The following is a 246,644-nucleotide window of genomic DNA, read 5'->3' as shown; positions in this document are numbered from 1 at the left end:
CCTACTTTTTGTCATTTACATAAATGATTTGGATGCAAGCATAAGAGGTACAGTTAGTAAGTTTGCAGATGACACCAAAATTGGAGGTGTAGTGGACAGCGAAGAGGGTTACCTCAGATTACAACAGGATCTTGACCAGATGGGTCAATGGGCTGAGAAGTGGCAGATGGAGTTCAATTCAGATAAATGCGAGGTGGTGCATTTTGGGAAAGCAAATCTTAGCAGGACTTAAACACTTAATGGTAAGGCCCTAGGGAGTGTTGCTGAACAAAGAAACCTTGGAGTTGCAGGTAGATAGGATAGTGCAGAAGGCATTTGGTACGCTTTCCTTTATTGGTCAGAGTATTGAGTACAGGAGTTGGGAGGTCAAGTTGCGGCTGTACAGGACATTGCTTAGGCCACTGTTGGAATATTGCATGCAATTCTGGTCTCCTTCCTAACAGAAAGATGTTGTGAAACTTGAAAGGGTTCAGAAAAGATTTACAAGGATGTTGCCAGGGTTGGAGGATTTGAGATTTAGGGAGAGGCTGAAAATGCTGGGGCTTTTTTCCCTGAAGCTTTGGAGGCTGAGGGGTGACCTTGTAGAGGTTTACAAAATTAAATGGGGCATGGATAGAATAAATAGACAAAGTCTTTTCCCTGAGGTAGGGGAGTCCAGAACTTGAGGACATAGGTTTAGTGTGAGAGGGGGAAGTTATAAAAGAGACCTAAGGGGCAACCTTTTCACACAGAGGGTGATATGTGTATGGAATGAGCTGCCAGAGGAAGTGGTGGAGGCTGGTACAATTGCAACATTTAAAAGGCATTTGGATGGGTGTAGGAATAGGAAGGGTTTGGAGGGATATGGGCCAGGTGCTGGCAGGTGGGACTAGATTGGGTTGGGATATCTGTCAGCATGGACAGGTTGGACGGAAGGGTCTGTTTCCATGCTGTAGATCTCATGATTCTAAATCCCCAAGGTTCAGCTATTTTCTCATTCATTGGACAGTCCTAGCTCATCAAGCCTCATACCAGGAGTGTGCATTTATAAAATACAATGCCCTTTTTGAACCACCAGAACCTTCATTCACTGCTTCACTAAACAAGGTGTATCAATTGGACTGCACAAATTTCTCCTTGATAATGGTATGCTACTTGTTGACAAATTGACTTCGTTTGAGGAACTACATTTACTGGTGAGCTGTAAGTACAGAGATTGATGAAAGAGAATGGCATTAAATAGTAAAGTCAATGTTGGTCTGTGCACCCAAGTCACATTTTTTTCACAAATGTTTGCTGAGCAAAGAATTTACCTGATCTCTTACTGCTCCTCCAATCGCAGATTCTGTTGCTGGAGAAACAGAATCAAGCCCAAGAGAGACAAATTCTGTGACCAGTGGAAAAATGCATCACAGATTCTGATTCCCCCAAATTTAGGAGTGACATTATTCTCCTTTGTCATCCTGTGACTGAATTTTCCAAGACTTTTGTGGTTTTGAAAAATGAATTCTCCCTTTAACTCCATGTATTTTAACTCTGTACTTTTCATCTGTGAAAACAAATGTAAAGGCCTAAATGTTTATGTCCATCATGGCAAAAGTTCCAGAAGAAGTCAGGAATTACAGATCCTGCCCCCATACTTCTCTTATTTTTATGGAGGCAGTCCGTAATTCATACATGTGCGGTGATATTGTTTCTTGAGTCAAACACCACTGCCAGTAAAATATGGTCTGAATCCTGCCCTTTGTTAGCTCAGCAACATATACCTCAGCAACACTCAACAATGACTGAGTTCTTGTTGAGACAAAGTTAAAAATCACACAACACTAGGTTATAGTCCAACAGGTTTAATTGGAAGCACTAGCTTTCGGAGCGGTGCTCCTTCATCAGGTGATAGTGGAGGACACAATTCTCAGGCACAGAATTTATAGCAAAAATTTACAGTGTGATGTAACAGAAATTATACATTGAAAAATGCCTTGATTGTTGAGCCTTTCATCTGTTTGAATATCATGATAGTTTCACTTATTTCATGTGTAAATCACGAAACCTTTTTTTAAAAGTTGCATTCTCAAGTTAGCTGTTGGAACAATGGGCGTTAGCTAGATAATATGTTGAAGGTTTAGCCCCCTGTGTTCTCTGTCTATGCCATGATGTTTAGATTGATTCTAATCGAAAAAGTGAGAAAATAGAGTTTTATATGAATTCATGCAGTTTTTGAGCTCAGAGTGTTACATGAATTCATGCAGTTTTTGAGCAAAGTACAATGTAACTCTGCAAGTACAAATTCACCCCATAAAATATATGTGTGCATGTGGGTCTTTGTGTGTGCATGTCTAGGGTGGAGGGTTGTGCGTGCCTGCGAGAGAAAGTGTATATGCGTGTGCATGAGTGTAGAGTGGTCGAAGTTTCTGAGAGGATGCCTGTGTGGGTGTGGGAGCGTGTGTGTCTGTAAGGGTGTGTGTGTGTGTATGAGTGTCTGTGTGTGTATAGTGCAATGGTGGTCACCTGTAATGTGACATGAACCCAAGGTCCCGGTTGAGGCCCTCCCTATGCGTACTGAACTTAGCTATCAGCCTCTGCACGGCCACTTTTCGCTGCTGCCTATCCCGATGTCCACCTTGGAGGATGGTCACCCGAAGGTCTGAGGTCGAATGTCCTGGACCACTGAAGTGTTCCCCAACTGGGAGGGAACCCTCCTGTCTGTTGATTGTTGTGCGGTGCCCATTCATCCGTTGTCGTTGCCTTTGCTTGGTTTCCCCAATGTACCATGCCTCAGGGCATCCTTGTCTGCAACGTATAAGATAGACAATGTTGGCTGAGTCACATGAGTACCTGCCACGTACAAGATGGGAGGTGTCCCCACGTGTAATGGTGGTATCTATTCTGTGCCTTAGAATTGTGTCCTCCACCATCACCTGATGAAGGAGCGGTGCTCCGAGAGCTAGTGTGCTTCCAATTAAACCTGTTGGACTATAACCTGGTGTTGTGTGATTTTTAACTTTGTACAACCCAGTCCAACACCAGCATCTCCAAATCAATTGTTGAGACAGGTATCTTGAAGTTTATTTTCAATACTAATTAATTACACTTCTTATATCCCAGACTTTCATTGTCAGAACTGACTGTGGTAATGCACTAGAAATCAAATCCTACTACTTTTGGAGTCATTACAAATTGAAAAAGATTTCGTCAAACTATCTAAAATCTTTTAATTTACCTGACTGACAAACTCAGGTTAAAAGAAGACGCTCACCAAGTTTCTATACTTAAGCAGAAATTAACTGTTTGTTACAAATAAATTGTCTTTAAACCAGTGGCAATCAGGAAATACAAATTGCTAACTTAAAACTCTTCCATGACTTAAACCTATCCCTTTGTAAATCTCCCCTTAGAGAAAGTGAGGACTGCAGATGTTGGAGATAAGAGCTGAAAATGTGTTGCTGGAAAAGCGCAGCACATCAGGCAGCTGCGCTTTTCCAGCAACACATTTTAAATCTCCCCTTGGTCTCCTTCACAAACAAACAGACAAAGACAGACAAAAAGTGTGAAAAAGAAAATAAAACCAGGAAGACAGTTCAATAGCATCAAACTGGGCCACAGGACTGTATAAGTTTTCTTCCTTTTCCTTTCATTCCTTTTACTTCTGTTTCAATGAGATGAGGTTGTTGCACATCAATGCTGTACTTCATTTACTGATTGAAAATTTGCTCTTTCAGGGTCTTTAAAGATCATTTTCCAATTTTTTAGCATGGGATTTGCAGAGAAAAGTGATTTAAAGAAAACTAGTTGTTACTGGACATTTTCTGGTACCTTCCATAGGAGAGAGAAAGAAACTTGATGATGCTTTCTATTTGCAGTCTAGGTGCATCTCTGCTGCGCTGGGCCCAAGCAAGTTATGATCATTTGGTCAGGAACTAATCAAAGACTTGTTGTCAAGCTGTTATCCCTTAGTTCAGAATCCTGTGGTGCTTATTTTCTGTCTGTCACTGACCCAGGAAAATACAACATTGTATGGAATTCACAATGTGCTCCAGTACACACAATGTTTAAAACAATAGTTATTTCTTTGCACAGTCGCCTTGGTTTAAAGCAATTGTTTCCTTTTTTAGTCTGCAGTCCAAAATTAAAGGAAATAAAAAGATGTGGACTTTACAAGATGTAGCCTGAGTTCTGTGTTTACTGACTATTATTACCACATTACATATGCATTACTGACAGATTGAACATCCACAGGCTCCATTGCACCAAAGACCTGACTGGAAGGAGAGATAGGCATCCTTACACTGAAACATTATTACTTGTCTGGTCTGGAACCTACAGTCAGTTCTGCTATAACACAGTAGTTTCGTTCTCGAGCAATCCCATGTCATAAGAAAATCACATAATGGCAGCACCATTTATACCAATAGGACTGGAATCGCATTATAACCAATATACGCTTTAAAAGTTTGTGCTTGAGAAACAGTTTCCCCAAATCATCAATCAAATTTTCGTACATTCATGTTAACAAAATGCACGCTATGGCAGAATGACCTGTATATCATGATACAATAACTCCCTTTCCTTTTAAAGGATGGAAACACTTCTCTGGTAATTTGCAATAATGTGTAGAGGTAATTTGTTTGTATACCTCTAGGCAAAACTTTGGTGGACAACTGTGCCACAAAAGCCCTAACCCCTCTTTTCCATTCTGGGTCTAAGGGCCTGTTTGGTTCACTCTGGTAGAGTATGAAACATAAATGAGTCTTACCAAAAGGAGACACTTGTCTGAACAAGAAAGTGTAGCTTATTTCAATAACAGCTACAGATAAAAATAAAAACTGAAAGAACTCTGGATGCTGGAAACAAAAACAGATATTGCTGGAAATGTTTGGCAGGTCAGGCAGCATCTGTGGAGAAAAATCAGAGTTAATGTTTCAGGTGCAGTGATCTTTCCTCAGAACACAGGTAAAAATACATAGTTTTAATTAGAACAAAGAACAATACTAAGGAACAGGCCCTTCAGCCCTCCAAGCCTGCACCAACATATTTTGCCCTTCCATACTAGAACTATTTTCATTTACAGGATCTGTAACCCTCTGTTGCCATCCTACTTGTGTTCATCCAGGTGCTTCATGAATGCTGCTATTGTGTTTGCTTCCACCACCTCCTTTGGCAGCTCATTCCAGGCACCCACCACCCTTTGTGTGAAAAACTTGCCTTGCACATCTCATTGCCCCCACCACACTGCTGCTTCCTTTTTCTTTCTGACCAAGGTCATAACATCAGAACAATAACCTTTTGCAACAAGACTTCGATATCATGGTCATCTTTTAGGTATTTCTCCTGGTATCAGTTGTCACGTGTAGATACTTGTACATTTCAGCGAGTGTGGTGAATTTTCTGGGTTGCAGCTATTCTCCTCTCAATTGTTTGCCCCATTTCTGGATTGTGTTAATATGTTTTCAATTTATTTTCATGTTACCTTCTAGGTTGCTTTTGTTTGACTTTGTGCAAATGGTAATAGTCAATGGGTGCTTTGTGACTGGAGTGCTGCTGCCAGTGAGATTCTATAGGTATCAGTATTAGGATTCCTTGCTATTTGTGGTAGAAATCAATAATGTAGAGTAAATGTAGAACACATGATTAAGTTATTTTCTGATGATACAAAAATTAATTATTTGGTTAATAGTAAGGAAGAATGCTGAAAAATCGTGAAACATGTTATATTCATAGGCTGCTTGGGTGTCCAGAAAAATGGCAAGTGGAATTCAGGGAAAGGAACAAGACAAGGGAATACATAACAAATGAGAGGGTACAGAGACATGCAGACAAATAGATGGACATGGTGTGCATGTCCACTGGATCCCTGAGTGTAGCAGGACAGTAGATAAGGTAGTTAAGAAGACATACAGGATACTTTGCTTTAATAGCAAAAGCCTAGATAGAAAGCACCATAAGAATGCATTTTTTCCCCGAGTCATATGCTTATTGAAGGTGAAAATGGTAAGTAACTGAAGGAGAATGTCAAAGACTAGAAGGCATGAAGACACAATAAAAGGACATGTTCTTAGTTGATCATTATATTAAAAGCATTGAGGTAACGCTAGAACTATATAAAACACTATTCTGGATCAGAGGTGCTGGAAGACCACAGCAGTTCACGCAGCATCCGAGGAGCAGTAAAATCGACATTTCGGACAAAAACCCTTCATCAGGAATACAGGTTCCTGATGAAGGGCTTTTGCCCGAAACGTTGATTTTACTGCTCCTCGGATGCTGCCTGAACTGCTGTGCTTTTCCAGCACCACTAATCCAGAATCTGGTTTCCAGCATCTGCAGTCATTGTTTTTCCCTATATAAAACACTAGTCCAGTTAGATACTGATTGCATTACAGGAAAGACTATGTGGTAGTGATAGGCACCCAATACATTGTTTGAACTGGAGAATTTTAGCATGAACTAAGATTGGATAGGCTGGTGGTGTTTTCTGTGGTACAGAGGAGACATTTAATTGAGATCTATTACTTGCAATCACCTGATGAAGGTGCTTCCAAATAAACCTGTTGGGACTATAACCTGTTGTTGTGTGATTTTTAACATTAAATTATATGTGGCCTAGATAGAATGGATAGGAAGGACCTATTTGGTGTCGTAGAGGTAAACAACTGCTATAAAAATTAAGAGGTAGTGAGGAAGAATGTTCTTTACCCAGAAGGTGATGGAACTCCCTGCCCTAAAGGATGGTAAAGATTCAAGCCCTCATTGTATTTGGAAAGAACTGAGGGATGAAGTGCTAGGGCTAAAATTTGATAGTAACATTAGACTGGATAGCTGTCCTGTGGTTAGCACAGACATAATGAGCAAAATGGCCTTACTCAGTGCTGTAACTTTCTATAATTTTGTCCCCTCTCCTCACCAAAACAGATTCGAATCAGGGGTCATTAAAGGGTTTATTTTATGTTTTAGAACACAGCACTTTTTTGTAATACTACAGCACACTCTACTGGTGCAGCCAGGTTTTCACGGGTTTGTTTGGGATGGTCTTCCCAGTCTACAGCACAGGAAGGGAGTAGGGCTTGGATATCACTTACAGAACTGCCTGTCAATATGCTGAAATTTTTAGTATAAAATTTCACGTTAATTTTACTGGGAATTTCATGGGAGCCGGGTTAAAGAACTCACGCATAACTGTTTCTTAAAAGAGTTAACACAGACAATGATGGGCCAATTGGCACCTCTCTATGATTCATGTCATTCTCAAAGATTAGTTTCCGCAGGTAGCAGAGTAATTATTTCATGTTTGTACAACAAGCTTTTTATTAACCGGCACCTCAGAGACAATGATGTGCAGGTTGATCAAATATTCCGATTGATCAAGAAGTTAACATAATCAATGTGAAAACACATTTCAGTAATACTGGGGGCGTGTTATACTTTACTTACAGCGTAACTCACTTAAATCATATTGCAGCCTTGTCTTAAATAAACCTTAGCAGCAGAGAATCTTCCTACTCTCACCATTAACTAACTGCGGTAGATGGACATAATAGAGATCGCGATAATTTCTGGTATTTCAAGCGTATTTTTTTTTGTTGCCGGTTTATCGAGAGACCCTTTTTTATATTTAAAATGCTGGTTAAGACAAAGTTTTTTTGTATTTTCGTTTTTCTCATCAAGTGTTCGCCGCATTAGTTTAGCTCATGCTTTTTATTGGTTTTAGTTCATTTTACTTGCCATTCTCTCCGCTTATCTGGGATTCATTTTAAACTGTGACCAATTTAGGATTCTTTATTCTGTGGGTGAAGTTTATTTGGGGTTCGTGTATGGTTTTACTGAGATTTGGGGTTCAAGACAACTGTTGGTACTGTGAGGATTTCTTTAAGATCGTGATAGGAATCATATTTCAGTAGAAATTCAGGTTGAGGATTTTAGGTTAATTCTGGGTTTAGATCAGAGTTTGGGTAGTCTGAATTGGAAAAGGATCTAAGACAGTAGCTAAGATTAGGGGTGGCATTTTAAAAACTTACTTATATGATATGGGCATCTCTAGCTGGGCTAGCATTCACTGCCCATTTCTTGTTGCACTTGAGAAGAGGTGGTGAGCTGTCTCCTTAAACCACTGCAGACTGTGTTGTAGTTAGACCAACAATGCTGTTGGGTGGGGGGACGTTTCTGGATTTTGATCCAGCGACTCTGAAGGAACAGCCATATTTTTCCAAGTCTGGTTGGATGGTTGCTGGTGTATACTGGAGCAGCTATGGATACAATAAGCACTGGAGCACATCTTCAGGATTCATCGCCTTTGCAGTATCCAGTGCCTACAACCATTTTGTGGTCTGGGTTAATATTACAAGCCCAGGCTCATCAAGACTAGGAACATGGGTAGGCGATTTTAGTTCAGTTTAGGGACAGTATAGATGTTAGAGTCCAGATTAGTTGGACTCTGGTCAGGATTAAACATAGATGTAAAACCTGGTGTTAACTCTATCAATGAGATATTAGGCTGAAGGATAGCAGATGTGAATTACTGGAAGGAGGATAACCTATTTATGATGACAAACAAGAAATGGGTATATAAATTCAGTTGACATATGATGTGTTAGTGGAACGGTTAACCCTAAGGGAGTTGATACTCCAGTCTTTTTAGATATAAATGCAGGGAAATAAAACAAACAGACTGTAGAAATTTGATTATTGGGAATGGTGTGGATATTATTTCAGGAGTGTACAAGAGCAAATGGGTTAAGAAAAATTTGTACATAAAAGTAGTTATTTAGCTGTTTCATCTTCTCCCCCATTCAACATACTGATGGTGAATTTCCTACTTCAAAACCACAATCTGGGAGTTGTTACTTCAGAGTACAATGGGCCAAGGGGTGGCAGATGGAGTTTAATTTAGATAAATGGAGGTGCTGCATTTTGGAAAAGCAAATCAGGGCAGGACTTATACACTTAATGGAGAGGTCCTGGCGAGTGTTGTTGAACCAGAGACCTTGGAGTGCAAGTTCATAGTTCCTTGAAAGTGGAGTTGCAAGTAGATAGGATAGTGAAGGCGGCATTTGGTATACTTTCCTGTGTTGGTCAATGCATTGAGTATAGGAGTTGGGAGGTTATGTTCCAGCTGTACAGGACATTGGTTAGGCCACTTTTGGAATATTGTGTGCAAATCTTTTCCTGGTCTTTTCCTGTGGGTGGAGGAGTTCAAAACTAAAGAGCACCAGTTTAAAGTGAAGGAGAAAGATTTAAAAGGGACCTAAGGGGCAATGTTTTCACACACAAGGCAGTGCATATATGAGGGAGGGTTCTCCCCGAAAAATCAACTCCCTTGCTCCTTCGATGCTGTCTGACCTGCTGTACTTTTCCAGCACCATATTTTATCAACTCTGACTCTCCAGCTGCTGTGGTCCTCACTTTCTCCTATGGAATGAGCTGCCAGAGGAAGTGGTGGAGTTTGATACAATTACAACATTTAAAAGGCATCTGGATGGGTATATAAATAGGAAGGGCTTTGAGGGATATGGGCCAAATGCTGGCAAATGGGACTATATTAATTTAGGATATCTGGTCAACATGCATAAGTTGGACCAAAGGGTCTGTTTCCAGGCTGTACAGTTCTATGACTCTATAATCCTAAATGTAAATGTTTGCCATTGATGTGATGTGGCAGAGATCATTATTATTCCCCTCTGAGATCAAAGATTTGAACTGGAGAGAAATACAGGGGTAATGTGACAACCATGGTAGTGAGATTTGTTTCACATTGTTGCAGTAGTTGCTGACATGTACAGTGGCCTCCTTTGGTGCTTAAACCTAAGCAATTCTATAATATGATTGATTCTTTCATGAATAAGTTTCTATGGACTCCAAACACTGACCAAGGGAAAAGCAACATTCTCCCTGTTTGATTTAGAACAGACCACAAGAATGAAGATTCCTTGTCAGAATTCCACATATCTTCTCCACCAATGGTTCTTGGTCAATGATCAACAGTACATTACCAGTATTTACTTACTTCCCCTCACTATCAGAAACATTCAGATCAATCCTTGTTTCAAAAGATCGAATTTAACTGGAGCACAACACATGTAGACTCAGTGATGTTTACAGCTTGTTTATGAACCTGCATTTGCTATCTGAAACAGTGGGATCTTGCTGCACTTTTCATTAAATGACATTAACATATTCATTTAAATATAGGATGGTGATGTGAGAATCTTCCACACTGCACCTGCAGCAATTTAACAACAGCAAAGATTAACTCCAAACAGTTAACACAATCCTTCAGTCCCTTTCATAATAGCCAGAGCAATGATGCACAAGGTGAATAAAAACGAGTCAATGAGGTGTGAGAATTAAAGTCAGACAATTTGCTTTATTTTTTTCATATTTACATTAAGCAATAACAAAGTGGTAGTTTTAAAATAACAAAAAACTGCTCTGATCACAGATTCTTGCTTGCACTGTTATTATGTGCTTGTGGCACTGTGGTAGGATCAGGGAGTTGAAGAACCTGTAGCTGTGCATGTTTTGCAAGGAGTGACAGTTCATGAATAATTAAACTCCACTAAAAAGATATTTTGCAATGTTATTCCCCACTACCTTGGAGACACTGACTTGCTAGAGTGTGGCTCCACAAGACACCAGACCGAGTCAAGTTGCTCCTGGTGTGAACCTACATACTCAGATGTCAGCACTCAACAAGCTGTTAACTAGAGAGCTCTTCACAGCCAAATCCCACCCTGTTCTCATTTGAGAACGACACATGTAAACTTTCTAGAAAGAGTCAATTAACAACATTCAGAAGAGATAATTCTGCCTAATTTGAGATAGTTTGGGGTGCTAAGAGCAATTCCAGTATTACTATTGCTTCCCAAGTGAAATTAACCCAGAGGAAACAAAAAGCTGGAATAGTTAAACACTCCAGCAAGCACTGCTGCTGCCTACTCCATTAGAACAGAGTTCTCTCTTGGTTTTAAAGGAGACTGTATTTAAAGCAATGTAATATCCACTGTAGCATTTAATAAATCAGAAAAATACATTTACAATTTAGTTTGGTTCAAAACATTATAAATTAAAGACTTGATAGGTTTTGTCCATTTCATTTTTTAACCTTATGACATTCACCATGAAATATATGCAAACAGAAATCATATTTAAAATAGAAGAGGCTGATTTGAGACAGTAAGGTGCCCTGATCAGTGTCAAGTTATTATTGTAGTGTGACAATCAATGCCCAGATAGCTAAATTGGAATATTCTGAATTGTGATAGCCACTAAAGTATATACATTAGGCTCTTACACTATCTCACTAGCAGTAGAGTGGTCCTTGGAAAACTATAGTGCAAAAAAGTCACAAGTACACTCCAGGTTGTTAAAAGGCATTTCAGGCATTGAGAGATTTTTCGGACTGTCAAAAGCGTTCAGTCGAAACAGGGTTTCTTGCTCTAATCACCCAAACAGAATGAAGAATTTTAATGGGTGGAGTTTGGAAATCCATGCTAACTGGAGGTACTATTAAACCATCCTAAAATACAAGGTGACATGGATCAAAACAAGTCGCAACGAGACTTCCATTTGTTCCAGTTTCTCTGTGACAGATATTCCTGTTTTGTTCCCCTCAAAAAAAAAGCTAAAATCTACAGCTGCCTGGATGTTTGCAGTGGAGACCAGTTTATACCAGTACAACTGACTTTGTACTGACAACATTATCTTTTTAGATGTACGTACAAAGCTTGAAGTGAGAGTTGAAAATCCAAATTAAAAGACTAGTTTCATTGTACTCATTTGGTATGCAACCACATTGAGACATGGCATCCTGCAAATCAGAACCCATATGGATCCTAAATGTGGTGACTGGTATATTCTTGTAAAATTATTTGTTTGGAATGCATGTTTTACAAGTCAGAAAGGGCAGGGCTCCACATCAACCAGCATCTAGCAAATCTTCACATTTGGGATGATCAAGAACAATTTGGAAAGATCTATCATCCCTGTAGGACTGAGATTTCTTTTGTTGGAGAAGGATTCTGAGAAAGAAACAGTTCTGCTTAAATTCATGCAAAAGTAACAGTGGAAGTGCTAACAGGTTTCACAAAAAATAATTAAAATCTTTATTTACTACATCAAAAATGTGATTGTGCAATGAAATCTTGTACATTTAAGCACATTATATTGAGACATCAAATACAATATAATTCCATAGGCTGAAAAGTAAGGTGCATGTTGTGTGTTGATGAATTATGTGAGGGTTATAAGTTTAAACGTAGTATACAGTCACCGTTGGCTGCCCATCTTTGTCAAACACGTATTCCTTTTGTTCATCAACATCACCATCCACACTCTCATCATTTAAGAGCTTGACATCTGAAGCAGCAATCTCCAACTGGCTGCTATTCACTGGACTGGGTGAATCACATTCATCATAACTAATGTCAGGCACATCATCTGACTGAGTGTCTGTGCTATCTTCATCACTTCTTATGCTTTCTGGTTGGGCAAGAGTTACATCGCAGGGTTTACTTGTGATACAGTCTCTGTGGTCACTATTGGAAGAGTTGGCCTTCTCGTCACAGCACAGTCCCTCCACTGACTGAGTGTGGATATGAAGTGATTCATCAATGCTGCTACCACTGGTTAAGCAAAGGTGGCTGGGTTTGGTTTCAATGTCAACTTGCACTTCTAGATTATTGCACTCCCTGTATTGAAAACAGAAATGAATTATCTTAGCATGAAGCTCTCAATTACAGATTTAGATTTTGCCATAGTTACCATCTCATTTATAGGCAGCCCTACAGTTGTGTTCAAAATGCTGAATAGAAGATGAGATGAATTATTAGCTGTTTTTTAATCCAAAACTGAAGTTTTGTTCAATCTGCATAATCATGCAAACTAATGAAAATGATACATTTCCTCATCACAAGTGACCATTCTGCTTTGACATGAATAAGGTAATTCCTAATTACTTTGTGACCTTTTTCAGACCCTGATATAACCCTACTCTTGCAGCTCAGTTTTAATATTGGACCAAACTAACCAACTGTGCTTCTACTTTTATCACGGTTCATCACCAGAAGTGAAGAACAACCAGACAAGTCTTGGTGAATGGGTGAAACAGAGACTTCTCCACCACAGGTAAAAAATGTTTCGCCAAAACTGGGAGAAATTAGGCTCATCTTTTGCAGCCTTTAAAAGGAAAAGTCCATGTTGCCTCTAACATTTAATAGCTTTGTTCTAAAGATGATACAATATGTTTGAAAAGACATTGTTAAAATAGAGTTTTTCCGATTTATTCTTTAAAAAGTTCCTAAACATGTAAGTCAGAGTCAAATTTAGGCACAGCACTTTGACTTTCCTGGAGAGTGCTGAAGCATTGCAGATTTAACTTCCTAATGTAACTGCTCCCCAAATAGTGAAGAATTTCAATATTAAATGGAATTATGCATCCAGTGGATTTTTGGCAGAAGATTATCATGTTAGATGATGATTCTAGTTCTCTCAGCCTGGTACACTGTATTCATTGATAATGAGCAGGCTTTTCTATATTAGGGACAGATTGCATGATTTCTTTGTACAGCACCTTCATTCAGTCCACAATCATGATCCCAAGCTTCAAGGTGCTTGTTCTTTTAATTCTCCCCCATTTGACTTTGCCTCCTGTAGTGTTCTAATTAAAGTTGAACAGAACCCAGAGAAACAGTGCCCAATTTCTTGTTTAGACATTTTGCAGCTTTCTGAAATTGATGATGAGTTCAAAAATTTCCAGTCATAACCACAACTCCCACTTCTTTGGCCAACAGCTGACAATAATAATACTGTCAATGTCATTTACAGTTCCACAAAACCATCTTTCGTTTCTCTCATCCCATTGCCATGCTCTTTTGCCTTGCACCATCTATTTTGATATTTAATCATTCTTACCTTCTACTATGTCTTAGACATTTCTGGTTTGTTCTTTCCTACTCCTGTTCTTGCTCAAAACCTCTTACAATCTAACTTTTTCCCAGTTCTAACAAGACCTGTTTCACTTTCCCCATGGGCTGCCTGACCTGCTGGGGATCCCTGACATTTGTTGCTTGATGTTGCTATTTTCTGAATGAAATGATTAATCAATAAAGGTAGTATTAAATATAAAGCTTTACAAAAGTGGAAGAGAGTAAGATCTTCCAAGACAAGAGGGTGAAAGAATGCAAATATAAGAACTGTGTGTAAAGGATTTCCCTTTTGGCATAAACTCCCCTTTTTATTTTCAATCAATCATTCTTGAGCCTCAACTGACTCAAACCAGTTGTGACTGGAAAGATCCGAAAACAACATGCTCCCAGGCTCTGACAATCCTCGTGACAAGCTGAAGTTAAAGAAATGAACTGTATTGCCTTCATGGAATTAAAATTAGATTTAGAATATGACCTACTTTGGGAATATGTGGATCAATCTAATCAAATCTAAAGAATGAAGCAATTTCCAAACTTTAATAGTTACTGGCTGGAGGTTTCCTCAGTAAAAGTTGCAGTTTACTGGTTATCCATTCTGTAGCAGCCTGGCATGTTTCTTATCTCACCTGTCATGTGGATTGTATGAGCTGATGATTGAACCTGCCATAGCCCTAGTGCTGGCATTATCACTGGTTGCTCCAAGGCTGATGGAATCTTTATTCAAACTGTAGCCTTTTTTAATATCAGTCTGAATCTCCAACCTGTGAAACATATTGAAAAACATCATACTTGGGTTTGTTATCAAAATCAAGTTCTCACTTCAATATGGCACTCCAAACCTGAAACAGTTCCCCTCACATTTCTTCATAGATTCAGCAAAGGATATCCAGTTTTACAGGGGAATGTATTACTGCATCATGAGCGATAGCAGCCACTTCCCCACATTCTTCACTGTCCCAAGTTCCCTAGTCTATTCAGTCCCGATCTTCAATTTGATACTGCAATCTCTTCCTCAAAATAATTAGGTCCAGTCTATCCTATATTCTGTAAATCTTACTACGTATTGTAGAAAGATAGGTCTACTGAAGGCATCTCTTTAGGTGAATTAATGCACAACCTTACCAAACGATAGGTAAGTAGCACATGAAATTTCATAATGGCAGAATAAGATTTATACTTCAGCTTTGTCACTAACTAATTGTAACTAATTCCAGATTGAAAGAACTGATAGAAAGTTTCCTCCCCTCCTTATTGCAAGCTCTGCACTTTAAATCAAGAGTAGAAGGCAGGTTTGTATTTTGTACTTTTAATCAATGAGATTGAAAGGTTCATCTGAAGTTTGCTGTAGGCTTAACATCATCCTTTGGATCATTTTGGATGTGATCATTGCTATTGTATCACAAATGAAAACATTGATGCAATTTGACACGGGTCTTTTATCTTTAACACCTATGCCATCATGTGCATGTTGTATAAGTATACAACTGTTTTGTCATTGTCACACGATATCTTCAAAACAATACAAGAGAGAAAGGAGATCATCTTTTCCAGAGTGAATTTCAACAATGGCAGAACCAAGCTCTGTTCCACCCTTAACTAGATGTTTTTATTCTTTAATGACATGTGGGCATTTCTGGCAAGGATGGCATTTGTCATCGTCCCTATCTGTCCTCATATTGAGTGGCATGCCTTTCCAACTTAGATGCAATCAGGAGTAAATTGCATTGCTGTGGATCTGGAGGCACATACAGACCAGCCCGGGTAGGGATGGCAGATTTCCTTCCCTAAAGCACATTGGTGAACCAGGTGTCTTTTTTCCCCCCTTTTTACAGCAAGCAACAATAGTTATATTCCAGAATTTAAATTCCACCTGTCCCCTATTTCTTTAGCACCTTTACAGGAAAAAAATGGAGTTAATATTTACCTGCCGTTCTGTCCATTGCTCCCTGACAGTGCCCCTCCAGTCAGCGTGCCCCCCGATAAAGCTGCAAAGCTGGCAGTCTCACTGTAGTTGCTCTGCATTACACTCACACCATCTAAGGGGCTGCCACTGGAACTCAGAACACTGGTCAATCCCTCGACACTACTCTCTCCAATGCTGGGGTTCTTCAGAGCATGCCAAGCATCAGCAACTGAAAGATCACAGAAAGATTAGGAGGAGAGAGAAAGACAAGGCAGAGAAAGTGGAAGAGATAGATAAAGAAAGACCCATATTAGAGAATAATGTTAAAAACTCTCATGATTATTTAATGTTCATTCACTTGTCATCTGTCTCCTACAGGAATATAAAATACCACTAATTCTCAAGGTTAAATTTCAACCTGTGTGACTATCTGAAACAATTATCACATTTAAATTCCCATTTATATTATTTTTCTGAAACAGAATTGTCACCTTTTTACAAACTCAAGATTTAATAAGTTTTACTTCAAATTCACAGCGGCATTTATTGGACGGAAATAATAGGTAGTTTCTAAAAAAAAATTAAATTACATTTCTGAGTTGAAGTTCAGGCTTGATTGGGGGATTTAGTTTTTAAAAGATCTCTTACCATAGAATAGAATACCACAGAATTCTTCGAGTGTGAGAACAGGCCATTCAGCTCAACAAGTCCACAGTAACCAACTGAAGAGAATCCCATCCAGACTCTATCCCTATAACTGTGCATTTTTCCCCATGGCTAATGCACCTAAACTACACATCCAGAATACTATGGGCAGTTTACTTTGGCCAGTTCAGCTAACCTGCACAGCTTTGAACTGTGAGAGGAAACTGGAGCACCCGGTGGAAACCCACCCACACATGGGGAGAATGTGCAAACTCCACACAGTCGCCTGAGGTTGGAATCAAACCCAGGTCCCTGGCGCTGTGAGGCAGCAGTGCTAACCACTGAGCCACGGTGCCGCAGTTGAGGCTTCAATTCGGTGGAATGGTGGCGGGTCCAACCCCACTACATTCTCACTTCCTCCAGAATCAAGTTGGAGCAGGACGATTTGTGGATGGGTACCCACCACACTGTCAACTGAAGCTTTTAAGTCAGCAATTAATAATCTCCTCTCAGATGGCAGGACACACCATACACAAGAGGGAAAACAGGTAGTGATCTTCCAATGGGGGGACTGGGGCACAAGGGGAGGGTGTGGAAGAGCCCCCCTTTCAAAAGACACTAAGTGCCTGATCAAAGGTCACCACAGTCGCTCACTTCTGACTCTCTTCTCATGACCTCCCCTCAACAAAACCTTAAAGCCTGACGTAGTGTACCTGTGCCCCCTCCCCAAGCTCACTGGTCAATCCTCTGGTAACCCTCACTCCAGCCACAGCCTCCCGAATGACACAGCAAATCACAGGAGCTTCCATTTGGCCAGCAGCTCTCATCAGACACTTCTCCATCCTTGCGGTCCCACCATTGGCTCCTTAAGTGAGGATCAGTTGACCAGTGGGACATCCTGAAGGAGGCAATGTGTGTTTCTTGCTAAACAAAAAAAGCCAAAGAAAGCCAGAAATCGCTGGAAAAACCTAAGCAGTCTGGCAGCATCTATTAGAGACAAAGCAGAGGTCCAGAGGGTTCAGTCAGACAAAACGTTAACTCTGTTTTGTCACCACAGATGCTGCCAGACCTGCTGCATCTCCCCAGTCATTTCAGGTGTATGTGTGTGCCCAGCTGCCATGACTTCCCTACTGCCACTATCAAATCCAGCCCCTTGTAAATGGGAATGCTGGGGAATACTATTCAACAAACCACCAGACCAGAAATGTTGACTCTGCTTTCTCTCCGCTGATGCTCCCACACCTGTTGAGTTTCTCCAATTACTGTTTTGTTACTGCATCAGATTTGTTCTACTGTGCACCTGTTGCAGCCATTTCCAATACATGGTTCCATTTCCAGTACATTTACAGATTTTGCAGGTAGGTACATGTGTAGACAGTAGTGAGAACTTGCTATATGTAAACAGACATACAGGTGAGAAGAGATGTCTATATAAGATAGAAAAAGATGTGACTAAACATGTACATATGTGGGTAAACAGGCTTTGGATACACAAACACATATGCACAAACAAGCATAATGTGTAAGCAAACATATACACATCCTCCGGTAAATAAGCAAATACACCAGGTGAACAAATGGATGCACTAGTGATCGGGAGGTAGTCTGCAAAACGGAATAAGACATATACGTAGCCAGCTGGCAAAATACACACTTACACACTATACCCTTCTGATAGAGCTGCAAAATATTCTGGGATACAATTAGCTCTAAATTTCTAATGCATGCTGAATATTGATGTAGCCCTTTTAAAGTGACTCTCAGCTTTGTGTCTGATAGTTACCAGTAATTGGTCCATCATCTTCATCAAATTCGATCTTCACTCCTTTTCCATTGGCTGTACTAACTCCACATCCACCGCCACGGCAAAGTGATACTGGGACCACGCCATAAACATAAGCCAACATGATGGGAACTCCAATTCCTTAAAGGAAAGCAGACCTGACCTTAGTAATGCTTTGCTGAGAAACAAAAAAAAACAGCCAGCTCCCAAAGTTCCATCCCTCTGAAATGTGCATTGACAACTGTAACCAATCTGCAGCACTGATTTTACTCGTTAATTATTTATACAAAAGAAAACTAATTTACTGTAGGCACGCAAATAATACTTGTATCAGAGAAACATTCATAAGACATCTTCAAAAGATTAGTTGACCAGCTGAGATATCCAGTTGTAATGTTTTTTCAGGGTAAGGCAGGGTCACTGTTTACAATTTTTATTGTACTTCTTTAAAGAAAAGATTTACGCAAAAATAAAAGGCCATTTACTGCAGGAATTGAATTTCTACTAAAGCCAATTTTACAGCTTGTCATCTAATTCAAATGAAAATGACAATAGTCAGTTGATTCAGCCCAGACTTACATTAGGAGAATTCCTTCAGCAACAGAGACAGCTGGTTCCTTGAGAACTTCAGCCGAGGGGCAAGTTACCCACTTATTGACTTGGATTACAATCAAAAGACTCACCTGAAGAAGTTTAGCAAGCTTGCCAGGAAAGATGGTCTTAGCAAAGGGTCTGTCTTGTTTTTAAAAATGGCCCCTTTGTTATTTGAATCAAGGTGAGATTTAATTATGTATATGTTATGCAGAGCAATACAGAATAATCAGGTAGATTAACAATTTGTTTCTGTCCTTGTCTCACTAGTATTTACAACCACTACATGAAAGATTTAGGATTGCATATGAGACACATGATTCAGTTTCAGCCTCAAAGGATCCCAATGTTAATGCCTGGGTTATACTATTGTGTGGTTAGATGTTGGACAGTATGAGACAGATTGCTTGTAGGAGTGATTAGCATTACTGCATTTAAAAATATAGATTCAGACCAACAATCCATCATGGATTGTGACTAACATGCGATGAAAGGATTGGTGTTGCCCCTTATTTCTTTCACAGTAACAATGACACTCATTATCAATAACAGCAAAAACACTTGAGGGAAGACAATGAGATTCCTCAAGAGGGTAAAGAGATTCTAAATGTCAAGATGAGTTTGGATTCAGCCAAACAAAATCAAGAGGTTTATTATATGAGCATTGTTAGAGCTGATGGGTCCATAGTTCAGTCAATCAGAGTATCAGACAACAAATAAAATCTTGGAAAAGCATCATTCTTGCTCCTCCAACTTGAAAACTGAGCCAAGGCAGTAAATCTTATTTTAACAGAAAGTTAGTCATTCTGTGGATATTGTGTTTGTTGTGAGATCCAGTCTCCATTCAGAAAATCAGAGCTTACCTACACTGACTGCAGCTATTACAGGAGAAGCAATAACAGATAAGGTAACTGCACCAGTAATTGCCAGATTCCTTTTGTGCTTTGAAGTCTTCTTTCCTTTGTAGCGACTGTGAATCTAAATAACAAAAGCCAGAATTAGTTAAGACATTTACAAATTTAAAAGAAAACCTTCAAAGAGAACAGGAACATGTTTTTTTGCTTGCATCCTACATACGCCAACTTTCTTCAATCTGAACAAAACTCCTGAAATTGACAGGTTTACATGATACTGCATAGGTTACATGGAGGGGTAAATATCTAATGTGTTTCCATGCTTGGTGTTGGTTTTAAATTTGCTTTACAGCAAATGGTAAAGAACTTATTCCCTTTTCTTCATTGCAAATTAGACGGTGCAACCATTTCAAGTTAAAAAAAAAATCGGGGGAAGAGATAAAACTACCATTGTCCTAGTAGGCTGCAGGGCTACTCTGGTATTAGAGAGAGCGCGAGCCGACTGGAAGTGTTTAACCTCCAGAGAAGGGAGAGGTTGAGAAGGATATTCCTTCATTGTAACCCCAGCTGCTGTGGGAATTGAACCCATGCTGTTAACAGTAGCTTGGCATTACAAGCCAGCTATCTGGCCAAATGAGCTAACTGACCCCCACCCCCCCAAAGTAAATCAATGTTCCAATGCCATTTCGCTACTGGAAATAAATGAAAGTTTAGTTTCCAAAATTATCATAAACTAAAATGCTAATATAAATTTTAATTCAAAACCAATTTGATCAATCACTAATCTGTGGCTGAACTCAGCCAGAATTACCTTCTTAGTGTTTGGGTTGGACAAACTGTAGAGGATTTAGGAGAGAAACAATCATTCAATCCAACCTTTAAGCCTATCGTTCTATGGCTCTGTCGGTCACTCATATACTCATCAAGTTTCCTTTTGAAAGCATCAAAGCCAGTTGCCTCAGCTAGTTGGCTCAAGCACTTCCTGTGGTACTGGAGTTCTACTTTCTAATCACTCCAAGCAAACACAGTTAAAAATCACACCACACCAGGTTATAGTCTAACCGGTTTAATTGGAAGCACACTCATTTTCGGAGCGACGCTCCTTCATCAGGTGGTTGTGGAGGTTGTCTACAACCACCTGATGAAGGAGCGTCGCTCTGAAAGCTAGAGTGCTTCCAATTAAACCGGTTGGACTATAACCTGGTGTGGTGTGATTTTTATCTTTGTACATCCCAGTCCAACACCGGCATCTCCAAATCAAGTAAATACATTTTGCTTTAGATGTAAATCTGGTGCTTAGTTTTTAACATCTTTTCCAATCTGCTTTTATTGATATTATTTACATCTCTAGATCCTTTTGCTATTTTATACAGTTCAATTTCTTATTTTCTGAAGGTGTTACACAGCAAACTTGTTACCCATTGACCCTTTGCAACTGCATGTATGTGGGGAACATTAAATTCAAGATAGAGATTTCTAGTTACTAATGACATTAAGGAATATGGGGATAGCACAGGAATATGTTAAGGGACAAGGTCAACCACATTCTAGAATGAAAGAGCAAATTTGAGGGAACGAATGGCCTACTCCAATATTCCTTCAACCAGGATATACCCAGCAATTGAGTATTTTGATGATATGAAACACCTGTATTTAAACAAGAACAATGATGAGTTTGGGGCAAAAACAGAAAACGCTGGTCAGGCAGCAACCCTCGAGAAAAAAAAGAGTCAAGTTTTTGAATCCAGTGACCCTTTGACAGAGCTCTTGTCTGGGATATTGCTAGAGAACGAACTGGATTTTATACACCAACAAAAATACAATTTCAGGTACCAAGTTGGGAAGAAACCCCACTTCATGAGCAATATTCTCAAAGAAAATTCCTTATTTTAGGGCTTATTAGCATTAAAATAAAACTCAGAAAATGATAATAGTAAACCATGGAAGCACACTAGCTTTCGGAGTGCCGCTCCTTCATCAGGTGGTTGTAGACAACCTCCACAACCATCTGATGAAGGAGCGTCGCTCCGAAAACGAGTGTGCTTCCAATTAAACCGGTTGGACTATAACCTGGTGTGGTGTGATTTTTAAACTGTTTGCTTGGAGTGATTAGAAAGTAGAACTCCAGTACCACAGGAAGTGCTTGAGCCAACTAGCTGAGGTGAATCTATTAAAAAAGGTGAAGAATCCAAATTAGCATTCAGATCCACGAGATGAAATATAACAATTATTATTCTCCGGTCCAACTTCACAATTTACTGCATGCTTATTGTGTTCAGCAAGAAGACAAGCTGTGATCATATTAAATGTTGGAGCTGACTCAAAGGGCTGAATTGTCAGCCTTACTGCTTATTGCTTATGTTATCAGAGGACATTAAAACAATATGTTACAAACAAAGGGGCAGATGTACTTTATTATTTTCCTTTACCTTCCGACCAACATAAACTGGGATGCCGATAATCATAGCTGGCACAGCAATTCCAGCGATGAGAGAAATGCCCACTGGAGCCCCAATCAATGTGCCAAGCTGCCAAAGAATTTTTTTCTTCTTGCTCCATGGCTTCTTTCCCCAAAATGTACAGCCAGAGGGACTAGAGATGGCAACAGAAGAAAGGGATTTTTTTCACTTAGATAAAAGCATCAATATTTGCCCAGATGCCAACATATCACTGAACACAATTAAGAAAACACAGAGTCATGGAGTCATATAGCATGGAAACAGACCCTTTGGGTCCAATGCCAACCCAGTTTCCCAAACTAAACTGGTCCTATCTTCCTGAAACTGGCCCATATCTCTAATCACCAGACGCCTGGAGGAGGAATGCCACACCTTCCACCTCAGGACCCTCCAAACCCACGGCATCAATGTGATTTTCATCAGTTTCCTCATTTCTCCTCCCTTCTCCGCCCTCCCCCCCAACCTTATCTCAGTTCCAACCTTCCAACTCAGCACTGCCCTCATGACCTATCCATCTTCCTTCCCAGCTATCCGCTCCACCCTCCTCTCTGACCTATCACCTTTACCCCCACCTCCATCTACCTACTGCACTCTCAGCTACCTTCCACCCCCCAGCCCTATCCCCCTCCCATTTATCTCACCACCCCCTCGGCTCACAGCCTCATTCCTGAAGAAGGGCTTTTGTCCAAAAAGGTCAATTCTCCTGTTCCTCGGATGCTGCCTGACCTGCTGTGCCTTTCCTGCATCACACTCTCGACTCTAACCTCCAGCATCTGCAGTCCTCACTTTAGCCATATCCCTCTAAACCTTTCTTATTCATGTACCTATCCAAATGGCTTTTCACGTATTTGGTTCCATGTAAAATAGATTCATCTCTCACAGCTAGATGGCAATATTGCTGTAGCTGAAAGGCTGTGAACCATGACTGAGATGAATTTGCAATCTAAGTACATTTAAACAGGCAACAAACATTTCTGAAAAAAGCAAAATGCTGCATGTTGGAAATCTGAAACAGAAAAAAAATTCCTCAAAATACTTGGATCAGCATGTGCACAGGAAGAAACAGAGTGTTTTAGGTCTATGGACTCAAAGGTAGAAGACAGAGGCTAGTGGTGGAGGGTTGTTTTTCAGACTGGAGGCCTGTGACCAGTGGAGTGCCACAAGGATCGGTGCTGGGTCCTCTACTTTTTGTCATTTATATAAATGACTTGGATGTGAGTATAACAGGTTAGTAAGTTTGCAGATGACACCAAAATTGGAGGTGTAGTGGACAGCGAAGAGGGTTACCTCAGATTAAAACAGGATCTGGACCAGATGGGCCAATGGGCTAAGAAGTGGCAGATGCAGTTTAATTTAGATAAATGTGAGGTGCTGCATTTTGGGAAAGCAAATCTTAGCAGGACTTATACATTTAATGGTAAGGTCCTAGGGAGTGTTGCTGAACAAAGAGGCCTTGGAGTGCAGATTCATAGCTCCCTGAAAGTGGAGTTGCAGGTAGATAGGATAGTGAAGACGACATTTGGTATGGTTTCCTTTATTGGTCAGAGTATTGAGTACAGGAGTTGGGAGGTCATGTTGCAGCTGTACAGGACATTGGATAGGCCACTTTTGGAATATTGCGTGCAATTCTGGTCTCCTTCCTATTGGAAAGATATTGTGAAACATGTAAGGATTCAGAAAAGATTTACAACGATGTTGCCAGGGTTGGAAAATTTGAGCCATAGGGAGAGGCTGAACAGACTGGGGCCGTTTTCCTTGGAACATCAGAGGCTGAGGGGTGACCTTATATAGATCTACAAAATCATGAGATGCATGGATAGGGTAAATAGGCAAAGTCTTTTCTCTGGGGTGGGGGAGTCCAGAACTAGAGGGCATAGGTTTAGGGTGAGAGGGTAAAGATATAAAAAGAGACCTAAGGGGCAATGTTTTCAGAGAGGGTGGTATGTGTATGGAATGAACCACCAGAGGAAGTGGTAGTGGCTAGTCCAATTGCAACACTTAAAAGGCATCTGGATGGGTATATGAATAGAAAGGGTTTGGAGGGATATGAGCCAGGTGCTGGCAGGTGGGACTAGATTGGGTTGGGATATCTGGTCAGCATGGACAAGTTGGACCGAAGGGTCTGTTTCTGTGCTGTACATCTCTATGACTCTATGATCTTTTATCATAATGTGCATTTTGTTTGCTTGATCAGAACATGAGAGCTTAGGCTATGTATATACACAATAGAAAAACGGAGTTATTTTACAACAAATGCATTTCTAGGGACTGTAAAAAGTATAATTCAGCAGAAATGTAAAGCGATACAGGAAATTACCTCCTAACCTTCAAGGTGGAAAAACAGGCTTCATGTTATGTGGAATTAAACTAGAGCTACTGTACACTGTTAGGCAAGAGACTTGGGAAAAAAGAATTTTTTTTAAAATTGGACTGATATTTACAGCATTCCACTAAACTTTTGATACCAGCACAGTTCAGAAATTAGTGAGATACTAGTGCCATAATGAATTCAAAATGATGTGAAGATTTTGTCACCTTCCCCATTGTACTTCGGATTTGGAATCTGGCTACTCGAGAGACATTAACCTTTTCTCCAGGCAATGGCTTATAGGCTTCTACAGTTCCAATGGCAATCTTTACACATGAGCTTGACAATAAATATTAAGGGTTTATTAAAATAGAAGACAGGTTATTGCACAGAAATTAATTTCCAGCAATAGCGAGAGATCAAGAACATTGGTCTCCTCTGAAGTCCATGAGCAGAGTCCATTGTAATTTGCTGGAAGGTAGAAGCCAGAGCATAGGATAAAGGGAACTCCCTCGGACTAGGGGAATGTGATATATGAGGTCTCTCAGGAATTAGCACTGGGCTACACACTGTTATTTGGAAGAAGATATCCAAGAGTTGCTTATCCAAATTCACAGAAGGAATCAAATTAAGAGACACAGTAAATTGGACAAATGGGACCAGAAAACTACAATGGGAAGGACTAAAGAAGGGATTCAATAATTGGGGAAAAAAAACAGTGGCAGATAAACTTCAATGTACAGAAGCACATTAGTCATCCACTTAAGATCCAAGAATGATAAAGGAGAATTACGTCTAAATGCAAGAAACTAGGACTTGGGGAAGATGAAAAGGATTTGCGTGTTGACAAACACAAACCATTAAACACTAGCAAATAGGTACAAACTGTAGTCAAGTAAGTCTATATGCATTGACCTTTATCTCAAAAGAGCTGTAATACAAGGTGATGGAGTTATGCTTCAGTTATAGAGCGCTTTGGTCAGACCTCAATGGGGTTCTTTGTATTACACTTTCTGATGCATTTTATATAAAATAACAGCTTTCACTCACCAGCTCATCAAATGAGCAAGTTAATATATCATTGCTTGCAAGGACATATTTTTAATCCAAAAATAAGCAAAGTTTTATTTTTAAAAATCTAATCGTGATTGCTTCTCTCCCTCCACTGTTGCAAGTCCAAGAACACAACTTCTAATCATTAAAAGATGCTGTCTCTTACCTGAGATAATGGAGGTCAGAAATCTCCTTCATGCAAAGCCAGCAGAACTCACAGCCACAAACAGCACATGTCATGTGATTACAACTCCCATCATTCATTTTAATGATGTAAGCCCCACATCGTGGGCATGGCTTGATATCATCTGCTAATGAGACAGAAGTGAATGATTGGGCTGTAAATAGCTGATTTAATCCATAGAGAATAAAGGGCATTCCATCTACCATAACGAAGTTTCAACTGGATATAGCTAATAAAAATAAAGCTATTTCAAAATACCGTGTATTATTAAAATACATTTAACATTACTTGTATCTAAGTTAGATAAGAATAAACATTTGAAGTGAACATGGAGAAGTGGAATAATATTTCATTTACCAACAGTGAAATCCATGCATATTGATCAACACAAACCCATGACAAATATGGAAAGTAGGCAGTACACTGGTGGATATTGGCTATCTGGAACTGTAAGCCCTGTATGAACTGTGACTGTGTAGATACTGACCACATACCATTGCCTGGTTCCTGGCCATAGTTCAGGCCTGACGTTTGTTTAGTACGAATTCGAAGACTTTGGGCTCTCTGTTGACGAGCATTGTCACAGGTCTGATTTGGGTGCCACAGCTGTTTGCAGTGATAGCAAAACTCTGTGCCACAGCCATCTCTCCCACAGGTAATCTTCGGACAGCTTGCACATCCATAGGCAATGACAGCATATCTGGAAAATGCAATAATTTATTCAATTGAAAATTTAAATAATATATCAGCATTGTTCCTTATCTAATATCACTGTTCTTTGTAATTTTATTTTTCAAATTCTTCAGCAGTTATTTGAATGACACAACTGAATCCAAATTGAAAATAAAAATTATTTTTCACTCCTATTAAGAAACGAACGTAGATCACCAACACCACTCCCCTCAACCACCACAGTGGGCAGTTAGAGCTATAAAAGTCCTATTCGATAACTAGCAAAGCCTCAAAGGTCAACGTTGGTGACAACCGTCTAGTTTAATTTCCTTCTGTACACTACGTCCTGCACTTCATATTGAAGGCCTGGTCAAAGTCAAGAATTCACTGTGTAAGGGTAACAACCTGTGGTTCAATACAACACACTCAAAAGTACAACATAAAACTGCACACGAGCTCCTGTGCCAATGGAATGATCCTGCTTATGGGTCAACAGGCCGGGATTTAAGTCTCACCTGCTCTACAGGTCTGTCATAACAAATGTGAACAAGTTGATTAAAAAGATGTTAAAATGCAGACTGTATAGCATCATTAGCAAATATATACTATTATTACCAAGCTGTTGGGTCATGAGAATTGTAAAGTTCTCACTTGTGTAGAAGAGGGCTCTTTCTAACAGTAGTGAAAGTGCTGTAGCAAAGTAATGACAATCATTCCCCCGTCGAGCGATGACTGGGAAATGGTTCCTTGCTAACAATCCAGCACCACTATCCTGATCTACACACTACAACTGACTGAAATAAATTATTGCATCAGGATTTCTGCCATGTTGGTGGGATTTTATTGAACTACAATCAAACACAAACAGAATAGAGATTTCATTCTTCCTTAATTACAACAACTGCATTTCAAATGCACTTCATTAGTTGTGAAGTACTTTGTGACATCCTGACAGGATGGAAGATGCTTTATAAATCCAAGTTCTGTCTCCTCTTTGTATACTGGATCATGTAAGGTCCTTCAATCTGATTGGTCGAGGAGAAACATTATTGTATGCCTAATCACATATGCTATAAATGGAAGATGTTGAACTGAAAAGTATTTCCAAACATTGAAAGATGCCTTTCAAAACTGGGGGGAAAAAAAAAAGTCTGTGTAAGCACAAATGTACAGCTGAATAGTATTCCTTCACTGCCACCTGCAAAATTCAGGCCAAAGCCTTTGGATGTAGAAGCAGAAAATGAAGTCCCATTAATCACAAGTTAAATACAAGAAGAGGTGATTATTTGTCCCACTCAGAAAGACTTCAGTGTACCCAGTTTATGCCATTCTCCTGTTTTGAGATTATTGAAGGATCTTCATCTTTACAGTCCTACTCCATCTGGAAGCACAATTCCATCTCCTGAACACTGTTTATCACTGCAAACTCCTAGGGCATCTTTTCCTGCAACTAACTCTGCACTCCTTTCAGAGTTTAGGATTAAACTGCATTCCATTCTACATTTCCAAACTGCTTACTACTCTGCACTTTTCTATCGATAAGACAATGAACAGTTTAGTAATAAATGTATTAATACATACATTTATCCTATATTATTGTATTCAGTCCTCTCTACCAGTTATTGCATTTCAAAACGGTTTAGATTTTGGCTCTGGTTTTCACGTCTTAATACTCTGGCCAGAATGACCATGACTAATACATTTCATTTGAAATAAAACAGATTAAACATTTTGGAGTTAATACTATAGTTAATGTGTGTCTGAAGGTATGATCGCCAGACCACAGGGCTGCTGCTTCAGAGAGAGACAACTGGTGGTAGTTTAAACTGAGGGCCCAGAGAAGTTGAGGAGAGTCCTTTGTGATAATTTCACCCAATGCAGGAATGGAAACCATGCTGTTGCCATCTTTCTGCATTGCAAACCAGCTGCCCACCCAACTGAACTAACCAAACCCCAATAGTTTAAGATGGACTGCAAGTTTACTTCAACTGCAGAATCATATTCTAAGCCTGTCCAACCAAAGTAAGGTCTTTGCAAGACCAGAAAGTAAACAAAGATCAATTCCTGTAGGTGGGATGGGATCCAAACAGAGATGATTCAGCTGCTGCAACAACACAATACCTGGAAAAATCATTTCATGGCCATGGGAAGTTTTCTTCAGAAAAGAAAGGTCAATTCTGACTCATAACTCATTTCAGATTTGTTATATTTTGATTTTAATAGTTGCGTAGAATGTCCAACCATTAGTACGTGCCTATTTTGAGTTGCTTTTAAAACTAAGCAAAATTGTTGGACAATTCTATACTAGTTCCAACTAAGTAACTCATTGTAAGATAAGTGAAAATAATTTACTGTGTCACACCAGAAAAATGTCGACAAGAAGGCCTATGAAGGGCTTTTGCCCGAAACGTCGATTTCGCTGCTCGTCGGATGCTGCCTGAACCGCTGTGCTCTTCCAGCACCACTAATCCAGTATTTGGTTTTCAGCATCTGCAGTCATTGTTTTTACCTATGTCTACTTGATACAATGGAATCATTTTACACAATATCTAAAAGGTCAATTTATTTCTCTCATGATTTGGAGGTGCCAGTGTTGGACTGGGGGCGGACAAAGACAAAAATCACATGACACCAGGTTATAGTCCAACAGGTTTATTTGAAATCACAAGCTTACGGAGTGCAGTCCCTTGCACCCGTCGAAGCAGCAGCGCTCCGTAAGCTTGTGATTTCAAATAAACCTGTTGGACTATAAGCCGGTATTGTGTAATTTTTAGAAAAAATATTTTTATTGAAAAAGATTTCCCAAATATTCTCCCATGTCTCAGAGGATATCTCACCCCCAACTCTCTCTCCCAGACCTCACAAAGCTGCTCAGTCTTGTCCGAGGGGCCACTCTCCAACAGATAATAAACAGTGCTGACAGAGTGTATGTTCTTAGCACTAAACACCCTCTTTCTCTCTGTCGGATCTGTAAGAGTTGATTAAACGTGATTCTTTTTTGAAAAAATCCCTGATCTGAAAAAAACGGAAAAGGTCTCTACTAGATAGTCTGCACTTACGAGTTATTTGATCAAAGGACATCATTGTTTCTCCCCCAAATAAGTCACCCAAGTAAGACAGACCCCTAGCTGCCCACAGTTTAAACTCGGAATCCATTATCCCTGGTTGGAAACCCAGTATACCAATTATAGGGGTAAGAAACGAGGTTTTGGCTATATCGCCCTCACTCTGCCGCATTGCCCTCCATGCTTTAACAGTATTGATAATTATCGGGTTATGACAATACTCCATAACCGCCCTCATTTTGTCTAAGAACAGCAGACTAATAAAGAGGGCACTTTACCCGAGAAGCTTCAATATCTAAGCATATTGACACCGAATCCTCACAGGCCCAGTCACCAACATAGGATAAAAGAGAGCTCAACTGGTAGTTTTTAACATCCGGGAGATCTACTCCCCCTACTCTATGGGGCAGTTGCAATTTGGTTAGCTTGATAAGGGGCCACTTATAAGAAAGCTGAACCAGCTATTAAGACTCTTGAATGTCTGTCTGGGAAAGACCAAAGGAAGTATTTGTATGGGGTATAGCAAATGAGGGAGGACACCATTTTAATAAGGGCTATCCAGCCTCACCAGGATGTTGGAAGTGCCGCCCATCTTCGAAAATCTCATTTAATTTTGTCTAACAAGTGGACAAAGTTTGCCTCAAATAGATGATCAAAGACGGGAGTAACAAATATACCGAAATAAAGAACCCCCCCCTCCCCCCACCCCCCACGCGACCATTTAAAAGGAAATTGGGACGCACCCTTGGCATCAGGTGTTTCCATAAGACCTCTGATTTTGTAAAATTAATCTTATAGCCCGAAAAAGCGCCAAACAAATTGAAACTGCTGGGTTTGACAGAAAGATAAAAGACATCGTCTGCATACAACGTAATCTGAAAATTACAATGCTGAAGATCCAGTTGTTGTGGTCCACATTGGCACTAACAACATAGACAAGGCTAGGGAAGAGTCATAGATTCATAGAGATGTACAACATGGAAACAGACCCTTCGATCCAACCCGTCCATGCCGACCAAATATCCCAACCCAATCTAGTCCCGGAGGATCTGTTTGGGAATTATCAAACACTAGGAAGGAAATTGAAGAACAAGTCCTTGAGGGTCCTGTCGAAGATTACTGCCCGAGCTACATGCTAATTGGCATAGGGATAAGAAATTTAGGGAAGTAAACACACGACTAAGAGATAGGTGTGGGAAAGAGGGATTCTATTTCATGGGATGTTGGCATCAGTTTTGGAACCGGGGCGATCTGTACCAATGGGACAGTCTCCACCTGAACCGATCTGGAACCAGTGTTCTGGCAAAAAGGATAAATAAGAGGTCACTAGGACTTTAAACTTGTAAGTTGGAGGGAAAAGAAAGGGAATGCAACAGGGAGTATGGAGTCAAGTAGAATGATAAGTAGCAGGTTAGCATGTGTGCAGGGTTTAAGTTCAAGGCAGACTAGGAATGAAGCAAAAAAAGGAGGGGGGGGGGTGAGGGGGGTTGGGAGTGTGCTCTTTTTCCTGGCAAGATACGCTAAATACTTGCCTGGCCTTCTGTCATGCAAAAGCTAGTTCCTTCTCAGCTATCTGTGTGAGCATGGAATTCAATGATCATGGAAACACTGATTCTCTGTAGCTTAGCCACCGAGGGTTTATAAAAGTATGCCCTCTCAGCTGCCCTCAAACATGTCTCAATCAAGCATTGCCGCTCTCCCTTCTGCTGCCTCCTACTGGCAGAGTAAGAAATAATTATCGCCCAGGCATAAGCCTTAGCAGTTTCCCAAAGAATGGATGGGTTAATAGCTGAACCTGAATTAATGGCTAAGAAAGATCTGAATTGATTAGAGAAATACTCAATGAACTTCCTATCCTTAAGAATAAAGGGATCCATTCACCAGTGTCCCAAACCTGTTATATTGCCCTTAATCTTAACCAATAAGTATACTGCTGCATGATCAGAGATAATAATATTCCAATTGTGCAGGATGCCACTGAATCTGAGAATGCTGCAGGGTAAGGAAGAGATCAATCCTATTGTGGCACTTGTGCGCGTTAGAGAAGAAAGTAAAATCCCTACCTGTGGGGTGGAGCTACCTCCAGACATCCACTAGTTCTAGTTCTGCACACAAATCCACTAATTGCTTAGATTGCAAAGGTGATATGGGGTGGGGGGGGGATTTTGGACACTCTCCGTCTACTGTGGGAACCACAGGACAATTGAAATCTCCCCCTATGATAATGTACTATTTTGCGAGGTTACTCAATTTGGAAAATACATTTACCAGGAATTTAAGGGGGTGCGCTGGGGACAATAAACGTTCAAAACACCATATTCTTCGCCATATATCAATGCTTTGAAGATTATGAACTTCCCGTGAATGGTCTTTAATATAATCTGGCAATTTAACAAGTACTCCTAGTGAGAAATAAACCCGATCAAGGTGCATCTCCTGCAATAGGACAATATCCACCCTCTCCTTTTTTAAGACTAGAGAGAACCTTTTTCCTCTTGACTGGTGAGTGGCTCCCCTTAATGTTTCAGGTACACCATTTAAGCACATCATTAGCCATAACACTCTGTGACAACATCTGAACTCAAGACAAGACAGGAAGAACTCTAATTACAAATCGCTGAGCATCAACGAAAGAAGACTCAGAGCCTAAAAACTACACAAACTATTACAACTAACAAACTCTCAAAACTTTCAAAATCTATGCACATAAAGAACCAAAAATATGAAATAAAATTCAAAGCGCTGATGGCACTCAATAGGGGAAGTTACTCCCATCCACTGGGGGCATTTACACATCCCAAAACCTTGTCTTCTGCCCCGCTACCGATATGGCAACCAGGGCAATTAAATACAAAACCAGCCTTTAGTCATCACAACCACCTTCGTAACTCCCTCCAGCTTGAGCCGCACCCCAGACACAAGCAAAAAAAAAAGAAATTTAGTGATGTTAACGAAGAAGTTAAAAGCAAGTATTCTACTCATCCCCAACTATAACTTAACAGTGGTTAAGAGCAGAAAAATCCAACAAACTTTCTTTAAGAAAACAAACATGATTATCTATATTCATCAAATCATCCAGCCTACTTTAGCACGTCCACAAAGTTTTTTCACTATCCCTGGACAGTCAAATGTGCGCGTGGATCCATTGAAAGCAATACAGATACCTTAAAAGAATACTGAATCCGAGTACCCTTAGTCTTCTCTTGATATCATCAAAGACTTCTTTTTCCTGAATCACTGCTGCTGAAAAGTCCTGAAAGAACATAATTCTGGAGCTCTTGTGAATCAAAGCGATTGGATCTCTCCCTGGGTTCTGGAGGCTGCTATAACTCTTTGCTTATCCCCGTAATTATGAAACCACACAAGGACGCTGTCCGAACCTGAGCTCTGCATTGCAACCCAATGAGTTCTCTCAATCTTCACCTGCCCCGCTTCAGCCTCTAAGCGAAGGAACCGCGGCAGATAGTTCTCAAAACAACTCACAGGCTGAGTGCCTTCCATCCCCTACAGCAGACCAACGACATGAACATTCTTCCTCCTGCCCCTATTCAAGGTCGTCAACTTGTTCAATTCAGGTACAGACTTGTTTATCAAAGGCTTGGATCTGCTCCTTAGAGGAATCAATCGCAATCTCTGCCACTGCAGTTTGGCGCTCTACCTCATCTGTTCTCTTTCTAAGGCTTTCAAGTTGCTGCTCATGTTTTTAAAGCAAGGCAGAGAGTGGGTCCAAACTACTGCTGAACATTTCTTCAATCATGGCCTCAATCATTTCACACAACTTTGCAAACTCCACGACCAGGGCCTGGTGAGTGACCAGGTCAGAGAGGGTCACAGTTGCAGCCGTGCTCGATGCTTCCAGTGTGCGTTGGGACCTACCCAATCCTTTCCTGTGCTTCGTCATTTTCACTCGACAAAATGGGATTAGTAAAGATTCTATAACTATTTTAGTTTTGAACTTTAAGTAAATGGCTTAGGTGGGGTGGGTTAGAGCACTCCTTCGCTTGTGCTGTGATGCAGTGCCCAGCAAAGCAGACCTTTCAGATTGCCGCCATCTTGAATCCCCTGCTATGTGATTTTTGACCTTATTATTCTCGTTTCAACATGGTTAAATTTTCTGAATTAAAATAACATACTCAGCCAGAAATTACCGGACAAGCAATAATGTGTGTAAGAATTAATTGCAAAATCAGTCAACAAATTCAGGGGATTAAGATACTAGCCAAGAGTTATAGATTTCCAGATTTCACTGGTTAATGCATGCCCTGCTTTTCACAAGCAACACCTTGTCCATAATCTGTTATTTTTGAGAACTTTTGGATTTGTACAGCGATTGTCCATTAAATATGCTGCAGAAAATGAATAGTACAGGTTATTGCTTTTAAAAAAAAATTAACTGTTAACTCTTTGCCAATTAATCACATTGGCCAGAAAGAGAATAATTTTGACTGTTTAATCTAACTAATGAATGTAATAAGTTGTTTTAGAGCTTACAAATGTTGAAATTTTTCTTAACTTTTTTTTTCTTTTCCATCCTGTTTCTTTTCTCTCTTCATTCTAACTTATTATTTATTCATTCACAGGATCTGAACATAGGACAGAGAACATAGAACAATACAGCGCAGAATAGGCCCCTCAGCACCCTACACTATCCCATCATCATAAATGTGCTTACCCAAGGATTGTTTAAATCTCCCTAACGTGGCTGAGTTAACTACATTGGCAGGCAGGCCATTCCACGCCCTCACCACTCTGAGTAAAGAACCTGCCTCTGACATCTGTCTTAAATCCATCACCCCTCAATTTGCAGCTATGTTCCCTCATACAGGCCGGCATCATTATCCTCGGAAAAAGACTCTCACTGTCCACCATAACAAATCTTCTGATCATCTTATATGTCTCTATTAAATCCCCTCTTAGTCTTCTTCTCTCTAATGAGAACAGACCCAAGTCCCTCAGCCTTTCCTTGTAAGGCCTTCCCTTGAGACCAGGCAACATCCTGGTAAATCTCCTCTGCACTTTTTCCAGTGTTTCCTGTAATGGGTGACCAGAACTGTACACAATACTCCAAGTGACACTGCACTAGTATTTTGTACAGTTGCAGCATGACATCACAGCTCCAGAACTCAATTCCTCTATCAATAAAACCTAACACACTGTATGCCTTCCTAACAGCACTATCAACCTGGGTGGCAACTTTCAGGGGTCTGTGTACATGGACACCAAGATCCCTCTGCACATCCACACTACCAAGAATCTTTCTCCTGACCCAGTAATCTACCTTCCTGCTGTTCTTCCCAAAGTGAATCACCTCACATTTATCTGCATTCAACTCCATTTGCCTCCTCTCAGCCCAATTCTGCAGTTTATCCAAAACCCCCTGCAACATTCTTCCACACTGCCCACCACTCCACCGACTTTCGTGCCATCTGCAAACTTACTGACCCACCCACCTATGCCTGCGTCCAAGCAGTTTATAAAAATAACAAACAGCATGTTCCCAAAAGAGATCCTTGTGGCACACCACTAGTAACTGGACGTCAAGCTGACTACTTTCCATCAACCACCACTCGCTGCCTTTTTACAGAAAGCCAGCTTCTAATTCAAACTGCTAAATCACCCTCAATCCCATGCTTCCAGATTTACTGCAAAAGTCTACCTTATCAAAGGCTTGACTGAAGTCCATGTACACCACGTCAACTGCCCTACCCTCATCCACATGCTTGGTCACCTTCTCGAAACATTCAATGAGGTTTGTGAGACACGACCTGCCCTTGACGAAACTATGTTGACTATCTGCAATTAAATTGTTGCTTGCTAGATGATTAGAAATCCTATCTCTTATAATCCTTTCCAAAAAATGTTTCCTACAACAGACATAAGGCTCACTGGTCTACAATTACCTGGGTCATCTCTACTGCCCTTTTTGAACAAGGGCACAACATTTGCAATCTTCCAGTCCTCTGGTACTAAACTTGAAGACAATGACGACTCAAAGATCAAGGCCAAAGGCTTTGCCATCTCCTCCCTAGCTTCCCAGAAAATCCTCTGATAAATCCCATCCCGCCCAGGGGACTTATCTACTTTCACAGCTTCTAGAATTGATAACACCTCCTCCTTACTAACCTCAATCCTTTCTAATCTAAAGACGTATCTCAGTCTTCTCTTCTACAATATTTTACTTTTCCTGAGCGAAAACAAATGAGAAATATTTGTTTAGCACCTCTCCGATCTCCACAGGGTCCACACACAACTTCCCACTTCTGTCCTTGACTGGCCCTATTCCTACCCTAGTCATCCTTTTATTCCTCAAATACGTATAGAAAGCTTTATGGTTCTCCTTTATTCTACCTGCTAAAGACTGCTCATGCTCCCTCCTTGCTCTTCTTAACTCTCTTAAAATCCTTCCTAGCTAATCTGTAACTCCCCATTGCCTCATCTGAACCATCTCGTCTCAACATCACATAAGCCTCCCTCTTCCGCTTAGCAAGAGATACAATTTCTTTAGTAAACCTTACCTTATCATTTCCTCCCTGCCTGACGGGGACATACCTATCAGGGACATGCAATATCTGTTCCTTAAACCAGCTCCACATTTTAACTGTCCCCATCCCCTGCATTTTGTTATCCCATTCTATGCCTCCTAAGTCTTGTCTAATCACATTATAATTGCCCTTCCCCCATCTATAACTATTGCCCTGTGGCATGTACCTATCCCTTTCCATCCCTAAACTAAATGTAACCGAATTGTGGTCACTCTCTCCAAAGTGCTCACCAACCACTAAATCAAACACCTGGCCTGATTCGTTACCAAGTACCAGATTCAGTGCGACCTCCCCTCTTGTTGGCCCTTCGACATATTGTGTCAGGAAACCCTGCTGCACACATTCGACAAAAACTGATCCATCCGGCATACTAGAGTTATAGCATTTCCAGTCAATGTTGGGGAAGTTAAATATCCCCATAATAACCCTGGTGTTCCTTTCACTCCTACCCTGAATCGTTTTGCTAATCCTCTACTCCATATCCCGGGTACTTTGCAGAGGCCTATAAAAAACTCCCAGTGGTGTCACCTCTCCTCTCCTGTTTCTAACCTCAGCCCATACCACCTGAGGAAACGAGTTCTAGTTAGAAGCCCTTTCAGACGCCATTATACTGTCCTTGACTAACAGAGCCACACCTACCCCTCTTTTATCACTTTCCCTGATCCTAATAAAAGATCTAAACCCTGGAACCTGCAACATCCATTCCTGACCCTGCTCTCTCCATGTCTCCGAAATGGCCACAACATCGAAGTCCCAGGTCCCTATCCATGCTACAAGCTCACCTACCTTATTCCGGATACACCTTGTGTTGAAGTAGACACACTTCAAACCAGCTTGCTGTCTGCCAGTACACTCCGGTGACCGTGAAATCCTGTCCATATCCTCCCTACTCACATCCTCCTGTGCACAGGTTCCCATCCCACTGCTGCTTGTGAACAGGCAACATGGTGGCACAGTGGTTAGCACTTTCACCTCAGAGCACCAGGAATCCAAGTTCAATTCCAGCCTCAGGTGACTGCCTATGTGGAGTTTGCATGTTCTCCCACTGTCTGCATGGTTCCCACCGGGTGCTCCAGTTTCCTCCCACAGTCCAAAGATGTGCAGGTTAGGTGGACTGGCCAAGCTAAACTGTTAGATGGAAGTGGGTACTGCAGATGCTGGAGAAGCACAGCAGGTCAGGCAGCATCTGGGTAGCAGGGAAAAAAACAATTAAAAAAAAAAAAATAAAAAAAAAAAATCGATGTTTCGGGCAAAACGCCCTTCATCAGGAATTACTTTAGATTCCAGCCAACATGTCAGGATGGAGACTCTTCCCTCTTCACAGATGCTGTGTCGTCTGCAGATTATGGCTAATATTGTGTGTGTCCTTTACATGGGTCAACTTTAAATCAAGTTTTGCTGATCTGAGGATATCTGAGGATATTGCCTGATACGGAGGGTGCTAGCTATGAAGAGAGGTTGAGTAGATTAGGATTATTTTCATTAGAAAGATGGAGGTTGAGGGGAGACCTATAGAGATCTACAAAACCCCAATGATACAAAGTTTTGACAATCAAAAGTCTAAAGTCACCTTGTCCTGCATGGTACACTTATCATAAGTCATGTCTCCAATTGCTCAGATTACATCTCAAATTATTATTTTGTAAGAAATGAGTTATTATACTTCTCTTTACTAAGTCACTCACAACCGCAGTTCCAGTCATTCATAACTTGGTAGTTTTGTAATACATTTTACTCTTGCAAGATAAACTAAATTAAGCATCCCTTTCTAGGTTGCCAACACATTACTGTTTCTTTAGACTTTCAATATGTATCAGACCCATATTGCAAGTAGCGTTTAAATGCAAAAGCAATCCATCGAAACTGAAGTCAATTTCACAGATCGTCCAACCAAAATTGTTGTATAATTAAGAAGTGTTAGTCGTTTTGTTTTTACAATTAGTAATGTTAGTAGAAATACCAGACCAATATGATCTAAGTAACACAGACCTGTCCCTGAATAAGTATTAACTTTGTAACCTGCTCAGAACAATGCCATCTGTCATCGTATCTCCATAACTCACTCGAAATGATGGAAAGATTATAACATTAATTAGTCCTTAGTAACAGTCTCTTGTGACTTGAATAAGCTGCAGGACATCAAATAGTTTCTTCCTATAATCTGCTGCTTTTTATCTCTTTGAAACTTCCTTATACACCACCTATTTCTATAACGCTGTACTAACTTTTACTTAGGTCTGCTATCTTGCACTAATGTATGGATTTATCATTTTAAATACATATTATATAGGGCCACTGCCCCCTTTAAGAAACTTACAATCAAAACAGCACTTCTGTGAAAACTCAATAAATGAATGTGTAGAAACTGTCAAAACCAGCTATGGTGGATGACTTCTCACGTCCCAGCTTCAGGTGATCAGTTTAATATCCTCTACTTTTTTTTTTAATTTAGAACACATAGGATTTCTCACTTATTTAGATCTTATAGTCTGGTATTTTTACTAACATTACTAACTGTCAAGACAAAAGGACTAAACACCTCTTAATTATGCAAGCTCAGACCGGACAGACATTCTAATCCCATCAGAAATAACAGCTGCATTTAGTAAGTATTTAACCTATCTCCTGCTTCCCCAGGATAGATGTCATGCAAACTGGTGTACAATAGATACAACTACATGACACTATAGGGCTAAAATTTTAATGTATATAAAACAGTGTATAAAAGAGGATATTGTAAAAGCTGTACTTTGGATTCCATCACTACCTCAAACTGTGTCATCAGAGGCTCAATAAAGAGGTTATTTTCACCACACACTAATCTCGGTCATTACTGTCCACGATCCCACTCCTACATTTGAAATAATAGCATCTCCTACCATCCACTCCTGAGGAACCCTGAATCATGGATTGATCCTCAGACTGCAGGAAACCTGGCAGCTAAAAGGAGGCAAGGAGTGTTGCACAGAACAGGTAAATACTTTATCAACACTGCTCCAGACCACGAAAATTGCTTCCTCCTTTACCCACTAAGCAACTCCATTAAACCCTCCAGAAATCCCAGGTTCCAACCACTTGGGAACCAATTAGGAGAAAGTGAGGACTGCAGATGCTGGAGATCAGAGCTGAAGAATGTGTTGCTGGAAAAGTGCAGCAAGTCAGGCAGCATCCAAGGAGCAGGAGAATCGATGTTTCGGGCATAAGCCCTTCTTCAGGAATGAGGAAGGTGTGCCAAGCAGGCTAAGATAAAAGGCAGGCAGGAGGGACTTGGGGGAGGGGCGTTGGGAATGCAATAGGTGGAAGGAGGTTAAGGGGAGGGTGATAGGGCGGAGAGGGGGTGGGGGCGGAGAGGTTTCAGGCAGAGGAAATGACCTGGGGAGTGCCTCATCTTCCACCTAGGAACCCTCCAACCACAAGGGATGAATGCAGATTTCTTCAGCTTCCTCATTTCCTCTCCCACCACCTTATCTCAGTCCCAACCCTCTGACTCAGCACTGCCTTCTTGACCTGCAATCTTCTTCCTGACCTCTCCGCCCCCACCCCCTCTCCAGCCTATCACCCTCACCTTAACCTCCTTCCACCTATCGCATTCCCAACACCCCTCCCCCAAGTCCCTCCTCCCTACTTTTATTCTTAGCCTGCTTGGCACACCCTCCTCATTCCTGAAGAAGGGCTTATGCCAGAAACGTTGATTTGCCTGCTCCTTGGATGCTGCCTGACCTGCTGCGCTTTTCCAGCAACACATTTTTCAGCACTTGGAAACCAATGTCTTCCACAGACTCCCTGGATTCAGCACCAGCCTTCACCCTCTATTTCTCTGGTCTCCTGTGGTCATCTTTCACAATGTCTAGACCCTTCAGGTATTAAACTCCTCTGCTGATCGATCTGTCTGCTCCATCAATGGCTTCCCAGACCCTAAATTCTTAAAAGAGTTTCCAAATTATGTGCCACCCCAACCGTTCCTGCTATCCTGTAACCCACCTTCTAAATTACTCATCTCTCCTTCCTGTCTTCACTGACTGCAGCCTGCTCTCAAACAGACCTACATGTGCCTTTCCTGGCATCTACATGAAAAATGTTTCTATTTGAGGAGACACCAAGCTTATTTCACAAAAGGTGCCTTTAAATTATTGGCCAAATCCCAAAGGCCACCTTACATTCAGACCTATAACTACATCCGTCAGAGCTTGGTTGGATCAATAGGTGGGAAGTCTCTTAGCAACAGAATCAGAGGTAGGTGTGTGGGTAGAGGGAAGATTAGTTATCTTGGTGTCACTCCACAAACAGTTGCCGTAAAAGCAATGCTTTTGGAAGTTTTCAGCAGTTTCACAGATGCACTTGAAAGACTTTGAAACTTCCGGTTAAATTTTCCAGTGTGAGCAGGTACATGCACAAGATTAATGAATCGCCCACACAGTTATGCTCTTAGTCTTCTACTGTGTTTATGTCAGACCAACATGAAAAACCAGACTTAAAAAATATGAAACTATCTGGATTAATTCCTTTCCCAAGGGAAATAGGGTGATTTAAATGAATCAAAATAAGATACAAGCACACTATTTATCCAACCCTCTACCATACTATAGCATTAGTAATCTTTCTCACACACAGTTTTTCTTCAACTCATTCTTGGGATGTGGGCATCACTGGCTTGGTCAGCAATTATTGCCCATCCCTAGTTGCCCTTGAGCAAGTGATGGTGAGCTGCCTTTTTTAACTGCTCCGGTCCATTTGGTGTAGGTAGACTCACAAATGCTATTAAGGAGGAATGTTCAGGATTATGACCCAGCAACAATGAGGGAATGGCAATATATTTCCAAGTCCAAGGCATGGGAGGGGGTGGTGTGTGTGTGTGAGAAAGATGGTGGGGGAGAGGTGGGAGTGGGGAGGTAGTGGTGGAGCGAAGAGACCTGCAGCTGATGGTGTTCCAGTGTTTGGTGTTTTTGTTGCCCTTGTTAGATTAGATTACTTACAGTGTGGAAACAGGCCCTTCGGCCCAACAAGTCCACACCGACCCGCCGAAGCAAAACCCACCAAGACCCATTCCCCTACATTTACCCCTTCACCTAACATTTAACTTGGCCAATTCACCTGACCTGCACATTTTTGGACTGTGGGAGGAAACCGGAGCACCCGGAGGAAACCCACGCAGACACGGGAGAACGTGCAAACTGCACACAGAGTCGCCTGAGATGGGAATTGAACCCGGGTCTCAGGCGCTGTGAGGCTGCAGTGCTAACCACCGTGCCGCTGGTAGCGGTCATGGGTTCAGAAAGATTCTGTCTATAGAAGCTTGGTGAATTTCTGCAGTGCAGCTTGTAGATTTGACACACTGCTGCTACTAAGCATCAGTTGGGGAGCAAGTGAATGTAGTGCCAAATCAAACAGGCTAATTTGACCAGGATAGTGTCAAACCTCAAGTGTTATTGGAGCTTCACTCATCCAGGCAAATAGGAATATTGTATCACACATCTGACTTGTGCCCGGTGGATGGTGGTCAGGCTATAGAGAGTCAGGAGAGGAGTTACCCACTGTAGGATTCCTAGCCCCTGACCCACTCTAGTAGTCACAATATTTATACTGTGACAGTGACAGTAATGTCATTGAAAGTCACCTCTTGTCGGAAATGTCACTGCCTGGCACTTGTTTGGAACAAATGTCAAGGCCTGGGCTCCAAGTGGCAAGTGACATCGTACAAGGGCTTGCTACAATTGACTGGTTCTGTATTGAAGGAGCCTTAAATCAGGCAGAACATGAGTGAGGTTGCCCACTTCTGACCTAATAATGGAGGGAAGGTCATTGGTGAAGCAGTTAAAGATAGTTGGGCTAAGGACATTACCTCAAGGAATTGTTGCAGAGATGTCCTGCAGCTGATAGGACTGATCTCCAACAACCAGAACGATCTTACTTTATGCCAGGTATGAATCCAAGCATCAGAGAGATTCCCTGTGGTTTCCCATTGACTTCAGTTTTGTGGGAGCTCCTTAAATCTGAGCTCACCTCTGGAATTCAGCCCTTTTGACCATGTTTGTACCGAGGCTGTAATGGCCCTGGCAGAATCCAAACTGGGCATCACTGAGTAGGTTATTGCTGAGATGCAGCTGCTAGATAGCACTGTTGAAGACACCTTCCATCACATTACTGATGATAGAGAGCAGACTGATTGGGGAAGTAACTGACTGGGTTGAATTTGACCTACTTTCTGCGTACAGGACATACCTGTGCAATTTTCTACATTATGAGGTAGGTGTCAAGGTTGCAGTTGTACTGGAACAGCGTGGCTATGGGCACAGCTGGTTCTGCAGCATGTCTATTATTATTTCTTGAGTGTTGTCAGGGCGCCTAGCTTTTTGCAGGATCCAATGCCTCCAAGTGTATCTGTGAGTATCTGTGATACTGGGGCTTTCTGTAAGAGGTGGAGGTAGATCATCCACTCGGCATTTCTGACTGAAGTCTGTGTTAGATGCTTCGGCATTACAGTTTGGGCTCTCCCATTGAAGAGGAGGATATTTGCGGACTCTACTCCTCCAGTGAGTTGTTTAACTGCCCATTACCATCTATGACTGGATGTGGCAGGACTGCAGAGCATACATCTGATCCATTTGTTGTGGAATCACTTTGCACTTTCCATTACTTGCTGTTTGTACTTTTGGCATGGAAGTAGTCCCGTTTTGTCTTTTCAACAGATTGTCATCTAATTTTGATATACGTAGAGTTCCTCCTGCATGCTTCACTGCACTTCATTCTGATTAGAAGCATCTTTTTGATTTTTAAAATCAGTCATGATTTATCATGAGATTAACATAAATTGCATTCCAAAAGTTAGGCTTTGACCAACTGACCCACTGCTTCAACTAGCATTCTCTCTTTAATTTCACTCCCTTTTTAAATGTTTAATATTCAAATAATTATCAATTTCTTTTAGATGTCACAGACTGAATCTCATTAAACGCTGATAGGAAACACAGGGAAAGGTGGAGGTTATTTAGCACCTTCAGCCATCCAGTAAGGCCGATACATGACCCAGTTCCATGGCCTCAAAAGCTTCAATACTAGGCTAATGAAAATCCACCGGTCTTAGATTTAAAAATTAATAATTGACCAAGCTGCTATTTGTAGATGAGATTTCCAAGTTCCTTCTATCCAGGTGTACAAATGCTTCCTAATTTCACTCCCAAAGCTCCTAATTTTTCAGCTGTGTTCCCTAGTTTCCCAAGCAGCTGAAACAGCTTCCTATGAACCCAGCAGATCCCCTTCACCCCTCATTTCCAAAGAACACAATTCTAGTTTGTGTATCTCTTCTTGTAATTTAACCCTTTTGATTTCTTTGCCTCTCACTTTTCTTAAGGTGCAAAATGACAAGTGCAATTTTCCAAACTAGAACAGTAGCTTTTTGATTGAGAATATTTTGCAAGATCAAATTTAAGACATCTGTAATGTCCTCACCTACTTCATTTAAAACTCTTAGATGAAACTCATCTAGTCCTAGAGGTTTGTAACTCTCTCCCGCCAGCATTTTCTTCAATATTGTTGATTTACTTATGTTATGATGAGCCCCTGGCCATAACGTGTAGGAGCAGAAGGAGGCCATTCAGTCCATCAAATCAGCTGTGTCAATGAGATTGTGGCTGATCTGATAATCCTCAACTCCACTTTCCTGCCTTATCTCCATAACCCTTGACCCTTGCTGATTAGAATAAGGATATTCAGGGTTGACATAACAACCCGGTCTCTGTAGCCCGCTGTGGTAAAGAATTCCACAGGTTCACAATCCCCGGACAGAAGAAATTTCTCCTCCTCTCCGTCCTAACTGGGTGACTAGACTCTCCCATAAGGAGAAACAACCTTGTTGCATATACTCTGTCAAGCTTCTAAGAATCTTATAACATGCCCCAATAAAGGACTCACTCATTTTTCTAAACGCCAATCAGTACAATTCCAACTTACTCAACCTCTCCTCATAAGAAAATGCCTCCTTAACCAGGATCAACCTAACGAACCTTTTCTGGACTACCTTCAATGTCATCATACCTTTCCTTGGATAAGGGAACCAAAGCTTTTCACAACATTCTAGGCATGATCCAACTAGTGATTTGAATATTTGAGAAAGACCTCCCTATTTAAACTCCATTCCCTTTGGATGAACACCATTGCCCATTTGCCTTCCCTATTACCGACTGAATGTGGATGCTAGCTTTTTGTGAATCATGCACAAAATCCCCCAAATCCTTTGATGTTGCAGTCTTTCTGCATTTGAATAATATTCAGCTCCTCTATTCTCCCTGCCTACCTGCAAAACCTCACATTTTCCCACATTATATTCCATCTGTTAAGTTTAGCCCGCTCACTTTACCTAACTGCAGGCTCTGCCATCCTCACCACTAGCCTTCCCAGCTATTTTTGTGTCATTCACAAACTTGGCAATAGTACATTCACATCCCTCATTCAAGTCATTAATTTATATACTGTAAGTATTTGTGGCCCCAGCACTGATTCCTGTGGCACTCCACTAATTACAGGTTGCCATCCTGTCCCCTCTATCCCAACTCTTTGATTTCTATTAGTTAGCCAATCCTCTATCCAAGGTAATATACTATCCCTAAAGCCATTAGGTTACCTAATCAGTTAGGGGCCAACGTATGGTACAATAAACCTTTTAGAAATAACAGTTGTTTGGGCCACACTGTCCCTAATTCAATATTAGTTTCCTCGGAATGTCTTCTATTGTAAATACAGATGAAGTGTAATCACTTAACATTCCTGCAATCACCACTCTTTAAAGGATACACTTTATTCTTGACCACATTCTTCCACTTAAATTAGTTGTAGAAGTTTGCATGGATTTTGTTAGCTCTGTCAGGTTTCTTTCATATGTCTATTATGTAGCCCTCAGTGTCCAATTTTTCACTGCTTGCTGTTCTTTGTATTTCCCATTGGACAGTTTTTTTCTTCTTATTTTTACATGCTTTCATCTTTTCACTTCCCGTTGTCTCTTAACTTTTATTTTTGTCATCCAAGGTTGTTTTTTTTGTCTTGGGAAGTAGAGTTCTTGTTCCCAAGGATATAAACAATTCTGAATGATGTCAAAATTATTTTTTTAACATCTTCCTCTAGCCTTCTGCCAGTTTACCTATTACTGCTCAGGATTCTGGGTTTAAAGTGAGCTTCTACCCCTGAGCAGCCTAACAATCTAGTGCGGATTAGTGGGCTGTGAATGTCACAGCTTTGAGAACAGCCATTAAACATCTCTACTGCAGGTGAAGAAAGGAAGGGTCAAAATGTCTACCACTCTCAGTGCTGCCAGCAAGCAACTGTTGAAAGAAACCAGGACAGAAGAATTTCAACTGGATCTAAATCCAAGAATCACAAAATCAACCATTTAACTACCAACATTAACCCTACCAGTAACAACCACTGTAATGGCTACAATGTCTTTCCAGCTACTCTTCACAAACTACTCAGTGACCCACTTCTTGTTTTAAACCTTTATCTTTTTGCTTGAAATTGCTTCTTATTCCTAATTTGCATACATGTGTTGTGTTATTATTTCTTATGTTCATTACCAATATACTTAACTCTTTTGTGAACTCAAGAAAGCCTGGTTAAATTGGCTCCTTTCAAAACCAAAATTCCTTTGTCTTGGAAACAAGGCATGTGCAAGAGAAAAGATCCAATTTAAATTAACCTTGTTGTGAACAACTGAGGAGTCAGTTGGACAAAAGGAGGAGAACCGGTTCATCCTTTGTCACCTGAGAGCTTGACAATCTCACCTGGTTACTAGTTTGTAATAACATTTATTTATGGATAACTTATTTCCATATGGTTTATTGCTTTTTTACTTAACTACTCGACTAATAATAAACACAATCACTATCCGCTAAAAAAACAAACAAATTAAATACATATTCGATAACATTCTGGCCACTCCATGCTCTCTGCTAACTGTGATTTCACTTTGAGTTTTAACAAACTTTTCCAATAACAATTTCACTAACAATGTTTGAGAAATAGAATGCAAACTTTTCCATGTTTATGCCCTTGTTGCTGGTTCACCAACAGGAGCAATCAATCTATTGTTACTTTCCCTTAAAAAGTTTCCATGATTCTGTTAGATTCCCTATCCCCCTTCTTGGTTCCAGTCAAAAAGAGTTCCAATTTTTCAAAGCTTGCTCATAATTATAACTTCTTTTTTGGGGTCATTCTAGTTTACCCTCCATAGGATCTGCCATACCTCCAGTAAAATCTTCTCTCTTTCGGTAATTACCCAATTCTCTTCGGAAAGCCAGAATTGAATTTGTCTCTTCCACATGCTTTGGCATGTTAAAAATCACAACACCAGGTTTTAGTCCAACAGGTTTATTTGGAAACACTAGCTTTCGGAGCGCCGTTCCTTCATCGGGTGGTTCATCAGCAGCGGTCCAAAAGCTAGTACTTCCAAATAAACCTGTTGGACTATAACCTGGTGTTGTGTGATTTTAAACTTGGTCCACCCCAATCCAACACCAGCACCTCCAAGCCATACTTTGGCATGGTATTCCAGAGCCTAAACATTCACGGAGTGAAAAAAAAGGGTTCTCCTCATCTCACTGCTAACTTTTCTGCCAATCACTTTGAAATTGGTTCTTAATATTTCCACCTCATCCAGTCTGACTAGGTACCTTCAATGAGTTTGAACACATCTGTCAATTGCAGCAATTAAATTATATGGTCAGTAAACGGATGGTCTTTTTAAAAACAGGAACACACACGTACCCACAGTCTGGGGCAGGACACCATCGACAGTCAGGGTCAGAAGCCAGGTACCGACGTAACATAAATTCCTCATATTTCTCCATCAGCGCCTGATCGTTCAATATCATCCGGATATCATATGGATTTAGCCGCTCAGAGCACTCAGGACAGCTGATATTCACGCGGCTCTCTGTGATTTCAATGCGCAGGTACTGGCGCAAACAGTCAAGGCAGGAGCGGTGGTGGCACGTCATAATTTCAGGCACATTCTCCTGCGGATGACGCACTAAACAGAGGGGACATTCCAGAAAGCCGGACAACACCTTGAACAAGAACAAACATGAGATAATCAGTTGTCACAAATTCTTTATTGTTTCTGTCTGCTAATAGGTTTCTCTATGAGTTCAATCATAAATAGACAGAAGAATTGAACTAAAGCGAACAAGAAGATCCAGTGTTTCAGCTGCATGTTCAGTTCGTTCATTTTAGTCACAGCCACCTGAAGGGTGTTATAAATGGTGACATTGTCTATGGTGGAAAAAGAACTCTGCCATGATTCCTACTCCTGATCAGCTAATAATGATACCTACTTCAAAAAGATGCTCGTGGGTCAATACCAGGTACAGTGACCCCAAATCCTGGCTGTGATTTTCCCCTTGGGTCTGGCAAGCCCTTCTTCTCTCTGTCCATGATTACACTTGAAGAATTTAACCCCACAATGTCATGGACTGGTTGTTTGAAGAACAGAAGAGGACAGAAAACTAGAGAAAGAAAACTGTACACTAGCGGATGCATAAGAAAATGTCTTCAGACACATCTAACCTCAGAAGCCAGATTTCTTCAGTTCCATCTTCAGTGTAATCATTCAACACACTCAAAGTACACTACAACACCTTATGACGGTGTCAGTTTAAGGAACCTACTAAAATTTAGTATCTTATTTAACAAATATGGGGTAAAGAACATAAATAATGAACACAGTGACTCGTTCAATGCCAGAGTTGCAGACACTGCTTCCAGACAGTCATTGCTAATTTGTAATGTTATGTTGAGGTATCAGTTATCAAGACCAGTGCAGCTCTGACCTCAAATTCACCAACTTTTTCTAACATGGTGACAAATGATGATAAGGCTGATGATAATGGTGGCACCAAATGAGCATCAACCTGTGCTGCAAAAATATGCACCTGAAGAGATGCTCTGGCAGTGCTTGATATGAATTAACATTAGTTTATGAACAATAGAATTGGAAAGTAATGTCAGATATGCGCACATTTCCACATAACTTTCATTTGCCCAGATATAAAACCAAAAGAAGTTATTAATCCAAATTAAGAAAAAAAGATTCTATACATTTTATGAAGTAAGAACAATTAGGAGACATAACAGAATCCTGGCCTGTTAAGTCTTGCCCATCTGGTTGTCAAGTACCAGCTTCATGGGTTTTAAGAGCTCCCGAACTCTTTGTATTGATAATTCACTGTCTAATAGTTCCTTAATGTTGGCGGCTGTGTTGAAGCAACTCATTGATATTAAATGGTGCACGATTCAACAGGGAGGCCTCCTAATTATTCATGGTTCTGTAACCACATGCCTTTTCCCTTCTCCTTTCACACCTCTCCCCAAAATTTGCTCCCATATATTGATGCTGGCCCAATCATCAACAGTTGCTCAATTCAACCCAACTCTTTGTGAGAAGCTTCTGTCTAGTCCAATTCACACCTCACCAGTGACATAGCAGCTCTTTAAATGGACAAGTACAGGTGTGATGCAGGGTCACAGATACTTGCTGGATTGATTTCGGAGAGGTTTCACTATGGGTACCTCCTTCCTTTAAATGCTCTCTGGCCACACTCCCAGATGATTTGATTGGTAGAAGGCCCATCTGATGAAAATGAGATCGCACCTGATCAGAAAACCTCACCAAAAACAGGAAGCAAACTGATTAGATACAAAGTCCAACTATTGATGTGACACTTACTTAAATAGCAATTTAAAGAACACAGTAACTGGCGGTGCAGATGGTTGTTTTATTCCTGGCAATTTCTGAGAATACAGGTCTGATGGGACCATTTTGAGCTAATTTTCAAAACTGGGATCAGAGTTAGCCATAAGAGCTTTCTTTTTGAATAACTCAGATTATGGGCAGCTGCAACATCATACTGCCTGGTACAAATTTCTCTTGACCTCTATCTCCATTCCCAGTCAGTGTCTCAGATTGTTTAAAACTTTAGTTAGTCAGAGGCTGGGAATCCTCCACTGAGCAACTCCCCTCCTGTCTCCCCAGAGCCTGTCCACCTTCTACAAGGTACAAGTCAAGAGTGAGATGGACTAGTCTCCATTTGCCTGAATGAGTCCAGCTTCAAAAACACTCAATAATCTCAAAGCCATTCAGGAGAAAGCAGATGGCTTGATTAGCATCACATCTAACACCTTCAACATTCACACCCTAACTTGGATGACACAGTGGCAGCAGTGCATTTTATCTACAAAATGCACAGCAGCAATTCATCAAGGTTTGTCCAACAGCACTTACCAAACTGGTGATCCCTACCACCCTGGAAGGACAAGGTGGCAGCAGATGTACAAGGACATTGTCACCTGCAGGTTTCCCTCCACACTACACATCTTGACTTGGAACCTTATCCTTCCTGATCATTCTAATCCTGACCCTGGTCTTCTGTTCTTTTCCCTTCCCACCACTGAACAGTTTTCCGGTCTAGTCACTGAGACACCCTCCTAACATCTCTCTCACCAAGTTCTTCCTTAAATCCAAAATGTTTTATGAGACTTTCAATAACCCCTTTGAACCTACATAACGTGACCTGACTGCAGAGCAGAATTCAGTAAATGGACCAAACCCCCTTAAAATATATTCAAATAATAGCCTGGACCCTAACTTTTTCTTATTGTTAAAAGGTAAATGTAAGGCATTGCATTCCAGATGCAAATCAATTGGTCAAAAAACTTGACTTTAAGCAAAACACATTTTATATTTTAACTAGTGTAAAAATAGACAAAAATTGGCTTAACTGCAACTATGTAAATGCTTAACAAAATAATATATACATTAACTCCTAATTAACTGTTCCGATATAGTAACATTCCATAAACACACCCTTGGCAAAGAAAATTCAGTAAAATAGATTGTCTCACATGCAATTCTAGCAGCAGGAAGAGAACCCCAGCTTTTAGCTGTAACAGAGAGAGGAATAAGAGCTTCCACATCCAGCTTTAAAATCCCAGCAAAGGTTGAAAGCTAAAACTAGAAATCCTGGTTTTTTGGGAACTTGACCCCACACATTCAGGCTGCTTCTATTGTTCTAACTTTTAAAAAACCCCAAGGCCTCACAAGCTGTTTACCTTATTGGCTGCTTGCTACCACTGTCTCAATCTTCATAAAACAAAAGGACAAAATACACCCATAGTATTGTCATAATAGGAAACAAATTTCAAAGGGCCTTCGAACTTTTCTTTATATTGTAGGCAATGTGTCTGAAGCAAATTGTTGGAGTTATGTATTTAAGTGTTAAAGTTAACAAAAAGGTTCTGAAGCTTTATTGTCCAAAGTGTGACAATTTGATTCAAGAGCACAGACTCATTTTTGAAAGTTACTGATTGGTCATTTTCAGCTTACCTATTAAGGAAATGGTGTTGGTAAAAGATTGGGGGAAGAGTCTAATTTTCAATAAAAACTGCATCTAAAGTTTGTCCATGTCTCAAACAATAAAACAAAAGCTGCTTTTGGCGGAGCAGTGTTTGACTTGGCACCTGACCTTCTGGAGGTTTCCCAAGGTTGATTGAAGGCCGATTGTTCACAATTCATTTTACTTTTAAATTTGAATTTTGTTTGGAAGGCATGTGTTTTTTAAAATAAAAAAGTTTAAATTTGAGCCATTCTTTATTATTCTAATTCAAGCAATGAGAATATGCTACTACCACCTTGTCCACGTTTGCAGTTATGTAAAACGAAGACCCACTACCTATCAATTCCATTGCATTTCGGTTATGGTGCCATACAGCACCGAAACAGACTCTTCGGTCCAATCCAGCCATGCCGACCAAGTTTGTCAAACTAAACTAGCCTCATTTGCCTGCATTGGGTTAATATCCCTCTAAACCTTTCCTATTTGTGTACCTGTCCAAATAGCTTTTAAATAATGTAACTGAACCTGCATCTAATGTTTTATAATTTTAAAAACATTCAGTTGAATATTGGAAAAAGCAGGCTTGAAACAGCAATAAATACATTTTTTTGTTTTAATATATAAAAGTGTATCAGTCTTTGTTTTTGAAAGGAAATACGACCAGTCCTGTTTTTTTGATATACTGCTGTGACCATATAATACTCCTACCTAGAAGCCCAGTTGGAAACAGAAAAACATTATGGTTGAGTTCAGCCAAAGTCTGGACTTGAACTTATTGCTGCTAATTGGGAACCAAGCCAATGTTCTACAGCAGGAGCAATACAATTGCCACACCCTTCCCAAGTTCAATTAAATATGACTTTTCAAAAGGTTTAACTTGCACATTTGTAACTCCGATTACCACTTGTTAATCGTTAAAGAAAGCTAAATGTGTTACTAGGTCAATCCTCCGAAATAATTTGAACTTGCAGAAAGTACAGTAACAACTAACTGGACTAACCATACGTAATCACTTAATGTTCTGTCTCAGAATGAAAAAGAATGCAAAAACAACTGACTAATTGCTGCTAGATTATTGAAACATGTCATGGTATTACAACAACCTACCCATTCACTTTAAACCAACTTAATTAATTTCACTTATAACGCAATTTATCTTCATATACTTTAAAAATCTCTGGACAGACCAAGAAAAATATTTAAAATAGGTCGACATTGTATTAAAACATACTCAAAGAGACGATAGTAACGCTACACTGGCCTCGGAGCAGTTTAATTTCCATGTAGTTTGCAAAATCTGTGGGATTTTGTTCCGAGAACACTACCAGATTTGCAAAACTGGTTATCTCAACTGCTGTTCTTCAACTGACTTATTTCACCCGCCTTCACCACATAAAAATATTAAAGTTCTCAAAATGTTAAACTCCACATAATTAGGTCTTATCACTGCAACCAGGCAATAATTACAATGGGGTAATTTTCCGACAACCCTCTGCATGTTAAGTTATCTGGAATATGCATTCTTTCTGACTGTCTGATTACTCTTTGCATTGCACTTCCTTCTCAAATTATAGACAAAATAGATCAGTGTCCTTTGTCTGCTTGATGTGGCATTTTGTCTCCATTAGTTGCTGTAACTGATGACCTATCTCATTTCTTCAACACAATGAAGGGTGGGAAGAATCAAAATGGAAATTATAAAATTAAACTGTACTTCCCATGTAGGTCAATCATTAGCCTGCAATACTGGTTCTGAAGCTTTTATTTATACATCGGACAGTGCAGTAATGTGAAGAATTCCTAGTCATTGCTAAATCATCAGGGTAAACTCCATAGGCAAGGAAGGATATGGAGTGACAAAATCAGTCAGGATGCTCTCATGGAGCAATGAGGGGCTATTTAATCAATGGCATGGTTTAAAACGTATTACCAAGTTACTTGTTAGTTCCTTCATCAGAAAAACAATGTGCAACAGGGAGAGATTTAAAACAGGGAATGGAAGAGGATACAGTAATTGTATTCAAAACCTATGTTAGATAGAGCAGTCCCTTTCCATAAAGTTTCACTTTGTCCTCTATTATGGTGTTCACAGCATTTTCCATATAACTAATACATGTGGAACCATCCTTGACCAGAATCATTAGCTCACACATCTATTGATAAAGCACTGTGCCAAACATCATATGTGTATGCAACAGAAAAAGGACGAGACATTCTTAAGATGGCTGGGGTTGGAAACTGCAAAGAGAATTACGTGTGAGGTTTCTATACAAGAGAACACAGAGGAATGATGCTAACCACTATATTAGGAAACATTACATGGTAGGAATGACAATGGAGGTTTGTGAGAATAACTGTTGACATACATTTCAGTGCCCATAAGGTTGATCAGTAATACAATTTATCATAGAATAAACATCTGTTTGATGTCTGGCAGTACTAGTGGCTAGATAGCAACAATTGTTTTTAAACTATATGTTAAGCAGACAAAAAATATTTTTTCTGAAGAAACATAAAGAAAAAAATCTATACAATTAAATTTCAGTAATATACCCATTAATAATCTTCAACAATTTATCAAGTGACCTTTTTTATAAAAGAAAGATGAACTTAAGTTATTTGTAAAATATATTCCACTTTTCAACAGAGCCCACAGTTCCCAACATATGTCCTCAACTATACTTAACAGGTCAGTTACTTTCATTATTTTTGACAATTAATTTTTCACACTATTCCTTCTGCTCCACAGTGCCCCAAGCCTCTGACAATCCAAAGCAGAGCTAAGACACTAGTTGTCATATCCTAACAAGTGTAATTATAGATTGTGTTCCCAAACCTGGAAAAAAAAATGGACTAAGCTGGCAATGCAGCAGTCTGATCACCTTGTACAAGAATTTTAGATTGATATGATCTAGCATCCCAGAATGCTGCTGCTGGGTTTAGTGGCTTTAAATGCCTTTCACAGGCAGACAGATTGCCTCTTACTCTCCTGTTCCTTCATTGTCCCTAAACTCTCCTTGTTGTTCATGCTCCCCACCTGGTAACCCAGCAAAGATCCACAAACCACTGTTCATGTAATCCCAGGTGTAAATGTATGCACAGGTGGATTCATAAGCCGCTTCTGCAGTTTAATGATCATGTTTGAGTTAACACACTGGGGCCCTAGCTATGTCAACATGTAGGCATTGATGTTGTATCACTAAATATCTTCCAATATAATCTTTAGCAGGTCTAGGCAATCTTTAGCAGGTCTAGGCAAATTAATCATTTGTGTAATTTTTGAGACAAATTAAGTCGTTACCCCTTTGCATCATAATCCCCCTGATAATTGCTAGAGCATATTTGAATTAAGTCTAAAAAAAACATCATGAGCTGAATGCTGCAGTATCAATGCACTTTCCCAGGGATATAAAAGTGTCTTTAGGACATGTAAATAATTTATTTTGATAGGCTCAGTCTGTTCCCTGCTTGTTATATCGGATAGGGTCTAGTCCCATATGCAGTCTTGGCCATCTAATCTTAGCAGGTTTATCAATATTAATTTGAGAAAGATGTGAGCAGCAGAAGTGAACCCAGGGATCAGGAACTTCAAGGGAAAATATCCTTTGACCCTTTGGATATTTTTTAAAAGGAAAGTGAACGGAATCATTCTCTTGAAAAATGTTAAAGCATTCGAGAAAATCTGACAATCCTTCATTTTAGACAGAATTAGGGGTTTATTTCTAACACATTAATTGGGTTAGATGTACATGGATTGGAATCACTAATGCACTAGTAGATTCCTTGACATAAATAATTGATCAGTTTTGAAGAATCTTAAGAATTGTAAATTTTGAGGTTAGCTAAAATTAAGATTTAGGAATCATGAAAGGAATGGGCAAAATTGATCGAATGTTTGAAGGGCACAGGGCAAAACATTAAAAATGAAAATTAGTTGGTTATATTTTAAATCAAAAAAAAAGAATATGAGCAAATTGGCCTTCGAAGCAGTCAATACAAATGGTAAGGAAATCAGATGTATTTCTGAAAACAGAAGGGAATGAAGGTAACATTGAGAAGGCAGAGGGTTTGAATTAACTTCCCAAAAGGGGTCCAAATAGCTCTTTTTTTGTTCCTGAAAATGATAATGTTAAATAACACAAAAAAAATGCAAAACTGCTCAGGATTTTGTTCCTGGAGAAATTATGAACACCTTATGTATTTTGAGTATTTGGAGGTTCAAAACAATGACGTAACTCATTTTTTTCTAAAATTATTTAACGAAGCACCAAATTGATGAAGTGCGTGTAAACAAATTTGCCAAGAGGCAAGTGAATGAACATTAATCTTGAATGTGTAATGTCATCATGAGAAAAAAAAACTCATTTGACATTTGAGTTGCCAGCAGACTGTTTTGCCAAACACTTTTCTCAAAAACAACACACCTTTGAAAACCACTTGTTTGAGCGATGTATCTTTTAAATGGCAGATCTGAGTTGCTCAAGCTAGAATGATTCCTTGGTTTATGGGAGAGTCATGATGACCTATTGTCAAGCCTTTACAGCAGAATGTTTCAGGAGTATGCAGAGGTATCGAGTCAGAACCTACAATGAGGTTATATCTTTCTAACGCTATAATTTCATGCATTAAAATTATATATCAGGTGCATACAAATGCTTTTGTGGCATTGGCAGATAGTAAGTCATGCAGTACAGTAATCCAAGCTAAAAACACCAGTAAGCTACCCAACTACTGAAGGCATTATATAGAGTTAGCTATAATTTGTTCTGGAAATGCAACTCTCTTTGAGCAGGGTACAGATACATATTATGGCCATAGCTCTGTTCTATCGTGGTCATTATTTCTTATGGCCACTGGGGAGGGGATTGGGTAAACTTTGACCATTAGGTCTCACAGCATCTACACCTGCATGCAACTGATCAGTATATAAATATTAAACATTAAAAACACCAAATAATCCTGTATTTATTAAAATAACATTTACTGGGGAATCTTCATCTGCCTATGATAATCTGACCCCCTGGCAGTCATGATACAATAAGGTGGGAGTTAGGCCACTCATCCTGAGTTACAAGTTTCCAATATCCACATATATTTTGGTTTTACCACAGCTGCTTAAGTAGTACTAACACTGGAGGTGAACTATATATTTTATTTTAAAAAGCTGTGATTTGAGGTCAGATTACACAATTCTAACGCTTAATCGCATTTAATGGTAAATAGATTCCAACCTTCCTTGCTGAATCTGAAGATGTTAATGTTGTCCTGCTGTCAGACGCGTGCAGTTTCTTTTCAGTCTCTGCCACTTCAGTGTGAATGCTTTCGATGCTGGCAACAGATACTTCCTGCTTCTCCTTTGCTTTGGATTTTCCATTAAATATGCTCTGGAAAGATATCCTTCTTCTCTTTGCCGGGCATTTGGGATTTGGAGTTGCATTAACTGAGGAGTGGGGGGAATCTGAACGCATTTTGTCTTTTCGGTGTTCGGGAAGTGATTGAAATTATCTCCTTGTGGATCTCTCTCTCTCTCTCTGTGTGCGGTGTTACTAAAGCAGTTTCAGTCAACAATGGCAGGGAGAGTCGAACAGTCTCAACCAGCTGAGGTACAGCACAGCTGGATATAAAAGATCGGCTCCACCAAGGTGCCCCAGCCCGTCCCGAGTCTGTCCCCCTTCGGTAGCACCTTCACCAGTCCACCGCTTTGCCCCGCCTCCGCCTCCTCCGTCCCTTCCTCTCCTCCTGCTCGAAGCTGCAACATAAAACAAGAGGAAATGAGCAAGTCCGTTTTTACTCAGGCTTGTGAGAGTTGTGTCATCATGAAGGCATGACAGAGCATGCTCAGGAAAAGTGCCTCACCTACTGCTCTTTAAACGGAGTGGACAGAAAATTACAGCGTGTGGGATGGAAACTGCGTCATGGTCAATAATTCGATCATTTCAGAGACACTTGCTAACAACAAAAAAAAACACCACTATCAGTCACTAGTCTCAGTTTGACAACATAATGTTTAACTCCTCACAGGTTCCTGATCTCGACGCTGCACAGAAATGTTTAACTTTCACTTTTGCTACTTCGTCGATGAATCATGTTAACTCTTTAACAGCCAGTCACAGATTTGAGGGGTGGGGGGAAGAGACGACTCATTTGTTTAATTCAGCAATAAAATTCTGTAAACAGTACCAGGATCCATTTTAAAAATCGTTTAGCCTAGCTGTGAGGATTTATTTATTTAGTTTTATCTTAAAAACATAGTGAGTTTGCTCGACCAGCACACTGGCAGAAAGTTGCTCATTCTGTCATTTGTTAATTGAGCCTGATCCTCTTGCAAGCTCTGTATGTCCTGGAAAAGATCTGCAACCAGTCAAGTAGGAAATTCAGACATATGTCACGGGATCTTTACAAATGTTGTTAAAACTGAAATTATTCTGTAAAAGCAACGAAAACTAGTTTTAGCATTCAGTTTCCATGTTTTATTTAAGCAAGAAAACATCCTAAAATACTTGAGAGGTGAAGAAAATAGTCTGAATCCTGAGGGAGTGTGGGACAGAATTTATTTTGGACACAATTGCGAAGTTGTATACAAAATATATTCAAAATTGTGCTGGTTATCTTTCTGATAAGAATAACACTGTCCCTAAACAAACAAGATGCAAGTAATATGTTCTTCCATTATAAGTATTAATTGATCAATGTAAAAATGGCTACTGCTCCAGCTTGACCAATACAGTAGAGATGGTGTAGTACTGCAGCTGAATTTGAAGTGTAGGCTAATGCTGAGGAAACCTAGGGTTCGAATGCCCACTGAGGAAGGTCATGGAATTTGAACTGAAATATTCAATAAAGTTTGAATATTAAGGTACTGTCAGTGATAGTGATCATGAAATTATCATCAGTTGTTCTAAACCCATCTGGTTCATGAGTGTCCTTAAGAGAAGGAAATCTGCGGTCCTAAAATGGTCTGGCCTACATGTGATTCCAGACCCACAGCAAAAGAATTGACTGTCCTCTGAAATGACTTTGTAAACCACTCCATTCAATAACAGTTAGGGATAGGTGCCAAATGCTAGCCTTGCCAACAATTATCCACAGCCGTAAATGGATTTATTGACAAAAAAAAAGCATTTGCAATAAGTATGCAATATATCACCTAAGGGTAGCTGAATTTAAAATCACTGAAAATTAGTTTTTAAAAAACACCTACGCTGAACCATGAAGGGCAGCACAGTGGCTCAGTGGTTAGCACTGCTGTCTTATAGCACCGGGGACTCAGATTCAATTCAACCTCTGTGAAGTTTGCACAATCTCCCCAAGTCTTCATGGGTTTCCTCTGGGTGCTTTGATTTCCTCCCACAGTCTTAAAATGTCCAGGTTATGTGGATTGGTCATGCTAAATTGCCTATAGTGTCTAGGGATGTGCAGGCTAGGTGGTTTAGCCATGGGAAATACAGGGTTACACGGATAGGGTGAGGGAGGGAGGGTGGGGGGGTGCGAATGGGTCTGGGTAGGCTGCTGTCCAGAGGGTTGATATGAACTGGATGGGCCAAATGGTCTGCTTCCACACTGTAGAGATCCTATTAATCATTCACTGCTTTAATCAGTGCACATTGATTGGTTTCTTAGTAAGTTAAACTTTTTCCACGCCCTTAACAGGCATTGCATGTAAGTTATTCAGTTGGATTTACAGCCGGTGATTTACAGCCGGTGGTCGTTAACAGATGAAGAAAAATATGATGGATGATTTGGCTATGGGAAATAAAAAATATTCAGTTGTGTACAAGAGCACTTCTGGATATTAAAGGAGAAATTCAGCAGGTTTGGCAGCATTTGTGGAGAGAGAAGGCAGGGTTAACGTTTCGAGTCCAGCATGATATTTTCAAAATTGGATTTTCTTTCAATTCTGAAGAATCATTTTGGATTCTAAACATTACCTGTATCTCTCTCTCCACAGATGCTGCCAGACCTGCTTGAGTTTCTCCAGCATTCTCTGCTTGTTACAGACAAAATAGAGTTGCTTTGTCTTTGCAATCTCTACCACAAGAGCTGGTGATCAGATTTAGTCTCCAGACTGTATTTCTGACCTCCCTACTATAGGTGGACTTCATAAATTGACATAGCAATGTAGAAAATAAACGGGACGGATGACAATGATAGGCAGTGAGGGGTGGAGACCAAATTTGAGGTGTATTACTTCCTTTAAACATACTACCCTATAATCAAATATTCACAACTGAAATTTGAATTTTATGAGGTATACCACAGGCCACAGGTATACCACTGTACAATAATATAATGATTATACTTTTGGAACAGAAAACAAGAGGTTAAGAGGTCAAATCCTTCTGTGGTAAATATTCAAATTGAAGTCAGCAAATCTACTAATTTGCGAGTTATCTTGATAGTTGTCAAATTGATGTAAAATCCCAACTGGATCACTCATATTTTTCTGGGAAGAAAAGATTTAATGCTAGTCAACAATGCAATTGGATCTTAATTACCTCGATGTAAAAGAGTCACCACTCCACATTCTGAGGTAAGAAATCTAGCCTAGTTAGCATTGTCCACATCCCAAAAATGTTTAAAAAAGCTCAATCTTCTCCTCACTGGATAGGACACATCTTTTCGTGGGCATCATTAGGTAGCAGTCAATAATGCAAACCTTTATATCACCTTCCTCCCTAAAGAGAAATGCTAAAGTGGCCTCCACCACAACCAACCTGACTTTAATCATTTACCACAGAACAGTGATCAAACGTGGGAACTACCCGGTTAGCTTTAACCATTACGACAGTGGATTGTGAATTAGTTCAGACAGTTCCCAGTCCATTAGCTCTTTGGCGTCATCTATTCAGTCATACTCCAATTAAGACACTCCCAGCTTGTGTTATGAAAAGATTAATTAAGTTAAACATAAGTAGGCAGGTGAAGTCCATTAAAGCACCTCACTGGTTTTGTTAGAATTTATTTGAAAACTCTGTCTTGCCTGATGTTTGTCAGACAATACAGCAGAACAACATAATTTGCATGAAATGCATTCCAAAAATGGGTCAGTCATATCTGACACCCTCCTCTAATCTATTGGGATGTCAGAGCATCTTCAACTGAATAAAAAAATGAACTTTATAATACCAAATTGGTTTTATAAGACAAAGTGTTGCACTAGTGGTCTAATAGATATAACAATTGGCTTTATGCAGCTAATCTCACATCAGGCATAAAATGAAATGTCACTTTTTTTTTGCCCATGAGATGTAGGCATTGCTGACTGGGACAGCATTTATTTCTTATCCCTAATTGCTGTCAAGGAAGTGGTGGTTGTGGTGAACTGCCTTTTCAAACTGCTGCAGTCTATGAGGCAATAGGAACCCACAGTGCCTTTAGCTAGAGAGTTCCAGGATTTTAAACCAGCAGATGTGAAGGGATGGCAAGATAGTTCCAGTTCAGATGGTCTGGGGCTTGAAGGGGAACTTACAGGTGTTTCCATGTATCTACTGCTCTTGATTCCTATGGCAAAGGTCAAGGTTTAGATGGTGCTATCTACACAGCCTGAGTTGCCACAGTCCATTTTGTACCTGATACACATTGCTGTCACCGTTCTATTAGTGGTGGAGTGATTAAGTGATGAAGGTACTGGATGGGGTGCCAGTCAAGAAAGTTGCTTTGACGTGGATGGTATTGAACATTTTTAATGTTCATAAAGAGGAAAAAAGTGAGAAAACAAGAGAATGAGTATTTCAGTTTGATCACTATTCAATGGCCCCCCTGGAAAGTTATGTAGATGTTAGATCAGACAGAATCAGCCTTAGCTTTAATTTATCTTCCAACCCTCACAAATTATTCTCTATGATTTAATGCACTGTGTCACAAATCACAAATATTACTGATGGGCAAGGTAACTAAAGCTTTCCCTACTATATCTCAAAAAGAAAGACGAAGATTTATTTTTTCTCAGGGAGTCGACCATCTTTGGAACTCTCTGCCTAGAATGTGGTGGGGGAGGTTGTTGAATTTTTTAAGGCAGTGGTAGATAGATTCTTGATGAGCATGGGAATCAAATGTTACCGGGGTAGGTAGGGATGTGGAACTTGAAACACAAACAGATCGGCCATGATCTTATTAAACGAGAGAGTGGGCACAAAGGGCTAAATGGTCTACTTCTTTCATATGATTGTAAGGCACAGCACCTTCAGAACAGCAGATCAGAGGTGAAAACCATGGAATGGGTAAGAATAGCCGCATTTTCTTTATTATTATTGTTTGAAGATCACAGTCAATGATCCAGGAGGAGGTGACAAATGCACCCATTTGCAGTGTGATAGGGATAAGTCAGTCAAATAAAATTTTTGGTTGTGCTACTAATTCACAGTTCGGGTATAAATCAGCTTATTCACAGATGAAGAATGAACATTTTTACTAAGAATGCTTATTTCTGGTGATAAACCTACTTACAATTGTGTTAATTAAACTGTGCCAACTTATCACTCTTAAATCCATAAAGAGATATTGTTATTTGACAGAAAAAAAACCTATTCTGTACCATTATGTTAACCAATTCCGTTATTCATGGATGATTTTAAATTTATGATTATGCAAAATAATTTAAGCAGAATTTTGAATGATGCCCTCACCAGCATAACTTCAAATACATATTTTGAGTATAACCTTCCTGATTGCCCTAAAGCAAAAACTCTACCTTATTATTTAGAAATTTGGCAAGTCACACAGACCTCACTTTATCTAATGGTTATCCACCATCTGTCATATCTACAGTACACTCAAAAGGCTATACACCTGTAACCTTGTTACTCATTTGTTTTGCATTGGCTTTTAAGAAAAGGGAGGATGTTTGCCAGCCCAATCAATCAGTGTGATATGTCTTGAAGTGGAAAGATGCAGATCTATGTATGTGCTTGATTGCATATGGGAAGGCTAGTTAAACTCTGATGCCAAATTTCACGTCATCTATCACAGAATCCCTACAGTGTGGAAACAGACCCAACAAGTCCACACCAATCCTTCAAAGAGTAACCCACCCAGACCCATTCCCCTATCCTATTACTCTACATTCACCCTGACTAATGCACCTAACCTGCACATCTTTGGACTGTGGGAGCAAACTGGAGCACCCAGAGGAAACCCACACAGATACGGGGAGAATGTGCAAACTCCACACGGTCGCCTGAGGCTGGAATCAAATCCAGGTCCCTGACACTGTTAGGCAACAGTGCTAACCACTGAGCCACCGTGCCACCCACTTCTTTATTCTGAGACCATGCCCTCTGGTTGGACACTCTCCCATGTGAGGAAGCAGCACTTACCCTATCTGACAACCTGAGTATTCGTTCATTAAAATGTTAACAATTTTGGGCATACTAATCAGTGAACTGGAATTTCAATCAATGCACAAAGAGCTTTATGAAAGGCAGTATTTACATAAAAAGTGATTTACCTTTTTGTAGATTAAAAATTTAGATTAGATTTCTTACTTTCAAAAAGCCTTTATTATATTTTGTTAGCTATGTAATGAAAGGAGCAGGTGGCAGCTCATGTGGATAAAAACACTGTAGTCATTGGAACCAGGGCTAGGTGGATCTCACTGACTATGACTTCCTGATTGGGATTGTTAACCGAGGCCAATCAGGGAGCCCTGGCTGACAGATGTAAACAGAAGATTCAGAATGTCTCCTCGGTCTAGGGACTGGCTTTGAGCTGGCTACTCAGTGCCCATGTACAGTATACATGTAAGTAAAGGGTGTCTTGGTGATGGGTTACTGGCCTTTGTGCAGTTATTTCAAGAACTAAATAGGTTGAAGGGTATGACCCTAGACACAGATGAGTAACTGATAGGAATGGTGGCGGGGGGACGATGGTGTGGTGTCGTGTCAAAATGAAGCCATTCAGCCCCTCATGCCTCTACCACCATTCTATTCGATTGTGACTCATTTGTACCTTAAATCCATCCATCCACCTTGTTTCAGTAACTCTTAACTTGCTTGGCAAATAATATCACTTTTGAAAATTTCAAATTACCTTGGGGTCACAATGATTAAAGGTGAAAGGTCAGATTTGCATGACCTTTTGTGTGAAGAAGTGCTTCCTGACATCACCCCCAAGACCTAAAGCTCATTTAAAGTTTATGCACCTTCTTCTGGAAATTGTTTTTCTTTATGTGATTTATAAACTGCTTTGATAAACTTAAAAATCTCTTTTAGATCATACTTAAATCTTTTACGTTTATGGGAACACAATCCACTTTGCAACCTGTCCTCATTATTTAACCAGTATAATTCCAGTAAATCAGTGTTGTACACCCTCCAAAGCCAGTGTATCCTTCAGGTGTGATTCCCAGAATCAAATGCAACACTGAAGTTGGAGTCTAGCCAGACCTTTGAGCAGCTGCAACATAAACCTCCATCTCTTTGTAAGCAGCCCTTTTGAGATAAAGGCCAACATTTCATTAGCTTTTTACATTACATGCTTTAGACCAGTCTGCAGAACACAGATGACTTTTTTACAAGTATATTTGGTCTACATAATGTTCTTTATACAAAACCTAATACAGGCAGGTCCCAGGTTTCAAATGGGTTCTGTTCATGAGTCCATTCACAACCTGATATGTAGGCAAATCGGAACACAATGCAGGACTCTATAAAATAGCAATTCATAAGTACAGAAAATGCTCATATGTCAGATTTTTAAAATTATACCCCCATATGGGATTGCATTCGTTAAGTATGAGTGTTCACAAGAGGGACGTTCATAAACCAGGGAACACCTGTATTCCAATTAATTGAACTTTAATAAACAGAGAAAGAGCTGGAGAAACTCAGCAAGGCTGGCAGCATCTGTGGAAAGAGAAACCAAGTTAATGTTTCAAGTCATGTTAATTGTGAGTAGTTATTATTTCAGTGCAGCTGAAAAGTGGGAGTTGAAAAGCCCACAAGCAGTACAGCTTGATGCATCTCAGCAAGATTAGAATCACAGCATTGTTACAGTATTAAAGGAGACCATTCAACCCATGGCAGATGGAGTACAATGTGGGAAAGTGTGAGGTAGGAAGAATAGAGGCATAGACTATTTTCTAAATGGGGAAAAAATTCAGAAGTCTGAAGTGCAAAGAGACTTGAGAGTTCTAGTCCAGGATTCTCTCAAGGTAAACTTGCAGACTGAATCAATAGTTAGGAAGGCAAACGCGATGATGACATTTATTTTGACAGGACTTGAATATAAAAGCAGGGATATAGTTATGAGGCTCTCTAAGGCTCTGGTCAGACATTTGGAGTATTGTGCGCAGTTTTCAGCCTCATATCTCAGGAAGAATGTTCTGGCCTCGGAGAGTGTTCAGAGGAGGTTCACAAGAATGATCCCAGGGATGAAAAGCTGAACATATGAGGAACATTTAAGGACTGTGGATCTATACACAATGGAGTTTAGAAGGATGAAAGGGGGATCTAACATACAGAATACTAAATGGCCTGGACAGAGTTGAGAAGATGTTTCCATTGGTAGGAGAGACTAGGATCTCAGGGCACAGCCTTAGAGTAATGGGAAGACCTTTTAGAACGGATATAAGGAGAAACCTCTTCAGCCAGAGCGCGGTGAATTGGTGAAATTCATTGCCACTGAAGGCTGTGGAAGCCAGGTCATTGAGTCATACAGTCATAGAGATGTACAGCATGGAAACAGACCCTTCGGTCCAACCCGTCAATGCCGACCAGATATCCCAACCCAATCTAGTCCCACCTGCCAGCACCTGGCCCCATATCCCTCCAAACCCTTCCTATTCATATACCCATCAAAATGCCTCTTAAATGTTGCAATTGTACCAGCCTCCACCACTTCCTCTGGCAGCTCATTCCATACATGTATCACCCTCTGCGTGAAAAAGTTGCCCCTTAGGTCTCTTTTATATCTTTCCCCTCTCACCCTAAACCTATGCCCTCTAGTTCTGGGCTCCCCGATCCCAGGGAAAAGACTTTGTCTATTTATCCTATCCATGCTCCTCATAATTTTGTAAACCTCAATAAGGTCACCCCTCAGCCTCCGATGCTCCAGGGAAAACAGCCCCAGCCTGTTCAGCCTTTCCCTGTAGCTCAGATCCTCCAACCCTGGCAACATCCTTGTAAATCTTTTCTGAACCTTTTCAAGTTTCACAACATCTTTCCGATAGGAAGGAGACCAGAATTGCATACAATATTCTAACAGTGGCCTAACCAATGTGCTGTACAGCCGCAACATGACCTCCAAACTCCTGTACTCAATACTCTGACCAATAAAGGAAAGCATACCAAACGCCTTCATCACTATGCTATCTACTTGCGACTCCACTTTCAAGGAGCTATGAACCTGCACTCCAAGGTCTCTTTGTTCAGCAACATTCCCTAGGGCCTTATCATTAAGTGTATAAGTCCTGCTAAGATTTACTTTCCCAAAATGAAGCACCTCGCATTTATCTGAATTAAACTCCATCTGCCACTTCTCAGCCCATTGGCCCATCTGGTCAAGATCCTGTTGTAATCTGAGGTAACCCTCTTCGCTGTCCACTACACCTCCAATTTTGGTGTTATCTGCAAACTTACTAATTGTACCTCATATGCTCGCATCCAAATCATTTATGCAAATGACAAAAAGTAGAGGGCCCAGCACTGATCCTTGTGGCACTCCACTGGTCACAGGCCTCCAGTCTGAAAAACAACCCTCCACTACCACCCTCTGTGTTCTACCTTTCAGCCAGTTCTGTATCCAAACGGCTAGTTCTCCCTGTATTCCATGAGATCTAACCTTGCTAATCAGTCTCCCATGGGGAACCTTGTCGAACACCTTACTGAAATCCATATAGATCACATCTACTACTCTGCCCTCATCAATCTTCTTTGTTACTTCTTCAAAAAACTCAATCAGGCTTGTGAGACATGATTTCCCACACACAAAGCCATGTTGGCTATCCTGAGTCAGTCCTTTCCTTTCCAAATACATGTACATCCTGTCCCTCAGGATTCCCTCCAACAACTTGCCCACCACGGAGGTCAGGCTCACCAGTCTATAGTTCCCTGGCTTGTCCTTACCACCCTTCTTAAATAGTGGCACCACGTTTGCCCACCTCCAGTCTTCCGGCACCTCACCTGTGACTATCGATGATACAAATATCTCAGCAAGAGGCCCAGCAATCACTTCTCTAGCTTCCCACAGAGTTCTCGGGTACACCTGATCAGGGCCTGGGGATTTATCCATCTTTAACCGTTTCAAGACATCCAGCACTTCCTCCTCTGTAATCTGGACATTTTGGAAGACGTCACCATCTATTTCCCTACAGCTTATATCTTCCATATCCTTTTCCACAGTAAATACTGATGCAAAATATTCATTTAGTATCTCCCCCATTTTCTGTGGCTCCATACAAAGGCCACCTTGCTGATCTTTGAGGGGCCCTATTCTCTCTCTAGTTACCCTTTTATCCTTATATTTAAGATGGAGATAGATAGATTCTTGAGTATCAAGGGGATCAAGGGTTATGGGGAGAAAGCGGGAGAATGGGGTTGAGAAAATTATCAGCCATGATTGAATGGCAGAGCAGACTTAATGGGCTGAATGGCCTAATTCCTGTTCCTATATCTTATGGTCTTATTTGTACACTGGCTCTCTGAATGGGAAATATGACTGAGAACTATTCACCTGCCATTTTCCTGTAGCCTTGTACATTTATTTGAATAGAAACAATTATATGATAATTAACTTCAAAAAGTAAATAATACTCAGAGCTCAAAAAGAAAATTGAGGAATAATACTGGCTTGGTGACACTTACTGTCTGTATTAAGTTGGTGTTGCACCTGTGTTTAAATATGGAATGCAGTTTCCCAGAATCCAGAGAAGCAGAGACCTAGGAAAGGAAAATTAACTTCCAGAATGTGAGCAGTCATTGAGGCTGTCCAAAGTGGCTTTTGAAGTAAATCCTAGGTCTTTGCAAGAGAAGAATTGGAAGCTTTTTTGAAATGTTAATGAGATTTGATGACCCACTGTGTCACTAATGGCTGGAAGATTGCTGTGAAATTCATCAGGGCTGTTTTGACTGCATTTGCTATGATGTGCTCTGTGGAGAGTTTGACCATGGTTTGTCTGTTACCCACAGGCACCTCAGGTTAATTCTAGTCAGAAACAAGTTGTAATTACACAATAATCAAAGCCCCCTCCTACCCCGGTTATACTCTCCTCCAATCTTTTCTGTCGGGCAGAAAATACAAGTTTGAAAACATGTACTAACAGATTCAAGAACAGCTTCTTCCCCACAGTTTATCAGACTTATGAACAGACCTCCTGTATAGTAAAGTTGATTTTCCTCTGCACCTTCTCTATACATTCTGCATTTTGTTCCATAACCCTGATGTACTTACGTAAAGTATGATTTGTCTAGTTAGTGTGCAATACAATACCTTTCACTGTATCTCAGTACATGGGACAATAATAAATCAAGTCAAAATCAAATCAAATATAATAGATTGTTTCACCGTTCGAATTCTGTAAAAATTACATTTTTATTAGTGCTTGTTCACAACCTTGAAATCTTGTGGCTCTAATCTCTTAATAAGTACCTCGGATCTCACACTTTGTCAAAGTTTACGAAATACATTACTGGTCCCAAGCTAGATTGCAACAGAAAATTGGCAGTCAGTCTTGGGATGGTAACAATCTACACATCTCAAGTTAGATACTTAAAGGTGTGCCTGCCACTGAACACTAAATTTTGAGGAAGGGTTACTGGACCCGATGCATTAAGTCTGATTTCTCATCAGAGATTCTGCCAGACCTACTGAGCTTTTCCAGCAATTTCTGCTTTCGTTCCTGATTTACAGCATCCACAGTTCTTTCTTTTTTTAATAGTTAGGTAAGAGGACAGGTACAATGGACTGAATTTTCTTTTTCTGTATATATTCATCTTCATGTATAAATTGTTCAATTTTTATGGGCAGGAACCCCACTTGAATCATATGGGTTCCAATATCCAGGAGCGTCACATTTGAAAAGGTACCCAACAAAATTTTGATCTCTGCAAGAACATCACTCAACGCCTGCCCACCATTCCCACCAACCCCCAGAGATGTCCGAGACCAGGCAGAAAGTAGCACTGCCTTTAGTGATGCCTCTCTAGAGGTTCTCCTAAAGACTTAGCAGGAGAGAAGAGGGCAACATATCCTTGTGGATGACAACTGAAGATCAAGTGATAAAGCCTTGTTGGACAGAGGTGGTTGTGAGGGTCATACTCATGAGAACCTAGCCCAGTTCTACAAGAGGATGAATAATCTTCTGTTATCTGTCTGGATGTGTACTTCTGTCTTTATACTTCATGCTCCAAGATCGAGAGTTAACATTGTACATTTTCTACTGCAGAGGCCTGTCAGACACAAGGCTGTGTGTCAAGCCTCTCCTGTCAAATCTGTCATGAGCAATCGATGTCTGTCACTTCATTCTAGTTACCATGTAGCCCTACTGGTATCACTGTGGTACTGCCTCTCACACAAAGTCCAACTCATCCATGCCAACCAGATATCCTAAATTAATCAAGTCCCACTTGCCAGCAGTTGGCCCACACCCCGCTAAACCTTTCTTTTTCATGCACCCATCCAGATGCCTTTTAAATGTTGTAATTGTACCAGCCTCCACCACTTCCTCTGGCGGCTCATTCCATACACACACCACCCTCTGCGTGAAAAAGTTGCCTTTTAGGTCCCTTTAAAATCTTTCCCCTCTCACTCTAAACCTATGCCCTCTAGTTTTGGACTCCCCTACCCTGGAAAAAGGCCTTGATCTTCACCCTATCCATGCCCCTCATGATTTTATACATGTCTGTAAGGTCAAAATACCCCAGAAAAAAAACAGCCCCAGTCTAATCAGCCTCTCCCTATAGCTCAAACCACCCAACCTTGGCAACATCCTTGTAAATCTTTACTGAACCGTTTCAAGTTTAACAGCATCCTTCCTAGAGCAGGGAACACAATATTTCAAAAATAGCCTAGCCAATGTCCTGTACAGCCGCAATATGACCTCCCAACTCCTATCTTCCAGAGTTCACTCTGAAAACATGAAAAGATGTACAATAATTAACAACTCATGCCCTATTAATTCATGGATCATCATAAGTAGGCGAGCATACAGGTTTGAAAGCATTTCCCCAAAGCCTTGCATGGAACAAGGACATATCACCAAAATTTAGTCTTTTGAGCTCTGCTTGCTTGTCCTGATGAGGTTTGCTGGTATCAGCCACTGTCGCTGCCTCACGTGGACAGATTGGGGTTGATTCGGTCAGCCTTCATCTCTAACACTGTCTGATAATGAGCAACATTGCATTGACTGAGGCTTCTGCTGAGCTGGTTGGTTCTGACAGATCTCACCCCCTACCTTGTTAGTGTTTTGCACTATGGTTATGAAGGAGCGACATTACTGAACAAGTTTGTACTCATTGGAACCTCAGGAAGAAGTTCACTTTACCAGATATTCACCTCATATATAGAATTGAGATTGTGAGCACATCTCTCTTTTTTTGCCCATCAACATTCACAACTTCGAACATAATTCCAATGAGATGGGCATTAATGAGTATTTATGAAACACTAATTAATGCAAAGCAGGTGATTGGGAATCTGTAATAGCAAAAGTTTTACCTGTTTCTGGAACTCTGCATTTTTGAATTGAAGTCTCTCACCTGCCCTCCTTAAAGCTCTGTGCAGACATAGAAAATTCTTCCCAATCTCTCAAATACAGCTGTCCAAAAGTTAGAATTGTTCAAAAACTACAGACTTTCAAAATGTCTCATGCATCAATTTTAATTAAAATTTCAAAAAATAATTACCCCCCCCAGACAATATGGCCAGCAGCTGCCATGGTGATGTATCCGATGCTCCAAATGACCCTCGACTCCACATAACCAGGGGCTTTATCTGACATTCCTACATCCCAAATCTGACCAAAGTTTGGCCTGGGTGGCATGGTGGCTCAGTGGTTAGCACTGCTATCTCACAGAGCCAGGGACCTGGGTTTGATTCCAGCCTTGAATGACTGTCTGTGTGGCACACGCATATTCTCCTTGTGTCTGTGTGGACTTCATCTGGGTGCTATGGTTTTCTCCCACAGTCCAAAGATGTGCAGGTTAGGTGAATTGGCCATGTTAAATTGTCCTATTGTGTCCAGGGATTTGCAGGTCAAGTGGAGTAGTCATGGGAAATGTAGGGTTACAGAGATGGGGTGCATCTGGGTGGGATGCTCTTCACAGGGTTGGTGTGAACTCGATGGGCTGAATGGCCTGTTTCCACACTGTAGGGATTCTTTGATCTGCCCTGAGATTGCCGGGTTTGAGGTGCATTATCTGAGCTTTTCACTATTTTAGTTGATCCGGGGATAGCATGTTCTTCACGTGGTTCTTTCTACGTAGGATGCAGGGGAAAACTACAAAGGCTTGAAAAAAGTACGTGATACATGAGCATTTAGTGCTGTGCTCCACGTCCCTTGGAGACCTACAGGCATGACGTCCCTGGTCTTCTAGACTGCTCTGTCAAGTAATAACTCAGAGTGGCAGATTTTAATTAGTTCTCTTTTGTGGACATACACATGCTACAGCGAGATGGAAACCTCGTTTAAGAAAACAAAGTACCTTAAAACAAAAAACTTTAGCATTGCTGCAAGAAGCCTTTTTCCCAGAGCTGACTATAAGCCTGTGCCAAAGCCGCACCTTTCCATCTGAGTGACAGGATTCAGTGAACCAAAAGTATAAAGGTGACACCTGATAAGATATCATTAAATTATCAAATAAACCAATTTATAAATCAGAATTATGTATGTTTTGACCTGATTATAATTAGGCAGTGTTTCAGTGCTGGTTTTAGATGTTGACAAACTTCAAAATATAAATTAATTTTGCAATCTTGTTGTAAAGGCGTAGATAAAACTCTTAGGAACAATGTCAGCCATAAACAAAATCCATTAGTTTGCCAAATGCTTTCAAAATATGATGAATATTCTCCAACTTGGACAATACTGTACAAAATAAATCAACTTTTGGAATCTAATAATTCTTTGAATAATACCTTGAAACACTAACAAAAGAAAATATATTAACTAAGCGAGCATCATAACTTTGAAACTACTCAATGGCTTCATAAAACACAGGGTCAGCTTAAACTGCAGCAATTATCAAGAACCACATGCATTGATGTTATGGCAAAAACTTTTTTTACTCCAACCATTTATCGACTGTTGCTTTCCATTGTTTCGTGTTCCACACTGTCGCCTGAATGATGGGTAGATCAATAACATATGCACAGACTTCTCTCAGTCCAATCTGCAGCCTATCACGAAGCATTTAATTTCTGAACTGTGTTCTCCCCTGATGTATCAGTGTGAGATGAAAGTCCAGTGTAAACTCCAGTGATATGTAAGTCCAGTGGTTACACATATTGATATACTGCACTATCTGGTTGATATAACCTAAGGGCTTAAGCTATTTCAAACATGGTGGGCCGAAGGGCCTGTTTGTGTGCTGTACTGTTCTATGTACTATATCTTTCCTCAGTTTTATAAGAGAGCAGGTTCAAATTAAATCTGGACATGTCCTCAAAAGTATTGCTGGTGGAGAAGTAGATGATAAATGTGACTGGAAGGTCAAAATTTGTTTCTGTGCTTTACAATCAAAAATCAATCCATTCACAAACTCTGTCCCACAACAACAACAACAATTTGGATCTTTTTAGCACTTTTAATGTCATTTAGTGTCCCTAGATCATTCACTGAAGAGTTATCAACTAGATCAAAACACTAAGCTACAAAACCAGTTGTAGCGGAGTTGACTGACAGCTTGGTCACACAGCAACATTTTATGGAGGGTTGTAAAGAGGTTAGAGAAACAAAGGGGGTTGGTAGGCAACTCCCCGTCAAGAGCATGGTGCTGGAAAATCATGGCAGGTCAGGCAGTATCCAAGGAGCAAAAGAGTTGATGTTTCGGGCATAAGCCAATTCCATGTCAGTGGACCTGGGAAACTGAAGGCATGGCCACTCCGGGGGGTGTTCAAAATTGAGAATGTTCAAGAAGCTTTAATTGGAGTACAACTGGTATCTCTAAAAGCTGGAGGATATTATAGAGATGGGAAGGAAGGAGTGAGGGTGGAAGGATTTTAACAGGACCTGGTGTGATTAGGATGTGGGTAGCAGAGTTTTGCATGACGAAGTTTACAGAAGATGGAGAATGGGAAGTTGGGCAGACTTATGTTGGATTAAACATAGATCATACATAGAATATTACAGTGCAGTACAGGCCCTTGGGCCCTCGATGTGGCTCTGACCTGTGAAACCAGTCTGAAGCCCATCTAACCTAGACTATGCCATTATCATCCATATATTTATCCAATGATATTTAAATGTCCTTAAAGTTGGCGAGTCTACAACTGTTGTAGGCAGGGCATTGCATGCCCTTACTGCTCTCTGAGGAAAGAACCTATCTCTGACATCTGCCCTATATCTACCACCCCTCAATTTAAAGATATGTCCCCTCGTGCCTGCCATCACCATCTGAGAAAAAAGGCTCTCACTGTCCACACTATCTAACCCTCTGATCATCTTGTATGCTTTATTAAATCACCTCTCAACCTTCTTCTAACGAAAACAGCCTCAAGTCCTTCAGCCTTTCCTCATAAGACCTTCCCTCCATACCAGGCAACATCTTGGTAAATTTTCCTTGCATCCTTTCCAATACTTCCACATCCTTCCTATAATGCAGTGACCAGAACTGTACACAATACTCCAAGTGTGGCCGCACCAGAGTTTTGTACAGCTGCAGCATGATCTCATGGTTCCGAAATGCAATCCCTTTACCAATAAAAGCTCACACACCGTATACCTTCTTAACAACCCTATCAACCTTGGTGGCAACTTTCAAGGATCTATGCACCTGCACAACAAGATCTCTCTGCTCATTCACACTACCAAGAATCTTACCATTGGCCCAATATTCTATATTCCTGTTACTCCTTCCAAAGTGAATCATTTCACACTTGTCTGCATTAAACTCCATTTACCACCTCTTGGCCTCGCTGTGCAGCTTATCTATGTCCCTCTGTAACCTGCAACATCATTCCGTACAGTCCACAATTCCACCCAATTTAGTGTCATCCACAAATTTACTAAACAATTCTTCTACTCCCTCATCCAGGTCATTTATGAAAATGACAAACAGCAATGGCCCCAAAACAGATCCTTGTGGTACACCACTAGTAACTGAACTCCAGGATGAACATTTCCCATCAAACTACCACCCTTTGTCTTCTTACAACTAGCCAATTTCTGATCCAAGCCACTAAATCACCCTCAATCCCATACCTCCGTATTTTCTGCAATAGCCGACCATGGAGAACCTTATCAATTGCCTTACTGAAACCCATATACACCACATCAACCACTTTACCCTCATCCACCTGTTTGGTCACCTTCTCAAAGAACTCAATAAGGTTTGTGAGGCACAACCTACCCTTCACAAAACCGTGTTGACTATCCCTAATCAAATTATTCCTTTATAGATGATTATAAATCCTATCTCTTATAATCCTTTCCAACACTTGCCCCACAACTGAAGTTAGGTTCACTGTTCTATAATTACCAGGGCTTCCTCTACACCCCTTCTTGAACAAGGGGACAACATTTGCTATCCTCCAGTCTTCTGGCACTATTCCTGTAGACAATGACGACATAAAGATCAAAGCCAACAACCTTCCACTACTGTCCTTGACCTGCCTGATTCTTATTCCAATCATTCTTTTACTCCTGACATACCTATAGAAAGCTTTACGGTTTTCCTTGATCCTACCTGCCAAAGACTTCTCGTGTCCCTCCTGGCTCTTCTTAGCTCTCTCTTTAAGTCCTTCCTGGCTAACTTGTAACTCTCAAGCGCCCTAACTGAGCCTTCACATTTCATCTTTACATGAGCCTCCTTCTTCCTTTTGACAAGAGCTTCAACTTCTTTGGTAAACCATGGTTTCCTCGCTCAACCACTTCCTCCCTGCCTGACAGGTACAGTTGCTGTTCCTTGAACAAGCTTCACATTTCAATTGTGCCCATCCTCTGCAATTTCCTTACCATCCTATGCATCCTAAATCTTGCCTAATCGCATCAAAATTGCCTTTCCCCCAGCTATAACTCTTGCCCTGCATACCTATACTTATCTCTTTCCATCACTGAAGTAAACATAGCCGAATTATGGTCACTATCACCAAAGTGCTCACCTACCTCCAAATGTAACACTTGGCCTGCTTCATTACCCAGTACCAAATCCAATGTGGTCTCACCTCTTGTTGGCCTATCTTCATACTGTGTTAGGAAACCCTCCTGCGCACATTGGACAAAAACTGACCCATCTAAAGTACTTGAACTATTGTGTTTCCAGTCAATATTTGAAAAGTTAAAGTCCCCCATAACAACTACCCTGTTACTTTCGCTCCTATCCAGAATCATCTTTGCAATCCTTTCATCTACATCTCTGGAATTTTTCAGAGGCCTATAGAAATCTCCGAAAGGATGACTTCTCCTTTCCTGTTTCTAACCTCAGCTCATACTACCTCAGTACATGAGTCCTTATCAAACGTTCTTTCTGCCACTATAATACTGTCCTTGACTGACAATGCCACACCTCCCCCTCTTTTAGCACCTTCCCTGTTCTTACTGAAACATCTAAACCTGGGAACTGCAACAACCATTCCTGTCCCTGCTCTATCAATGTCTCCAAAATGGCCATAACATCCAAGTTCCAAGTACCAACCCATGCTGCAAGTTCACCCAACCTATTCCAGATGCTCCTGGCGTTGAAGTAAACACACTTCAAACTACCTTCCTGCCTGTTGGTACACTCCTGCAACCTTGAAATCTTACTTAAGACCTCACTACTCTCAACCTCCTGTACAATGGAATTATAATTCAGGTTCCCATCCCCTGTTAAATCAGTTTAAACACACCCAGAGAACATTAGCAAACGTCCCCCCCACAGGATATTGGTACCCCTCTGGTTCAGGTGTAGACCATCCTGTTTGTAAAGGTCCCACCTACTCTAGAATGAGCTCCAATTATCCAGGTATCTGAATCCCTCCCTCCTGCACCACCTCTGTAGCCACGTATTCAGCTGCTCTCTCTCCCTATTCCTCGCTTCGCTAGCATGTGGCATGGGTAACAAACCAGAGGTAACAACTCTGTTTGTTCTAGCACTAAGCTTCCACCCTAGCTCCCTGAATTTCTGCCTTACATCCCCATCCCTTTTCCTACCTAATTCATTGGTGCCTATGTGGATCATGGCTTGGGGCTGCTCCCCCTCTCCCTTAAGGATCCTGAAAACATGATCCGAGACATCATGATCCCTGGCACCTGGGAGGCAACACACCAACCACGAGTCTCTCTCGTTCCCACAGAACCTCCTATCTGTCCCGCTCCAATGACTAATGCTGTACTACTCTCTCCACATCCCTTCTGATCAACAGAAACAGACTCTGTACCCCATGCCAGAGACCTGTATCCCATGGCTAATCCCTGCTAAGTCGTCCCCCCCAACAGGGTCCAAAACAGTATACTTGTTATTGACGGGAGAAGCCACAGGGGATTGCTGCACTGTCTGCCTGTTCCCCTTCCGTCACCTAACTGTAATCCATCTACCTTTTTCCTGTACCTGAGGTGTGACTACCTCCCTGTAACTCCTCTCAATTACCCCCTCCACCTCCTGAATGATCCGAAGTTCATCCAGCTCCAGTTCCCTAACGCTGTTTCCAAGGAGCTGGAGTTGGATGCACTTCCTGCAGATGAAGTCAGTGGGGACACTAGTAGTGATTCTTACCTCTCGCATTCTACAGGAGGAGCATTCACTGCCCTAACATCCATTCCCACTGTTCTAATTCCCAAAGAGACTATTGAGAAAAAAAACCTAGTAACTTTACTAATCTGGTGCACATAATCATTTTTTTCCATCAAGTTTCCACAATGGTTGGATAAAATTTGCTGAGACAGGGGCAGAGGTGGATAATGTTATATAGGTAGAAACAGGCAGCAAAGAGATGTTGGTTCAGTCTGAGACAGTGGCCAGGAAGAGGGATGGAGTCAGCACATGGGGAACAGAGTTTCTGACAGGGGCCACAGGCAGTGGTCAAAAATTGGCAGATTAACATCTAAATCGAGAAGATGGTGTTTAATACACATGTTCTTCAGAGAAGGATCAGTTGGTACTGAGCCCCTAATCTGTCATTTAACCTTGAGTGCCATATGTTCTTGAAATAACATAGTGAGCACTGCAAGTTATTTAAAATGTGTGCACAGCATACTGCAGCACCAGTGCACTGTATGGTGGGATGTGGTTTAGCACCTACAGTCTTTGCAGGTTTAGCTAAAGGTTTCAGTCACATTTCCAAACATTAATAAATCATCAAATACCAGGCATTTCCCTTCAGGGGTGGTGAGGTCAGTTAGGGGAAATGATCTCACATCTTCTGCATATCTCATGATAGAAGAGCACTGGTAGGAACTTAGAAACCGATCATTGGTCATCTGTAGCTAAGGCCAGGGTGTTTGTTTTAGGTATTTTAGTCAGTGAATAGTTGACCCACATTTGATGGCTCAGATCTCATCAATGCCCTTGCCTGTTTAACTGTTCTCAGGTATGGTAAATGTCCTCATCACATTGGAGAGGGACCCAGTCGATCTCAGCCCAGAGACCATCTATTTCTGACAATTCCAATCATTTCTAACTCTATTGTTACACCATTATGATGTGTAGGATATGTTTCTTTAATTGCTTCAGTACTGTAACCTTCTCTCTGTACAAAATTGCAACTCTTGAAACCTGCTAATGGACACAGCACTGCTGTCAATGTGTTTATTCAACATTGTTTTTCACTAACATGGTGCTACAGGAAGTATATACATCTCTATATCACAGTGCTCTACACACAACACTACGTCTGAGTTTACTCATTGAACAGTTTAAGGAGACTGTATATGCAAATTGACATCATTGCCACATGGAATCTCCCCATGACCAGCTCTCAATAACACCTTACTTGCTTCCATGAAAAACACAACATGAATGGAAATATCAACTAACCTCCTATCCTTTGCGCATTTCCAATGAATAGATGATGCATTTGCTAGACGTGAATCTCCAGCAGTATATAATCTGCTTCCACATCTTAATTGGCTCCATCCTGTGCTCATGTTAGCCTTTGAAATGGAAAAGTCAAACAAGCTCCTTTTCATGACATGCTCATTAAGAAAACTGTTAGTTTTTTTTAATCTGCATTGGCCAATATTTATGTTAAGAGTCCTACAGTTCCATATGCCGTACAATTGGCCTATTGACTTCCTCATTAATAGGGAATGTGTTGGGGGGTTGCTCATCTGCAAGCTTGATACTGAAATAGGAATGTATCAAAGGCATCCTGTGAGATAGTGGCTCCCCTATTAGGATCATTTCTTGTTGTGTACTGTATAAACTCAGGAATGGACCAAAGGCCTTTGGGTTTAAAAAGTGCCCAGTCTACCTCAGATTAATAGTAAGGTCTCCCAGACATTTGACTAACTGGTGTAGCTGGCTGTATTACACTGCTGCTGCTATACAATAACAATAGGAGTGGTATTCTCCACTAACAAGATGCTATCATCAAACCAAAAGGACGTTCTGTCTACCACACCAATGAGTAATGTGACATATACATTTCAATGCCTGTGTGATGTCAGGTACTAAATATGTGCATCTCAACAACCAGAAAATCATATCAAACTGCCTGTCTCTTTGGCTGTTCGCAACAAGAATATGCTCTACTACCCACACTGGAAAACTCAAAACACAGGATCCAACATTAGATACAATTCCGTGATCAGACAATGTTAACTAATTCCAATTGTGCTACGAATTACACTGAGAACCAATTTAAAATTATCAGTTGGATTCAAAATATGGCTCACTCACGTGCGCTAAAAGATACATATAGTTAACATAGTCTTTCTGTTTCCAAAGCTCAGGGGCCTATGTCCACATTTTTCAACTAAATAAAATATTGGAGGACATCCTTTCCCTAGCATACTTTGCCATGGCAATACATTGACTAAACACTGGCTTGAATTTAAGCAGAAGATTGACAGCATGGGTTTTTTCCATCAAAAACCTTCTCACTGTAAAACGAGCTGAATTTCCAAACAGCCAAAATCATGACTGGGACTGATCGCAGTGAAAATGGCTCAGACCCCTACTCTTCTGTGTCTACATCAATGTCCTGGTGTAAAGTAATAACTGGTGCAGAAAGTGGCCACCTGCTCATGCAGACTTATCATAAGATAGTATGATACTGAATGTTTGAGATTCGAACTCACACATTTCCAGTTAACTTCATGGAAATACTGGTCATGAAGAAGACCTGCCAACAACAAGAAGACAATGCTGCTAGGACGAGTTGAGGCCATTTAAACATTTACTGTTTAGCACAGAATGAGTCATTGATCTTGAGATCATTGATTGGCTCTCCAATAGCAGTTCCCCTTAATGGAACCAAATAGTTTTCACTCCCTCTGGGTTGCTATCTTCTTTACATAGCTGCAGGCAGAAGTGTTAGAATCATAGAAGGATACAGCGCAGAAAGAGGCCATTCTTCCCACAATACCTGAACTGCCTCTTCAGTAAAACTATTTAATTAATCCCACTCCTCTGACCTTACCTGGTTTGGTTTAAATATTTTTCCTCGTTGTCTGCTGCCAAATGTTACTGAATCTGCAACAATTCTGTTCCCGCTGCCCTCTGCTTCAAAGGACCTAGCTAAACTAGTCAAAATCCCAGTTCAAACCCATCAAATCAGGCTGACCCTGGGGATTTTGCCAAGGTCAGTATCAGTGCTGCCAAATCAGGCGTGTTCTTTTTTAAAATTATTTTTTAAAAATTCGAACAGGTGCCTAATTTTCAGGTGGATTTATGTTGCTTGTGAAACATCCACATCACGTGGTCTGAACCACATGCTCAATCCTCATTCATTCACAGATCTGTATCCCGAAACCTCCCCCTTCCGCCCCAACAGAACCTTGGGATACCATTAGCCTGAAGTTTCTATCTCTTTATCCAATTGGAGACCACAAAGGAGCTCTGTGGAAATCTAATGCCCAATGGAACTGAATGGAGTTTTTGAGAAGATTTAATTTTGTTTTGTACACAGGTTTGTTAGATATTACAAGCCATTATCTGAACTTAGATAACTCTAAGTTACTTTTTATGATTTTAGTGCAAAGATTTATTGTATTGAATAAAAATATAAGTGCACACTTACTTGTCTCTTAAACGAGCAAAATATTACTGCTTCCTTTGAATATCTTTTATTGATTTGATTTGGTTTATTGTGTCATGTGCCTATGTGCAGTGAAAAGCTTTGTTTGCGAGCAGTACAGGTAGATCAAAATAAGCAAGGACATCCAGATCACAGGGTGAGAAAAGCTTGGATACAGTGAACCATATAGGTTTACGACACAGGACGTGCGCAAGGTAAGATCAACATTAATAAGATCAACATTATTTGAAGTTAAAGAGTCCATTCATTAGTTTCAAATGCCTTAACCCAAACTGATTAGTTGACTATCTGCAGTGACATAGCATGCATTACTGAGGTCTAATACACCAAGATAAAAGGACAATAAGAAACTTTAAAATGCCTTGTCAATTGAGTTAAAAATCACACAGCACCAGGTTATAGTCCAACAGGTTTAATTGGAAGCATTAGCTTTCGAAGCGTTACTCCTTCATCAGGTGGACTGTGAATTGAGTTTCCTTTGAGCTATTTAGGCAAGATAATATTGGGCTATTGGCATTTTACTGAACTGGAGCTAACAAATGCATTTTAATTTCTGACAGCCCTTCCTACATTTTGGAAATCACACAACACCAGGTTATAGTCCAACAGGTTTATTTTGAAGTCAAGGTAGTTAGTCAAGTAGCTAGACAAAGGAGCAGCACTCTAAAAGCTTGTACTTCGAAATAAATCTGTTGGGACTATAACCTGGTTTTGTGCGATTTTTAACTTTGTCCACCCCAGTCCAACACCGGCACCTGGTGGCACAGTGGGTGGCACGGTGGCACAGTGGTTAGCACTGCTGCCTCACAGCGCCAGAGACCCGGGTTCAATTCCCGCCTCAAGCGACTCTCTGTGTGGAGTTTGCACATTCTCCCTGTGTCTGCGTGGGTTTCCTCCGGGTGCTCCGGTTTCCTCCCACACTCCAAAGATGTGCAGGTCAGGTGAATTGGCCATGCTAAATTGCCCGTAGTGTTAGGTAAGGGGTAGATGTAGGGGTATGGGTGGGTTGCGCTTTGGCAGGGCGGTGTGGACTTGTTGGGCCGAAGGGCCTGTTTCCACACTGTAAGGAATCTAATCTAAACCTCCACATCATGGCTACATCATTTTGGAAGGCTGGGATTTTGCCCATCACTCGATGTGACAGGACATTACTGAGGAAAACTGCAATATGTGTTTATAGGCAGAGCCCTTCCATTAAATGAAGGTCATCAATGGACTTTGCAGAAATGAGCAAGTCCACACAAGATCATTTAAATCAGGATCTACCTACAACATGTTGCTCTACTGCAGCAATTGCAAGATAACATATGAATTCCATTTTGGACTCCATTTTGAACAAGATAAATTCAGAATGCTGGTTTAAACGATAATTTGAATCCAATATTGATCCTTAGAGTACTAATTTTCACATTTTGAAAACAAATGGTAAAAGTAAGTCAACAAGTGACCCTCAAACACAAATAAAACCACTTTAATACACCTGATGTTAATAAATTCTAATGCACAAGTCTCATGATCCCTGATTTAATTTGTCAAATTTGTCCAAACTGGACAATGAAAAATTGAATTTAGGTTCACCATTTGATGTGTGAAACAAATGAACACACAAATTATGAGCAGGAATAGACCACCTGCCTGGTCTGCCATTCAATATGTTCATGGCTGGTCTGACTGTGCCCTCATATCCACATTGCTGCCTTCCTCAATAATCTCTGACTCCCAGTTTAGTTAAGAATCCATATCTACCTTAAAAATATTTAATGACCCTGCTTCCACCAGCCTCTAGTGAAGATAGTTCCACAGACTCATAGTCCTCAGACAAGAAGATCCACCTTACCTCCAACTGAAATGGAAGGCCTATTAATTTTAAACTGTGTTTGCTGTACATCTCTGTGAGTCTATAACTCGTGTCTCTCCCATAAGGGGTAACATTCTTTCAACATCTACTCGTCAAGTCCTCTCAGGATCTTACATGTTTCAGGAGAAAGTGAGGACTGCAGATGCTGGAGATCAGAGCCGAAAAATGTGTTGCTGGAAAAGCACAGCAGGTCAGGCAGCATCCAAGGAGCAGGGCATAAGCACTTCTTCAGAAATGGGGGCTTATGCCCGAAAAGAAGGGCTTATGCCCAAAATGTCGATTCTCCTGCTCCTTGGATGCTGCCTGACCTGCTGCGCTTTTCCAGCAACACATTTTTCAGCTCTTACATGTTTCAGTATGATCACCTCTCATTCTTCAAAACTCTAAATGATACAGGCCCAGCCTGTCCACTCTTTCCTCAAAACATAATTCCCAGCCCACAACCACCACCCACCGCAGCTACCCATCTCAGTACCAATCAAGTTGACCTTCTCTGTACTGTCAAATGTAAAACGCAGCAATGTCCTGTGAATGGGACTTCATGACATTTTACTCAGGTTGCCTGGAATTGATCATGTGAAAACTTCTATCTTGCCTGAAGATGCAAGGTAACCCAACAGGTTTAACAACCTCCCTGCTGAATACTTTTACCATCAGACACCTCCCTCAAAGCCTCTGTTGGAATGATGCCATTCCAGATGGAACACTCCACCCTCCAGCCTCCTCACTGGTCCAGTGTTTGAGAATTCCACTCCTCCTCCTCGGATGTCCATGAACCTCTTGGATCCAAAAAATTGCTGACACTTATGTGAAGCATTTCGAAGGGCGGTGGGGACAGCACCAGGAATTGGGATTACTGATGGCACATGGACAGCCTGCACATATCCCAACAACTGGTCAGGTCCAATTCACAGTATCCCACAGACTCCCTCCAAAGTCCCTACAGAGCCTCAGTTTGATAACCATCAGTACATCATAAATAACGTAACACCAGTGGTAAGTGTTCTCCCTCAGAACCAGGAGGCCTGGGTTCAAGCCCCACCTGCTCCAGATGTGTGTCATAGCATCCCTGAACAGGTTGTTGTGGAAAATACCTGCAGAACACCTACAAAGATGTCCTGAGACTATGAAGTCTGACCTCTAATAATCAGAACCACTTTTCCTTTGTGCCAAATATGATTCCAACTGGTGGATAGTTCTCACCCCAATTTTAATTGATTTGGGTTTTTATAGGGCTCCTAGCTGTCACACTTAGTCAAATTATGCCTTGATGTCAAGAGCAGTCATTCTCACGTAACCTCTGGAGTTCAACTCTTTCACTTGTGTTCGACTGTTTGGGTAAAGTGAGTTGCCATGGCAGAAGTCAAATCAATATCCCATGAGCAGGTTATTCCTTTGTCAGAGCTGCTTGATCTCACTGGTGACACCTTCCAAGTTTTTCCTAATGATTGATAGAATGATAGGGCAGTAATTTATCTTACTTTTTGTGGGCAGGAAATACTGGGTAGATGCCAGTGTTAGAGAGGCACTCTCATGGCCATTTATCTGTGCTATAAGGAGAAGAATTATTCAGACCTACCCCCAATTACTACAAAGGCTCCTATTGTGAAATGTACTGTACGGAATATAGTTGATCATATGTTTACAATCAAATGTATTTTCTTTCTATCACACAACATGTGAGAAATTGTCATTTATGCCAGGTACTGGCGGCTGTCAAACTGTTCACTGAGGCTAGTGGCTCTGGTGGAGGAAGAGTGCAGAGAGAACTGCTGACCTTGTTTTGAAGCATGTTATACCTCAGAACTTTACTGAGTCACACTCAACAGCCTAAAGGCAATGCAGATTGTCTTCAGTAAGTTTAGATGTTGCCAATAGTTCTTGTCAACATATTGATAGAAATACAACTTCTGAAGCAGCAGGTAAGGTGCAGTGCAATAGAAGAGTCCTGGATTCAACTTTGGATTTGCAATTAGACTCATAGAGTCATAGAGATATACAGCATGGAAACAGACCCTTCGGTCCAACCTGTCCATGCCGACCAGATATCCCAACCCAATCTAGTCCCACCTGCCAGCACCCGGCCCATATCCTTCCAAACCCTTCCTATTCATACACCCATCCAAATGCCTCTTAAATGTTGCAATTGTACCAGCCTCCACCACATCCTCTGGCAGCTCATTCCATACACGTACCACCCTCTGCGTGAAAAAGTTGCCCCTTAGGTCTCTTGTATATCTTTCCCCTCTCACCCTAAACCTATGCCCTCTAGTTCTGGACTCCTCGATCCCAGAGAAAAGACTTTGTCTATTTATCCTATCCATGCCCCTCATAATTTTGTAAACCTCTATAAGGTCACCCCTCAGCCTCCACAGTCCAGGGAAAACAGCCCCAGCCTGTACAGCCTCTCCCTGTAGCTCAAATCTTCCAACCCTGGCAATGTCCTTGTAAATCTTTTCTGAACCTTTTCAAGTTACACCACATCTTTCCGATAGGAAGGGAGACCAGAATTGCACGCAATATTCCAACAGTGGCCTAACCAATGTCCTGTACAGCCGCAACATGATCTCCCAACTCCTGTACTCAATACTCTGACCAATAAAGGAAAGCATACCAAACGCCTTCTTCACTATCCTATCTACCTGCGACTCTTTCAAGGAGCTATGAACCTGCACTCCAAGGTCTCTTTGGTCAGTAACACTCCCTAGGACCTTACCATTTAGTGTATAAGTCCTGCTAAGACTTACTTTCCCAAAATGCAGCACCTCGCATTTATCTGAATTAAACTCCATCTGCCACTTCTCAGCCCATTGGCCCATCTAGTCCAAATCCTGTTGTAATCTGAGGTAATCCTCTTTGCTGTCCACTACCCCTCCAATTTTGATGTCATCTGCAAACCCACTAACTGTATCTCTTATGCTCACATCCAAATCATTTATGTAAATGACAAAAAGTAGAGGCCCCAACACTGATGCTTGTGGCACTCCACTGGTCACAGGCCTCCAGTCTGAAAAACAATCCTCCACCACCATCCCCTGTCTTCTACCTTTGAGCCAGTTCTGTATCCAAACGGCTAGTTCTCCCTGTATTCCATGAGATCTAACCTTGCTAATCAGTCTCCCATGGGGAACCTTGTCGAACGCCTTACTGAAGTCCACATAGTTCACATCTACTGCTCTGCCCTCATCAATCTTCTTTGTTACTTCTTCAAAAAACTCAATCAGGTTTGTGAGACATGATTTCCCATACACAAAGCCATGTTGACTATCCCTAATTAGTCCTCGCCTTTCCAAATATATGTACATTTGTTCCATTTAATTTAGACTTTGGATTTTGTGGCTCCAAGCTGCACATTAGATGTGAAACCTGAATGGGACCTACACATGGAGCAAGGACAGCTTTCAGGTGTAATCATTCCTCAGAAGATTAGTGCTCGGTATAATCAGAAGCAGGAGGGACACAGTGGACTGACAAGAGTTCTGTGTTCAGGTGATGGATGCAATGTAGCAAGGCAACCTAACTTGTTCAGGAAAAGTGAGTAGATTTGCTGACTCAACTACACTTTCAGCTACCCCCACCTTTCAATTTATCTTGCTACATGTCCTCATCCTATCACTCCTCACACCCATTTGATGTTCAACAGCAACCACCCTTCAATTTCTTTGTTCTTCATCACATTCCCACTAATCCATTGATTGTTGCTACTCACCCAATCCTCATGCAGCATCATTCATACCTCACTGTCAGTCTCACATAATGCAACATATCCATTAGGTAATTTTGGGACGGCATGGTGGCACAGTGGTTAGCACTGCTGCCTCACAGCGCCAGAGACCCGGGTTCAATTCCCACCTCAGGCAACTGTCTATGTGGAGTTTGCACATTCTCCCTGTGTCTGCGTGGGTTTCCTCCGGGTGCTCCAGTTTCCTCCCACAGTCCAAAGTATGCAGGTTAGTGAACTGGCCATGCTAAATTGCCTGTAGTGTTAGGTGAAAGGGTAAATGTAGGGGAATGGGTCTGGGTGGGTTTCTCTTTGAAGGGTTGGTGTGGATTTGTTGGGCCGATGGGCCTGTTTCCATACTGTAAGTAATCTAATCAGGTAAGTAGTCACCATCAATCACTTACAGGTCTGTTTCTTCAAACCTTGTAGGATCATAGGGAGATGTTGTAGCAGAGTTGCACAATTGTGTTATTTTTCAATCATTGATAATTTTACTGTGATTAAGCAAATTAGGAATTAAATTATTTTTTGTTTAATTATGGTTAGTTGTGAAACAGAAGAAAACCATATGACCAGATCAAAAGTAAACTTTATGGTTCAGGCCAATTTAAACTAAGGCTAACAAATGTGAGAATACTTGAGGTAAACAGTTTTTACTCAAATGCTATGTTTAAAAGTAGTTTAATTTTGTAACAAAGTATAAAACAGAAACATGCATATTAATTTGAAATCAGGTTCTGAGGTATGCTTTGTCATCTGGTAGTTGTTGTGACCTTTTTAGATGCATCAATTGAGACATGTGGGATGATAGTTACTCACTGGGAGGTGACACTACACACACTCAGCAGACACAAATTGTTCACTGGTGCCATCTGATCTCGGTAAAGCTGGTAAACTAAGAGAGACAAGCTGTCATAAAAGAGATGATCTTATAAAGTGATTGACATGCAAGTGAATGAATCAGGAGACAGCAGGAAGTTATGTCACTAAGATGACCACTATTTGTAGAGAATCCAATCAGAAATTAAGCATTTATTGTTTAGTCAATCCAAGACTGACCTTAGCTATTTCGTAATCAACTAGTTCAGAGATGTTGTGACACATCTGATGTAGGTGGGACTTGAAGCTGGGTATTCCTGGCTCAGAGACAGTGATACTACCACTGCACCACATCTACTAATAAGCCCAACAGAATTCAAAATGGCTTTGATCATGCACAGGAGGTAGGGACTAGCAAGGGCTAATACAACTTAGGTTTTTAGGGATCTGATATAGAAGAAAGAAAGATCAAAGAATGAAGGAGAAGTTTAGTCAACAAAACAGAACAACAATGCCCATTCATTCAATGTTGCAAACTGTCAATGTAAGGCGATCAAATAGAAAATCACTGTTTTTGTCAAGTACTATTTCTTTTGTATTTATTCTCATTCAAAACTTCTGTAAAGCCTGTGCAATGTATTTGGGTTGGGGATGGGTCTTGTGACTAATCAAGATTATTAAACTGTTAAATTTCTCAAACCATGTCTATAATTGTAAAATCTACATCAATTAAAGTTAAAGTGAACCCAAAAAATATTACACAGTGGATACTGTCCCTGCTTCTGAGCCAGAAACTCTGGTTCAAATCCTACTCCAGAATTTAATTACCAAGGAAAGTTTGTTTAGAGTATGGTCAAACAGGTTGAGCATCAACATTGAATCCTTCCAACTTACATGAATGGCTGATGGTCAAATATGGAGAGATTCCTGGTCAACAACATGATGGAAAGAAATTGAAGACTCTATAATTATTATTTGTAGCTTCAGGTTACAAAGTGCATATAATTTGAACTGCTTGGTTCAATTGACTGCTTGGCGAAAGTGAGAACTGCAGATGTTGGAGATTAGAGTTGAGACTGTGGTGCTGGAAAAGCACAGCAGGTCAGGAGTAGATCAAATTGGCACCAACAGCAGCAGGTATTGAACCCTATGTTGGCTCAGATGGTTTCAGTAGCTGCCTCCTTGCTTTACTCTATAATGGAGGCACTGAGTCAGACCTGCCTTCCCACAGAGAATCCAAGATGGAAAAACTGGAGAGCAAAACATGAGAGAGAGTGTTAGAGGTAACCTATGACAAACATCCATTTCACTAAAAAAGAGCAGCAGGTAGACCTGCAATCCTCTCATTCAGCATTGAACAACTCACAGATAGTTCTGAATGTCTGCATTTTCTCTCAATCTGATTTCTAAGGGACTTCCATTGGATTGTTCCATAGTTATGGGCAAAGTACTGCAATGGTTTGCTTTTTATAGGATAACTGACAAGTAAGTTCTCCCATCTTACTGTCTGCCTTCAGGCATAGTGGAAGGACAAATGAGCTGATAAACAACCTGGTTGGATACATGATAAATGCACCATATGACCATCAATTCCTGGTGGGGGGCTCAAACATTGGAGTTTTTGGTGGTGACGCTACCACTGCAGTGCAAGAACACCTCAGAGATTGTCAGTGATACCATTACAAATATCTGTCAAGTGCTGATTAAGCTCAACAATGACTGAATGAATCGTGAAAAGATTCTGATTCGCAAGGAAGCAATTGTATCACTATTCTGTGTTTTCCATGATCTTCCCTTGTTCTGCAAATGTTGCAGGATATCCATTAAGACAATTCTTCAGCAATCGCATTCCTTCTGAGTATGAACTATCTTTGCGGCAAGATTAGAGTGGTGCTGGAAAAGTGCAGCAGGTCAGGCAGCATCAGAGGAGCAGGAAAATCGACATTTTGGGCAAAAGCCCTTCATCAGGAAAGAGGCTGGGAGCCTTGGGGTGGAGAGATAAATGGGAGGGGGGTGGGGCTGGGGAGGAGATAGCTGAGAGACTCTCCCAGCCTCATTCCTGATGAAGGGCTTTTGCCCGAAATGTCAATTTTCCTGCTCTTCGGATGCTGCCTGACCTGCTGTGCTTTTCCAGCACCACTCTAATCTTGACTCTAATCTCCAGCATCTGCAGAACCCACTTCCACCCTGAACTATCTTTGCACCTACAGCTATGCACATTTGGCAGGTCCACGTTGATATCTGGGTTTTCACCTGGTGATTCACATTTTGCAAGTGAACACAAGCAGACACTGCTGTCATGGACCGGCACAGGGAATCCACATCGGGAAACAAAATCCTTTCAGGTCTCTGCACACAGATGCTTAACTTTGAGGATCGCAAGAATGTCTGGAGCTGGAAGAACTTGGATTGTCCCTCCAGCTTTCAGAAACTACCCATTACTCTAAACTGAGCAGGAAACCTGTCTCCAAACCAATTCAACACTCATCAGTCATTTGAAAACTTAATCAGTTTCCCCAACAATGGTGGGTTCCCCACTTCCACGGTGGAAATTCTGCCCAGTGTATCAGATTAGTAGACAAGCAGGAGGCTGGAAGAACACAGCAAGCCAGGCAGCATCAGGAGGTGGAGAAGCCAATGATTGTGGTATAACCTTTCTTCAGGAATCAGTTTGTTCACCTTTCATCGGAACTGGTTCTGAGTGTTTCCATTAATTTTGTTTTCATACAGAGGTGTGACCTGTGAATGACACATACTGGCCTCACTCATTTTGCTTCAAAATGGAACTCCAGTACATTTACTTTCAAGTATTACTGGTTGTTAACCGTTTTCTTTCACTCTGGGTGCCATTGCTTGTCGTGTGGTGTTAAGATTTGTCCAGAAACTGTTTCTCCCAGATGGATGCTGGAATAATAACACATAAAAAGTATGCTGCAAAACAAAGTTTGGAATCTTTCTTGATAGTTTTTTTTAAAAGACAAAAATTCCAGAATATGTTCCTTCTTTTCCTAAGTAACAGCCAGCTTCACAAGGAAAGGAGGTGGAAAACAAATATATGTAATAAAATAAAATAAAAGGAAGAACTGCAGATTCTGGAAATCTGAAGCTAAAACAGGAATCACTGGAGAAACTCAACAGGTCTGGCAGCTTCTAGGGAGAGAAAGCAGAATTAACCTTTAGAGTTCAGTGACTCATTTTCAGAACTCAAGAACATCTGCTCCAAAGAAGAGTCACTGCACTTTAAACATTAACTCTGTTTTCTCTCCACAGTCGCTCCCAGACTTGCTGAGTTTCTCCAGCAATTTCTGTTTTTGTTTTATATAATAAATGTACTTTTGGAAGTCTCGACCCCAGAGGGTTGTGGATGTTCTGTCGATTAATGTTTTTAAGGCTACAATAGATAGATTCTCTCGGGAAATTGAGGAATAAAGAGAGTGGTGAAAATGTCGAGGTGAAAGATTATCCATGATCAGACTGAATGGCAGAACAGGCTCCTATCTATTATGTCCTTATGTATTCAGACTTCAGCAAAATAATAAAAGTAAAATATTGCAGATGATGAAGTTTTGTAATAAAAGCAAAATGTTGCAGAAATTTGGCAGTGGAGAGAAGCAAAGTTAACATTTCAAATTGAATATAACCAAGTTCAAAAGATGTCATACTGGATTCGAAATATTAATGCTTTTTCTCTCTCCAGGGATGTTGCCAGACCGGTTGATTTTCTCCAGCATTTTGTTTATACTTCAGAAAAATAACAGCATTTATTGTGTTTAAAGTTTAGTAAATGCAAATCCTTCTTTTCAATAACCTGTATTAACAAATGTTTGAAACTTGAATTAAACAGTTTGCTTTGCTGATACTGAGTTGGAATGAGATGATTGGGGAAAAGAAAGAATACGCTGGTCTTATTGATTCTTGAGCTGGGATACAAACAGATAATCAATGAAGAGATCAGTTGTACTGAGTGGGAAGGTTCCAGGCTGGTCATTTGAGTCAGAAGGGAGAGGAAACTTGATCCACGAAACCTTTTCATGGGCAAAAGATCAAGAATGTACCTCGTCAAACTTGCCAGTATTCATGAATGAGTTTTGGCAGAGAAATTGAACAGGCTATTAGACAGAGGCATCTCGATCAGACTTCCTGCTTTTGACTCCAATCTAGAACCAGAGAGTGTGACTCTTTGTTCCAGCAGGGTTGCTGTGGGAAAGCACGGTTACAGCAGTATCTTTGGTTTAGCAGCATGGATTCAACGCATTGGGGTGTAAGGGCCCAGATCCAGCTGAGCTCAAAGTGGGAACTGTTCCAAAGACTATCTAACTTTATTGAGCGAAGTCTATAAGATGAACTTTCTGGTTTTATTTTTTCTAGCTTTATATTCTGTGTTTTGGTTTATTTTCTGTGTTTTAAGATGGCTCCAGAGAGCGGTGACACCAAACAACACTTTTCACTGTATTTGTAATAAATACACATGACAATAAATCAACTCAACCTCTGCTACTGGTACCCCTGTGCAAAAATCAAATGAGCAAAGGACTGAGTTAGATAGCAATGGCCCTTTTAATCAAGTGCTGAATAGTCTGTTCACTTTGCCTGCCAAGACTCATTCATGAATGGGTTTGACAAGATACAATGTTGACCTTTCACCCAAGAAAGAGTTTCACTGGAGCAAGCGAACACTCAGAACAGGGACAGAATATGTAAAAATGCAATGTATAGTACAAAAGACAGAAACTAGTTGAAGTCCACATCAAGAGGAAGGGTTACACAGATGTATTATTTATTTATTAGAGCAATGTATGTGGTAATAGCAACACTTCATATTGCTGGAAAAATAAAGCAAATATACAGTTCAATTTGATATCCCCAATAGCTAGTCTGCACACAATCGAAATACACCCCCGAGGTAATATTCTGGACACCTGGGTTCAAATTTAAATTTGATACTAAAAAGAAAATCTGGAATTAAGAGTCTAATGATGATCATGAAACCATCGCCAATTGTCAGAAAAACCCATCTGATTCACTAATGTCCTATGGGGAAGGAAATCTTCCATCCTAACCTGGTCTGGCCTAGATATGACTCCAGACCCAGAGCAATGTGATTGCACTTTGGGCAATAAATCCTGGCTGAGTCAGTGACAGTCACATCATGAAACACAGAATCCCTACAGTGCAGATAGAAGCCATTTGGCCCATCAAATCTGCACCGACCCTCTGAAAAGCTTCCCATTCTGTCCACATAACCATGCATTTCCCATGGTTAATCCTTATACTCTACACATCCCTGAATGATACAGGTTAATTTAGCATGGCCAATCCATCTAACCTGCACACCTTTGGATGGCTGGAGGAAACCAGAGCATCCAGAGGAAACTCACACAGACGTGGGGCGCACATGCAAACTCCATACAGTCACCTGAGGCTGGAATTGAACCCAGTCCCTGGCGCTGTCAGGCAGCAATGAATAAAAATAATTGAAGGCCTCAGATCCCATTTACATGGAGCAAGTTTACTACAAAAACAGTAGGCCCTTCACAGTGTGGGATACAGCTGCGACCAGGAAGGGCAGTGAGTGGACCAGGTACCAGGCGGGGTTCATATCTGACATTGGCTCATGCCCTTTGAATGTGAGATCAAGAGGAGCTGTCACATTTTTTTATGTTAAACTATGTGTATTTTAAAAATATAATTTGTTGGTTTCAGTGTCTGGTCTCCTCAGAGACATATAAGCTGCATGTAGTCCGAGCTGTCGCTTAATGACGAATGCTGTGACTGGATTGGGGTTGCTAAACGAAGGTCTGTGATTAAACCAGAAAAAAGAACAAACTTTTTGAATAACAGAAGTTGTATGATGGTACTTTAAGCAGAACACATCCTTTCAGTCTCAAGTACTCAAAGAATTGAATAACCTTTTGGCTCATAGTGGTTCTGCTGATTCTTTGAAAGAACAAATCAACTTATCTTTTTTTCCCAACAGTGTTGAAAATTATTCATTCCAAGTATTTATCCAATTTCTCTCTGAAAAGGTATTGCTTCCACCAGCCTTTGAGACAATGCAATCCAGTTTATAGCATTACAAACACACAGGTTAGATCACTGGGCATATTAGGTTTGCTGTGCCATTCAATGAGATCTTGCCCATTTTGATCACTGCACATTCCCGACTAACGCCCCTGTTAGTGTTGCACTCCTTTACTTATCATGAATCCATCTACCTCTGCCTTAAAAATACTTAAGGACTCTGTTTCCACTGACTTTGGAGGAAGAGAGTTTCAAAGATTCACAGCCTGCTCTGAGAAAAAGATTTCTCCTCATCTGTCTTCAATGGGTGACCCCTTATTTTGAAATAATGACCCTGGATGCTCCAACAACAGGAAATACCCTGCCCAGAGTTGCTCTGTCAAGAGCCCTCAGGATCTTAGACATTTGAACTGACATAAAAAGAATTTTCACCTCCCCACTGGTTCCCCTGCAATTGTCTTAAATCTGTGGCCTCTAGTTTTGGAGCCTCCTACCTGTGTGGTCAGTTACTCCTTATGCCATCAAAATTCCTCATAACTTTAAATACCATGATCTCCATTTAATATTCTTTGCTCAAAAGAAATCAATAATACTTTATTATCTCACTATATACTGTAACTAGACTACCATAAAATAGATTTATGCCAAAAGCATTTCAAAATGTTTCCTTGGTATAAGAAAATAATACCACTTCCTTGAGGGAACCTGCTGGAAAGAAATTCTTTAGAAATGCAATACTTTGAACTGATAAGATTTGAAGTGAGTTTGTATCCTTGCCAATCAAGGATTCTAATCTCAATACAAGAATAACCATGAGGAAATAAAACTTACTTCCTCATAACATTACACTTACATTATTACGATATGATTCAGAGGACAAAGGGTGAGATCCTCAGAAGAAGTTTGCCAAAGGGCTTTGGAGGGAATCAAAGGTCCATTTGGAATAGATTTTGAGGAACATTCAGAAAATGAGGAAAAAGATGATAACCCTGAATGCATTAGGAAGGGAATTTCAGATTTCAAGAAATTTCAAAGGCTTCGTTAACAGAGGAAGGAGGGGTCATGTAGTGATTGTAATGAGGTTAGCCACGTGGACTTCATAGAATATGAGCTTCCTAACTGGGACTGTCAATCTGGTCCAATCAGGGAGCCCTGGCTGACATGGTCCCCTTCCTAGACCTCTCAATCTCCATTAATGTCGACCAACTTGACACTAACATTTTTTACAAACCCACCGACTCCCACAGCTACCTGGATTACACCTCTTCCCACCCTACCTCTTGCAAAAATGCCATCCCGTATTCCCAATTCCTCCGCCTCCACCGTATCTGCTCCCAGGAGGACCAGTTCCACCATAGAACACACCAGATGGCCTCCTTCTTTAGAGACTGCAATTTCCCTTCCCACGTGGTTAAAGATGCCCTCCAATGCATCTTGTCCACATCCCGCACCTCCACTCTCAGACCCCACCCCTCCAACCGTAACAAGGACAGAACGCCCCTGGTGTTCACCTTCCACCCTACCAACCTTCGCATAAACCAAATCATCCGCTGACATTTCCGCCACCTCCAAACAGACCCCACCACCAGGAATATATTTCCCTCCCCACCCCTTTCCGCCTTCCGCAAAGATCGTTCCCTCCGTGACTACCTGGTCAGGTCCACGCCCCCCTACAACCCACCCTCCCATCCTGGCACTTTCCCCTATCACCGCAGGAATTGTAAAACCTGTGCCCACACCTCCTCCCTCACCTCTATCCAAGGCCCTAAAGGAGCCTTCCACATCCAAAGTTTTACTTGCACATCCACTAATATCATTTATTGTATCCGTTGCTCCCAATGCAGTCTCCTCTACATTGGGGAGACTGGACGCCTCCTAGCAGAGCGCTTTAGAGAACATCTCCGGGACACCCGCACCAATCAACCACACCGCCCCGTGGCCCAACATTTCAACTCCCCCTCCCATTCTGCCGAGGACATGGAGGTCCTGGGCCTCCTTCACCGCCGCTCCCTCACCACCAGACGCCTGGAGGAAGAACACCTCATCTTCCGCCTCGGAACACTTCAACCCCAGGGCATCAATGTGGACTTGAACAATTTCCTCATTTCCCTTTCCCCCACCTCACCCTAGTTACAAACTTCCAGCTCAGCACTGTCCCCATGACTTGTCCGGACATGTCCTACCTGCCTATCTCCTTTTCCACCTATCCACTCCACCTTCTCCTCCCTGAGCTATCACACTCATCCCCTCCCCCACTCACCCATTACTCTATGCTACTTTCTCCCCACCCCCACCCTCCTCTAGCTTATCTCTCCATGCTTCAGGCTCACTGCCTTTATTCCTGATGAAGGGCTTTTGCCCGAAACGTCGGTTTCGAAGCTCCTTGGATGCTGCCTGAACTGCTGTGCTCTTCCAGCACCACTAATCCAGAATCTGGTTTCCAGCATCTGCAGTCATTGTTTTTACCTCTGACATATAAACGGGAGTGTTCCTTCCTCCAACTCTATTTTGACTTAATCCCTGCCCACCACTTCACTGTTTGATCACGTAGCATTGCCCTTTGATGAGAAGGGCATTGCTTGTCACTGGCTATTTGGGTGTTTCCTCTCTTCCTGGTGGTGGAATATATATAAGGATTTATACACCTGTTGTCTTTCACTGTGTCTCTTACCTGCACACACACAACATGGGTACTGGGGAAAATATAAGCACTATCGCTGTTAGGCGGTAGTTGGGAGTATTTAAAAAAGCGAAAAAGGGAAAAAAATAAACAGGAGTGCCAGAGGTTCTGTCCATTCTGAGAGAGCTGTATCATTATCAAGGATTCTCTTTATGTAAATAAAGGGTGATTTGGTGATGGGATACCTGTCATAGCAGGACACACAAAGAGCTGGGATTGGAAAGGTAGAGGATAGAGTCTGTGGAGCTTTAAAGTCAATGTAAGGTTTAATACTCAAAGGATAAAGGTTTGTACATCTGTGAATTGGGACTTGGAAACCATTCTAAATTGACAAGGGGAAAGTGAAAATTTAGAGGGTGGAAAATACACCTGTGCCTGGAATACTTCACACTTTATATAATGGGAATAGGTGGGATGTGATTTGATCTCAATGTCTGCATCAAATCTGTATAATATATGGTCTAACTTAAACATTTAAATAAGCACAGGATTAAATCCACACAAAGTCACCTTCAGCTTTCGTTCACTGCTGCCTCTGAGTCACAAGGTTCTATTCTAATGCTTGACCACAAAAATCAAGGCCAACGTTCCAATGCAATGCTGGGGGAGGGTTGCACTGTCAGGGGTGCCATCTTTCCAATGAGACAGTAAGCTGAGGCAGCATTTGTCTGGTCATATGAATGTAAAACATTCAGGGCACTCTTACAAAGAAGAACAGGGGAGCTCGCCCTGATGTTCTGGCAAATATTTGTCTCAATCAACATCACTGAAAATATTTTCCCTTGATCATAGAATCATACAGCATGGAAACAGACCCTTCAGTCCAACCAGTCCATGCTGAACATAATCCCAAACTAAACTAGTCCCAACTGTCTGCACCTGGCCCATAGCCTTCCAAACCTTTCCTGTTCATGGACCTTTAAAATGTTGGAATTGTATCCGCATCCACCACTCCCTCAGGAAATTCATTCCATACATGAACCACCCTCTGTGTAAAAAAAATTGCCTCTCATGTCTTTTGCAAACCTGTCTTCTCTTATGGGAACTTGCTGTGTTCAATTTGTTACTGCATTGCCAAGGTTACAACAGTGGATACACTTTAACAATACACTATTGTCATAAAGCCAGATGGACGGCATGAAAAGGGTTAACTAAAAGCAAGTTTATCTTTCTTGGTACACAGTGAAGAAAGGCAAAATATCACTTAGAGCATGTCTCTCATGAATACTTTACCGGCAGTTGCCTAATTGTCATAGGAATTTTTATTAGGTCCATTTTCTAATTAACCTAAATTCATAGATATAAATGAAACTTAATTTGTGAAGTTCATGAATATAATTTGGGTCAATGACATAAATCTTAAATTCTCAATCTGCAAGACTCAATTTATTTTCCTTAATACATGGACATTAGAATAAAACATCTCACCTGGAGAAAAATGTATCAATTATTTGTGCTACAAATGGGACACATGTATTGACTCAGCTGGCAACATCTTCAGTGGACCCAGAAGGTTCTGAATTTGACGCTCTCAACTTCAGGATATCAGTGTAGAATCTAAGATCACACTGCAGTGACATATTCAGAAAGGAGAGTTCATTTACCAAATCCCTTTCACAACCCAAGACATTCTAAATTGCTTCAGTATTTAACAATCAATAAATTATTTTGCAATGCAGCCCTTGTAGTAACATAGGGATTGCAGTGACGTGATCATGCACAGCAAGATGTCACAAACAGCCCAGGTGATAGCTAGATATACCATTATTGGTCAAGAGATAAATATTCATCAAGAGAAATCCTTTAGCATTCTTCAACTATACAATGGGATCTTTTAAATTTACGTGACAGCTCAGGACTGGTGTAAAATTTATGCTCACCACTGCTCAGTATGTTGTATGAGCTCTCTGATTGAGTTGCTGCAACCATCTTCAGTTAGGGTAGGGTTTGCTTGGTCTAATGTAGCAAAAGAAACCACTTGGTAGTCCAATAAGGAGTTGCTCTTGTCTTAAGAAAGAAGTAGTTTATTGCAATGATAGCACATATGTACAGATTTCCACTATCTAATAGCCACTGTTACAGAGAGTATGAGGAAGGCCCAAATGGTAGGTCTTTCTCCTTTGAGATCTTAAGCTGTTGCCCCAACAAGCAGATATGATATTCTCATTCTGGGTGATGCTTAAGGAACTGCACAGTATTACCTCTTGCAGATCCTTACGTGCCTATTCAACAAGGATACCAGGACTTCAATGTAACTATCTCAAGTGAACAATTTAATTATCTTTTATGAAAGGCAACACCTCCAACCAGACTCCTTCAGAGCCCCTGCTGATGTTTATGGATTGGGTTGAAACCCACAGCCTTCTGCTTACCGGCTGATACCCTAGATGTAAGTCTAACCTAAAGCTTTGTTGGCCTTTCAGATGGAATGTGAAAGATCTAATGGTAAGATGGTGGAGTCCGTATTTTGGACAGATGGCCAAACGAACGAAAGGGGCTTCTACATCGAAACATGTCTCATAAAATCTTTCATTGACAGGCTGACCAAAAAAAGCACAATGAGTGCAAATAGCAAATTAGTTCAGGCATCAGAGTGCATGTGATTTCAGACCTTGCAAAACAATTTACAAATTGAACCTTATCAACCATTGGACAGTTTTCTTAACTTTTCCGCAAAGGGTCTGCATCCATTCCTTTAATCCCAGGCGAGGCGAAATGAAACATTGCCCTCTGTTAATAGTGGGCGGCACGGTGGCACAGTGGTTAGCACTGCTGCCTCGCAGCGCCGGAGATCCGGGTTCAATTCCCGCCTCAGGCGACTGACTGTGTGGAGTTTGCACGTTCTCCCCGTGTCTGCGTGGGTTTCCTCCGGGTTCTCCGGTTTCCTCCCACAGTCCAAAGATGTGCAGGTCAGGTGAATTGGCCATGCAAAATTGCCCGTAGTGTTAGGTCAGGGGTAGATGTAGATGTAGGGGTATGGGTGGGTTACGCTTCGGCGGGGCGCGGTGTGGACTTGTTGGGCCGAAGGGCCTGTTTCCACACTGTAAGTAATCTAATCTAATCTAAAACTAAATTAAAATAAACTGAAGTAAGTGACTTATGTTAAACAATTAAGCCTCAAGTGATGATCTATTTTGTCATTGGAGAGGTGAACTCAACAACCTCTTTAGTTTAAAGGTAAACTAGAAAGCGGAAGGAACTGTTAGTACAATTTGTTAGCAAACGTTTAGTGTTGGACCCTACCCCATCAGAATACAGATACTTAATACATGTGTTATTGGAGTGACTAACTCTTGACAGGGAGAGGAAATAAGGGACACTTTGCACGGGGGCTGGAATAGGATGGACGGGGTGCTGAGGAAATCTGAGGAGTGGAAGCGTGGGAAAGCTTGAAACCAAGGAGGTCAACACTGGTGGACAACATTTGGGGAAGATGAGAGGTTGGAAATGTATTCAATTAAAATGGGAAGACTTTGTAGCTAAATGTCCCACTAGGAAAGAAGTGGCCCATTCAAAGCTAGAATCATTTACTAAGCCCTGGACTACATGTAGCCAAATTATTCATTTGATACCAGGTAATTGCTTAACTACAAATACAGAGAGCCAAGTGATGTTCTGAGGACCTGGGTTTAAATCCCGCTGTGGCATATGATGGAATTTGAATTCAATAAACATCTGAAATGATGACCATGAAACCACTGTCAATTGCCAAAAAACCCATCTGGTTCACTGATATCCCTTAGGGAAGGAAACTGCCTTCTTTAGCTCGTCTGGTGTACACGTGACTCCAGACCCACAGCAATGTGGGTGACCCTCAACTGCCATCTGGGCAATTAGGGATGGAAAATAAATGCTGGTCTAGCCAGCGATGTCCACATCCTGTGAATGAATTTTTTAAAAGCTTCGAATTTAGATGGTGACAAGTCAATTTACAAAGTTACAACTACTCGTAGTTATCCATTTAACAGTGAGATGAGGAGTTCTTCTGAAGTCAGCTCACATTACAGGGAAATGGGTCAGTTACCAGACATTATACACGTAAAATAATTAACAAAGGAACTTGAGAAGGAAAGAGGAGAATATCTTTCAGAGAGGACCTGGAATACTGTAAGGAATGGTGGAATCAAATTTCATAGGAACTTTTAAAGGCAAAAGGACATGTACACAAAACAGGTGCGTTCTGCAGCATTTTGGGAAAGGGAAACAGATTTAGGACTAAATTGGGCAGATCTTACAAAACATTGGCATAGTCACAACAGGTCAGGTTGACTCTTTCTGCCCTAAAAGATGCTATGGTTATATTAACAATCAAAGTCGAGTCAAGAAACATTACGTAAAATATGAAAAATTTATGGGAACTAGTTGATGAAAAATGGCAAACATTGAATATATCCAAACGCACTACCTCCAGGGGAAAGTGATTTCCAGTGTATAAATATAATTGTAATTTATTTTGTTTGCGATTGTTTGAAATTAATAATGTATCTGTTGTGAGGTTTTAAATGCAATCAATTTGAATCAACTAGAATGCAAAACTTTTAATATAACATCACAAGAGTTTCTAAGAGAACATGTATCTGAATTCCTCTCAGATCCCGCAAAAAAAGTACAATTGCAGAAGAAGAGGATTAGTATTTGAAGAGAGTATGCACAACTCTAAACTTGCAACCTGTGTCCAACCTCTGCTCAAATGGGTCTACACGTGGAATGCTTTGCTGCCTTGAGCACTGTGGGCAATGGTGAGAAACCAGAAAAACACAGTGAGAATGGGAAAAATCAGATTCCTGATTATTAGCAAATCTCGCCTCATCTCTCTGCACTTCCCAATTCTCTCCTTCCTCAAGAACTAGACAGTGCCAATTCCTAAAATGTATGTCAGAGTGGTTTCTTGTTGGCAGCAGCTCGACACTTGCTTCTCTTCTAACTCTTCACCATAATGTCCTTGCGTACTTCATGGACGCCAACCTCTTCCACAAACAGGTCGGCTTTGCAAACCACCAGCCTCACCACACCACGCTGCCTGCACTCGGACAAACTCACACCCCACCTCAGCCCTTCAGGACTTCTCTTTAGAGCTCAGGGACACAGCCTGCCTGATTCTGCCAGATTGCTTTGTACACAAGGAGGCGTATACATCTCTTGGCACATGAAGCACCTTATAGCTCTTCGCTTCCTTTCTTAGTGCTAACTTACTCTGCAATATCTCAGAGGCTGCCAGCCTTTGTGGCTTGCATTGCTTTTTTCGTGCAGAGAGAAAGATGGACAAATTGTCTTAGTTCAAAGCACTGAACAGTCATGAGAGTGGACAGGTTACTCTACACTTCTGTGCTCGGTCAATGTTACATCTCAGGGCACAGCAGAGGTGCCTGGCCCTTCAAACACCCTCCATCCCCCTCCCCTGCATGTGATACTGCAACCTGTTGAAGTCCAAGCCAAGGAAGGACCCTGCATTTGGAAAGGACACTCTCAGACGTCCTGGCCCTCTAGGACAAAAGGCCCCTCGGAATGACACCAGCTTGAGTCTTCCATGCCAATACAGCCAATGAAATCCCATTACAAAGTAGAGTAGGTCCTGCTCCAGATCTGAAAACAGCAGACCCTTCTCCTGCCTTGAGCACCCAGATCCCCTAGAGGCCTGGGCACCAGCTGGTGGGCCTTAATGTATACCCCTGCACCAGCCCCCATATTGGACTGGTAAGCTAGAATCTCAGGCTAATGTTCCAGGGAGCTGAGTTCAAACCGCACAATGGTAAATGATGAAATTTGAATTCAATAAAACTCTGAAATGGGAAGCTAGCCCTAATGGCGACTATGTAATCACTGTTGTACAGCCTAACTGGTTCACTAATATCCTGTAGGGAAAAAATCCTCGATCCGTACCTGGTCTGGTTCCAGATCCGCAGCAATATGAGTTGACTGTTAACTGCCTCCTGGACAATTAGGAACGGCCAGCGACACCCACATCCCTTGAACAAATATATAATGTTTCGGTAATGCTTTGTTCAAAAACCGGAGGAAATACTTTCCTGAGGTTATTTGTAAAGCACAAGATGGCTGAGCATGTGACTGTAGGATAACCTTTGAAATATGATACTCAATAGAACACTATGTGATCTACCCTGCCCTTTCAATACTCTTAATAACTTCCTTTATTTTGAACCCTAAAGCAGCTGTTCTTATTTCATGAAAGCCTGTGTTCATTGCATTTAGTTCAATTTAATAATGTGATTTGCCCCAGGCAGAGACATACTGGCAATCATGTGTGACAGTGTTTCCCAGATCCCTCCTCACTACGGTATGAAAAATCTCAAATGCAAATATCTCTTTAGCAGGCTTGGCATTAACTGTTGCGAATACAATAAATGAGAGCAACAGGTTTCTACGCTACACCACGGTTTGTGCAAATTTAATTATTTGAAGCCTTATTCAAAGCATTATTAGTTTATACTGTGTACAGTTGGCATAATAGAGAAAGGGCTTCTGACTCTGACTCATAATCTGTTCATTCTTGACCCAAGGAAGCTCATAGTATCAGGGGTCAAAGCCATTTGTCTGATAAGAATTCCAATTTGAATTGAGTTCACCCTCAGGCTGTTACCTGACATGGAATTCATTGTGTCTATTATAATTATATTGAGTGGAACATGAGTCCGTGATTAAGAAAGCAAATGTAATGTTGTCATTTATCTCAAGAGGATTGGAATATAAAAGCAGCGATGTTCTTCTGAGACTTTATAAAGCTCTAGTTAGGCCCCATTTAGAATACTGTGTTCAATTTTAGGTCCCACACCTCAGGAAGGACTTTACTGGCACTGAAGCATGTCCAGCGGAGATTCACACGGATGATCCCTGGAATGGTAGGCATAACGTATGATGATCGGCTGAGGATCCTGGGATTGTATTCATTAGAGTTTAGAAGGTTGAGGGGAGATCTAATAGAAACTTACGAGATAATGCATGGCTTAGAAAGGGTGGACGCTGGGAAATCGTTTCCTTACGTGGGGAGACTAGGACCATGGGCACAACCTTAGGATTAGAGGGGTTCAATTTAGAACAGAAATTAGGAGACATTTCTTCTGCCAGAAATTGGTGGGCCTGTAGAATTCATTTCCATGGAACGTAGTGGAGGTCGGGACGTTGGGTGTCTTCAAAGCAGAATTGATAAATTCTTGATCTCACAAGGAATTAAGGGCTATGGGGAGAGTGCGGTAAGTGGAGTTGAAACGCCCATCAGCCATGATTAAATGGCGGAGTGGACTCGATGGGCCGAATGGTCTTGTTTCCACTCCTATGTTTTATTGTCCAATGGTCTTCTGCGGCATGGGGAAAGTTGAATATTATTGCAAGCACTTTAAGGTTTAAGTTGAAATAATTTTGTAATTTTTTTATTAGATAGATTTTATTAACAAGAATGGTACTGGTGGCAAAAAGATCAGCTGTCATCCCCTCCACATGTTGCCATTGAGGTGGCTGTGGTGAGGATGAGAATGATGTCTATCTCCTACAGAATGTGCCGTTGTGAGGAATGTATGGAGAGAAATGCAATTTTTTTTAGGTTTAATTTGAGCAACACGATGATGCTCTCTGGTCAATGGGCTGTTTCCAGGGACATAGACCAAAGTAAACATCAACTGCACCTGGAGGATCATCAGCTCCATGAAGGATCCCCTATGGTCTGCCCGAAACCTGTTGGTCTTTCAATGCAAGGAGTTGTCCTTGACTGAGTGCTGTAGACCGGCACTTCCAAGGGCTAAGACCGTGCGCTAATGGATGTACTAAAGTTTGTCGGGAGTGAGGACTGCAGATGCTGGAGATTAGAGTCGAGAGTGTGGTGCTGGAAAAGCACAGCAGGTTAGGCAGCATCGGATGCTTGGCATTAACTGTTGCGAATACAACAAATGAGAGCAACAGGTTAGGGCAGCCAGCACAGAGCTGCAATGGGGAAATGTTTGTTTCCCAAAGCCTGTCAGCCATTGTGCACTGAGGGGCAGGAAACTGTTGGCATTGTGTGTTCTAAAGAATTTACATGGCATACCAAGAGTATTGAAAATATATTGAGGAACCTCAATTTCTCAATACAGTACATGGGGTGTCCACTGCAGGAGCACCATGGGAAAAGGTTCAAGGTCTTTCAGCCATAGCACATCAAAGGCTGGAGTCTATAGAGGTCTTCAGGCTATATGCCTGACAAGAGAGTGAGCATCAAGATTTTGGTGAGACACTTCAGAGGGAACATGCTGCAGGAAGAAACTTTCATTTCTATTGTACATTATGTAATTTTCAGTGCAGGCTGTACACATGGCATGGAATTTCACCAGTGTGAAAACAGGCCCTTCGGCCCAACAGGTCCACACTGACCCTCCGAAGAGCAACCCACTCCCCTCTGATTAGTGCACCTAACACTATGGGCAATTTAGCATGGCCAATTCACCAAATCTGCACATCTTTGGACTGTGAGAGGAAACAGGAGCACCTGGAGGAAACCCACGCAGACACGGGGAGAACGTGCAAACCCCACACAGACAGTCACCCGAGGCCAGAATTGAACCTGGGACCCTGGTGCTGTGAGGCAGCAGTGCTCACCACTGAGCCACTGTACCGCCCTATAATGAAAGTATTAAGACTCTTGCAATTGTACAAAAGATTTCTAAGAGTGGACCATGCTGTATGAAGCCAAATTGAAATCTGTTACACTTTCCATAATTTTTAAGTTGAAATGTTCTGTGGTGTACTTATATAAACATGAGAAATTATATATTCTCTGGAAATGAATGCCTGCTAATTAAGGTGAGGATGAAGGTGGGACAAGAGAGGGGTTTTAAGAGATGTTTGCTTGCAAAAAAAACCTGAGAGTTTCTTCTGTTCCTCAGATGCACCCCTTGCTATTTTCTGAAAGTAGCAAGTGGTTTTGACTGAAAAATCACCTACCAAAAAAAAACTGTACAACATATTCAGATTAGTTTTTCTCTTCCTGAGGAATTTCAATTAGCATCTCACACAAAACTATCCTTGATACAAATTCTCCCCACAATTTCACAAACCGCATTCTCAAGGGTTAAAAATATAGCCCAAAAAGCAGCTGATGAGTTACACATAAAGCAGCGTATCGCAACGTGATAGATTGCTGCATGTCGACATTAGATTTGTCAGTTGTGTAAAAGATCACGTTGACCATACATGGATTTCCAAAGTTGTAGAGGGAATGATTGAGCAGCTGATGCAGAAAATATTGGCAGAAACCATTGCCAAATGTGCACTAGTGACCCTATTGGAGTCTCTCAGTTGATAAATACTTCATTTTGTTGAACTTTTAAAAATATTAAGTTAATGGAATGTGAGAGTCACTGACAAGGCCTGTTTCTAATTGAACCACCATTTATAAAACTAACCCAACTTGATGAGCAAGAAAAGCAAACACCAAATAACAACTTGGGTTCACATGTAAAATATTCGTGAAGTAGTTATTTTTGTATTCTATTCACTGGATATATATAAGTAACTGGGTACTTTTTACTTCACCCTATACTGATGGTATAGAAGGTTTACAATAGCCATACAGCACATCAATCCACAATTACATGCAATGACCAAAGAAACTTGCAGAAATAAAACAGGCTTGTACATGCTAATAGGTATACAAGAGGAAGTGACAAAAATATGTGCATCATTTGCTGCATCTTAGATTTCATGACAGTCTGTAAAGATGTAAATTATCCCACTATGTTACTCTCTTTTTTTGAGTCATACAGTCAGACAGCACAGAAACAGACCATTTGGAGCAACTAGGAGAAAGTAAGGACTGGAGGTCCTGAAGAAGGGTCCTGCCCAAAATGTCAACTCTCTTGCTCCTCGGATGCTGCCTGACCTGCTGTGCTTTTTCCAGCACCATGCTTTATCTACATTCCTTTTGGTCCAACTAGTCCGCGCTGATCAAGTTTATCAAACTAAACTATTCCCATACGCCTGCATTTAGCCCATATTCCTCAAAACCACGCCTATTCATGAACTTATCGAAATGTCTTCTATACACTAACTGCAGCCTCTTCCATCACTTCCTCTAGCAGTTCATTCCACACACCATAACCACTCTCTGTGTAGAAAGTTTGCTCCCCACACTAACCCCCCACCCACCCACCCCCTTCATCTCCTTTTTAAATCTTTTTCCTCTCACCTTAAAAATATGCCCCTGGTTTTGAACTTCACCATCTCAGGGAAAAGACCTTTGGTATTCATCTTATCTAAGCCCCTCATGATTTTATAAACTCTAAGGTCACACTCAATCTCTGATGATCTAGTGAAAAATGTCCCAGCAACCTATTTTTATAACTCAAACCCTCTATTCCTGGCAAAATCCTGGTAAATCTTTTCTGAACCCTCGCCAATTTAATAATATCTTTCCTATAACAGGGTGATCAGAATTGTGCACAGTACCCAGATATTAGCCTTCTATAAAAATTTGATATTTTCCTATCTTCATCGCAATGATAATCACACAATTCAGAATTCACCCGTGAGATTTAATCACAGACTAGAATGTCCAAATGGGAAAAGACACAAGGCCCTCTGTAGAACATTGCAATTGCTTTAAAAGTGAAACTTGTGCTCAAAGACTACAGAGAAAAAAACGCTTTGCTTCATCAGAAAACTCACACAGACATTAGTGGTGGAGACAATGGTTGTTTGTGGATGTGGTGCCAATCAAGTGGGCTGCTTTGTCCTAGATGGTGGCAAGTTTCTTGTGTGTTGTTGGAGCTGCACCCATCTAGGTAAGTGGGAAATATTTCATGACACTCCTGACTTGTGCTTGTAGATGGTGGACAGGCTTTGGAGAGTTAGGATGTGAGTTATTTGCCACAGTATTCCTAGCCTCTGATCTGCTGTTGTAGCCACTGTGTGTTCATGGTGAGTCCAGTTGAGTTTCTGGTCAATGGTAACCCCAAGCATATTGATAGTGGGGTCTTCAATGATGGTATCACTATTGAATGTCAAGGGGTGGTGATTCGATTGTCTCTTACTGGATATGGTCATTGCTTGGCATTTGTGTGCTGCAAATGTTACTTGCTACCTGTCAGCCCAAGCCTGGATATTGTCCAGATCTTGCAGTTGGACTGCTTCAGTATCTGAGGAGTCACAAATGGTGAAGAACATTGTGCAATTAATAGAGAACATCCCCACTTTGATCTTATAATGGAGAGAAGGTCATTGATAAAGCAGCTGAAGACGGTTGGGCCTAGGACACTACCCTGAGGAACTCCTGTCAAGATGACTGACCTCCAAAAACCATAATCATCTTACTAGGTGCTAGGTATGACTCCAACCAATGGAGAGATTGTCTCCCTGATACCCATTGAATCTAGTTTTGCTAGGGCTTCTGGATTCCACTCTTGGTTGAATGTAGCCTTGATGCCAAGGGCTGTCACTCTCACCTCACCTCTGGAATTCAGTTCTTTTATCCATGTTTGAATCAAGGCTGTAATGAGGTCAGGAGTTGAGTTCTATCCATTTGGCCTCACTGGATGAGCCCTCCAAGATGTCCTCTCTTAGTTCAGCTGTAATATTCTTCCTAATCAGTAATGTAACTACTGAACCCCTTTCACAACCCTCTCTTTATCATACTTGAAACATCTAAACCTTGGAGCATTAAGCTGCCAGTCTCAACCAAGTTGTAGCCATTACAGAAATATTGTAGTTCCTCATACTAATCCAGGCTCAAAACTTATCTACATGATAGTACTAGGTATAAGTTGCATTGACTCATTAGACAGTATAAGAATGACTATCGGGAGACAATAAAGACAGATGTGCCTTCAACAAAATCTAAAGCTAGACTCACCGGGATTAGAATAGATATATATTTGATGACTGGCATGGACACAATGGGCTGAAAGGCCTCTTTTCACACTATCACTCCTCATTTTCCCCACTCAAGATGATATGTCATCATCTGATTGGGTAGAACTTAATACAGTTTCCAACAGTAACCCTTTCAGAAAGATTACCCTCATACTGTAGATAACAACAGAGGGATGAAGGAAATTTGGGAAGTAGAGAGGCCTGAGGTGGAGGAACACAGAGATCTCACAGTGCCCAAGGAGATTACATGGATAAGGATGGACAAGGTCCTGGAGAGATCTGAAAATAAATTGAGAACTTTGAGTCATTGCGGGGAAAGGAGGGACAATGAAAGTATGATTGGAGAATAAGGTTTTGCCTGAATAAAATAAGGAGAGCAGAGTTCCAGATCATCAGTGGAAGTAGGTAAGCTAGCTGGGAGAGAGGACATAGACTAAGCTGGGGCTTGGTCAGTGTAACTATATTCATCACCCCATACATGCTGTTTTAACAAATACTGTTTAAATGGAAGTGGCATACATACTGGAAATAATTTTGAGGTCCCCACACTCTGGAATTGATTCCCTGAACCTCTCTGGGCCTCTCTCTCTGGCTTCAATACTTTCTCAAAATGAACTTCTTTAACCACGTTTTGCTAACTCCTATCCCCACTTCTTTGTCTCAGGAAATATTTCAAAATGAAGCACTTGGGAATATTTCCTACATTAACTGTGTATAACATTTAGTTGCATCACAACAACCTAAAAAAATCCACTGATGGTGAGGCACTTTGGAATGCCCTAAAGTGGCACGTGTTGCTGTATAAATGCAAGTTTGTTCTTTTTTTGTATGAAAAGGCTTCCTCAAAAATCAAAATGGCAGCTCAAACCAATTCTGAAAATCCCCCAAGTAATTTTATAAACTGTTAGTCTGGTTCTTCGTGCTTTGATTCTTAATCTTAGTTACTTAGTAAACAGTGATAATTTAGTGTGTTTTAACCAAGCAACACAGTTCAGATTAATATAACTGATTTCTGATAGCAGTCTTTTATCATAATATTGAGTGAATCATGATTTTCTTGCTGAAAGAAAATGAAAAATATCTATGAGACACAATACATTACGGATGGGATCAACACAAAGAACTTGCAGTAGAAAGCAACAACTTATATAGTTATTGAATGCATTAAAAGTAATAAGACAACTCAGGAGCATTACCAGACAAAATCTGACACCACCAAGTGACGTGTGGAGATTTTAAAGCAGATAATCAAAAGCTTGATCACAGTTGTATTTTGGGGAGCATATTCAAGGAGGTAAGTGATGCTTTAGGACCAGAAGTCCAGTGCTAAGGGCAATGGCGGGTTAAGGCATAGTTACCAATAATGGAGCAATTAAAATCAGGGATGCTCAAGAGACCAGAATTTGAGGAACACAGATATCTCAGAGGCAAAGGAGATTACAGAGATATGGAGAAGTGAACCCACAGAAAGAATTAAAAACAAGAGTAAGCAAATTTTAAAATTGAAACACTGCTCAATTAGAAGCCAGTGAAGGTGAATGCAGATAGGGGTGAAGGTTGCCCTGCTACAGGAAGGAAAATATTAAATTGGAGAGGTTGCAGAAAAGATTTACAAGGTGGGAACGGAAGGTTTGAGTTATAAGGACAGGCTGGAGAAACTGGGACATTTTTCCACTGGAGCGTAGGAAGTTGAGGGGTAACCTTACAGAGGTTTATAAAATTATGAGGGACATTGACGAGGTGAACAGCAAAGGTCGTTTCCCGAGGGTGGGGGAATTCAAAACTAGAGAGCCCATTTTTAAGGCACAAGGAGAAAGATTTATAAGGGGCTTGAGGGGCAATGTTTTGACACAGAGGGTGGTTCGTATGTGAAATGAACTGTCACTGGAAGAGGTAGATGCAGATACAGTTACAGCATTTAAAAGACATTTGGATAGCTACATGAACAGGAAGGTTTTAGAGAGATATAGGCCAAAAGCAGGCAAATGGAACTAGTTTAGTTTGGGAAACTTAGTCAGCAAGAACAAGTTGGACCACAGGGTTTAGTTCTGTCCTGTGTGATTCTATGACTCTATAACTTGGTGTGAATTGAGATGCAGGCACAGAGTTTTGGATGGCCTCAAGTCTACAAGTACTGGATGCGGAAGACCGGCTAGGATTCTAGTGAAGTTGGTCAAGTCTTGAGGCAATGAAGACCAGGATGAGGGTTTCATCAGGAAATGAGCTGAGGTGGTGTGAATTTAGGCCAGTGCAGCTACATAGAAATATATATCAATGTTGCAGCACCCCTTCTGTTTTAAACACAAGCCTCAATACTCTACCACGGAGGTGAGAAAACATTGGGGTAGACATTGATAAAACCTCCATCTTACTTTATTTATGATTCTGTTTTGGAAAAAAAATGGAATAAAGGGTAGATAATTCTGTTCCATTGGCCTCTTCACCTTTTTTTTAAAGTTCCCACCAAATTGTTGGAGTAACATAAGTGAGGTCAGAGATAATTATGTTTTGAACAGATAAAGAAGGCTCAAGGCTCCAGCAGCAACAAGCTTCCTCTCCGAACACAGATGGCTCCAGATGTGGTTTCACGGTAGATACAGTTTCCACGGGTTAAGGGTATTGCTCCATTTTTTGTTCCATCAATTAACACATATTGCTTCATTTAAATGGAAATCAAGTCATTTGGGAAAATCTGTTTTACTTTTACAGTTGGTGGTTTTATAGAAGTGAAAGTTTCTTTTTGAAAAAAAGAGAGTTTGTTTGCTGAAAACATGAATGGGATGAGAATTTCTCATTAACCAGAATGGAAAGGAGGCTTCCGATGCCGGAGCTAAAAGGAACGGAAGAAACTAGTTCTTTTTCTGCAGGTTTTTAATTACAAATAAGCAAAGGGAGAATTTGTAGCGAGAATTTGAAATACGATAACAGTGTGGTTTCCTGTGCACATATGTGACGCATATGTAGTCTGAGAGCTAAAAATAAATGATGAAAAGGATTTTTTGTTTGTTAAACCCATTCATAAGTTACCTGCTACCATGTTTGGGGCAGAGGAGTGGGAAACAGTAGCTGTATTGAAAGCACATATATGTCTCATCTTCAAATGCAAATTTTTACTGAGGGAGGGCAAGGAAGAACTCAGCCTATTTGCATTGTCCCAGAGGTTCTGGAGTGGAACAGGGGAAATACGATCAACCCACTTCACTACTTAAACATATAGTGGAATTATGTTACAGACAACAGTTTAAGATGCACCACATTTACACACAATGCACTGGCTGCACCATTTCTTTACCATGTTGGGGGTCTACCGCAATGGGCACAAACTCATAACCCCAAGTTTTCACTCCTGGGGTGACAGCACAGAAATCCCACCCAGGTAAAAACATTCCAATATTGAAATTTTTCTTCCAGAGATGGGAGGAGACCAGATTCTCTGGAAATCAGGGCATGTGACCCTGGAGGCCCATGTCAATTTAGTGTGAACTCGTGCCAATATATGTCCTCCATCTATCATCCTTTGGTCTTCTATGCCAATGTATTCAGGATCCACACAGGTAGACCTCAGAAACCATTCTGAGATAAAACAAAATAAGTCCGAAGCGCAAATTACAGAATTTATTTAAAAACAAAACACTAATTCATAAAAACGTTTCTACGTAATCCCTTAAAACATGTAATTTAACTCTCTAATTTGTTGTAAAAACAAATCATAGAGTCATAAAGATTTACACCATGGAAACAGACCCTTTGTTCCAACTAGTCCATGCTGACCAGATATCTTAACTTAATCTATTCCCATTTTCCAGCATTTGACCCTTATCCCTCAAACCCTTCCTAGTCATTTACCCATCCAGATGCCTTTTAAATGCTATAATTGTACCAGCCTCCGCCACTTCCTCTGGCAGCTCATTCCATACACTTATGAAAAGTTGTCCCTTAGGTCCCTTTTAAATCTTGCCCCTTTCACCCTAAACCTATCCCCTCTAGTTCTGGACTCCCCCACCCCAGGGAAAGTTAGGGTGCAAAAATTACCTTTAGTAGAGTGGTGTGCTCTTCCTGCCGGATGTGGGAGATTAGGGAGACTTTCCACGTTACTGCTGATTATGTCTGTAGTAAGTGTGTTTGGTTGCCAATCCTATCAGATTGCATGGATCAATTGAAGCTGCAGTTAGAGGCAATAAGGAACTTACAGGGTCTAGGGGGTGTGATGGATGACAATTATAGGAAGGGAGAAAAAAACGCAGATACAGACAGGTGGATGGGTTACCTTCAAGGAAGGTAGTAGAGGGAGGCAGGTAGTGCAGAAGTCTCCTGTGGCTGTCCCCATCACAAATAAGTATTGAAATGTGTAGTTCCATTTCAGGGAGTATATATTTGGAGATGTCTTTCATATGGTGAAATGGCAGACAACCCACTATAATACGGAGAGTTGTGAATTCAATTTGGAGGAAAGATGGCCATCTAGCCTCTTGTGTGTTTCATGTAACCTGCACCATCTGCAAATACACTGGTGAGGGGTCCACCATGAATCCCAAGTCAAGGTGTAATGAGATGCACTATGAAGAGGCTTGTACAAGAGGTGCCAAAGAGGAGGTTGTGTATACCCTTTAAAAGGAAAGGTACAAAATACAAAGCAGATTGAAAGCTTTTGGATAACTCTTTGACAATTGCATGGAAGGGTTAAGAGATAATTGGTTCTGATGTGGTCACCTGTAATATAATGGTCCCTGGGACAAAGAAGGAGAAGCATCCATCACCAAAGGTGTTAATTTGGTAAAATGATGGAACAGGACTTGCTCTGTCTTTCACAAAGGTTTACTCACAATATCCCTTGCAGATGTACAGACTTATTTTTCTCATTCACAGACTCAATGCCCTCACCTTCCTGCCGGAATACGGTTCTTACACACAAAACAATTGCTTGGATGTGCCATGGCACAGGTCAGTGGCCATCACTTCCTGAGGTGGGCCGTTTACCACTGCACAGGACCCCTCACTGGGACTTGTTTCTGTGCCCAAATCTTTCCTCAGTTGCTCCTGACTGCATTAGAGCATGTACAAATATACACCCAACTGACATAGCATTTGAAACATGAACAGTAGGAACATATGTACCCAAGTGTTTTCTTTAAATAACTGACCAAGGTTCATTTGCAATAACTTTTATAGGTATTTCCCCTTCTGTCATGTGTAAAGGACATAGTGACTGGTTCTCCTTCAGCTGGCCCAGATATCGGGTTGTTTCACAGACTTACAGATATTAGAACAATCAGTTGGCTCTTTAGTTTAGAATCCTTACAGTGTGGAAACAGGCCCTTCGGCCCAGCAAGTCCAAGCTGATCCTCCGAAGAGTAACCCACCCAGAACCATTTCCCACTGACTACTGCACCTAACACAATGAGCAATTTAGTGAGGCCAATCCACCTGACCTGCATATCTTTAGATTGTGGGAGGAAACCCACGCAGACATGGGGAGAACATGGGGAGACAGTCGCCTGCGGCTGAAATCGAACCTGGGTCCCTCGTGCTGTTAGGCAGCAGTGCTAACCACCAAGCCACCATGCCACCTGTTTAGTAATCCCTTAGCAAAAGACAAACAGCAAAATGACTTGGCTGTGGTTATTGATCTACCCTGAAACTATCTTGTAAATGTCAACAAGCGATTAATTAAGGGCTTACTTTGGGAGATTAAGGTAATAGAATACACAGTGGGAAAAAAAAGTATTCAAGAGTTTTGGAAAGATGAAGCTCATTGTCAAAGTGAGCTCCTTTCATCCTGCCTGAAACCCCTCCCTTCGTGTTGGGTTGCAGCTTCTCCTTGATAACCTAGACAAATGATCACATTCATCCTGGAATCAAAATAAATGTGGAGGCCACTTATAACATTGCTGCAAGCATTGAATATTTAAAAAACTCATGAAGTGGATAGGATACATCTTCATATGGGGTTGTATCTCCTACAACAGAAGTCGAAGCAATATCCACATGAACAGCAAGCAAAAGGTGAATGTTAAGAAGCAGATAAACCACTGACTGAGAACGTGCTACAAAAAGGTTGAATAAGACCATAAGACCATAAGACATAGGAGTGGAAGTAAGGCCATTCGGCCCATCGAGTCCACTCCGCCATTCAATCATGGCTGATGCGCATTTCAGCTCCACTTGCCAGCGTTCTCCCCGTAGCCCTTAATTCCTCTAGACAACAAGAACCTATCAATCTCGGCCTTGAAGACATTTAGCGTCCCGGCTTCCACTGCACTCCGTGGCAATGAATTCCACAGGCCCACCACTCTCTGGCTGAAGAAATGTCTCCGCATTTCCGTTCTGAAATGACCCCCTCTAATTCTAAGGCTGTGTCCACGGGTCCTAGTCTCCTCGCCTAACAGAAACAATTTTCTAGCATCCACCTTTTCAAAGCCATGTATTATTTTGTACGTCTCTATTAGATCTCCCCTTAATCTTCTAAACTCCAACGAATACAATCCCAGTATCCTCAGCCGTTCCTCATATGCTAGACCTGTCATTCCAGGGATCATCCGTGTGAATCTCCGCTGGACACGTTCCAGTGCCAGTATGTCCTTCCTGAGGTGTGGGGACCAAAACTGGACACAGTACTCCAAATGGGGCCTAACCAGAGCTTTATAAAGTCTTAGTAGTACATCTCTGCTTTTATATTCCAACCCTCTTGAGATAAGAGACAACATTGCATTCGCTTTCTTAATCACAGACTCAACCTGCATGTTTACCTTTAGAGAATCCTCGACTAGCACTCCCAGATCCCTTTGTGCTTTGGCTTTATTAAGTTTCTCACCATTTAGAAAGTAGTCCATTCCTATATTCTTTTTGCCAAAGTGCAAGACCTCGCACTTGCTCACGTTAAATTCCATCAGCCATTTCCTGGACCACTCTCCCAACCTGTCTAGATCCTTCTGTAGCCTCCCCACTTCCTCAGTACTACCTGCCTGTCTACCTAACTTTGTATCATCGGCAAACGTCGCTAGAATGCCCCCGGTTCCCTCATCCAAATCATTAATATATAATGCGAACAGCTGTGGCCCCAGCACCGAACCCTGCGGGACACCGCTCGTCACCGGCTGCCATTCTGAAAAAGAACCTTTTATCCCAACTCTCTGCCTTCTGTTAGATAGCCAATCCTCAATCCATCCCAGCAGCTCACCTCGAACACCATGGGCCCTCACCTTGCTCAGCAGTCTCCCGTGTGGCACCTTATCAAAGGCCTTTTGAAAGTCCAGATAGACCACATCCACTGGGTTCCCCTGGTCTAACCTACTTGTTACCTCTTCAAAAAATTCCAACAGGTTTGTCAGGCATGACCTCCCTTTACTAAATCCATGTTGACTTGTTCTAATCAGACTCTGCTCTTCCAAGAATTTAGAAACCTCATCCTTAATGATGGATTCTAGAATTTTACCAACAACCGAGGTTAAGCTGATTGGCCTATTATTTTCCATCTTTTGCCTTGATCCTTTCTTGAACAAGGGGGTTACTACAGCCATCTTCCAATCATCCGGGACCTTTCCTGACTCCAGTGACTCTTGAAAGATCTCAACCAATGCCTCTGCTATTTCCTCAGCAACCTCTCTCAGAACTCTAGGGTGTATCCCATCGGGGCCAGGAGATTTATCAATTTTAAGACTTTTTAACTTTTCTAGCACTTTAAAGAAAAGTTGTACCAATGTCAGCCTTACAAGATCAAGCTTGACTGAGTCAGCACCAATGACTCCAGTGGTCTCTGCTTTTAATGGGAATAATCAGCAGTTACCTCATTCTGTTCCAGTCAGTAAGAATTGAGCAAACTGCTTGTACGATTGGTCATTTCGGATTATCCTGCAACACGGGCCATAGTTGCATTCTGATTGAAAGGAAACTTAATCCCCTTACCAGCAAATCAAACAATGAGAAAACATTTGGAGTTGAGACCAAAGAACAAACCAGCCGTTGGTATCCAAAGCCATCAGAGTGAACCAGAATTCCACAACACCAGAAAAATTCACTTACCAACTGCATGGTGCCTTTAATATATACAGAATCTTAAATCACTTCACAGATGGTATTGTGAAAACAGATACTCAAGGTAGGAAAGATTTAGATTTAGAATCAAGCAAATCCTTGATTCACGAAAGAGCATGCTTATGGAAGTGGGGAGAGGGAGGTATGGAAATTTGGGAAGGGAATTCTACAGAGGAGGATCCAGGAAGTTGGAGTGTCAATGATTGGGTGAAGCCAGGGGAGATGCACAAGTTGCTGGAGATAAAGTTGATGATAAATTCAGGGACTTGGAAAGGGAAAGAGGGATTTTGATGTAGGACAGTAATTAATGAGGTTGGGAGGGCTGAGGATCAATTATTTATGTATAAACCTTGATGTTAGGGAATACTGGAGAACATTGAATAAGACCAGGGCAATTGGGAGTGATTTCCTTGGAGGGGAGAAGGCTGAGATGATGTTTTGATAGATGTTTTCAAAATTATGAGTGATCTGGACAGAGTGGATCAGGGGAAACGGAGCCCTCACTCGTAAACAGATTGAGAACAAAACAGTACAACTTTAAAATGTTTTGCAAGAGAAGCAAACATGAGGTGAGAAAACCTTTTATCTGACAGTGAGTGGTTAGGGTCTGGAATGCACTGTCCAAAAATGTGGTGGAAACAGGTTCAATTGACGTATTCGAGAGGGCATTGGATGGTTATTTAAATATACCCTAGGGTTACGGGGAAAAGGCAGGAGATTGGCACAAAGTTAAAATGCTCAAAGACCCAGTGTTGAGACAATAGGCCGAATGGCCCATGTAACAACTCTGTGATTCTTCTGTGACACAATGGGCTGACTGGCCTCTTTCTGTGCTGTAATAAAGAGTGGGTATATATCTATCAATATGCTACTGGATAGCTACCTGGACCAGGAATCCTTGCTGATTTACCCTCTTCTCCCTGTCTTGGATTATGAAGACGGAAGATTATGATGCTCCATTCTCCATCGGGGCTGAGATCAGGTCAATTCAGTGTGTCAACTTGGGTCATTTGTCATTTATTGGTAAAAGATTGGGGATTGACTTTGTGCTCAGACAGACAGCAAGGATTACGTGGTCACATCTGAAGAAAGGTAGACAGTTTTTTTCCCCCTGCAGCTAATAGTCTTCCCTCACACAAAACATTAGAAAGCAAGACTCTTCTGAAAAACAGCTGTTGCACTAGTCCACAGAACAACTTACCACATCACACAATGAATCATTCATTAGTGTACTTTAAGCCATTTTCAAGTAATGAGAACATTAAAAGCTTTTTTAAATAATTAAAAATGTTCTGATGAACAGAACCTGGCTGGTGAGTTATATGACTCATACAGGAATATCACATACACAGCTTGACACAGGATTTACATGCTGGTGCCATTTTTGGCAATAACTAGTTTATAAATTGAACACGTTACCAAATTCCAAAAATTGGCTGGATTGCCGTAATCTCCTGTCTGCCAAGAAGATTTGTTGTCATTCTGTTTTAAGCTGTCGGTAGAACATGATTAATAGCCCCAGAAACAACTTGCGATGGTTTGTTGGAAACCTAATGTGCTTGTGCCAATGGCCTCTGTCAAACCGGCAAAGACTAAACAAGGTGCAGTCGGAAAAATCTAAAATTAAGCTGGTTGCAGAGTCTCCACAGCATCAAGTACTGGACCCAGTATAGGTACAGCCATCCACTGGAATGTGGTTTTGACCAGTACAGCTGCAGAGACATAGCTGTTACATCAGTTATGAATACACTACCAAATTACAGCAGTAACATACGTCATCGTTAGTACGGTGCTTTGGGACATTGTATGGTCAGAAATCCACTATGTATTTTTTTCTTATTATTTCTTTGTTTGAGAGGAATTTGTCTTTGTGGGCGAAAAGAAATAACATACATATGTATGGATTCGTACCCACGTATGTGGCTGGATAAACACCCTTCCAAACACAGAGCCCATCAACCAAACCCACCACATTTAGACTTCAGCCATTAATCTGGAGGCACCAAAACACCAATGTTAGTGGTGTTGAGCTCTCTATAGACACCAATGTGTCAGGTTTGCCAGAGCAACAGAGACATGTACTGAATTCCCTCATTGGTAGCATGAAAACATCAAAAATTGGAGCACAAGTAGGCCATTCAGCCTTTCAAGCCTGCTCCCTCAATCATTACAGTTGTAGGTGATCATTCAACTCAGTTTCCTAGTCCTACTTTCTCCCCACTGATTCATTTAGCCCTAATTCCTAACTCTTCCTTGCAAACATGGGTGCATGGAAAGCATGGCTTATCTGGAGTTGCAACTACTCGTAATTTGCATCTGGAAAAAGTGTAGTGCCAGCTAACCCATAGTTCAGGTGAGTTCAGCAACTGAGGATATCCCACAGGATCCTAATGTGACTCCGTTCATCAGAAAGTGCCAAGATTTCTCATCTCAAACTGTCGGCGGAATCTTGTTGAGGCATCAGAAATCTTATCTGACTGTTTGAGAGCCAATCAAAGACCCACACTGCCTTGTCCGGGAAAGACCAATGAGCAATATGTCAATCAGGCATTGGCAAGGACACAGGCAGACCTCCAATCAAGACCCCAAGGGCTGACATTCCTACCCAGAAGAGCTCCTGACCAACCAGAGGCTGGGAGATCTTACAATCAACCATGGCACAGAGGAGGGCACTACTGCTCCAGGAAGATCACCCCCCACCCCTGCCCTCCCCAAGATCCAAGGATTGTGTGAGACCCTGGAGAAAGGTACATGATGGATAAGATGTTTGAATGAGGGCTCATGGGGAAAGAAGGGCAAGGAGCTGGATGCAAAGCAAAGGGTTCAGTTTCCACAACTCCCACAAGACACTGACTGCCTTTGATTAAGGGACCTGAGCCCCTCCCAAGGTGACAGATTACCTACAGAGTAACAGCTATCATAATGTTTCATAGCACCAAACCTACCCTGTAGCTGGGTTAAATCCCAACAGGAACAGGCTGAGGGCCTACTGCAATTTTTATGAACATAAAAACAAGGAACAAGATTATGCAACTCAGTCCTTCACCACTAACGGCTGTTCCGATTTTCACCTAAACGCTATTTTCTTGCATTCACCTGATAATCTTCCATCCCCTTGGTAATTAAGAATATATCTATCTCTCATTTAAAAATATTTAAAAATTCTGCATCCACTGTCTTTTGAGGAAGGGAATTCCAAAGACTCAACTGTGGAGAGAAGAAAATTGGTTTGTCATCTCTGTCTTAAATGGGTAGTGCCTTATTTTTAAAACTATGACTCCCTAGTTCTAGATTCTCCCATAAGAGGAAACATCCTTTCAACATCCACTCAGTCAAGACCTCGGGATCATATCGTCATCATTATTACTGGCAGTCCCTTGTAGATGAGAACGACTCTCTCGCACTCTCAGGGTGAGTACGTAGGTGGCTGTACAAACTGATGGGGCTACCACAGACTTGGTCACACTTGGGGCAGGTAGTGGTCATGGGAAGGGGGTGTGTGGGGCATCGGTATGGCAGCACACTCCTTTTGCTGTTTTTGCCTAGTTTCCATTTTGTCCCAGCGGCAAGTCTCGAAGTGCTCAAAGCCTTCCCAATGCCCTTCCTCCACTTTGGACAGTGTTGGCCCAGTGATTCCCAGGTGTCTGTGGGAATGCCGCACTTCGCCAGTGAGGTCTTGAGGGTATCCCTGAAGCACTTCCTGTCCACCTGGGGCTCCCCCGCCATTTTGAAGTTGGGAATAAAGCTTGGGGAGTTTTATGCTGTTCATGCCGATGACGTAGCCAATCAAGGATGGTCAGTACTTTGATGCTGGGGATGTTGGCCTGGTCTTACAGGTTTTAATTAACTGACCTCTGTCTCTTCAGAAGTCCAGAGCAATTCTTCATTGGGGCACTGAAGAGCTTCAATTGGCAGAGGAGCAGGATCACTGACCCTCAGCCTTTTCACCAAGAACTGAATCCTGGCAGAACCAGGAACATGCTGGAATTCTGGTTCATCACCACCTCACTAAGTTCTGAGCCCTTCCTCCTTCAAGCTCACCACCCGCTGAAGTTAGTGCCCAACACAGATGTGTCATTTCAGACTTAGATTAACTTAAACTCTCGGTGCAGTATTACACGAGTTGCACTTTATTTGGGTGAAACAAATTTTTTTTTAGCATTCCTAGGCTTTCACCAAAACAATTTACTACAAAGAAGTCCTTTCGTGCCCTGAAACAAAATAAGCTGAGTCACGGACTTACAAAGACTGAAATAAACCTGTTTTGTTGCAAGAGAACTACAGACATTGACCCAATATTTTGTGATCATATTCCATAAAAATGGATATGGGGAGGTTTTGATAATTAGATACAAAGTGGATATGTTCTATATAAAAGCAGTTTGGCAGTAATTGAGCATCTTCGGCTGTAATGGTGAACTCCTATTTAAAAATAAAATATCAATTGCCTTCTCCAAAGTTGATATACACTTCGAGCTGTAGACTAGCCCAAATCACAAACACTACCTTAATTTTAAATTTTCTACGGTTTGCAGAAATAATCCCTATTGGTGGAAACATGCATTGGACAAATAACCACAAAAGGATCAAAAACAGAAATTGCTGGTGAAACTCAGCAGGTCTGACAGCATCGTTGGAGGGAAAGCAGAGCTAATGTTTCAAGTCCAGTGTCAGAACTCAAAGGAATGTTTGTGCATAACACTGGGAACACTTTAACCTGAACCGACTCAGATTCAAGCCAGTTTCCACATGCTGCAATGGAAGGTTTTATGTACTGCTCAGGGTATCCATTGTAATCCCCATCCCACACAAAGAAAAACACAATCGTGGCATGACACAAACACCTTTTTTTAATCGACTGAAACTGCAACACAGAAAGATCTGCCACAGACTGAGATATCAGGTGACAGAAAACAACTGCACCTTCAGTTGTTTGTGTCACTAAAGAATGCTGAGGATATGGAAAACTCTCACTTCGGCACATTTTAACACAGATTGCATCTGTCTTCACAAGCCAACTGCACACTCGATCAGACAAAAGTGCCAAGTGCTTTATGTTCACAGTTACAGAACAGGATGCAATAGCTCAGGGTTCAGAATCTTTGATGCATTTTTGAAGGCTGCAGACACTTATCTTTATAGCTCCGTGCAGACATCCTGCAGAATTATAAACTTGCTTTTACAAGTCTCTGCCAGAATAAAAAATATGGAGTTTTTAATTTCCTGTGAACCTGCTTCTCAGATAGACCAAGAGATTATTGCCATGGCTCGCTCTGTCTGAGTTAGTCTTTTGAAAAAACCCTGTGAGAAAACTGATGAATTTCTATGCTGTCTGTCACTTCTAACCTCATGCAAAGCATGAAAATAATTTCCTTTAAGCTGGTTGGGGCAAAAATAAATGCACCGTAGAACATGCTGTAATTAGAAGCAGCTCATTAATAAACACAACATTTACTTTATCAAAAGAGGGTGAATAAAGTCAAGGTGGGGGGGAGAGGAAGCACATAATCCCTTTCTAATTTTATAAGGCTTTGCGCCACACCCTAATTTTCTGCAATAAATTCCTTCTCACACAATATATTGTGATGATAAGATTGGGATGCTTTCAAGCCTTTTCCTCCTCCCTAGGCTTATTTCTTTCTAACCCTGGGCATCAGAGAAACTATATCAGAGTGAATACATCAAGGAGGGATCCAAAATTGGCCACATTCCCAAGGAGAAATCACCAGTTTTCCTGATTTGAACTCCCAGTTGGAGTTGGCATTAGCATTTTGCAATGCCCGCTTTTCTCTCTTGACTCCCGTCTCCCTTCACATTTGTGACTCAACGCTGAGAGTTTGTTCCATCTTGGCCAACGGATCTCTCATACCTCACCCACATAACCCACATAGGAAGGCCGAGAGGCGTGTGCCATTAGTCATTCTAGAAGGGAGCTGAAAAGGAGAGAAAAGGGGAGGAGATTTGGAAAGAATCATGGTTCTGCCCCAGTTCTATGTTCACCTCTTCATACTCAGCTTATCAGGAACAGGAAATAAACCAAATATATACATTTTAGCCTCCCAGGGAGGTTAAGGTTCAATTGAAGTCTATAAAATTATTCTGTTTTAAATCAAAAGGCTAGACAATACAAACCCGCAGATATCTAATTTATGTTGAAGGTAATTAAGTAATTTTCTTTTTACAAATTAAGATTGATTCAGAGAAGAAAGATAACACTGTTCCTAACTAATTTATTATTTCCACGTGGTTGGTTCTGACAGAGGCAGTTTGAGAATAACCATCCTGTTTCTCTGTTTAAATGTTGAAGCTCGCACTCCACCACCCAGCCTTCCCTGGGTAGCTGGATGGGAATAATTCGATTAAAGAGGTCCACAGCACAGAGAAAGGCTTTTGGCCCATCAAGTTTATCTTAAATCTCTGCCCCCTGGTCACTGAACCCTCCACCGAGGTAAAGTTCTTTTCTGCCCTATGAATGCCTTCATAATTGTATACATCTCATTTTACCATGGAAGAATAAGATCACAGTACATTTACTGGGACAACTACACACTAAAGCATCAGTATAATGCGACTGAATTACTAACTGAGCTTACAGTCAAAACCTGACCATACCAAAGCAGACTCACCAGGGATCTAACTTATAGTAGGTTGTTCTACACATTGAGTTTGAACTGTGACACCTAATTTACAGTTTTGACCTCATACTAAACACTAAACTTCTAACGTGACAGCAATGATGACATTACACAAGTGCAAACACCTAATTCAAAACTCAGGCGTTTTTGAATATAGCTTTGAGCTTTAGGAATTGAAATTTTAACAGTGGATGTATGGTGGCAGCTGATTGAGAAACTGGCTATAATTCTGATGTCAGTGCTACTCAAACAAGCTTGAAGTTAATTACACTTAAAAGCGAACCTATGTTTACAAGGTCAGAGGGAGAAGTATAAACATAAATAGTTGTTAAGCAGGTAGCAGAGCTGGAGGGTCTCCACATAGTGAACTAAAAGAGCTGCATTATAAATGCAGCTTCTAGACAATAGAAAGCTGGAAGCAGTTTCATAAATGTGGGGGTCTCTTTACAAACCCAAAGTCTGGAGAAAGGATAGTTCTATCAATAGCAATATAAAGTATTCATAATAGCTTACAGAGTCGAAGAGTTGCGTATTTTTTAATGTAAAATTACTAATTTGCTTAAAATGCCATCTGAGGACATCCCCAATCATTTCACATTGTCATACAGATAGACCATGGGGATAGAAAGCTCCTTTGTTAAAATTAGTTGGGTTTTGTCACAGAAGACACTTGCAGCTTTGCTTTACTGTAGGCTATGCCACACGGGATTGACCGATCTGACAGGAGATGATTATTCGCCAGGCCTGATATCTAAACAGAGGAAAATGCCATCATTTACCATGTGGAATTCAGTTGGGTCTCAAATGCAATTTGGATTTCATGAATGGAAAAGCTGGAAGATTTGCCTAGATGGCAAAAATGGGAGGAAATCTACAATGGTCCTTACAGTGCCTTGTGGCTGAAAGCAGTCTGCAGATTTAGCTCGGAGGCTGTGAGAAAGCATTTGAAAATCTGCTGGCAATCAGAACCAGTGGCTGAGACAGCTTAGAGTCTTAAAGAAAGGTTCGAGGGTCACTTAACCAAAAAGTCAACCCAATGACAGAGAATAGCTGGAATGCAGAGGGGAGTTAAAGTGAATTCCAGAGGGCTCTTGCATACTATTGAGTTGGTCCCCACTGAAATAAAGATTGTTCAATATTTGTTATAATGTACAAGGGAACTTTGCAGGGGCTGGGGAAAGTAAGAAGTAAAACTGAGTTTATAGCATAAGTAGTTCCAAGGCAGAGTATGAAGTTAATACAGTTAGCTTTGCCGAAATTTTAAATAACAGCACTTTGTTTAAAAAAATGAAATTATGTGGCACAGTACTGTTGATTAATCAGATTTTTCTTTAAATGTTAGTGGTCCCTATCAAGATCATAAGAATGCAATAGTTTCTGTCACTTCATCTAGGGATACTAGGTCATAGGGAATTTCCACCTTTTGTTTCCAACCTACAACAATTGCCAGAACAACCAAGCTCTTAAAAGAAATTCAGATTGCAATATACTCTTAGATTCATTATGATTAAAATCAGAAGTTTGGAGCCGAATGTGAAAAGGAACAATTGACAAATAGGAAGTGCTGCATGTCTTCATTTGATACTGTTTGTGATAGAATGACTCATTTGTTATAACAGAGATTGTGAAGAGCCTACAGAAGCTTAGGACACAGAAGGTCTCAAGGATACGTAAGACCATAAGACCATAAAAAGTGGGTAAAGGTGTAGACCATTTTGCCCCTTGAGCCTGCTCAATAGGATCATTAAAATTCAAATTTTCTTTCTGTCAAAAAATATTTATATGTAGCTGTGGCTTTCATATCCTGATGATACTAATTTGCATTAGGTGCAGTTCCATTTCAGCAAGCATTCTCTAGAATCTCAATCAAGCAGCAATTTTTCACTAAGGCGTGACAAGAAGGTTTGATAGACACAACAGCCAGGTCTTACCCTCTTGAACAAAGTGCACATATACATTTTCCCAGAAATAGTCACTGGCTCCTGATCAAAAATGGATCTTGATTAACAATGTTTCAAATCCTACAAGTGGCACTAGTGACTCTTAATTGAGAGCAACAAGTTTTGTTTTGACTGAAAATCCGATCTGCCACTCTCCTGTAACTCAGCTTCACTATTCTACTTCCTGAAGCAATTCCAACAGTGTGCACAATCAACTAGTTTTAAGAATTTTTTGAGTAATAAAATAGTAAGCATTTCTTAATGAAATTGCCAATAATTATGTCAGCATCATTAATCTTGCTGGGGAAAAATCACACCACATCACTAGCAATGAGCATCTAAAAATCATTTACATTGCAAAGGATGTATCTGAGTGATTGCAAATCACATTAAATCTCATGGATGAGAAAATTATAATGAAGTTAGCTTTAGTTTTTACAATTTACTGGTTAGACTAGAATATGACTGGCCATTATCCTAGCTGCTTACTGTTCTCTTATGTGGTTGACATAATTTTTCCTTTCACAACATAGCTGGACTAATTTCTCAGGCAATGTGTGGTACATTAACAGACATGACAGGTCATGACACAGCCCCTCACTACAGCTGACTCAGTGATGGCATGGAATGAGGGAGAACAGCTGAGAACAGAGAATCAAATTACCATTTAAAGGTAGCATTACATTTTAAAAGACAAACAATATGAGGAAAGCAATAAGCCATACATCTCCTTTGACAAGGTTGCACTCTGGAAACATTAAAACATATTCGGTCAAGAGGACTCTGGAGCGTACGTTTATTTTTGTGAAACACCACAAATGCTTTCTTCCTGCGTCAGCCATATAGGACCTGACGCAGGATCTGACTGTAACGAAGCTGGAAAAAGTTCAAAAAGAACAAAGCGGCCATTTCCTGCAAATGGGAGAGGATCCAATGAACGTGGAGAGAAAACTGCACAGCTGACTGGTAGTAAGGTCCCACCACAATAATACAATGGTGCTAAATTATTTCTCAATCGGACTCATTGCCTAACATCACCAGAATGCAGATGATCTTGGAATACATTTTAAACTTTGTTAGTTCTTGACTGCAAAAAGAAACTTTGATATTCCCCTTGAAGTAGGGGGTCATGTTGTCAGCATAAAGATGTCAGCCATTCAGGACCGAGAACTTTCATTCAGGCCATTGTGAATATTTGAAACACTCTTTACCCTAAGAGTTACATGTTGAGTCATTGAGTACATTCAATTCAGAGATACTAAGAGAATCAAGGGCCTTGAGGGTAGCACAGGAAGGTTTAGCTGAGGGAGAAGATCTAACTGAAAAGCAGTATAGTCTTGAGGGGCTTAATGGCTTATTCCTGCTAGTTTCTTATTTTCTATCGACATATTGTAAAATATTTAGAAAAATGCTAACCTTTGAAAGAGTATCTCCCATCAAAGGATGTGAATTAATGTGTTACCTGATATTATACCTTAGCAAAGGTGTAGGTTTTATTCTGTTCAGCAGAGAAACTGGTTCTCCGTTAACGATTCAAGTCTCACATTAACGTCCTTGGGAGAAGTCTAGGTGATTTAAATTGGTTGGGATGGGGAATTGTTTGCTGAAGTTAATACACAGAGGAAATAAAGAAAATGTAAACTTTACATCAGTTCATTTGCTAAGGTGATCATCATCCTATTCTGAAGGAGGTATGGTGTCACCACTGGTATTCACTGTAATTTTTGCATTTCTCTGGGTGTGCAGCCGTAGAGCTCATGACCGATCAGGATAAAATGCATACAATGTCAGTTGACATAGAAACATGGCAATCTGTGTTAGGTTAACATATTGCTATGGACTGGTTTGCTGTATTCGCTTAGTTTCAGATCAGCTCTATATTTTCTCTAGCATTAGACTACCTGACCATCACATTCAAAGTAAAACATTTGGGGAGTGAGGGAAATCATATTTGCACTTAGTCAATTATTATTTTTTGCTATATAAGTGGTTTACCTTATATCCCTGGAAATGTACCAGCGGATCAAAGGGAATTAAGATCTGTGTAGAGCAGTACATAACTGATTAATTGAGTTGAATGTTTGATGAGACCTCTGGCTTATTGAACAGCAGAATTGAACATATAGACTTTCAGAAAGCGTTTGATGAGATTAATCCACATTAAGGAATAGCAAAATAAGAAACTGAATTGGAGCTATCCTTGAGGGAGGTGGATATAAAGGAAATGTTCTTGAATTCATAGAATCATAGGATTTAAAGGATTTCTTCCAATATTTCTACCAGGACCTCTGCTTTACACCAAATATATCTGTGAATTAAATGAAGCAAAGCGAAAAAAAGACGTGTGCTTCCAGATGATATTTAGGAAGAATAAGTCCTGTTGTTGTGTGAATGAAAGGAAGACAGACTGATTACGTAAACAGACAAAATCCTGGCAGATGGATTTCAATGTGGGGAAATGTGAGGTCATCCACTTTGGATCTAAGAAAAACAAATCACGATATTTTCTTAATGTTCAGAGACTGAAGGAGCAAAGGGATTAAGTTGTCTACACAAATCACTAAAAATAACTGCACAGGTATAAGAAACTGTCAATAACCTTTATCTCAGGGGAGTTAAAATATAAAAAGGTGCAGAAGCGATGCTTCAGGCATTGAGAACATTGATCAAATTCAATGCTTCTGATTGAGTTCAATGTTTAATACGGCACTTTAGGAAATATATACTAGCTTTGGAAGGGTTGCAGTGCAGATTCTCTCGAGATTCCCGAGTTTAAAGAGGTAAATTATCAGTACAAGGTGCACAAATTGGAATTGCTAAAGGATACCAATGTATCTGAAAAGGTGACAAAGAAATTCTACTGGACAGAATGCAGAGGAACTGTGTCCACAAGTGCAAAGATGTGCAATGTCATCTTCCCCTTCTCCATCTCGTTCTGATTCTGATCATTAGTAAGTGAGGCAGTTACAGAATGCCAGCGCTCATTTGCTTTGCATGTAATGTCTTAAAGATGGCACAGCCACAAGAGGTATTGATATTTGGGAGTTATCTGCTGAATGGTGGCACAGAAAACTGTAGGGATTCTATGACTCTATACTAGGTTAGGGGAATGGGTCTGGATGGATTGCTCTTTGGAGGGTCGGTGTGGACTTGTTGGGCCGAATGGCTTGTTTCCACACTGTAGGGATTCCATGATTCTATGATAAGTGGAGGCATTCAGATCAGGAGGCATACTCTTTAAATTAGAGCCAGACCAGTTAGAAGCGGAACCACACAGGTTGATGGGAAATTTGAAAGTTTATCCTGAAAAGACCACAAGTGCTGAATGAATTGAAAACTGCAAGCTTGAGATCACTGGATGTTTACTAGGTCAGGGTATTGGGGGATATACTGAAAGGTAGGTTAATGAAGTTGAAGGATAGGTCAGTAGTCATCTAGTAGAACATCAGAGCTGACTTGAGGATTGAATGGACCACTCCTGGCCTGGTGCTCCGATGAGAGAAGCATCTTCCAAGATCATTGCCTGAAAAATTACAGATCAATTATTGCACAGCACTTCCTTATTTTTAAGTAATTGTTTGTCTCACTTTCTGCTTCAGATGCTCTATTTCCACATCCATTCCAGGATGTTTGGTGTCAAAATTCCTTCTGTAGTCTGGGGAAACATAAATAATAGGATTCCATGATTGTATGATACAGACCTGACCTTACTCCTTGCTGCTTTCCATCGAGTTGGCCCCATCTTGTGGCTATTCAAAGAGCTGCTGACATTTGTTCCAAAACGAAAGGAACCTTGTATTTGTGAGCCTGATTGTGGCCAGCACCACTTCTAGATGGTGGGACACACACACACACCCATTCACTCCCACACACACACACACACACACACCAACCCACCCATACACACACTCACTCACAGACACAGACACACACCCATACAAATCCATACACACACACACACACACTCACTCACAGACACAGACACACTCATACAAATCCATACACACACACACAGATGCACACCCACACACCCATACTCACACACACACACACACACACCCATACAAACCCAAACACACACACACACTGTTGGAGCTTTCCTTGTAAATGCAATCTTTGTACAGCTTTGCAGAATTACTAGTAATGAGAGGTTAACACTCAGTGATTTATTAACACATAATCTTTTAACTTCATGCGGCTGTTTTTAATGGCGATACCCTATCTCCAGTGTTCAGAACAAAAGCTCAGTATTTATACAGCTCTTATCAACTGAATATCATTTTAGTCTTTTGTTTTACACTAAAGGAATGAAGGAATATCGTGAAGCTAAGTTTGAACATCAGTTTTTTTTAACTGTATGGTGAAATAGGCATAAGGCTTACTCCCACTTCAATGTAATATTTCACACTGTCCATTACATGTTGTAATGTATTGATTGTTATGTAGTCAAGAATAAAAATAATTTTGGAGGTGGCAAAATCAATAGCCTTTTCAATTTTAGGAGCTCAAACTACACCGCCCCCATATAAAAACGTGTCCAAGCAAAAACTGATTCAGTACTTGTTGATCTCAAGGCTCTTCAGAATCTGAATTGTGAAAAATTGAGGGAACAGTTGAAGGATTAGCCTTTCTAGATTCAAAGTTTGCAAGTAATCCCAGGAATAGATAAACCTGGGCTGTCTGCAATAGTTGCGCACATTTTGACTTCAGTAAATGGACACTTAATTCTAAAATAGCATTAAGAAAGTGCTCAACCTCACAGTCACTTGACAGTATCAAATAAATACAAGCTAAAATATTAACTGGATAAAAACTGAAATTGCTGGAAAACTCATCAGGTCTGGCAGCGTCTGTGGAGAGAAAGCGGAGTTCATGTTTTGGGTCCAGTGACCCTTCTTCAGAACTGGACTCAAAACATTAACTCTGCTTTCTACCCCTTGATGCTGCCAAGACCTGCTGAGTTTTCCCAGCAATATCTATTTTTGTTTCTGATTTCCAGCATTTGCAGTTCTTTTGTTTTCTTTTAAAAAAATTAACTTATTGCAGCAGATCTGGAACCATAAAGAGCTCTTCATTTTCTATTTTTCTCACAAAGGCAGTGGCCAGTAAACTGTTGACAATTTTTCAGACAATAATTCATTTCAGTTGTAGGCACTATTAAACCAGTCCACTGGAAAACAAACCTGTTCCTCTCTTTACCCAATATGGACTAACCCAATCCATCCAAGACCAGAGCAGATCATGGTTGATCTTCTCTCTCCAAATGAGATCAATTAAACAAAGAATTCCAGCCCAGATGGGCTGAATGTTCCTGTGAAAATGAAGGAGCCTGTTATTGGGACCATGTCTGGGTCATATTTATTTAGTAGTGCCCACTAGCACAACTTTATGCGAGGTAGCCAATTAGTTTGCAACCTTCCTGTTCACCATCCATGTAGAGATGACAAGTGACACCCGGACACGAAAGGGTCAATCAGAGAGGCCAAGGAGAATGCTGGCTGCAGTGCCATCAGGAAAGCAGAGAGCTGGGATGGAGACTGAGGTCCGATTAGCAGATTATAAAAAGCAGTTGGAATCACATTAGGGATCAGGAGAAAGAACTCCAAACGCCTGTGAAAGTGATGTATCCAATCTGTCTGCTTCTTCACCTGTGAATCTGCAAGATTACAAAATGGCGCACTGGTGTCCCATCAGGAAATCACTTCTAATGTGTTGCTGCATTGCCAAAGTTACTTTGCATCACCCAAATAGGGACAATTGCCCTTTTAAACATCTGCCAGGCGGGTCAGCATTGCCAGTGGCAGCCCATCTCAGGACAAGTGCACAGAACTGGAAACACATCAAGGAGGCCATCCTGATTTTCTTCCTATTTCTCCTTACCCCTGTTTCCAGGGATTCAGAAAATTTCCAAAATATCTTATGGTCAATTTAACCCAGAAAACCATTACAGAAGCAATTCATAATCATTCAAGGCACTTGCTCACTATTAGAGAGTTTCATTGCCATAATAAAGCTAATGTGCAGCGGGTCTGACTTACTGTAAATCTTATCAAAAGAGCTGCATTAATATCAGCTTATATTCTCTTCACTCTGCAACAACTACTGGCACATACCAATACCACAGCAGAGCTTAAACTGGAGCTTCTGTTTATTGACAACTGTCTTCTGCTGGCAACATGGCTGTGCCAGCACAGCTCTTGTAAATTATTTCTCAGAGGCAGCAAATGTCTTTGGACGTATTAATAGTCTAAAGAAGACAAATGCTTTACCAACCTCAGTCGTGAGAAAGTTATGATGACCTACCACAGACTGGCCTCGACAGCAGCAACCTCAATGCAGTGCCTCAATCAACATGGAGATAGACAACTGACTGTCCAACACTGACAGTTCCTTTGGCAATCTCTTGAAACATAGTTAGAGACAAAAAGACTGTGGATGCTGGAATCCAAAGTAGACAAGCAGAAGGCTGGAGGAACACAGCAAGCCAGGCAGCATCACGAGGTGGAGAAGTCTGACAGTTTGGGTGTAAACCTTCTTCAGGAATCCTTCAGACTTCTTCACCTCCTGATGATGCCTGGGTTGCTGTGTTTCTCCAGCCTCCTGCTTCATCTCTTGAAATATGTTTAGCAAAAACTACTCATTCCATATCTTTACCAAAACTTAAGTGTACAGAGTGGTTGGATGGGTCAGAATCATGGGTTCTGCCGATGCACTTGTGTCATGGGTGTCTTCAACCCATTATGAATATCTGAGGCACGGCCACATCATAAACAATGAAGCTGTGAACAGATTTAACCTAAACACAGCCTCTTACAAAGCTAACTGCTCCGGCTAGAACTGTAGGGGTTGTAACAAGGTCAGCCTCATAGACCCTGATTGTCAATCTGGTCCAATCAGGGAGCCCTGGCTGACAGATAACAACAGGAGTGTTGGTGTGTTTTTCTCACATCTTTCTTCACCCATTTATATTTTTTGTCCTGCTCACCCTTTTGTTTTTAACCCCGAGTTGCCTCTCCTCAGGTACCTTCTGCAAATATAATCAAACTTTCAAGTAAATTGGAAACAGTGGTGAACGCAATGTCATTGTCTAAAGCAGTATATTTGGACTAGTTGTGATTAAGCTGTTTAAATATTCTTTGTTAATGGAAAGGTCTAACTATGAAACTTTAAAAATATTTAGGTTGATTTTGGTATTTGGGAAAAAACTTATTGTTTGAAATGTGTTTTGCTTTTTGTAAAATTGAGTGTTAAGGACAGAGTTGTACTATTGAAAATAACCTGTAACGAAAGAAATTGATAAGCATTCTAAATGGTGTTCAAATTATTCTTGTACTTATCATGAAATAAATAGATTTGTTATGAATAAAGAAAAAAAAACAGGAGGGTCAGACATCCTGTTCACTCTGAGAGCTGGCTCTGAGGGAGCTGGATCAGTGTTAAGGACTCTCCACGAGTAAATAAAGGGTGGCTTGGTGACAGGGTGCTAGCCTTTGTGCAGTTATTTCAATGCTGATGAAAGAAAAGCACTGTCCTGAAGAAATTTGCTCCCAACAGTCATCTTTGTGTTGGGGAAAGCAGTTCTGGCATCATGCTGATATTTGGGAAGCTTGACTCATCGATTCTGCTTTCAGAGACTGGACCCAGTGTGTGGAAAGAAGGCAGAATGGGCAAATGACATTGGAGTAGATGAAAAGCAATCAGTAATTCTCCTACAGCTTGTGGACCCACAGCCTTTTCAGTTATTAGGGGCCTAACTTTCCCTAGGTAACAGAAACTAAAGTATTTCAAAAGTTGACTAATTTAGTTAATGAATATTATGATCTCAAGCCTCCTCCAATTCTGAGATGCTATCGGTTTTACTCGGCAATTCAAGAAGGAGGGGAATCCATACTGGGATTTTTGACTAGATTAAGACAACTGGCAGAGACTTGTGACTTTGGTTTAAGCTTTAATGAGATGCTGAGAGGCCGTTTGGTACATAGGATCAATGATGCAAAAGCACCTTCTAGCTGAAGCCCAACTGAACTTCAAGCAGACACTACACCTACAAGTTGCAGGGTATTCTGGTGGAAGTGGACACCCTTACCAGTCCAACACAGCTTGGGGGATACTACTTGAGTGAAGGCAATTGCATGGCCACACTCAGGACTCGTCCTGAACAGACGGACTCTGGGTCAGCCCACAGCAAAACACCAAAACAAAGCCAGGTCTCAGCCAAACGGTTAAAATTTTCTTCAGGATCCAGGCTCACAAACCACTATAGTTGCCATGGGCAAGTGCACTCAAGACAGCAAAAGAGCATTAGACCTAAATGGAGTAGGAGAACTCATAGATCAGTAATCCTGGAAAGTGCACTCCCTGGAAAGTTCACCAACATCTGGTTTAGAACAGCTGAATGACTGAGTAACATCCAAATCCGAACCAGTCAAAATAAATGTCTGGCTAAATGGTCACCAGTTTCTAATGGAGGTTGATACCGATTGCAGAACCATTCTTTAACAAAATTTCCAGCCCTTAATTTTGCACAAGACCTTGGTTAGACTGAGAACCTATACTGGGCATCCTTTACAGATTAAGGGTACAGCATCGATAATGGTCTATTATGAGAAACAGCTGGTTCAGTTACCACTGATTGTAGTAAAAAACTCAAGCCCACACCTGATGGGGTGAAATTTGTTGAGAAAGATTCACCTCAATTGGCCCAACATTTTACAATTAGAGTGAAGTCCTAATTAAATACCCAGAGGGGCTATCAAAGGAGTGGAGGTAACTTACATGTTGACCAGGAAGCAATCCCATGATTCTGCAAGGCATACCCGGTGCTATTTGCCTTACGGGCAAAAGTAGAGGCAGAAATCAGAAGCTTGGAAAGTGAAGGAGTCCTCAAACCAGTGCAGTTTGCAGAATGGGCAGCACCGCTCATACCAATAGTGAAACCTGACGGGTCGGGTCGCCTTTGTGGGGATTTTAAATAAACAGTAAACAGCTGTTTGCAGTTGGATAAAAACGCTATCCTTCACATTGAAGATTGACACGTAAAGCTGATGTTGGGGGGTGGGGTCTGATCTTCACAAAGCTAGACATGAGCTATGCGTCCTTGTGATTGTGGTTAGATGAGGATTCCCAGAATTATGCTACAATTAAAAGCCATTGTGATTTTTGAGAAGATTTGTAGCTCAAGGTGAGGTTCAGGTTGTAAGTTTGTTCACTGAGCTGGAAGGCTGGTTTTGTTTTCACACCTTTCTTCGCCATCCTAGGTAACATCAACAGCAAGTCTCTGGTGAAGTGCTGGTGTTCGATCCCACTTTCTGTTTATGCGGCTTGGTCTGTTAAGGTGGGTGATATCATTTCCATTCCTTTTATTCAAAGGTTCATAAATGGGGTCCAAATTGATGTACTAATTGAAGGAGTTCCGGTTTGAATGCTAGGCCTCTAGGAATTCCTGTGTGTGTCTCTTAGGTCCCTCTCCGAGGATGGATGTGTTGTCCCAGTCGAAGTGGTGTGCTTCTTCGTCTGTATGTAAGGATACTAGTGATAGTGGCTCATGTATTGGTGTTCATGTATCCTGGTGGCTAGTTTTCTGTCTGTCTGATGTAATGTTTGTTACAGTCCTTGCAAGGTATTTTGGAAATACATTTGTTTTGTTGGTTGTTGGTATATGGTCTTTTAGGTTCATCAGTATCTGTTTCAGTGTGTTGGTAGCCATAAGGGTATGTACCAATATATCAGACTGCCATCTGGGGTATTGTCGGCCTGTGCCATTTCTCAGTGGATGATGGAGAACATTTTACAAGGTCTACCCCAGATCACAGTTTATCTAGAGGATGTGCTAATAACAGGGAAGACTAATTTAAAAACTTGGACATAGTTCATAGGTGTTACTCCCAGGCAGGCATACACCTTAGAAGGGAAAATGTGTGCTCCAGACACCCCAAGTAACCTTCTTGGGCTACAGAGTCGATAAGACTGGGTTACACTTGGAAGATAAAATGAGGCAATCAAAGGTGTCCCGGCTCCCGTATCTGTACTGGAGCTTAGGACTTTCTTCGCGCTGGTGGAATTTTAGAGAAAGTTCATGCATATCCTGGCCTCCATTCTGGCACCTTTGTATTAACTCTTTAAGAAAGGATCGGCCTTGGAAATGGTTGCATAGCCAAGCCATAGCTTTCAGGGGAGTAAAGAAACATCTATTATCCTCTAAAGTGTTGGCATACTATGATCCCAAGTGAGACCTGGTATTGACATGTGATGCCACCCGGTATGGCATTGGGGTAGTATTAGCTGATAGATGTTATTAGCCCATAGCTTCAGGTCAAATTCAACAGTGGGCTCTAAAACAAAGTGCAAATTGGAACACCGTCCGGAAGATCAAGTAGCAAATATGGATGCTTTGAGCCGCCTCCCACTGGCAGTTACACCACTAGTGGTGCCTTCCCTGGAAGAGTTCATAATAGTTCCATTACAGCTAAGAATATCAGATTTTGCACGCAGAAAGATCCAGTCTTGGCAAAACTAAAACAGCTGGTGGTGATGAAGGAAACAAAAGAGCTATCACAACTAGAACTGAAACCTTTCTGGACCCGGAGAGACCAGATCACCATATAGGTTAGGTGCATTAGTGAGGGGGAAATGTAGAGTAATAGGGGAATGGGGCTGTGCGGGTTACTCTTCGGAGGATTGGTGTGGACTTGCTGAGCTGAAGGGCCTGTTTCCACACTGTAGGAATTCTAACTCTAATTCAAAAAACATACCTGGCCCCTCCAAATAGCCAGAATGGCTGTCGGAACCCATGGGCTCTCCCCTTCCGTCTAACATTGAAGAGACCTCCAGAGTGTGAGATGGGGGTAGCTGATGTCACAGCCTCGATCCGTTACTGCCCAAAGAAGAGGAATTTCTTCTGAGATGCTCCGGGCGCAAGAGATGGGACTATGGTCCAGTACACACTGTGTCCAAATCAGAGGAACTGAACCTGGGGGGAAAATGTCCCAGGAAAAAGAAAAGACGTATATTCCTGGAGTTAGTGGAGGAGAGATGTAGTGATTGGAATGAGGTCAGTCAAATGGATCTCATAATGTTTGAGTTCCCTGGTTGGGGCTGTTAACCTAGGCCAATGACCTCCTTCACTTTATCAGGGTAAGTCCAACCATTTTCTTGCCAATACCTCACACCTTCTTGACATCTGACCGTACCCATGTCCCAAAAAGGTTCACACTCTCCCACTCTCACCATTGCCTGCAATATCTTCCTCAATTGCTCTCACCCTTCCCAAGTCCAACAGCACTAACTCCGTATGCCACTTGCACTGTCCACTCACTCAGGACGTATCTCCACTTGTAGCAAAAAATAATAGCTGTTTCGCCGAGTTTCATCTCCTTCGACACCTCTCTCTCTTATTCCAGGAGGAAAACAGCCCCCAGTGGGGTAGAAAGAATCAAGATGGCTGTGAGTTGTCCAAAATTCAACTCCTCATCCTTAATGTGGACAGCATCCTGACTCTGATCACCTGCATGACTGACTGAATGACCATTTCCAAACCCCCTGGGCTGCTATTGAGGCTACCCTTTGACTTACTGTCCCAGGACTCCCTGAATGAAGACTATCTCCCTTGTTTTGTGCCCATGCGAAATGGCACAAATACAACAGTACTGTGAGGCTGGTAACTCCTGGCTGAGGGGCAAAACACAAAAAAGAGCAAGGCGAGTGGGTGGTGAAGCCCAAGGTATAGCATTGAAATGCAGAAGCCATGTTGCAAGTAGATTGCAGATGTGCCATGAGGGTTTTTAAGAGGCTGGCACAACTCAGATGCCACTGCTATGAATGTAGGTTACATGTGGCTGATGCCAATGGACCGTGCCCTGACAGGTTGGTGCCCAGCGCCCAGCACAGAGTAAGTGGTGAGCCGAAGTCACCAAGGTCCTGCTCTGACATTGGGATTTTGCAATGTCTATCTTGTTTAATGTATTTGGTAAGATAGGAAGCAGAATATTAATGTGCAGAATTGTGGCATTAATATGGCATTACACAAGCAATAATCCTCCTTAATTGGTAACGCACACTGCCTAGTGAGAAACTGGCCTGACCACTTAGCAGATAGATAGAAGATGCTACGAGATGCTCCCCAGATTGGGATTGGCTTTGCTGGACAGCTCACCCAATTCTATTACAAATTGTACTGTAGCCCACATCACTACAATTCCACCTACTGCAACACTCTGATCTAAGTGTTGCTGAGTTGGTGTACTCTTTTAAAATCAGACTGATGCCTGAGGAAGAAAATTAAAGCTACTCAGTTAAAGAAAAAACATTTTGTCTGATTTGTTCAAGATATCTTTGATTGGCCCCTCTTTCCGAATTGAATTTCCAGTTTTCTTTACTTCATTGTGTCAATTTTGAAGGTTGTACAGCTACTGCAAATTGGATTAAATTCCATTACAGCATGTTTGGATCAGAGTGTACTAGATTTCAGAGAACACTGATTGTAAAATTGTATTCCAAGTGAGGCCAAATTCACTCCCAATTCAATAAGTCTCTACCTTACATAGAAGATATACAGTTGCCACTATCACCAATATGTGCGCAATCTGAGTACTAACAGTTTCTCAGTCACTTGTATAACCCAAGAGAAAATTGTTCACTTTAGTCAAAAACTATAATTGCCATTTTCATCACCAAAGAACAAATGTTTGAGTGCTGGGCTCATTCTTTGTAACCTGATTGGGTATTGGTTAAGACCTCTGTCAACAGCAAAAAGCAATCACTACGAATATATTGTAACAAAGTTTACAGTTGCAAGGTAAATCAGGACAGGATAGGGGCTCAAACAAAGGGCAGGGGAGCTCTTAAGGGCCAAATATAACATAAATTGCCTGAATGTGCAAGTGAAAATATTTTCTGCAGATTAAACTTATGCTTTTAGCCAGGTTGTAGGATGTGTCAACTACTAAAGATGGAAACAATGGGTGGAATTTATTGTTAGGATTAGAGTGGTGCTGGAAAAGCACAACAGGTCAGACAGCATCTGAGGAGCAGGAGAGTCAACGTTTCAGGCAAAAGCCCTTCATCAGGAATTTATTGTTGGCAACTACAGTCCAGTCTACGAGCTGTGTAACGAATCGGGATATACAGCCCTCTGCTGAGGAAGGCATGCTGGAATTAAATGTCCATCAGCCACTTAACCAGGTAATATCAGGTTTCTCCTGAAATTTAGGGACCCGGAATATTTGGAAGCCAGCGGGTTTCCATTTGCTGTCAACATGGGATCTAGGGCACAGGTAAGCAAGGAGAGGATGGGAATCAGAAGAAAAGACAAGGAATTGTGCTCGATGCCCTCCCCCCTCACCTTCCTAATGGCTGGTCCCTTAATCAGGCATTGATTAACAAAACAGGACAGGACTAACATTGACAGGATTGAGCACACCTTGAGAGCTGCATCAACAAGATACACACACAGGAATAATGCAGTGAAGAGCCATGAGTCTGATAGTCAGGCAAGGGCTTGAGTCACAAAGAAGAGTAGAGATTGAGCTCTTCAGTCTAGAAAGGAAAAAGACAACTCTTGTATGACGATAACAGGGAAAGGGAGATCAGAAATAAAATGGGGATAAAACATGATATTATTTAAAATTGAAGGTGTAGTAAAAAGGACACAAGTTTCACACAGTAAAAGGAAAACTTCAGGTAAACCTTCACAATGATCAATCTTTGGATTGGAATTTATTTTCCAAAAGAGTGGTGGAGGTAGATATATTTAAGGAATAAATCTGTTATCAGAAGGAAAGGAAATGTGAGATGCCAAAAGGTCCTCTGCATTTATAATGATCTGGTGAGGTATTTCTTTATGTTTCACTGCTTTATTAAATTTAACCATTTGTGATGTGATCTGGGATAGGCTGAAGGAGCAGTTAGTGAGCTTCACTTTGCCCCTCTACTTCATCCTTCCCATGCTGAAGGCAATGATTCATCCATGGAAACAATAGTAAGGATCCTGTAACGTATTATAGAGTCATAGTCATAGAGATGTACAGCATGGAAACAGACCCTTCGGTCCAACCCGTCCATGCCGACCAGACATCCCAACCCAATCTAGACCTACCTGCCAGCACCTGGCCCATATCCCTCCAAACCCTTCCTATTCATATACCCATCCAAATGCCTCTTAAATGTTGCAATTGCACCAGCCTCCATCACTTCCTCTGGCAGCTCGTTCCATATATGTACCACCCTCTGCGTGAAACAGTTGCCCCTTACGTCTCTTTTATATCTTTCCTCTCACCCGAAACCTATGCCCTCTAGTTCTGGACTCCCCGATCCCAGGGAAAAGACTTTGTCTATTTATCCTATCCATGCCCCTCATAATTTTGTAAACTTCTATAAGGTCACCCTCAGCCTCCGACACTCCAGGGAAAACAGCCCCAGCCTGTTCAGCCTCTCCCTATAGCTCAAATCCTCCAACCCTGGCAACATCTTTGTAAATCTTTTCTGAACCCTTTCAAGTTTCACAACATCTTTCCGATAGGAAAAGGACCAGAATTGCACGCAATATTCCAACAGTGACCTAACCAATGCGCTGTACTGCCGCAAAATGACCTCCCAACCCCTGTACTCAATACTCTGACAAATAAAGGGAAACATACCAAACTCCTTTTTCACTATCCTATCTACCGGCAACTCCACTTTCAAGGAGCTATGACCCTGCACTCAAAGGTCTCTTTGTTCCCAAGGACCTTACCATTAAGTGTATAAGTCTTGGTAAGATTTGCTTTCCCAAAATGCAGCACCTCGCATTTATCTGAATTAAACTCCATCTGCCACTTCTCAGCCTATTGGCCCATTTGGTCCAGATCCTGTTTTAATCTGAGGTAACCTTCTTCGCTGTCCACTACACCTCCAATCTTGGTGTCATCTGCAAACTTTCGAAGTGTACCTCTCATGCTCGCATCCAAATCATTTACGTAAATGACAAAAAGTAGAGGAGCAAGCACTGATCCTTGTGGCACTCCACTGGTCACAGGCCTCCAGTCTCTCACACCCATCACCACCCTCTGTCATCTACCTTTGAGCCAGTTCTGTATCCACATGGCTAGTTCTCCCTGTATTCCAAGGGATCTAACCTTGCTAATCAGTCTCCCATGGGGAACCTTGACGAACGCCTTACTGAAGTCCACATAGATCACATCTACTGCTCTGCCCTCATCAATCTTCTTTGTTACTTCTTCAAAAAATTCAATCAAGTTTGTGAGACATGATTTCCCACGCACAAAGCCATGATGACTATCCCTAATCAGTCCTTGCCTTTCCAAATACATGTACATCTTGTCCCTCAGGATACCCTCCAACAACTTGCCCACCACCGAGGTCAGGCTCACTGGTCTATAGTTCCCTGGCTTGTCTTAACCGCCCTTCTTAAACAGTGGCACCACGTTTGCCAACCTCCAGTCTTCCGGCACCTCACCTGTGTCTATCGATGATACAAATATCTCACCAAGAGGCCCAGCAATTACTTCTCTGGCTTCCCACAGAGATCTCGGGTACACCTGATCAGGTCCTGGGGATTTATCCACCTTTAACCATTTCAAGACATCCAGCACTTCCTCCTCTGTAATCTGGACATTTTGCAAGATGTCACCATCTATTTCCCTATAGTCTATATCTTCCATATCCTTTTCCACAGTAAATACTAATGGAAAATATTCATTTAGTATCTCCCCCATTTTCTATGGCTCCACACAAAGGCCGCCTTGCTGATCTTTGAGGGGCCCTATTCTCTCCCTAGTTACCCTTTTGTCCTTAATATATTTGTAAAAACTCTTTGGATTCTCCTTAATTCTATTTGCCAAAGCTATCTCATGTCCCCTTTTTGCCCTCCTGATTTCCCTCTTAAGTATACTCCTACTGCCTTTATACTCTTCTAAGGATTCACTCGATCTATCCTATCTATACATGACATATGCTTCCTTCTTTTTCTTAACCAAACCCTCAATTTCTTTAGTCATCCAGCATTCCCTATACCTACCAGCCTTTCCTTTCACCTTGACAGGAATATACTTTGTCAGGATTCTTGTTATCTCATTTCTGAAGGCTTCCCATTTTCCAGCCGTCCCTTTACCCATTGCAACTGGGTACTGCTCACATGAGTACATGTCAAGCCCCTATTCACCTTCCAATACAGTTAGGAGCGAGAATTAAAACTTGTTTATTTTCCTGTCATTATCCAACATTTACAAGTGCATTTTTTTCTGTAGCAATCACCAAACATTATGATCAGAAGTGGGATTTCAGAACTGTCCTTCCTCTTACTAGCAACACAGACTAACTGTCCACTGTACAATCATCAGCTGTAGAGTCATACAGCACGGAAACAGACCCTGTGGTCCAACTCCTCCATACCAACAAAGTTTCCCAAACTAAACTAGTCCCATTTGCCTGCATTAGGCCCATATCCCTCTAAACCTTTCCTATTTGTGCGTTGTCCAAATGTCTTTTAAATGTTGCAACTAAACCTGCATCTAGCACTTCCTCTGGCAGTTTATTCCACTTATGAAAAACCCTCTGTGTGGAAAAAGTTGTCCCTCAGGGCACCTTAAAATTATGTCCTTTAGTTTTGAACTCTTCTACAAACCATGGATTAAACATGTCCTAGATTTGCACAGTACAACAGGATAATGTCCATCTTCCAATTTCAGAAGACTTGTGGATCCAATTATATAAGGCCAAGGTGAACGATGTTCCTTGCATTAAGAGAGATACTGTCCTTCAGGTGAGATATTGAAATGAAGACCCCATTTCCCTTTCAGTTAGATGCAAGAGAACAGCAGTAACTTCTCCATACCCTGGCCAAATTCCATTCCTCAAACAAAATAGATCAACTTCCCATTGGTCTTGTTGTCATTTATGTGCTCGTGTTGTGTGAAGATTGGCTCTCATATTTTCCTAAAAATATATCTACACTTCAAAGAATAACTCATTGGCTAACAAGTGCTTTAGAACACTTTACGAATGTGAAAGGTGCTACATAAATCCAAATAAATTCTTTATTCCTGCTATAGTGTTGGAAAGCAGTACAACCTACATAGCACAATAAATTACAGGAAATATGGTAGATTGATGGTATTAGGCAAGAACTTTCAAAAGCTAATTGGAGGCAGATGTTTGCAGGTAAAGGGATGGCTGGAAAATGGGAAGCCTTCAGAAATGAGATAACAAGAATCCAGAGAAAGTATATTCCTGTCAGGATGAAAGGGAAGGCTGGTAGGTATAGGGAATGCTGGATGACTAAAGAAATTGAGGGTTTGGTTAAGAAAAAGAAGGAAGCATATGTCAGGTTTAGATAGGATAGATCGAGTGAATCCTTAGAAGAGTATAAAGAAAGTAGGAGTATACTTAAGAGGGAAATCAGGAGGGCAAAACAGGGACATGAGATAGCTTTGGCAAATAGAATTAAGGAGAATCCAAAGAGTTTTTACAAATATATTAAGGACAAAAGAGCCCCTCAAAGATCAGCAAGGTGGCCTTTGTGTGGAGCCACAGAAAATGGGGGAGATACTAAATGAATATTTTGCATCAGTATTTACTGTGGAAAAGGATATGGAAGATATAGACTGTAGGTAAATAGATGGTGACATCTTGCAAAATGTCCAGATTACAGAGGAGGAAGTGCTGGATGTCTTGAAATGGATAAAGGTGGATAAATCCCTAGGACCTGATCAGGTGTACCCGAGAACTCTGTGGAAAGCTAGAGAAGTGATTGCAGGGCTTCTTGGTGAGATATTTGTATCATCGATAGTCACAGGTGAGGTGCCGGACGACTGGAGGTTGGTGCCACTATTTAAGAAGGGCAGTAAAGACAAGCCAGGGAACTATAGACCAGTGAGCCTGACCTCAGTGGTGGGCAAGTTGTTGGAAGGAGTCCTGAGGGACAGGGTGTACATGTATTTGGAAAGGCAAGAACTCATTAGGAATAGTCAACATGGCTTTGTGTGTGGGAAATCATGTCTCACAAACTTGATTGAGATTTTTGAAGAAGTAACAAAGAGGATTGATGGGGGCAGAGCAGTAGATGTGATCTGTATGGACTTCAGTAAGGCGTTCGACAAGGTTCCCCATGGGAGACTGATTACCAAGGTTAGATCTCATGGAATACAGGAAGAACTAGCCATTTAGATACAGAACTGGCTCAAAGATAGAAGACAGAGGGTGGTGGTGGAAGGTTGTTTTTCAGACTGGAGGCCTGTGACCAGTGGAGTTCCACAAGGATTGGTGCTGGGTCCTCTACGTTTTGTCATTTACATAAATGATTTGGGTGCGAGCACCAGAGGTACACTTAGTAAATTTGCAGATGACACCAAAATTGGAAGTGTAGTGGACAGCGAAGAAGGTTACCTCAGATTACAACAGGATCTGGAGCAGATGGGCCAATGGGCTGAGAAGTGGCAGATGGAGTTTAATTCAGATAAATGCGAGGTGCTGCATTTTGGGAAAGCAAATCTTAGCAGGACTTATACACTTAATGGTAAGGTCCTAGGGAGTGTTGCTGAGCAAAGAGACCTTTGAGTGCAGGGTCATAGCTCCTTGAAAGTGGAGTCGCAGGTAGATAGGATAGTGAAGAAGGCATTTGGTATGCTTTCCTTTATTGGTCAGAGTATTGAGTACAGGAGTTGGGAGGTCATTTTGCGGCTGTACAGGACATTGGTTAGGCCACTATTGGAATATTGCGCGCAATTCTGGTCTCCTTCCTATCGGAAAGATGTTGTGAACCTTTAAAGGGTTCAGAAAAGATTTACAAGGATGTTGCCAGGGTTGGAGGATTTGAGCTATAGGGAGAGGCTGAACAAGCTGGGGCTGTTTTCCCTGGACTGTGGAGGCTGAGGGGTGACCTTATACAGGTTTACAAAATTATGAAGGGCATGGATAGGATAAATAAGCAAAGTCTTCTCCGTGGGGTTGGGGAGTCCAGAACTGGAGGGCATAGGTTTCAGGTGAGAGGGGAAAGATATAAAAGAGACCTCAGGGGCAACTTTTTCACGCAGAGGGTGGTACGTGTATGGAATGAGCTGCCAGAGGAAGTGGTGGAGGCTGGTACAATTGCAACATTTAAGAGGCATTTGGATGAGTATATGAATAGGAAGGGTTTGGAGGGATATGGCCCAGGTGCTGGCAGGTGGGACTAGATTGGGTTGGGATATCTTGTCAACATGGACAGGTTGGACCGAAGGGTCTATTTCCATACTGTACATCTCTATGACTCTATGACTCTAATCATTGAAATTGTTGGTCTGTTAGAATCCCAAGCAAACAGCAAAAAACAGATTATTGATAGAACAATCAAATTCAGCAATTGCAAAATTTTCTTCACCAGTCAGTCTCACAATATCCGATCCATATAATTATGGCAGACTCCAACCAACAGAAATTCTGCAAGCTGGATTCTTCCATCCTTGTGGAGGTAACATCAAAATTTTGCATCTTCAAAATCATGTTAAGTTGTTCAACGTTACATACACAACTCCTGGGCAAAGAAAGTCAAGAGTGAAATGGTGATTAACAGCTTTCAAACCCAACCACTGAACAAATGAAACTGCTAGCAAATCAGCACTTTTAATTATTCCAAATAAGAATACACAAGATGCTGTTTCCAACACTATCTTCATCTCTGTGATCAGCTGATTCCTACAAATGAAAAGTGACTTCTGATAACTGCAAACTACCCTAATCACTGTAATACACCTCCAGGAAGCTAGGATGTATATGTCATAAGCTCAGAAACTAGATGTCAAAGAATTAAGGATAATTTGGCATGACTGGTTGCTGCAGATGTGCAATAAAAATTGCACAGCAAGTGTTACATCAGTCACTGACATTGTGACTTGTGGCTCTTAGACCGGAAAGGAATAATGAGATTTGACCTACATTTACTCAGACTGAATCTTTGTGTCTGTATGACTCAGATTCCAGGAACAGCCTAGTAAACTGCCGTTTGCAATTGTTTATAATTTACCAGAAGCTTAATCTTTAAAGTTTCCAAAAAAAATCCTCTTTTCATGTATGTTTCTAAATTCCTTCCCATTTCAAATACTCCTTGATCTTCTCTCATTTTTTCTCATTCAGAAAGTGGGTTTTTCACCATGACTAACAGCAGTCTCAGCAATTGGTTAACACAATCTCTGTCTGGCAGATATGATTACCCTTCTTCCTTTTTTACAAAGAAGTCACAAACTCTGCAAGATCATAAGATGTGGGGGCAGAAGTAGGCCACTCAGTCCATCGATCTTGCTCCGCTATTTGACGAGATCATGGCTGATCTGCTAATCAGCAACTCCACTTTCCTGTCGATTTCCTATAAACCTTAACACCGTCTGCTTCATCCTTGAATATACTTAATGATCCAATCTCAACAGCCCTCTCAGGAAAAGAATTCCATGGATACACAACCCTCTGAGGGAAGAAATTCCGCCCTACTGCTGTTTTAAATGTGCAACCTATTAGTCTGAGATTACACTCTCTGGTCCCAAACTCTCCCACAAGGGGAAACAACGTCTCTGCATCTATCCTGTCAAGCCCTCAGCAAATTATACAAGTTTCAATAAGGTCTCATTCTCTTCTGTGTACAAGGGAATTTACGCAACCTTTCTTTATAAGCAAATCCTTTCATACCTTGGATCAACAGAGTGAACCTTCTCTGGCTTACCTCTGATGGTAGTATATCTTTCTTTAAATAAGGGGATTAAAACCATTCACAGTATTCTAGTTGTGATCTGATAATGCCTGTATAATGTCAGCAATACTTGTCTATTTTTATACTCCATTCCCTTTGATATTAATGCAAATAATCTATTTGCCTTCCATATTAGCAGCTGGATGTTAGTTTTAATGATTCATGCATTGAGGAACCCCAAATCCCTCTGTGCTTCAACGTTCTGCAATCTCTCCCTATGTAAATAATACTCACACCTACTATTGTATTCTCTCCTTTCTCTGCCCGATGGTAACTAATTTTACAATGATCCAGTTGTACATTTGCTGATGTTTATGTGGATATTTCTATATTGGGATGTTATATAAGCAGAAATAAATGTCTTGGTTAAGATTTTAAACAATTACATGTTGCCAGTATGGCTCTGAAATGCAGTCTGCAATGTGGATTTAAGAATGTGGAAATCTGAAATATTTTAAGTAGAGTTGCTTCGGGATGTCACACACATTTATATAGGATAGCATACAGTATAGCATTTGAGCTTCCGTTGGTTAAATCGTTCAAAGGCAATTAGGGAGCTGTAGTGAACCGGTGACACCCTAGTACCAAGAACAAGGTTTTTGTAAATGGGAACAGAAAATACATAAAACTGATGTGAGCTGGGCACAGTACAACAAAAATAGGTTTCTCTGTTATAAAGTAGCCTGTGGAATTGGTGGGAAGATCTTGGTTTGTGTAAGAGGTAAATTTATAAGCAGATGGGTATTAATAGTTGTGACTCTGCATGAAGACGGATTTGTGAGGAGAAAGACAGTTAAAGTTAGAATTATTATTCATAACAACAAGCATTATTAGGATGCTGATGAAAGCACTGAGGGAACCTGTCTGCAAGGCTACAGACCATACACAGCTTTCTCTCAGCATTTGGATCCTGGATGAAAGAAGTGATTAAATCAGATCTAAATTCAATTGAGACATTGATTCTAGACTGGTAGATCTCACTGAGCATTAATAAATGCAGTGTTAGGCATGTAGCTGGGATACAATCAAGCAGATGTACAATATGTACATGCCTTAGAGGGTTCCAAGCTAAATACAGGGCAAAAGCCAGAAAGTGCTGGAGAAACTCAGCAGGTTTGGCAGCGTCAGTGGAGTTACCATTTCAAATCTGGAATGACTCTTCTTTGAGATAATTTTTCTTTCGGAGTTTCAGCATCATTAGGGGTAGGTTCTTCACTCAGCGAGTCGTAAGTTCATGGAATGCCCTGCCAGTAGCAGTGGTGGACTCTCCCTCTTTATGGGTATTTAAGCGGGCATTGGATAGGTATATGGAGGATAGTGGGTTAGTGTAGGTTAGGTGGGCTTTGATCGGCGCAACATCGAGGGCCGAAGGGCCTGTACTGCACTGTATTCTTCTATGTTCTATGTTCTATCTACAGTATATTTCTTTAATTACAGGAAAAGAGACCTAGTTTAAAGGTTTGAGGCTACCATTGAAGGCAATTAGAGTACTTGAATGAACAGCTGGTTGTGATAATCCCAGCTAATAGTAATACTGAACAAGTCAGATCCCAAGTTAAAACCTAGCTTGATGGAATATAAGTTTTATTTTTTGCTGTATTTATTTAGTCAGTCATTGAACATATTCACAAAAAGCTGCCAATGTAATTTTATCAAAAGAACAAAATCTATCAGACACAAAACAGAAAAAAACTCTTCTATGGTAAGGAAAATTGAAACAGTATTAATCAAAAACCAGAAATAAAGATTCAACCCTTTCACCCTCAAAAATAACCTTACAAATACTCAAACCTCAGTGAAAGGTCACCCCATTTCCACTTTAATCCTCCTTGTTCTTTTGGCATGGCTCTGCTTTGGTTATTTCTTAAAACTTCTGCATTCATTTGATGTTATCACCTTTAGTTAATGTCATTTCCTTAGAGCTTTAAACAGGCAGATAACACAGCTCCCATTTTCCTTAACATGGATTCCTCTACCTCCTCTTTCACCACCTTCTGTTTCTGGAGTTTTCTGTCATTAAACCACTCAGGACATGTTTTCAACCCAAACTACTTTGGAGACTGCAAACAGCAATTTGGCTGCCACAGTCCTGTTCTGTCTAGAGAAGCCTGCACACTCAGTGACCTTCTGAATACTTCTGTCCCTCTTCATAAAATATTTTTTCTCTTTCCCTGAGTCATTGGGCACCTTGTGGCTAGGCAACAGCCCAACCTTTCATAAGCATTGAATGATCCAAATAAAGGCTTTATCTTTTTTATAAAATGCATGTAAACAAATTTCTAGACATCCAGAATCATTCAGAACTCAAAAACGTACTGAAGTTCTTCTGTTATTACATCTCACATTATAGGGATAGAAACTTAAAGCTATAAGTTGTTCCATTCATTTTAGAAGCATGTTTCTATATAAAAATCTCATGAACCTTCATCACACTAGTGTAAAACAAACAGGGCTTTCTCAGGATGGCTGCACAATTTCACAGTAAAAAAATTATTACCTGTTGTGAATTGTGTTTTTGTGGCTATGGGTTCCTGCAATGATCAGGACCCAAGGAGTTGATTACAAGCAAATCTGATTGGTTCTCAGTTAATTGAGCAAGTTGGAACAAAGTTACCATAGAAGAGTTTTTTTCTGTTTTGTTACTGATAGATTTTGTTCTTTTGATAAAATTATATTGGCAGCTTTTTGTGAATATGTTCAATGACTGACTAAACAAGTTACAGAGACACAAATAGAGAGAGATAGAGAGAAAATGTTTTTATCCTTACCAGAAGCTGTCAGTTCTCTGTGACAAAAAAAATCAGTTTAAACTTGGAAGAAACCAGTTATCTTTCCCGCAGCAGTTGCTGCTTGCTGTGCCTTTTGAACTGATAAATCCGAGACATTTCCAAGTGAATCGGTGGCTCAGTGCTTCTTTTAAACCAATAGAAGCTTCCAGAAGATCATCTGTGCACTGAGAGCTTGGCTAGCTGAAGAATGATCATCTCAATGATCCTGTAAGTGAATTCAGTTTTAGTATGGAAGGGCAAAATATGTCGGCGCAGGCTTGGAGGGCCAAAGGACCTGTTCCCGTGCTGTATTCTTCTTTGTTCGCAATATTGGGATTGGGAAACAAAGATCATTGAGCCAACTTTCCAGTTTGCTACCTCCACCAATAATCCTATTTTCCCACTTTGCTGGTGTGGGTGGGGTGGGGGGGGAGGGGAGTAGTGGGTAAGAGGAGGGAGTTTATAAGGGGGTTAAAATTTTACATAATAATGGTATATGCAAATGGTTTATATCTGTTTGCTCATAATCATAATCTAATTAATTAGAATAAATAATCATTCTTATTCAGTATAGAAACCTAGTCTATGTTTTCTGCCAACCTTGGTTTGAAAATGATGTAAATCAGGGTAATGTGGGTACCTTTCAAAAAAGTTTGACGTTTGGTACAACTTGGGGAAAAACAGGCCTCAGTAGGGTCCACCCTATTTCAGAGAAGTGTTCACTTCAAAAAGGTGTTGTGAATGAAGGATTTGAGTTATAAAGATAGGCTGGGACTTCTTTGGCTGGAGGGTGGAAGGTTGAGGGGTGACCTTATAGAGATTTGTCAAATCATGAGCACCACAGATAAGGTGAATAGAGAGCCTTCCTCAGATGGGCCAATTCAAAACTAGAGGGCATATTTTTAAGGTGAGAGCAGAAAGATTTAAAAAGGACATGAGGGGCAACCTTTTTACATACAGCACGATTGATTTATACAAAGAACAAAGAAAATTTACAGCCCTGGAACAGGCCCTTCGGTCCTTCAAGCCTGAGCCAATCCAAATGTACTGTCTAAACCTGTCGGTCAATTTCTAAGCATTTGTAACCCTCTGCTACCCACCTACTCATGCATCTGTCCAGACGCATCTTGAATGAATCTACCGTGCCTGCCTCTACCACCTCTGCTGGCAATGCGTTCCAAATGCCTACCACCCTCTGTGTGAAGTACTTGCCACGTGTATCCCCCTTAAACTTTCCACCTCTCACCTTGAAAGCATGACCTCTCGTTATTGAATCCTTCACCCTGGGAAAAAGCTTGACTCTATCCACCCTGTCAATACCCTTCATGATTTTGTAAACCTCAATCAGGTCCCCCCCAATTTCCTTTTTTCTAGTGAAAATAAACCTAACCTACTCAACCTCTCTTCATAGCTAGCACCTTCCATACCAGGCAACATCCTCATAAACCTTCTCTGCACTTTCTCCAAAGCGTCCACATCCTTTTGGTAATGTGGTAACCAGAACTGTACATAATATTCTAAATGCGGCCGAACCAATGTCTTGTACAATGTTAACATGACTTGCCAGCTCTTATACTCAATACCCCGTCCAATGAAGGCAAGCATTCCATATGCCTTCTTGACCACTCTATCCACCTGTGCAGCAACCTTCAGGGTACAATGGACCTGCACTCCCAGATCTCTCTGCTCATCAACTTTTCTCAAGACTCTTCCACTCATTGTATATTTCGCTCGAGAATTATACTTGCCTAAATGCATCACCTCACATTTGTCTGAATTGAAAGCCATCCGCCCAACTCTCCAGTCTATCTATATCCTCCTGTATTCTCTGACAGTCCCTTATGTTTTCTGCTACTCCACCAATCTTCGTGTCATCCGCAAACTTTCTGATCATACCAACAATGCCCTCTTCTAAATCATTTATGTATATTTCAAACAACAGTGGTCCCAATACTGACCCCTGTGGAACACCACTGGTCACCTTTCTCCATTTCGAGAAACTCTCTTCAACTACTACTCTCTGTCTCCGGTTGCTCAGCCAGTTCATCATCTACCTAGCTAGAACACACTGCACACCACGTGACTTCACTTTCTCCATTACTCTACAATGGGGAACCTTATCAAACGCCTTACTAAAGTCCATACATATGACATCAACAGCCCTTCCTTCATCTAACAACTTGGTCACTTCCTCGAAGGACTCTATTAAGTTGGTAAGGCACGATCTCCCCTGCACAAAACCATGTTGCCTATCTCTGATAAGCTCATTTCTTTCTAAATATAAAGAGATCCTATCTCTTAGTACCCTTTCCAGCAACTTCCCCACCACTGACGTCAGGCTCACTGGTCTGTAGTTACCCGGAATATCCCTATTACCCTTCTTATACAGGGGGACAACATAAGCTACCCTCCATTCCTCCGGCACCTCACCTGTATTTAAGGATGCCACAAAGATATCTGTCAAGGCCCCAGCTATTTCCTCTCTTGCCTCCCTCAGCAACCTGGGATAGATCCCATCGGTCCTGGGGATTTGTCCACCTTCATAACCTCTAGCATACCCAACACCTCTTCCCTACTTATGCCAACGTGATCCAGACCAATCAAACTTCTATCTCTAATCTCAAGATTCATCATGTTCCTCTCCTCAGTGAACACTGATGCAAAGTAATCATTCAGAATCTCACCCATTCTCTCAGGTTTGGCACACAACCTTCCTTCATTATCTTTTAGTGGACCAATCCTTTCTCTAGTTACCTGCTTGCTTCTTATATAAGAATAAAATGCTTTGGGATTTTCCTTAATTCTGCTTGCTAAAGCTATTTCATCAACCCCTTTTGCCCGCTCGATTCCTTGTTTAAGACTTGTCCTACTCTTCCGAAATTCCTCCAGGGCCCGTAGTGTTCTTAGCAGCCTAGACCTTATGTACGCTTCCCTTTTTCTCTTGGTTAGTCGTACAATTTCTCCTGTCATCCACGGTTCATGAATCTTGCCCTTCCTATCCTTTGCCTTCAACGGGACATGCCTATCCTGCACTACTGTTAACCTATCTTTGAAAGCCTCCCACATCTCAAATGTGGACTTCCCTTCAAATAGCTGTGTCCAATCCACATTTCCCAGCTCCTGCCTAATTTTGATATAATTGGCCTTGGCCCAGTTTAGTACTCTTCCCTGAGGACCACTCTCTTCTTTATCTACGAGTATTCTAAAACTTACTGAATTGTGGTCACTGTTCCCAAAGAAATCCCCCACCGCAACTTTTACCACTTGTCCTGGCTCGTTCCCCAGTGCCAGGTCCAATATGGCCCCTTCCCTCGTCGGACTACTGACATACTGCTCTAGAAAACTCTCCTGGACGCTTCATACAAATTTTACTCCATCCAGACCTCTGACGTTAAGTGTATCCCAGTCAATGTTGGGAAAATTAAAATCTCCCATCACTACTACCTTATTAGCTCTACATCTGTTCATAATCTGTTTACCTATTTCTTCTTCTACCTCATGCTCACTGTTGGGAGGTCTGTAATACAGCCTCAACAATGTAACTGCACCCTTCTTATTTCTCAGCTCCACCCATAATGCCTCACTACCCAAGACCGCCATAGTATCCTTCTTTAGCACAGCTGTGATATCGTTCCTGACCAGTAATGCAATCCACCCCCTCTTTTACTTCCCTCCCTGTTCTATCTGAAGTGTCTATAACCTGGAACATTTTGTTGCCAATCATCATGCCCTTCCTTCAACCAAGTCTTTGTGGTGGCAATAATGTCATACTCCCAGGCACCAATCCAAGCCCTAAATTCATCTGCCTTACACATTATACTCCTTACATTAAAGTAGGTGTATTTCAGGAATGAACTGCCAGAGGAAGTGGTGGATGCAGGTCCAGTTCCAATATTTAAGAGACATTTGGATAGATGTTGGTGAAGGGTGTGCATTTGTGGACATGGTATCAATCAAGTGGACTGCTATGTCATAGATGGTGTCAGCTTCTTGAGTGTTGTTGGAGCTGTACTCATCCAGACAAGTGGGGTTCTAGCTTATGCCTGGTAGATAGTGGATAGGCTTTGCAAAGTCAAGAGATGAGTTACTCACTACACGAGTCCCAGCTAATGACCTGCTCTTATTGACGTATATGGCTAGTCCAATTCAGTCTCTGGTCAATGGTAACCGGCAAGATATTGGGGCATTCAGTTTTGTAATGCAATTAAATGTCAAAGGGCAATGGTTAGATTCTCTCTTATTTGAGACAGTAATTGCATTGCACTTGTGTGGCACAAAAGTTACTTGTTACTTCAGCCAAACCTGGGTAAACTTCAGGCTTTGCAGTATTTCAACATAGACTGTTTCAATCTACACAAATAACAGAGGAACCACAATTAGGTCAGGTGCCAGTAAACACTCCTTAGTTGTTAGTCACTTTGTTAACAGACTGGAGCCCAGAGATTTTCTGATCAAAAACTAGTAAGATGGAAAATTATTCTGCCAATTTACAATTCAGACAAAAAAAAATTGACCAATAAAACTGCCATTTCATGAAGCACTGCTTTGGGAAGGTAATGAACCTACTAGAAGCTACACAGAAATGATCGTTTGTTTTACCTCAGTGGCATCAGAATATAGACCACTCAGTCTCAATATATCCACAGGCTCAACTTTGGACAGAAAAATAAAAAATAAAGAAGGATAAAAAAGAATTGAACACAAACCAAAATAAAAGGATAAGACACAAAATAAGACCCATCATTCTGTTTGTCACACCACTCCAGGAGAATCTTCAGAAGTGTACTTTATTATAATATAAATAGAGTATTGCTGGAAAAGATATATTCTGTTGAATTTTTTATCTTGCACTCATCAGGACAGTTTGCAAGAATACCAATTCAAAGGGAAAGCTAACATTTATACTCTATGCGATGAAGATGCTGATTGGTTGACAAGTGGAGTGGGATATTATTATACAATTGAGATGAAGAAAATTATTTTCTCTTAGATGTTTGTGTGACTTTGGAACTCTATGCCTCAGAATATGGTGGAAGCAAAGTCTTCAAATAACTTTGAAGTGGAGCTAGATAGTTTCCTGTTAGGCAACGGGATATCAGAAAACCTTATCGGGGATGGAAAGGATTTTGGAACTCAAAACATAGGCAAATCAGCCAAGATCTCACTGAATAGCAGATTTGACTTAAAGAGCTGAACGCCTCCTTCTACTCTGATTTCCGATGTTCATGTGATCTGATTGGTTCAGAGGTTGCCATGGAGAATGAACCAGTTAATAATGGTTGCCTAGCTGTTAACTTTCAATGCCTCTACCGATCAGAATTCACTTGCCAATCAAACAGCACTCAGTTCAAATGTTGGCTTTTCCCTTAAATTCGGAATCATGCAAATTGTCCTGGCAAGCTGAAAAACTGACAATATATATCTCGTTTACAAGCAATGTTCAGGTTCTGCATGAACAATTAGAATTGGTTGGTGTGGCTTAAGGCGGTGGGGGAGGGGGGGGGGGGGAGATGGTGCAGAGGACACAGTTTGAGCAGGTGATTACTGGAAAATATAACATTCTCATTTTTTCCCTCCGATTGCTTTCTTGGACTATGTTTGCACACTCATATCAATAAACATCACAGGGCTCCAAGACAAAAAATAGGTGCAAAATGACATGATCGCTTTCATAGATCTAGCTGCTTTTGGTGGAAGTTTATGATCCTGACTACAATCTAGTGACCTTTATTTTGAGGTCTGTGTGTAGGATGCAAAGTTTGAAATGAATGCTGATACCCCGTAACAGGTGAGCCTGCCCAAACACACACATAGCTCACAAACAAGGGAAATTAATGATGGATATAAACGCTGATATTGATACTGACACTCACATCCAATGAATAAAGTAAACAAAACACTTGAAGGAAGGGAAATATGCAAACTGCCAGAAGATCTGACAGAAGACAACACTTTCAGGAAATAGGAGAGACGCAGACAGAAAATTGACAAGTAAATAAAAGCAAACAAAAAGTGTGGCTTTCAAATGCCACACAACTGAAAACTTAAACTCTTTTGCAAAAAAAAATGCATGTGGCACTTAACATTTGGAAGTGCAGGTAATTAAACTGTAAAAATAATACTGGTAAGTGTAGTGAACACAACATTTTAATTGTTGTCTAATGGCCCTAGCATCATTTAAACTGCAATCTCACATTTTCAAAGGGAAACAACTTCTGCTTTTGAAGTTCAGACTAACATTAACCATATTCAAACTGTGGGCTGCCTAAATTTGCATGTTCTAGACTGGAAGACAGGAGGCCAGAGCTGATTCATCTTCTGCTTTCTTCAACTCATAGCCTTCTGTTGACATAGAATATGAGTCACCCTTAATGTATGATGGAGAAATGAGAAGGTATTGTGAGGGGAAAAGATCAGACTTAACAGTGACGTCTTTCTCATGGTTAAACATGCTTCTGAATGCTTCTTAAATGCTTCTGAAAGGGTTAATGATGGAGTCTGCATTAAAACTCTATCCAGTGTGATGCATTCATGCAATCTTGGGTGGGAAACAAGAAGAGTCTAGATTGAAAGACAGTGTCGAATGTCACCGACCACTCAGAGACAATATTACTATGACTAACCAGCACTGTAGCTACTACCTACTGTTGTCATGCAGGAAAGTACAAATTGCTGTAAAGACAATTGCCTCTCATCTTCTAGTGGTTCATTCCCTACCACTGCTACCTAATGAAGGAGCAGCGCTCTGAAAGCTAGTACTTCCAAATAAACCTGTTGGACTATAACTTGATGTTGTGTGATTTTTAACTTTGTCCACCCCAATATAGAAATACTGGCCAGCACTCTACTCCAACCGTTAGCAGGTTGTTTCAGCAGCACATTCAACATGGTAATCAGCAAGGAAGTCGATGTTTAAATACCTCAAGGTAACAATGGTGAAAAATGTCCACCTGATCCAGGGGGGAAACAATTCACAGAACAACTGAGTAGAAAGTCATTATCATATTAAGAATACTCAGACAGTCAGTCTGCAGCTACAGGCATTTGAATAGATGTGTGGTCAATAGAACCTGTAAAAAGAATGGAAAGGTAAAAGCAGAACTCCCAGCTAAAATTTTCACCTCAGAGCTGGTAAGAGGTGCAGGAAAAATAGCGTGGGCTAGTCAGAGAATTTTTTAAAAAGTTAGTCACACTTGACAATTATAGAATATTTAGAGAATAAAGGACAGTCATTATTCAGGGTTCAACTGGAAATCTTTTGGACCTCTACATCTAAGTTCAATATTCCTGTCAGTAAAGGAAAAAGCCTCAAAATTAATGGCATGAATGACCGGGCAAGGGCAGATATAAGTTAAAAAAAAGTACTTTACCATTTACAGTGAACATCACTGTCATTGTCATTGTGAAACAGCATAATGAGACACAGCTAAAATATTAAAGTCAAAGGACATTACATTAATTCTTACAGAAGCAGAAGATATAAAAGAAGAAATATTAAAGTATTACTATAACAACAAATTTAAAATCTTCTAAAACAAGAACAAGATAACAATGCTATAACGGTGAATTATCAAATCATTTAGATACAAGATTAAAATAACGTTGATACACTGTAAGATTTAGAGGCCTAAAACCAGCATATCACAAACAGCATAGACTTACTGTAGATCTATAACAGCTTTAAAAGTAATAAGAATAACTAATTATATGAAGAAAAATGTCATGACAATTAGTACCATGAATATTTAATGTCAGTAATCGGGAAAACAGAATACAAGATTAGACCTCTTGGAGAAAATAGTTCTTGAAATGAAGAATTGCTCCAACATTAATAATAAATCTCAAGCTGAAGTAAATATACCACTGTATTCAATAAGACCTGCAGATAATGACAGTATAAACTGCCAAAATTTAAGAGAAAGTAGACAGTATTAAAGAATGTTTTCATGCTTTTGCTAATTACTTTAATCTGAGAACAAACAAAGTTCTTAAAAGAGCACGTTTTAATAGAAGAATTCAACATCCCGGGTAGATAATAGATCTATCAAAGAGAGCAAAGATCATAGCTAATTGGATTAAATAATCTTAGTGGAAACCATGATCATGGAGATTTGAAATCAGAATTCCTAGAGGAACTATCTTTGGAACTATTGGTGAGTTTTTGACAGACTTATTATGGTCCAAGGAAGATCTGACTTTGGAGAAATCTGTCCAAATTGAACTTGATTCAGAAATCATGAAGATTCACTGACAAATCCTGAGAGGAGAAAGACACCTTGTTGACCAACTAAGTCAAGGGGCATCTGGTAGAAGATTTCATTGGGCTCCCTAGCTTCATGCCAGAACCCACTGAGATTAACTGTGCTGATGTAACAGAATTGCTTCATTCATGAACAGGAAGGCAATTTGTTACTATGTAGCAGAAATGGAAATATCTTCCATTCCTATCATCACTAAAAAATATTTAGAAGACAAAAATCAGCAAACACTGAGAACAAGAACAGACTGTACAACCCACTTGAGTTCACTGGAAACTTTAACAGAAATTCTTCAGACAGCAACACTGCAAGGTGAACGAACTGTTGGAGCAAATTTGACTTTGTTTCAGCTCATCATCTGGTAATAAGCTCAAGAGCAGCATTTTAATCCTTTGTCACTGGAACTTAATTCTTTGAAGAACCAAGAAAACTCAGCTGAGCAGTATATCTCCAGTAGCATGACTGAGGATGTGTCAATGTCTAGTTCACCAGGAAAACATCCACAGGGGACAAATTAAGATGTCCACAATACTCAACAAGTTGAAGTAAAGAGTGTACATACTTCAACACCGATGTATCAGCAGAGTGAGAGTAAATATTGGTTTGAACACAATGGAGGATCAGCTGAACAGCTTCCATGGAAGCCAGACCAATGTCCTGATGAAGGGCTTTTGCCCGAAACGTCGATTTCGAAGCTACTTGGATGCTGCCTGAACTGCTGTGCTCTTCCAGCACCACTAATCCAGAATCTGGTTTCCAGCATCTGCAATCATTGTTTTTACCTCAATGTCCACAGATTCAGGCCACGGTCAAAAAGAAATTACTTGGTCTGAAAATCCAGGATACTGGAAGAATGAAAGTACTTGTATCAGCAAAGCAACCATTCTCCATGATGGACATTCATGAAATTAAAGGATCCAACTGAGGAGCAACAACCTCAGTTAGCAGTAAAGAGTCAATCTGCAAATGCTATTCAGGAGATGAAAATAGACCAACTATTGAGTTTAGTAGGAACAAGATCTTTGTGAAAGATATCCGAGCAACAAAAGAAACTTCCACTGGAGAAATAATTTCCAGAAGATCAGAATCAAGGTCAAAGACCTACTAAGGTGGGAAGAGAGAGAGAGAGGACTGAGGTAGTGATAAATGTAAAAATAGTTATTTACCTCAGTGTATAAAGGGGGAAAATCTGGAGGGGACATATCATATTAGGCAGTGTCCTGAAAGGATTCTTGGGTGGGGAATAGAGCAGCTCAGTTTGAGACCACAATGGGTTACGACAGGTCATTGCTATCTTCTGACAGACATAATTACCCAAATTAGCCAGCCCATATAACCTGACCTATTGTCATCCTGCAATAAATTACGTCTTGTAAGACAAGTGTCTCTTTTTGTTGAATTCACTAGTGCTTCATCCTCATCAACTGTGAATGAAACAGGCCCCCAAGACCCCGTACAGAAAGTCAGCATGTCACCAGCACAACAGAAACCTTTAGAGATCTGTGGGCACTGTAGGGTCTGGAATGCATCATCATCAATGCGTGTTATTTTGATTTAATAAATGTTTGCTCCCCTCATGTAAGTTTCCATTAATAGTTTATTTGTATTTTTGTCAGAGTGCCCCATCAAAGGCCATTTAATGATTCTAATTTAGTGTTAAAAATGAGATTAAAGTCAGCACACTACATCAACCATTACCTCGTAATAATTGTTTCTGCAGCACATACAACATTGATAAACTATCCATTTCTAAGATATGAGCACAGCGGTGATGGATGACCAGGACCGAGTGAGAATTAGGATGCAGCCAGAGTCTGCCCAGCAAAACAAATGAAACAGTTATATTTAAAGGTAACAAAGACATGAATAATTATCAGGAACAGACAGGGTGCACCAGAGGTGTGCAATGCTCCTCTTGCAGGGAGCCAGCATGGACACAATGGGTCTAAATCTTTCTGTTCTGGGACCATTCTATTATGGAGGTGTAAGTAGCAGGATATGGGGTAAGAAGCTCTACTCATTGTGAGGTTAAAAGCAACGTTAAAGTTTACCCCTGTCATAGCCTCACACTTGACATTAGCCAAATTAAAGGAGTTGGAACAAAAGATGCTTTAAAGGCTGATTTATTTCCATTCACGCAAACCATTGCAGCACAGCTTTGTAGCTGCAAGCTTAGAAGATCTGTGTGTTGAACATTATTTTTAATTGGAGTCTAAAAGTCAAATTAGGGTCAAATAACACAATTAAGGACAGACTGACTACTGAGAATTTCCCATGTGAAACTTCAAGTGTAACAGCAAAGGATTGTGATAACAGAATTAAGGAGGCACACAGATTGATGTGGGGATAGTACTCAGGAAAGGAAAATTAAAGTATAGATCGGCCCTGATCTTGTTAAATGGCACAGTAAGCTTAAAGAGCCCAATGGCCTACTTGGGCTCTCAATTCTCATGTTACAATTTGAGTTTAAAGAAATTACTAATTATTAATAATTTTATATGTAACTATGTAACACAGAGACATGACAAGGGTTATTGCCAGAGGCAAGAGAAACATATTAAACTGAACAATTGATAACAAAAGGCAATACATTTTGGTTGCCATCTAAGAGGGTACATTAAAACAGTGAATGCCTTCAAATTGTTTTTCCTTGGCTACAAAGTGTTTTTGTTTATTCTGAGGTCACTAAAGCCATGAAATGAAGTTATATTCCATCTTTAGCTATTTGAAATGTGATGACGTTCAGTGTGGCATAGTGAAATTGATGAAAAAAACTGAAAGAAAAGATGCTAAGTGTATCATTCTTATTTTAAAGAGGTGGAAATTCACGGCTATTCATGTGATAATCAGCCACTACCTTCTCACGATGTCACAAAAGGAAACTCAAACAAATTTAGACCAGTGAAACTACAAGAGAAATAAGCATTCCTTCAGATAAGGGTATTCTTAAATGGTACCTGACAGAAGATTATAGCAGGTTTAAATAAAGTAAACTATTAGCTGCTGGTACAAAGCCGATGGAGCTCAGATTTGAAGGTTTTGGGCAAGAGATATGAGGAAGTGGTTTTTTTGCACAGTGAATAGTAATGACCTAAAATTTGCTACATACAAGGGTGGCACAAGTGGACATGATCAGTGACTTCAGAAGGAAATTGGATCAGTGCTTTAGGGAAATAAATTTGCAATGTTGTGGGGACAGAGCAAGGGGAATGGAACTGCTCCACATAGGCTCGAATGGCCTCTCTTTAGATATTCACTTAATTTGCTCTAGAACCTACTCTCAGTTTTCTTAGCTGCCTGCCTCGTCCCACAGATTTACGCAATCATATACAGGGACACAAATCAGTCATAAGAATATCAAATTAAAGCTCAGATCAGTCAAACTATTGCACTTTGTATTTTGATTGAAAATTGCAATCTCTCAACTGATGGATTCATATTTGAAGGTCGGAGGCTGTTTTATTGAGGAGTTGAACACTTTTTTTTGAAGTATCACCGTGAAACATTTTGGCCTTCACTCGTGACTGTGTTCATACTGGAATAGGAATTCTACATTTAACAATGTTTATTGTGCTATTTTATAAAGTAACAGAATGTCTTAATACTGATTGATAGTACCAGCTGTATATTAATCTCACAGCTTTGAAAAGTTAATACTGAAGATCTTCATTATAGAGTCATAGAGATGTACAGCATGGAAACAGACCCTTCAGTCCAACCTGTCCATGCCGACCAGATATCCCAACCCAATCTAGTCCCACCTGCCAGCACCCAGCCCATATCCCTCCAAACCCTTCCTATTCATATACCCATCCAAATGCCTCTTAAATGTTGCAATTGTACCAGCCTCCACCACTTCCTCTGGCAGCTCATTCCATACACATACCACCCTCTGCATGAAAAAGTTGCCCCTTAGGTTTCTTTTATATCTTTCCCCTCTCACCCTAAACCTATGCCCTCTAGTTCTGGACTCCCCAACCCCAGGGAAAACACTTTGTCTATTTATCCTATCCATGTCCCTCATAATTTTGTAAACCTCTATAAGGCCTCTGACACTCCAAGGAAAACAGCCCTAGCCTGTTCAGCCTCTCCCTGTAGCTCAAATCCTCCAACCCTGGCAACATCCTTGTAAATCTTTTCTGAACCTTTCAAGTTTCACAACATTTTTCCAATAGGAAGGAGACCAGAATTGCACACAATATTCCAACAGCGGCCAAACCAATGTGCTGTACAGCCGCAACATGACCCCCGCCAACTCCTTTACTCAATACTCTGACCAATAAAGGAAAGCATACCAAACGCCTTCTTCACTATCCTATCTACCTGCGACTCCACTTACAAGGAGCTATGGACCTGCACTCCAAGGTCTCTTTGTTTAGCAACACTCTCTAGGACCTTACCATTAAGTGTATAAGTTCTGTTAAGATTTTCTTTCCCAAAATGCAGCACCTCGCATTTATGTGAATTAAACTCCATCTGCCACTTCTCAGCCCATTGGCCCATCTGATCAAGATCCAGTTGTAATCAGAGGTAACCCTCTTCACTGTCCACTACCCCTCCAATTTTGGTGTCATCTGCAAACTTACTAACTGTACCTCTTATGCACGCAGCCAAATCATTTATGTAAATGACAAAAAGTAGAGGACCTAGCACCGATCCTTGTGGCACTCCACTGGTCACAGGCCTCCAGTCTGAAAAACAACCCTCCACCACCACCCTCTGTCTTCTACCTTCGAGCCAGTTCTGTATCCAAATGGCTAGTTCTCCCTGTATTCTATGAGATCTAACTTTCCTAATCAGTCTCCCATGGTTCCCCTTGTCGAATGCCTTACTGAAGTCCACATAGATCACATCTACTGCTCTGCCCTCATCAATCTTCTTTGTTACTTCTTCAAAAAACTCAATCAAGTTTCATAGAATTCCTACAGTACAGAAACAGGCCCTTCAGCCCAACAAGTCCACACCAACCCTCCAAACAGTATCTCACCCAAACCCATTCTCCAACATTTACCCATGACTAATGCACCCAACCTACACATCCCTGAACACTATGTGCAATTTAGCTGGTCAATTCATCTAAGCTGTACATCTTTGGATTATGGAGGAAGCCCACGTAGACATGGGGAGAATGTGCAGTTGCCTGAAGCTGGAGTCAAGCCCAGGTCCCTGGCGCTGTGAGACAGCAGTGCTAACCACTGAGACACCATGCCACCATTCATTGGTGAATAGAGAATTTTCATTTTAATTTTGCATGTGACACTTGCCTCCTCTACCAAACTAGCCTTACTTATTGCACTCATTTTTTAATGATGTGAAGTTAGTATTATAGCTGTCAGGGTGGAGAAAACTCTGTTTCAACATTTAATAATGAAAATCCCAGATATACTCAAACCATCCAAGTCTGTTAATGAATTTATTGCTTTAGTTTTTCTTTTTAACTGAAATTTACTTTGTCCAAAATAATATTTAAATTAAAGATTTAACAATAAATGAGTAAATTTATTAACTGGGGTTTCTACTCCTTTTCTAAATCCCTCATTGAATATTATACTTAATGGGTTCTTAAGGAAGTCACTTGATATTTTCCCTGAGAGCAGTAACTCCAATTAGCTGAAGATAGGTGCTTCACTATATCCATGAAAAATGGACAGTAAGAAACATAAAAGTATAAGTAAACATGGTAACTGCACTGGATCCACACTGTAGCTCTAATGATAATGTAATCACAATTCAGATGGTCATAGTCTGGCAATTTCAGCTTTGACTAAATTCTACAGAAAATAGCCACATCTTTCTAAGGTAAATACTTGTAATCGAGTTTCCATTTCAGGCACAAGGAGGGAAAGTACAATATCCCCACAATATGCTCAGGGTTGTGCTGGTTAAATTGCAGTTGGCAGAAGCAGAAACACAGAAGCCCAGCTCTTCCAAACAGTGATGGAAACTCTCTTTGTGCCAGTGGATATTCAAAGGGAATGGTCAGTGGTGTCAGGGTTAGTTTAATAGGTAACTAGGAATTAGAGAAGGTTTCAATTCTTCTCACTTTTCCTGGGTAACTTTTAAGTTAAGTCAGTTGGAACACTCAGAAGTCTCCAACTCTGACTCAATTTCTCAGAGGGTTGCAGATGTCAGGTAATTATTCAGTGGAAGTTTCAACGTCCAGGGCGAATCCCAGGGAGTTGGCTGTGTTAGGTGGTTCTGATGCAAAACTCCTCTCAATGCTGTTGCAATGACATGCTTGCCATTGAAAGATCTGGACCAAAGTCTTTACTAACTAATGCAATTAGATAGCATGATAAAATGTAATTGTTTATTTCCCTTTTAATTCCTTGTCATATTGAGTGAAAACCTGACGCAGTTTTATTAATACAGCTGAAATGGATTAGGCAATGAGAAAGCAGCATTTTCAGTCAGTGTGCCACACTGTCCATCTGTGAATAATCTGATTTAAAATCACTGAAAATGAATTTTGAAAACAATTGCAGAAACATTTCCTACTTTCATTGATGGAACTTTGTTGGTTTTAGCAAATCAAAGTTTCTTAATATGGGAAACTTTTAAAATGGACTGTGCACCCAAGAAAATGGGCACAATGTGAGAAGTCTATATCCAAACCAGCAGAAATGCAAGACTTCAGTCTAGGACCACAGTCAGTTTTGTGGATGGAACCTTATTTAATCAGAATGATCTTGTACAGCAGGAATGGTTTTGCGTATCTCACTCACGCTTAAAACTGCCTAACCTTTTCTGCTGTTTTGACTTATGTAGCCAAGTGGCATTGATATTACAGACAAAAAGGAGCAGAAACATGACCCTGTTTTGATTTTGACATTGACTGAATAATATTTGGATTTTTCTTCCACTGTCATCAATGACTCACTATATCACTGTGCTAATGACTACACATAGGAGGCACAGCAGGCACTGATGTCTTTAAAGCCTACGTAAACAAGTCAATAGCAAAACTGGAACTAATCTCATTAATTCCTTTTAAATGAAGCATCATGTGCAAAACCTGTTTAATCTGCTTAGGTAGAGCATTTGACAGAAGGAACAGGGCAGTACATCACAGGCTGGATTCATTTTGCTTACATAGTTAGTTGTGAGAAAATCAGATTGCTTAATCAAAATCGTTTCAAAGTTTTGCAAACTGTGAAGTATGGCCTTTTATAAGCTTAGTATGGTTTTGGTCATTCTGCTCAATCCCAAATTTAGGACTCACTGAAGGAAGATTTTACATTGGGACAGGGAGAGAAGGGAGGAAAACTGGACCCAAATGTTTTTGCTCCTAAATCAATGTCAGACTGACAATGGCTTTATAATACTTAATTTCACGTTTAACAAGAAGAGCAATAAATGTGACTCTGGATTCAAATACGTAATCATACACATCACATAGAACTGAGCAAATATATAGCTGATATATATACCCTGTAGCCACAATAATAATGCAGAGATGTTAAGAAAAGTCTAAAAATTTTTAACTGAATTTGCAACATGGATATTCAAACATACTTACACAACAGTGACAGCAACACATTTACCATTCCTTTAAGTCTTAACTGATTAGCTTGTGATTCATCCAAGCTATTGGTGCAAAACAGCTGCTATTGTTACACTACTGGCAGCTGTGAATTAGCAACCAACAAATCTTTGTTGAAACAGTCTGTCATTTCACCCAAAGCTTTCACAACATTCTTCTGCTTCCTCTCCCATGTAAATGATCAACTGGACTCTAGCGGTGGGAAATTTCACTTTTGACTAATAACCATTCAGTAGCTCAATTTTTCTGAAGGCTGAGGCGGGGGGGGGCGCGGGCGGGGGTTGTTGCACCCTGTTCCCCATACCAACCGTTTTTGCGTCGCTTTTTCACAAATGCCAGTCTCTTCAATTTTGCAGTCTGTGTGAATTGTCCATTTAAATTAGTTGAAAAGTTAGAGTAGCATGTTTCCTTTACTTTACTACATATTTTTGTCTACAAAAGAAATAGTTTGGTCCATTATTCTGTGTAATTAAGCATTTATATTAAATTGAATCCAGTGTATTTTAACATCTATTTCTTTACTGTTTGTTTGAAGTCTGACAAGATTGACATTAAGGAAGTTCACAAGATTTTTTTAAGAATTATTTCACTGGATGTAGGTTAAAATATCTCCACATTGGCTGGTATCCCATCACTAAGTCACCCTTCATTTACACATTCGTAGTGCTTGACAGTGGTCCGGCTTCCTTAGAATGAACAAAACCTCTGACACTCCTGTTTTTTTTTAGAACCTCTGACGCTCCTGTTTTTTTTTCCTTTTTTCTTTTCTTTCTGTTTTTTTCTTTTGTTTTCTTTCTTGTTTACCCCCACATTACTGCCTAACTGCAGTACACTTCTGTATATTTTTTTTCTTTTTTTCTTAGCTTCCTCAGACCCAGCTCTCAGAGTGAACAGAACACACTTCTATTTATATCTGACAGCCAGGGCTCCCTGATTGGACCAGATTAAGAGCCCAATCAGAGAACTCATATTCTTTGAGGTCCACCTGGCTGACCACATTACAATCACTACATGGGTGTTACTGGCAAAAGCAACACAGTCCATTCCATTGAACTACATGGCTTGCTTGGCCATTTCAAAGAGAAGTTAGAGTTGACCACACTGCATTAGGTATAAAAGTCATATGTAGGCCAGGCCAGATACGGACAGAGTTCCTTCCCTAAAGTATATGGAATTGATTTTATTGCTTATTGAACTAAAAGCAAGAGTCTGAAACAGATCTGAAATCTTTCTCAAATTTAAGGCTAACCTGTCATTTCTTACTTGGGAATATGATGCAGAAAGTTTAACAATATTAAAACTATACACATTTTTGCATTCAAGTCAAGTATCTTTAGAAAGAATAACTACCCCATTGTACAATTCTTTATTGCAAATATGTTTTGCACAACTAATGAAATGCTAAATAAAAGCAAAGTTGCTGGAGAAACTTGGTACATCTGGTGGCACCTGTAGAGAGAGAAAAACAAAATAAGCAATATTAAGTCTAACATGAGACAACTTCAGAATTGAAAAGAGAGGAAGAGAAGTGATGAGTTTTATATTGTAGAAATGTTGGGGAGGACCAAATGGAACAGAAGTAAACATCAGAGGCCAAGTGAGATGAGAGATCGCAGATGTCACAGAAGAAAATGCAAAGAGAATAGATCAGCAGGTCTGGCAAAAGTGTCTGAGGGTGAGTTGACCCAAAATGTTAACTCTGATTTCTCTCCACAGATGCTGCCAGACTTGTTGAGTTTCTCCAGCAATTTCTGGGTTTTTTTTTCTGATTTACAGCATCCGTAGATTATTTTCAGTTTTTGCAAAGGGAATGGTAATGGTTGTAGAGATGTGACAGATAGTCCCAAAGTAGGTGTTAATAGCAGGTTATGGGTTCACTCTGTTGAAAATAAAATTAAGAAAACTGGACACTGGCAGGGTAGGGGTCCAGGTGAACCCAAATGGAGGACAGAGTTCATAGTTTGAAGTCGTTGAACTCAATGTTGAGGCCGAAAGCTTTTGAAGTGCTAAGAAAAGATGAGGTGCTATTCCTCCAGCTTGTAGTGAACTTCCCTGGAGCATTGCAGCAGATCAGGATGGAAATATGAGCAGGAGAGCAAAATAATATTGAAATACAGTTTTCAAGTTCCACAATATTTTGTTTCAGTTCAAGGGTAAATGTTAGCCAACTTCAGATTGTACAGTGGTAATGATGCTATAATTGGCAGCATTATGAAGAAAATAAAAGATTAGCCAAGGTTCTCTTTCCCAATAGAAATCAGTAGTCTCTGCTGGAATTCCTTGCTTTTAAAAATAGAAATGTGGAACAGGATCTGATCCAACTGTGATGGATGTTGAAACCGATATGACATTCAGTGTCTTGGTCAAAACATTAAGTCGTTTAGATGAGATGTGCTCACTACACTAACTCCTACATGATGAAGTGTTCACACAGGAAGGAAAAAGGCAATTAAGAAAGATGCTAGAATTTCCATTTCCTCATTGGACAATAAGAAAATGTTTGTCTAGACTGTAAGAAAATTAAGAAAAGCTTTTTGTAAAAACAATCTTTGTTTCTCAAGTGAAAAAGGAGTATTTGAGAAAGAAAAATATAGCTATTTCAATAAGGAATTAAGCTTTATTACAATTTTTCCCCAAAAGTGGTATTTCTAATTCACTTAATAGTCAATATTAGAACTCCCAGATTTATTAATTTGAAACAAAAATACAAATTCTCTGTCCAAACCCCTCCTCCTCGGTAAATCCCTACATACCTTCAAAAGTCTTCTGAATTGTCAAATTTTGATTGCAAGTTATTTCCTACATTCTGAGAACAGTGAATGTCAGAATTTAATGCATTATTGCTTGGTTTACATTATTAGTGCTGGTTGGCTGAATCTTACCATTTTTTGGCAAAGTATCTAATTTGTCAAGTATCATGGAGAATTTCCCTTCACAAGGCCTAGAGGGTTTTCTCATGTAAGCATCCCAAACTCGCTCCATTAACCAAGTATCATGCCCTTATGGTCTCCCACTTATCCATTAATAGCCAGATCTGCTCAATCACCATAGCCAAAAATATTTGCCACTGTCCAAATATCCCAGCATAATGGCATCCCTGGCACCAGCGCAATATTTAAAATGTCACTGCGCAACTAGTGAAGTGCTGGACATTCTGTATGGTCTCACACATTCTTCCTGGGCATGACAGATAAGGGCAAATTGGTGCCCTACTTTGTGGATGTGGACCTGTAGGTCCTGGCGGATGGGGTGGTATGGAGGGGGCACATCCTCTTCCTGCAAGACCACCAGAAGAGGCCATAATGTCAAACCATGTCCCAGCCTGGTGTGAGGTTGGCATTTGGGTCAGTGTGTTCTCCATGGTCCAAAGAAATGCTATCAGTGCAAGAGGAAGGTGAATGTGCTTCTCTGCTCTACCATGGTAAGTGCAACCATCTCTCCACCACCTCAACACCCACTCTCACTCTGCTACTGCACCTATCTGCCACCAAGGCTCATGTTCTATTACTGTCACTACAGTATGCAATATCTTCCCTCATTCACTCCTAGCACCGCCCTCAGCCCCCCCTTCCCCATTATCTTCAAAGCTTTTCCTTTAAGTTTCTTATTAATTAGAGGTCAGATTCTAAAACTAAAGGGGTACTGCCTTCCCAAAGAGTGATTAGCAAACATTTTCACTTCTGTTTTACAAACCATATCACTTGCCTGTGATGATGACATGAGAAAAATGACAAAGGAAAATAAATTTTTCACATAGTCAGTGGTTTGGGTCTGGAATGCATGGCCTGGAAATCCGGTGGAGTCAGCGAGTTCAATTGAGGCATTCAAAAGGGCAATGGATGATTATTTGGACAGACAAAGCGTTGCAGGGTCACAGGGAAAAGGAAGGAGATTGGCAGAAAATTAAAATGCTCAGAGAACCAGCATAGATGCAGTGGGCCAAAGTGTGCTCCTTCTACACCAGCATCACAATTCTGTGACTGCTCCCCCTCGCTTTAAAAACCAGTTCAATCTTTCTGTCTCTAAGTATTCCCATTGCTTTCCCAGTTGCCTCATGGGACATCCAAAAGTTTTCTACGTCCCTGTGAGCATTAATAACCTAATAAATATGTAACATATTATAAAATGGAACACAAGTAATAAAATGGAGAAATGTTAGCACTTCAGCTGACTAAACTGAGGCGTTGCTGCAAGGATCCATCAAATAAAGGTATTGCCAAAATGTACAATTTGAAACCTAACAACTGCTTTTGTACAATAATGCTGGAGACCAGTGAATGGACCACTAATAATCTAGTGATCGTTTAAATTACGCCAAATAGGCTAAATTTTCAAAACTTAAATCTGATATAACATTAAAATCATGAATGGCACGTAATTCTTAATATATATGGCGTTAGGAATGAATAGCTGGATGGTGGTGATCGTTGCAGCTTTTCAGTGTATTTTACTGTATTATTCACTGTGAAACGCAAGTGACAATAAATCATTCAAGTCAATGCATCACTGTTCATCATCTACAATGCTGCTAGAGAGGGTACCCACATGTATTTTTAATGATGCTGCTTCCCTTGGCTGAATACAAAGTTTGAAATTAAATTGAACACAATGTTCTTTGGAGCTAGAACAAAGCATAGGGATTATACTTGTGCATTTTATTTGCTCATAGATTTGGGAAACGTTAGACCAAGAGGCTAAAACCTAATGAATAAGATCAATAAAACGTTGTGTTCACCATTAGTTACTTAAAACAAACATCAAAAATTAACATCGACATTGCAAATCACTTCAATTTTTAAAGATGTTTTCCACTGCAAAACATAATTGAGACGTCACTTCTGTTTTAAAATTCAGTCTTTTTGTTGGAATTGGCTACATATTCTTGATATTCATTTTTAGTTACAAGTTAATTTTCCCAATTACACCAACTAAAATACAAAATAGCAACCCAAGGTCAGGAAAAACATTTACACATTAATTGGTAAAATGTACAGAAAATGCACGCTGTTATGGTACAAGAGTCATTGTAGCAATGCTCAAAATGCATGGGGTGAAAAGTGAATTCACTCCCAGAACCCTCAAATTGTCCAGAGTGAGAGAGAGTGCAAAACCGCAAGGGCAATCAAGAGAGAAGGAGGCTGTAGGATGGTGGGAGAGAGAGGCAGATAGCAACAGCAGGAAGATGCAAGGGGATGGTAGAAAGTGGGAGGCTGCAAAGAAGACAGTAAAGGTTCAAACTTGTCGATAAAGAAACACTCAGGTAAATGGGAACCAGGAAAGTTTGAAATTACAAAGATAATGAATTACTTGCATATGAATGTGGAATTTCTGGCTCAATACTGTATACATTCAGGAGCTACCATATGGGGAAAATGCATTGGAAGCTACTATAATGAAGGTGCATCAATTTAAATCTGAGATTAAGTTCCGGGATGCAGTAGAAAGTACAGTAAATGCCTGGTTAAAATATTACAACTTTGTGAATTTGCAATAGGAATGCATTAGCCACAACCTTATAATCTGAAAGGCGTACTTAGGGTCATGGCTTGTGTGTAGAAGTGTGAATCTATTATTATCAAAGATAACTGTTGTTATACCTGTGGACTTATGGCAACTTAAGTACTGTGGTGTCTAGGAAATTAATGTTTTCCTTGTGAGTTGTAGCTTTAACTTTAGTGGAAGCTTGACAATTATTAAGGATATTGATGAATTCATAGAGTCATAGAAATGTACAGCACGGAAATAGATCATTCGGTCCAACCTGTCCATGACAACCAGATATCCCAACCCATCTAGTACCACCTGCCAGCACCAGACCATATCCCTCCAAACCCTTCCTATTCATAGACCCATCCAAATGCCTTTTAAAATAGTATTAGCCTCCACCATTCCTCTGGCAGCTCATTCCATACACGTATCACCTTCTGTGTGAAAAAGTCGCCCCTTAGGTCTCTTTTATATCTTTCCACTCTTACCCTAAACCTATGTCCTCTAGTTCTGGACTCCCCCACCCCGGGGAAAAGACTTTGTCTATTTACCCTATCTATGCCCCTCATGATTTTGTAAACCTCTATAAGGTCTCCCCTCAGCCTCTGACGCTCCAGGGAAAACAGCCCCAGCCTCTTCAACCTCTCCCTATAGTTCAAATGCTCCAACCCTGGCAACATCCTTAAATCTTTTCTGAACCCTTTCAAGTTTCACAACATCTTTCCAATAGGACGGAGACCAGACTTGCACACAATATTCTAACAGTGGCCTAACCAATGTCCTGTACAGCCGTAAAATGACCTCCCAAATCCTGTACTCAATACTCTGACCAATTAAGGTAAGCATACTAAACGCCTTCTTCGCTGTCCTATCTACCCGCAACTCCACTTTCAATGAACTGTGAATCTGCACTCCAAGGTCTCTTTGCTCAGCAGCACTCCCTAGAACCTTACCATTAAGTGTATAAGTCCTGCTAAGATTTGCTTTCCCATAACGCAGCACCTCACAATTGCCTAAATTAAACTCCATCTGCCACTTCTCAGCCTACTGGCCCATCTGATCAAGATCCCATTGTAATCTGAGGTAATCTTCTTCGCTGTCCACTACACCTCCAATTTTGGTGTCATCTGAAAACTTACTAACAATACCTCTTATGCTCACATCGAAATCATTTATGTAAATGATGAAAGGTAGTGGAGCCAGCACAGATCCTTGTGGCACTCCACTGGTCACAGGCCTCCAGTCTGAAAAACAATCCTTGAACACCACTTCTATCTTTGAGCCAGATCTGTATACAAGTGGCTGGTTCTCCCTGTATTTCATGAAATCTAACCTTGCCAACCAGTTTCCCATGAAGAACCTTGTCGAATGCCTTACTGAAGTCCATATAGATCACATCTACTGCTCTGCCCTCATCAATCCTCTTTGTTACTTCTTCAAAAAACTCAAACATATTTGAGAGACATGATTTCCCACGCACAAAGCCATGCTGACTATCCCTAATCAGTCCTTGCCTTTCCAAATACATGTACATCCTGTCCCTCAGGATTCTCTCCAACAACTTGCCCACCACCGACATCAGGCTCACTGGTCTATAGTTCCCTGGCTTGTCCTTACCACCTTTCTTAAACAGTGGCACCACGTTAGCCAACCTCCAGTCTTCCGGCACATCTCCTGTGATAATCGATGATACAAATATCTCAGTAAGAGCCCAGCAATCAGTTCCCTAGCTTCCCACAGAGTTCTAGGGTACACCTGATCAGGTCCTGGGGATTTATCCACCTTTATGCATTTCAAGACATCCAGCACTTCCTCCTCTGTAATATGGACATTTTTCAAGATGTCACCATCTATTTCCCTACACTCTACATCTTCCATGACCTTTTCCACAGTAAATACTGATGCAAAATCCTAGTTTAGTATCCCCCCATTTCCTGCGGTTCCACACAAAGGCCGCCTTTCTGCTCATTGAGGGGACTGAAGTGGGTACTGCAGATGCTGGAGATCAGAGTCAAGATTAGAGTGGTGCTGGAAAAGCACAGCAGGTCAGGCAGAATCCTGATTCCTGATAAAGGACTTTTGCCTGAAATGTTGATTTTCCTGCTCGTTAGATGTTGCCTGACCTGCTGTGCTTTTCCAGCATCAACCTAGTCTTGACTCTGATCTTTAAGGAGTCCTATTCTCTCCCTAATGTATTTGTAAAAACCCTTTGGATTCTCCTTAACTCTATTTGCCAAAGCTATCTCATGTCCCCTTTTTGCCCTCCTGATTTCTCTCTTAAGTATACTCCTACTGCCTTTATGCTCTTCTAAGGAGTTACTCGATTTATCCTGTTTCTGGATTAGTGGTGCTGGAAAACCACAGCAGTTCATATAGCATCTGAGGAGCAGTAAAATCGATGTTTCAGGCAAAAGCCCTACATCAGGAATAGGTCTATCCTTACATATGCTTCCTTCTTTTTCTTAACCAAACCCTCAACTTCTTTAGTCATCCAGCATGCCCTATACCTACCAGGCTTTCCTTTCATCGTAACAGGAATATACTTTCTCTGGACTCTTGTTATCTCATTTGCCCCCAGTCAGCTTTTGAAAGTTCTTGTCTAATACCATCAAAATTGGCCTTTCTCCAAATTAGAAATTCAACTCTTAGATTTGGTCTGTCCCTTTCCATCAATATTTTCTTATAGTTCTGTTTTTGCATGGATCTAAATACCTCAGACATCAACATAACTACAAAAAGAAATGCTATTACATGGGTGCATCATCTAATAAAGTAGTGAGAATTAAAAAGTAATCCATGAAAACCAAATAGTAATCCATCAAAATCAAAAACTACCTTTCAAGAGGATCTCTCAAAAAATAATTTTACAGTGAGATCTGAATATTCAAGAACCATGTGTGTGGCAGCCATGTTAATTCATCAAAGATAGTGACTAAATAAAATAATTGAACCATAAAAGCCCTGCCATTAAAACATTTGCAGTATGTTATATATACATTAAACTCAGAAACCATGATATGCCAAACGCCCGCTTGAAATTTCAGACAAACTTTGGATCTTAAAAAAAACATCAAAATGAAACTTGAAAATATTTTATCCACCTACATGAACTACTTGATGTCAAAAACCTAACAGTCAAAACAAACTAAGAGTGGGGTTCTGTAACACTATCAGCATAACAGGAAATGACCAATTTTGATGTTAATTCTCATAAAATGGAACAAACATGATTTATTGGAGGAGGATAGAAACTACACAATGTAACCTCTGTAAAACGTCTCTTGTTACCTCAGCAAAAATAGCAATATTTGCACAAACAGTTGAGTTAATGTTGCTGCTGAAGTTCAGGGATATATGAAGGACACAGCTTTATGTCAAAACATTCCTTGGAACGAGTTGAGATCGTGTTGAAGCAAAAGAACCCACTCTTCATTTAAGATAGTCAACCCAAAATGGAGAAAATGAGGACTGCAGATGCTGGAGATCAGAGTCGTGAGGTGGTGCTGGAAAAGCACAGCAGGTCAGGCAGCATCCGAGGAACAGGAAAATCGATGTTTTGGGCATAAGCCCTTCATTAGGAATGAGGTTATCATTCCTGATGAAGGGCTTATGCCTGGAAACGCCAATGCCCGATGCTGCCTGACCTGCTGTGCTTTTCCAGCACCACACTCTCGACTCTAGTCAACCCAAAATGTCAATCCTGTTCTTCAAGATAGATGCTGCAAGGTTTGCTGAGTATCTCCAGCTTTAATGCTTTTATTTTAGATACAACTTAGTGGTAAAGATCATTTGAACATGTCACTCAGCTCACACAGAGAAGAATGTTTTCTCATTTCTCATATTTCCCAATTAACAATCACCAATAAAATTAAAAAGACTACTGCTGACAATCCATGAAATCAATTAACCAACTGTGGCCTCAAATTAAAACCTTATGCCTCAAAGAATCCAAAACGACTTTATATTGCATATTCTTTTACCATCCTCTTCTACTGGACATTATTCCTGTTAACTATATTTGCATGCGTGAGAAACAGACAGAGCCCATGTGACTGCATAAATCCTGAATGTTTGACCTTGTCTTTATACTATTCTTCTCACAGTTATTAGGTCATAAACTTGTTGTCGTTCTCTCAAGGAAAACCCTGTAATTAGCTCTCTATTATTTACGGTTAAAATAATGAACTACATCTTAACTGGAGAGATGTTTAGCCTTGTGCTAAAAAGGAATTTAAAGGCTTTGTTGCAACTAACCAAAGAAACTAAAAAAAAAGCTTGGAATGATGAATCCTACCCAATTCCATACCTTCTGAAACCAGAAATTTGAATCCAGTTTTATTACGTCTTGTTGTCACTGTAACTGAAATCATCCAATTCAGTTTACCAACGATTGAACCTTGCAACTTTCTGGAACATACGGCTTGCTCTCTCATTGTCCACTGAGCAGATAGGCAAGATATTCATTTGAAACATATGGAAATTATTACAAGTTATTTTACTGCTTTTTTTTACTTTTTTTCCCCCAATGTTGGGACTGTAAGTTATTTGGCTACGTATTGCCAAAGAACAATAACCAAAACATTGGTAATTAAGGACTACATTATTATTCTTCCTGCTAAAATCCACAAGTTCACATTTCATGGATATTACACTCCATTTGTCAATTTTTTTCTCACCAACTTAACCTCTAACTATACCTTTGTCAACTCCTTATGTTGTATTCACAATTTACTTTTCTATCTTTCTTTGCATCAACAAATTTAGTAATCACCCATTTTGGTCCCTATATCCAAGTCACTGATGGAAATTGTAAATACTTGAGGCATCAGCATTGATCCCTGTGGCACACTACTCATCACAATCTGACAATTTACCCCCTACAATATGAATTCCCATATTAACATAGTAACTTTTGGTGTGATATTTTAACAAGTGCCTTCTGGAAATTTAACGCCACTGGCTTCCCTTTTTCTATGTTGCTTGTTACATTCTCAAAGATGGGTTAGAGTGGTGCTGGAAAAGCACAGCAGGTCAGGCAGCATCCGGGAAAATTGAAGTTTCGGGCAGAAGCTATTCCTGATTAACCTGCTGTGCTTTTCCAGTATCACTCTAATCCAGACTCGGGCTTCCACCATCTGCAGTCCTCGTTTTTACCTACATTCTCAAAGATGTCTAATAAATTAATCAAACTTGATTTCCCTCTCACAAAGCATGTTGACTCTGCATAATTGAATTAAGATTTTCTAATTGCTCTGATATAATCTCTTTAATAACAGATTCCAACATTTTGCCTATAACAAATGTTCAGCTAACTGGCCTTGAGCTCCTTGTTTCCTGTCTCCCTCCTTTCTTGAATACAGGAGTCACTTTTACTATTTTCAAATTGGATGGGTCAATGCAAGAATCTGGAAAATTTAGATTCAATAGCCACCATCTCAAGAGCCACTTATTTTAAGACCCTAGAATGAAGTCAGTTAGGGACAGATGATTTGTCAGACTTTACTCCTAATTATATGTCAGTACCTGTTCACAGATGATTGGATTGTTTTATATTTCTTCTTTCCTTTCACATTTTAATCCATGATTCAATTTTATTTCATTGAGTGGAAGGCAAAAGGAGAAATGGTCTCAATTATTTATTGATGTCCAATAATAACATGGTATTTGTTATGCTGAAAAGGTATAATAGAATGAAGACAGAACTGACAAGTTGGGAATACTCATTCAAAGGAGATAAAGTAGATGGTTTTGTTATATACTGAACCCATACTGATGGGTATAAGTGCAGGTGATTGCAATTTAAATGTCCCGATTGTCTCAGTGGGTATCAATGGATTAATTGAGATGATTATAAAGAGGTAATGAAAGAGAACAGACAAAAAAGCAATTCTTTCAGGCACAATGACATCTAACACCTTGTAAAGCGATGGTGCCACCTAAATGGGGTTACACAAACATCAGTCAGAATACAGTCTATTAAAGAAGCTTTTGTTATGAATCGGGAAAGGGGATTAGGAGAAGTGTTATCATTATTTATTGAACAGGTGTGCCAAAAATGTAAGTACAGACTTACATTCCTGCATAAAGTACATGACTGCCAAATCACACAAGTCAAGTGCTCAATTTCCAGAGCAGGTCAACATAGGAAAGTGGGAAAATGGACAACATTCAATGCTTCCTGTGGAAGTGAGTTCTGAGGCTGGGGTTGGGTGTTGGAGGTGTGTGGCTGATTGGATGGGAGGGTTTGGGTGGACTAATTAAGTCCAGGCAAGAAGATATTACCCCCAGGATGCTAATTAAGGCCCTTAAATGACCAATCAACAGTGGACAACTTAGTATATGTCAGTCAATAGTTTCCATTTATATGGCAACATCAACAAAATAATCCCCCAGGAAATTCAGTGACATAAGGAAAAAAAATGAACACCAAGCCTAAGATTATGACAGTGGATGTTGGAAATTGGAAACGTCTTTAAAACTGAATTATAGTCATAGAGTCATAGAGATGTACAGCATGGAAACAGACCCTTCGGTCCAATACATCCATTTATTTAGTGTGCAGCATTAATGTTACAGCAGTAACTAACCTTCTACAAACATAAGCAGATCTCTAGCATATTAACACAAAGGTTACAAAGATTCACTGAGATCATACGTTCTATTGAACCAATGTCAAAGATTTAGCTGGAGGGCACTGACCTATTATCAATAAATGTTTTGGGAAGATAGGATTTTTTATTCTTAGAAGGAATGAAAAGTAACCTTCAAATGGAGGTGGGCAAAGGGACAATGGCCATCTTGACTTTGGGAGTAACTGCTCAAGGTCACTGGCCAAAGGAGTCAGGCAGCAAAGGTTGCTGTCCCCGAAGAAGGTATTTAGATAGGGATAGGTGGGAATGAGAAAGAGAGGTTCCAGGAGAACAAGCCTTCTTGGGAGAAGATCAGGAGTTCCCCTGTATCAATTCAAGGAAAGAATAAAAGATTGTTACTACAAAAGACTGTAAAACATCAGGGATTAACATTCCACCACTCTATATCACAGATGTCCATCATCTCTGCTTCTCAATTCTTACGATTGCTTTGGGATCAGTAAAGCGTCATCATCTGTTGTGGAGTGCATATTTCCTTTCTTTATATAAATAATGCATTGTATATAAACTGTCACTTCTTAATAAATTCAATAAACTATATGAAAATTGCTTACAAATGGTTGACTTCCTATATTAGGTAAATGAGGTTCTGAGCCCCACAACTGAACATGTAAGGGGTGTGTAAATGTTTTGGTGTTGAAGAATTTTAATGGCAGAGAGAAAGAGGCAGTTACCTTCTTTATTTGGGGGGGTGGTGGGGGAGGAGGGAATTCCAAAGCATAGAGCTTAGGCAGCTGAAGCCAATTTTTATAGGTGCGCCATCAAGAGCATTCTGTCTGGTATAGCAACTATACCATTCAAGATCAGAGACAGTTACAGAGAGTGGTGACCTTGACCCAGCCAATCACAAAGGCCAACCTCCCAGCTATAGATTAGATTACAGTGTGGAAACAAGTCCACACCGACCTACCGAAGCGCAACCCACCCATACCCTACCCCTACATTTACACCTTACCTAACACTACAGGCAATTTAGTATGGCCAATTCACCTGGCCTGCACACCTTTGGACTGTGGGAGGAAACCCACGCAGACATGGGGAGAATGTGCAAACTCCACACAGTCAGTCGCCTGAGGCGGGAATTGAACCCGGGTCTCTGGCGCTGTGAGGCAGCAGTGCTAACCACTGTGCCACCATGCCGCCATAGAATCTATCTACCAGGCCCGCTGTCAAGGAAAGGCCACCATCCATTCTTAAAGATCCATCCCACACTGGCAATGTTTTTCTACAACCTCTACCATCAGAAAGAAGGTACTGAAGCCTGAACACACACAGCAGCTGATTTCATAACAGTTTCTACCATACTGTTGTTAGAATATTGAATGGACTAACAAAATATTAACATTCGCCTGTACCTGTGTTTTTTTTTGCTGCTGTTTACCTATTATTTATTATCTATGTTACTTAAGTATATGATCTGCCTGTATTGCTCACAAGACAAAGCTTTTCACTGTGCCTCGGTACACGTGACAATATATTCAATTCAATTCAATTCAGCTATGGCTCCTGATGGTAAAGTGAAGGAAGGGAGGCTGATACAAAAGAGAACAGAGGCAGAGAAAGATTGAAAATTGGTAGGACTGGAGGAGGTTCAGAGGTAAGGAAAGATGAGACATTATTAGAATTTCAACATAAGATTGAACACTTTAAATTTGAGATTTTTGGAATGTGAGGTTAATTATTCAGGTCCTCACTGATCTACATGAGTGAGTGGGAATACTCGAAAATGGAGGAGAGTTTTGGAACAGTCAACTCTAACGATGACAAAGACCAGATGAGGACTACAGTAACAGATGGGGCTGTGACAATTGCAGAGTCTGGTAGAGGTCTATGAGGAGAATGTTATCCAAATGTCAGGGTCAAATTTGGCTGGCAAGTTCATGAAAACACTATATTAGCCCAAGACTGTGCCCAGAAAAGGAGATGGAATTCTTGGGAAAAGAATATTGTTTTTGGTGTGGTCAAAAGACAACGGCCAATCTTATCCATATTTAAATGGGCATAAATTCCAGTTCTTTCAAGATCAATAAAGACAGTTAAGTGGTGGTAGAAAAGTCATGCTTGGGTGTTGGATGTAGACACTTCCTAACCAACCTGCTTGGAGCGTTATTGCACATCTCTGGAGCAGGTGGGATTTGAACTTGCACCTTCCTGACTCAGAGGTAGGGACATTACCATAACAATCCTTTACATGGAGATGTAGGCTCACTCAACATCTACAGACAATGGTAAAAAAAGACATATGGGTCATGTCTACAAGGCATGTAAAGGAAAAGTGGAGGGAGCAAAGTTAGGTGCCTGGACTGCACAGGAAATGGCACAGGAATGGGAAAAGAAACAGCTGTTAGAAATATTCTTCCTATTGGCAGATAAATAAAAATGGAACCAGGTGAGGGAAGTTCCACTGAGACAATGGATGTGGTGTTGGAGGACTATGGAGTGGTTGAAGACTGTAAAAACACTGAGGATGGATAATTCACTATTGACGTGACCTCAGAGAGTAGCACTTGTGTTCCTGGTTGGTAATATTTTTGTGCTGTGACAGACTGAGAACCTGATCAGCGTGAATGTTGGTGGATATTAAACATCTAACAGGAGGAGAGGCTTCCACGAATATCCCCATCCTCAATGACTGGGGAACCCAACGCATCAGTCCAAAAGAGAACACGCTAAGCATTTGCAAAATCTTCAGCCAGAAGTGACAAGTAGATAATCCATCTTGGCTTTCTCCAGAGGTCGCAGCTTCACAGATGCTAGTCTTCAGCCAATTCGATTCATTCCAAGTGATATCAAGAAACAGCGAAAGATAATGAATACTGCAAAGGCTATGGGCCCTAACAACATTCCAGCAATAGTATTGAAGTCATAGAGTCATAGAGATGTACAGCATGGAAACAGACCCTTCGGTCCAACCTGTCCATGCTGACCAGATATCCCAACCCAATCTGGTCCCACCTACCAGCATCCAGCCCATATCCCTCCAAACCCTTCCTAATCATATACCCATCCAGATGACTTTTAAATGTTGCAATCGTGCTTGCCTCCACCACTTCCTCTGGCAGCTCATTCCATGCAAGTACCACCCTCTGCGTGAAAAAGTTGCCCCTTCAATCTCTCTTGTATATTTTTCCCCTCTCACCCTAAACCTATGCCCTCTAGTTCTGTAATCCCCGACCCCAGGGAAAAGACTTTGTCTATTTATCCTATCCATGCCCCTCATGATTCTAAAAGCCTCTATAAGGGCACCTCTCAGCCTCCAACACTCCAAGGAAAACAGCCCCAGCCTATTCAGCCTCTCCCTATTGTTCAAATCCTCTAACCCTGGCAACATCCTTGTAAATCATTTCTGGACCCTTTCAAGTTTCACAACATCCTTCCAAATAGGAAGGAGACCAGAATTGCATGCATTCTCTTAACCAATAAAAGAAAGCATATCAAATGCCTTCTTCACTATCCTATTTACCTGCAACTCCACTTTTAAGGAGCAATGAACTTGCACTCCAAGGTCTCTTTCTTCAACAACACTCCCTAGGACCTTACAATTAAGTGTAAAGGTCCTGCTAAGATTTGCTTCCTCAAATTGCAGTACCTTGCACTTATCTAAATTAAACTCCATCTGCCACTTCTTAGCCCATTGGCCCATCTGATCAAGATCCCATTCTAATCTGAGCTAACCTTGTTCGCTGTCCACTACACCTCCAATTTTGGTGTCATCTGCAAACTTACTAACTGTACCTCTTAAGCTCACATCCAAATCATTTATATAAATGATGAAAAGTAGTGGAGCCAGCACCGATCCTTGTGGCACTCCACTGGTCACAGGCCTCCAGTCTGAAATATGGCCCTCCACCACCACCCTCTGTCTTCTACCTTTGAGCCTGTTCTGTATCTAAGTGGCTAGTTTTCCCTGTATTCCATGAGATCTAACCTTGCCAACCAGTTTCCCATGAAGAACCTTGTCAAACACCTTATTGAAGTCCATATAGATCATGTTCACCACTCTGCCCTCATCAATCCATCAATTCTTCAAAAAAACCCATTCAAGTTTGTGAGACATGATTTCCCATGCACAAAGCTATGTTGACTATCCCCAATCAGTCCTTGCCTTTCCAAATACATATACATCTGTCCCTCAGGATTCCCTCCAACAACTTGCACACCACCAACATTAGGCTCACTGGTCTATAGTTCCCTGGCTTGCCCTTACCACCCTTCTTAAACAGTGGCACTACTTTAGCCAACCTCCAGTCTTCCGGTACCTCACCTGTGACTAACGATGATACAAATATCTCAGTAAAGGGCCATGCAATCATTCCCTAGCTTCCTACAGAGTTCTGGGGGATTTATCCACTTTTATGTGTTTCAAGACATCCAGCACTTCGTCCTCTGTAATATGGGCATTTTTCAAGATGTCACCACCTATTTCCCTACAGTCTATATCTTCCATGTCCTTTTCCACAGTAAATACTGATGTAAAATACTTGTTTAGTATCTCCTCCATCTCCTGCAGTTCCACACAAAGGCCACCTTGCTGATCTTTGAGGGGACCTATTCTCTCCCTAGTTACCTTTTGACCTTAACGTATTTGTAAAAACCCTTTGGATTCTCCTTAACTCTATTTACCAAAGCTATCTTATGTCCCCTTTTTGCCCTCCTGATTTCTCTCTTAAGTATACTCCTACTTCCTTTAAACTCTTCTAAGGATCCATTCGATCTATCCTGTCTATACCTGATATATGCTTCCTTTTTTTTTCTTAACCAAACCCTCAATTTCTTTAATCATCCAGCATTCCCTACACCTACCAGCCTTTCCTTTCACCCTAACAGGAATAAACTGTCTCTGGACTCTAGTTATCTCATTTCTGAAGGCTTCCCATTTTTCAGCCGTCCCTTTACCTGTGAACAACTGCCCCCAATCAGTCTTGAGTTCCAAAACTTACCATGCCTCTAGCCAAGTTGTTAAACAAGACCAGCATATATTCAACAATGTGGAAAATTGCCCATGTACATCCTGTAGAGAAAAACAGGACAAATCCAACCCAGCTAATTACTGGCCCATCAGTCTATTCCCAATCATCAGTAAAGTTGACTGATTAGAAAATATCTACAAGTAACAATCATGAGTGCCTCTTGTCGTGAACATTCGAGCCAATGTGTGCATGAATAGATCCTACAAAGAAGGAAGTAACAAACTATATCTTTCACGAGATGAAAGAAATCAGTAGTTGGGAGGGAAAAAGGGGAGAAAACACATCTAGCCCCATGCAATAGATATTATTTTAAATTAGATGTAAATCATGACAGAATAGTGCAGGAAGTACAGCAAATTAGAGCAATTAACCTTTCAGAATTGCTTAATAATAGCAGTACCTATCAGGATAAATGCCAGAAAATAGCTCTATAGGAATTAACACCTTCGTTCACAGTTTACCAGTGTACATAGATCATTAAAATGTTATAAACAAGCTGGTCGGGTCCTAAAGGATATAGCTTCCAGACTGGGTCTGCACAGGTGGTGAGGGAACCAGCAAAAGGGAAAAACATGCTTGAACTCAGACTTCCAGAGTCACACAGCATGGAAACAGACGCTTTTGGTCCAACCAGTCCATGCCGAACATAATCCCAAACTAAACTAGTTCCACTTATCTCCTCCTGGCCCACATGCCTCCAAACCATTCCTATTTATCTACTTATTCAAATGTCTTTTAAACATTGTAATTATGGTCACATCTGCCCCCACTCAATCATTACCATTACGACAAGGGATCAACTCTGGTTCAATGAAGAGTGCAGGAGGGTATGCCAGAAGCAGCACTGGGCACACCGAGAAATGAGGTGTCAACCTGGTGAAGCTACCAATTAGAACTACTTGCATGCCAAACAGCGTAAGCCCACAATGATCTGGATGAAGACACTGGGGAAATTCTGGCCAAGTTCGTCGATGATACGAAGTTAGGTGGACAGGCAGGTAGTTCTGAGGAGGTGGGGAGGTGACAGAAAGATTTAGACAGTTTAGGAGAATGGTCTAAAAAATGGCTGATGAAATTCAATGTGAGCAAATGTGAGGTCTTTGCACTTTGGAAAAAAGAACACAGGCATGGACTATTTTATAAACAGTGAGAAAATTCATAAAGCCAAAGTACAAAGGGATCTGGGATTGCTAGTACTGGATTGTCTAAAGGTTGACTTGCAGGTTGAGTCCACGGTTAAGAAAGCAAATGTAATGTTATCATTTATTTCAAGAGGGTTGGAATGTAAAAGCAGTGAGGTGCTACTAAGACTTTATAAAACTCTGGCTAGGCCCCATTTAGAATACCGTGCCCACTTATGGGCCCCACACCTCAAGAAGGACATACTGGCACTGGAGCACATCCAGCAGAGATTCACATGGATGATCCCTGGAATGGTAGGCCTAACATACGATTAACAGCTGAAGATCCTGGGATTGTATTTGTTAGATTTAAGAAAGTTGAGGGGAGATCTAATAGAAACCTACAAGATAATGCATGGCTTAGAAAGGGTGGACATCGGGAAATTGTTTCCATCAGGCGGGGATACTAGGAGTCGTGGGCACAGCCTTAGAGTTAGAGAGGGTCAATTTAGAACAGAAATGAGGAAACATTTCTTTAGTCAGAGAGTGGTGGGCCTGTGGAAGCCATGGAGCACAGTGGAGGCCGGGATGTTAAATGTCTTCAAGGCAGAGATTGATAAATTCTAATCTCAAAGAATTAAGGGATACGGGGAGAGTGCCGGTAAGTGGCGTTGAAATGCCCATTAGTCATGATTGAATGGAAGAGCGGACTCGATGGGCCAAATGGCCTTACTTCCATTCCTATTTCTTATGGTCTTTTGGTATTAAGTGCTAGTTAGAGCTAAGCCATCCCACAGCCAACGGATCAGATCTAAGCTCTGCAGACCTGCCACATCCAGTTGTGAATGGTGGTGGATAATTAAACAATTCACTGGAGGAGGAGGGTCCACAAATAGCTCCATGCTCAATGATAGAGGAGTCCAGCACATCAGCACAAAAGATAAGGTTGAAGCATTTGCATCAATCTTCTGCTGGAAGTGCCAAGTGTATCATCCATCTCAGAGTCCTCCAGTGGTCCACAGCATTACAGATACCTGTCTTTTAACCACTCCATATTTATAAAATCATGATGGGCATGGATAGCATAAATAGGTAAAAGGCTTTTGCCTGGGGTGGGAGAGTCCAGAACTAGAGGACATAGGTTTAGGGTGGGAGGGGAAAGATTTAAAAGGGACCTCTAAGAGGCAATGTTTTCACGCAGAGGGTGGTGCATATATGGAATGAGCTGCCAGAGGAAGTGGTGGAGGCTGGTACAATTACAACATTTAAAAGGCATTTGGATGGGTATATGAAGCACTGTTGATGACAACTTCCATCACTTTACTGATGGTCAAGAGTCGACTGATGGAGTAGTAATTAGCCAGGTTGGATTTGTCCTGCTTTTTATGTATAGGACATACATAGGTCACTAGTAATCCTAAGGATGGTGATAGTGAGATATTCAGTGATAGCAATGCTATTGAATGTCAAAGGGTGGCAGTTAGATCATCTCTTATCCGAGATTATCATTGCATGGCATTTGTGTAGTGTAAATATTACTTCCTATTTGCCAGCCCAAGCCTGGGTATTTTTCCAGATTATGTTCCATTTGCACATGGACTGCTTCAGTGTCTAAGGAGTCATGAACATTGCTGAACAGTCATTGGTGGACATCCCTACTTCTGACCTTTTGATGGAAGGTTATTGATGAAACAGCTGTAGATAGTTGGGCCTAGGACACTACCCTGAGGAACTCCTGCAAAGATGTCCAGGAGCTGAGATGACTGACCTCAAACAACCGCAATTATCTTCCTATCTGTCAGGTCTGACTCCAACCACCAGAGAGTTTGCCCCCGATACCCATTGATTCCAGATTTGCTAGGGCTCCTTCACTTAGTTGAACATGGCCTTGATGTCTAGGGCTATCAAATCTCACCTCACCTCTGAAATTCAACTTTTTTATCCATGATTGAGCCAAGGCTTTAATGAGATCTGGAGCTGAATGGCCCTGGTGGAACCATACTGGGTGTCACTAAGCAGATTATTGTTGAGCAGTGACCAGAAACTCAACTGGACTCACCACATAAACAAAGTGCTACAACAGCAGGTTAGAGGTTATGAATACTGCGGTGAGTAACATACCTCCTGACTCCCCAAAGCCTGCCCATCATCCCCAGGCATAAGTTAGGAGTGTGCTGGAATACTCTCCACTTGCCTGGATGAGTGCAGCTCCAACAACACTAAAGAAGCTTGACAGCATCCAAGACAAAGCAGCCCACTTGAATGGCACCATATCCACAAACATCCACTCCATCCACCATCATGCCCAGTAGCAGCAGTACTATCTATAAAATGCACTGCAGAAAATTACCAAAGACCCTTAGACAACACCTTCCAAACCCATGACTACTTCCATCTGGAAGGACAATGCCAGCAGTAACATGGGAACACCACCTCCAGGTTCCCATCCACATCATTCATCATCCTCACTTGGAAATATATCATGATTCCTCCACTGTCACTGGGTCAAAATCCTGGAATTCCCTCCCTAAGGGCATTGTGGGGGGCTACCTACATTACATGAACTGCAGTGGTTCAAGAAGGCAGCTCATCACCACCTTCTTGAAGGCATCCAGGGACAGTCAATAAATGCTGGTCAGTCAGCAATGCCCACATCCCAAGAGCGAATTAAAAGAAAAATATTCCTTTTTATCTAGATCACTAAAAAATGCAGGTTCTGGAAACTCTGCATCAGTTATACAAAATCCTGGTGGTGCCACACCTAGAGTACTATAAGTATTTAGCTTTGGAGGTAATGAATTAAGATTCAGCAGAATAATATCTGATTCCAAATGTTAAATTACAAAAAGGCAGTACAGCTATTCTTTGTTTAGCTGACCTAATAAGTTTCCTTTAAAAAGTGTGCTAAATGAAAATGTGTTGAACTAAAATCATTTTCCCATAAAAATGTGATGATGCTGGATTAAGTTCCTAACCTGTAAATTTAACATAGCAAATCTGTAGGCTACATTGAACCTAATTTTAAAAAAATTCTTACTAGATTAAAAAATATTTATGACATCACTCTTTGTATTTAGCTCCTGTATCCAATTCAACACTTCATATCTGTGATTCATGCCAGTCACCCACTTCCCTCCCTTCTGCTTGCAATCCACTTGCTCCCTTGCTCATTTCCTCAGTTCTGCTGCCTAACTCTTGAGCTCCCCTCTAAGGATTTTGTTATTGGAGGTGGTCATTGCCTGGCAGTTGTATAGCACAAATGTATTTTCGAACCTTGCCAATGTTAGATGACCGATGGTGTTGAGTCAGTTCCAATTTTACTTTAACTGGGGGAGTCATCTCACCCTGATCAAAGCCACTTGAAGACTATATAGTATTTTATAGAAGAAAATGTGCAAATTATCCCCATCAACAGCTATTCACCTCCTTGGCCAGATTGCCATCCACTCCTTTGTCTGTCTAACTGTTCTCTCCCTCGGCTTTAAACCCACCTATTGTTTATTCCTTGTTCCCAGCCCCCACTCCATCTTTTGCATAAAAAAACATTCTCCAAGGTACCATCAGCTCTGAGGAAGATTACTAGTCATGAAACATTAATTCTGAATTCTCTCCACAGAAGCTGCCAGACATGCTGAGTTTTCCCATCAATTTCTATTTTTGTTTCTGATTTCCAGTATCCACAGTTCTTTGGCGTTTTTCTAAATAAAAGAGGGATGTTTCGAGACAAAGACAATCTTTGGTAGATTTACTAAGAGTCCTATTAAAAATGGTAAAACTAAGACAAAACCAGGTGATACTGCAACAAAACTTTCAGGAGCTTACAGAATGTGCTGAGCTAAAAGTGTTCTCTTCCTCCATTCAGCTAAAGGAAGCTCCTGAGTGTCACCTAGTGGCTAATTCTGAAGTCTGATAACATGAGTCAGCGTTTGGTACATGATTCAGGGTTTAAAAACAACAAAGACAAGAAGCAGGTGATTAAAAATGAATGCAATACAAATACTGAGCATAGTAGACACAGGGCAGGGACCCATGTTCAATTCCACCCTCAGACAACTGTATAAGTGCAGTCTGCACAGTCTCCCAGCGTCTGTGTGGATTTCCCTGGGTGCTCCGGACACCTCCCACAGTCCAAATATGTGCAGGTTAAGTGAAATGACCATGTTAAGTTGTCCATGGTGTCCAGGAGTGTGCATGCCAGGTGGATTAGCCATGGGAAATGCAGACTTACAGGAATGGAGCAGGTCTGGGTGGAATGCTGTTTGTGGAATTGGTGTAAACTCGAAGAGCTGAATGCCCTGCTTCCACACTGTACGGATTCTAGAGCTGTATGGTTTTGTGTTAATATTTATGGCTAATTTATCAACTCAATGTAATGCAAAACTGCAATCAAACTGAATTTCAAGATTGAACTAGTTGCTGTGATTGCCAAATGCTTTTATTTCTGAAGTTGTAACATCTCATACAGATTAATGAACAGCAAGACCACAGTTAAAGGGCATTCACACCTTCAAAGGATTTGACTATTATACATTAGAATACTGCAGTTTGAGCATGTAAAATAGTTTCCCAAATCATGGGATCCTGTGTGAATATTCCCATTAAAACTTCATGTACACCAGCAAATGGAGTATGCTTTAATGTTCACTATTGCTATAGCCAAAAAGTAGACCAAAACCATTCATGATTTTAACAATACGTAGAGCCAAATTTTTTTAGTGTGCCATTAGATAGACTTAAAATTGCAGCCTGGGGCTATAAAAAACATTGCTCCAAGTTATTGGAATTGAGAGCTGGTAAGAACACAGCGATAGCTTTATCAAGGCATTTAGAACCTTGGCAAATAATGGGACAAACTGGGTGACTCCAATGAGATTTAAGGATTTAGAAATAAACAGAGGAAATGAATTTGGGATAATGAGTGGATTCAATGTCCGATCAGGTACAGAAAGGGGACTAGAGGAAATGAATGGGATCAAAAGCCTGGACTAAGAAACAAAAGTAAATCATAAAATAAAGTAAGAGTTTAAAAATCTTAAGTTCAGCAAGCTCATGTGAACATCACAGCCTTCATGTTTTCCTCCGACTTACACACTGGTCTGACTTTGAAATGAGTCTCTGTCCATTTGGTGTCGCTGGGTTCAAACCTTGGACTTCCCCAATAAAGTCTACCTTCATCACATGGGCTGCAATACTTCAAATGGAGAGCCAACTGGCACCTTGTCAAGGGCAATTAGAGATTGCCAGTAAATTATATTCTTGCCAGTTGTTGGCGGATAGGATCAGGGTAAACCCTAAGGCTTTCTATAGGTACTTAAGGAATAAAAGAATGACGAGAGTAAGATTAGGGCCAATCGAGGATAGTAGTGGGAAGTTATGTGTGGAGACAGAGGAGATAGGGGAAGCACTAAATGAATATTTTTCTACAGTATTCACTCTAGAAAACGACAATGTTGTTGAGGAAAATACTGAGATACAGGTTACTAGACTAAGTGGGATTGAGGTTCACAAGGAAGAGGTATTAGAAATCCTGCAGAGTGTGAAAATAGATAAGTCCCCTGGGCCGGATGGGATTTATCCTAGGATCCTCTGGGAAGCCAGGGAGGAGATTGCCGAGCCTTTGGCATTGATCTTTAAATCGTCATTGTCTACAGGAATAGTGCCAGAAGACTGGAGGTAGCAAATGTGGTTCCCCTGTTCAAGAAGGGGAATAGAGACAACCCTGGTAACTATAGATCAGTGAGCCTTACTTCAGTTGTTGGTAAAGTGTTGGAAAAGGTTATAAGAGATAGGATTTATAATCATCTCGAAAAGAATAAATTTGAGATGACCTCCCCTTCATGGTATTGTGAAGGGGAGGTCGTGCCTCACAAACCTTATTGAGTTCTTTGAGAAGGTGACCAAACAGGTAGATGAGAGTAAACCAGTTGATATGGTGTATGTGGATTTCAGCAAGGCGTTCGATAAGGTTCCCCACAGTAGGCTACTGTACAAAATGTGGAGGAATGGGATTGTGGGAGATGTAGCAGTTTGGATCAGTAATTGGCTTGCTGAAAGAAGACAGAGGGTGGTGGTTGATGGGAAATGTTCATCCTGGAGTCCAGTTACTAGTGCTGTAACGCAAGGGTCATTGTTGGGTCCACTGCTGTTCATCATTTTTATAAACGACCTGGATGTGGGCGTAGAAGGGTGGGTTAGTAAATTTGCAGACGACACTAAGGTTGGTGGAGTTGTGGATAGTGACGAAGGAAGTTGTAGGTTACAGACAGACATAGATAAGCTGCAGAGCTGGGCTGAGAGGTGGCAAATGGAGTTTAATGTGGACAAGTGTGAGGTGTTTCACTTTGGTCGGAGTAACCGGAATGCAAAGTACTGGGCTAATGGTAAGATTCTTGGTAGTGTAGATGAGCAGAGAGATCTCGGTGTCCATGTAAACGGATCCTTGAAAGTTGCCACCCAGATTGACAGGGTTGTTAAGAAGGCATACAGTGTTTTGGCTTTTATTAATAGAGGGATCAAGTACCGGAACCACGAGGTTATGCTGCAGCTGTACAAAACTCTGGTGCGGCCGCATTTGGAGTATTGTGTACAGTTCTGGTCACCGCATTATAAGAAGGATGTGGAAGCTTTGGAAAGGGTGCAGAGGAAATTTACTCGAATGTTGCCTGGTATGGAGGGAAGGTCGTACGAGGAAAGGCTACTTGAGGCTGTTTTCGTTGGAGAGAAGAAGGGCGAGAGGTGACTTAATAGAGACATATAAGATAATCAGAGGGTTAGATAGGGTGGACAGGGAGAGCCTTTTTCCAAGTATGGTGATGGCGAGCAAGAGGGGGCATAGCTTTAAATTGAGGGATGATAGATATAGGACAGATGTCAGAGGTAGTTTCTTTACTCAGAGAGTAGTAAGGGTATGGAATGCTTTGCCTGCAACGGTAGTAGATTTGCCAACTTTAAGTACATTTAAGTTGTCATTGGATAAGCATATGGATGTACATGGAATAGCATAGGTTAGATGGGCTTCAGATTGGTGTGACAGGTTGGCGCAACATCGAGGGCCGAACAGCCTGTACTGCGCTGTAATGTTCTATGTTCTATAGAGGTTTATAAACTCATGATTGGCATGGATAGGGTAAATAGACAAGGTCTTTTCCCTGGGGTGGGGGAGTCCAGAACTAAAGGGCATAGGTTTAGGGTCAGAGAGGAAAGATATAAAAGAGACCTAAGGGGCAACGTTTTCATGCAGAGGATGGTGCGTGTGTGGAATGGGCTGCCAGAGGAAGTAGTGGAGGCTGGTACAATTGCAACATTTAAAAAGCATTTGGATGGGTATATGAATAGGAAGGATTTGGATGAATATGGGCCGGGTGCTGGTAGGTGGGACTAGATTAGGGTGGGATATCTGGTTGACATGAATGAGTTGGACCGAAGGGTCTGTTTCTGTGCTGTACATCTCTATGACTCTTTGTCTCACACAAACACAGTGTTGAAGTAAATGGAAGTCAATGTGGCACACAGCATAGGCAAACCCCAGCCTGCTCTGTACTAGATTATCCTGAGAGAAAGTGAGGACTGCAGATGCTGGAGATCAGAGCTGAAAAATGTGTTGCTGGAAAAGCACAGCAGGTCAGGCAGCATCCAAGGAGCAGGAGAATCGACATTTCGGGCATAAGCCCTTCTTATGCCCAAAACGTCGATTCTCCTGCTCCTTGGATGCTGCCTGACCTGCTGTGCTTTTCCAGCAACACATTTTTCAAACTAGATTATCCTGTAATTGTAAAGGTAGGGAAATTGCAATAAGCACCAGCACTCATAAACAATTGCAGGGTGGGAAAAGTGGAACATCAAGCAGGATGTTTTGCACAAGCTTCCCGTGGACATGGAACGAAGGAGTTAAAATCGAGCTTGCTGAGTGACTTCCCATTAGACACACTAGAGCCAGCATCAGCAATGAACCAGGAAGCTACCAACATCATGTGAGAGTTCAATCTCCACAAAGCAATGGTGTAAACTGCGGTTTAAAAAAGTTTTTGAATGTAAATTATTAAAGTTTAGGATAGGTGGGGCATAATTTTCTCTAATGGTCTGAAGTTTTCCTCACATAGCGGTGTAAAAGTCAAATCCTTGTTGGGTTTTCTCAAATGCTTTCATCTCCATAGAAAAGTTCCAGTTTTTATATAGTCTACTGCACACGTTTGTAAACGCCCACTTCATCATTTGCGGGAGGGAATGGATCATGTTTTGTTAAATTCAGTTGAATGGTACAAACGTGGATTCTCCTGGAGTCGCGTTACATAGCACCAGATCAAGACTTTCAGCCATTGGTGCATTCTAAATTAAAATGTCCCGCATATGAGGCAATTACTGTAATCACCATGACAACCACTTTGCTGGTCAACATCAGACGTTCAATTATACGTCTTGGTATGTCACTATTCTTTAAGAAACAGCAGGAAAGAGTTTATGTCAATCATTAATTTGACCTCCCCCCCTCCCAACCCCACAAAATTGTCTTTGTCGACAAAATTATGCCATCTCATAACGATATAATTCCTGTTTTCAAAGCTGGTAGCAAAGATGAACTACAGGTCCGAGAACCCAAAAAAAAATTATTTCAGAAACTGACCTTCACCTGCAATAGAAATTGAAGCAATTTAGCAGTATCTGAACCGTGGGAATGGGTAAACCATGTACAAGGTACTGGGCAAACACAAGCTACAAATACAAGCAGCCTTTCTTTTTGCAAATCGTGATGATGTCAATATCCGATCCATTTCCTATTGCATTAATTATAACTCATTTTCAGATTCACATCTGTCTCAGTGTTTCAGCAAACTGGCAAAATCTCTGGAAAATGTCTAACCTTGTTCCTCTCTAGGATTGCATTGCATTGGAATAGATAGAGATTTTCAAGAACGATGCATTTCAAGGGAAGGGTGCTACGGGGAGAAACTGCAGCGTTTTGAACACCTCTAGCAATTGCTGACATGCATTAATGCATGCATTAATTTATTGCATAGGTTCAAAATACAGTTGTGCATTCAAATACAGAATCTTCTCTTACCCTGTCTGGGCCAGTCTTGCAGCACAGTGGCGGGTCGCGATGTTTTATTTAGCCCTGGCTTATCCTTGCTTTTCTTCCTCTATTGTGGCTTACCCTGGATTGAGATCTTCCTCTCCATTTATCGTTAGCCATTGAGAAGCTGCGGATGCGCAAACTGCTCGAGACGTCACAAAGAAAGCTCCTTTCTGTCGTGACGCCAGTGGAATTCCTCTGCATTAATCTGGAAATAAATCACTTTCTAAACCAGACTGGGTGAACATTTAGATTTATTTCGACTCCCTATTTAATCGATTGGAAAAGCTCCCGTAACGCATCAGATTGAGCTGCCTTATGCTTAAATACTGAATTAGGCGGATGGGAATCACACCCTTGTAGCCCAGTTGGGAATGATCATTTTATTAGCATCCCTGCAAATTGAATGCCATCTTTGTATTCACTCTTCACACGGTTTTATCTCTTCCTGTTGTTCAAGGACTCCATGGTAGGGTCTTCTCCTACTGCCCATTGCCTGCTGAGGCACTGGGGCTGACCCAGGTCCAGTGAATTAAAGTGCAGTTTCTCAGAACCAAAGTCGAGACACTGGAATGTGGTAAAATGAGATTCATGCACTAATGAGGTACCTACAGTAAGAAAAAGGGCACCTGTCCAGAGTGAGCATGTGACAGGAGAGGTCTTAGACACTGCACTACAGCAGAGCCTCCCAATCTTTTCAGGAACAAAACACACACTTCAATGCGACAAACAATTGCACTACTCACCCACTTTTTCAGCTCAATTTGCTAATAAACATCACAATTATTGCATTTACTCTGGTTACAGTCTTACTAGAGCGGTTTGCAACATAATGCATACAAGTTAAAGAAGGAATCGAATACATTAAAGTTTCAAATCCGCTGGAAGAAACAGACTGTCTTCAATTGCGAGCACACATTTTTAAGATCTGCTCAATTCAACTATCTCTAACAATTCATTGGCGGCATGGTGGCTGAGTGGTTAGCACTGCTGATTCACAGTGCTAGGGACCTGGATTCAATTCCAGCATCGGGTCTATGTGGAGTTTGCGGATTTCTTCCAGGTGTTCCAGTTTCGTCCCACAGTCACAAAGATATGCAGGTTAGATGAATTGGCCATGCTAAATTGCCCATAGTGTTAGGTGCATTAGTCAGAGGGAAATGTGTCTCGGTGGGTTACTCTTTGGAGGGTTGGTATGGTCTTGTTGGGCCAAATGGCCTGTTTCCACACTGTAGGAAATCTAATCTAAATTTGTCTACACGCAGTTCAGGAGTCCAAATTTTGAGGATGACATTTCACATTTGTAACAATATTTTTAAGTTACAATTTTTATTAAATAATTGAACTGATACACAATTGAAGTTCAATGGATCAGAGCAAAATGCAAAGTACAGTAAATTGTGATTTACTGGGTCAGTGGTATAACCTGGGCATGCCTACAAATCTCGCTCCACTGACAAGAGCTCATTTTCTTTTGCTCCTGACAACTGTATTATCAGAGAAAAGAATTTTGTTGATCTGTTTTGCGGCATCAAATCTTAACGTCACAACTATGATTATTTTTACATGCAGGGGTAATTAAGGTTTCAGCAAAGGTATAGAGCTTCTTTGATTTTGCTACAAGTTCAGCCACCAGGTAACTAGCCTCTTGAGCTTTAATTGATAACTGCACACTCCATCAGACATTGGGCCTGCTCCATGCTTTGTCCTTTCAAGTGTTTGGAAGTACTGAATGCCTTTATTCACAAGAGATGGATTTCTGTATTCAAATAGCATTTTAATTTACAAGGTACTATCGCAGCTCTTTCCAACTTCAGTCTGAAGATGAAAAATTCAGGTAAGGGGAAAAAAATCCCATTTCCACAAAAATCCAGAAATCAGACAGTTCTTAATCTCTGAATAGTTCTGGCTTTTTTTTTGCGGGAGGGGTTCAGATTTTTCATTAACAACTGAATTAGTGAAGGTACTCACTCTTTTGACAACAAACTTATCCATTTCTTCTTAGACTAGTGGTATCAAAATAGATTTTGGAAAAAAATGTGGGTATGGTCAATTTAGCTACCTATGCTAACATTAACTTGTTTTCTCTTATTCCTGTATAACAGGTAAAAACTATCACATCATTTGAATTTTGCCTTTTGGTCATCTAGTTTAGAATGTTCACGTATTGGAATTTTAAAAAAACTGCATTTTAATTTTGATAATTAATTTTCACCCGTTTTATGAGTTGTAATTTTGGTGAGGCCTTTTTTGGAATACTGTGTCCAGTTCTAGTTGCCCAGTTATAGGAAGGATATTATCAAGCTGGAAAGGGTTCAGAAGAGATTTACCAGAATGTTGCCAGGTATGGAAGGTTTGAGGTATAAAGAAAGGCTGGATAGGCTGGGACTTTTTTTCACTGGAGCCTAGGTGGTTGAGAGTGGTCTGATAGAAGTTTGTAAAATAATGAGACGAATAGATAAATTTAATAGTAGTCGTCTTTTCCCTAGGATGGGGGATTTCAAGATTTGGGGGCACATTTTTAAGATGAGAGGAGAGAGATTTTAAATAGGCATAAGAGACACATTTTTTCACAGAGGCTGGTCGCATGTGGAATGAACTTCCTGAGAAAGTGGTGAATGTGGATGCAATTACAATGTTTAAAAGATATTTGGATAAGTACATGAATAGGAAAGGTTTAGAGGGATATGGCCCAGAAGCAGGCGGGTGGGACTAGTTTAATTTGGCATTATGTTTGGCATGGACTGGTTGGACTGAAGGGTCTGTTTCCGTGCTGTATGACTTTATGAAACAATGTTTGTTTTACATTGTTTTTCATTACCTTTGTACAAAATTTCACAGCACACTTGGACAGTTCTCATGGCACACAAGTTGAAAACCACTGGTCCAGAGAGCTCTATTCGATAACCGACTATGTATAAATGTAAATAAAGCATCACGCAGTATATAACAAGTTGAAGAGCTTTACTTAGAGATAAGAAGCAAACAGTGTCAGGGTCAGTGCATGTGCAGACACCCAAAGCCCAGAGATATTGCAGACTGGTCTCTCAAAGTCCAGGTTGTAATATTGGCTTAAGCATAACATAAAGCACATTAGTCTGCTGAATGTCTTGTTTGATGTCAACCAGCTCAGATTGCACATTCAGTACAGTCAATGTCCCTTATTGTCTGGTAGAATCGTACTGTTATAGCATTAGCTTCAGCAAAGCGATATAACTTCCAATCCTCTCAGGATGTGAACTTCTCCAAGTTTTCAAAACTCAGGCTAATCAGTTAAACATTTACTGTCCCACGGTGTGTTATAGTGATGATTGGCTCAAGTAATACAGAATTTGATAAATGATTGACTCAATCTATATTTTGTCATGAGTTAATGAAACAAAACAAACTCACCTCCTCCCCATCATTTTCAACAACATAAAAACTTTATTACTTTTCCATTTCTCTTCAGTTCTGAAGACACATGTCGAACACATAACCTAAAATTTGTTTCTCTCTCCACGGACATTGCTGGGTTTCTTCACAACTTTCAGTTTTTTATTTCAGTTCTCCAGCATCTGTAGTCGTAATCATATATAGCATAGAAACCAATTCTTCAGTCATCCATATCTATGTTGACCAACAAATGCCAAACTATACTAATCCCATTTACTTGCACTTGGTCCATAGCCTTTTATGCCCTGGCATTCATTTGAGTACTCCTTAAATGTTATGAGAATTTCTGCTCCACCACCCTCTCAGGCAGCACATTCCATATATCTACCACCCTTTGGGTGAGATAGATTTTTCTCAGATCTCCGCTAAACCAATAGTGCTCACCTTAAACTTATGCCCTCTGGTCTTTGGCACATCTGCCATGGGGAAGAGATTTTCATGATCTGCTCTATCTATACCTCTCATAATGCTGTATAGATTCCCAGTCAATCTCCTCTGCAAACAAACCCAGCCTTTCCAGTCCCTCCTCATGACTGAGACTTTTTATTCGAGGCAACATCTGGTGAATCTTCTCTGCACCCTCTCCAGTGCAATCATGTCCCTATTAGTGTGGCTGGCCAGATCATCACACTGTATTCCATCTGTGGTCTAAGCAATCTTTTACAAAATTGTAACAAGCCTTCCTTGATCCTACATTCTAGAATTATAGAATCAGCATGGCAGCAGGCCATTTGGCCCATTGAGTCCACACCAACCCTCTGAAGAATATCCTACCCGGACTATCCTTCCAGCATCATCCTTTGCCTCTTATTTGCACGCCAGTTTTGAATACAGTTTTTCAATTTGCCCTGGATTCCATGAGTTTTTACTTTTTGGACCAGCCTTCCACGTGGAGCCTTGTCAAAGGCCTTACTGAAGTCCAGCAAAACACATCAACATATTCAGTCACCTTTTCAAAAAACTCAATTAATCAGGCAGAATCACCCTCGAACAAATCTGTGCTGAATATCCCTCATCAATCCCTGTCTTCCCAAATTTTGATTAATCCTGCCGTTCAGGACTCTTCCTAATAATTTCCTGACCAAAGACATCAGACTAACTTAATTATCTAACCTATGCCTTCTGCCATTTTTGAATGAAGGAACCACATTAGCTGTCATCCAGACATCTGACACTTCACCTGAGGTCAGTGAAGTACCCTCACACCTCAACCTCCCACCCAACTTTGTGTCATCTGAAAATTTGGGAGTTATTATATTTAGTTCATTCATCTGAACCATTTATATAGTGAATAACTGGGGTCCAAGCACTGATCCCTGCAGTACCCCACTGGTCATTGGCTAACACTCGGAAAATGACACATTTATTGCTAGTCTGTTTCCTGTCTGCCAGAGAATTCTCTATCCATGTCAGTACACAACCCCCAATGCTGCACGCTTTAATTTTACATGCTAATTTCTTACATGGGTCCTTCTGAAAGTCCAAGTTAACCACATCTACTAGATTTCTCCTTATCAACTCTACTAGCTATATCCTCAAAACATTCCAATAGATTTGTCAAGCATGATTTCCCTTTCGTAAATCCATGTTGACTGTGTCTGATCCTGTCAGTTTTCCAATGCTTTCCTATTAATTTTTTTAGTAAGTGACCCGAGCATTTTCTATATTATCAATGTCAGGCTAACTGGTCTATAACTTTCTGTTTTCTCTCTACCTCCTTTCTAAAATAGTGAGGCAAAAACTAATGAGCCAAAAACTAATGAGCCTGCAATCCATAAGTCTTGAAAGATGACCACCAATGCATCCACTAATTTCTGGACCACTTCCTGAATTACTCTGGCATGCAGATTATCAGGAGTGATGATTTGTTTGTCTTTATCCTCTTGATTTTCCCACCATTTCCCTACTAAAACAGATTTCCTTTTGTTTTTCTCTCTCACTAGACCACATAGTCTCCAACATTTTTGGGATGATATGTGTTCTTTGTGAAATCAGAACCAAAATATGTAAGTAATTTGTCTACCTTCTCTTTGGTTCCCATTATAACTTCTCCTGTTTCAGTTGTAAGGAACCTATATTTGTCTTCCCTCATCTTTTGCTCTTCACATACTTCCTTTAGATCTTCTGCTATTTTAAACCCTTGGTACCTGTCATCAGCTTCCCTTTTTCTCTTTAATCAATCCTACACATTCTTTGACGTCAGTAGTTCATCAGATTTGTTGGGCCTACCCAGTATTTTTATTAGAATATGTTGATACAGTACTCTTCTTATTTTCTTCGTAAATGCATCCCAGATCCGACATAGATTTGCCCAAAAATATCTGCTCCTAGTCCGCTCTGGTCAAATGATATCTGATTGTATTAAAATTAGCCATTCTCCAGTTTAAAACTTTGATTTCAGGCCCATCATTGTCCTTTTCCATAACAATCTTGAAACTAACAATTAGGATCGCCATCTGCCAAATGCTCTCCCACTGATATTTCAGCCACGTGCACGGCATCATTTCCTAAAATTAGGTCCAGAACCACCGACTTTCTTGTAGGGTCTTCTCCGCGCTATCTTAAAATGCTGTCTTGGATACTCCTAAACCTTTCACACTATGACCACATTTAAAATGTTTGTCTTAGAATGCTGTGAATTGTCTTAGCTGCTGTGGAGCAATTGGTCTTTGCTGTCAGAATAAGTTTTCAGAGCAGAGCAGATTGTTGAATGTGGATCTGTCCTATGCCTCATTGGTGAAACTGAAGCTCTTCATAAAACCCTACATGATTGAACCATTACATGTGGTGGAGGTATTGAAGTCCAAGTTCCTTCACTTGTTTTAACTGTATCCTTTGTGCTAGCTCTCAAATTTTGTGTTACTCACTCCCTGTTGTCACTCCCCACCTTACCCATCCCTCTCAGCCCAAGCCTAACAGCACCAATGGCTCTGATCTAACATCAGTGGAACTAAAGAGTCAGGGATGACAAGCAGGAGAAGTGGCAGGGAATGGGACTAGTAATGAGCATCAATGGGATGGGGGTACAGGTGGGATAAGCTTGGATGCAGGAGTGGGTGATTAATGGCACCATAGAGACACTCTTTCAGATTTAAAGAATCGCATTTTTGGCAGACTCCATAACTACTAAGATCATAACCAATAAATTTGTGCAAAAAAGTAAATAAGAACAGGGCAAACAGCCCAAGTCTACACTCTAATAGGAGCTGAAAGGACAATCAGTGGAGCGTTCATCTCAGTATTCATCACTATCGGAACTAAAGTCTGGGCCTTTGTGTCATCAACATAGGAAAGTAAGGTTTAATGCTTGTTCCTTGTTATTTGTCTGTTCTGAGTTTTAAAAATACAGCTTAATTGAAAAGTATCATCTAACAACAATAAATAGTCTATTTGTGGTCATCACATTGAATGAAGGATGCAAAATTGAGTGAAATCAACAACTTTGCAAGGAGAACAGACAATTCCTTCTGCAAATCATGCGTAATTTGATTCTTGTGGTACACTGAGTTCTTGGGGGAAGAACAAGGTTTGGAGAGAAAATGAAATCTCTTCTCGGAGTTGAAATGAGTCAGCAAAAATCAACATTAAAGCAGATTAAGTATGCTTTATGGAAAATACTTGTTCAATGTCCTTCTGTTAATACGCTTTAACAATTGATTTAACCTGTTCTAAAGCACTGAATCACATACAATGCTTTCAGGTGCTGTCAGCAAGAGCTTTTTTCCCCTTTCAATAGGAACAATATGGCCATTTGTTCTACTAAATTTATGAAAAAAGTGCTGGATTGGAAATGTGAACCATTCTTATTCCTCAAGGCAAATCAAGCTGCTGAGTTATCAGACCATTCATTACTTAGTAATCTCCTAATTTTTGCCTGTCTTAATATTCCTACATAGGATTGTGAACACATGATGAAAAATAAATGGTCAAGCTGATAAGAGATGTACAACTTGAAGAAATCAAGGAGCTAAAGAGTCAAAATGCATTTGTAATAGAAAATAAGAATTTTATGTTCTTTGCTCCCAGACAGTTTTTTTTCTATTGTTACTTTTTCTTTCTTGCAGCATTTAACTTAGTGTTTTTTTATTGTACTTGTTCACTCATCTTAAACCAAGCAGCACAATGGCAATGGATCGAGTCTGCATAGATGTCTCTAGCCACCAATGCCTTATGTTGGACGCCAGAAAAGCAATCTTAATTGCATTTAATTGGAAAATGAAGGTTAGGTGCACTGTATAAGTCACATAAAAGATCGCATTAGTCAATACTTGGCTTATCATTGGTATTTCCCATTAACTATCACAATTGTTAAAAATCGAAGACCTTAGGTTATAGTTAAAATCAAAAACACCCTTACAGCTGTCCTTCAAAATATCAGTTTAGGTGCAACTTGCATCTATTTTACAAATACGTTGCAATTAAAAAAAAACACTACCCAGAACAATGGGCTGAATTTCATATTTTAACTAAATGTCAATTTTGTTAGGTTTCACGTAGGGTTTCGTTCTATGAGGCACGGTGAGATTTCTTGCACTGTCATCTCAAACATGCTTCATTAGTTGCTGGAAAAGCACAGCAAGTCAGGCTGCATCCAATGAGCAGAGAAGCAACGTTTTGGGCCGGAGCCCTTCATCAGAAATGATGAATTTGAAGTTGAAATGGGGCATAGGCGAATGGTATGGAAGAAACTGACTATGTTGAAAAAGAACCTTTAGGTCCATCAGGTTTTTTTTGTTTACAGCGGTCAGCAATTGCTCATACATTCAGCCCTTCCTGATGAAGGGCTCCAGCCCAAAATGTCAATTCTCCTGCTCCTCGGATGCTGCCTGACCTGCTGTGCTTTTCTAGCAACACTCTCGGCTCTGATCTCCAGCATCTGCAGACCTCACTTTCTCCACGCTTCATTAGTTACCAAGGCCTTTAGAATATGTCTTCAAGGCCGAGATTGATAGGTTCTTGTTGTCTAGAGGAATTAAGGGCTACGGGGAGAACGCTGGCAAGTGGAGCTGAAATGCGCATCAGCCATGATTGAATGGCGGAGTGGACTCGATGGGCCGAATGGCCTTACTTCCACTCCTATGTCTTATGGTCTTATGGTCAACCCCTCTTTCAATTCTGTAACGGAGTGCTGCATCTGTATCTAGGTATCCTGCAACTAAGATGGCACCAAAACGATAACATTACAAACTTTTCACTGCACTCATTTAAAAGTACGTGACAATAAAGGCTATTCTAAATCTAATATGTGCTCACTATTGACTATCATGTTCATGCAAGTCTCTTTGTACCTGCCTGGCCACATAGGTGAATCCCCAAACATCAAAAACCCTTCAAATAGTCCTCATTAATCCAATAAGCATAGCACCTCCAAGTCCCCACCCTACCCACCTATCTAATCTGCATTTGCCAACCTTTCTCCCCAGCCCTAGGCATACATGCCAGGTCCTGTAGTTCAATGTCCCACCCTGTATAAGTTGAAGCTTCAGATAATACCAGGGGAGTCATGCACACAGCAGCTGCTTACAACATAAACTAGCACTTCTACACTGAATGTATGAGCAATTGCTGACCACTGTAAAAAACTGTAAGACCTAAAAGGTTCTTTTTCAACCATAGTCAGTTTCTTCCACACCATTCACCTCTCGCCCCATTTTAATGTCAAAATTTTGAAAGTATTTAATTTTCAAGTGTTTAAAATAAAATTAATGTGTGAAGATGTTTTTTATTAAGGGTAATTCAAGGCTTCTAAAAGTTGAAACACTCAACAATTAATTTTACTCTTTAATCACATAAAAATGTTACAATCATGCAACAAGCATTAATACTTGAACCCAATGTTGCTTTAACCTGCCATTAAATCTCCAATCGCATCTGTAGAAACTCAGTTTGTTTTGAAGTTGATATACACATACTGCAGCTATATGGACCACCACGGAAGGTTACAACAGAAATGAAAACCTCATGATTCTCAGTCATGTTCCAAGTTAGACAGTAGTCAAACTTAAATAAACAGGAGTTCCAGAGAACAGTCAGTCATATTGGAATTAATTGTTTCTCTGTCAAAAGCCACCAGACATCTCCAGCATCAGCAGTTTGCTTTTAACATAACTGAATTAAAAGTCAATACAGACTGGGGTTATTCAAAAATCTGTATGGCGTGTCCAAGCATCAAACTGCCCAGAACAGTTTTAATGAACGCATCCTTGACATTAGTTTGGAGACATGGAGGAAATACAGTTGAGAATCAGCTGCTTAGACATCTGTAGTATAGCTTGACACATCTGCTATACCTCATGTCACATGGGGGACAAGTGCTAACATGATTCTTCAGTCAGGCTAAAGGATCATTAACCAGGTGGCTTGATAATTAATTTAGGTCAACCTTTCCTTTAACACTTGTAACTATAAAGTACAATGGTTAATATTTTAGTGGACACATATCATTAATCAATTTAATAAAAGATTCAACAGAAAAGCTTATGCTGAGCCACACTAGTATTTATTGAATTCTAGATTTCATACTGAAAAGGATTGAAATGTCCAATCTCTTTCGGCACACACTTCAAAACTATGCTCGCAGTTAAATTGCCTTTGCACACAATATTTCATCATGATTGATCAATTCTGAATTATGCATTTCAAAAATAGTCATCTCCAAGTTAGTAAAAATATATTTATAAAATGAAAATAACAGTGATGAATTATCCTTTTTATTGACATGAATATTAAAACTGAGCTGTAATCAGCTGGACCAAACTCTAATAATACCATAGTCAATGCAACTATTTTAACTTTATTGTTCAATCATAATGAATATTCTTTTTGAAAAGCATTTGATACTAGTATCAGTCATGCCCTTCATTACACAGTGACCCCAAAAAGTATAATACTGTGTGCACTTTTATCAGAGCAAGGAAAAAAAAGTGGGCAGTAATTAGCTCAGGATTTTTACACAAAATTAGATTTCACACTACCCCCACAAATACTTCCTTTTCCTATTATATGATCAATAAAATGAAATGGTTTAAAAGTTTGATTGCTGAAAAGCCCTCATAAATCCCAATAATAACAAACCAGAATTTTAAAATGGAATTGCACTTTCATAACCCACCAACATCCCCTCCTACATTCTGTAACCTACCACCACCATCCCCTTCAACATTATGTAAACTTGACATAATAAAACTTGATTGTTGGCACATTGGTGGCTGGGAAAAGTGTGTCTCGGGCATCATAATTTTCAGATGGCTGAAATGAGACAAAAAAGGGTTAAGTAAATTTTAATTTAAACAAATCGTTGACACAATTTTAGGTCCTTGACCATCAGATGAGATGCATCAGATAGCTCACAATCAGATAACCATATGAAACAGTTGACAAACCATTACAGTAATATTGAAGTCAACATATACACCATACTTTTTATCTGTGTTTTTACATACCATTTGTGTGTACTATTTCATGTTCACTCATGTATATGCAAATATTTTTTACTAACGGCATATAGTTTGCATTGATATTACTTTCACACCAGTTTTAGCCCCTTTATTTCAGTCAACTAAATTCTCAACAACTATAAAAGCCAGAGATTTTTGTTTTTGAAAAGCATCCTCCCCAGTCTAACAGGCTCTGCTTTCAGGACAAAAATCATTATTTTTTGTCTCAAAGAAACAGACATCACCACAACATCCTCCACAAGGTGGTTTATTTTTAAAATTAATTCACATGCATAATTCAGACATTTGTATTCACTTTGTAAATGGCAAATACGGTTTATATTAAACTGAGAAGTTTTCCTATAATTGTCTTTTGAAACCAGGCCATACTGAAATTATTGAACAAAGGCATAATGGGTAATCATTATGGGAGGGTGGGGGGGGAACGGAAGAAAATGCCAAGATGTAGTTATATAATCAACTGCAATAGCTTCTATTATCATTACACTAGTTCGAAGAAATCTGCTGTACCTGTCTCTGCTTTCCGAGACTTTTATAGTTATGTCCTTTGTCTGCATCCATTTGTCTTTTTCTTCACTGCTTCTGATCTTTCCAATTCATTCGCTGCATTTATTTAATAATGTTCCTGTACAAAACTAACAGCTGTATACGTATAAACTTGAACAATGATTGAGTATTTTTATTAAAACATTAACTTTACTCACTTCTTATCATTTTTCTTAGTTACTGTTGTTAGCCTTAGTTTAAATTTTGAAGGGTTTTTTAAAAAAAGTGTGGCCTTTTGAAATGAATCCCACCTTACAACAATGATACACTTGAAAAGTAGTTTGTTGCATCAAGATTCTGAAAGACATTATATATCTGCAATATACAATTTATCTTTTCAATTTCTCTTTCAGATTGGACCAGGCTTGGATCACCTTTCTACTAAGATAGATCACAACCCTCTTTTTCAGCATCGCTGAGTAGTAATGTTGGCAAAACCATTCCTAACACGATGCAAAACAGAAAAATAAATGTTGCATTCCACAACGAGACTAAAAACCCTTCTCAATGACTGAAATATTCGTTTTTGAAGCCTCAAACATAGAATGATTTTTGCATCCATAGAAACAATTATCAGTGTCCTTTTGCAAATCTGAAAACCTGCACTCTCCAGAATGACAAAATGCAATTTGAACAAGTGAACACAAAGTTTTGAAGTGCCCAAGGAAGAAATAGGGAAATAATCTGAAAATGGCAGAAAAATACACTTTTAATTGCTTTTCTTGGTTGGAAATAGGCCAAAATTAAAAACATCTGTTTGTCTGGACCAATTAAATAGTAAACTAAAATGTTAGCATTGAAATAAGTGCCAGAGTACTAATACAGAAAAATCCAAAAACTATGGAAGCAAAATAAATCCAAACAATTAAAATAGAAAATAAATGATTAAAGATTCATCAAAAGGAGGAACAGAATGAAATAGAATGAGAGCACCAGGGTCAAAGATTAAAATATGCACGTCGTCCAGAAAAAGGGAGCTATTTCAACATACAGAGAAATGAATAACATCGATGTCGATCAGAAACTTAGCGCTATATATGTGAGAAAGGACAGAAGTGTGATAAATAAGACCAAGAAGTGGAGTTGTCTCAGGTTTTGCAATTGTCCAACAGGTCTGAGGTTCTGGTAGCTTGTAAATACACCATGGTTCCACGGTACAAGAAGCCATTCAAGTAAGGGCTATTAGGACTGTGTTGTCATATGGGACATGTTAGGAAGATCATTCTCCAGCTGGCAGCAGGGGTCTAGGTTTTATTGCCTGCCGGTGACAGGGATTGGGTCATCAGTTCTGAACTGGAGAAGAACTTACACCGTTAAAGGGAAGATCCAGTTGCTCTGGGCCATGGGATATCATCAGCATGAACAGGACTAGGCAAGAGGTCCTGCTTAGGGATTACAAACAGTTAGGGGATAAAGTAGAAAGTTGAGTGTTTTTAAGCCGCAAGTAAAATAATGTAGACTAATTCACATTAGAGAAATGAATGCATACCTCAAAGACTAGCATGGGACAAATGGGTTTCAACTTATGGGGCACTGGATAAAGAGGTAGCTGTCATTTCGGGCCAGACTTCACCAAAATTGTGCTGAGGCCAGTGTTCTGGTAAGTCAAAGAACTGGGCAGTAGTGAGGACTTTGAACTAAATACTGAGGGGAAGGGACCGTGAAACAGGAGATTTGATAGATCAAAGGGAAACAATGAAGTAAGAGAATAGAGTAGTGAATTAGATAATGATAACCAAAGTGTGACAGTAACAGTACAGCCCTCGATGTTGGGCTGGCCTTCTAACCTAATTACCTTCTTTGTACTATCTTCAAAGTGCCTATCCAAGAGTTGCTTAAATGTTCCTAATGTATCTGACTCTACTGCCATTACTGGCAGTGCATTCCATGCACTCACCACTCCGTGTAAAGAACCTACCGCTGAAATCTCCTCTAAACCTTCCTTAAAATTATGCCCCTCATGAGAGGCTAAAAATACAAAATTAATAGTGCACTAGCAGAAAAATCAGAGGTTATGGTAAAGAGTCAGAATGAAAAGCTCTGTATGTGGGTGTGTGTGGATTTGTAAAATGAATAAATTGCTATTAGATAAAAATAAACTACAGAAGTCTTGAGTAGGGGTCCATTCAGTATATCATGCTTGCCCCAGATCTTTAAATGAGCATTACTACCTATTGCCAAGCTCCTGCTTTCTCCTCCCTGATACATTTGCACATTATTTATAACCAAATTGTACAGTGCCCTTTTGAATGCCTTAACTGAACTCACCTCTATCACATTTTCAGGCAGTGCATTCTATATCTTAACTACTTGCTGAGTGAAAAAGTTTTTTCTCATAACACCCTTGCTTCTTTTGAAAATTACTTTAAATCTATGCTCTTTTGTTCTTTCTTCTTTTACAAGCAGGAACAATTTCTTCCCACCTACTCTGTCCACCCCAGTCATGATTTTGAAAGCCTCTGGAAATTGCCTCCTAATGTTCTTCTCTGTAAGAGTAGTCCCAACATCTTCAATCTACCCTCATAACTAAAGTTTCTATATATTATCCAATAGCCATTACTGAGATAACAGTAGCAGGGTGACCAAAACTGGGACCTGAATATTGAAGTACATTTAACATTTCCAAAAGATTACATTCCATTTTAAGAGAAGTGTAGGTCTATAACAAGTGCTTTAAACCTGAATAAAAATGTGGTAAGGAGATAAAAGCAGAACCAGCAAAAGAGAAGTTGGAAACTAAGTGAAAAGGTAGGACAATAAAAATGCAGTGAAAAATGCTTAAGGAGATATGGAAAGGAGTCATGAGAAGAATGCATTCTCCATGGCTGATTGTAGAGTCATAGAGATGTACAGCATGGAAACAGACCCTTTGGTCCAACCCGTCCAGGTATCCCAACCCAATCTAGTCCCACCTGCCAGCATCCGGCCCATATCCCTCCAAACCCTTCCTATTCATATACCCATCCAGATGCCTCTTAAATGTTGCAATTGTACCAGCTTCCACCACTTCCTCTGACAGCTCATTCCATACACGTACCACCCTCTGCATGAAAACATTGCCCCTTAGGTCTCTTTTATATCTTTCCCCTCTCACCCTAAACCTATGCCCTCTAGTTCTAAACTCCCTAGGGAGAAGACTTTGTCTATTTATCCTATCCATGCCCCTCAATTTTGTAAACCTCTAAGGTCACCCCTCAGCCTCCAACGCTCCAGGGAAAACAGTCCCAGCCTGTTCAGCCTCTCCCTGTAGCTCAGATCCTCCAACCCTGGCAACATCCTTGTAAATCCTTTCTGAACCCTTTCAAGTTTCACAACATCTTTCCGATAGGAAGGAGACCAGAACTGCACGCAATATTCCAACAGTGGCCTAACCAATGTCCTTTACAGCCGCAACACTACCTCCTAACTCCTGTTCTCAATACTCTGACCAGTATCAAACTGAAAGAAACACTTTGCAAATTTAGAAAGAAAATGCTCGGTCAGATTTTAAGAACCAAAGAACAAAATAAGAGGGATAAATACAGTATAAGAGACAGGATCTGATAATATCAAAACAAATAGTAAACATTTCTACAAGTACTTCAAACGAGAAAAAAAAAGTTAGTGGTCATCCTCTAAAGAATGAGGCTGGGGAACTGATTACAAAAGACAAGAAAATGTCAAGGTGTTGAATAGGTATTTTGTGTTTGGCCTCAAATGTACAGATAGAAGATTCGCTGGTTCTAAACTTTCAAAATTCCTTCCAAACAGATTGGCCAAAGCCTTACTGAATGGATAAGCAGCTATGAAAGGTTGAATGAGCTATTCATTCTCCCAATTTGTATGGTCCTATGTAGATTCTACAATAGTATAACAGATTAGAAAATTGTTAATGCAACATTTTATTCAAGGCAGGGAGAAAAGGGAGGAAATGGTAGGCCCATTAGCCTAACATCTGTCAGAGGGAAATTGCTAGAATCCATTATCAAGAAGGTTAAAGCAGGATACTGAGAAAATCATGTGATCAGATAGAGTCAACATGGCTTTGCCAAACGGAAACATAGAAGAACATAGTGGACAACAAGAAAATAGTACAGCATTTAAAAAAAACGTTTTACCTTTACTAAAGACAGAATTAACATACCACACAATGGGGAAACAAAGGTTCTACTGAGAAAGATAATTGAAAGAAATTAACATCAGTAAACAAGAATGCTGGTGAAATGAATGGGACTGAAAGATGATAAATCTCCAGTGCCTGATAATCTACATCCTGGATACGAAAGGAGATGACCATGGAAATAATTGATCCATTGGTTGTCATTTTGATAAATTCTGGAGATTCTGGGACAGTCCCAGATTAGAGGCTGGCAAATATAACTACACTTTTTAAAAAAGGAGGGAGGGGACAGAACAGGAATTACAGATTGGTTATTTTCTACCACCGGTATGAGACTATCAACAGAAACAAACAAAGTCAACATGAATTTATGAGCAGGAAATCATGTTTGACAAATCCTCAGATTTTTGAGCACATATATTTTGAGTTATGTGGGGAAACAACGGAATTGGATTTTCAGAAAGCTTTTGAAAAAGTCCACGCAAGAGTTAGGATGCAAGGGTTAAAGGACATGGGATTGGGAATAAAATATTAGTATGGATTGAGAATTGGTTAGCAAACAGAAAAAAAAAGAGTAGGAATAAATAAATCTTTTTGGAAATAGTAGGGTAACACAGGGATCAGCGTTTTGGCCCTAGCTATTCACAACAAATCTCAATGATTTGGATGAGGAAATTAAATACATTTCCAATTTTGCTGATAACACAAACTAGAAAGATTTATGAGTCATGAAGAAACTTCAAGGTGATTTCGACAAGTTAGGGGAGTGGGCAAATACTTGGCAGATGCAGTATCATACAAATAAATGTGAAGCTGTCCAATTTTGTATTGTTTAATTGGTAATAAATTGGATATTAATGCATAAAGGGACCTTGGTGCCCTAGCACACCAGTCATTGAAAACAAACATGTAGGTACAGCTACCAGTTAGGAAAGCAAACGTTTGTTAGCCTTCATTGCAAACCGATTTGAGTACAGGTGCAGGGCTGCTTGTGCAGTTGTGCAGGGCCTTAGAGAGACTACACCTTATCTCCTGTTTTGATCTTCTTATCCAAGGAAGCAAATACTAGTCAGAGAGGGAGTACAGGAAAGAACACCAGACTGATTCCTAGGAATGGCAGGCTTGCCATGAGGAGATTGGGTTGACCAGGTTTGTATCCACTGGCGTTTAGAAGAATGAGGGGATATTGTTGAAACATATCAAACAGAGTTGGGCAGACAGGATGTAAGGACAATGCTTCCCCCATCTGGTGGAAAATTAGAACGGGGGGGGGGGTGGGGGGGTCACACCTCAGAATATGGGTGGGCCATTGAGGAGTGATGAGAAATTGAGTGGATGGTGAACCTGTAGCATTCTCTACATAAGGCAGTGAAGGAAACATTGAAGACAAACATGGGCAAACATAAAGACATTCTTCCTTACCTCAATCCTAAATGGTGTCTCTTATTCTGAAACCTAATTGCAAGCCCCCCGTTAATCTCAAGCCTAAGGAAGCATCCTTCCTTCATCTACTCTGTTGAACTCTAAGAAATGAGGGTTATAGAGATTTATAAAATCATGAAGGGCACGGATAGGTGAATATCCAAGGTCTTTTTCCTAGGGTGGAGTTGTCCAAAACTAGAGGACATAAGATGAGAGGGGAGAAGTTTAAAAAGGACCTGAAGGATAATGTTTTCATGCAGAGGGTGGTGTGTGTATGGCAGCAGCTGCCAGAGCAAGTAGTGGAGGCAGACACAAATACAACATTTAAAAGGCATGTGGATAGGTATAAGAATAGGAACGGTTTAGAGTGATATGAGCCATATGCTGGCAAATGGGATTAGGACAGATTGAGGTTGAGATTGAGATGTCTGGTCAGCATGTATGAGTTGGACTGAAGGATCTGTTTCTGTGCTCTATTACTCTATGATTCTAATTTGACAAATTTTTGTAGAGAAAGGAGACAAGAATTATAGGAAGGGCAGAAACTGAAACCACAAACAGATAAGCAATTATTTTGTCCAAAGGCAGAGCAGGCTCAAAGGGCCAAACAGCCCACTCTTGCTCCCAAGTTTTATGGCCCTAAATCTGACAAGTGGACTCTACGTTTGAAACAAAAGTAGTCATTAATGTCCACCAATAAATACCTGATATCAGTAATTTTTATTGGCAATTGGTAACAACTAATACACAAGACAATAAAGATAAATGCTAATGTAAAATTATTTTAGTAAACAGCTCATGGATGATTATCTCACATAGTTAACTGTAAACAGGTGATCAGTATTAATTCATTAATTATGGTACAGTAGTTGAACCAGTGCATGGGTGCACTGTCCTTCTCTGGTTCAGAAGGTCTGGATTCAAGTTCCACCTGCTACAGAGCTTTGTTTTAGCATGTCCATACAAGTTGATTAAAACATCTCTTTTATAAAGAGGGTGCAGACTGTACAGGGGAGTTGAATGAAAACAGTGTGGCTAAGAAGAAATCCATAAACTCTCCATTAAGGAGAAGCCCTGTGTCATTGATTCAAAGTCAACTAGAAGCTTAGATCCTGTTACCAAACTAACCCAGGTAACTACTCAATTCAAATCATCAATGGCACTCCAGGGATTTGATTATACATTCCCTAAAAAGATCTGGCAGTCACATTTTTAGCACATCAATTTGTTTGAGGGTATGAATGCAAACAGAATAAAGAAAGGTAGACTATGTTTCTAAAAACACTTGCGTTAATTCTGTGAACCTATGCTAAGGTTTCCCAACATCACTCCAGCACACAGTTAAATTTCAAGTCTGACAACAGTTTCAGAGAGAGATAATTGCTGTAAAATTATAAGGGAATCATAAGATACCTAACCAATATTGCAATGGCATGTCAGGAGCTGGAACAATCATTTTCCAACTCTCAGTAATAGCAGTTTAGATATCTAACTTCTTAATCTAATTTGTTCTTGAAAGAAATCCAAAATCACAACCTAATAAAATTTAATCAATTTTGAAAGTAACAACCTTTAACTGATCATACATTAAAAGAGATGCACGATTAGGAAATAATACATAGAATACACATTAACGGGCTGATGCATCAATCACTACAATATACAAAAAAGTGTGAACAACATCATGCAGCAGGTTATAAAGAAATATGCAACTTTTGAGTATGCTGGATGGACTCTGAGTTTATCCCATACCCCTAATTTTTATGTCTAGCATTCTGTCCATTGGTGACTAGTTATTGATGTCAGGATATGGGGAACAATGAAGCAGATGGAAGTAAACATGTTTACTGTTTTCAAATTTGGTACTCAATGTAATGCATCTGAATGCTCTAAAATAACAGCAATACCAGTGGCAGAAACAATTAAAGTGAAGATACAAACAAAAATATTCCTAGATAAGGATAACTGTTCAACTTATACACAAGTTAATTAGAAATGCAGTTAAATTACGTCTACTTGAAAGAATGAAATCAATCACATCAATTAAATAAATTTGAATACTCCAGAATGAACTTCATTGGTTCACTTTTATTTTAACTCTTTTACAAAGCAAAAGAAATTCTCAATCTTGTCTTTGAATTACATCAAAAATATTAAATTCTAAATTTTGGAACAGGATACATTAATTAGATAAGTAGAACTTTAGATTTTAAGACTTCCCAAATAGAGTTAAGTTTATATTTCTGCCAAAAGTTATTTTTCTCCTTTAGGCCTACCAGAATCAGAAACAATGTAATGGTCACTAGACTCAGAGCTGGGCAGAAAAATAAGATATTGTGCAGGAGAGAAAATTACTTAGGGATAGTGGAATCTGGTGGACGCCAGACTCTCAGAACAGGATTACAGACAAGCCCTAAAAGTAAAAATCTGAGACTTAGCATTATGTGCCATGGAGTTAATTTTGCAAATACTTAATGACTAATGTCACAAAAACAAAATCAAGTAACAAAGGATGAAAATAGCTTTCATTTGAAACAAAAATAAAAACCAGAACCACAGCAGAAAATCATTCTCTACATTGAAATTAAACTGTCATTAATTTATCCACAGCACAAATAATTCTAAAATCTCCAGTTATATTATTTGACATGCTGTTTTCTCTTGTTTTTTGTTTCACTTATTTTTCTGTTTTTATTTTGTTCTAGTGCTCAATTTTCTTAAAAGAAAATAGCACTTAAATTCAATTCTGTTAACAATCATACAATCCTTGAAGACAATTTGAGAGGTAGATCATCCAGGAAGTTCCAGTAAGGAAGAAGACAAAGGTCACCTCGCTCAGTACAGACCAAGCCTCCACTTCTCAGCTAAAGAAAATCCAATACATATTATTTCACTGATTCTATTAGATCACAGTAATGATAAATAAAATTTTTGATCACTACGTTACTATCAGTAAACCTGAACCAGAAAGAAATATCTAAACCTTAAATTTTGCATCTTTATGCAGAGACTTGAGTATCTTGATACCAAATATGAGAAAAAAGATCTTACTGTACAATCAAGGCAGGCCCTCATGGATCCACATGAAATGAAATTAAAATTTTATTGAAGTAAATAGTACTTTACTAGGAAGGTCAATCAGATGCCATACTCTGGTTTAAGGTCTTATTGGAGCAGTTGCTATTAAACATTAAGATATATACAATGTTGTTTTGGTTGGAAAGGTAGTGTGTCATTGCTGTGATAAACAAAGCTTTTTAACAAGTTACAGGTTCACAGATTTAAAAACTATTTTTTAAAAGACCTTCCTGATCAGAGTTAAACAAATTTAGAGAAAGATAGAAATATCAGTTTGTTATGAACAGGATGGCCATCTGTCATCCAGCACAGCCAAATTAGCCCCAACTTTGCAGGGTTGAAGGTCACAATGCAGGTTAGAAACCTGCACCATTTATTGGTGATGTATACAGTTCAGGATCTAGCTTTAAGATGTCTGGATTGATCTGACATTTCCTTTCCTTGACATCTCTGGCTTTATTTCTGGGACAAGCAGAATCCATATTAATTAATCCATTAAAATTGATTCCCACAGCTCTGTGCTACACGTTGTCTCATCCTACAACTTGAGAGGACTCTATTCCATTCTCCCAGTTTCTTCCACCTTCTTGCATTTTGTCTCTCAATGCCATCTTTTGTACCAAAGTAACTGATATATGTTCCTTGACCAAGGATCCCTCTCCACGATGGGTGCCAACTATCTCAACCATGACATTTCCTTGCACTTCTGCTTTCAACCTTTCCTCTCCCACCTAGATATATGACAGACTTTTCCACTTCCCCACTCTCCACAATATAAACCACACAATAGATTATCGTCTGCAAGTTCTAACAGCCCTAGCTTGATGCATCACAAAATCCATGGTCCCTACTTCTTTCAGAATTCTAAAGGAATTGTTCACACTGCCATTCTTGGGTTTACTCTGTTGAACATCAAAAGCCATTCCCCTTCCCACTTTATCCCCCCACACATCTACAACAGATGTAACAATTGTCTTATCTCATGACTTCCTACAAATAGCATCACAACCCACCTATCAGCTGAAATAGTTATATTAAATAGAAAGATGCACAAGTGAAATATGTATTCACTATTCAAATGTAGTCACCTCTACATTAGAGACACTAAATGTAGACTGGATGACCAACTTACAGAACTTCTCCACCCAATCCAGTAGCAGAATTTTGAGCTTCTGATCATCTGTCATTTAAATTGTCCTTCCAACTCTGGTCTCTTTTCTCCACCCCACCATCTAATACCCCCAAAGGAACACTAAATTCAAGAAATAGCAACTCACCTTTCAATTAAGCACTTTATAGCCTTCTGGACTCAAAAACAAGTTCAACCATTTTAGATCCTAACATCTCCCCCACTGTTCTGAATGGCAGCCTTGGTTATTAATTTTGCTATTCCTCATTACACCTACTCCAGATCCAACATGTGTATAATTCCCCCATTATCATCTTTTTGCCTAGTACCAATCCATCAACCAGTTTATCATTCAATTTATCTTGCTTTATTCTTTCCCTCATCTTCACTTCGGCACTTGTTTAAAACTTGCTATATCGATAGCATTTTTCAAGCTTTGATATAGGGCTAATCAAATTGAACGGTCCCCCTGAATCTCTCTCCACATTTGCTGAAAGCCTGCTTGTTTCACCAGTTTTTAAAAAATTGATTACTTCTGGATTCAGTTTATAAAAGTGCAAACAAATTATAAACAAATTAGAAATGTGAGTAAGTGGCATCTCAAACAATGCAAAACTGAAATGGCCAGCCACTACATTCACTTCAAAGTTTTCTTAGAAATACAAAACTTAAAACAACCATGAAAATATTCACTGGGCTTTGAAAGAACGTTCAAAACAAATCAAAAAGGTCTTTAGATCAATCATTAGCAATGCACCATGGGACAATCAAGAGCTAGTCTAGTCAGTAGAAACTCAGGCGCAACTACATAATTATAAAATACATGATGAATTGTAGAATACTAATTTTAAATCAGGACACACTTTCATTGACCTCACAGAATGAGAAAAGGATATCCTACTGCTTTTTGAAATAGAAGTAATCCTAATTTTCATTAATTTTAATTTGGACAATTGCTTCATAGCATTAGACAACATTACATGAAGAATGAAGGCCCCCTTGTACAACTGTGCAATCTACTTTGTAACTAATAATGTATAGTTGTTTCTTTGCACTTCAAATCGAAAATAAACCCACTTTCAGCAGTAAGTTGTACTCACCATTTCATCCATTTAGTTACTATAAAAAGGTTTATTTTTTCTGATCAGTGTATTATGCTGACTTTGTAGGCCACCAGTTATCCATAATTGTCAGAAGCAAAATGTTTAAGGGCAGAAAAACATGAGATCAGTGTGCTGAGGAATAGGCATAGATATTCAAAGTAAAAATCCTTGACAGAAATAAAGAGTATTAGTTTGCAGCATGATAGATTTTTCATTCAGAAATGTTATTTAAAGTGAAATAAGTTTTATAAGTCTGTAAACAGTCAAAGAATTGTGCCAGTTATCAAAGGAGAAAAGAGGGCAGCTCACTGTTGGGAAATTCTGACCTCTGAGATAACCCAAACAGGAAACAGAAAAAAGGTAACAAAAATAAATATCATAATTTTGACAGGTTAATAGGTTTAGATGTTGATTTTATACATTTTAAAATTTACTGAGCTGAATTTTTCACAGAACATTAATGATTCCATTTAATAATATTGTATCAAATACCATTTCTCCCAAAGAATAAGTAATTTCTAATTTAACGTTTAGAATAACTAAACCAGAATGATCCATTTTCAATTCAAACTGACAGATGCAGAGGATACCATAACTTAAGACAATTTGTGATCTGACACACTAAATTGATTAGTTCCTGTAAATGAATTCCCAATCCACTATTTACTTGAAAAATGATTTCTTTTTAACATGTGCACTCAAATGTTGTCAAATCAGTTTAGACCGTGTAATGTAGACTAAATGCAATGTTGTCAATTGCATTTGACCACAGAGAGAACACAGCTTGTTAAATTTGATAGTAAATCATTTTTACGTTTTAGCTATATTTTACACTCAGTATGCATTAAATGTTATGATTCTTTTATGGAAGTTGAAGCACCAACTAGAAATTATAGATTAATCAGTTTCATTTGGAAAGACTGCTTTGAATCAGAAAAATTGGATCTGAATTGACCAACTGGCAAATCAAGCTATTTCAACCTCCCAGACCTTGCTAAAATAGCAACAAGTGAAAATGACAGCAAGTCTGGTTGTTGCAGCCTGAGGTACCAAATGCAATCTTTAGCGCTTTTTGATACAGATATTTCTTTTAAATATTTTTGAAAATGTAGTGATAATAAAGCTGAAGTCAAGGGGATAAGTTTCTTCATCCTTCCAAATTACCTCTTAACAACTGTCATGATCACATTACCCAAAATAAAACTTGAGATGAGAAATTACCTGTCAATAATGCAGTAGATTAAATCTGACAGCATATAAACAAATCAAACAAACATAACCAGGTCCTTACATGCAGCTCCACTGAATGCAGCTAGAATAGTAGAAAAAACAACATCAGGAGGCTGTGTGGCATCAACAGCTGTAAGGAGCCCTTTCTTTTGGTAATATGTAATGAGGGGTTTGGTTTGGGTGTGGTAAGCAGAAAGACGAGATTTTAATGTTTCTTCATTGTCATCTGAACGTTTTAGCAAAGGTTCACCGGTTACCTTAGAATAGAAACAAACAATATATTAATTAGTAACCACATTTCACAAAATGAATCTCAGAACACTCAAAGATAATTCTTCTAATACAGTAGTACGCACACACAATTTGGGGTGTGATACGACAATTTGTCCATCACAATCTAGAGGCCAGTAAAAAATACAAACTTGAAAAAATTTGGAGACATGAATCGAAGCATATGTTTGCCTCCTTCATGCAGTCAATTCCAGGTCACTTCCAATTTATACACCCAGGAACTGGATTGTTTAGAGAACACCCATTACAATCTTTTGATTTTATCAGTTAATTTCATACTCTGCAGAAGTTACACCCACAAGGGGAAACTTGCTTCATACAAATTGAAATGAGACTTTGTCAGCACAATATTGCCCAGGGTTGAAAAGAAATAATGTTAGCATTATATTTACAGAAAAAGTTTTTGAGTCCTTACATTCTGAAAGGTTTGCCAGAAACAGCCTTCCACCCAGACTATGAAGCCAGTGTTATAAATGAAAATTCATGGCTAGTAGCTAAAAGTCAATACAGTGGGCTGATTGTTTTAATGCAGGCTTTTAACTTGCCATCACCCAGGTACAAAAATAACAAGGCGCAACACTTAGTCGATCTTCAATACCGAAACTGATGCATCAAAAACTGTATAAATGCAAGATTTATTTAACTGTCAAGAACCTTCCATGAATTGTATGGAAGAATGCTTGGGAGTAAAGGAATTTTATTATCTAAGCTTGCACAGGTAATTTTTGGCGGAGGTTACAAGTTTGAGATATTTAGATTTATTTTTCTTAATACCACAGAAAATAAAAGCAGGAACAGGTAACTGTCCCCAATATCTTTGGAAGAAGTTATATTAGAGGCATACATTGTGGATGTAGTTTTGCAAGTAGAGGATTTTAAACTAATTCTGAATTTTAAGCCTGTTGAGTTTGGAGTGGGAAGTGCCCCTCTACCCACGTTAACACCTCTATGTCTACACAGCTTCTCAAATCAATGGAATAAGCTGTTGAAGGGGTACATCAAAATGAGTACACTCCTACTCAAAGCCCCATTTTAATCTGATGAATATACACTTAAGAAGCCCAAGCATTAGATACCTGAAGGCAATCACAAAGATACTATTAAACTAGTTTTATTGTATCTACAAACAAAGAATTTGTTAATTGCAAGTGAGTCAGAAGCCAACTGAGATAACTACACCCATTAATGCTTGAAGAAAAATTTCCTTTATTTGAACATATTTGTTTTGAAGACCTGCTGAGTCTGTAGACTGTGAGATTGCTGCACTCTCATTTTACACCAGTAAGATGCACATGAAAAGTTTTAATTTTGAGAAACATTTTTGTACATCGGAATACATAATTTGAAATAACTCACGTATAATTTATTTTGCCTAATACTAAGAATAGTGTACAACCAATCATGACCATTTTGATACATACATCATCTTTCATTGGCACCTTAGGTGGGTTGTACAATTCATGATAAGTGCGTCCACTGGCCTGGTGAATCAGTCTGTGAAAAAACAAATGGTTGCACAACAAAATTCTACTCATAAAACTCAACACAGTTAGCATTTGGCATTTTACAATCATTAAAAAACTAGTCTTTTTGCTGGAGAGCAAATACTTCATCTCAAATTACATTTAATAGTTGGGTAACATTAAGTAGGCTTAATGAACAACTGCTTTCTATCCACCCTGTCCATGCCCCGCTATCTTATACACCTTAATCAGGTCCCCTCAGTCTTCTCTGCTTCAAAGAAAGCAACCCAAACTTATCCAGTCTCTCTTCAGAGCTAAACTGTTCAACACTATTAGGTTCTCCAATGGAACAGGAGTGCTAAATTGAATAAGGTACAAAGTAGTAATACTTTTATCAACCAAAGACTCTTATTTCAATTCAAGTTCAATGCAGGCTGCATGTATCCATTAGACAGACATTCTTGATCTGAATTAAGATATAAAGTATGGTAGCTCCTTTAAGAATCTTAAGTTTTTTTGTATTAACACACCCCAAAAATTTAATGGACACATATACTGCTTAATTTTGGTTGCTAATTCTTATACACATTCAAATGATAATTCCTTGCTCTGTATAAACTTTGTAAAAGTTGAACTCTTATTTTTTGACTAAAATTTAGTCTTAGAAACTTATTTTTTACAAAAACAAAATTGTCACATGAAATCCACCCCTCCCCACTAAATGTTATTTCTATACTGTCTGCCATAACATGATAAAGACAGAAAGACAGGCACTATGATCCTGTGGAACAATGTTTGGAACTGACAGTAGTGCAAACTTAATAAGGTGGACCTACTGGTGACAGCCATGGTCAGCAAAGGAAACAGCTGCATCTAATGGATCCTTTAACATTCCCAAATGGGACACTAGAATTGGCTTTGTACAGTAGGCTAAAAAGAGGGTAGAGTTAAAAACAGTGTTTGCTGAATTTGTTAAGTAATTGTGAAAATCCAACTATCATCCAAATTGCAGCTAATCGAGTAAAACAAATCACGCAACAAACCTGTGAATGAACAAGTAAAAAAGTATTACCTGCCACAGATTCTGCTTATCAGCAAGTCATCTTGAATCTTAAGCTCTACCACAGAGTCCAACTTCTCAGATCGCTTTTCCAATTGTTGATCAAACTACGTCAAGAGCAAAGTATATTCAAATAATGCATAAGTTAACATGCCAATGTCATAGTTTAAAAGACAGACAGTACAAAAACACTACTTTAAGTCTGTTAATTAAATTTTTCACCTACTGGCTACTGACTCTCCACCAGATCTCAATCTGAATGAATACAACACAAATGACTTCTATGACGGCAGTCCTGGAATAAGATGTTTACTCCTTTTCCAACTTCTATTAATTTTCCATTTACTGTGAGGAATTGTCTGGCATCCATTCGTCAGTAGATCATTTAGGTGACTTTTTCAAAAAAAAATTCACAGGAAGAGGGTGCCACTGGCTAGGCCAGTATTTATTGCCAATCCCAGAGGATAGTTAAGAGTGAACCACATTGCTGTGGGTGTAGTCACACATATGCCAGACCAGGTAAGGATGGCACTTTCCCTCCCTAAATGGTGTTGGTAATCTAGATGGGTTAATGGATTCATGGTCATGATTAAACTCTTAATTCCAGATTTTTCATTGAATTTAAATTCCACCATTTGCAACGGTAGGATTCAAACCTGGGTCCCCAGAACATTACCAGGGTCTCTGGATTAACAGTCCAATGATAACACTACTAGGACATTGCCGCTACTGCACTCCACCACTCCTCATTCCCCTCCCACACTCCCAGCCACCTCCCAAAACACTTAAGACAATTCAAGTAGATGAACTCAGACAATTCCAGTAAAAATTAGGACAATCATAATCCATAATTGATGCATAATCCATAAACAAAATGCCATAACAGGTAAATATAATTATACTACTGTACAAGCCAATAAATTGGAAACAAATTGATTAATACCTAATTAATGCCTAATGCGCTTCATCACTTTCTGTTGTAATAAGCATGCTTTGTGATTTCAGTACTTTGTTACAAATCAACCCACATAGGGCACACCCACATTGTACAGTCTGAAGCAAAGGTACAAAGTTTGCACAACAACTAAAGTTTATATAGTACCTTTAATGTAGGAAAATGTCCAAAAGCATTTCATAGAGATGCAATCAGAGTATAACAAGCAAAGGATTTCAGGAGGGGTGACCAAAACCATTTCTTCTTCCCAGAAAAGGAAAATTGGTTGGTGAAAAGACAGAAGGTCCAGAATGCAAATTAAAGGATGCGAAGCCTAGATGGTTAAAGGCATGGTAGCCAACAGTGAGCTGAAGAGATGGGATCAATGCACTAGGAACTAGGAACCAGGAGAGCAGTGGAACAGTCAAAACTGGAGGTGACAAGATGGCTTGGGTATCAGTGACAGGTGAGGTGGGGTAGGAGATAGGTGGCATGACAGAAATGGCAATAAATAGTCTTCGTGATGAAAGGAATATGGACTATGAAATTCATTTGAGGTGCTGAATAGAATGACAGCTGCAAATAGTTGGAACCAGTCTGATTTTTCTAAGATGTTTTTCCAAAAAGTATCTATATAATAAATCAATTAATTAATGTTCACTAATGTTAAAATATTAGATTTAACACTAACTCATTTAATATGTTAAGGGGCCATAACTTTATTTTCTTAATTTCTCTTCACTAAATAATCCAAACCCTAGAGTTATGTATGTTACCATTAAACCCCATTCACAATAGTCATCAATTAACAAAACAATCCCTTAAATTATTGTGCTTTGTAAATTGGCAAATGCCTTCTTGGATTTATCATCAATGATTCATTATGCATCAGCATTTTAGATACTCAAACTACCACTCCCACACGGCGGCACGGTGGCACAGTGGCTAGCACTGCTGCCTCGCAGTGCCAGAGACCTGGGTTCAATTCCTGCCTCAGGAGTGTGTGGAGTTTGCACATTCTCCCAGTGTCTGCGTGGGTTTCCTCCGGGTGCTCCAGTTTCCTCCCACAATCCAAAAATGTGCAGGTTAAGCGAACTGGCCATGCTAAATTGCCTGTAGTATTAGGTGAAGGGGTAAACGTAGGGGAATGGGTCTGGGTGGGATACGCTTCGGCAGGTCGGTGTGGACCTGTTGGGCCGAAGGGCATATTTCCACACTGTAAGTAATCTAACCATAAGAAAATGATTTCAACTTCTTTTATATTGCAGGGTTTTTTTGCTCTATGTGACACTCCCTTCATTGAGTACACTTACACATTGATGAATTTTATCTATCAATGTAATAAGTTTGTTCAAATGGTGACTGTTTCTCCCATACAAATTAGCATCCTACAATTTTAAACTCATTGTAAGATAATGCTTGTAAACACTGGGTGTAAAGATATCAAGATTAACTGTGGGTAGCTGTTTGCACTGTCCAGTTAGAACTAGATTTCAATTGCTACATTATATTTCCTAATACGTAGCCTATTGAAAATAAATTTCTTCTCAAAAATGTTTAAGTAAGCTCCAAGTTTTGAGAAAGATACCTGAAAATTCAGATTGTTAACAGTGACCAAGTCAATTAATTTCACTCCAAAAAAAAAAATCACAATATATAAAATAATTGCCTACACTATTATCAGAGAATCATGCATTGTGGAAGAGACCCTTAAGCCCATTGAGTCTGCTTCAATAAAAAGCTACCCTCAACCTACACTGCCACTTCCCAGCATTTGGCCCATAGCCTTGAAATGTTATGATATTTCACATGCTCATCCAAGAATTTTTTTGCCAGCCTCAACTATCTTCTCAGGCACTACATTCCAAATTCCCACCATCCTCTGGGTGGATATTTTGTCCCCCTTCAAGTCCACTTTAAAATCACCTGCCTTTCACTCTAAAATTATGCTTGTTTGTGATCCTTCATGGAAGGGGAACAGCAGCTATCGATCTACCCTGTCCATGACCCACAATTTTATACACCTTAATCAGGTCCCCTCTCAGTCTTCTCTGCTTCAAAGAAAGCAACCCAAGATTGTCCAAGTCTCTCTTCATAGCTAAACTGATAAAACCCAGGCAATCCTGGTAAATCTCCTTCGCACCCCTTCCAGTACAATTACATTCTTCCTATAGTGCTGTGGCTGGACTGCCAACAGTACTCCAGTTGAGACAAAATCTTACACAGCTCCAAGATAACCTTCCTGCTCTTATAATCTACGCCCAACTGATAAAGGCAAGTGTCCCATGTTTCCTCAACTAGAACTGCTGCCTTTAAGGATCTGCGGACAAGCAACAAAGACTCCTCTGAGCATTCTACTATCCTATTATTCATTGAGAGATTTCCTGTCACGTCTTCCAAAGTTGTCAGGGTTAAATTCAATATGCCACTGATCTGCCCAATCTCTCTACATCCTTCTGTAACCTAATATTTTCCTCCTCACAGTCAAACACCCAGCCAAACTTTACGTCATCCGCAAACGTACTTATCTCGCCCCTGCAGGGGATACAGCAATGATCCCTGTGGTACTGTTGTGAAGATAGGAGTGTACCTTTAAGAGAGTTAAAAGCAGCAAAACTACCAGACACAGAACCAAGCGCTCTCAATAAGACAACAATGTAACACTGAATCGAACAACTCGATTAGTTCATTGCTGGAGACAAAAACAAATTTGAATTCAGCCAGTTTAAATTATACCCCGAAAAAATACCAATTTCCAATAAAGTTTAAACTGAGTACATTGACAATCTTAAAAGCCAATGACACAATCCGATGCTCTGGGGTATAAGACTGGGGAAAAAACAGTTGAGAGGAGAACTGCCAAGTCCTAGCATGTAACAGACTGCTTGAAAAAAATCTCTTAAAAGTACCTTTTCAATCAGTAACCTGTGACACAGAAATTCCTACCAAGGAGAAAAGATGATACAGGAAGATCCAAAGACAAGAACCTACAGCTGCCTGGTTTTGAGATAAGTGTTGTTTTGTCAATCTTAATTGGGAGTTTTATTAGATTAGAATTATAGAAGGGAAGGTAAACGATAGGTTTGAGAAAGAAATTGTAAATAGTGGTTAGTTAATCATTCTCTGATATACTTTAAGAAATAAAGTTGTTAATTTTTACTTTACATAGTTCTTGGCCACTCGACTTTTCACAGATTACTGCAAGGGATATCTCTTTTCTGTGTTGCTGGTTTTAAATTAAGCAGGAGAGTTTACCCCGTGTCGTAACAGTACACCACTGGACAAGAGCCTCCAGTCATACAAAGAGGCTTCTACCACCACCCTCTGTCTTCTACCACTAATTTTGGATCCAACATGCCAAATTACCGTGGACCCCTTCTTATCACTCTTCCATGTGGGACCTCATCAAAAGCTCTGTTAAAACCCATTTAAATTACATCAACTGTATACCTTCATCTACACAACTAGTCATCTCGAAAAATTCAATAAAATATGTGACACACTACCTCTCTCTCAGAAAGGATTGCTGGCTATACCTGATCAACCCTGCCTTTCCAAGTGGAGATTAATTCTCCAATAAGTTCCCTTCTACTGATCTATGACTCACTCATCTGTAGTTCCCTGGTTTATCTCTACCACCCTTCTTGAAAAGTGAAACTATATTAGCTGCTCTCTGGTTCTGTGTTATCTCCTCTGTGGCCATATGGGAATTAAAAATTCAGCTCAGAAACCCTGCAATTTCTTCCCTTGTCTCCCAAAGCAGCTGGGATACAACTCGTCCGGACCTGGGAATTTGTCATCTTTAAAGCCCAGCAAAACTCCAATACCTCCTTACGCCCTATGACAAAGTGCTCAAAAATCTTAGCTCCTCTTCCTAAATTTTGCTTCCCTATCCTCCTCCTGCAGAGTGAAGACTGATGTGAACTACTCATTTAACACCCTACCAATGTCCTCTGGCTCCAGATTGCCCATCTTGGTCACTAATGGGCCCTACTCTTTCCTGGATTATCCTCTTTCACTTGAAATAAATTTATTTTTAAACTCTTAATTATATTTTTTGTAAGAATTTTAGTTGTATTTCCTACATTCTTTGGAACTAAAGCAACATTAACTCAAAATAAGAAGACAGCAATAAACTAAATCCCTGCACATTTCTCATAAAACCATCAAGTCGAATCAAATTTAACTGGATATTTTTATTGCAGTGCTTTTTGATGATGCTACAAGGCCATGTTCCACTCTGTCATACAATTTTAATAAAGCTTAACCTACCATCTGTGCCTGATTCACAGTGCGAGGGAATCCGTCCAACAGAAATCCATTTTTGCAGGCTGCACTGTCCAAGTTTTTATCAATCAGTTCAACCACCATCTCATCACTGACCTAGACAAATAACCAAGAACTAATTACAGACATGAAAATTTATAAAATAAGCTCTAGTGCCTTCTAACATTCTATAAGCTAAAATGGAGAGCTGTTAAAGAAAGTATCTTAACTTTGGGATTAAAAGAAAGCATGATTGCCACAATTTCCCAACCACAAACGTTTAATCAAAAAAGATATTTAAAAAGTGCACACACTGACTTCCCTAACTAGAGAGGTAGATAATGTATATAGAAGGGAGACATAAAATGGTATTTTGAACTTTTCAAAAAAAATCTTCGAGTAATTGTTGAAAAATGTTGTTAAAAAATGCGTTGTCAAAAATTGTTGTTGAAAAATATGTACAGTAATAAAATGGAGTTAATTTCAATTGAACTGCAGTATTATAGTACACTTGCCTAGTGTCACAAAAGCTGCACTCTTTAAGGTCCTAACATACCTAACAGCGATAAATAGATAACAAGTACGTCAGGACAACAAGGTACTTATACTGGGAAGGTTTCTCTCGTATAGAAACCCATGAGGTTGACAAAGCACAAGCTTACATTTGTTTCCATTGCTCATTTTGTTCATCTGGAATAGGTTGCTACTCCGAAGTTATAGCTTGAGAGGCACCACTTTGCATCAATGTGGCTGTCCTGGAATCTCTCCCGCTCTTACGATATACCATAGGTACAATGGAAGGATTTGTAGGTTGATGATCAATCTGTTTAGTCATTTTCTGATTGATCTTCTGCAACTATCATGTCCTGAAGTTGGACTGGAACCCAAAGCTGCTGTATCAGAAATAGGGTGTAACCTACTGCATTGCAAAACCTCCCCAACAAGTTACAGTGCAGCTTAATAATAAAAATAAGTACGATTGGATGAATCTAAAATTGCCAATACTTATTGAGAGTCAGGAGAATTGTTCAAATTGAGAACTGGAATGGGTAGATATAGAACTGACAGTATGACTATCACGGCTAAGACAAAAATAAAATATTTTGGGATAAACTATTTGTAAGTTGGCTCTATTAGGAGGGAGAGTACTGCAATGGTATTAAAACTTGCACATATCGATACTTATTTTGTTACAATACTGAAAGGTGTCCTGTTTCCATAAACTAAAAAAATTGCCAAATCTTCAAGAAGGAAAAAATAGCAAAAACTATCAAGGACATTTGCAACTCAAAATGTATGTAACATGTGTGCAGAAATGACTTGCACAATGTACACAGTAGATCTCACACACACACACACACACACTCATATACAATATACACACACGCACAAATCTTGAAAATGTAAACTATCATGCAGAAAAAGAAAGGTTCAATAAAATTTAAATTGGCTTCTCTAAGCACATTTTCACAATGTAGAAGAATGATTTGGTATCTGCCCCTCTTTTGTGACTTGATCTACATCTGGGCAGCAGCGGAGGAGCATAGAATGTTTACTGGTATATATTCAAGAACCTCCACAACCAGTGGGCTCAGGGGAACTTGAATAGCTAGTGGTTAAAAAGTATAATATTATCTAATAACATTGCTATGTCTTTTAACAATACAGAATTTGTTAGCTTTGTTCCTTTACTTAAAAAACGATACTTCTGTTAGATGATTTGTTTTAAATACAACCTAGTATCTCCTCATGGATTAACAGAATGAAATACTGTGAACTAATCTTGAGTGCCAGGCACCCTTTGGTAACTCATTCCAGTGACTATTTTGATTTTTATAATATCTATTTTCTAATCACCATGTTCAGAGAGGTGTAATGACAAAGCTCTGTAACAGGAGGGACTTGAACCCAGGCCCACCTAGCTCATAGGTAGGGATACAACTACCACAACAGCCCAACGGTGATCATTTTCTATGCATAACAAAACTGACAACCAGTTTTGGAGGACATCACATGAGCTCAACTGAGTCCTCATAAAATTAACATAAGGTGTAGCAACTCTGGGGAGTTTTTTTATCTTTGCCTTAGCCCAGAGATATTTTTGCCATTGCATCTCCACTGTCCATCTCTTCCTTGGCTAAATCACCTAATTCAATCAAGGAAATATTAAGGACCAACCTTTATGATCTTTATTAATAAGGTTTTACACTAAGCTGTTTCGTCACCACTTTGATACCAGGAAATAAAAGTTTAAATTGCACTTAGAAGTCAAACATAATTTTAGAACACAAACTAAAAGTATTAGCATTTTAGTATAGTTAACAAAGTTAATCAATTTATTATACACCACTTACAAGTTGGCCCTCATCCATTGTCTTCTTCAACTTCAGACCTAATTCTGATCCTGATGCCACCATTGCTCGTAGCATGTCACCTGTTGCTAAGTGACAGACATTGTAGTGGTCTGCAAGCCTTTGAGCCTAAAGGAGGAAGAGAGAGCAATTAAGGTATCTCTATATATAATTAGGAAACACCAGAAAATTACTTCAGAGTAATTTAGGAGATTGAATGCATTACATTATGCCTCTGAGCTACGTTCCCTCTAAATCTTTTCTCTTCTGACGGGCCTCCGAAGTTCGTGCATGGGCCTCTGAAGTTCTGGTAGCAACTTCTGAAATTCTGGCACTAATTAACATGCAGAGACCCTGAAAACAGTTGTGCAACTAAGAAACCTTGCTATCTATGTAAACTGTAGTCCATCAATAACTTGAATTTATATAGTGCCATTTACTTAATAAAAAATATCTCTTGACATTTCACAGTTGTAATACCAAATCAATATTTTACACCAAGCCACACAGAGACAAGTAACTAACATCTTTGTCAAAGAGTTAGGCTTTAAGAATTGTTTTAAAGGAAAGAGATGGAGAAGCAGGAAATATTTGATTGGGAACTTCACAGTTTTCAGACAAGGCAGGCAAAGGTGATGATGCAAAAGAAATTCAGGAAGCACGCTAGGCTGCAAGAAATTATCTGTTAAGACCATGGAGAGATCTGAACAAAAGGATAAAGTATGTGACAACTGAAGCTTTCCTGGAACACATGTTGCTGTGAGTCCATGGTCAGAAGCAGGTTTAATGCAACTTCAGATAAGGACAGCAGCGTAGTAGGCATGCTCAAGACTGGAGGACAGCCAGGAGAACATTGAAATAGTTGAAGCTGCGAAAGGCTGATGGTTGCAACAGCAAGTGGGAGGAGGCTGTAGTGAAAATGGGTAATATTATGAAAATGGAAGCAAAATGTCACTTGTGACTTTAACAAGAGTCATTGCAGCACAGTGGCACTGCAGAAACCCAATTGGTGAGGTTCACATATAAAGTTGTGTGAATGATGGAGAATTCTACGTGACAGCAGTTGTCTGGTTGAATGTCAAAGTGTTAAAATACTGTTTAGTGCCAAGAGCAGCAGAGCAGAAGAGACATTCAGAAGCCTCGAGATAGAAAGCATCAATATCTCTCTCTCTCTCTCTCTACCCATCCCCCTCCATAAGTGACCAACAAATCGAAAACTGACAAGTGTGTCATCATTGCAAATATCAAAACGACTAAAAGAAAAATAACTGACGCACTTTGTGATCTGGACTTTTGATCTTTTGAATTTTGTTTACCTTGCCCATATTCTTTTCCTACCCATAGTGTGTGTTAAACTGTCTACCTTCTGTTTCCTAATTGTAATTGTGTTTTTGAAAGAGTACAGTTCAAGTTTGCATAAATTAAAAATGTTTTTTCACTGTTCTTGCTAAGTAAACAATAAATGAATTTTTTTGTGTTATTGAAGAAATGTGGTTAATTGCTACTCAGGACAAAAGCAGTCAGACAAATTGATAATTTTGGTCGCTTCATTGGGATTTTATACGTTTCTGCAGTTTGTGACGGCTTGAACAGTGGGAAATGATTATCAGGGCCCTTATCCCATTTTAGCTGTGACAGGTGATTTTTTTTTTCAAAATAACTGACACATCTACAAGTGAAAACGCATTAGCGTAAGCACAACTTGCACAGATTGGAAACACATTAGCTGTAGCTTAACCAATGCATATGTACAAAGTTGGGTTATTTTAATAAGGCATTTACAATCTTATTCACAGCACCTTGGATCTCAGAATTAAACTTGACAATTTACAGTATTAATTACAGTAAGATTTCTGTGTTCCCCCACCACAGTATGATAGCTCCTGAAGTTACAGCTTTTTAGATTACAAATTCATTTGCAAGGAATTCTTTGTCTCAGTTGTCTCACCATTGCCTTCCATTCTATCTTTGGGGTTAAAGTTTTTTCTGATTGGATATCCTCAAGTGAATTTCTCATGAAATTTGGGGACTTTCAGGGCAGCCATACGCTCCAAACCATATCCAGCCTCAATCTTGTAAAGAGGAAGCTGCATGTATTCGCCAATGAAAACTGTAGGCCTAGCCCTCTGAAAGTAGCTTGGGAGGTAGGGTGGATGGTAAAATGACATAGGAAGGAAACAGGTGGCATACCAATATATTTTCACCATCCTCACATCTTGCCAGCAGCTGGACAGTGGCATATGGATTGCCCAACTGGTGCCCAAGTGAGGCCCTTATTCGTCTAAGAATAATAGAAATAGAAACTTCTCAAACATGCACCCACCATTCAACAAGACCATGGCTCCAGGCCTCAACTTCTCTTTCACGCTAGCTCAGCATAGCTAGGAGAGTGAAGACTGCAGATGCTGTTGAGTCAGAGTCAATAAAATATGGCACTGGAGAAAAGCACAGCAGGTCAGGCAGCATCCGAGGAGCAGGGGAGTCAATATTTCGGGCAGCAGCGCCACATTTTATCGAGGTTAGCATAGCTGTCAATTGCCTGATATTTCAAAATCTACCTCCTCTTCAATGATCCAACTCCACAACATCTCAGGCTAATGTCTAGTGTTGGCATTGAGAATTCTAAACATTCACCACCCTTTGGGAGAAGAAGTCCTTCATAGTTCCGTTTAAAAATGAGTGTTCACTTATTCTGTAACTATGTGCCCAAGTTCGAGATGCCTCCACATGTTCAAAAAAGGAAGATTTAGCCAGGTTAGATTTAGCTAGGTGTGGTTAATGAAAAAACAATTCATTTTTCAGTAGTCAAAATCCTTGGGCCTTTCCTCATCAAGTATAAAAACATAAATTGTCCTTTCTGACTAGCATAAATTCAGATTGATACAGACATAATTTTTAAAGTACCATAATGCAATTAAGTTGGTCAGATCCCACTTTAGCTTAAAAGATTCTACTTTTTAAACTTTAACTTTACAAATCTGAAATTTGCCTACACAAGTTTCAATCCAAGATTCAGGAATCCTATAATTTAAGAACTTTATTGAATGCTTGAACACTACAAAAAAATTTTTCATGAAGGCCATTTTAGCAAATGGAATCCCAATTTACAGTGAAAATTGGGAAATAATATAGTAATTTAGAAATCTGAAGTAGAAAAATATGCTTTTATTATTGTAAAAATATTAAAATGGGCCATCTAATCAATTAAAAGGGTCCTTCTTATCCAAATTTAAAATTTAGGATACAGATGAATGGATGTTCCATGATGGAGCTAGAAGAACTGCATTCTCCCTCCTCTACCAACATGCAAGTTACATACCATTCTGGCAATGAAACTGGGATATGATCAACTTAATTAACTTAAAAGTACTTTATGAAAAACATGTTTTTGTATAATCTGCATTTATGTTAAAGCAGACAGTTTATATTTGCATAAATATGGCGAAAGGCCTAAGGATAATAACTGCTGGAAACTGTAAAACGCCTCATGCTGTAGATTGCGATGGGATGTACAAATGTCTCTTATATTGAAAGTGCCATAGGCTATATAGAAAGAACTATATACTTTCAATATGCTGAATTTTGAACCATTATGCAACATACCTGTACAAATCTTTACAATTAATCTAATTTTTTTGGAAAAATGATCTCAATCATTCCGGTATTCAGCCTAATGACCTATTTTTCACTCTGCAGCCATTCCTACCTCCACATCTCCCTAACCCTTTCTCTTCATCAGGCTCTGCGTTTTTTGTTTCCCCAATGCCTTGAGACACTTGACCCCCTCGTCCCTCAGTCGACACAATTCCCCTCACCTGTGTGCCTTTCCCTGCCCCGGGTGGCCCCAGCAGAATGGCCTTGATCCCTTTCTGGATATGACTCGCTCTCGGTTCCTTGCCAGCTCCGGGACTCATGTTTTGCTGGATGTCGGTTCGTTTTGAAACGCCGGAACCAACGCCGCTCCGCACGCGCCACTTCTGCTGCTTCCTCTCGTGCTACCTCCCGACTCCTCGCGCCGACTCAGTGCGGAGCGGAATGGGAGCGCGGTCATTGTGCCGGAGAGATGGGCAGTGGGTACGCAGGCGCAGTCATAGTAGTGGTGAGCCCGGTGGTGGATGCGCATGCGCAGTCATTGCAGTTGGAAGACAGTGGGTGCGCACGCGCGGTTCCCACAGCTGTCAACTTTATTTCTGGCAGTTGCTTCAGGAGCAAGAAGATGTTGCGTTAAAAATTCAGCATCAGCTTATTAAATGTGTACTTTCCATTTATTCTGCTTGTCTGTTGCTTCACACTAATTGCCATATTAATTTATAAGCTGCTTGTGTTTTTTTCCACCTGATTGAATTTTTGAATTACTTCTCTAACCGACTGCAGGAACCTCAGAGAACCCTTTGTTCTGCTCATTTTCTGTTAAACTTCGGGACAGTTAATAATGTTCTCAGGAATAAATCCCCGGGATGCTACCTAAGTAACCCGGAGGTGAGTCAAGGCAAACTCGGCCACAATAAAAATAGTCAGTTTCCCATTTTATTTCAAAATCCTTTTACAGTAATCCGAAATATTAAGTAAAGGCTATTCATTTGAGTAGTAGAGGGTAACATCAGTTGAAAATAAACTTAGAAATTCCTATTCTCCTAGTTTCTCCATCTCTGTCCCACCTTTTCTTAGGATCTCACCTTCTGTGAAGGGGGATGGGCCTCAGAAATGTTCATATTTTTCCTCACCAAGGATTCCTGCCACCATGGTTGACAGGGCCCTTAGCTGTGTTTGACCCATCTCCTGCATTTCTGCCCTCACCCTTTCCCTTCCCTTCTCTCCCACAACAATGTTGGAGTCCCCAGTCTTCATTTATCAGCCCACCAGCCACCACATCCAAATGACTGTAAGCCACCATATCTGTTGCCTCCCTTATCAGTATTGTCCCTTGCAGAGACTGTTCACTCTGGGACACACTGGTCCACTCTTCCATTCCCAACATCTCAGACAATCACAGAAGTGCTTTACCTGCCTTTTGACCTCCCCTCTCCTCAAAGTCCAGTGCCCTTGACATACCTCCCAGGTGAAACAGCAATTTACCTGTACTTCACTCAATCTAATCTTCAGCATTCACTGTTCACAATGTTGTCTCCTGTAGAGTGGGGAGATGAAGCAGGTGACTGCTTTGCAAAATTCCTACATTCTATCTGCAAAAATTATCTTGTGCCTCCAGTTGCTTGCCACTTCAACACACCGCCATGCTCCCTGGCCAATGTTTCTGGTGCAGATCTGCTGCAGTATTCCAGTGAGTCTCAGTGCAAGCTTAAAGAACGAAGTTGAATTTTCTGCTTGGGGATCCTTGAGCCTCTAGTACTCAACATGAAGTTCACTAAATTTAGAGCCTGATTCTAGTCTCCCATGTTTTTACCCACACCACACCCAGTCCTGTGCTTTGAGCACAGTAACCCATTTGCAGGAAGTCCTACGCCTGTTATCACATTACACAGATTACATTCATTACAGCTCACACATTTTCTCCTACTCCTACTTTGGGCAGTATAGTGGCACAGTGATTAGCATTATTGCCTCACAGCGTCAGGGGCCTGGGTTTGATTCCAGCCTTGTGGGGTTTGCATGTTCTCTCTGTGTCTGAATGATTTTTCACTGGCTGTTCTGGTGTACTCCCAATGTCCAAAAGTGCAGAATTGACCATGCTAAATTGTCTGTAGCCACCTGGACACCCCGCGCTGGCCTATTACCTGCCCTCGACCTCTTCATTTCCAACTGCTGCCGGGACATTAACCGCCTCAACCTGTCTACCTCCATCCCCCACTCCAACCTCTCACCCTCACAACGCGCAGCCCTCCAATCCCTCTGCTCCAATCCCAACCTCACCATCAAGCCAGCGGATAAAGGGGGCGCAGTGGTAGTCTGGCGCACTGACCTCGACACCGCTGAAGCCAAACGTCAACTCGAGGACACCTCTTCCTACTGCCCCCTTGACCATGACCCCACCCCCCATCACCAAACCATCATCTCCCAGACCATACAGAACCTCATCACCTCAGGAGATCTCCCACCCACAGCTTCCAACCTCATAGTCCGGAAACCCCGCACTGCCCGGTTCTACCTCCTTCCCAAGATCCACAAGCCTGACCACCCTGGCCGACCCATTGTCTCAGCATGCTCCTGCCCCACTGAACTCACCTTTACCTACCTCGACTCTGTCCTATCCCCCCTCGTCCAGGAACTCCCCACATACGTTCGAGACACCACCCACGTCCTCCACCTCCTCCAAGACTTCCGTTTCCCTGGCCCCCAACGCTTCATCTTCACCATGGATATCCAATCCCTCTACACCTCCATCCGCCATGACCAGGGCCTCCAAGCCCTCCGTTGTTTCCTTTCCAGACGTCCCCAACAGTACCCTTCCACCGACACTCTCATTTGTTTGGCCAAACTGGTCCTCACCCTTAACAATTTCTCCTTTGAATCCTCCCACTTCCTCCAGAACACAGGGGTAGCCATGGGCACACGTATGGGCCCCAGCTATGCCTGTCTCTTTGTTGGCTACGTAGAGCAGTTGATCTTCCGTAATTACACCGGCACCACTCCCCACCTCTTCCTCCGCTATATTGATGACTGCATTGGCGCCACCTCGTGTTCCCGCGAGGAGGTTGAGCAATTCATCAACTTCACCAACACATTCCACCCTGATCTTAAATTTACCTGGACCATCTCTGACACCTCCCTCCCCTTCCTGGACCTCTCCATCTCCATTCATGACGACCGACTTGACACCGACATTTTTTACAAACCCACCGACTCCCACAGCTACCTGGATTACACCTCTTCACACCCTACTTCTTGCAAAAATGCCATCCTGTATTCCCAATTCCTCCACCTCCGCCGGATCTGCTCCCAGGAGGACCAGTTCCACCACGGAACACACCAGATGGCCTCCTCCTTTAGAGACCGCAATTTCCCTTCCCACGTGGTTAAAGATGCCCTCCAACGCATCTCGTCTACATCCCGCACCTCCACCCTCAGACCCCACCCCTCCAACCGTAACAAGGACAGAATGCCCCTGGTGCTCACCTTCCACCCTACCAACCTTCGCATAAACCAAATCATCCACCGACATTTCCGCCACCTCCAAACAGACCCCACTACCAGGGATATATTTCCCTCCCCACCCCTTTCCGCCTTCCGCAAAGACTGTTTCCTCCGCGACCAGCTGGTCAGGTCCACGCCCCCAAACAACCCACCCTCCAATTCTGGCACTTTCCCCTGCCACCGCAGGAACTGTAAAACCTGCGCCCACACCTCCTCCCTCACCTCTATCCAAGGCCCTAAAGGAGCCTTCCACATCCATCAAAATTTTACTTGCACATCCACTAATATCATTTATTGTATCCGTTGCTCCCGATGCGGTCTGCTCTACATTGGGGAGACTGGGCGCCTCCTAGCAGAGCGCTTTAGGGAACATCTCCGGGACACCTGCACCAATCAACCACACTGCCCCGTGGCCTAACATTTCAACTTCCCCTCCCACTCTGCCGAGGACATGGAGGTCCTGGGCCTCCTTCACCGCCACTCCCTCACCACCAGGTGCCTGGAGGAAGAACGCCTCATCTTCCGCCTCGGAACACTTCAACCCCAGGGCATCAATGTGGACTTCAACAGTTTCCTCATTTCCCCTTCCCCCACCTTACCCTAGTTCTAAACATCCAGCTCAGTAACTGTCCCCATGACTTGTCCGGACATGTCCTACCTGCCTATCTCCTTTTCCACCTATCCACTCCACCCTCTCCTCCCTGACCTATCACATTCATCCCCTCCCCCACTCACCCATTGTACTCTATGCTACTTTCTCCCCACCCCCACCCTCCTCTAGCTTATCTCTCCATGCTTCAGGCTCACTGCCTTTATTTCTGATGAAGGGCTTTTGCCCGAAACGTCGGTTTCGAAGCTCCTTGGATGCTGCCTGAACTGCTGTACTCTTCCAGCACCACTAATCCAGAATCTGGCTTCCAGCATCTGCAGTCATTGTTTTTACACAGAGTAAATTGTCTGTAGTTCTCTGGATGAGCAGGTTAAGGTGAATTAGCCATGGGAAATGCAGGGTTACGCGGATAAGAGACAAGGTCTGAGTGGGATGCTCTTCAGAGGGTCAGTGTGGACTTGATGGGCAGAATGGCCTCTTTCCACACTGTAGGGATTCTGTGATTCTATACTCATAACTTTTATTATCACTTATTTAGCTTTTCTTCTATCCCTAGCTTGCTATCCATAGTCTCCCCTTTCATATGTCTCTCTCTCTCTAGGCTCCATCTCCACTTTCCCAACTTCTACTTTAAATATCCTCAAAGACTGAGCTTCCACAGCCCTATGAGGTCGAGAATTCCAAAGATTCACAATCCTCTGAGTAAAAAAAGTTTCCTTATCTTAATTCTAAATACATCCCCTCATTTTTAAATTGTGCCCCATGCTCTAAACTCACCATCCAAGGAGAAATCTCATTTGCATCTACCCTGTATATCCTTTTAAGTATTTTCTAGGTTTCAATTAGATCGCCTTTCATTCGTTGAAACTGCAGAGAATACAGGCCCAGTTTGCCCATGTCTCTTCACAAGACAGTCTTTTCATCCTGGGAACAGGTCGGGTGAACCTTTGTTCCACTTCCTCTACAGCAATCATATCTTTCCTGAGGCAAGAAGACTAAAACTGCACATAGTAGTCCAAGTGCTGACTAGCCAGGTTTCCCATATTCTCCGCATCTTCACACAAGTTCCCTTCTTCATCTTTGCTAGGTCCCACTTTTTTTCTTACCTATCCTTTTAGTTTATAAAATGGTAAAATGTGTTTGGGTTTTCATTTATCTTGCTTGCTAATATTTTTCATGCCCTCTCTTTGATTTCCTTATTTCATTTTTTTACTTGATCACTGTACTTTCTGTACTCTTCTAGGCTATCTGTGGTAATGAGTTTTTTTGTGACCATTATAAGCTCAGTTTTTAGGTTTAATCATCCCTGCATTTTCCTAGACAATGATGGGGGTCTAGATTTGACAGTATCTTCCTTATTTTTGGAGAGAACATGTCTGCTTTGCCCCAAGGATCTGACTTTCTGATGTCTCCCACTGCCTTACTACTGACTTATCCTTCAGCAGTCCTGTCCAGTCCACCTAAGCCAAATCCTTCTAATAGTCATATTTTATAAAATTTGCCTTCCCTCAGTTAAAAAATTTTACTCCTGATTTATCTTTGTAATTTTCCATAATAATACTAAATCTAACCAATATGGTCACCCACTATCACTTTACTCACTGGCCTTTCTTCATTTCCCAAAATAGATCGAGAATGGCATTTCCTCCATTTGGGCTTGTCACATATTGTTTAAAAAAAATCCTGGATTGAGTACATGACTTTTTCACCCTTAATGCCCCTTATATTTTTTGAAACCCAGTTGATATTGGGATAGTTAAAGTAGAATAATCAAATCCTTACAGTACAGAAGTGGGTTATTCAGCCCATCAAATCCACACTAACCCTTTCAAAGAACATCCCACCCATACCCACCCTCTACACTGTGCCTGGACCCCTGCATTTCCCTGACTAATCAACTTAGTCTATATATCCCTGGACATCATAGACAATTTTAGAATGGCAAATCCACCTAAACTGTGCATTCTTTGGACTGTTGGAGGAAATCTGGGGGAAACCCATGCAGACATGGGGAGAATGTACAAACTCCACATAGTCATCCAAGGCTGGAATTGAATCTGGGTCCCTGGTGCTGTGAGGTGGCAGTGCTAATCACTGAGCCACTGTACCGCTTATCTCCTATTATTGCCCTCTTATTCCTACAGGCAGAAATTTGTCTACATATATTTCTTCTATCTCCATCTCACTGTTTGACAGTCTATTGTTGAGAGACTCCTAGTAGCGTGATTGCCCCATTTTGATTCCTAAACCCAATCTATAAAGTCTATTTCGTATGCCATCCATTCTCACAACTGTAATTGATTCTTTAACTAACACTGCTACCCATAACTCCTTTTCTTCCTTTGTCTTGTCTTCTCCCTTTTAAAACTGCTGTTGTTTTGACTTATTTTTTCTAAATAGGAAGAAACCCATTCTATCCTTTCGGGAAAGTCTATATAAAATTGCCAATTCTGTCTCTCCTTTAGCCAGCTATCTGATATAGCAACAACACTGTGCTGCCATGTATCTATATGTGCCGCTAGTTTATCTGCTTTCTTTATAATACTCTTTGTATTGAATTATAAACGGCTTAAACACACCAATTTTCTTTGCTGGATGTTTCTTATTCTTCATTCCATTGTCTTTATCAATCATTGACTACATCACTAACTAATGTTCTACCTCCTGTTTTCTGATCTGAACCTGACCCAAGTCTGCAAGAGTGGGTCAGAGTTAACCCCTTTGTTTTATTTCAAAAACCCAAATTTCTTCCTATTTAGAGTTTCACTGATACTTTATTGGTACAACATTCCATGAGCTTCGCACAGGAATTTGCCAGACTTTACAACTGTAGTTTTATTTTCCTTTAGAGACAAAAAAAAATGCACATACTGGAATCCAAGGTAGATGAAGTGGAGACTGGAAGTGATTTCCTTGAATTCAAAGAGCAGCAATTACTGTATTATATGCTATTGCATTGTTTTTGAAGTTCGGAGAAAAAATAAGTCAAAACAACAGCAGTTTTAAAAGGGAGAAGACAAGACAAAGGAAGCACATGGTGAGGTCAGTGCATGAGAGAGAGAGAGAGAAAGAAACTCACATTGCTAACTGAGCGTTAGCAGTTACTGCCTTTGTTGTTGAATTCATGTATTGCTGGACATCGGAGTGCATCTGGGAAAATTAAAAAAAACAGTGAAATTCACAACTGATCTTGGAGGAACCTCTTTTGGAAAGGTCACAGCACAGAAACAAATAAGTGGATTTTAAGTGCGGCCTTAAAACAAGTTTGCAGTAGTGAGTAAGGTGGGTTCTTTCTTGATTATATGTTTTATTGAGCTATGTCTCTTGATTAAACTTAAAATATAAGCCATAAGTATAAATTTAACCTGGAGCAGTGTTTTGTAGAGGAATAAGACATTGGTATTTTCTGGGTCTGTAAATTGAAAGAAGCAAAAATGGCTCTTAGTAGAGTGATATGCTCTTCTTGTTGGATGTGAGAGTTTAGGGAGAGTTTACGTGTTACTGAGGATTATATCCGCAATAAATGCTGTTGGTTGCAAATCCTATCAGGTCGAATGGATTAGTTGGAGAGGGAGTTTAGAGACAATGAGGAATTCACAAGAGCAAGGGAATGTGACGGATAGCAGTTATAAGAAGGGGGAAAAGTCTCAGATACAGTCACATAGATGGGTTAATTCCAGGGAAGGTAAGAGAGGTAGGTAGATAGTGCAGGAGTTCTCTGTGCTATCCACATTTCAAACAAGTATGCTGTTTTGGAAAATGTAGGGGGTGATGGACACTCAGGGGTATGTAGCACAAACAGTCAAGTTTCTGGTATTGAGACTGGCTTTAATGTAATGAGAGGTACATCGGGTTCCAAGCAATCAATTGTGTTAGGGGACTGTCTAGTACAGATAGACCTTTCTGTGGCCAGCAGCAAAAAATCAGAATGGTGTGTTGTTTTCCTGGTACCAGGATCAAGGATGTCTCAGAAAGGGTGCAGAATGTTTTCAAGGGGGAGAGGGACCAGCAGGAGGTCATTGTACATATTGCAACCAATGACATAGAAAGGGAAAAGATTGAGATTCTGAAGGGAGATTACAGAAAGTTAGGCAGGAATTTAAAAAGGAGGTCCTCGAGAGTAGTAATATCTGGATTACTCCCAGTGCTATGAGCTATTGAGGCAGGAATAGGAGGATAGAGCAGATGAATGCGTGGCTGAGGAGCTGGTGTACGGGAGAAGGATTCACATTTTTGGATCTTTGGAAGCTGGTTTGGGGTAGAAGTGACCTGTACACGAAGGACGGATTGCATCTAAATTGGAAGGGGACTAAACTACTGGCAGGGAGATTTGCAAGAGCTGCTTGGGAGGATTTAAACTAGTCAGGTTGGGGGGGGGGGGGCACAGTTGAGAACAAAGGTGAGTCAAACAGTCAGGGCAGGCAGGGACAAAGCAGAAAAAAGTTAGGACTGATAAATTAAACTGCATTTATTTCAATGCAAGAAGCCTAACAGGGAACGCAGATGAACTCAGGGCATGGTTAGGAACATGGGACTGGGATATCATAGCAATTAGAGAAACATGGCTCAGGGATGTGCAGGACCGGCAGCTTCATGTTCCAGGAAACAAATGCTACAGGAAGGACAGAAAGGGAGACAAGAGAGGACGGGGAGTGGCGTTTTGATAAGGGATAGCATTACAGCTGTACTGAGAGAGGATATTCCCGTAAATACATTGAGGTAAGTTATTTGGTTGGAACTAAGAAATAAGAAAGGGATGATCACCTTATTGGGATTGCTTTCTAGACCCCCGAACGATCAGAGGGAAATTGAGAAACAAACTTGTAAGGAGATCTCAGTTATCTTCAAGAATAATAGAGTGGTTATGGTAGGGGATTTTAACTTCCAAATATAGACTGGGACTGCCATAGTGTGAAGGGGTTAAATAGAGAGGAACTTGTTAAGTGTGTACAAGAAAATATTTTGATTCAGTATGTGGATGTACCTACTAGAGAAGGTGCAAAACCTGAGTTGAAAAATGTGGTGCTGGAAAAACACAGCAGGCCAGGCAGCATCCGAGGAGCAGGAGAATCGATGTTTCGGGCATAAGCCCTTCTTCAGGCCTGGCCTGCTGTGTTTTTCCAGCACCACATTTTTCAACTCTGGTCCCCAGCATTTCCAGTCCTCACTTTCTCCAAGGTGCAAAACCCGACCTACTCTTGGGAAATATGTCAGGGCAGGTGACTGAGGTGTCAGTGGGGGAGCACTTTGGGGCCAGCGACCATAATTCAATTAGTTTAAAAATAGTGATGGAAAAGGATAGACTGTATCTAAAAGTTGAAATTCTAAATTGCAGGAAGGCCAATTTTGACAGCATTAGGCAAGAACTTTCAAAAGCTGATTGCGCGCATATGTTCACAGGTAAAGGGACGGCTGGGAAATGGGAAGCCTTCAGAAATGAGATAACAAGAATCCAGAGAAAGTATATTCCTGTTAGGGTGAAAGGAAAGGCTGGTAGGTATAGGGAATGACTAAAGAAATTGAGGGTCTGGTTAAGAAAAAGAAGGAAACATGTATAGACAGGATAGATCGAGTGAATCCTTAGAAGAGTATAAAAGCAATAGGAGTATACTTAAGAGAGAAATCAGGAGGGCAAAACGGGGACATGAGATAGCTTTGGCAAATAGAGTTAAGAAGAATCCAAAGGATTTTCACAAATACATTAAGGACAAAAGGATAACTAGGGAGAGAATAGGGCCTCTCAAAGATCAGCAAGGCAGCCTTTGTGAGGAGCCGCAGGAGATGGGGCAGATACTAAACGAGTATTTTGCATCAGTGTTTACTGTGGAAAAGGACATGGAAGATATAGAATGTAGGGAAATAGATGGTGACCTCTTGAAAAATGTTCATATTACAGAGGAGGAAGTGCTGGGTGTCTTGAAATGCATAAAAAGTGAATAAATCCCCAGGAGCTGATCAGGTGTACCCTAGAACTCAGTGGGAAGCTAGAGAAGTGATTGCTAGACCTCTTACTCAGATATTTGTATCATCGATAGTCACAGGTGAGGTGCCAGAAGACTGGAGGTTGGCTAACGTGGTGCCACTGTAGTAAAGTAGTAAGGACAAGCTAGGGAACTATAGACCAGTGAGACTGATGTCGGTGGTGGGCAAATTGTTGGAGGGAATCCCAAGGGACAGGATGTACAAGTATTTGGAAAGGCAAGGACTGATAAGGGATAGTCAACATAGCTTTGTACATGGGAAATCATGTCTCACAACTTTATTGAGTTTTTTGAAGAAGTAACAAAGAGGATTGATGAGGGCAGAGCGGTAGACGTGATCTGTATGTATTGACTTCAGTAAGGCGTTCGACAAGGTTCCCCATGGGAGACTGGTGAGCAAGGTTAGATCTCATGGAATACAGGGAGAACTACCCATTTGGATACAGAACTGGCTCAAAGGTAGAAGACAGAGGGTGGTGGTGAAGGGTTGTTTTTCAGACTGGAGGCCTGTGACCAGTAGAGTGCCACAAGAATCGGTGATGGGTCCACTACTTTTCATAACTTATAAAAATGATTTGAATGTCAGCATAAGAGGTATAGTTAGTAAGCTTGCTGATGACACCAAAATTGGAGGTGTAGTGGACAGTGAAGAAGGTTAGTGCAGCAGGTCAGGCAGCATCCAAGGAACAGGAGAATCGACGTTTCGGGCATAAGCTATTCTTCAGGAGCCTTATGCCTGAAGCGTCGATTCTCCTACTCCTGACCTGCTGCATTTTTCCAGCAACACATTTTTCAGCTCTGATCTCCAGCATCTGCAATCCTCACTTTCTCCTAGTGAAGAGGGTTACCTCAGATTACAAGAGGATCTTGATCAGATGGGCCAATGGGCTGAGGAGTGGCAGATGGAATTTAACTTAGATAAATGTGAGATGCTGCATTTTGGGAAGGCAAATCTTAGCAGGACTTATACACTTAATGGTAAGGTTCTAGGGAGTGTTGCTGAACAAAGAGACCTTGGAGTGCAGGTTCATAGCTCCTTGAAAGTGGAATTGCAGGTAGATAGGATAGTGAAGAAGGCATTTGGTATGCTTTCTTTTATTGATCAGAGTATTGAGTACAGGGAGGTCATGTTGCAGCTGTACAGGACATTGGTTAGGCCACTGTTAGAATATTGCATGCAATTCTAGTCTCCTTCCTATTGGAAAGATGTGAAACTTTAAAGGGCTCAGAAAAGATTTACACGGATGTTGCCAGGGTTGGAGGATTTGAGCTGTAGGGAGAGGTTGAAGAGGCTGGGGCTGTTTTCCCTAGAGTGTCGGAGGCTGAGAGGTGACCTTATAAAAGTCTACAAAATTATGAGGGACATGGATAGGATAAGTAGGCAGTCTTTTCCCTGAGGAGAATGTGAGAACTGCAGATGCTGGAGATTAGAGCTGAAAAATGTGTTGCTGGAAAAGCGCAGCAGGTCAGGCAGCATCCAAGGAGCAGGAGAATCGATGTTTTGGGCATAAGCCCATCTTCAGGAATGAGGAAGGTGTGCCAAGCAGGCTAAGATAAAAGGTAGGGAGGAGGGACTTGGGGGAGGGACGTTGGGAATGCAATAGGTGGAAGGAGGTTAAGATGAGGGTGATAGGCTGGACAGGGGATGGGGGCGGAGATGTCAGGAAGAAGATTGCAGGTCAAGAAGGCGGTGCTGAGTAACCTTCATCCCCCTATACTCCCGGATTAACAAGTTCAACACGCGGCGAGACATTGAACAATTCTTCCGCTGCCTTCGCCTCCGCACCTACTTCTTCAACCAGGATTCTCGCCCACCCTCTGACGACCCCTTCTCCCGCCTCCAACACACCCCATCCACCTGAACACCCCGTGCTGGCCTCTTACCCACCCTCGATCTCTTCATAGCCAACTGCCGCCGCAACATGAACCGCCTCAACCTGTCCACCCCTCTTACCCACTCCAACCCCTCACCCTCACAACACGCAGCCCTCCACTCCAACTCCAACCTCACTATCAAATCGGCAGACAAGGGAGGCGCGGTGATAGTTTGGCACACTGATCTTTACATTGCTAAGTCTAAATGCCAGCTCGTGGACACCTCCTCCTACTGCCCCCTTGACCATGACCCCACCTCCCACCACCAAACCATCATCTCCCAGACCATCCATAACCTCATCACCTCAGAGGATCTCCCATCCACCACCTCCAACCTCATAGTCCCACAACCCCGCACCGCCTGTTTCTACCTCCTGCCCAAAATCCACAAACCTGAACTACCCCTGCTGACCCATTGTCTCAGCCTGCTCCTGCCCCACCGAACTCATCTCTGCGTACCTCAACACGCTCCTTTCCCCCTTAGTCCAAGAACTCCCCACCTACATTCGGGACACCACCCACGCCCTCCACCTCCTCCATGATTTTTGCTTTCCCGGCCCCCAACGCCTTATCTTCACCATGGACATCCAGTCCCTGTACACCTCCATCCCCCATCACAAAGGACTCAAAACCCTCCGCTTCTTCCTTTCCCGCCGAACCAACCAGTACCCTTCCACTGACACCCTCCTTCGACTGACTGAACTGGTCCTCATTCTGAACAACTTCTCTTTCCAATTCTCCCACTTCCACCAAACCAAAGGAGAAGCCATGGGCACCCGCATGGGCCCCAGCTCTGCCTGCCTCTTCATCGGATATGTGGAACAGTCCATCTTCCACAGCTACACTGGCACCACCCCCCACCTTTTCCTCCGCTACATCGATGACTGTATCGGCGCTACCTCGTGCTCCCACGAGGAGGTTGAACAGTTCATCCACTTTACTAACACCTACCACCCCGAACTCAAATTTACCTGGACCGTCTCAGACTCCTCCCTCCCCTTCCTAGACCTCTCCATTTCTATGTCGGGCGACTGACTCAACACGGACATTTACAATAAACCGACCGACTGCCACAGCTACCTAGATTACACCTCCTCCCACCCTGCCCCCTGTAAAAATGGCATCCCATATTCCCAATTCCTTCGCCTCCACCACATCTGCTCCCAGGAGGACCAATTCCAATACCGAACAACCCAGATGGCTTCCTTCTTCAAAGACCGCAATTTTCCCTCAGATGTGGTTGATGATGCTCTCCACCGCATCTCCTCCACTTCCCGCTCCTCCGCCCTTGAACCCCGCCCCTCCAATCGCCAGCAGGACAGAACCCTACTGGTCCTCACCTATCACCCCACAACCTCCAGATACATCGTATCATCCTTCGTCATTTCCACCACCTCCAAACAGACCCCACCACCAAGGATATATTTCCCTCCCCTCCCCTATCAGCATTCCGGAAAGACCACTCCCTCCGCGACTCCCTCATCAGGTCCACACCCCCCACCAACCCAACCTCCACTCCCGGCACCTTCCCCTGCACCCGCAAGAAATGCAAAACTTGCGCCCACACCTCCCCCCTCACTTCCCTCCAAGGCCCCAAGGGATCCTTCAATATCCATCAAAAATTCACCTGCACCTCCACACACATCATTTACTGCATCCACTGCACCCGATGTGGCCTCCTCTACATTGGGGAGACAGGCCGCCTACTTGCGGAATGTTTCAGAGAACACCTTTGGGACACCCGCACCAACCAACCCAACCGCCCTGTGACTGAACACTTTAACTCCCCCTTCCACTCCGCCAAGGACATGCAGGTCCTGGGCCTCCTCCATTGCCAGACCATGGCAATACAACGCCTGGAGGAAGAACAACTCATCTTCCGCCTAGGAACCCTCCAACCACAAGGGATGAATGCAGATTTCTCCAGCTTCCTCATTTCCCCTGCCCCCACCTTATCACAGTCCCAACCCTCGGACTCAGCACCGCCTTCTTGACCTGCAATCTTCTTCCCGACCTCTCTGCCCCCACCCCCTCTCCGGCCTATCATCCTCATCTTAACCTCCTTCCACCTATCACATTCCCAATGCCCCTCCTCCCTACCTTTTATCTTAGCCTGCTTGGCACACCTTCCTCATTCCTGAAGAAGGACTTATGCCCTAAAAGTCAATTCTCCTAGTTCTTGGATGTTGCCTGACCTGCTGCGCTTTTCCAGCAACACTTATTTCAGTCTTTTCCCTGAGGTCGGGGACTCCAGAACTAGAGGGCGTAGGTTTAGGGTGAGAGGGGAAAGATATAAAAGAGACCTAAGAGGCAACTTTTTCACTCAGAGGTTGGTACGTGTATGGGATAAGCTGCCAAAGGAAGTGGTGGAGGCTGGTACAATTGCAACATTTAAAAGGCATTTGGATGGGTATATGAATAGGAAGGGTTTGGAGGGATATGGGCCAGTTGCTAGCAGGTGGGACTAGATTTGGTTGGGACATCTGGTCAGCATGGACGAGTTGGACCGAAGGGTCTGTTTCCGTGCTGTACATCTCTATGACTCGATGACTGTATAACACAGCAGACAAGCAGGAGGCTGGGAGAACACTGCAAGGCAGGCAGCATCAGGAGTTGAAGAAGCCAATGTTTTGGGTGTAACCCTTTTTCAGAACTGGGAGTAGGCATAAGGGGAGCTGCAGATAAAGGGGGAGTGGGTTTGTGTAGGGAGCGGCACGGAGTGGTAAGGTGGTGATGGTTGAACACAGGTAGAGGGTGTGGCCTGGTTGGTCGATGGGAGGAATTAATCTGGTTGATAGCTGGAAGGAAGGGTTGGTCAGAAGAATGGAAGGGAGGAGGAGGCACTGGAAAGGGAGTCCGGGGTTGGGTAGGAAGAACCCAATGGGCTGTAGGCTGCCAGGCAGAAGACTAATCCTAACCCTATCCGCCCATTTCAGTTCTCATCCCCATTCTCCCTCCAACTTGACCATCTTTGGCCTCATTCATTGCCAGAATGAATCAGACCACAAATTGTAGAAAGAACACCTCATCTTCCGCCTGTGTGGCCTACAGCCCTAAGGACTGAACATTGAATTCTTCCAGCCTCCTGCTTGTTTTATATCCTTTTAGCAGTGCCGTACTGTTTTTTTTAAGTTGGAATTAAAAGTGAAAATGTCTATAAACACTTTAAGATTCTGATCTGTTATAGTATTCAAGACAGATTACCTGGTCATATTTCTGTTTGAAGTTAAAAATGTCAAAAGTCCATGTTATAGTCCAACATGTTTATTTGGAAGTACAAGCTTGAAAAATAGCTGTGAAAAGTGCTACACAAATCAAATACTATTATTTTACTTCATTACTTGTCATTTTCACCTTATTGTGCATTGTATCATCATTTCTTTTGTCATTTAATCTCTCTCTCTCACACAGGGCTTTCACCTCACTGCTTTTGTGCTTTCTTCCCTACTTAACACCTTTCCCTATCTTTTTGTTCTTGCTTAATTGATAAGCATGCAAATTTTTTTTCCAATTCTGAACAAAGGCTATGACCTGAAAGCTAGTCTCTGCTTCTCCCACACAGCTCCTGGCTAATCCATGTAATATTTCCAACATTTTCTGATTAATTAGGCCACAAGTATAACATAATCAGAAGCTAATCCAACAAAAAGCGTGAAAAGAACATGGAACTTTCTACTAAAAAAAAGTAATTAAGAAGGAATAAATTAAACTTACATTTAAATAGCAAGTTGAATAAAATAAAACATCCCAGTTCAGGAACATTAAAATGAAATAGTCACATTAGGAAATATCAGATCAGATTATCAAAAGCACGATCAAAAATATTTTAAGGTGCATCTTAAAGGAGGAAAATGAGAAAGAGAGGTGAAAAAGAGGTGTAGGGAGGGTGTAGCAGAGCTCATCAATTCTATTAGTGACGCCCTGGAAGAATTTCAGTAGAATTGTCAAGCATGACAATTTCCTATTATAAGTCAATGCTGACTCTAATGATGCTACCACTGTCTTCCAGTTTTACATTGTACATAGCATCACATTCAGTTTGAGAGGGATAATTTGGTCAGAAAAACTGTGATGTCCCCACCATTACAGATGCCAGACTTCAGCTAATTTGATTCAATCAGAATGATGTCAAGAAACAGTTGGAAGTGCTGGGTACCACAAAGCTATCCACCTATGACAACATCCCAGTGGTACCAAAGACTCATGCCCCAGAATTTTCTGTGTTACTAGCCAAGCTGTTCTAGTAAGCTACTGCACTGAATCTACCGGACCATGTGGAAAATTGTTCAGATATATCCTATACATAAAAAGCAGGAGAAATTCAATCCAGCCAAATACCACCACAATTGTACACTCTCGATCATCAGTCAAGTGATGGTAGGTTCATCCATATAGGCTATTGATCTACACTTGCTCAGTGATGTTCAGTCTGGGTTCTGTCAGGGCCACTCAGCTCCTGACCTCATTACAGCCTTCGTTCAAACATGGATCAAAAGAGCTGAATTCCAGAGGTGAGGTAAGAGTGACATGAAAGCTACATTTGACCAAGTCCAGCATCAAAGAGTTCTAGCAAAATTGGAGTAAATAGAAATCAGAGGTAAAACTCTCCATTAGTTAAGTGTCATACCTGGCACAAAGGAAGATGATTTTGGTGTTGGAGATCAGTCATCGCAGCTTCAGGACATCTTTGCAGGATTTTCTTTGGGTAATGTTCTTGGCCCAATGATCTGTAGTTACTTCAATGATTTGCCCTCCATCCTAAGGTAAGAAATGGAGGTACATGCTACCAGTTGCAAAATATTCAGCACCTTTCATGACTTCTCAGATACTGAACGAGTCCACAGCCAAATGCAGCAAGATCCAGATAATAAGTTGGCTCAGGCCGGCACCTGGTAAATAATATTCGTGCCACATAGGTATCAGGCAATGACCATCTTCAATATCACCCTTTTGGCATACAATGGTATTGCCATCATTGAATCCTCCAGCATCAATCTCCTGGGGGGTTACCATTGACCAAAAACTGAACTGTACCAGTCATTGTAAGTTCAGTACTATGGCTACAGAAGCAGGTCAGAGGAATGAGGAACAATGACATACATTTAAGAAAATAGTTTATTATTCACAAGAAAAATATATTCAGTGAGAAAGGAGAATTCAAGAAGGGATAAGTTGACCATGGTTAATCAGCATCCAGTTGAAAGAAACAACATACAATGTGGTAATGATTAGTAGAAAGCCGGAGGATTGGGAAAGTTTTAAAACTGACAAAAGATAATGAACAAAATAATGAAGATAAACTTTGAAGGTAAACTTGCACATAATATCAAAAAGAACAGCAAAAACTTTAAATCTATACAAAAGAAGAGACATGCCAAAGAGAAACATAAATGCTGTAGAAAATGATGCAAGGCAAATAATAAGGAACCATGGAAATGCAGAGGAGTGATAAATACATTGCATCAGTCTGCATAAATGCTAATACTATTCCAAAATACTAAATAAGGGGCAAATGGAGGAGAGGAAATAAATACTATAACTATCATTTGAGAAAAAGGATTAGGGAAAGTAATGGGGCCAAAAACCAATAAGTCCCCTGGATCTGATGGATTGCATTGTAGGATATTAAAATAAGTAGCTACAAACATAGTGCATGTACTGGTTGCAATCTTCCAAGGATCCTGGAATTCTGGAAAGGTCCCAGAGAATTGGAATACTGCCAACGTAACATCTTTATTTTAAAGGGGAGGAGACAAAATAAGATAACTTAAGGTCATTAAGCTTAACATCTCTTTTTGGGAAAATGTTAGAGCTCATGTTATTATACTACCTCCAACACAATGGTTTCTTCTTAAGTAAGCCAACATATGGTACCTTAAAAAGCACCTGAAAATCAAAATCCATTACATTCACTGCTTTTCCTTCATTTATCCTGCTTGTTACTTCCTCAAAGAATTCTAATACATTTGTCCAGCATAATTTGCTAACTTCAATGATCATATTATGTATTTCTAAATACTGTGGTAGTACATCCTTTCTAATAGATCTTTTTCTTACCCTCCCACCCGGTTTTTCACTATCTCTTCCTCTTATTCTCTCTCCCTAGTACTTTTGCTGTCCATCCCTCTGTCTTCTACTATTTATCTCTCTCCCATTCTCCAATTGTATATATTTCTCTCTATCTTTATTCTGCTCTTTGTCTCTCGAGCTGTCCACTCTATCTTTATCCTGCTCTATTTCTCTCCAACTTCTCCTCTCAACGTCACGACCAACTATATCCAACTATCCTAATATTCCCCTTCCACCTCTTGCATTGCTCTACTCTGCCAGGAGCGCCGCTGCTGCTGACACGTGTCCGTTTCTTGATTGGTCAAGTCTGGAGAAGCCGAGCTGAAGTCACAAAGGAGCAGTAGCCAATGGGTAGTGGCCACGGCAGGAGCGGTCGCGCGCGCTGCTGAGCGTGACCAGTAAAGAAACTGATTAGGCACAGGCCGGAGGCAGTTGCTGGAGGGACTGACCATCCGCGAGGCAGGGATTTACCACCTAGTCAGAGGCAGCTGCCCGAAAGTCTGACCACAAGTGAGAGGAGAATTAACTGACTGGCCGGAGGCAGCTGTCCGAGAGACTGCCCACAGGGACTGGCTAGAGAGCGCCCGTGAGGTAGGGACTAACCGACTGGCCGGAGACCGCCGCCAGCCCTTGCTGACTGAACGAGGGCCTAAGCCCCAGTTTTCCGCCTTCTTTCACGAACCAGCGCAGCCGGATCACTTCGGTGCTAATTATGAAGCCCAGGAGCAGGGAGACGGGTCTGCTTCGTGTGCTTGGTGAGTGTCTCCCAGTCTATCTTTTACATCGTAAAGGACGAGAGTCTCTGGAAAGGGAAAGGCAGTGACATCCCATGGCACTCAGACTTGGTAACCGAGCTGTTTTTCCCCAATAAATACATGGGAAGGCCGTCTTGCCTGATTTGAGTAACGCTATTAAGTCTGTCTGGTAATGCCAATAGGTCAAGAAAATCTCAGTGGGCCCAAATAATAAAGGTGAATTCAACATATATCAAAATCTTGAGATTTGAGGGATGTATGCTGCTTTAAACTTTCTAAAATGTTCTTTTGTTCGCTCTCACGTTTTCCAACACTTGACTGACTTTTTAAACGGGGTTTGCTTTTTTTTTGCTTCTGAACTTGTTAGATAAAGTTTTATGAATCTCTCCAGTGATAGTACTCTTGAACCTTGTAAAAACCTTGCTTTTGGAACTACAAGCTAACATCCATTTGAAGCAGTTACTAGATACAAAAATGACCATGAAACTTGATACAAAATCTTAGGTTTATTTTATTTTGTATCACCAGAAGAAAGCTGAGATTGTGCTAATTTATGTGGAGTAATCACAAAGGATGGGAGCAACATTTTGATATTGGCTAATATCACTAGGTTTTTTTAATGTTGATAAAATGAATAAAAAAATCACTGGGGCTTGTGTCACTAGATAGGCTAGCACTTATTAATCATCCCCAGTTGCCCAGATGGTGATTGGGTTAGCTGTGTTGCTGTGGGTCTAGAATCGCATGGAGGCTCGCCAAGTAAGAACGGTGAATGTTTTCATCCAAAAGTGCTCTTACACACAACTGAACATTTTTTTTCTCCCATCACTTATTTTCATCTGTTAGCCACTGTCATTAAATCATATAATCAAGTGATTAATTTACGTACAAGGTCTGTTGAAGGGAATACAACCTAAATGATATGAGTGAACCAGATCAGCAGTTATTGCATGATTGCTCGAAGATGAACTTTTAATTACATCAAAAGTTAATTTAGCCTGGGTTACTCCAGTTACACTCTTTAATCAGGATAATTTTTCAATCAAAAATTGAGTAAATTGCAAAACAAATTTAGTCACATGGTTAAACTTTCTAACAGTTATGTTGTACATACGTTTTGAATTTAGGCCTGGTTTAGGTGTACAGAGGAAGGAAGAATATTTTTGTGGATGAAAAAAGATGTAGTCACAACAGACAGTTCAACTGTCTCTGGCTCTATCAGCATTGTGCCGCATGTGTTTAATTTAAACTGTTAAATAATCCTGTTGAGTTTACGTTAACAGTAGAAACCTCACTAGGAACTTGGTTGTCAATTGAGATTAATATCTAAAGAAATATATCCTTTTTAAAATGCATTGGTCAGTAAGGCATTGTAGAGTCATAGAGATGTACAGAATGGAAACAGACCCTTCAGTCCAACCCATCCATGCGACCAGATATCCCAATCCAATCTGGTCCCACCAGCCAGTACCTGGCCCATATCCCTCCAAATCGACGTTTCGGGCAAAAGCCCTTCATCAGGAATTCCTGATGAAGGGCTTTTGCCCGAAACGTCGATTTCAAAGCTACTTGGATGCTGCCTGAACTGCTGTGCTCTTCCAG

The 246,644-nt window shown here is 40.7% G+C and overlaps 3 protein-coding genes across 6 annotated transcripts in view; 1 reads left to right on the top strand and 2 right to left on the bottom strand.

Moving 5' to 3' along the window:
- Positions 1 to 10,316: 10,316 nt before the first annotated feature.
- On the bottom strand, positions 10,317 to 188,910 carry rnf19b (ring finger protein 19B). Of its 3 annotated transcripts, none has more exons than XM_072548165.1 (11): positions 188,785 to 188,910; positions 55,564 to 56,081; positions 46,707 to 47,008; positions 26,170 to 26,375; positions 25,658 to 25,802; positions 22,101 to 22,263; positions 19,681 to 19,795; positions 18,227 to 18,367; positions 15,820 to 16,027; positions 14,522 to 14,656; positions 10,317 to 12,659 (listed from the first exon to the last, which is right to left on the bottom strand). In XM_072548165.1, exons 2-11 carry the CDS (start codon positions 55,798 to 55,800, stop codon positions 12,221 to 12,223), a joined length of 2,091 nt encoding a protein of 696 aa, XP_072404266.1. In that variant the 5' UTR covers positions 55,801 to 56,081; positions 188,785 to 188,910; the 3' UTR covers positions 10,317 to 12,220. The 3 variants fall into 3 exon arrangements, with proteins under 3 accessions (XP_072404266.1, XP_072404267.1, XP_072404268.1); XM_072548166.1 differs by having other exon boundaries at positions 25,658 to 25,799; XM_072548167.1 differs by lacking the exon at positions 10,317 to 12,659 and having other exon boundaries at positions 14,518 to 14,656; positions 25,658 to 25,799.
- A 9,798-nt stretch (positions 188,911 to 198,708) lies between these two features.
- On the bottom strand, positions 198,709 to 226,704 carry ak2 (adenylate kinase 2). Of its 2 annotated transcripts, none has more exons than XM_072548164.1 (7): positions 226,476 to 226,704; positions 222,664 to 222,789; positions 220,316 to 220,426; positions 215,122 to 215,216; positions 214,008 to 214,080; positions 212,357 to 212,552; positions 198,709 to 199,479 (listed from the first exon to the last, which is right to left on the bottom strand). In XM_072548164.1, the coding sequence occupies exons 1-7, from the start codon at positions 226,572 to 226,574 to the stop codon at positions 199,472 to 199,474; spliced, it is 708 nt and encodes a 235-aa protein (XP_072404265.1). In that variant the 5' UTR covers positions 226,575 to 226,704; the 3' UTR covers positions 198,709 to 199,471. The 2 variants fall into 2 exon arrangements, with proteins under 2 accessions (XP_072404265.1, XP_072404264.1); XM_072548163.1 differs by lacking the exon at positions 198,709 to 199,479 and adding an exon at positions 206,461 to 208,619.
- Positions 226,705 to 244,657: 17,953 nt separating this feature from the next.
- The window catches only part of pdia6 (protein disulfide isomerase family A, member 6), a 20,116-nt gene continuing 18,129 nt past the window's right edge, over positions 244,658 to 246,644 (top strand). Inside the window, exon 1 of the mRNA XM_072548162.1 lies at positions 244,658 to 245,042. Within this exon, the coding sequence (XP_072404263.1) occupies positions 245,000 to 245,042 (43 nt within the window). The 5' untranslated portion in view covers positions 244,658 to 244,999. The remainder of the gene's footprint in view (positions 245,043 to 246,644) is intronic.

The sequence above is a fragment of the Chiloscyllium punctatum genome, chromosome 27 (genome assembly GCF_047496795.1).
Source record: "Chiloscyllium punctatum isolate Juve2018m chromosome 27, sChiPun1.3, whole genome shotgun sequence".
Lineage (NCBI taxonomy): Eukaryota > Metazoa > Chordata > Chondrichthyes > Orectolobiformes > Hemiscylliidae > Chiloscyllium > Chiloscyllium punctatum.
The sequence above is the reverse complement of the archived record's forward strand: the minus strand, read 5'-3'. Positions and strand labels throughout refer to the sequence as shown.

Coding starts and splice junctions, on each gene's coding strand:
- rnf19b (XM_072548165.1), bottom strand. CDS start 55,800: ATGCGTTCAGATTCCCCCCACTCCTCAGTTAATGCAACTCCAAATCCC. Junction 18,368..19,680: donor AATAGCTGCAGTCAGTGTAG/GTAAGCTCTGAT, acceptor CTTTCCTTTAAG/GAATTGGAGTTCCCATCATG. Junction 14,657..15,819: donor AGCAATGGACAGAACGGCAG/GTAAATATTAAC, acceptor TATGTTTCACAG/GTTGGAGATTCAGACTGATA.
- ak2 (XM_072548163.1), bottom strand. CDS start 226,574: ATGAGTCCCGGAGCTGGCAAGGAACCGAGAGCGAGTCATATCCAGAAA. Junction 214,081..215,121: donor ATAAGCAGAATCTGTGGCAG/GTAATACTTTTT, acceptor GTTTTTTCACAG/ACTGATTCACCAGGCCAGTG. Junction 212,553..214,007: donor AGGTGCCAATGAAAGATGAT/GTATGTATCAAA, acceptor TTCTATTCTAAG/GTAACCGGTGAACCTTTGCT.